We start from the raw sequence: 286,802 nt of genomic DNA on the forward strand, positions 1-286,802 counted from the left end.
TGTACCCAATATTGCCTCCCTAATGGACACACTAAGCAGGGAAATCAAAACATATCACTGTGTCTTGGATTTGGCGAATGCATTCTTCAGTATTCCAATCAGTGAAGAATCGCAAGATCAGTTTGCATTTACATGGGAAGGGAGGCAATGGACTTTCCAGGTCCTACCCCAAGGGTACGCCCACTTTTTGTCATAATTTAGTGGCACGTGATCTGGCTAAGTGGGAAAAGCCAAATAATGTCAATTTATATCATTATATTGATGACCTCCTGTTAACATCCGATTCGTTAGAGGCGGTGAGACAAGCAGCAGATTTGTTGATAGCTTACCTGCAGAAAAGAGGGTGGGCTATAAACCCACAGAAGGTGCAAGGTCCGGGGCTATCTGTAAAATTCCTGGGAGTAATTTGGTCCGGGAAAACCAAAGTACTACCCAGTGCGGTAGTAGATAAAGTCCAAGCGTTTCCAGTCCCTACAACATCAAAACAATTGCAAGAATGTTTGGGTATATTGGGGTATTGGCGCTCCTTTATACCTCATTTAGCTCAGCTATTAAGGCCATTATACAAGCTTACAAAGAAGGGTCAATCATGGAATTGGGGAAAGATAGAACAGGATGCTTTCCAACAGGCAAAACTGGCAGTTAAACAAGCTCAGGCGTTGGGTATATTTGATCCGACCCTCCCAGCTGAACTAGATGTTCATGTTACTCAAGATGGTTTTGGCTGGGGCCTGTGGCAACGCCAGAGTTCTGTTCGAACCCCCATTGGATTCTGGTCTCAGGTTTGGCACGGAGCAGAAGAACGATATAGCATGATTGAGAAACAGTTATTGGCTGCCTATTCGGCATTACAAGCAGTAGAGCCGATAACGCAAACAGCAGAGGTCATAGTTAAGACTTCATTACCAATCCAGGGGTGGGTGAGAGATTTGACTCACCTTCCTAAGACGGGGGTGGCCCAAGCACAAACGGTGGCACGATGGGTCGCCTATCTAAGCCAGAGAAGCAGTCTGTCTTCATCTCCACTTAAAGAAGAACTACAGAAGATCCTAGGCCCAGTGACGTATCACAGTGATACATCAAAAGAACCGATGGTTGCTCCACCAGAGAAGAGTCCCGTTCAGGAAGGAAGATATCCTATTCCTGAAGATGCCTGGTATACGGATGGGTCCAGCAGAGGCAACCCGAGCAAGTGGCGAGCAATAGCATACCATCCCTCTACTGAGACCATCTGGTTTGATGAGGGGGATGGTCAAAGCAGCCAATGGGCAGAATTGCGAGCCGTGTGGATGGTTATAACTAAAGAACCTGGTGACGGCGTCCTGAACATCTGTACAGATAGTTGGGCTGTGTACCGGGGGCTCACTCTGTGGATTACGCAATGGGCTACCCAGGAATGGACTATCCACGCCCGACCGATTTGGGGTAAAGACATGTGGGTAGACATTTGGAATACGGTCAAACACAGGACAGTATGTGTCTACCATGTCTCTGGTCATCAACCCTTGCAGTCACCAGGAAATGATGAAGCTGACACACTGGCCCGAATCCGATGGATTGAGAATTCACAATCTGAAAATATTGCCCGTTGGTTACATCAGAAGCTACGGCATGCTGGACAGAAGATAATGTGGGCAGCTGCTAAAGCATGGGGGCTGCCTGTACAACTATCTGATATCGTTCAAGCATGTCAGGATTGCGATGCTTGCTCAAAGATGAGACCGAGACCGTTGCCTGAAACAACATCCCACATTGCTAGAGGATATAGTCCTCTTCAGAGATGGCAGGTCGACTACATTGGGCCCCTCCCTCGGTCTGAGGGGGCGAGATATGCCCTGACCTGCGTTGACACTGTAAGTGGACTGCTGCAAGCCTATCCTGTACCAAAGGCAAATCAAGCATACACAATTAAGGCACTTACTAAACTGATGTCTGCATACGGGACACCTCAAGTTATCGAGAGTGACCAAGGGACTCACTTCACTGGAGCGATGATACAGCGCTGGGCAGAAGAAAACAACATTGAATGGCGATTCCACCTGCCATATAACCCAACAGGGGCAGGCCTTATTGAACGTTATAATGGTATCCTTAAGGCTGCCCTGAAAACAGACTCTCAGTCCCTGCAGGGGTGGACAAAAAGATTATATGAAACCGTGCGGGACCTGAATGAAAGACCTCGGGATGGCAGACCCAGTGCCCTGAAAATGTTACAAACTATATGGGCCTCCCCTCTTAGGATCCAAATTACAGGCACCGATAATAAGGTAAAACCGCAGGTTGGTACTGAAAATAATCTTCTGCTCCCTGCCCCTGAGAATTTAGAACCGGGAATCCATAAGATAAATTGGCCTTGGAAGGTGCAGGTAGGACCCAAATGGTGTGGCCTACTTGCACCTTGGGGGAGATTATTGGAGGTGGGAGGTTCAGTCACCCCCTCGGTGATAGGTACATGGCCTACTGACATCGTGGTCAATACTCCGGCCTTTATTGCTAAAGGAACACCTATTATGTCCCTATGGCAGATCAAGACTCCTCCTCTGGTGCCAGATATAGTTATACAGCCACAGATATCTGGCCAGAGGGTATGGTATCGGAGGCCGGGACATAATCCAGTACAAGCAGAAGTATTGACCCAAGATAAGAATACGGCCTGTATCTTGCCCTGGAGGGCGGATCTTCCCCTCCTAGTACCCTTGAAACATCTATATTACTCCCCTTAAGATTGATTCTAAGCCTCTAGGACCATTACTCTGGACTGATGAAACGCAGACGGACCTGCACTTCAAGATGATTTGTCTCCGGTAACATCTATCAAGCACTGGCCCATGGAAGATCATAAACACCCATCCAATCATCATCATTTGAATAATATCAACATCTAATGCGACGGGAGATTGTATCAGCGTCGTGATTGGGTCTCTGTAATAAGGGGAACTCACCTAATCATCTGGTCTAGAAGTAGCCGGGAGGCATAAATATTGAATATCATATTGCCAGCTCTTGTTCAAAGTGTGTCAGGATCCTAGTAGAAATAAACATGGGGCTTGGAAATATGCAGAAGGGAAAAGTGCTAGAGAAGAAATATATTTATCTAAATAAGAGGGAAGAAATGAATAATAATTCAAAGATACTGAGCTCCTACTGGAAACCAGTGCCTAGCAAGGAACAAAAATAACATGGAACAACTGAGAAGTAAGGCACATCTCATAAAATAAAGTATTCACGAAGACCAGAGAAAACAATATTTGGAAAGTTAGATCACATGCAGACAAACTGATCTGGATGGCATACATCCAGGGGCCTGCCTTTGCAAAGCACTGAACACCTCCTACAAGGTGTGCTGCATGTTTTGTACTGCAGTCTACTAGAAAATCAGCAGGGTTGAATCTGCCTCTTCTTTGTGCAGTTCTGGTGATGAGATCAAGCAAAGTGAAGCTCCTTTAACATCATGACTCTGTAACAAAATTCTGAATTTTCTGTTGGCAATTGGAAGCACATTGGCCAAAATAACTCTGCTTCAAACCATTGCAACTATACCTTTTGCTTCCATTGTGAGTGCAGAGGACATTTCCTGTGATGCCTCTCAGATGTCTCCCTGGAAGAGGACTCAAATCATAGAATCACAGAATTGTTAAGGTTGGAAAAGACCTCTAAGATCATCTAGTCCAACCATCAACCCATCCCCATGACCACTCTAAGCAATGTCCTTCATTTCAGTGTGACATCTGTCCTTTTGTTGAATGCCTCCAGGGTCAGTGACTCTACCAACTCCCTGGGTGGTCTTTTCTGACGCCTCACCAAACACACAGCAATGCTAACTTTCCATTAAATGTAACTGTGTACACTTGACCAGTGCTTCCCATGTCTTTAAGCTAATGGTAGCTGGGGTGAGGAAGACAGATGAAGATGGAAGAGCCAGGAGAAGTAACTCCAGCAGTGCACCTTGTTCATGTGGAAACTCTGGGAAAGTGTCTCTGAAAAAAGACCAAATACTGGTACATTTTCCATGGGCACGTTGGAGCAGGTGAAGAGTTTGGGTGAAAGAAGAGGTGGGAACTACTCTGGATGGATACTGCTTTACAGCTGCAATGAACTACACTGGCCTGAACTGAAGGATATGACAAGAAGGTCACAAGTGTTGTTCCCCAGGGGTACGTATGGGGCTCATCCTTTATCCTCACCTGAGCAAGTGTGCTGAGTGCACCCTCAGTAAGTTTGCACATGATGCTGTGTCATGGGGAAGTGTTCATCTGCCTGAATGTAGGAAGACTCTACAGAGGGACCTAGACAGGCTGTATCAATAGGCTGATGCCATAAGATGAGCATCAAAAAAGTGCTAGGTCCTGCACTTCCATTGCAACTCCACACAGCCTGTAGCAGAGGAAAAGGAGCTGGGGGTGTTAGTTGATAGCTGGCTGAACATGAACATGAGTGTTCCCAGGTGGATAGAAATTGGGCATGGTGGGCATGGTAATAGGCTGATGGTTGGACTAGATGATCTTAGAAGTCTTTTCCAACCTAATGATTCTATGATTCTAAGGCAAAATACACACAGAGGGCTTAGTAAAAATGATGAAAGGAGGTGGATGAACCTGATGGCAAGGTAAGATAAAAACAGTGAAATGCATCCAGCTTGGCAATGCAGGAGCTGAAGAAGGATTCAGCAGCAGTATGTGAGCATAAGGAAGAACCTGGCATCAGAGTGAGGAGATGCTTTTGGTGGCAAATGGAGGGGAGAGAAGGGTATAAAGATGATGTGGCAGTAGGACAGAAAGGAGTGATCTTGGGCTGGTGCCAGCAAGGAGCATCCAAACAGAAGCTGCTGCAAAATGGTCCCTGCTGGGAAGTGGGAGTATGGGAGGCTGGGCACATCCTAGGCTGCTATCAGGTGTTGTCTGGAAGGTGGGCGGGTGATGATGGAGATTTTTGCTGGTGCCAACAGCTGGGCAGACCTGGGAAATGCAAGAGAGAAAGCCTGCAGCCCACCCCACCACAGGAAGCCCCAGCAGATACATGATGCTCTTGCTGGGTGTTATCATCCTGTGTCCTCCTTGGGAAGGATGGATGTTTCCTTCTTCAAGCAGTTGGTAAATAATTAAAAGAGTGAGACAAAATATTCTCTAAAGATAACCTAGTCTTCTGTTTCCATGGCAACCTCTTTCCAAAGCCTTCTGCTCAAGTCATACGGCCCAGGCTGAAAGTCCTTGCAGGGAGGCAGAGGCTGTGGCATGACCCCAGCAAGAAGTGAAGAGGAGGCCTCACAAGGCACAGGACTGCCTCAATCCCCAAACCATAGTGAAGCAAAGATTTCCCCTTGCAAGTTACTTCCAGAGGGCACTGAGAACAAATGGAGGCAACATCCTGAGGGCTGCAAGTCTCCCCATGAGGCCACCACCACAACCCTTCCCATTACAACACGGAGGCTCAGAGCTGTCACTCAGGGACCTCTGCCAAACAAACAGAGGGGACTCTGCAGAGAAAGCAGATTATTTGAGCTCCTCACAGGAGGAACTGAAGCCTTCAGCCTGGCCATCCATCTATCCCTCCTGCTGCTTACTCACGTTGAGGTGATGAAAGCAACCACATGGACAAAGGGCTGCAGAGACATGCTGAGATATGTCTCAGAATCACCTGCATCTTCAGTGGGGCTTTATTCCATTTAACAAGGGAGGAGTGTTGATGGGGTGACCTCTTCCTGGAGTGTCACACCTCTTCCAACTATCTTAAGAGCAGGCCATATATCTATCGTGACAGTACAGCAGGGTAGCTTCAACACTATGTCGGCCTACCTCCAAGTCCCCTTATCGTGCAATCATACTGTAATTAAAGTTGGAGAGACCACTAAGATAGATCACCTTGTCTGACTGGACTTATGGCCACCTAACAGGACACAGTCTACACACTGACCTGTGTAGGGTTTGGATTTTTTTTTTTTTTTTTGTTAATTTGTTTTGGAAATTTCACGCAGTCTGAGTTTGATGTTCAGTTTTTGGGACTGACTGGTCTCCTTTCCCAAGGACAGGGAATTAATTATGGGGGGTTGGAGCTGAATAATGTTTTAGATTCCTTCCAATCCAAGCCATTCTATGATTCTGTGCGTCTCATCTCTCCTCTCTGCCTCTGGGGGAGTGGGCAGGGCAACCCAAAGAACGACGAGTGCAAAAAAGGCATTTAAAGACCCTTATTATTGCTTTAATAAATCTAGACCAGCAATCTTTCCGCAAGGAGAAGGACCTGGGCTCTCCTGTCCTTTGCCCACAGGTCTGACCTCCCTGCAGTCAGTCTGCACACTTGTAAGACAACAAACGTTCCTTTCAGATAATAAGTCAAGTCCATGTAGCAATTATCTTTTTCCTTTCTGTTCTTTGTCCCATTTGATGTGATTACTGTTTACGATTCCAGTTCGTAAGATGCAGCAGCAGCTTAGTAATCGGACAGATAATGACAAAACCAGAAAGTCTGTGGTGTGCCGCCCACTCTCTGCAATGCCTCAAGTGCCAGCAAGGAGAGCTTTGCGACAGCAGCCCTCTTTATCTGATGGAAAAAAAGGGACGGGAAGTCTTTATGCCCCCCTACCAGTTGGCTTATGATGCCCCTTCCTACCTACCCAACAAACCTGGGCAGGGTATAAAACCAGGGGAGATGCAGGCTGGCCCCAGAAAAGGGGGAGATGTGTGTGGTCGCATTGCTGTTAAGGGAACAGGGGTTGTGGCCCCGGAGATGCTTCTGCAGCCACGTGGGAGAGAATCACATCTGCTGGACTGAATCCTGGGTCCTGAGGCAGGGCTTGGTTCATGGAGTTAGTCTGCCTTCACAGCCACCCTGCAGCACACAGATGGTGCCCTCTGATGTAGGGCAAGGAGAGCCACAGCTCCCTCCTTCTTCCTCTCCCTTTCTCACCATGCAGTGAGCCAGCCAGTACACAACACACACGAACATCTGCCACACACCACACACATACACACACACAGCTGGTGTTCTCTGCTCCTCACATCCGTGGTTTTTGCTGAGCAGGGGTTTAGTCCCAGCAACACCAATGCAAAACGCCAGAGGATGGCAGTGATACTTGAGAAGAAGAAGAGCTGACACTGAGCCAAGGATGCTCTCGTAGGGTCTTCCTGCTGGGAGTTGGGGCAGGGTTGGTATCCAGCCAGAGGGCCCACTACAATTTATGTTGAAGCCCTCTTTGCGTTTATTTGTCCTTTTCAGAATTCCGTTTTTTGTCTTGTTTATATATATATATGCATATATATATATAGCTATAGATACAAAAATAACAGGTTTCTCTAGAGATGGTTTTTGCAACTTTGGGCTTCTAAAAGAAAATATCATAATTACTGCAAATGAATGGGAAAAGTGCAGTTTCCCCTCCTTTTTTACCTCCTCCTCCCTCTTCTGCTCCAGATTTCCCTGTAACCCTTGCCATTTTTTTTCCCTCTGGAACAAAACAAAAGGCATAAAACCAACAAAACAGCAACACAAATACACCGTGGAGCCCACATCCCCTCTACCCATGAACATGCCTGCTGTGCTCTCTCACTCCCTTCAAAGCCAGGTTTTTCACCTCTGTTTGTTTCCCATACTCCACAGCTGTTTGCTTTTCACCTGCTGTAAATCAGCAGCGAATCCCCCTCCAGCCAGAGCACCGCTGCTCTGCACCAACAGAAGAGTACAATCAACATTTGCTCAATTTACGCTAGACTTGAAGACTTGGCCCACGGTTTTTAATGTTTGAAATGGAAGCATGAACAAGAAGAAAGTTCCCAGAAACAGACGAGGCAACTTCCGGGTGCTCTTCCCTTGCTACTTACCCCACTTCCTTCTATCCCACCCCACTGGCCCACCCTCCTTAGTTCTGCATAGCACCTCCTTCAGCCCCCATTCGCTTGGTCCTCCTTCATACTTTCTGAAATTCATAATCTCTCAGTAAAAAAAATAAATAAATCAATCTCTCTCTATATATGTATATGTATATAACTAAATGGCTGCCAGGCAGTGGCTGCCTGGCCGGAGGGTCCCGTCCCTCCCAGCCCCATGGCCTTTTCTTGTCTCTGTAGTCTCTGCATTGATGGTCCAGGTCTTGCCCTAGGGCAGGACTGTTCCCGTATTGCTTGCATTCTCCCACGCCTCTGAGGTACGGTACCAGAGTATTTATTCTATATATATATATATATATATATAAATTTATGTATATATATATATTTATAATTTTTTGTTTGCCTGGTTCTTTTCCCCCCAAATCCTTTGGAATTGCTGCTGGGGAGCAGCTGCCAAAATGGGCTCCCCATGCTGTTGGCCAAACACTCTGCACACCCCATCCCCCAGGGACCCTCATCTGTTCTTCTTGCTGACCCCATCGCCAAGCTCCAGCTCGGATGGCAGCGGGGAGCTGCATTCCCTTGTTCCCAGTCTACTGGGGCCATCAGGCTCTGCTCCTTGCACTGGTGGAGGGGTGTCCTTGCAGAAGTCCGTCACCCAGGAGGGCATGGATAGGAAGCCCTTGGGGTCAACGGTGTAGAAGGGCTTGGTGTGGTGGGCAGTGGGACGGCAGGGTGAAGGGCTGGCGTGGAGGCTGCTGGTGCTGCTGCACTTCTTCCCCAGCGTCAGCCCTGGTGGTGGGGGTGAGAAAAGGGAGGTCAGCGAGAGGCTGCTGAGGGTCTCCGAGGGCTCACTGTTGTTGCCTCCCCCCCGCAAACTGCTTCCTGCTCCCTCCTCATCTGAAGGGTCCATGGAGTCATGGTGGGTGCAACCAGGGCTGGTGCTCCCACCACTGCTGTGGCTGCGCTGGTGCTGACGGATGCTGCGCAGGGTGAACAGCCCCCGGCCCCGCAGGCTGCGGCGACAGGAGGTGGGGGACAGGGGGGCTGCCAGGGGTCTTGGGTCACTGGTGGCTGGCATGGGGCACAGGGCCACTGGGAGGTCCAGAGCACACTGGGGAGAATCACTGAGGTTGAGGCTGTCCTCCAGTGTGGTCTGCAGGCTGCCCACCGAGCTGCTGCTCCGACTGTCCAGCGACGTGTCGCTCTCATGAGCCTGGGGGGTGAAAATACATCATGTTCAGATGGGTAGAGTAGCAAGACAATTATTTGTATTTTTTATTTTTAAATGATTCAGGGTATGAAAATAAACTCCATTTCTTCTCTCACTCTCCCCCTGTTGGGAGTGGTAACTGTCATCCACCTGAAACCCACTCCAAAGCAGCGTGCCAAGGATGTTCCCTTCTGGGGGAGGAAAGTTTCTGAGCTTTGATTCCACAGAATCACAGAGTCATGGAATAACCTGAGTTGGAAAGGACTCTAAAGGATCACCAATTCTAACTCCTGGCTCCATTATAGGACCACCAAAAAAAATCAGACCCTATGGCAGAGAGCATTTTTCAGATGCCTGTTGAACTCCTACAAACTCAATGCCATGATCACCCTCTCATGCTGCTCCAGGATGAACTTTTCCATCACCCCTGTTCTCCACCAGAAGGAAGGAATCCTGGGTCTATGAGCTCTGCTGTCAGTCCAGGAGGCAATGGGGTCAAGGTCCTCTGTAAATTCCTACTCTGGTGTTCATGTGAACCTGCCACACAGGCTGCAGGCACATCAAAATCATCAGCTGGCCAGAAAGCAGGTGGGCTTCTGTGGAGACCTCAAGAAGCCTCCTCTCATTAAAAAAATAGCAACATTTTGGGAGAGAAAAGAGTTTCTTCTGACCAGCACAAGCAGCAGTGGCTATATTTAGGGGAGAAAACTTTAATCTCCTTTTAGGAAGAAGGGAAAATTACCTTAATGTCCTTGTGACAGTACTTAGTTACTTAACCCACACTTCATTTATTCTCAGGAAAACGGTCTGAATCATGAGGTTTGCATGGGCCCACCCCTCAAGCCTGTGCAGGTCCCTGTGGATGGCATTCCTTCCACCCAGCATATTGACTCCACCACTCAGCTTGGCATCATCTGACTTCCTGAACCATAGCTATTCTATACAGTCTGTCTCACATAATGAGAAGTTCACCAGTTTCTCCTTTACAGCACTTTTTCTTCAATGCCACGCAATCTCCAGAGGTCTTTCTCTTCATGTCTAAACTTATATCAGAAGTTTCAACACTGCAACAACTCAATGGTCTCAGCTCAAGGCTAAATTGATCCCTGGTGAATTCACAGACGTTTGTATTGTGCCAACAGTGTCTAACACATAGAATGGGATAACATATGATTTTGTTTTATAGTTTGTCTGGAATAGAGTGTCCCTAGGAACAGGAATTGTTCATGGGGTGACTTCCAAGAACAATAAGCGGGATCACTGATGGACTCCAATCTCTGTCTCATCTGCAATTCAGAGACACTTGATCTTTCCTCAGTGCCTTTATTCTTCTCAGAGAGAAATAGATGCCTTTTCAGAGATAAAGTCAGTGTCTTTCTGAGGTGCAAGAGCTAAGCGGTCAGGGGAAAATAGAACTCAGAAACAGAGCATGACTATGACACAAGTGGCTGTGTAGAAGGAAGGTGGGGAGAGGCTCCTGCAGCAAAGCAGGTGTGTGATCCAGAGCCACAGCACCAGGAGAAGCCGAGGTGGTTGTGCGGCTGCCATCTCCCTGGCTCACACAGTGACTGCTGTGCATGCAGGTGGCTGCAGTACACTCGGTGCATGGGGTGCAGGGGCGAGCTAAAACGTGATGCAATTCCATATTTACATGGTGCTAGCTGCAGCTGTCAAACTGCTTTTTGATTCAGAGCAGAAGAGAATGTAATTTTAGTGGGTAGAGCTATACAATCCTCCCTTGCTGTACAAATTATCTCCTTCCCAGCCCTCCTGCACACTGTGGTTCCCTGTGCTCCTCCAAGTCAGATCAATCACCCAGCCCATGACCACAGCTGGCCTCTCTCCTTCGTCTGCCTTCCACCCTATTCAGGTCTCTTTTTTTGGGTGTGATGTGGAAATCAAGGTTTTCAAGCAAAAGCAAGCAGGGTACCTCACCTGGCGAAGAAGTGAACAGTTCACACTCGGAGATCTCAGTGATGCCCATGAGCCTTGCAGAGAGATCTTAGGAAGGTTATGTGTGCACGAGACCTTCTCAGGCCCTGTCTGGGCAGCAGAGATGGCTGGGTGGAAAAATTCTGCTGGTACAGGTAACAGAGGGCAAGATGTACCTGGAGAAAAGGGGCTGGAAGGGGCTGAGAAAACACCAAAATAAATGGGGAAGAGAACACAAATGGAGAAAAAAAAAGTTCAGGAGTCCTCCGATTGGATTTGGTGCTTTTGCTGCTGTTATACTGAGGGTCCTGAAAGTCCAGTGTATAGATGATATCTGACAACACACACTCTTGGCCAAGAAGCCTCACTCTAGAGTTCACACAATGAATCCCACTTTCTGCACAATACCAAAAGCCTGCACCAGACCCTAAAGATCTAACACAGCTCAGAGCTGTAAATCAACAGCCCAGCTTGCCTCTCTTGTTGCTGCTCTTAGAGAGAAAAGCTGAGCCATAAGGCTTTGATTGAACCAGGTATCATTGCCAGAGGGCTTTCATCCCAGATCCTGCAAGGCAGGGGATGAAGGGAGATAAATAAACTGGTGGCTTAGGAATCCTGTGCTCAGGAGTAGAACAGCGGGACTTCCACAAAGGGCAGATGTTTTATATGTACCCTTTGGCTTTATCCAAGGAGCCTGGTCTCATGGGATAGCAATAATTAACCCTGCAGAGCAAACACAGGTTACCCAGCTTGATCATCACTGAAGCCTGTGTCCCTTCATCTCTTTGACACTCTGCTCTGACTACATGCAGGTACACTACTGCAAACAGGAAGCAGCTCTTTCATGATGCTTCACACTGGCAAGTCTGAAGGGGTGTATAAGATCTAGCAGTTGAAGAAGGAAATGATCTTCACTCCCAAGGACTGGTGAATTGAAAGTGAATTCTTTGTTAGTATAACCTTGCCTCACATTAACTCCATTCCTCACAGGAGAAAGGCAAATAAGCTGAACCAATCCATGCAAACCTGGGGAATTATGAGAGCTGCCATCACCTTTGGTACCTTCATGCTTTAGCCAAGACTGGACTGAGTTGAAAGGAGTTTTCTCTATTTCACACAGGTAACTGTCTGGGTTTGTGGAGCCATCTGTGCTGGATATTGGAAGCAAGCATTCCCCCAGATCTCCTGCCTCAGTGGAGTCAGGGCTGTCCTGGCCGTCCTGGGAAAAAAAAAATAAATAAATAAATACACACACACACACACACACATATATATACATACATATATATACACACACACACACACACACACACACACACACACACACATATATATATACACATATATATACACACACACACACACACATATATATATAAAAATTAACAACAACAACAATAATAATAATAATAATAATAATAATAATAATAATAAAGACAAAGCCTGGTGAAATTTAATGGCAAACCACAGAGCAGACTTGTCAGGAAAGGGCTGTCTCTGAAGGTGCCTATGAATTAGTTAAAACGTGCTCATATTTCACACTCAAATCCCTTAAATTTAGGCTCATTCAGAGGCAGTTATTAATAGTGATGGAGAGAACATTCAAAAGCATACATCCCTTTTTTCTCTTCCATGGAGAAGCTCTTGAAAAGTGACCAACATTTATATTCCTCAGCAGGGACATATGGATGAAGACAGAGCACTTCTGAGGAGCAGGGACAGACATACAGTGCAACATGCCCACGATCACCTGAGGCTAACCTTGGTCTCCTTAGGACTCAGCTGAGAAGTGCTGCGATTATCTGACTCATCTCCTAGAAGGATGGAAGAGGACTTGTCTGAATTGAGAGATAATGCTTCCATTTCAGCCAGCTGGACCTGCAGGAAGGGAAAGGAGCTGTCATGGGATGTCTACAGCATTTCAAGCAGTCACACTGTTTATGAAGGATAAGTAAAAGCCTGTAGGCTTGAGATGAATTTTAAGTTATATTCATTGGATACATCAGGTTTTGCCTAGCCCAGATTTGGGCTGGACAGGAGAATCCACTTTCTAAGGAAGCCTGAACACAGAATCTGCAAGCAGCCCATCTCCAGTCCATGCTCCCCTGATTGCCAGTATTGTAGAAAGCAGTCCCGAATCTGTCCCAGGGTTCCCTCTGCTTAGTGGCAAGGCAGTATGCTTTATAGAGGGATGAGGAATAGACCCGTCTCTAAAGGTGTCAAGGACAGCCCTGATTCAACACAAAGATGCTTTCATTCCAGGGATACTCATGCCTCTTGCAGTCCATGCCAATATCATGCTTTTCGTATTCTCTTACCTTCATCACTGAAATCCTACCTCCCTCCAGCTTCCCTGCATCTTCTCTTTCATCTCTAACCTATCCAAGATTTCAGCTAACATCAAGCCCTTCCCCACCCCCCCTTCTCCATTGCAAAACTCACCCCTCTAGCTCACCCTGAACTATTTATCTCCTGATTTCTGAAAACCAGTCTGACTACTGTATCTTTCTCATCCTTGAAACTCAGCTTTGCTCTAGTCCTGCTCCTGAGCTCACTCCATCATTTGGCCTGTCTCATACCCATACCATGCATACCCCTCTCCCATCTTTCCTCCAAACTTTCAATTCCCCTCTGCCAGACCTCATCTTGTCCTACAATTATCCTTTTTCTAGGAGCCTAAGCACTGCTCAACTTATTGGATTAGATTATTTTAGTGGTCTTTTCCAACCTTAATGAGTCTCTGACTTTCTGTGGCTGGTCTCTTGAGTCCCATCAGTTCCCACCACCAGCACCTGACTCAACAGCCATATTCTAGGTTGCCTCAGTCAGGAGAGCTTTCTTCCTGGGCAGTAATTTTGTTCTTTCCTGTATTTTTGTTTGCAAGAACTGGGTGCAGCTTCTATACTGTAAGAGCAGGTGGAATACTTGTAGACATGACTCCTTTGAGCTGGGAGTTTGATGGCTTGTGCCAAGTCCAGAGACTGGAAGAGTCTCCATCCTTGGATAAGGCACATAGAATAAACAGAAGGGAAAAACTGAGCTGGATTTAAATAAAGGGCACAAACAGCATCTGTGTTTGGGATATTATTCTGGCACTTGAGCACGGTGTCACTCAACCATGTACAGAGCTCAAATTAACCAACTGATGCTTGAGGTGCATACACACACCAGAGAACCCACAAAGATGTTACACCAAGCACACTACACAGCCACCAGTCAGTAGTTGTGTACAGAAACACCATCTTCATCCACTCCCATTTAAGGTGCATACTCATCCATTACTTGCATAAGTGCTTGTTACACCAGAACAACCTTACAGCTTGTAGAAGCGAGAGTTTGAAATGTGACAACATCTGCAACCCCCTTCACCATCCATAAGAAAGAGTTTCGACAAAAGCCAGATTTGGCTGTTCTTCACTGAACTGCTTGCTCAGAATTTCTGGCCAGCTTGGGATCTACACAAAAAGCACAATCAACAAAGTCATGAGCAGATCAACAGTGTGAACACTGTTCACTGCTGCTCCCTGGCTAAGTATGCCGTCAGCCACCAATACACACATCTAATTGTCAACCAGCCCAAAAGTGAAAGGGCAGAAATGACCTGAGAAGAGGTTAGTCATATTCTGTTATGTTCTTGTAGCTTAAAGTGAAACAAATGGCAGTGCAGGACTAATGGGATGTTCAGTAGAAGCACAAATTGTCTGGGACACCAACTGCACCAACTGCAGGCACTGAACCATTCACACATATCCCTTGGAAAATAACTAATTGCAGGTATAAGCTATGTTTTAAACAGAGCCATGATTGGGAAAATCCTTAATTGTCCAAATAATTGGTTCGAAAATAAGGACACCAGCAGTTTAACTCAGACACTGAGCACTTCCACTCCACGCAATACAAAGCTTAGTACACATTAAAAACTTGAGCATATGTTTAAGCATTGTATTCATCCACTCTGCTCGGTATCTTCTCGGATTAAACTACAAATTAAATGGGGAAAATAAACAACCTTTTCATTTTCTGATAATGTGATCGCTTTCACAAGGGCGAAGCTAAGGGTGATTTGGTGTGCATCCAACATCCTGTTTAGTTATAAAAACACACGTACTGAAAAAGACAGCATAAAAGCGATACAACTCCATGTGCACAATCTACATTCTGGCAGTGTACAACTGGTACTAATGCACAGCTCTGGTTATGTTGATGCACCTGAGTATGGTTAATTAATGACTGTGTATTGCTGGTGTTACTGCTGGGCTCAAGTCTAGCTGTGATCTTCTGTTGGAATTTCTGCATCGGTTTCTACACTATGAAATACAAAGAGAAGGTCACAATCAACCCATGACTTAAAATCCTGACCTTTCACTTTGATTCATATAATGAGAAATAAAATAACTACTCTTCACTACTGAAGTTATTCGTATGGATGTAGATAATTTCATTCCAATTCCACACTTTAGATACACTGAAATATCAACTTAGAAAATCAATTTATAACTCTGTAACAGTCACTAGAAAATTTGAGCTAAGAATAATTGTTTGGTGATGATTATTCTGTTAAACTCTTTGCTGTGGGCTGCATTTGGAGATTTTGCCATCCAGTTTCCTTGCTGGGATGGTAAGAAAATTGATGTTGCCTTAATTCCCAGGCAGGACACTGAAGACTATCTGGAAGGTTTTCAAATGCAGCAAACTAGCTGCAAATGACTTGATTTGAGGGCAGTCATTCCAGAATTCCTTTAGAAGACCTAATTTTTCTGAGAAGGCTGAGTATCAGCTGCTGAATGTAAAGACTTACCTAAAGCACTGGAAAGCGCAATGACTTGAAAACATTTATTTGACAGCATTAATGCAGTATCCATGGGTAAAATTTTGCACTACTGAGAAACATGGCAATTTTCATTTTGATATTTCCAAATGGAAGCTATTGGGATAAGTAGATTGCTGAAAGACTGAAAAAATGTCAAGCATCAGAACTAGGGGTCCAAAGCCAAATGAAATATTGTCATCTTCAAATGTGGATATCTACCAATAAGAGCTCTCTTCTCAACTTTGCTGGTTTCCTTACAAGCAAGAGCAACATAACAAGTTAACTATGGGGAAGGAGATGGTGTAGACTGCTGATGATGTAGTGATGTACTGACAGATGAGAACAGCTACTGATATGAGACTAATCACAACCACAGTACTTAAATACAACAAATTGATTTCAGAGAAAAAAATAATTATGCTTCTCACCTAACATCTTCCAGGCTACTTTTCTCTGGTTTTATAACATGAAAAGACAAATTGCTTATGAAGTGGTTTTCCAAGGTATCTATGGTCCTGCTCTTAGCAGCAACCCATTTGTCAGCTAACAGATTTCACAGCAGAAAAGAGGACCTAAAACTTCCTCAGTGGGCTCACTTTTGTTTAGTTTTTTATCAAACTAAATAACCAGTTTTAATCACAAACTAATCCTGCCTTACAGACAGCAACTCTATTCCACAAAGCATGTAAGCATGTGCTTAGCTAACTCTCCTCAACAGGAAGTAAGCAAACACATGCTTCAAATGAAGATGCAACATGCTTAAATCTTCCACTGAATTGTCTTCAAGTGCTATTACCGGGGTGTGAACCTTCCAGTTCTTTATACGCCATGATCTCCAACCTCTGCTCTTCTTGCAGAACTGAACACAATGTTGTCTTCATCTACATCTCAGTCAGTTCCGCCTGACCTACACCATGGCACATCTCAGATTTCTACCACCTCAAACATCCCCCCATGGCTAAGGAGGGCAGGCTCATACCAAAGGCAGTCTCAGCAACACATGATAGATGACAAACACAGGCCAAGCCCTCTGCCTACACAAACTACAGCCAGGAGCACGCACTGGATGTCCTGTGGGCTTATGAGTATGGATGTGTAGGTCTTGGGGGAAGAATCCCCTCACGCATCCTCGTACGCAGGTTACCTCTTGCTTGTCATGGTTACACTTCTCGCACATGGCCGGCGAGGAGTAATGATGGAAGACGGAGCCCGATAGGTTATCGATGATCATTAACTCCCCGTCGAAGGAGTCCTTAATAATTAAAGAGACACTGTCCAGCCATAAGTTCTCCTAGGGGACAAGAAAGGGGGGAGGATGGGAGAAATCATTTTAAGAATGCCGAGCTTTTGCTTCAAAGTTCAGTGTGAATTTGGGGCTGGATTCTCCACCCTGACTCATCTGAAGCAGTACCTTGTTCTGCAGGTACTTGCACAGGGTCACAGGGGGAGCATTTGCTCCTTAGGGTGTGTAAAGGTGCCAAAATCCAATGCAAAAAAGAAGGATGGGCTGTCTTCACTCACTGTAAGCGCAGCCTCGTGCTGCTCATTCCTCCCTTCCAGCTCTGCTGGTGTGCTTCACTCCATCTGCCATCTCTTTTCTTCTGAGCTCCCCTCTCAAATTTGCTCCTAACACAGCTTCAGCTAATCTGCTCCATCCCTCCTCTGCTGACCCTCAGGATCCTACACTATAATGCCAATGAGCCTCCAGGCAGTGCTACAAGACCTGCTGATATTACATCCTTGCCTCCTCACAATGCTACCAACTCAAAAGTCTACTGCTGAAAGCAAACCTCTCACCCTGAAGTGGAAGAGTCTGCCTGCTGCTGCTAAGCCCTCAATCATCTAGGCCCCTTGGCTTCTCCCACTTGCTGCAGTCTGGTTGGTAAGCTCAAAGGTGTACCCACCTGTGCTGGAGAGTAGCATCTCGTGCACAGACGTCCTTCAGGCTCTGTTCTCCCACCACCGCCTCCTGTTCCTGCTCCTTTTCCCTGCCTTGATTTTGAGGAGGCTGACTTGCGGGAGCACAGCCCATGTGCAAATTCCAGCTCAATCTCAGCATCCATCTCTGCATCCTCCTTGGCCTCCTTGTTGCTCTCCTCCAGGTGCTTCATGAGCACAGCGACCACCACGTTGACCAGGACAAACTGGGCTGTGAGTACAAAGGTGACAAAGTACAGTGGGGAGATGAACTGCAGGTTGCTGAGGCAGCTCCGGTCATCATGGCTGCAGTCGCGTAAGGTATCCTTGAGAGGAAGTTGGGTTTGAGAAGGAATGATAAAAGGAAGGAAGGACTAAAGTAAGAATGCAGGCTTGGGTGATCTTTCTGTCAAAAAACACCAATGCCACTGGAAAGAACAGAGCAATGGTTCTATCACTTTACAGCCTCTAGAATCATGAAGTCCTCCAAGAATCAAGGACATTATCTGATCACGGGATACAACTTGTGCTCTCCGCTTCAGAGTAAATATGCCCAAAGGTCTACAGAATTAAGTCCTTCAGACCCTTGCATTTTGCTGCCACTGTAGCCCCAGCTGTGGGAACTGATGCTGTGCAGTTCTGCCTTCTCACATCACACTCTAAAGTAGCATATATTTGCAAAGAACTTTCCTTCTCCTTTCTTCCTATCCTTTGAAGGAAAGAAATTTTAGATTGCCCTGATAGCTCTGTATATGGGTTCCATGCCAAAGTCATTACCTTCAATAACTGGCCTTATAACAGTAGGTATTCTCTCTTAGCCAGAACAGCCTTTTTATTCCTTCCAAGGACAATCTGCACTTCTCAGAGCTAGATGGCTGTAGGACCAAATGAGCCTGGGGTCTGAGTTATCATGGCAAGGAGGGAGACTCTGGCCCAAGCTAGCACCTAATCTGGTAACTCAGTTCCTGTGCTCCTCTCTCATTTCCAACCAAAGCAATGAACACTGCTGACGTGAGCTCAGGTCAGAATTTTTCACATACCCCTAAGGCCCAGTTACCTTCATGATTCCATTCCAGTTGTCCCCTGTGGACACCCGGAAGAGGGTGAGGAAGGCCATCCCAAAGTTCTCAAAGGTAGCATGACGGCTCATGCCCTCGCAGGGGTTCTCATCGTTGCATACTGTAAGAATGGGGATCACAGCTATCAATGGGGGACACACCACATGCTCTGAGATCAACAGCAGGAGCTGGACAAGGGGTCTTCAGGCTCCTCACTACCTGGAGGCCTAAGTTAATGGCCTCAGCACCATGCTGAAACAGTGGGCTGTTGTCCAACAACACTTGACTGTTGTCCAACAACACCTGGCTGTAGTCCAGCAGTGCAAAAAATCACTCGATTGCTCTAGGTGACCCTCCCAACATGTCACCGTATTGCCTTCCTCCATGATCAATATTCCACCGCAAGAGATATGAGTAATCTTTCCCCGACTTCTTTTTGTAACCCTAAAGCATTACCAAAGAATGCAGTGAAGAAAAAACTGAAGGTTGAAGAATGAAAGAAATACTAGAAACTACTTTTACTCTTTTAAGCTGTTAGAACAATCACATTATTTTAGAGAGAAATTCTGCATATATCAAGTTCACAAAAAGGAGAATAAAGGACAATGAATAATTCAGTCCCTTTATTGAATAAGTACTGAGCTTGAGAAAACTCCCAGCAGATCTATAGCTTACACCAGAGCACAGGCTGCTTGAGACTTACCCAGTTTTCCAAAGAGCTCCACTCCTAGAGCAGCGTAGATGAAAAAGAGGAGCATGAAAAGCAGTCCAAGGTTCCCCACCTGAAAGCAAACAGCACAGTCAGCCCACCTCATCTGAACAGGCAAGTGTGAATTGTGCACATATTAGTTTCTGTCTTCCAAAGCCATGAGAGAAGAGCAACAAATTCCCAGGGTATTAGTTCAACCAAACAATTGCTCAGTAACCTGGGCAGTCACCAGCGACGATGCCATCCATGGAACAAGAGCTGCCAGCAGATTCAAAGGATGCTGTTTCTAGCTAGTACTGACTAAAGTGTTCAATTGCTGGGTCAGGTGAATGCAGGCATACTGGAGCAGGAGCATAAGGAATTGAACCTGTTTTGGCTAAGTGAGAGCCATACTGTGGAGTACAGCACACAGATATGCTGCTTAAATTCCCCCAAGTTATGCTTGGAGCAGAGCTCCAGAGAGATGGTGACACAGATACAGTCCTCCACTTGTGGAGGGAAATGAGAAAGAAGATAGATAAAGAGCCTCTTTTAAACTGTTTGGAGAGGAGAGAAGGAGAAGAGACTTCAAAAGAGTGAAGAGGAGAAGCAAAGCTTCTTCTGCATCCTGTGGAAAATGGGGCAAAGCCAAATTTTTGAGCTTCCAGCATTTGATGTTTCAGAAACTCCACAATGGGAGGGTTGCTGCTCCATGGCACACAAAAGTAGCACCAGCAGTGTGTGCACTGCCTCCATATCCTCACTCTCCCAAATCATTACTCTGCCTCTGAATCTCCTGCATCCCAGCATGTGAGGCATATGGATTATATGTGGAGAACAGAAGGGGTTTTAAAAGTGGAAGGCTGAAAATGCCAGTAACAATTAGCACACCACTGGTGGGGCAAAGGGAGGTGGGGAATTAAGGACCTGGTATTCAGTATTTTTCAAAACCCAAGTAGTATCTGACCTGAATGCTTGCGAGTGCATGTGGTTGCCGGGCCTTTATTAGGATCATCTACTTCAGGAATCTAATTTAGTCAATGCAACTGCTGTGACATCCAAATTCAGGAGAGAAATGAATGATTCAACACACCCACTCCTCCAGGTTGCCAGATTCTGGCTCCCTACACATGCAGTGGAAGGAATTATTTCTGATGGCTAAATTGGACACCATAGTAAATGCTCCAAACACACACCTTTGTGCCTGTGCCTATAGGGTATTAAAAGAAAGGAAGCTAATAAAATTTAGCTAAGGACTAAATTTCCAAAGGGCTCCAAAATTAAAGCTCTATTCAGTATTAACCATTGCTGCAGTATAACAGAGAAAGGAAGATAATTGGAACAGGACAACAGGAGTTGCCTTATATGCCATTAGCAAGCCAAAATCCCTGGTGTGAGTCTGTGCTTTAGGAATACAAAGAGAAAGGCTGAGATGAGGGAAAAGCACAAAGGAAAGGACAGCTTATTTTAAACTGCTTCTCTTGGCAAAGCCAATAAATCTTGGAGAATAATATTATAGATAATTCAATTGTCCCCTGAAGACTCAGTGTGTAAAATATGGAGACAAAACGCAGTTTTTAACAGTGAAAGTGGGGGACTTCAGGCCTGCTTTGAGTGCAGGTTTTGACACAGGTTTAACTATGGAGTGATTTTTGATCTATCGGTTATATAACTTTATTAAGTGAAAGCAAGCCTTTATAGAAGGAAGCAAAAGCCAGACAATAAGAACTGGACTGGTCATAGGTTTTGATACTGGGTAGCACTATTCATTTTTACCTTCCAGGAAATACCTAGAGGCCAGAACTTCAGATACATGTTTGTGAAGGATGTTGTGGCAAATATTAATGACCTCCAAAAGACAGATCATCTTGATTAGCAAAGGGTCTGGAGGTGACTGTGAGGAAAAAAAGCAAGAATCTGTAAAGCGTGGAAAAAATATTCTTGTGGTTTTTGGCTCTGTCCAAAGAGCAGGGTTTGAACTGAGGTCCCAGCCACACTCTTCGTCATCCTGAGCAAAACCCTTCAGTGTCTGATGACTTCACTTCTCTGCATGACATGGATACAAACATTTCCATGGGATATGAGCAGCCCCATGGGAGTTAGACTAGATGACCGTTAAGGGTCCCTTCCAACTCCAATGATTCTATCATTTCCCCCTCTCCTGTTTATTCGCTATATTCTAAGGGTCAAAATTGAGTCCTACCATTTAACTACAAATATACCACAGAGTTTTCTTACTGAGGGCTGAACACACTTCAGGCAGCTCATGCTATCTGTGTGTATTTATCTGTGCTGCAGAGCAAACACACCACAGCTACAGATGTTGGATATTGGGGAAAAAAATTCTTCCCTGAAAGAGCAGTGCTGCAGTTGAACAGGCTGCCCTGGGAGGTGGTGGAGTCACCATCCCTGCAGGTGTTCCAGAAAGGGGGAGAAGTCACATGAGTGACATGGTCTAAAGTGGTCATAGGGATGAGCTGATGGTTGGACTAGATGATCTTAGTGGTCCCTTCCAATCCCAAACATTCTATGATTCTTTCCAGCCTTAATGGTTCTATGATTCTTTCTTGGATTGGGAAACCCGTTCCATTTCAGATCCTTGCCTGAGCCAGTCAGTAGTTGTGGCTCCTGGAATGGAAAAGAGCAATGTGCAGAAGGGCTGCTCTAGGCCAATCAAGGGCAGCAGAGCCAGAGCTAATAAATTTCAGGGGCACAAAGCTGCCTCCAACAAGAAAACTTCCATTTTTACATTGTTCAATGTATCTCAGTCCCAAACTACCCTGGATGACAAAGGATATTGATATATAGCCTAGATGTGAGTTACATCATTAATATTATACAAAAATAGAAATTAATATTGTAAAATAAAAAGACTGGGAAATCAGACAGTGCTCAGGATTCAGAAAAGATCATAGAATGTCCCCTGGCTTTTGTACTATGGGTTTTCTGTAATTCAGATTGACATCACTGTCTGCCACTAATATTAGAAGTAAACTCCTTTTGTAACTACTCATGCTGTTTTTGATTGATTCACAGCTCCGCAACACTCACAGAGACTGGCACATTAGCTGATAAAGCAACTGACAAATGCCTGTACATTTTGATATCATGCAAGATAGCTGCTTGCTCAGGGCCTGCCAGGGAAATACCTAATGTGTGATCAGTAGGGAAACTTGGTGCCATTACTGCTTGCTTAACACTTCTCTCTAAAGGATCCCCAAGGAAGGGGAATGGTCTCTCAGGTCACTTCTCCATCACAAAGGATCCTCTCACTAGGCTGGATGACTGTGTAAAGCACCATGTCAGCATCTCATTCAGGAACAGCTGCTGCTCACAGCTCATGGAATCCTTCTGTCTAGCTGTCTTGTGGTAGACACTTCACTGCCGGCTGCGTGAGCCACAACAGAGTGCGTCACCACTTCTCATACATGGGAGGCTCAGAATCATAAAGGGATCCAGGAGGAGAAAGGAAGAAAAGAAAGCACAAAGGGGGAGGCACTGGCTAAGAAAAGGAGTGAGAGGAATGCACGTGAGAAAGAGGAGGGAATAGGGGAAACGTGCAGGGAAGGGTGAGAAGGACAGAGACCGGTTTTCCTCCTGAAATGGCTGCCAGTTGCTCTCCCTTTCTTATGGAGAAGGGAGAGAAGAGCTGGGGACTTGCAAGAAATGACAGACACTAGCTAGACATGGTGGGAAGAATCCTGCCCTCACCCAGGATCAAGATTCATTTAATTCACCCACTGGCAAACTGGGATGTGAGGCAAGCTGTATCCCCAGAACTTAACATTAAAACTCAGGTATCACTTTCAGGCAGGTACATGTACAACACAGTAAATCTAGAATCACAGAATCACCTAGGTTGAAAAACACCTATGAGATCATCTATTCCAACTGTCCACCTACCACCAATATTGCCACTAAAGGCAATCATCTTTGAGACACCAAGAGAATTGACCCTTTGGGGGGGGAAAAAAAAAGTGCAGAAAGAGAATCTTGGGGGAAGCTCGTAGGTTTTACCTGTGGTAAGGCTTGAACGACTGTATCCAGCAGTGCTCGCATTCCTGTGGCCATCTTCAACAGCTTCAGGACTGTCACAAGAAACACATGAGAAGTGTCACTCAAACTCAGCTCAGAAGGTTCATCCTTTTGTACGCCCTACTAATGGCGGTAGAACAAGACAGAGGCCTTGATTCCCTTTGCCCTTGAAGAAATGAAATGTACTTCTGGTTCCCACATTCCCACATATTTGCAATTTACATTCCTAGTTCCTTCTCCTCCAGTCTATCTACTCCTTCCTAAATACACTGTTTCTGCCACCCATGCCTATCAGGCTTCTGCTTCACCCAGACACATTCTGGCCAAGATTCTTCCTCTAAGCAGTTACTCCTTTCCATTCTCTGCTTCCAGGGCTGAGGACAGCAGTAGTGTGTGTCCCTACAGCCACTGCTCAATGAGTCACTGTTCTGGGCCCCACCCCATGGCCACATCCATCCCTGCCTCCTGCCCGCGCCTCTCTCACCGCGGGCGATGCGCAGCACTCTCATGATCCTGATGATAGTGGGGTTAATTGGGAGAGCCGCATTGATTTCAATCTCTTCCAGTGTAATGCCCATGACAGACAGCAGCACAATGGCCAGATCTAGCTGGTTCCACCTTAAGAAGAAAAATCAAAGAGAATACGGGAAGACAATTTCCACTTCCCTGACAAATAAAGTGAATTGTTTTCACTTTAACCTAAACATTTCTTCACGTATAAATCCAAGGCCCCACTCTGAGTCAGCCTGTTTGGGTTTTTGCAGACAAACAGAGATTCACTTTGCACACAGCCTGAGCAGCCAGAGGCAAACCAGCCTGATCTGAAAGCATAGAGCTGTGTTACTATGGTGCTATGCTTTGACTAATGGGCTCAGCTTTTTATGGCCTCACTACCTCGTATCAGCTTCATTATATACGTTCTGCTTCAGCATGTTCCCAGTTTGCCTCAAGGGCAGGAAAAAACTGGATGTTTCTGAGCCCACCTACTTTGCTTTCTAGCCTAACTAGCAGATGCCAACAAAGACGTAGTTCTTGGGCAAACATTATTAATGCCCAGGCATTGCAGACTAGGAGACAGTTTGGACTGCTACTATATCCCAGATAGGGATTCATCCTCGAGGTCTCCCCCCAGTGCCCAGCTGTCCCAAAGAAATGTGTTACACAACCCTTTGCTCACCTGTCCTTGAAGAATCGACGCAGACCAAAGGCCACCAGCTTGAGAACTGCCTCCAACACAAACACAGTGGTGAACAGGTAGTTACAGTATTTGAGAGCGGTCTCCAGGGACTGCCAGCAGAAAGAAAGGGTGGAAGAATTGAGGCAAGAGCAACAAGTTCATAACCTGTGGGGTCTCTCTTGAGTGCCAGGGATTTGTTACAAGATGGAGAAGATGCCCCATGCTCCCTATACTTGAACATGGAGGCCTCCTACTGATGGCAACCATCAGCAAGCCCCTCTACCCCATGCTGTTCTGGGAATCAGTTATTGATCCTTTCTCCTATACTTCTCAGCATAACAGGAAGATGGCTATTGCAAGGAGATTTCACTGAGGTTCCATCAGTCTTCCCTTCAGCCAATAGCCCATGCCATCTGGACGCCAGCACATTAATGGTATTGGCCTAGCTATGGACAAGGAGTGAGGCAGGAAGCTTATTGCTTCAGTCATTTATAAATGCCATTTCTGATGGGGGGAAACTCCTGTGTGCCTCAGTCTGGGACAGGCATGTGTCATCTCCCAGCTGTGGGCTTCTGGTTTTCCACTGTGCTGCCCCTTCTCCACCACCAAGGACTGGTGTGACCAATGGGCAGCACTGGTGGCACCTCATACTGGAATAGCTCAAAGCAGTTTGACAGGATTTATTAGCAGAGCCTGACTGTGTTGCAGGGGAAGGAGCTGAGGATTAAGCAAGTCCAGTGACCTGATCTGACACGAGTAAAGGACTGACACAAGGGTGACAACAAATAAGGGCTGAAAGTTCCTGCAAAGTAAAACTGGGCCCCTTCAGGAGCAAGATAAAAGGTGGGCAAGAAACAGGGGAAATAGGCAACATATCTGAAAGACAACAGACCATTTCCTGACCTACCTTAGACAGCAACTGTTCAGGTACTAGAAGTGTCAGCTAAACTACGAGTCTCCCCAAAAGAAAACTGAAATGCCATTGGACAAATATCATACGGAATGCTTTGTCCACATATAAAGGCAAAAAACATCTTTGATATATGCAGCATACTTTTAAAAAATGTTATCAGTAGCATCCAGAGCTTTGCCAACAACACCGAGAGGTACCTGGTCTTCTCCAGCCTAAGTAAAAAAACTCCTTTAGTTCACGATGTACTTTGCTGGGAATCACCCCCCGCGATGTACTTTGCTGGGAATCACCCCCCGCGGCTGAGAGGCTCTTTTCAGTGCTTTACCCCTTCAGCGCCTCTTACAGGAAAGAGGTGACACACAACCAACTAACCCAGTCCTTGCATCTCAAATCATGTGGCAGGAGAACTGGAATGACATTTAGAAATCTGATGCAATGCCTGAAGCTCCCAGGGCACTGCTGCTTCCACCACACCTCTTGCCAGGGTCCAGGGAAACATATCAAGCAGACTAGGCAGCTAAATTTGGGTGACCCACTTATTAATAATGTAAAGCACAGAGACCTAATTATACAAAGCTTTCTAGGGGCCCTACTCTTGCTTATATACCTAATATCTCTTCATTTCAGGTGATTTCAGATATCTAAGTAGGGGCTGCCTTTCTAAGCACATACCAAACTCCTCACATAACTCTGCCTACTACATTAACTCTTGCAACACTTTGACAGTATTTTTAGAGACACAAGCATCCTACCTCTTCTGGTAGACAGTGAGCATTAGAGAGCTGTAGCAAAAGAGCATAATTACTCTCCATAATCTCACTCACCACAGGTTGGTTGTAGTGTTCCAAGGACATGGTGACCACGTTGAGGCAGATGATGAAAGTGATGAAGATGTCCAGATAGTGGCTCGTGCAGACCGAATGGATAAGGAGGCGTATGGGGCAGTAGGTAGCATAGTACGGCAAACGTTGCGCCTCTTCAGTGGAAAGAGGGAGATGGGGAGAGTTAGGAGGAAATTGGAAGAAAGAGAGAGATGGGTAAGAAACACTGAGGAGGAAGCAGGCATAAAAGTGGTGATAAGTGTTAAAGACAAGGGAATGAAGGCAGGAGAGAGAAAGGACAAAAAAGCACAGGTAAAAGACAGAGGGCACAGGAGAAAAATGAAACACAAAAAAGAGGAAAGTAGAAGTGGGGAGAAAAATAAATAGAATAAAGAAAATGAATGCTTAAAATCTGTCAGTCTATGTTTGTGGGAATGGTGCTAAATCAGCATTTCATGCCTCAACAAATTAAGATCATAAATGATAAAAGGGAGCAGATGGTTCCAGGAGAGGCCCCAGAGTGTCACAAGAGAGAGGTAAAACTGGAGCAGAGAAAGGGAAAGTATGCCCATGGGCTGTGAATGGAAGAAAACCATCAGTCTGGGGTAGTAGGGAAGATATCTAGGGGCGAGTATGCTTTTGCAATTTTTGTTTAAAAGTAATACAGAAGAGGACAGATACACCAAAAAGAGGGCTTACTTCACTCTAGAGGACATGGGACCCCAAGAAGTGACACCGCAACACTAATGGAAAGAGCCAGGAACAAAACACAAGGGTTTTCCTCTTTTTTTTCCTCTTTCTTTTCTTGAAATTTCGGTTTAAACACAAAGGATAGCTTGTCTGGGTCTTCTCCCTAACACTAGCAGAGGTTCCAGGAAGCCCAGAAGGTCTACTGAACTGTTTATGTCCTGTGCTGACAGTGCATACCAGCATGTACACAGGTAAATTTTTGGTACACCTTATTTCCACACGGGCTGGATGCTAAAACCTCATGGCTTCCCCAGCACCATAGTTCCCCAACAGACTTTATCAGCCAACCCCTCTTCCCCAGACCACTGGTGTGGTGCATAGCGGGGTGGCAGTGACACAGGGAGGAAGGCTCAGAGCACGGCCACAAGCGATGCATTTTATTGACCATCCCATCAATAAAAAAAGAGAACAGGAGAAGGTTTTTCTCAGAAAACCTTGGCCTACGAACCAACCAAACACTTAGGCTGTGCCTTACTCCTTCGCTTCTTCTCCAGGCGCCGCAAGCGCTTCTCCTCTCGTCGACGGGCCTCCTCTGCCTCCTGGTGCTGCCGGCACTTGTGGAAGTTCTCCACCACGACCCCCACGAACATGTTGAGCACGAAGAAGCTGACGATGAGCAGGAAGGAGATGAAGTAGAGGAGCATCCAGGGGTTGTTGTTGGTCACCGGCTGGAGGAGAACAGAAAGGCTATGATCAGATGAGTGCTGGTACAGAGATGATGGGGATGGGTATGCCATGATGACTGGCTGCTGAGGAGGTGGGGTGGGATTATGAAATAAGAGGAGTGGGATGGGAAGAGCTAAAATTATGGACAGTAGTGCATCCTGTGCACAGTTTCAGAAGTAAATGGACCATCAAACCCAAAGTTCAGGACTGTGGCTGTGTAGCCCATGGCAGGCACCTATACCAGCACTATCAAGTCATAGCCTTAGCAATGGAAAAGCAGTGTTATAGAAGGCAGCAGCTCAACACTCTCTTCTTACAGGGTATTAAAGCAACCATCTGTGGGCCAGAAGGGAGCCAGCATGTCCAGAAACTCATATGGCATTGTCTCGCTGTTGTTATAAAGACCTGCCATGTGATTCAGACTGGTTAGAGAGTGAGAATTACTACAGACACACACTACATGGTCATAGAATCACTAAGGTTGGAAAGATCATCTAGTCCAACCATCAGTTCATGCCTGTGGCCACCATAATCCATGTTATTCAGTGCCACATCCACATGGCTCTGGAATACCTCCAGGGATGGTGACTCCACCACCTCCCTGGGCTGCCTGTGCCACTGCAGTACCGTTCTTTCTGAAAATAAATTTTTCCTTACATCCAACTTGAGGCCATTATGGTCACAGCTGTGCTTCACTGCATGGACTTGGCACAGTCCAGGCCCCGTGCAATGGGAAGAACAAAGGACTAGGAAGAACCCTGGATGGATAACCTGGCTAGTGGAAGGTGTCCAAAGCAGGATGTCAGAGTACACTCTCACCTTACTAGCTTCAAGAAGTGAAAAAGGCCTTTTTGCAAGGATGTATTCATACCTGCTGGTCAACAGCCACAGCATCTAGTCCATTATACATAATATTGACCCAGCCATCCTTGGAAGCCAGAACAAAGAGAGACATCAGGGCCTGTAATAAAAAAGCAAAGCAGAGGTGGAGCAGGTGCATCTGGCAGACTGGGAAAAATAAGTGAGTTTTTACGCTCTAACACATATAGTGTTGAAACATTCTTTCTGCCCATGTCTCTGCACACATCAAAACCTGCTCCTTTCAGTGTGGAAGAAGGGGCCGGGGGGGACAGGAAGTCAGATCCACTAGAGTGGAGAGGTCATGAAGAACAACTGCTTCACAGCATGAGATAAACAAGAAAATCAAGCTCTCCGCTGCCACCCCTTTCTTTCCCCACTACCTGTACTCATAATCATGTTACTAAACCACTAGCAACAGCCTCTACACTGATACACATACCAAATAACTGCTCCTCCTAGACCTAGGATCAGGCTTTTCAGGCACTCGGGAAGGTACACATAGGAGGAGAGCTGAATTCCCATCAGAGATATGGGCTGCAAGCACACTCACCTGTCCCAGGTTGTCAAAGTTGTATTTGTGGTGCACCCACTTGTAGTTGGCAGCCACGCAGTCAGACCGGTTGGTGATGTTCCTGATGTCAACCCCTAGGCAGTGGTAGAACTTGCCCTTGAAGAGCTGTGGAAGGGGAGCAACTCCATCAGCCCCTTTCCCCCTGGGCCCACCATGCTCCCTGGGATGTGCAGAAGCTCCCAAGGAAGTAGGTGGGCTGCCGGGTTCCCTCCAGGATAGATATGGGAGAACACCAGTACATTATACAGCACTGGTTGATGCACTGGTAAGGAGACAGGGCCAATCCTGTAAACTCACATCTGGCTTTTCATCCTCCTGTATTGCTCCAGGCCAGAAGTGACTGTAAGTCCTTGCTATCTGATTGCAGTATTTGGGGGGCCCAGTTAGTCATTAGCCCAATAATCTTCTATTCAGCCACTAAGACCAATCACCTCTCCCTGCCTCCCAGTTACCAAGAAAGCCGATGGGAAAGAAAATAATCCGTGGGTAAAGAACCAGAAAATATATCCCCTGCTTCTCAGATACTATTTTTTTCTGCATTGCTCTATCTCTCTGCCCAGGGCTCCCTTCCCTATATGGAAGGCACTGGACTGTGCATTTGTACAGATGCATAAGAGCAGACTAAGTATAGCGCATTCCCTGAGATGGAAGTAACACCCACGCCTTCTCTCCTCTCACAAAAAATAAAGAGAATTAAATAAAAAAATAAAAGGAGGATGTGGGTGGACTAAGGGTTGATAGCAAGGGGGAGGAACGGAGCTGGCTGGAAGGAGGGTTCGTGCAAGTAGGAATGGAGCTGCTTGCCCTTGCTGTGTGCCATGGATGTGCCCAGTGAGCCAGCCCTGGGCTCTCCCTGTAACACTGACCCAAACCCTGACCTGATCCTGTCATGTGTAGACAAGCATTAACTCCTTTCTTGCACATTCAGCAATGTCTGCACTCCTTGAAGAGCTGGATGCACTTGCCAAAGGCCATGAGGACACTTCAGAGGGAGACAGCTCATGGGGCTGGAGCAGCTGCAAAAGTTTACCAGCTTGCTGGCCCCTGCTGCTTTGCTCAGTTCCCTGTGCCTGTTGTTGCTGGGGGTACAAGTGCTCGTGCTAAGTGTGGGAGTGCCAGGGCTATTTGAGGGCAATAGGAACCCTACCTGTACACCTAAGATGCCAAAAATGATGAAGAAAGCGCAGCAGATGAGGACAATGTTTCCTATTGGCTTGAGGGAAGAAATGAGTGTCTCCACCACCAGCTTAAGGCCAGGAGCTCGACTGATGACTCTGAAAGGGAAGGAAAGGGGGGGGGTGACAGAGAGACAGAGCAGAGGTGTTTGGCCACAGATAAGAGTTTTCAGCAGCAGAGGGCTCCTGTTCTCCCTGTGCAGTGGCTTGTTATGGGGAAACACTGCTACCAGGGCCCAAAATCCTCTTTTATCCCATGGGTTGGGTGCCTGATGAAATATCTCCATGGTCAGAGCCATATGACTAAGGTTTGTGGATTCTCAAAGAGCACCCTTTGACCATTACAGTGGGGTCTGACTCCAGGATCCTTCCTGGGGGGACCAGTAAGAAGGAGCAGCAGAACAGAACATGGAGGGATTCTGACCGGAGTGGCCGTAACGTGCGCAGCAGCCGGAGGACCCGCAGCACCCCTAGGATTTTGGCACCGCCAGCAGAAGCCACTGAGACCACAATGTCAATGAGAGACACGAAGACCAAGAAGCCATCCAGGACATTCCAGCTGCTGCGGAGATAAGCCTGATCCCCAAAATAGAGGCCTAGAGAGACCACCTGCAAGAGAAGGAAGAGGATGGGGTCTAAATTGCTCCTCCATGTTGCTTGATAGAGGACATTCACAGAAGAGGGGAAGACTGGCACATGGTTATCACCTCCATGCTCCTAATGGAGCAGCAAGGACTCACTCTGAATCCTATAATCAGTCTCATCACCTTTTCCTTTTGAATGGAAGATTACAAAAGACAAATGTCTTTTTCCAAAGTGGTGGCACCTAACACTACAAAAAACAAAGCCAAGCTCTGGAGCAGCATTTCACTGTGATTGCCATGGTGTCGTCTCACCTCTTCTCTGCATCCCTGAGCAACAAAACTCTGCAGGGGATGTTCCGATATCACATGCCTCCTAGTCCAGAGATCAGTTTTGTTTTGAGAGATAGAACCAGGAATTAAGACCCACACTCTTGGTCACTCTAAAAATCATGGCAGTAGTTTAGGAATGAATATTAGGAAGCTTTGCCTCAGGCTAAGTTTTGAGACTTACTTTCACCAGTATTTAGTCTTTTTCCTCAACACAAGCGAATTAACCAGATTACTCTATTGTTGCAGAGACACCTATTAAATAATTATCTCAGCTAATGGCAATTCATTAATATCATTGTAATTTCTCCCCCTCTTGGATGGACTTTTGATATTATTACAAAATCCATAGCCAGAGGACTAGCTATTCCTCCCAGACACATAGATCCTTTTCGTTTTAAAGCTCAGGATAAGCATTTCCTCCATGCACAGCTAGAGGGGACTTAACTCCCCTTTACTTAAGCAGGGAGAAAGAGTGGGACACTGAAAAAATTGAGAGATTTTGCAAGAGTGCCAAGCAAACATGAGCCATGGTATTCCTGACACTGGGGAAAAGCTCTGAGCCATTCATTTCCATTAACTTACCTTCAATGTCATCTCAGCCACGAAAATTGCTGTGAAAATGTAGTTGGACACAGTGAGAAAGATTCTCTCCTAGAAACAAACAAACAAAAAAAAACAAACAAAAAAAAAAAAAAAAAAGGAAAGGAAAGGAGAAAAAAAAAAGAGAGAGAGAGATTGAGAATAGCCTTAAATGTATCTTGACTCCTTGTTACTCCATGAGGCCCCTGTGGTGAACTTGATGTATTTTTCTTTCTTGTGAAGGGTCTGAAGGTTGGAAGAATAAGAGAAGCACTCCTGGCAAAGGTCAGCACTGACAGCTTTGGGCTCACAAGCCTCAGCTCTACCTTATGCCACAGCTGGCACAGGATCCCATTTAGCTCTTGTGGATGGGATTTGCAATGCAATCTACAAATCTGGTTCCTAGGTGCTCACTGCCTCACTCTGCCAGTACTGCTCAGTCCTGATTTACTGTGCTGCCCTGGGACTCCTTCCCAAAGGGATGCTGAGCACAAACTGACTGCTGAAGGGTGTATAAGCGCCACAGAGCTGAGGGGTCAGCTAAGGAATAAATGCAAAAAAAGAGTCACTTGCCATTTAAGTCTCTTTTCTGATGCTCCAGTCTGAGCCATCTCCAAGTAGCATACATGATGACATACTGCACATGGAAGGCACTTGTTTTATTGCCCAGTCCCCGACCCTTGGCAAAACATCTCTTGACCATGGGGTCCCAAAGGACTCCCTCACCTCCAAAAAGTGGGGCAAACTAGGATTACTCTATTATAAAGAAGATTGACACATTATAAGACCCTGCAGGGGAAGCACATATGATGTGAATCACTAATGCATAGACATGAATAGATGAATTAGAGTTATGTTTAATGCTAAGTTATGCCCAAAGGTCATTATGGTACCAGGAGTGCCTACACACCTCTGTCAGACATTGTGTTAAAAGGTAGATGGGAGGCAACAGTGCTCACCATGCTTCTGTGTTCTATCTGTGGTCTCTCCAGTGCAATGGTGATGCAGTTCAGGAAGATGAAGGCCAACACAACATAGTCAAAGAGTTTGTGAGCAATGATGGTTTGGCAGAGGAGGCGAAACCTGCAAAAGAGTTCCAGTAGGTAGCTGTTCCTTGGGCAGAGGGAGGTTAGAAGCACAGAAAATTGAGTGGACTGTTTCAAAATGAGTTGTGATGTAGCTAACCCTTCCAGATTCACACTGGGGCAAATGAGGCCATGTCTTGAAAGCTGAGGAGAAGCGAGTAACTTGGTTGCCATGGAGGCCACAACTCTGCCTGCTCTGAAAGACATAGTGCCTGGGTGTCACATGGAGCAAGGAGCTCTCCTCCATGGGCTGTAACAAAACTCCCTACTCCTCAAGAGGTGATGGCACATCAGTGAGAATGCTGTTGGCTGAGGTATGTGGGCATTTTCTCCTGGTGGGATGACCCTCTAGTGGGAAGAAAATATCTCTAAATATATGTGGGTACTTTTGTTTTTAGTATGTGTGTTTGTTTGTTATTGCTGTTGTGTTTTTCTTTTCCAGCAAAAAGATTTCTTACATTACCCTAAAGGGTATGATATGCTGGTAAGTTGGCAGTGGGACTGAAAATGGAATGGAGAGGCTGTTATGGTACCAGGGGAGAAAATATCAGTGTTATGGAGTCATTAATAATATATTCCTTCTCCAAATTGGTTTAATGTCAGTATCCCCTGCCTCACTTTGCCATAAATATTTATGATTACACAACAGAAAAACAGGATGCTCCACAGGATAGGAAAAGCACAATAGGCATTTAGGATTCTCATCCTCCCTCTCATCTGCAGAATCAAGGAAGAGAAATGTTGTTTGACTGTAGAAGGAGAGAAGAAATACATTCCCAGATGCTATGTTCAAAGTTACAATCTAATGTCCAGCTCAGGGAAAGCAAATGGCACAGTGACAAAATCTGTCCCATCTTCTAAACCCTTTTATGGAAAAAAACTGCACAAACCTGTTTTGTGGAGAGAAAAGATATATAGACCAGTCTTCTCGTAACTCACACCAGTCTGGCTTATAGACTTCCATCATCTTCCGGATGCGAAAACACAGGCTCTGGAGGAATGCAGGAGAAGCAAGTGTCACTGGCTGACTTCTCACTGCCTAACAAAGGCACTCTTACTTTCTCATGCAATCCCGAAGTACCACTATCAAGGTTTTCCTCCCCACATACACTATCTGCCTTTCTTTAGCACCTGGATGAGGGAGTGGACCCAAAGAACAAGAAGACACTAAAGAGGAGGTAGGTACTTCTTTGCCAGGTTCTGTTCACCTCTCACCTTCAGATTTCCTCCTTGCATCATTAAAAATAAAACTGCCGGTCTCCTGTCCACAGGTGGATGTTGCCCACAATAGGGACACTAGCTCTATTACAAGAGTATGATGTTTCCTCAATATCTCAGTTGAATGAGAAGGACAGAATGGTCTTTTGCTGGCACTTGGACTCAGAGGTGATTTAATTTCATATATACTGTATGTCTGTTCCCGTTTCTATTGACTCTCCCCTCTGTTTCTTCCACCTTTCAATCTGCTCACAGATTGGGTATGGTGGTCTCCCAGGCTGGCACAGAAAAACACATTTGCCATCTCTCTTATGCATCTGTTACCAAAGCAAAGCTCTTCCTTTTCACAAAGCCCAACCTTTCCTAACCTGTTACAATCACTGGCTGCACTGCTCTGAAATATCAGCTCTCAAATGCCTATGCATGTGCCTCATTTCTACCCTCTTCCCACCATCTACCTGCATGACTGCCTTGTGGGCAGCCTGACAACATGGTGTGGGCTTGCCTAGACCCACCTACATTCAGTGACATCCTCCACTTGTACTTACAGCACTTCTGCAAACTCTCCCATCCACATGACAGGGAGACTGAAACTTGAGGACAGAGCTGGGGTTTCCCACAGCACTGCATTGTAAGCCTAGGTTCCCCTCACCATGTACTCACATAGTCTATCTCTTCATCATCCTCTCCCCGTTCCTTGTGGTTGTTCATCCTTGGGAAGATCTCTTTTGCAATACTGGGCATTTTGCCATTGCAGTCTTGATGATCACTGCCTCCTGATGTTGTCCCTGGCCTACAGGTCCCTCTGTGGCCAGATGGGATGGAGGCCAACTCTAGCAAGTCGCAGGAACCTTTGTTGTCCAGAGAGAGCGTCCGGCGGTGGTGAAACACTCTCTCTGCTCCATCCAGCTCCCTATCTCCTGCCCTGTGCCTCTCCCGAGACAGGAGGGACTCGTGCTCAGCAGAGGGAGGTTTGTGCTTCAGGCTGTGTCCTCGGGCCAGGCTGTTCCAGCTGGAGCGACGGCTCCCCCAGGCCCCGCTGCGGCCCCAGGCACCATAGTGGGAACTGCGAGAGCTGGACTGTAAGAGAGTAGGTTGGGACTCAGACACACAGGATTGTGGAGGTAAAGCACTGCCTCGTTGCAGACATCAGACATTCCTCCAGGGGTCCTCAGCCATGTGCACCCTTTTTTACCCCCTCAATAAAGACACATAGTGGGAATGTAGCTATCATTGCTATAAATCTAACACCAAATTGATAATGAGCTAGCAGGGGTGTTGGCTGTGATCACTTTATAGCACCATCTGTGTGCAAGGCACTTAAAGGGAAGGTAAATAATAAAGCCAAAGGCCAGATGCCTGATGTTGTTACTTATATCAGCACAGAGCGAGAATAAAGATTTCAAAAAATCTGATTGGCAGCATTTTACGCAGCCCCAGGGTAAAGAATAACGCAAGGTACAGGGAGATGGATAATCTGACACAACATCTTTGAGCACAGTCTTCATAAAAAGAAGAAATTAGAGAAACAGGCCTGTTGGTTACAGTCTAGTTCAACAATATCGGCGAGTTATCATGTAGTACATGGCTGTCAGTTGTACCTGTTTAGAAATAACAGGGGCACGAATGCTTCTAGTATCAATGCAACCCCTTCAAAAGCCATGTGTGGTAGTGTGTAGAGGTCACAGAAGCTTATGTTGCTTATCCACAAGGTGGACAGGTTTGAGATGTGCTGACTGGACAGCTAGCAGTGTTTGGAGAAGCACTGGGGGACAGCGGGATCTGATATGGGTAAGCTCCAAGCCAGACTTGTCTATTCACTGTAACAAAAGCTTCCAGAAAATGCATCTACTATGGGACTTTGAAGTTCTGGCAGCACCTAGACCTTTCTATGCTCTCAGCACAGAAAGAGCATGACTTTTTGTACTGGGCGAGAGGACAAAACATAGAATCATAGAATCGTAGAATTATGGAGTCCTTATAGTTGGAAGGGACATTTAAAGGTCATCTCGACCAACTGTCTTGCAATGAACAGGCACATCCACAGCTAGATCAGGTTGCCTATAGCCTGGCCAGCCTAGTCTTGAAAGTCTCCAGGGGCAGGGCATCCACCATGTCTCTGGGCAACATGTTCCAGTGCCTCACCACCCTCACTGTAAAATACTTTTTCTTTATTTCTAACCTAAATCTCCTGTACTTTAGTTTGAAACTATTTTTCCTTGTTCTATCACAACTAACCCTGTAATAGAGCCTGTTCCCATCTTTCCTGTAGCTCTCCTTTAGATACATCCACAGCTAGATCAGGCTCCTCAGAGTCTGGTCTCCCAAAAAGAAAAGCTCTGTGCCCATGGTGTACCCCCTCTCTCACCAGAAGAATATAAAAGCTATAACCAACATTCAGTGGAATACTGTTCAACAATCTGCAAATATAGATCAATAAGGCTGATAAATCACTCAGAGGTTGGTGAAGCAGTGGCACAGGCTGCACAGGATGCCTCATCCCTGGAGGTGTTCAAAGCCAGATTGGATGGGTTCCCAGGCAATCTAACCTAGTGACTGGCAACCCTGCCCATGGCAGGAGGTTTGGAGCGAGATGATCTTTAAGGTCCTTTCCAATCCAAGCCTTTCTCAGATTGACTGATTGATCTAATCTGGAAATACAGATGAATAATGTGAACTGGCTTCCTAAGGACAGGCAATGTGGTTGTGTTACAAGCAATGCAATTCTCCATAGTAATCCAACAGATGATGAAAGGCACTTGCACTTCAAAAGAAGGGTATGACAGATGTTCCTACTCACTCACTCACCAAGGATCGCTGATCATAGGTCATTCTCCCCAGGGACATCACACTACTTTTCCGGGAGCCAACAGCAACACAGATCTGGTCAGGCTGCAGGGAGTTGCGTGAGGAGTTGGAGACTCTGCCAGCAGCAACTGGGGCATTGGAAGAGGGCAATGATGGGTCCAAGTGGCCATTTGGTGTCACAGAAATTGCAAAAAGCTTGGGATCTGGGTGCAAAGATAGAAAAAGAGGGAAAAAGGAGAAAAGAAGGAGATTGGTTCCTCACCACTCAGGGACAGTTTCAACACCCAAACTGTTAAGCATGTCAGCAGCTAACAGCGTGTTAGCTGTTTAGCATCAGCCAGCGTTAATTCCTTTTGCTTTAGGATGCTATGGCAAAAGTACAATCTAGCATGACTTTGAAATGTTCTTTTCAATCTACAAAACTTGCAGTGGCTCTCCTTGAGGCTAGATGGTTGAGCAGAGTGCTGGTCAGGAGGAAAGGCAGAACAGAACAGCCTGTCCTATGCTGGGCCTCTTCAAATGACTGATCATTGACCTTGAAGATTCAGGGCACCTTTGAGGGCTGTGTTAGCTGGTCTGAAAACCACTGACATTTGTCAAGATGGATGGAGAGAATGGGATGCTGGCTTTTAACACCCAAAGGGAGTGGAGCAATCATTTTTGTTTGACCTGTTGCATAATGAAGGTCACATACCATTGCCTTCTCTCTGTCACTGTTGCCTGTGACCAACAGACTCTAACCTTTCTTCTTTCTGCCCTTCAAGGGTTTTGGCTGCCTACACTCAAGATAAGCCCTGGCTCAGTGTAGCTATGCAACCCAGGATAGTACTGCTATGAAAAAAATCTAAGTTGTGAGAACAGGCCGTGACAAGCCAAGCCTGGAGCCTCTGCTCCTCACCACAGAAGATGCATTCAAGCTCAGACCTATGCCTGTAATATTTGCCTGGATTATGCTGTGAATATGCTTCTGCCCGTACTTACACCTTATGGATCCTGACCTTGTCTTGCTGACTGAGCTTGCTGGCTCCCTGTGGACTTGCACGACAGACTCTGAACCACAATTAGACCCTGGCTACCATCATCAGACCTGCTCTGCTCATGTGTGCAAGTCCTATGCCTTTGCTGGTGTGGTCTCTGTCCTGCAAGCTTGGATGCTTCCCCCAGCTTCCGACTCACTATTCATACTCTTGCTGCTCCCTGCCACCAAGTCCTGCCTGAAGTATAATACCTTTTGCAGTCTTCAAGGGGTGGAAACCTTACCCAGCAGTTCTAGGCAGACTGTTCCAACAGTTAATTATCCTTCTTTAAAAATATGTGGCTTTTTGCAGTCTGAGTTTATCTAGCTTCAGCTTCCAACCTTTACAATCTCATTATGCCTTTTTCTGCTCAATTAAAGAGTCATCTACCATCTAAAATCTCTCCTTATGGCCAGCATTTACAGAGTGTGTGATCAACTTACTTCTTCAGTTTCTCTAAGCTTCATTAACCTCACACTACGAGGCAGGGCTTCCAGATTTGCCTGAGTCCTTTTTAATGTGTTGGTATCCCCTCTCCAAATGGGGCCTCCAGATCTGGACACGGTGTTCCTGAAATGGTGTCCCCAAAGCTGAGCAGGAGCGCCATCTTCTCACTTCTCTTTGCTGTTTTTCAGGCATTCAAAACCTGCTCCCTTTAGTTATCACTTTCCTCAAGATGCCAGTGCAGCTCCAAAATTTCCACATGTAACACCACAAACTAACATTAAGTTCAAAACAAAAGTAAGTTCTGCCTTGGAGGTGGGAGCCAATTTTCTGCCGAATCTTCTTTCAGGCTTCCCACTAAGCACCAATGGGTTGCAAACAAATGAGACAGTTTGAGCTATCATACCTGAGCCTTCCTGGATCTCTTGGAACTGATCTAACTCCTCCATGTTTGATGAACTCTGATCTTCCTCTGAGTATGATCGGTTGGCGTCACCCTGTAACACACAAATCAAGAAGGTGGGAACTCATAAAAGGCCACTTTTTCTTGTATATCACTGTTACCAATCTTCCTTGACAGCCATGTACTACCATGACCACTGGGGAGTCCAGCATGACCTGTGATGGCTGATAATGCATTCTTGCTTTAGGAAATGGAAAGGACTCACCTTAGCTGGTGTAGCATGGGATGGAAATTGTTAATTCCCTTCTGGAGGGTTTGTCTCTTTCACTGCAAGGATTAATACTGTCATCTTTTTTTTTTTTTAAAGAAGCCCACCCTGAACTTAAGAGGAAGAATGTCAGAGGTGTGATACTTCGTGAGTCCTTCAGTATCTGCCAAGTGTCTCAGAGATCCCTTTTAAGCACCTCTCTTCCTCCTCTCCATTGGATCATTGATGGCTTACCTCAGCCTGGAACCCCTCCACGAGGATGGCCACCAGCAGATTGAAGAGTACGTAATTGCCAAATGTCATAAGAGCCACAAAGTAAAGGGATGCCCATGGTGAGGTGGAGGCCATGCCATTATAGAGCACAACATTCCAGTCTTCCTGGGTTAAGATCTGCAACCAGGATCAGAAATGATGTAAACATGCAGGAAGAACACAGAGAGGATTCCCAAAAAAGACACTGAAAGTATACACTTTAGGATACATTAGGCCTTTTAACCTCCCCATAATCACACAGCTACCGCCCATTGCTACTGTCCAGTATGGTGATACTGCCCCAGTAATGCTGGCTGAGCAAAAAGAAACAAGAACAAATATGAGGGTAGCCATATGCCAGGGTGACAGTGTTAAACACAGGTGTTGCCACAGCATAAGTGACCTTTGCAAACTTCCATTTAGGAAGGAAGGAGCCCCTCTGCCTGAGAGATACCAGTCACCAAGCTCTTCTTCTTTTGATGTCACATACTGAAGCCTTCTGTGTCATTAGAAATGAATGAATAATCCACAACAAGAAAAAAAAAAAACCCTCACGATCCTCACTTTGCTTTTTCCACCCATGAAGAGCAAAGTGAGCTCACCTGGAAGACAGTGACAATGGCCCACAGCAGGGAGTCAAAATTCTTTCTATCTGGAACTGTGTCTCCTGTATCAGTCTTCAGACTGAACTTGCATCCAAAGATGTGCATTCCCAAGATACTGTTAGGAAAGGAATAGGAATTGGTGCCCAATTTAAATGTCTCTGTCATCACAATAAATTTGTCAGAGTGACACTCCATATCAATTAATGATCATATAATTATTTGAGATGAAAGATACAGGTGCTAGAACAACACAGCCAGACCACTGGGACTTAACCATAAAGAAAGAGCTTTGTGTTTCAACCCTATAGCGTAATCGTAACCTCACTTCTCATCTGCACTGCCTCAGAGCCCACTTAATGCCTTCAGACCTGCTTTCTCCGTTATTCTCATTTGCTCTCATTTGTCTTCATCTCCCTGTCAGTGCAACCATAAAGTACACTGACAAATTTTCCTGGGTGCTTCCTGTGACCTTTCTGCCAATCAGCATCCAGGCTGAGATCTTCCTGCAGATACTACTAATTGCCAAGAGACATCACCTGTTCCACAATGGGACATTATGTTCAGCACACACATTTGGAGGCAGCATTTCTCCACCCCATCCAGGACAAATCTTCAGCTACTAAAACCAATTTACGGGAGCAACAGCCTCAATCTCTTTAAGCAAATATCTACCAGTGCTGCCCAAGCCTAGAGCCATAGACAAGATGAGCCACGTGCTCACTCACTGATGTTTACAGCAATATGAACCATGCAGTGCCTCCTCAGAACACTGCAAAGCAACCGCCTCCTCACCTGAAAATGAAGATGAAGAGCATGAGCAACATGCAGAAGGTGGCAACGTTGTCCATAGTCTTCATCAGGACCACCAGCTGGCGGCGCAGTGCAGGCATGAAACGTACCAACTTCAGCACCCGGAGCAGCCGGAATGTCCTCAGCACTGAGAGGCCCCCATCCGACTGACCGATGATCTCCCAGATGCTATGGCCAAGAGAGGCCCAAGGAGCAAAAGAAACAAAATGAAGAAGGGAACAAACAGCAGAGAGAGAATGTCAGAACTCTGATCCAAGTTGTCACCTCTGCATTGGCAGCATACACGTATACAGGTCAGACAGAAAATTTGTTTGAACAAGACATAATTAGAAATATATATTACAGGTTTGTAATAACATGTAGAAAATGGCATTTCTACTTTCATGAAGCACTACTTGTTGCAGAAATGAGGGAAGGATTTCAGCAGTAAGACCCAGCAAGACAGGTCCTTCCACCACACATTAAACTTCTGTAGTACCCTTCATTTGTGCATTCTGAAAAATATTTTGCAACTAATATTTCTTGTGGACTTGCAAGACAATCATGATGGCTTCCATCCAACAGAAGACAAAATGAGGGACAGAAGTGCTCAGGGTTATCAAAAGTATCGGGAAATGACAACTTGTTCTCCCAATCCTTTGTCTTGTGTATCAGCTTGTCCCCTTTTTTCTGTTAAAGCTGCTAAATTTTGTTGGAAAAGGCAGGTGAAAACATGCAAACTTTGTGGTGCTCTCTACTATATGTATTTCAGTTGATACCCAAGACCCTTATCACCTGATGATGACGATGATACTGTCAAAGATGTTGTAGGGGTTGCGGAGGTAATCAAAGAGGCCAAAAGCAGCAAGTTTCAGAATCATCTCCAGGGCAAACATGCTTGTAAAGACAACATTGCTGATCTCCAAGATGTTGGTCAGTTCCTCTGGCTGGAGAGAAGGCAAATTCAGAGTCAGAACTGAAAGAGCCCTGAAACTGTGGGAAATAAAATGCCACCGTTCCTAGGGGACAGGTTCTGTAGTGAATTGTGAAGAACCATGGGTGAGATAGAAGTGAGGCTGGACAGATGCCTTTCTGCTCCAATTCCTTCCCACATTTACTACTTCCTTCCCCTAGTTCCCCACTAAGTCTTTGATATGCATCAGTTTCCTGGTCTTGCTTCAATAATTACCAAAGTGAATATCAAACTGTATGAGTAACATAACAGCAACGGCCACAGTGCTAACACCTACCTATAAGAGATAGGAACAGCAAGATAAAATGAGAGAGTAAGAGGAGAAAAACAGATGCACACAGTGGAAATCTTCAGAGATGACACAAAACTACTGTGTTGAATAAAGAGAAAGGAAAAGAAAAAACAAACCAAAACAAAAACCCATAACCTGACCCTACCCCAGGCATTTTTTTTCTGATGAATCTCTGACACATCTTTCAGTCCTTGTGAAACAGTCTCCTCCAGCAGAGAATGATGTGCTTGTGCATAAGGGAGAAAGTGTTTTAATGACTCCATCAGTGGAACAAGTCTGAGCAAATTAAATTACTCCTTCTTTTGTTTTCTGAATTAATGACTTTTCTTCACCGTGTGCAGCCCTGGAAACTTCCCTGACAAGGTTAACAAAGAATCTACACTGTTTCCAAAGGAATGGTGAAATGTTGTTTTAGGGGGAGACAGAGGCTGCACTGATGTCATTTGTGAGGGATGCCAGGTTCTTGCTGTCCTGCTGTGTGAAATTAAGGCATTCCCCGTGCTGAATTTGGGATGGAAAAAGCACCTTTCACACTAGAGACTGGGACTGCATCAGGCCAAACAGTCTGAACTGAAGTCTGAACTGATGCCAGATTCATGAGGGGTAACTTGCACAAGCACAACATGCCTACACAGACGCCATACACATACAGACCATGACATTGGGCAGGTAACAAATTTTCCCCAGGTGTGTGAAAAATCTCCTTCCAGTATAATGGATCACATGTTGTGATCAGACTGGACTGCTTAAGGCCTTCAGATCATATGAAACCACTAAGATAATTTGTCTGGCTGCAGTACACTGCTGGCCATAACCTTTCCAAGCAGCATCTGGTAGGAACCTGTTCCAGATGAAGGGGTGCCACCTTCCCAAACAGAGGAACATGATATGGCAGCCCCAAAGTTCCTACTCAGAGCTCCTCTGGTCCAGTTTTCCATGTTTACCTTGGGGCAGGTCTTTCACACCCCACTGAAGGCTAAATATTTGATGTTAGCCTACAGTGCCATTGAGCCCAAGATCTGTGCCTCTGTGGTAGCAAACAGAAGTCTCTCTCTGTTTTGTTATCATAAAATCATAGAATCATTAAGACTGAAAAGACCATTAAGATCATCTAGCCCAACTATCAACCCATGTCTGGGACCTCTTTCTGGTTCTGGGTCTGAACCTCCCCCTAAATCTGAAGATTGCTCAGGGAGGACCCCCGAAACCATAAATCTGTCTGTTCTTCTCCCATATGAATAAATAGATTGGAAAGTGCTTCCCACAGTCATGTGTCTACCCCATGTCCATTGGTAATTTCATGCATTCCTCAGTGCAGGTTTAACTGAAATAAAATAAAATACTTTTTTTTTTTTTTAAAAAAAAGGAGATAGCTCAATTTATATCCATAATTACATTTGAATAACAAAACCATCATGAAAATGAAGAAGAGAGGAGGGGAGATAAGAATGATGAGAGAGGAAGAATGAACAAGTGCACAAGGGAAGGGAGAGATGAAGAACACTTTACCAAGAGCCAGGCAGTAATGACACAAGCTGGGAACATGAGGCCCATATGCTAAACAGAGATGCCAATTTCAGCCTGATTATGCCAGTGAGAATGAGGAATGCAAAAAAGCAACAGGCTATAATGGTGGATTATCCTTCTCTGCTGTCCATGCTTTCTCTCCTGTGCTGTCGTAGGGAGCAATTGATGTTTGAAAAGCCATGCTTGCCTCTCACGGAAAAGGTCACCTGTTCTCCTGTCTCTCCTTCCCTCCCTGACATCTGTTTCTCTAGTCAAGCCTCCACCTGTTAATCTTTCTTCTAATGGGCTATCAATCAGACCCAGAAAGCATCATTCCCAGGGAGAGGGGCAGGAAGAACAGGGCAGGGAAAGAAAGGAGCAAGAGACAGAAATGAGAGAGGCAGCAAAAAGAAACTACAAAAAGAGCAGGAAAAAATAATAACATAATGGGCTCCAAAAAGAAGCAAAAAAGACACTGTTAAAAATGAAGTAGGAAAGAAATACTGGCTAGGGAGGGAAAAGCAACACAAAAGAAATGCACTCAGGAAAAAGAAAGGGAAAAGAGAGAAGAGCCAGCTGGAAAGGCGACAGGCAGATCCTGCACTGCAGCCATTCCTAGAGATACTGCCGCTGGCAGGGCAGGGGCTGCATGCTGCACAGGTATGCGTTCATATCTAGATCAGCATGGTCAAGAATGTCAGTGGATGCTGCTGGAGTGGGAGACTGGCCAGAGAAATGTGAATTTGATGAAGAGGGCAAATGGCTAGGGAAAAAACAAGGGGAAAATGTCATTATCAGACTGCAGCCAGAAAGGTGAGCACTATAGGAAAGGCTGAGAATATGCAGACTACACTGCAAGAGTCTATTCTAAACAGGAATAACCAGGTTATTCTAACTAGGCAACTGCCCTAGAAACAAGAGAGTTATTGATGTGATCTATGTAAACCTACCAACCTACCTGCACGTCACCACCTCTGAGAGCATGAGAGAGAAAAATACATACACAGGTCTCCTCATTCTATCAATTTTACTTGATAATCAGAAGAATCACAGAAATCAGCTGTGGAACAGACCAGCTAGCTTTTACTTTCTCTATCACCACCCCACAAGCAGATAGGGTTTCATAATATTTTGTTATTCCCTAGTTTTACAAGACTGAAGCGATGTGGCTTCATCCAGCACCCTGGAGAGCCTGTTCCATCATTTACTAAATGTCAGCATGATGAGCTGGCTTGGACACTTGCTGAATGTTTCTGACAAGCAGCAAATAGCAAAAAGAGAAGCAATAACTGTAAAATATGAACCAGCGGATCCAATAAATGCTGGTATAAAGAGAAATCATGCAGGCTAAAGGATACAAAGGTGGCAGTACGTGAGGCTGGTTTAACCGGGAAACAAGTGATGGCCTCCTGACCCACACCTCATAAAGTATTGCAATGATGCACCAAGGGATACTGGAAGTTGACACAACAGGAAGGAAATCAAGTTTCTCTGTAATTGTCTTAATGGCTACTAATAGCAAGGATGTGCAAGTCCAACAGGCTCAAAGAAATATATGAGAAAGGAGTCTGAGACATTTATCTGGGAGTAACCTTGCTCTGAATAAGGAGAAAAGTGAGCAGCACCAGATCCTCTGCGAGTACCAACAAAAAATTACGGCTATTTAAAGGATCCTTCTGGACAGTCACAAGCATTTAATATCTTTATCAATTTAATACATTGGATTTTAAAAAGCAATTCTTCCAAGCAGAAGCAAATCTGAAGAACTGCAAAAAATATTTCAAGCAGGACAAAGCTTGAAATGATGGATTTTGGCCTGTGCCATGTCCCAGGAATATAGGAAGACCCAATACTAAGGGTACTGCATGTCATAAAGCACAGTGACGGATTTGTATAAACTAATCTGTTTACAAGTGATAACTTGTGATAAGCTTAAGGATTAAGAATGAGTCATAGCAATACAGTTTGTCCCAAAATGAATCGATTTCCCTCACAAGAAATGTATACGGAGATAGGAAGGTGCCTCAGACACACAAGCAGAATGACAGAAAAGACTTGATGGATGAGACAAATTTTAAAGGTGATTTGGATGCAGAGGTTCAGTTTCCTGGCATAAAACAAACAAACAAAAGCAACCACCAAATCAAGCCAAAACAAAACACAGTAAAATAAAAAAATAAGCATGAACTGTAATAGAACTGCAGAACGGTGGAGGTTGCAAGACACTTCTAGAGGTTGTCTGGTTCAAACTCCCCTCATTCAAAACAAACAGATAATTCCAATTTACATCTTTCTTTCTGCTGGTCAAGCTCAGGAATCAAAAGTTAGACTTGCACATTGGCGCAGTCCTCAAGACACCTGTGTTTCTGAGGCTGACCCCTCTGCCCAGCTCCTGCAGTCTCACCCATGATTCTGGGTCACAGAATCATAGAATCATTGGGCTGGAAGAGACTTCAAAGCCCAGCCAGTCCTACCCCATGCTGTGGGCAGGGCTGCTACCCACCAGCTCAGGCTGCTCAGGCCCCCATTCAACCTGGCCTTGAACCTCCAGAGATGGGGCATTCTACAGCAATCTGAGCAGCCTGTGTCAGGGCCTTCTGAGCAGGGAATTTTTTCCTAACATCTGACCTCAATCTCCCCTCTTTTAGTTTGAAGCAATTCCTCTTTGTCCTATCACTACCTGCCCATTCAAGAAGTCCAAAAAGTCGGTCCCCCTCTTGCTTATAAGCTCCTCTGAAATAGTGGAAGGATGTTTTTCTACCCTGGGCCATCTCATTTGTATAGTCCATGAACAACCAGAGCAACACAAAGATGATGGACCATACCATACAAACCTGCAACACCTTCACACATCCTCTTTCCCAGACAGGTGCATCCCTAGCAAGTGCCTGGGATTGTGATCTCTCACACACCAGAAAATCTAAGCTTGAAGGGTCTTTATTTCCATTAGCTCTCATTTGGGGGAGATTCACATGATGAAGCAGCTGAAGCAACAAAAACTTGCTTCAGTCATAAGATGGTGTCAAGCTGCAAATCACAGCAGAGGGGTTTTGCTGAATATTTTTCTGTGAAAATATATTTTTCTGGAAAGAAAGAAAGCAATGGGAAAAAGGGAATGGAAGGAGGGAAAAGGAGGCAGTGAAGCATCAGTTTGAGATATACCAACAACAGGGCTTGAGAAACATGAAAGAGCAAAGGGAAGCATGTACATGCTTATGTGGTTTTGAGGTAACTTTCACCAGAAAAAGGCCTGGAATTCATGTCAGAAACTAAATATTCTTTTTAAAAGAGTCATGTGCTAGGCTAACAGGACACAATGCACACATTTTAAATAAACAGCTGCACCACAATTTTCAGTTATGATCAATACAGTCAACTTTTTATATATACTATAAGCATCCCAGAGGGCCGTGAGCTTTTCCTAGATACTTGTAGATAAAAAATGATAGCATAACTTCCAGGATGTGTCATTAATAACCTGCTACCAGAAACCCTGAGGCTGCAGGCAGATCCTGCTCTGCCAAGGCTTGTACAAACACAGCAGAGGTGGCCCAGAAGGGCTTAGATCTGCACACACAACAGTCAGAGTGAATCCTCTACATCCAGTTCAAATATTCTTCAGCTAAACTTCGAAATCATGCTGTCTCCAATAACACAAAATGAACAATGCATCTTTCTGCTTTGTGCTTGCATCTTCAAAACATCAGTGGGCAGTTTTCACGTTGTCCTGGGCTTCAACCCTTACTCATCTCTCTGCTGCATGATAAAAACATTGCTCTTTTTTATCTGTTTTCATGAGTCAACTGCTCCAGACTCTTCTTCATTCCCCCCTCTCTGAGCTTCCAACAGTATTTTTCCATACTAAAGCATCCCGAGCAGTTTTGTATTCTGTGATCAAATTAAGGTTTCCCATCCTTGTATCAGAAATCATCTGGGCTTTGTAAAATGGTCTAATGTTTGCAGTGTGGGTGGGATCCAGGCATCTGAGGCTTCAAATATTGCCTCAGCCTCATTGCCTCATACAGGGAAATTCATATACTCTGGGGCTCAGGATATTGAACTAGATGATCTCAGAGGTCTTTTCCAACCTTTATGATTCTATGATATCTCCACCCTAATAGAGCACAGGGCAAGTCTGAGTGCTTGCTTAAACCACTCTCGCTGCAGGTTTCTATGCTTCCTGAGATTGCATTTGTGGCTAAAATTTGCCTTGGCTGTAAAATTCCCTGATGCAGTTAGCATTTCTGCTGTGGGCCAATCTCTTATTTCTTGTGATCTTGGCAGACAAGTGGTGTGAATCATGGCCACATTCAGACCAGCGGCACAGATCTGAGGCACAGATGTACATCACAGAGTCCTACAACTCAACATGCAATAGAACCATCAGCCAGCAATGCAGATGGAAGGTCATGGATACACTGAACACCCTCTCAAGCCTGCTCTGCACATCACAGGATAGACATAGCTTCTGATTTCCAGCTATAAAATGAGGGCACACAATCTTTCTCCATCTCACAAGTCTGTCGTTAGGATAAAGTGCACTGCTGACTCAGATGCCTGCAAACTATTGGCATGAAAAGCAGAACTGTCCTCACACATGCTATCTGTGCCTTGGCCTATCTATCACTTCTTGCTGTCAGAGTAAAGGAAAGGCTCAAGCCATATGAGCCCCCAGAACGACTGGAGGTGGGAGGTGGTGCCTTCTTTTGCAATTAGATGACTCTCAGGCATCCCTTAATTAAGCTGGAAAGGCTAGCAAGCTGATGGATTTGAACTGAGATGCTGGTGAAGTGCCTGTGACATCCCAAGAGAGCACATTAAATTAACCACATAGACTAAGGATTCAGTAAGCTAATGAAGAGAGAAATGAGAGATGAGAAAGATGGAAGAGTCGAGGGTGAAGGAGAGAGAAGCAGATGTGAGAAAGACAGAAAGAAAAGAAAAATAGAGGAATAAAAGTGAGAAGGGAGGAGGAAAAAAAAGAGAGACTGAAAGAAACTAAGAAATAGATCAGATAGAGACAGTGAAAGCAATTAGGTGCAGGGATGGGTAGGAAAAGATCCTGCAGTATCCTGTGGCTTTCTCAAAGCTATGCTATGTCCTCAGGTACAAACTGCTCAGTCTCTGCCTTTAGCAGATTTTGGTTCTGTGTGGCCAGTCCTTAACCCCAAGCATGACCCTCTGTCCCCCAGTGTCTGTTCTGCACAACCTACCTGCTCATGGTGCTCGATGCCCATGCTGATAGTGTTCACAAGGATCGCGATCATGATCCCACGGTTGAAGTACTTGCTGTCCACAATCCCTCGAAGCTTGACTCTAACTTCCCGCCACATGTCACTACACAGCTTCATCCTCCCACCTTCCTCCACCTCTTCTTCCTCCTTCTCCAGAGCTGATGCACTCTGGTCACCTCTGCAGCCTTCTCCCTCTGCTTCACTGTCTCCTCCATCTTCCTGGTCTGAGTCAGCACTGTCCAGGACAGAAAGCCTTCGGGATGTGTCATGTTCCCCCCTATGGCATTGGGGGCAGTTGGTGAGATCAGAGGTTGCTGTCACAGCAATGGGCTGGACCAGGCCTTGAGGAGGGCGGTCAAGAGGGTTGTGCTGTTGGCACATTCCTGGGGAGATAAATGATTGTGTTTAAAGGAGAAAGCTTTGTTCCCTCCAAAAAAATGCATCCAAACTGAGAATTTTTTTGGCTTTTAGTTATTTAGACTCTGCAACTGGGCTTTTTTAGCTGTAAGGATGACTACCGGCAAATCATCTCAAGGGCAACAATAAAAGCAAGTGCCGCTGGGTGCTTTACACTGACTGGCTGTGTCACCAGAAGGCATGATACTGCTCATCTGCCAGTGATTAGGCTCAGTGGGGTTTCATGTCCATCAGAGGAAGAACTGTTTTGTCTGATGCAGGAATCATAGCTTGAGATTTAGACATTTGGGTTAAGTGGGAACTGAGGGAGAAAATGATCAAGGGGGCTGCAAATGGCCTAAACAGTTGCAAGTGGGATCCAATAATTCAGATGCTGAACTCAACTCTTTAAATTAGGGAATAGCAAAGTATCTCAAGAAGCCAGAAAAGCTAATATGAGAATGGTTCCTCCTGACAGTCGGTGCACTCTGAGAACAATTTGCTGACTTCAGTGAGAAAACCAAGTTCCTCAAACCTCCAGTTGTGCCTGGAAGATCAAACAGACACTGGAGGGATTAATCAATTAATTCATTAACTGCAGTAACCTTCTTCCTAGCAAGTAAAGAAAATGAAAGACTGAGCATGCAAGACTAGTTGAAGGAAAATCCATCTTTTCGCTTGTTAACTGAGAGAATTTCTTACGAAAGGTATCAGCAGGCAGTTAATACTAACTCTATAATACCATTTTTACAGTCACTTTTCAGGCCAGGAATCCAATTAGAATGGTATCTCATGTCTAATTTTACACAACAGGATGTGTTCCCATCAAGAGAAATCGTCTCCATTGCCTTAACACATCAAACTGACTTCAGTATTTGCTCTTCTCCCTTGGCTCAGGGGAAGCTCTATTGCAATTCTACTCCCTTTACTTCTCTCCTGTAAAGTCATTTTGGAAGGAAAATGCTGGGATACATGCTGTGTCCCTCAGTACAATCCTTAGTCAAACTCCTTCGTACTCCCTTAATACATCTCTTTCCTAGGCTGCGGTCATTCTGCTGCCCTACCAGACCTGGAGCCCTTCCCAAGCCTCATTTGGTGCCTTTGATGTTGTCCGTTATGATTTCAGATCTGGGTTTCCAGCATTTCTGATTGATCATCCCTGTTTCCATTCCCACTCTTGCTGGTCACCCCCACCTTACTGGTCTGGTGCGCTATCCATGACCTCAAGCTCAATTATCAATATTAATTCTAACTCCGTGCTTTGCTGACCAAAGTCCTTTGGAAACATAGCACATAGAGCTGCTCCCAGTTACGCTCCCGTTCCCACTACTGACATTTCCAGATTCATCCTTACTGTAGTGCCTCTGTTTTTGCCTGCTGATGCCTTGCTTGGCTTCACTCGGCTCTATGTGGCCCTGGCGCCGGCTCTGTATGCTGTTGTACAGCCCAAGGGTGCGGCGTTTGGCTTTGCGCATGATGTGGCAAACATATTGGAAGATCTCCTCATAGCAGTCTCCAGGCTCCATGTAGCTGGCAACAGTGCTGGAGGAGAGGTACCGGGCCCGCTGCTCCTGCATCAGCTGGTTCTCCCGCTGCTTTGTTTCTGAGAACTGTGTGGCGATGACCACCAGGCACAGATTGATCATGAAGAAGGAGCCCACCTAGAAGCAATGGAAAAGAAGGGACAGGTAATGTTGCTGTGAAGAACATGTGGGAGAAAAAGGAAGTGAGAGGTGAGGAAGGAGAACAGGAACAAGAGCCAACACCAGTCTGTGTATGAATTTCAGAGGAGCCAGGACTTGCTGAGCTTGGTCTTGAGAGCTCCCTCAGTGTCACTTCCATGCAGAATTCACACCCCCGTTTCAGCAAACAGAAACCCACTTTTTGGCTCTTTTGATGGGCTTTAGGAACTTTCGCATGTCACTTAGAACTTACCTACAATGTGTTTGACAGAAATTGGGCTTTTTCTTTCCCTCTCCTTTGTGTTAAGCAGAAAGTGGGAGATGGAGGATTGCACTAGTTTGCTTTCTCCTCTGCTTACTCTTTTACTACTGGAAAAATCATGCGTTGTCATTTATTGTCTTGAGCTCTTGTAAGACATGTCAGTGTTCTCAGGGAATTTTATTTATTTCTATCATTTACACCTTAATTCACTACACGGGAAGATTAACTTTGCTGAAATGAATGAGTTCTTGAAACTGGAGAAGTTTGCAAAAACTAATGACTTTGAGAAGGATGCCATACAATCTGTCAGAACGATACTACCTTCCTCGATTTCTATTCTTCTGCTACCAGGCATGCATTTTCCATTGTTTTACTTGTCTTCCAGCCTTTGTCAGTTTTTCACTAAATGTACAAAAACCACCACAGCCCACTCCCCCAGCTTCTCAGAAATAAAAAGCCCAAGTTCTTATTCTCACAAAAGCCAGAAGTCTATGAGGCTTATTTTATACATTGGCAAGTTCCCCTTTAGCTTTCTTTACCTCAGTTTTCTTAGCTGTAAAACTGAGACAGTTCCTGGTGCTGAGAGATCTGGAAGCAAATCTTTCTCTCTCTCCATGTTGTGTATTATGAAATTACAGATGAATGTCCACTAGGAAATCTTTCTACCACACTCAAATGCTATGAGGCTGTGATTGGTGGCCTCTCCCCACAGAGCTGTAAGCAGCAGTACAGCACTGAGAAAATGTAGGGTGTTATTTCTGAACAAAGATTACACACCACACTCGGACTCAGAGCTGGATCCAGTCCTGCCTCTATGCTTTGACACGTGCCCTCCTTCATACAACCCTTCCAGTGAAGGGGAGAGGACAAGAAAGTTGGGCGATAAGATGATCCCAACTCTCAAGCATGTAAAAAGTGGTGTAGGGTTTTGGTTTTTTTTTTTCCTGAAAGTACCCCAGCAAATTTTACCAACCCAACAAGCCTTCCTCTCAGTGTACAGCCCTTTCTGCTCTACCCACAAACCTGTCCCCTTTGGATGTCTTTTTCTTTAGCACATAGGTGCTCAACAGCTCCAGCCAGGGGCTCAATACCTTGGCTCCTGGTATTTTGAGGAGGAGACATCTCTGCTACTATCTGAATAAACCTTTCAAGCATGAAGCCTTTTACAACCAGATTTAGCACAAGGACAATAAACCATTTCAAAATAATGTTTGGGGTTTTTTTCTTTCCTCCTCTCAGCACCCTTCAAAGCTGTTCTAATTCTGTTCCCCTTCATCTCTGAGCCCTTCTCCACTATGAAGTTTATTTTCCTTTCAGCTTCAGAACATGGCCTTGAAAAGGAAAACAGTGCCTCATTCAAAGCCATTCTCTTTCCCCCATGGATTTCTGTAGTCCATGATCTCTTGCGTGTTTTCACTGATGAGGGTATAACTGGGAACGTGAACCCTCCTCCAGTGTGCTCTACTGCCCTCTTCTCCCTCAGCACTACATGACCCTCTCACAGGCTTCTCTCTTCTGTTACCTCCTTGGGCTTGCTCTGAGTGAAGTAGAGTTGACTTGGGAGTTGGATGCTCGCTATGCATTTCTGAAATGCAAATTGTGACACTCCTGGTCACAATTTTGCATCTTCTTTGCATCTTCCAGCACCTCCAGAAAAAAAATAAAAAATCAGCCAATTAAAGCTTGCAACACCTTCTCTCTAGGTGACAAGCAGAGAAGCCAAGTGCAACAAGACGACCTCAGCAGGGTCATGATGTAAGCCTGGGGTTGAATCCTGAGAGGGGTCAGGTTTACATCACCAAGCCCTGTCCTCACAGGGAACTGTTCACTGTGATCTCCCACTGATAACAGGAAAAGGGAGAAGTGAGAAGACTGGTTATGGTAATGAGCCCCCCATTCCTTGAACCTCTTAGCAAGAAACATCAGACACAAAGCAGTAGAGCTTGCTTCATCCTTACAACGACAAGCAAGTTCACAAACTCTAAACTTCTGCTGAGCTTGACTCTACCTCCAATTTAGCAGGGCAGGAAAGTTCCCAGATGGCTTGTAATTGAGTGATCCATCTCAGCTAGCTGAGCAAAGAGATCACTAGTGTCTGACAGGGAGTCAGACAAAGAGTCTGACAGAGCCAGAAGGAGACCATTGATTCAAAGCCCCATACAGTCATCTGGTTCAGTTCTGACACCAAGCTGTACTTTGATTGAGCTGATCCTGACTTTGTTCAGCCCAAGGCTTGACCCAGGTCTCTGCAGCATTTAATAGGAATTGACTGGTGCTATAGATGCTAACTTAATTGCCCATTACTTTTATTGCTTATTCCTGAATAATCAGCAAGTCCACACACGTAAGCTCTTCAAGGAGGCCTCAGTACCACTGTGCAGATGCGAACCTAAGAAGAAGAGCCTGTAGTCCAGAAGCAACACTAGTGGGCAAGTAATTGGAGCAGTAATGCACACAAAAAGCTGATGTTCAAGGATTAAGACTGAAATGGATCACTGACCCAAGAAGGGAAAGTAGGCCTTCCTTGATGTCACCTCTCTGGTCTCCAGCAAGACCAGCAAGCTATTTCCTGAATACACAAAAGTTTTTACCAGATATTTCTGCAAGGTCCTTCTAAGTGCCAGAATCAGCTGGTGCTCTTCTCTTCAGGGACACCAATGCAGGAATCCTAGATAATGATGTGAATACACCCAGATGGTGAAGATTTCTTCCTGCCTGATGAACGTAACAGGTGGTGCCCTCATGCAGATATTTGAAGATATATCTGTGAAGGAGGCAGAAGTCACCAATGAAAGCATAGCTCTAAGGAGGAGACTGAGGAGATCTGACCCCAGAAGAATGAGTTTGAGCCAAGGCTAAGTTGTATGTGGAAAAGCAAAGAGTCAAGACTTGAATCATGGCTGCCAGAGCAATCCTGTTTAGCGAGCAAGGCCTTTTAATCATGGAGAAGGAGGGCAGGATGAAGGCCACAAACACTATGCTTCAGAAGACTTGAAGAGGGAATTTCATTGCTATAAGATGGCCTTGAGAACAAATGACATCAGAAGATAGCAAGTTCACATTGTGGTTTTGCTAAGTGCTGCAACAGCACATGGGAAATATGGCATTACATGTGAAATGAAAGTAACAGAAATGCTAAATCTTTTCCTGGTTTAACTCCACCAGCAATGAAGGAAATATCCCACCTAGCATAAAGCTCCAATGTTCTGAGCGGTCCCCAGAGAAGCTGAGGTTCTTGAGCTCTTGTGTTTGATGGAAATAAACCTAGATGGCTTCTGCAAATGAGGAGGGTGTGTCTAGAAATGTCAACGACACTCCACAGTAAAATCTCAGGTGGAGTGCTTAATTGAGGGTTTTCAGCTGCCTGCAAATTCACAGACTAAGTTTGAGTCACTGGAAGTACACAAGGTGAGCCAATACTAAAGGATGCTGCTGTTTCCAATCAAAAAATATTCCAGCAGAATTTATGTAATTTGGAGGTGGGGCCAGAGGGTGCAGTTTTTGAACCTAGCCATCAGGAGATGGACATGCCCATCTAAAAGGTCAAACAATGGCTCTGGGAGAGATGGCATATGAGGCTGGGAGTGAATTCTGTGCTAAACTACATGTTACAGAGATATAGGTATCCTGGCTGTGCTGCTCAAAGCAAAGAAGGAATAAAAGTAGGTGCTAAATATTAGTTGCGTAGCGGGAGATCTGAACAAGCCATAAGGAAAATAACTGTTTTATGGATTCACAAAAAGCAGTAAATGTTTGGTTTGGCTCTGGGAATAGAGCTGGGGAGAGCTCCCCAACCATCCTGTGCAATCAGACTTCTAGCCTTTCCTCATTGCAACTCTCCAGACTCAAAGTAAAAGCAACATTCTTCAAGGCACATTTCACCTTTGCTGTCCTGGCTCACACTTCAGCCCAAGGGAACAGGTGACATTTCTGTTTTTCTCTTGTCTTTTCCTTGTGATAGTAGAAGACCAGGAAGCAGGAAGAAATGGGGGATACCATGAAGATTCAGCTTTTTCATAAGGCCTCCAACCTCAATGGACCAGCAGATTTCTTCTTGTGCTGCTCCCCATACATACAGTTTACAAAATTTCTCCCAGGAACTGCTAAGGTTTGTTTGCTCTCAAATAATGACATACTAATCTGAATTTAAACTATGCCAGCTAAGTGTTAATGTTACCGGGCACCTGCTTCTAAAGATCTGTTTCTAGGAGATCATGACTGGGTGGGACAAGTAGTAGACGCAGAGAGAATCTAAGCCAGGTCCATTCAACAGTCCGTCCAAGAGTACGTAGGCTTTGGAGATGCACACTGAGGTCTTTACTGGTGAAGTGACCTAGATCTGAATTGCTTCTACCATGTATATTTTAAACTTCCCACAGTACATCCTGAGTTCTTCCTTTCTACTTTTGACTTTGGTCCCCATGTAGGAAAATTGAAAGTGCAAAGTTTTCATAAACATGGCAAATTCTTTCTTGTTACAAACATGACATTCCTTCCAAGGAAACATATTTACACATGGGAGGAGCCTGAGGAAAGGCATAGTGTTTGTCAGCTCACCTTCCATGCACAAACAACAAATCTCCTTACAATAAAACAGCCACCCTCACCTTTCACATGTATAAATCCACAGGGCTCACAAACTGCTTATGAAATTCTCATCACTGATACGCTGCTCTCCTTCCATCTCTACCAGCCACAGATGATCTCACACAGCCAGTTTGTGTTGGACTGATGTCACTTTGGGAGCAGCAGCTCCTTCTTGTTCATAGTGAGGAAGTAATTCAGCATGACAGACCCTAAATCTGACAAAATCTGAATCTGAGACCCTGAATCTGAGGACTCCAGGTGCTGCCAGAAGCCATAAAACAGGAATGACTCAAGAGCTATAAATGTACAAAAGAAAAAATAAGAGTAAAGATGAAGAAATGGTTTTCTCTACTTTTGGGTCTACTGTTTTTAGAGGAGATGTGTGGATGAACACATTATCCTGCATTGGTATTGATTCTCTATCCTGAGCACATTTATTTGAGTGAAAAGGAAGAACCTGACTCACAAGTACATGATCCTGCCATAGAATCTTGGTGAGAAACCTCAAGCTGGATTCCTGAGGTTCCAAGAAGAAATCTAGATAGCCAGTATCTGTGTTGACTTAATGTCTGACTTTTGTAGGCTCTTAGCTTGCAATGCTGAGACACAGCAAGTCTTATACTTACAATTATCAGCAAGATAAAGTAGATAAAATTGTAGAATGAATGAGCATCCATCACATAGTACATGATCTCCACCCACCCTTCCAGTGTGATCACCTGCAAAATCAAGAAACAAAAAGAGAATCAGGAGGGAAACGGGCATCTAGAGTTCATTTCTCACTGTACTCAGGCAGATACTGGCAAGGCTGTTGTATTCCAAGGAAGGTGAGAAACAAAAAGTCCTTTCAAGGAGGCCAAATTTCCATTCCAGGAAATCAGCGTGGTACTGCTTGGTGACACTGGCACACTGTCAAAGCCTGTGAGATCATGCTAGTCCACAGCAGGAATATTTCATTAAAATAGTTCATTTCCCTGGATCACAGCAGGGGAAAACCCACAGCAAGTTTTTGTGCCCCTTGGGCTGGAGACTGCGTACAGCAGGTGGAAAAGAAAAAAAGGCAAGGATTTTAGCTCCCATCTCAATGAGTGCAGGTAATTAAAAAAATAAAATTAAATTAAAAATAAATTTTAAAAAGACTCCTTTGCTACAGTGATCTGTATTGAAAACAGGTACAAGTCAGCCTGAAAGGCATAGCCCATTCCAGTGCCTGGAACAGCTCTACATCCCTACCTGTCTTCCGGAACACTTTGTGGAGAGCACTTGTTCTCACTTGCCAAAATAGCTGCAATGCCCCTTTCTGCAGCTGCATCACACCCTGTAGAAACCACCATGGGAACAAAGAAAGACTGGACTGTAAAAAAAAAAAGAAGCTTGAGCTTTGTTAGAAAGGTCTTACCTGAAATATCACAATCCAGGCATACCCAATATTGTCAAAGTTGATGGCACCCTTGTGTGGATTGGCATTGCCTGTACGGCACACGTTATAGTACTGGTTCCAGTTGACACACATGCCACTGACGTTGAACTCTTGACGGACAGAGTTGTAGTAATAATAATCATCTTTGTCCAAACAACACTCATGGCCCCGTTCCTTCAGGGGTGGGATCTCATGACAGCCCATGATTCCATTGTCTCCTGACAGTGAGCAGATAAAGGGCATCTCATCATCTTCCTCAGGCTGATAATATGGGGGCAGGACAATGTCACCTTGTCTGTAAGGATTAAAAAAAAACCAAAACACAAGTCATACATTTCCTGTAGCAGACGTTTTCTGACCAGTGATATTGGTGGAGCTGGGAGTTGCTATTCTGACATAGGAATGGTAGTGAGTAAAGGATTTCCAGGTTTATTTCCTCAAGAGAAGAGAAGAACAGAGCTCCTTAAAACCAGGGATTTTCCAGGGGTGAGTCCCCCATTTTCAGAGCTCTGTCCTCCACCTGACCACCCCACTCCAAAATACAAAATCTGCTTGCATGGAGATGAAGAGAAGTTGAAATGCAGGCATTTTCATTCTGATCACTCTCCCCATTAGCATCAAAGCTAAATCTGATGCAATGATATTAAGGACATTCATCGGGCTTTAACACAATGCACTCGTGTAAGTAACTACCGACAGACATGTTTTATAACATTTGGCTCTGAACCTTCTGTATTTCCAGCAAAATTAAATAAAAAATACCATTCATGCATAATTAAGATTGCACTGCTATGCCTTAACATCGGGAATTGCAGAGCTGGAGATGACTTAACCTTAACTTTGACTCCTCCTTGACAGTTGGCATTATTGGTATAATGTTTAATGACAAGTTCACGTGCTTTTTTCCAGATAATGCAGGCACCTTCCAAATGCATGAATAATTAAAATCATCTATGCTTGCCTAGCTGGAGATGAGATAACGATGAGGATATGAAAGACAGATATTTAAATTTTTCCATTAAACTCTATCTGGTGCACTTGCATTCCTTGCAGTGCTACAATACGCAGCCTTCACATTGCATTGAATGCAGACTTTTTCACTATGTGTCACTGGAAGGGGACAAGTATAGATGAAAAAGAAAAGAGAAGCCTCCCATTCTGAGCTAACTCGGACTAAACCACTAACTTCTGTCATTACGCGTCTACATCACTTGTGAAATGGCTGCCTGCAGACTTCGTTTCTCTAGTAATGGTCAGCCAAAGATTATTAACTATCTGTCACTTTGCAGCCCGTAGCTCCAATACACTTCTCAGTTACATTGACTCTGCTTGGATTTAATTACACTCATTAAAAAGTGGTATCACTCTGATTTACATAAAGGCCAATCATCCTAAGCATATCTTTCTCCCAGAGGAATATATAAACACTGTAAACCGATGCTTTAAGCAGCTCCTACACCCCAACCCCACTACTGTTCCAAAGATCATGTTTTTGCACTGATTTTTTTTTCCCTCCCAATTTGAGATGGTCTAAATCTTCAGAACTATTTAATCAGTTAAAACTGATCTACACCTTTTTTTTAATTTTTTTTTATTTTTTTTATTTTTAAAAAAGCAGTATAAAATCATCAAGAGTCTGGAAATGTATATGGTCTTAGGAAAACATTTTAAAGCTAGCGATCAGTAGTTAAAGCCTGCAAGTCAACAGGAGGAGCTATGCTCTGCTGAGGGACACCCCTCCCAGCACATCTCCATCCTCTCCCATGGCTCTTCCTAAAGAGAGGTCTGCTGCTGAAATTTCCTAGTAATTTCCTACACCTCCCTCCAAAGCATCTGGAGGTGAAGCGCTACATCCAGACAGTGACCTCAGCTCCAATCCAGAGGTGCCAAAGTTGTCCCTGGAGGCATCAGACAGCAGTATGACTTTCTGTAAGACTGTTGATCTTTTGAAGATGAGAAAGACAGCATAGCTGGTATTCCTGAATATCAGCTATTTCTGGGATAAGGAGCAGCATCTCTCTTCATGTCTGGAGGAGGAAATTTTGTTAGCTTGTGCCTAGCCTAATCCCAGTGTGCCAAGGCATCTATCTAAACACTGTGAAGATGAACTAAAGCCAGATGCTTCTGCCCTCTCTTCCTCTCCAATCACACTGCAGGACATGGCCAATGTTCTACACCGTACCACCTTCTGTCTGTTTGGAGTAAGCAGTTTGCAGAGAGCCAGACAGCAGAAGCAGAGAGAGAAGGAGAAAGAGAAACATCTTTGGGAGAAAAGAAGGGGACATCATCACTCAGGGACTCACATTGTGAAGTTCTCCTCCATGAAGCAGCGGTTGCGGAGCAGCCCTGCCCACAGCTGCACCCCGACGATGCCGAAGATGAAGAAGACAAAGAAGCAGAGCAGGAGGACGTTCCCCAGCATGGGCAGAGTGTCCAGGAGCAAATTCACAAGGATGCGCATGCCTGCGGGTGGAAGAGAACCAGAAGGAGCAAGAGTAGTGTGGAGGGAGAATGGGAAAAGGAAGGAAAGAGTAGGGAAGCGAGGAACAATTTAGGAGACAAGAAAAAAAAAAAAAAAAAAAAAAAAGCTACATAAATACAAAAGCAGAGTGTTGGAAATTAATTACTTCCCAAGTTGGGCTAGATTTATGATCATTGCCCTTTCTTGTCCAAGCCCCTGCTGACAGGCAGCCAGTAGAGCTGCTGAGATGCTGTGATCTCTTAACCCTAGGCCTCCATCTGTATCACTGAGAAGAAAAGGGAATGAGACTTTCAGCACCATCAGCCACATAATTGATATTCCCCCCTCCCACCTCCTTTCTCTGCAGAAAGGCAATGGAGTGAAAACACTGTCCCAAACGTGCACAGCATCTCAGTGACCCCACTCTCAGATGGCTTGGCCTGAGAATGTGATAACTGCATGGTGTAACCTGTGAGAATTGTTCTGGCCCAATGCCAGCCTGCCCAGTGGGATGGACCTCTACAGCACACACAGACTGGAATAAATTGGTCTTCTTGGCGGCAGTCTCATCAAGGGATGGTCATGGAGACCATGCTCTCCACTCTTGGCTAACCATCCTTCCCACTTAGGGCTGATGCATACAGGCAGTAGACACAGCTCACAATCAGTCAGTACACCACCTCTGGCCAATGCAAATGTTTCTAAAATCATCCCCTTTTTTCTTTTGTTAAATCACCTGATGAATTCTTTCTCTGGTTTTATTTCTTCCCCAACTCTTCAGCTCACACAGCCAGAAGTAGGGGTGAGGACAGACTTGTTTCTCCATGGTGCTAATGACTATTCCTCTAGTCTCCAGGGATGATGAAAGCCTAGAAATCCTTCCAAGCATCACTGTACCACCATCACTCCTGCAGTTGTCTCTGCTCTTCACCACAGAGGGGTTGCCCAGGGAGTTCCTTCACTGAAGATATTTTATGTAGGCCAGCCAATAATTAGCTAATTAGGTATTTATAACCAGTTCATTACTTCAGATGGCAGTGGAAGGGGAAAGAGGAGGGGAAGATAAGATTAGGCTTCACTGACAGCCCTTTGAGGCACAAGTTAATCCCCTCTGTATGCCCAGCATCAAGTAATTAGCCACATGATGCTATGCATTAGGATGTCTCCATTCTCCAGCTGCTCTTGTTGCAAATGGGAAGGGGAGGGGAGGAAAGGGAAGGGGAGGGGAGGGTAGGGAAGGGTCTGTGGGGCATGTGCAGGCACAAGGTGGGAGAAAGAGAAGGGTGCTTTGAGAGGGATGTCAGCCTGGGCTAGGTCAGGAGGGAATATTTGGGGATGGGATAGGCAGGTGATGTGTAGGGAGGAGAAAATGTTTAAGGATGGATTATGAAGGAGAAGAAGTGATGGTGTCAGTTCCTCCAGGTGATGGCTAAGGCCAGGCTGTGGGGCAGCTGCTATGTCCTGCTTGCCTGCCTGCCCAGCTGTACCACCAGTTGCCAGCTATGGCAGTTTCTAGAAAGTACATCAGTAACATCAGCAGTCCAGCCACTCACTGGGGATCTCAGACATGTCATGAGTCACGGATGGCTTTCTGATCTGTCACCATACAAAGCCCAACAGCACAGACATGGTGCTCTGCTGCTTGTCCCCATGACCTCCCATGCTCTGCAGCAACACGCTCTGCATCACTTCAGCTCTGCAGCCACACACCCTCACTGCAGTGCAGCATGTTACCAGCATTAACACTGCTTCACAGCACAAGATCACCAGTTCCCACAAACTGCCCTGGTCAGTACATGAGGGAGAGCCAAGTAACACAGGAAGCTGTGCCAATAACACTGCAAGGGAGGGTGATGTTTTTCAGCGCAGCCGATGCTAGCTCCGTTGCATCTCAGTGCAGAGGAGGTGGGAAGAATGAAACCACTCATCAGCTGAAATGCAGAGCAGACATCCCTTGGGGATCTTAGAAACATGAGTTGTATTGGGATTTGTTGGATTTGCAAAGATTGATTTTGTTTGTCATTGACTTGCAAAACTTGCATGCTTTTTCCTTGAAAGCATCCTGCCTGACCATATAATCTTCTTCCCAACTCTCAGAGATGCTACTGATGATACAGGATTGAGTTATCCACAGCTCCAGGATCGCAGCCATTGTTCTCATGCACCCTGTGTTCCTGGGTCTACAGCCCAAGTACCAGGCAGCTGACCCCAGCATTTGGTATCTTTTTCACATCACAAAGCATTAGTATCAATCAGCATTAGTAGGTTTCATTCCTAAATCTAAACAAAACCCCATTTTTGTTTTCCTTCCTTGCCCATCGACACTGACTGTGGATAGGAGAAAGAACACTGAACCTACACCCATCCAAATTGTAACTCTCCTGTGGACCAGCAGTTTCTTGACAACTTCCATTGCTTCCCTTTAGGCAAAACCTCTTTCACTTCCTGGTCTAAACTGCAAAACAATTGCTCTGGGAACCCATGTGTGGGGGAATGAGGGATAAAGGTTGAGGAGCCTAAGGATGGAACATGGTGATTTATTGGAGAACCTGGGTGAGACGACACTGTCTCCAAAGAAACCACAAAGCCACAGAAATTGACAGAAGGTGAGGCAGGGACGGCAGCAAGTTTGTCAGCACAGCTTTGGGAGCATCCTGCCCTGGAGAAGCACAGTGGGCTTGTTCTGGACAGCCCCCACCTATGGTAACACTGGTGTTTCCTGTGCAACAGCTTCTAGAAGGCGCTGGAAAGCCAATTCTTCACAATTCATCTCTGCCCCTCCACCACTCCACAATACCCATGCACAGCTCTCCCCGCCTGCCTCCCCCTCTCCCACTGCTGCCCTTCCCCACATCACCATTTGTCCTTTACCATTGGCAGAGCAGAAGCCACACTGGCTCACAGCAAGGAGGGAATATGAAAAGGACAATGACCTTTTCTGAAACAACCTTTACCAAAAAAAAAAAAAAGAAAAAAGAAAAAAGAAAAAAGAAAAAAGAGAAAAGAGAAAAGAGAAAAGAAAAAAGAAAAAAGAAAAAAGAAAGAAAGAAAGAAAGAAAGAAAGAAAGAAAGAAAGAAAGAAAGAAAGAAAGAAAGAAAGAAAGAAAGAAAGAAAGAAAGAAAGAAAGANAGAAAGAAAGAAAGAAAGAAAGAAAGAAAGAAAGAAAGAAAGAAAGAAAGAAAGAAAGAAAGAAAGAAAGAAAGAAAGAAAGAAAGAAAGAGAAAAGGAAGCTTCCTTGAGAAGAGAAAGGAAGAGGGGACCATGCAGTCCAGTGGAAAAGCAGGGAGGGAAAGCATTGACGAAGCAACATTCAGCAACCAAGAGGGCTCCCAGGGCATCAAATATGAAAAGGTTTTGCTCTTCGTGGGGAAGAAAAGCTAGAAACATGAAATATTCATGAGTGCCATGTGTGGGCTCTGAAAGGCCTTTTCTCCTCCATGCTCACCCTCAGAAGGAGGCCAGTGGAAAGTAGAAAACAACACTGACATTAGCCATAGGCATCTGAGGAAGGATCCTGCCAGCCAGGCGTACATAATAGGGCGTCTGAAAACCCATCCCTGATGTCCCATACCCACAAACAAGTGTGAGGAGTGGGGAAAGGTGTGTGATGTGACCCCACCTTTTGCAGCAAGGCTATGAACATAGCAGAGATGCATTCACAGCTCCAGCATGGCAAAAGGCATTGGTCTCAGGGGTGAGAAATGATAGGAGGGAGAGGAGTGTCAGATCCAGAGGCCCTTCCTACTAAATTCTGCAGATGCTACAGCAACAGTCACTCCCTCCAGACACTCACTGTCGGCTCTGATTAGCTCTGCTGCCACAGCTGAAGCTTCCCTAGGCAGATTCGCACAGCATATGGCAGGGCAGGGCTGGGGAGGAGGCAAGATCCTGGCAGGGCCACCAGCCCTGCATGTGCAGGTGAGCCCAGCTGCCTACTGCTACTGCCTCCTTGCTGTGCTTTGCCTTTTCTCCACCTGTCCCAACAGGGACACCCAGAACAGGATGTCCGGGAACATGTTCAGGTGGGTTTTGGAGATCTCCAAGGAGGACACCCCACAGCCTCTAGGACAAACTCTGCCAGCGCTCCATCACCTGCACAGAAATCAAGTGCTGCCTGATATTTTCTTCTCAATTTGTAAAGCCTCAAAAACACTGCAGATCATCATCTTCTGCTTTGCACTAGTGCTACAGAGGACATGCCCAGATATCTGCTCTGACTCAGATAAAACAAATGCTATGGAGAAACAGGTCAAGATGATGCACAGTGTAGTAGGAGTTCCTTAGCCAACTTTGCTACTAAGGAAAAGACAGCTGCCCCAGGCACAAATGTGAAGCATTATCTGCATTTAGGGGTGACTAAAGTCACCCAGTCCAACCATCAACTCATCCCCACCATGCCCACCGACCATGTCCCTCAGTGCCACATCCACACTGTTCTGGAACACCTCCAGGGACGGTGACTGCACCACCTCCCTGGGCAGCCTGTGCCACTGCAGCACCACTCATTTTGAGAAGAGATTATTCCTAATATCCAACCTCACCCATGGTTTAGGAGTGGCACTAGGTCCCTCACTGGTGCCCTGTTCCTGCTCTGACAACAAGCAGATCTTTCTTGCACCTCCGGCTGGCTCAGAGATCTCATCCCATTCAGCCTGCTGTTGGCCTAAGCTCCAGTTATCCAAATCTTTGTCCCTTCCTCAGCGTGACCACAGACACAGAAAATATAAAAGAAAGAAATTTCCAGCACTTACAAAGCTTCACCTGATAGGAAAAGCTGCTGTTCATTTTCTCAGCAGCATAGGCACATAAAGCCCTGTCTCCCCTTAGGATACTGCATCAAGTTCAAGCATTAAGTATTCTCACTCCTTACCTTTAAAGTACTCCTCAGCTTAAGCCTTAAGCAGCCAAAACAGAGACAACAGCTGCTTAGCCAATGCTGAATGTATCACTTAAGGAGCACAGGTACCAGTGCCAGGGCTGAATCTCAATATTCCAAATCCCTTCCTACCTGCCCATCAAATGACAGAGGTGTGTCTGGGAAATAGGTTCCTCTTAGTGAGACTGAGGGTGCAAAAGTGTCAGCAACCTTGGAAATGCTAATTCCCTTTAGTGTGGTGACTAACACAGGTCTGCTGCACCTTCACACCATGAGGGATGCTCTGAGCCCAGCTAAGATAGGTTAGCAGATAGCAGTAAACTCAGCACAAAGCCCTTCCACCATTGATACTCACACATAGTAAGTGCCATTATAACATTGTTGGTAGCCACATAACCAGTGACATGAGACCTTCCAGTACTTGAAGGAAGCTTATAAGCAGGAGGGGGACCAACTTTTTACAGTGTAATAGAGATAGGAAAAAGGGGAATAGCTTTAAACTAAAAGAGGGGGAGATTTAGACTAAATGTTACACAGGTTACTCTTTACACAGAGTACAGTGAGGCAGAGGCACAGTCTGCCCAGAGAGCTGTGGGTGCCCCATCCCTGGATGTTCAAGGCCAGGTTGGATGAGGCCCTGGGCAGCCTGAGCTGGTGGGTGGCAGCCCTGCCCACAGCACAGGATGTGCTTTGAGATACCTTCCAACCCAACCATCCTGTGATTCTATGTGCAGAAACTGAGACTATAGCATTCAGGAGACCATTTTTTGCCCTCTTGTGCCATGAACCTGTACAAGGCTCGGTCTCCTTGTCTTGGAGAGCGATGCCAAGTGTGGGATTATTTCTTAGAGAGGTGGCTCTGGGGGTTTGCTGCCATTCTGTTTCTTTTTCTAACGCTGCACATCTAATAATCAACACCTACTACCTACCACCTGCCACTGCTGATCACTCACTGATCAACTCGTTTTTTTTTTTTTTTTTTGCAGTTATCACTGCAATGATGACTACATTCATTGTCAGTGAAAATTCCATTAGAAATGTACAGCTCTGCCTTTTCTTTCTGAATTGCAGGGGTCATGCAGCACTGGGGACAAGAAGGAACTGTAATGCTGTATCTGCAAGCCTCTTCCTCATTCCTATAAATACCCTTAAGTTCTTACATGTATCCAGCATTGTATAAGTAGGACAGAATAATGCAAAATATTATGTAAAGCAGTGGTAATGCAACTCCTGGTTAAGATTTAACGGCACTAATTTCCTCTTGCTGTCACTGGCATGAATCATGTTCCTTTCTACTGCAGGCAGCGATGTGACATTAGGCAAAACATGTGCGAAGGGGAGAATCAGACCCTAAGTACACAAAGATCAAGGAACTTAGGGTTGTGGTTGTAAATTGCCCTGCCCACACACGCAGAGCGCAATCTGCATTAGTGCATGCAACATTATCTTTTACCTGATAATACACTGTCATTACTGCTCTCATTTCCATGGTATCCATCACTTGATAGGTCCCATAGGACAGATTTTGCAAAACAGCTCAGCTCCCATTTAGGCAGCGAAATACACGGCTGGGCTTTGGAGAGCACCGTGTCTACTGAAGGCTGAGCTTGTTTGAGAAGGCAGCAAAACCGGCACATAGGGAGCTGTGCATCTTCTATAATCTGCCTGTGCCAATTCCCTTGGAGAAGGGAGAAAACAAAGATTCCAGCAAAGCTCTCTTTATGACTGGCTTTTTGTTGCTGTTGTTGTTGTTGTTGTTATTGTTTTGGAGTGTGTGTGGGTCTGTTGTTTGTTTTTTTTCTCCAAGCTTCCTTTACTTCCAGTAAACTCCAAAGTGCTGTTGCTAACTCTTGAGGTTTTTTTTATCGGGAGTCTTGAGATGTGCGGCCTTACCCTTCAGGTGTGAGATCTTGCTATGACTTGATAACCTCAGATCACATTAAAAAAAAAGAGGTTTCTATTACTCACTTCTATTGGGAGAAAGAGGAATGCAGGATCTGAGTCAAAGGGTCTGAAGGTCTACAAACCATGGGAAAAGCAAAAATAATCTCTGATTTTCTTATTCGTTTTATTCAGATCTCGATTCTAAACACAGATGATGACATAAAGGGGACACAATTTGTGTCTTTTGAATACTTGTTTGTAATAACAGTGAAATTGAGCAGACTGGTTCAGAGAGGGAAAATTTACTTTCTCCCATGATTTGTGACCATAAAAAAACAAATAAGAGAAGCTGAACATGTGGCACAGAACAAAACATTGCCAGTTGTACATTCTGTGCACTTCAGTGTTCCCCAGGTTCCTGCCATGTTGCTACATTAGCACAGGTGTCATTTTCTTTTTGCTTTTACCCAAATTTACCTTGATTAGCCATCAAAACACATGACGATATTCTGAACACTGTGGAAGACACATGGAAAATGATGTTGAGATCAGACCAAAAGTAGATAAAATTGGAACCTGTTTTCAGGGCTTGAAGACGTCCTCTAGCACTACCACTAACCTCATCAGTTGGTTAAGAAAGCCCCAGGCAAGCACTGATTTGCCAACTTATCAAGTGTATTCATCAACAGATTTCATAATAGTGCTTGCCCTTGTTTCACTTTTGATTCCTTGTCTCCTCCCCATGCTTTAGCTCTCCATGCTGCCCTACACACAGAGGTGCACCACACCACTGCTACAGTGGGAAAGCCTTCACATGCCATACCCCCAAAAACTGCTGCTTTCATCTCATGCATCTCTCCTAGATCCCCAGTTCCTTTCCTGTTCTCACTCTGCTCTGCTCTATTCCCTCCCATGCTATTTTCCCATACCCTAAAGTTTCTGTCCAATTTAGAGCTCAGTTGACTTGATAAAGAGCTGTGCTGCTCAAGGAATAGCACATGTGGGGGAAATGTGGTTCTGAGTTACTTTTCCATCACCAATCTGCCCCCTCTCCAAGGAAAGGCATCCTCTAATGGCCTGCTCCAGGCATAAATTGCATTGCCCTTTTCATTGCTTCGCTCCACTTGGCTGTGAGATTGGTCTGGGAAGGGAGGAGATAGGCTGAGCTTGACCCCATCAGCACACCCCACACACTGTGGCCGCTTAATCTCTGGATGCATTCAAGTCACACACGTCCAACTAGAACATGGAAAGGGCTTTGTGGCTTCTTAACTTCTATGTAGGCATTGTCTGAGAGATGCATAGAATAATCTAGATTGGAAAAGACCACTAAGATCACCTGGTCCAACTGCCAGCCCACCCCCACCATGGCCACTAACCACGTCCATCAGTGCCACATCCACACAGCTTTTGAATACCTCCAGAGATGGTGACTGCACCATCTCCAACATCACTCCTGTCTCAGGGCTGACCCTAATCAGGATGATGCCTGTGTGTGGATAAATTTGTGTGTGTAAATTTTCACACTGTTGTAATTAGGGTTTCCATGTCACTGAGATGTGATTGTAAACAGTGTGTCTTACGTGAATTGAGAATGGGCTAGTTTTAAATATTTGGGATATACAGTAATATCTGAGTTTCATTTACCTCTTCACAAAGAAAGTCATGAGAGAAAAAAATAAAAATCTCAAAAACAGTTAAATGAAGCAATACATTTCTGAAAGGAAATCATTGCTGGAGGAGAACAAGTGACAGTCCTCTTCCAGAACGACTGAGACATCTGAAGCTGGGTGGGGCTGGGCCTTAGAAGGGGATTCTCATAATCCCTTTGCATTTCCAACTTCTAGGGCAGGACTGTGTCCATCAAATGCTCTTGGCTTTTTCTCTGATCTAGCCGTAAATGAGACTGCTTAACAGCCTAATATATCTCCGTCAGAAGCTAATTTCACACATACTCATCAGAGAAATTAGTTCTTCAAAAACACATTTAGAGAAGTAAATGTCATTACTTTTCCCCCCTGCCAGGTGTGGGGTTCAGAGCCAGATCACTCTGTCTTCAGCCCTGTTACAGCACTGAACACAGGTAGCTCGTTGTGCAATACGGATTCAAAGCACAAAATATAAAACAACTCCCTTTCCCACTCCAGAATTCAGCTGTTTCAGAATATTTTTATGTTGCAGCTTTGGTCTATTGCGATGAGAACAGGGCTAAGGAGGCATCAGCTGCATTTCTGATATCACTGGTGACACTCTCTGAGCCTCACTCACCCGCTCTGAAGCATGAAGAAGATTAAACTAACAAGTCTTGCTTTATATTTCTGAGATCCGTAGAAGAAAAATAGAGAAATCTCATCTATTTAGACCCATAGAGCTACTGTAGTAATAATAATAAAGAAAAATAGGGCTAGACCAAGAGTTTTGTACACAGCAGTTTTGCTGGTAAAAAATGCTGCTTCATTTAAATGGAAACACTTTGAGTTGAGCTTTGTGACAGCTACAGCTCCTTCATCTAGCAAAAAGGGAAGGAAGATGGTAGTAGGGGAAAGTGTTTTGATAAAGTTGATATATTCTATTTCCATACTTCTAGAGTGAAACGGTTGATGTTGTTTGTTTTGAAACTTCTTTGTCATAACTAAATATAGGAAGCAATCAGAAATACAAACAAACCCACCTAAAAATAGGCAGAATAAAGCCATATTAAAATGAATGGTAAATTCTTATTCTTGTTCTGAGGAGAAAAAAAAAAAAAAAAAAAAAAGAATAAATAAATAAAAAGCAGAACTTCCCACAAATCTGAAATTCTATTTCCTGCACAGCTAGAAACGACCATATAACATTATATTTCTACTGCTTATACCTCCCCACTTAAGCATCACTGTGCTAACACACCAAATATTAAGCAAATGTATACACTTTCTATTCAATAAAGTTGCTATGCAACACTCTGCAACAGACTCCTTCACTTCCGCACAGTGTGCTCAGCTGAAGTAATCTGCTTTCAAATGATGAATTGGTTACTAAATTGCAAGTGGGAACTGGAAGGCATCAAACACAATGCAAAGGCTATTCCTTGCATGAGATCAACGGGACAAGAACGAGCAAACCAAAGAGACATTTTCTGCTCCGACGTCGAAAAATGTAATAGCAGAAGTGAAAGAAATTCATATGATCAGAAATGACTACAGACTCCCTGCTCTAGAGAGGGCAGAAAGAAAACAAAAGCAGCCTCTCTCCAAACCTGGCGCAGGCAGAAAGGCCACGGCTCACCTAGCAACCTGCCGTGCTGCTGCAAAAGGACAACAACAATAAATGGAGGTGGAATTTCACCCCCAGTCCAGGACACAGGCATGCTCAGAGCAAAAAGCTTTGACACAGACCTGAAGGGTGTTTTGTTCCTTTACACTTGTTTAGTGGCTTGTCACATCAGCTAACCACTACAAAATTGAATCGCAAGGCAGCAAGACCAGAAGCAATCTATAATTTGTTGTTTCATGCATTTTCAGGCAAAACCCCTAAAGGCAGCACTCCTGGGGCTGTAGTCAGGAAAAGCAAGAGAGAAGATGGAATGCTAATGAAGGTATGAGACATATTACAAAAAACAGGGCACTCGTGTTTTCTCTGGTACTCTTTAAGTATACTTTGAGTGTAGGAATTATGATGCAGGTCAGAGCAATAAACTGTTTCCACAAACATGAAATGCTCAGTAGCACGTCCTACTGAGAATTACAAGAAATGCAATTAATTGCTGATAATTGGCAGCTAAACATCAGCTCTGACCCTAAAGCAAGGGAGTCTGAAATTCAGAAGAGTCACTGTGTGAGTACTCATCCCTTGGGCAATCCCCTTTAACTCACTGTGCCCACAACTGAGTCTTGATCTGGGACTGGAAAGATTTCCCCTGGCAGTGAGCTTCACAGTCTAATTATTAACTGCGTGGAGAATGTTTTCCTTAATGGATATCTGCCACAGTACCATACAGTAATGGGCATTACATTTGCCACCTTTTGTTTACACACTGGATGTCATTTTCTTCTTCAGTTAAAAAATAATAATACAGAAGCCTCTGAGATGGCCACTGGGGAATGCTAGACCATGTTGTCCCATTGTGGTCACATGAACATGGCTGCACATCTGCATTCAGGATTATCATCTGCTCCTCCCCAGATAGATCCAGTGCTTCCACCAAGACCTCAATCCCACTCTGCCTCCAGCTGTGTTATTTCCCTCTTTGTTTGCTCACACCTGCAACTCCTCCAGTTTGGTATCATCAGCATGTCTCACTAATAGACTTAGCTCTTTCCTCAGATCAATAATGAAGAACTTTAAAAAGACATTAAAAAAAGATTTGTGGCCAAAGGTCCTATTAATTATGTTTGCCGTACCCCGCTGGGCACTTTCTTCCAATGCAGCACGTTCCCATTTATCATAAGACTTTGTTTACAGCCTCTTCGCCAGTTTTCAACCCACAAGTAAATGCTTCCTTTCCCAGGGACTCTGATATATATATATTTTTCTTTCTTTTCTTTTTAATTAATAGCAGGATGTCTTTCCTCCAAAAACTTCTCTCCATATAACCACAGATTTATGTAGCGAGAAAGATACATAAAGGCTTAACCACAGAGTGGAAATTAAAACAGCATCAATTTCATACAGGTGGAGCTTTATACTGATAAAAGGAGGAGACAGACAGCTTCACGGTCAGGACTTTTAGGAGATTCAATGGCTTGCACTCCGTGGAGGTCAGCCGAGATGATGGAAAGCCTCTCTGAGGCCTTCACATCTACAGAACAGGTCTCTGGTGGGCCAGTTCTGGTCTTGCCTACACCACTCCTCCCAGGAATAACGCCTGCAAACAGAGGGCTGACTCCAGCTGTTCCAGGCTATGAAAAGGATAAAACATGCCCCTAGCTTTTTGTCAGTCAAGCTTTGCTCCTGACCACTGGTGCCCAGCGACTGACATGCCTTTGGCAGATGTCTAAAGGAGTCATTTGGTATCATTCGAGATGTTTCCACTCATTGTTAAGGTTAAGTCTACCCTGACAATAGGTATCAGCCTTAAAGTGATCTCTGAGTAAAGACTCAGAGGACTCCCTAGGAAGAAGGGAAGAGAGGGAACTGCACAATAGGAGGATAGAGCTGCCTTGACACAACCAACTCTGTGTCCCAGAGGGACAAAGAAGCCGTGCTTCCACAGCATTACCCACCACCTCACCATCAGTTTCTAGGGTAAATGGTCCCATGTTGTCCCCACCATGGTGGACATATTAAATGCTTGAGCATGTGGTTAGTGCCCAAAACAGATGCTTTTCCACCTGTCCCCTTTCTGTCACATTGGGGGAGCAGGACTGTGCCTCAACGCCTCAGTCACATTTTGTAGTAGTCTCTGTCCCCGGCTATTGCCATGAGATAAAAACACACCCAGCAAGAGGGACAAGACCACTTTCTAGATGGCTACTGCATGGAGCCACACATTCAGACATCTGTCTTCAAATAAATGTCATTTTAAAATTGACTTTGGCACAAAGAAAAAGGTGTGTAACACAAACTAGGAGGACAACTGTGCAAATTTCCTCAGATCAGGGAAAGAAAAGGAAGAGTCTGAGCTCAAGAAAAGGATTAGGAGAGCTCTGGTAAGGTCTCAGCCACTGCAGACTGCCTGATTAAGGAGATTATAGGGAAGAGCAAAGAAACTTCCTGTCGTTCTGTGAGACAGAAAAACATATGGAAGAAATGCTGAGTCTCATGGCTGCACATAACAGCTGCTGTCTTTGAGTAGAGAAGAGCCAGAAACATGGAGTGAAACAGAAGGTTGAGGTCAGAGCTCCTACAGTCACTGGACCTCAACAGCACGCAACCTGCCCACTGGTTCCCCTCCACCCACTTGGATACAACCAAAGACTTCATCAATACCTCCTGTGGTTAAATAACAGTGACAATGCCTGCTTACTCCCTCCAGGACTGCAGTGAAAGCAATGCTGACTTGAGAAAAAAGAGAGGCAGAGGAAGGAGGGATCAGGGCTCCCCCATAACGAGGAAAAGCCTGCACACACCATGCAACAACCTTCACTCATTTTGCAACTAAAGCCAGCCTTGAGAACAACACCACACAGAGTCTTACTGGTCATGTATTCACCACATACAATCCAAGCTGGCCATATATGAGAGGCAAGTGTGACTTACTAGGCACACGGTTGATAGCTTTCAGGGGTCTCAGGACGCGGACAGTACGAATTGCAGACAAGTTAATATTTTGGAGATCCAGAGAGTACTCCACCATCCTGCAGAAGAAGAGAGAAAGAGTTTAAACAACCCAAAATCTCGGCTTGAAGTACAAGGTAGGGTTGTTCACATAGTCAGTGTGGTGCTGAATTTCAGTGCCACTCTGTAAAGCTCTTCTGTAAGTGTTCTGGCAGTGCAGGATGAGGTCCCTGGAGGAGGCTCATATTAACCTGTTTTACCTCACGCAGAAACAAACTCTCTACTTAAAGAAGTAACATTTTCAGCTAGGTGGGAAGGCTTCTCCCATAGCTGTGAATCACCCCTTTTTGACAGCAACCAAAAGAGAAAAATCCTAATTTTAGGACATATGCTAGACCTCGGCTTTTCTAACCCAACAGTATGCTCCCTAAATAACCTCGCATTGCAAATAGCTATGACTAATGTGTTGGCTTTGCTGCGTGAGCAGCAGGTGCAGGTTACAGAAGTGACCTGGCTCAGCATCCGTTAGCCCAGTGCTCCTCTCCCTGCCCAGTATGGCAGATGCCTGGATAACTTGTCTATCTCTGGGAATGAAGTAGGAGATGCTGGATTCTAATAACCATTTACCTTGGCCAGCAAAATCCACCTGAGGATCTCAAACTATTTTGCATGAAGAGCTTAAGTGATGCTGAGAGTAAAGTGAGAGCAAAGCCACTCCATGAGAAATATCATGGAGACGACTTGAGTGAAACTTTTGGATTGTGTGAATGCAGCCCTCTGTTCAGGGCAGACAGCTCTCCTTTCTCACAAGCGCTGACTTCTCTTTCAATTACAGATTGCCTTTCTCACTGTCTTTCTGCACATCCTAACTCCTACATTTCTACAGACTGCAGCAACGGACTGATCCTTCCATTGATCACCCTCTCGACTCAAAAGGACCTTGAAGAGCAAGTGTCGAGTTATCTGTCTACACCTTTCACAAAAGGGACTTGTCGGAGTGATAGATTTTCAAACACAATAGGGTAAACCTGTCGAAGTGTTGTGATTATTCTCTCTCATGCTCTTTTTCTTTCTCTCTCTCGTTCCTTTCACTCTATTCTCTCATAGACTTTTAGGGTAATTGCATGAAATAATTCTTCCTCTGAAATGCAGTGGCATTCATTTACCTCCCTGGAGCTGTCAGTTCCACATACAACGAATGCAGAAGCAGAGAGAAGAGATTCCATGTAGGTAATAAAAATGTCCACACACACGAGATGCAACAAAAAGCAAACCCAGAAGCAACACACAGATAACCTACAGAAAACATTAGTAATAGACAGAGGATCAGGATGTGATCAGCTGAAATTGGGAAGTGGGTAATGAAAAGAAAAAGAAAATGCAGTGTTATGCGTGCACATACACAAATACAGGGCATCAAACAAAGGACATGAGGTGCAAATGAGCACAGTGCGAAAGCCCTTCAGTGAACACTGATCGGCCTCTCTACAAAAGCATAACTCAAGATTGCCTCATCAGTGTCATGCTGCTCCAGAATTAGACATATCTTCTGGAAAGATGGAACTACATTCAAAGGAAAGCAATGTACGGACATGGTTATACTGTTCCCAGGACTTGAACTGACATCTTGTAACAGAGGTCTGACATATAACGGCGGTTTCATGGCTGAAGGAGTCTATACTGTGGTGTCCTACAGTAGGCAGATACTTGCACAGAAACATAATGCTCCCCAAGCCTGATGAGGTCTCACAGAAGATTCTTCCCTCTCTTAAAAAATCTCATCCCCAATAGAACCAGATTGAGGTCAGAACTCAGTAGGAAAAAAAAAAATTGTTTTTGAGCCATAACAGAACAATCTGAAACATATTCTGTCAGATACCAAATTAGCAAATCACCCCAAAATATGTCTCATTTTGAGAAATGGTCTTCTTTGAACTGCAATTGACCAAATAAAATTCCTGAGGAACATCATGACCCATGCAAAACTAGAGCACAAGGGAACAGCACTGAGCTAACATTGAGAAAAGATTAGTAAACAGAAGTAGTATATTTTCTTAGACTCAGTAATGCACAGTTCAATTAAAGGTGCAAACTACACTTACAGACTGCGTGGGTTTTGCCTTCTTGTGGCTATATCTGTGTTACTGGTATTGTTATGGGAGAGCCCTTAACCACATATATGTACTACCTCTACCAAATTAAATGAGGTTGCCACCTACTTGACACAATCCATGTGTTACTAGAGAAGCGATAACCACCAAAATAATAGATGCAGGTCCTTTTGAAGCAAGATGAATGTTGCCCTTGCTACAACTGTTCAGTTCAGACAACTGGAGAGCCAACTTCCCAGAGTCCTCATGCCCTGCAGATTTGCTGCAATTGTGTTCCAGTTTAGCTACAAAAAGCATGGAACAGTCAATTGCGCTGCCAATGAAAACACCAGGCAGTTCCCTAGGATGGGTCAGAGAAGGGCAACTCTTAAATTTTTCAGTGAGCAACTTCTAACAAAAATAAGTTCAGCCCTAGCAGGCCCCAGGGCTTCTCTGCTCGTTCAGCAGACCTTTCCTGCCTACAGTTCTTCCAATGCCCCTTGTCTTGGCTGTAATAATGGAAAGATAACCAAGATGCTTAAATCCCTGCAAATTGGTTATGCCTGTTATAGCTATGTAAATTGCATCCAAAACAACTCCAGTTCAACTCCAGTGTAATTATTGCCATAGGGTCGCTCATTCTTGCCTTTCATAGCGATACCTATGAGTCAGTTTATGCTCACGCTTCCCTTTGCACAAGGGTAGTATGCTTGTACAACAGAGGACTGGGGATGGCTGTCCCTGTAGGTGTTTAAGGAAAGGGTGTGTTATAGTACTTAGGGATGTGGTTTAGTGGGCAGTATTAATGATATGCAAATGATTGGGCTAGATGATCTTAGAGCTCTTTACCGGCCTTAATGGTTCTATGGGTTCTCAGCATGGTGAGCAGGGGTAGACTGTATGACCCGACTGCCCCTCATCACTTGTCCCCTTTTCCCTGTCTGCTTTAGGTACATGTTGTTTGTTAAAAGCTTCATTTCTTTATGATTCAGAAGGAGTTGGACAAAGTCTTGGATGCAGAAAGGTTTGTGTGGGTTGCAAGCTGTCCTTTCCTCTTATGGGGCAGAAGGGGAAAGCATCTCTCCCAAGGGAAACGGCAGCTCATTTCTAGCACCACTAAAGTTTTTTGTGGCCTCTGGCGTGGGTTGGTGAGCACAGGGGCAGGTTAGGAAGCTGGAACTGTGCTAAACTGGAGAGCAGCTCTTGATCTTTGATGGAATTTGAGCAGTGAGCTGTCAAGATAATTGAATTTATACAGTAATTCTTCTTCCCTCAGTAGAGATTTGCTTCTTCAAAACTTTCTCTAAGAAACTCTTCTGGAAGGAAAGAGGATTGAGAGGCTCACTGTCCCTGCACTGCACAGCTCAAGACTGATGCATGGCAGAAATGCCTCCATAGTGGGGAATAGGACAGAGGCATCAGCTGCATACATGGGATTCACCCCATAGAGCAGGTGGATGTCTGCTGGGGAACACCTCTCCATTTGAACTCTGCCTCTTCTCACTCTCAAAGCATCCCACACCCTCACTACCCCATCTTTCTGACTCATTCATGCCTCCAGCCTTTCCATATCTTCTTTCAGTCCTTCTGACCCTCCTTAACTTCCAGCTTCTGTTTGACTTTCCCTTTTTTTTTTTCTTTCTTCTGCTTTACCTCATGTCCCTCAGTTTCCTTGCCAAGCCTTTATTTCCTTTCCAGTCTCCATCTTTGTTTCTTTTGTACCTTTTCCTACTGATCTTCTTAATGTGGACTCCTCCTGCTTAGTCACTGTCTTGCTGATAAATATCAGCCTATACCTAAGCAGCTCTGCTTAGCTGAACACACAAGAGACATTGAGTTTAACATAGATAAGGCCAAACTAGCACAAGGGAACAAGCAAGCAATTTATTATCACAGTGACCCTGTACAGAAAGCACCTGGCCTGGAGTACCTCCATTCCCTGCCAAGCTCTGGACAAGACAGAATGCACCTGGGGGGCAGAGGTGCATGCACACAGCACAGCATCACACACCCAGATTGCTCACAAGACCTCGACCATAGCAGAAAAGCTTCATTAGCCACAGCTTGGCACCTGCGAGCAGGTTTGGATCTGCCTTGGCGCTCTGCTTCTCAAGTAGTGATGAAGCCCAGGAGGGAAGAGCAATACTCGATGCTCAACAGCAGCAGAATTGCTCAGCCAACGTGGCTCTGTGCCTGGCTGGGAGAACAGACTGACCAGCAGGACCAAGGAATAAATGTATTTTAAAGCAGACATAGCAAGAATATAAAAGCCACACAAGTTCCAGAAAATTCAGACTTTATCTTACTGTACAGTAACTAAAGGTAACATACCCATGTAGTTCCTTGCTAGAGGCTTCCCCACAATTACCCTCAACAAAATCCATGATTAGAACAGTTCAAACATTACCATTTACCCCTTTGTATTTACATTTCCTTACACCTTTATTATCTATTTATTAACTTTCTTAATCTTTACTCTTGGACTTCTATTTGCTGATAGTTAGCACCCAAAAATTAATATTTAAAATGAATTCTGAAAGCATTAATGAAAAATACTGAGGCAGTATTTTTCTTATGACACAGAGCCAATATGTTTTTGTTAAATTCAAAATCTGCCTAATTCCCCTTCTCTGATAGGGGTTTTCAATTGAAATCTAATTAGCTGCAGTCTAATCAATTCATATTTCTTTGTCAAATAACTTTGGGTTTGGCACTGAAGCCAAAATCTCATGGCTGTGTCTTCTGAGCTGCAGCCTCTGGCTTGCTGCAAGCCTCTGTGCAGAGAGAAGCTTTTGCTGCCTGAGGACTTCAGCCATTTGTTCCTAGCATCTGTGAGCACTTGGGGCGACCAAGACAGAAGACAACTTGCTTGCTCCTCCCCGAATTCCTTCAGCCAAGTATGCTCATTTTTCCTGATTTTTTACTACAGATAAAACAAAGATGAAATCTGCTCCATTTACCATGGCACTGCACCATTTACCCAGGTGTCCCTCCAGCACACAAACCTATGGAGGTAGAGTATCCCATAGATCAATACCTCTGTACATTCTATAAGAACTACAGTTTGTGGGGAGATGATGGGAGGCAGATATATTCCTTAACCTTCCTCCTTGCTGTGTTTGGCACGAGAACAAGCTCTGGAAGGTCTGGGTTCCTCTGCACTAGCTATATAACTGTGGCTGCAGCGCAGATGTGAAGAAAGGTCGGTCTCATTCTCTTCTGTTGGAAGAGAATTAAAAAGCACATGCATTGCTAGAAGTCAAACCCTCCTTCTAAAGCATCTTCCCTACAGCAGGTAGCCCAGGAAAGCACCCAGTTGGGTTTTGCACAGTTTGGTGCCCATATGGCCCAGCTTGAACCAACCCCTCCTCCAAAACAAACAAAAAAAAAAGCTGAGTTTAAGTCCTTTCATTACCTACTGCAGAAATTATGGGATAACATCACATAGGATGCGGCCAGACATTACACAGTGGGACCTTAAATTGCTCTGCAAATCGCAGTGCATTCTGCTAAGTAGTCCTGCTTATCTCTGTTAAAGTTAGAGCCCATCACGCTGCATAAAGACAACTCTCTGCTGACATAAAAGTTGGAAGTTAGAAGCAGAAGGGGAAAAAATGCCTTGCGAGTAAAATGAGGGCTGCAAAATTATCTTTTTTTTTCCTCCCTTAAAAAAAATGTTAATGAGGCTGTAACTCTGTTAGCAGAAAGACATCTCTTCAGGGAGTAATAAATTACTAATTATACAGCTCTGGAGCTACAATGCTTAGTAATCTTTAAAAAGGAACAACAACCTGCAACCCTTCTCCTTGGTACAGGACTTTATTTTATGTTAAGCGTCTCTACCAACAGAAGCTTGCTGAAAGCTTGCAGAGCCTGTGAGACTGCTGCCTGGCTGCCTGGGATCTGATTATTTCACACCCCTGAACACTCAGAATTCTCTCCAAACTGAGCACTAAGAGAAAACGTCAGTTTCTTAACAGTTTCGGAGACATGATATGAAAAGACATAAGCAGGTTTTCACACTGTGATAAGAAAGCCAGAGGGACCTGGCGGCTCAGATGACTGAAGACAAGTGATGGGGTCTCGCTTCTGAAAACAAGGACTCTGAGCACAGCCTCCTAGGTCTGTGTTTCATTGCTCAGATGAAAAATAAATGAAAAAAGAAAGGAAAAAAAAGCGTTTCTTGCTTGGTCCTGCAAGCTACTGGTTGTGCCCACTTTATTTACTTTAGTAAAACCGAGGATTTGTGCAGTAGGGAATCAGATTTTAGGGAGGTGAAGTATTAGCAGTAGTAATTGAGAGCTACACATAATGCAATGGGGTACCGTTGCCTCCTTGTTTTGATTCCTCTCTGCTGTGATTCATTTCGTTTTGATGACTCTTTTCATTTCAATATGTTGCACTTCTACAGATAGTTTTACTAGGGGAAAGCAAATGAAATAATTAGTATCATTAAGGAGGAAAAAGTGAGTGCATGTTGGTGGGGGAGGGCTGCAATTCTGATATTTCTGCCTCTGGTTAAGATGTTATTTATCCTGCTGCTCGCTGGTTTCCATCTTTCTCTGATCGCTGCTTGAAACACCTAATTGCTGTATTTATTACAGTTTTCCTTAACTTGCCACAATTTCATACAATCTTCCATTTGGCAGCGAAGATCAGCTAACAGAGATTTTCTGACTATTCGTTCTGTTTACACTGCTGCTAATTAGCATTTAATGATCTGAGATTTTAAAAGTCATAACTATGCAAATTCTGGCCAGGTCCCTGAAGGACCATTGTTAATTAAAAGCAAAGAGAAAACAGAAGATAGGCAATCCACCTCCCCATAATGCAAAATTAACATCTATCAGCATCTCAGGCACAGCAACATCTCAGCTTGGACAACTTTGTTTCCTGGGCCTGGGTGGGCATTTGAAGAAGGGGACTGATACCTCTTGTCCTTCAACCCCTTGCCTGGGCTGAAATGCCGTGGGATGAACTTGGAGTCCCAGAAGTGTAAAATCTGGGGTTCTGTAGTAAGGAGAGAGTCACTGCTCTCTACACATGCATAGCATGGTCAAGAAGAAGGGTGAAAACTGATCAGGAGAGTGGATTTTGTTTTGAGAAGCAGCATCACTGCAGGTCTATGAAAGAAGGATTTAGAAGAGGTAGAAATCTAAGACTATAGATAACCACTAGCAAGATAAAGTCCAAATAATGATAATCACACAGATTAATCAGATAACACAGAGCAATGCATTCCAGGTCCCCAGAATGGATGCTGCATAACTCATTTCTGAAGAAGCAGCTGGATAAGAGGCCAGCAAAGAAAGTTATGCTCAATCTAAGGGGCTACCAGACAAGACCAAGATGGAATCTCAGCTGTACAGAGACACCAGAAAACCTCCTCCAAGGGCTGTAGAACTATGCAGAATTGAATGGATGCTCTGGAAAAGAAATTTTGATACCGCAATAGCTGTGCTGCCATACTGTGACTGAAACGAGGAAAAAAAAAAAAACAAAACCAAAAAAAACCCACAAAACAATCTTGGGAAGGTTTAGAAATTTCTGGGGCGATATTTCACCTATGATGTGTTTTGAAATTAACTGTCTTTTTTATCGTGCTATGCCACAGGTAATAGACAACTTCTAGAGGGTGGACAAAAAACTTGCAGCTCCTTGAGCATCCTGAGCAGAAGTGAAAGGAGAAGATGGAGGAATTTGGTAACAAACTACTGTCTGGGTCAGCAAGGTAGGATGAGTGACTTGCAAAGAACCTAGTGACCCCTAGAGAAGCAGAAACATTAACCAGCATTTCATTAGAAATTGATACATTTTTAGGAAATTGAGAGAGAGACCACAGTCTCTGTTAATTGAAAAACCATAGAAAAAAGTGGTGAAATTAGGAAAAAACCTCATCCTTGCAGAGCCTCCATCTCAAGAACAAAGCTAATGAAGGCACTAAAAGATGCAGAGAAAAGGAGTATCATCTGTACAGCAATGCCAGGGGCCGAGTAATAAAGAGAATAGGAATTGTTCATTTTATGAGCATAAGCAGACTAAATGGCATTAGAAAGGGCTGGTGGGAAGATCTGCATGAAAAGAATATTAAAGTCAATGCTTTTAACCTAGCTAGGAAGGCTCAAAAGGACAGAAAGGAAGGGGAAGTAGTGCTCTTTGTCAAAAAAAGACATTTTCAAGTACCGAATCAATGACAATTTTAAAATTAATAGTTAAAGTGCAGATTAATTTTATGTCATATCAAGAAGATAATTCCTCCTGGCTAGGGGAAATGGGCTGACAGAAACTTCATGGAATTCACCAAAGACACAGGTCCTGTACTTGGGATAGAAAGGTCCTCTGCCTCAGTGCTGCATAGTGGCTCTGCTGGTGAGGACCTGGGTAACAGCAGGTGACGCATCTCCCACAGTACAGTCCCTGAAGGAAGATGCTGCACCAAAAGGAGAAAAGCCAGTGGATGAGGAAAGGGATTATCCCTTTTGTTCTGCTTGCAGCTAATCACATAGAATGTCTTGGGTTGGAAGTAATCTTAAAAACCATCTAATTCTGAGCCCTTTGTTGCGGGAAAGGTTGCCAACTGCTAGATTAGGTTACCTAGAGCCCCATCCAACATGGCCTTGAATGCATTCAGGGATGGGGCATCTGCATCTTCTCTGGGCAACTTGAATCCAGAACAGCACATTCAACTTTGGACTCCCTGATAAAAGTGACAAATAGGATCAAGTTCAGGAGAGGATCACCAAGATGTCCATGGGCTGGACACAGTGGCCATCAGTCCAACAGAGAAACAGGGCTCAGGCTAGATATACAGATAGATAAGAAGTAGTGTAGAAGCACAGAGGGGTGGTTCAGCCTCCATCTCAAGGGTTTGAAGACCTGAGGATAACTCTGAACAACCTGACCTGTATTTGTTGTTTACCCTACAGCAAGATATTGGACTACAGAACTCTCTGAGGTAACTCTATAAGGTACTTTCCATCATGAATTATGCTCTGACCCTAAGAAAGTCACTAGGCATGTCCAGCGTACACTAGAAAACAGCTCTCCTGGTATTAGTCTGTAACTCATTAAAAAAAAAACCAAAAAAACAAAAAAAACCCCTCCCCTTATCCATTCTGCTAGAGTTAGGTTTGGCCAATGTGCTGATCCTAAATCTCCTCACAGCTCCACAGCATTTACAGCAATGTGCAGTATAACTCAAACATTGCATTTAAGGAACAAAGATAGAGCAGTGGGTTTTTGTGTTTGTTTCATTGGTTGGTTTGGGTTTCTTTAAATCTGGGACTACTTGATTACATGTCTTATGTACACACCAAGTAAGGCCATCAACACTACTAGATACACTTGGTGGATGAGAAAGGCCGTATGCATGAAGTTTACGACATGTGGAAAGGCTATGTATCAAACCAGACAGGATAAAAAACTGTAGTTATGAACTCTGAATGACAATCAAGTATTTAAAAAACAGAGTCAAGAAACTGAACTGGTTAAAAAAGGTAGAACAAAGTAAGCAAAAGCAGCGACACAGCAAAAGCAGGAGAGAGGAAGTTGGGATAAATGGATACTAAATTAGGGGATGACATTGTAGAAAATTTGTAAGAGAACGGAATGAACCCCAAATGGTACAACAAACATGAAAACATAGTTGTCATGGACTGTTTAAAAAGGCAGAAACCTCAATTAAAAAAAAAACCAAAACATTTTCTGGGGAAGGTCAGCTGGTACATTTGTACTACAAATGACAATGAGCTGTTTTCAACTGCAGCTGTGATCAAGTATTTGCAGTTTTATCTATCAAAGTAGGGATATTCTAAGATTCTAAGCAGGCCTGGACTACTTATAACCAAGAGTTTAAAAAGAGATGGCCAGAAATGTCCTACACCAGCTCTGCTGATTTTTGATCAGTCTCAGAAAACTGGGAAAGCATCCAAGAGCCAGAGAAATTCTGATGTGCCAGTGCTTTGAAAAACACAGTGATGCCAGTAGGCTGACTGGACTGATGCTGATCATGGTACAGCAATGAAATCACCCATACGTGGCTTTGATAGATTACGGATTAAAAGTGGGTAATAAAATTAGCCATAATCAACACAGGTTTAAAGAAAAATAGACATCATCAAATTAATGCGCTATAATTTCTTATGAGATTACAAGTCTGGTTCACACAAGTAATTATGCTGATATGGCTGGAATGATATGAAATCATCATGACATACATTAGAGGGAAACAGGCTAAGTAATAAACCTCACATACAACAGTAAATGGGGACTTATTTGTGAGCAGTTGTACTGTAATACACAATTCTTGCCACGCTGTTCCTTATTTATTTATCACAACCTGGCAGAAATTTTTTTAAAAAACATTACTGATGGATTTTGCAGTTGAAGCTTATTTTTGAGAAAACAGAAAAGAAATGGATACGTCAGCAATACAGAACAGCGTGAGCTGCTTTGGAAATGCAAATAACGTGTATTGCAGTATGAACAAATGTAACATCACACATCTGAGAACAAAGTTTTCTGTCCCTTCTAATAGGAAGGGATTTTCTTTCTTCAGAAGAGGAGATGGTGGTGGTGGGGAAACCTACAATCGACACGACTTGGAGCACTGGAGAAAGGAACTGAATGAATTAACAGGAAGATGCTGCAATAGGATGGGTTGCCGCAATCCAACCCATGGCTGTAGGAACAGGGAAGTTTAAGGCTGGAATACATAAGCTGGATTATCACTGCACTGAAGTGACTACACAGTGTTGTGTGCCTTACTCTGCTGTCCATTGTCTATTGAACAAGCCTTCAACTCTTAAAATTACAAAATACACAAGTCGTAGAATGGCCTGGGTTGAAAAGCACCTCAAATATCATCTAGTTTCAGCCCACTGCCATGGGCAGGGCTGCCAACCATGGGCAGTGTTGCCAACCACTAGACCAGGCTGCCCAGAGCCACATCCAGCCTGGCCTTGACTGCCTCCAGGGATGGGGTATGCCACTCCTCCCCAAAGGCAAGTATGGGATGGGATTGGATCACAGTTGACAAAATCTACAAGGAAAGCTGTTGTGTGATGGTGGAGAAGAGGCAAAGATGGGACAGTATGTTAAAGATATACCAGCCTTTTCTCAGTTATTGAGCTAGTTAAAGAAAGACTTTGGATATATTCTACATGCAAACATGTAATCACAATAATTCCCCTGGCCATGCGGTGAAGATCTCTCCCCCTTAAACAACCTATGGTTTGTACAAGTATATTCCATACTAGAACATTTCAAGTGGATGCTACAGAAGAAGTCAGAGCCATTTCCTGCCTCTAATCACTAATTAAAGCACTTGGCTGCAAAGTACAAGAGAGGCCAAACAAGCACTCGCTGGTGGAGTTGACATCCCGAGGCCAGGCGAGACCTCTTTCCCACAGGAAAAAAGGATGCCTCTTTCCCACAGGGCCATTGGCATCATCTCCAACCACATGTAAACACAACTCCAATTCACAGAGTAGAGCAGGAAGGAGAAATTGCTCACTCTTCGTTGCTAGAGAAATGCCTGATTTAAAAAGCTGATGAGCACCAGCTTTGAAATAATTGACATCTCCTAAATTTACATATGCAGCAACACTGGCCTAAGTTTCCAGTGTCAGTGGTGTCCAGATGATCTGAGCTCTCAAAAAATAGTAATCTCAGCTTTAGGAATCTGCCCTTTAAGTTGCTTCAGAGCAAGCCCCCCAAAAGCACCCATCACTGGGAAAAAAAATGACGACAGACACAACCTAATCACAAATGCAGGGGAAGAGGGTCTCCCACCAAGACAGCTGGTGACGAGCACCGCCTGCGTGAAGTATCAGAGAACCTGCAACCTCCCATCAGCAGTGAGCAATGGGAACTGAAGTGTCTGCAAGCCAAGTGTGAGCCCCTGTTGCTTGCGTGCACAAGAGCATTCAACCCAAATTACCTCTCTAGGCTTTAGGAGCACTGTTTGGGGGGTTTTGTGCAGTTTTTTTTTTCCTAATCCTTACTGATAAAACATGTTGAGGGTTGTTGGGGGAGGGAGTGTGTGAGAGGGGAGAAAGTTCTGGTGATGTCAGCTCCTATTGCCATGGAAACTGAGCATTTTTAGTGACAATTGAGTCTTCCTCAAGCTGCTGGGTTGCGTGGGGGGCAGGGGCAAGCAGGGCAGGGGCACACAAGGGAATTCAGCTAACTAAAAATATTGCTTCTGGCTTTCCAAGGAAGTGAGGAGAAACTACATATAAATGCCTGAACACATGGCTTACATAACCAAAGCAACGTCTGGGGCAACAGCAGCAAATAATCATTATGCTCTTTGATAAGACACGCTGTCACACTGATAGCCAGTACGTCAGCCACTCAGGGCCACCCAACAAAAATGTCCTTCACCTGCACTAAGCTTTTCCAGGCTACAGTTCATCCTGCCAACCTTTGATTCTTTGCTTGGGGTGCTGCTTGAGTATAAAGTTGGAAAGGGAGAAAGGAAGAAGGAGTTGGGAAGTACAGTCTGTATTTCAAATCTGAGAGACACTCAAATGCTAGGCAGTGCATTACTTTTCATCATCTGGATGTTTTGTAAGGGGTTGAATTTATGACCTCTCTTGTAGACCATGAGAAATCGGGACCAAGGAAAGGTGGAGGCCTTTAGAAAAACACTGATGAGCTTATTTTCAGGATGTACCTCATCAGCACAAAGAAAATACACAAGGCCCCATGCAGGAGGCTTTGAAGGCTAAGGCATAGTTTGGACCCAGAGCAAGCTAATCCAGGTGTGGGACCAATCAGGATGAAGCCTGGGGCTTAAATCTGAGGTTAAATAAAAGCCTATGTTCTTTACATAAGGGCAAATTTGAGCCTCTGCTTGGATTTGATTTAAGCAGTGCAGACAATTTTAATGAATTTCAAAGAATAATGCATTAATAACCGCAAGCTTTTATAACTCAAAATACATTATATAGTCATTAGTTCTATATAACTAAATGGAAAAATCTTTCTTTAGCAGATGAAGTCTTTTGAGATCAGATATTCTAATGAGATTACTATCATTTCAGCCTGACACCTTATAAGAACAGTTGTATAGAAATCAGGAAACAAATTTCTTTCAGTTCTGGACCTGAAATGAAAAAATCCTCCACAGTGATTATTTTATACCTAAGGAGTTGATTTTAAGTCTCCTTGGCAATGAAAGGAGTTCAGATATGAGCTCCATTTCTAATACTGCTATCAGATGTGCAAAAGACTCCCTCTCTTCTCAAATTTCTCCCAGCAGTGATAGCAGAGGGAAAGGCATAAATGGGTATAAAGACAGAAATTTCTGATCTAGGTAGAAAGGATTTCACAGAATCACAGGATGGTTTGGGTTGGCAGGGACCTCTGGGTCCACCTGGCCCAACCTCTGCTCCAGCAGGGAAGCCCAGAGCAGGGTGCTTAGGGCCATTGCCAGGTGGGTTTTAGAGATCTCCAAGGAGGAGACCCCACAGCCTCTGGGCAACCTGTGGCAGTGCTTCCATCATCTTCCCAGTAAGGAAATGTTTGAGCCTCCTATGGTGCAGTTTGTTTGTAAAAGACAGAACTGTTTTTCTTTTATTGTCTCAAAGTTTGCTTTCGTGAGGCCTTTCTGATGATAAGACTCTGACAGGCAACTGCTAACTATCCAGGAGGGTGAATGGTGGGTGTTATCGTGCCATCCCTGCTTAGGACTGCAAAGATAAGCAGGAACAAGACAAGCAGTCTTTTCCAGGGGTGCTGCTGGGAGGAGCAGACCCCTGCAGAAGGTGGTAAATCTTGTGTCAGGCAACAGAGACCTCCAACCCTTGCTGGCTTATCTGTGGGGCAGGAATGTCAGAAAAGTTAGTTTTAAATCATTTTACAAAGAAGTGTTTGTTAAGAAGAAGAAAACCCCCCACTGAAATGGGGGATAAAAGGCCCTCGCTAAACTGGGGATTTTGGAGAAAAACTCCCAAAGACACCTTTGACAGAGAATTCCCTGAGGGGAAAACTTTGTCGGAAGAACCCCGGGACCGGCTTGCTGCGGAGCTCCCTGGCTGTCTCCCATCCCCTGCGGTGATCAGACGAGTTCCTGAGATCCACGGACCTACTGTGTACCTCGCTGGACCCACGGTGGTGACAATCTCTTTCGCTCTCTGCAAAGACTCCTTGCTTACTTTTCCTATCACCTACCTTCCCTTCCCCATCTCCCTAAAAACGGCTAGGACTTTAATAAACTGGTTGGACCAACATTTGAACCGTTGCTTCTTAATCTCACGCTGGGTATACACATATCAAAGAACCTTGCCTCCCTCCTACAAATTGGAGCGAGACATTGTTCCATGAAGGAAACAAGTGAAAGAGGTAAGCACAATTCGTTGTTTTCATCTAGCATTGCCCCACCATTTCTTCATCACACTGTGCTCACAGGGATGCCAGGCACAGAAATACCCCCCAGTTCCCAAGCCTTTCCTTCAGTGTGATAGCTATCCTGCACCCACCTGGAATAAAGCCACCCCACAGTGCAGCACATCCCAGTGGAAGGGTACCATGGTCTTTAAAGTCTCCTTTCCAAACAGTTCCCATAACACAGGCCTGTTCTAAATCACATGCTAATCACAGCAGACTCAGCCACAAGAAAGGTTCCCATCTCGCGCATGTTGCATAAGTTCACAAAAAGCTGCAGCTTTCATCTGCCTATCCTCCTTTCACATACAAGCCAGATGAGGATCAGCCTTCACACTTTTACAACTGAACGGAGTTTGAAAATTCCAGCTCCCCCCAGAAGCAAACAATTATACACCCCTCCAGAGGAACGACTTCCAAATCTTTCTGTAGAACAACTGTGTCAGAAGCAAATGTAAAGGCAGCGCTGCTCTGCACCTCAGGGAAAAGCTTTGCAAAGCGAGCTTGAACTCACTGTTGTCTCCGTCAGCAGTGCACTTGCAGGTGACAGCAAATGCTGCTAATGCCTTGGGGAGAGGGAGAGGAAAGTCGGGGGGGTGGGGGAAGTTCTCTGAAAAGATTTTCACCACTTTTCTGTAAGAATATTAATATTACTGACTTCTTTTATGTGATTGAAAATGGACAAATTCCAGAAAAAAAAGCATGCCCACTGATAGCACAGAGGGACGCTTTGCTGTGATTTAATAACCAAATCCTGGTAGGTTTTCCACTTCACACATGCAGAGGGGAAATCAGAGCTTCTCCATAGCAACTTTGTTGTAAAAAACACTGAAATGTCAGCTTGTCCCAATAGTACCATGGTTGAGGGCAATGCAATACAAAGACAGAAGGACCAGAGTAAAAAAATAAATAAATACATAAATTTCTACCCTGAAACGCTGCTGTTGGAAACACAGAAGCTGGCTTAGCTCTGATAAAGGCTGTCCCTCCTCCACTAACAAAATCACTCCTGGGCTAGCTCTTCAGTTGGTACAACTTAACACCCTACTGAAGTTGTGAGATAGACAGCTACATGTGTGCCCCAGTGGCGCAGTGGTAGGAATGCCGCGTTGCAACACTGGAGGCCCTGGGTTCAAATCCTCCTGTGGCGCAAGTGGTAGAAGTGCCGCTCTGCTACACAGGAGGCTTGAATCCTGGGGGGTTGGACTCGATCTCTAAGGTCCCTTCCAACCCGCACGCGACTATGGTACTATGATGATGATATCAGCTAAGCTACCTTACCTACTGTTTCTTCCCCATTCAAGTTTTGCAAATTTACCATAGTAGGAGCAAAATGGAAATTTTTTTATCAGTTGCATCACAGCAAATCAAAAGTAGCATTCATTGGCTTTGCAAAGACTTACTTTCACCATTCCATCAGGATTTGAGGGGCTTAACCCAGCTTGGTGAGCTTAGGGAAAAACAAGGGTGGTTGCCAATACTCTTCATTTACTTTCAGACCGGGAGCACTTTTCAGTTTCAGAAAACATTTCAACAAACAGAACAAAGAAGCACAAACTATTAACCTACCCCGCCATGACGATGAAGAAGTCCAGGCGGTTCCACGTGTCTCCAAGGTAACACTTCTTCCCAAAGATCCCCAGGGCCACCATCTTTAACACCATTTCCATTGCAAAGAAGATGAAGATAAAATCATCAAATACCTGCCAAACAGAGAGCCAACAAAAATTGTGGCACACATTCTCAGCTTGAGACTTTTCAGTGCAGACAGTGACACAAACATGAATTTCAGTACTTCTGAAAATGATATGAAGACAAGGCTGGACAAGTTTCTTCTGTGCAGCGCTGGCATCATAGCTACCTGCTGTCAGAGCAAGCAAGCAGGGGCTCTACTTATTCCTCCTACGTGAAGTACTTGATGTAGGCTCAGAGCCTCTTTGAATGGACCTGAAAGCAGGTGCTGGCTCAGCAATAGCAAGTCCTTCCTGTGTCAGGAATACGTGTTTTATTCACAGGATCAAGAGGATTAGCAACTAGTCTGTATTGCCTGGTCGTAAGTAGACATCATTTATTCTCTCTCTCTAACCCCACAGTCAAATCCTCAAAGCCATTTTTCCCCTTTTTATAACAAGCTACTTTTCTGCCAGGGATGTTCTCACCAAGCTTTTGGTAAGGTATTGACCACACACTGAAAGAAAACACACATGAAATTCTGCGACTTGTACTAATGGACCATCATGACAGGAAGGAAGTGTGCTTACCTGCAAGATTTTACACCTGTCGGAAAGGCAGTCCATATCCTCACACGGCTGGTACATCCCCAGGGTAACGCAGTTTAGTAAAATCACCATCATGCTGACACACTCAAACCAGGTGGAAAAGAGTCAAGGAAAACTGCTGCAAAAGCGTCATGGCTGAGATAAGCTTCCTTGAGATTTGGGATGACAAAACAGGAAGATTAAGGGAAATAGCTGCTGATAGGCTGATCTGTCATAATAAAATATAGCAAACATACAAAACGTTTGTTATGTTTTTCTCCTTCAGTTCCTCACTTCTTTACTCTTTGGTAAAGCCAGAAGCACTTTGTAAATGGGAAAGTACGGGTACACGAGTCAGACTGTTGCCATAGTTAAACACAAGCAGATTCAGATTCCTCTCCTGTTGGCTTACAAATATTACAAATGCAGCAGGAAAAAAAAAAAACAAAACAAAACACACAAACCAACAACAAAAAACCTTCCATGGTGCCCTAAACTCATATGCAGCAGAAATCTCTGGGATCTGGTGAAAGGCTATACTGAACACTACGACACTGACAGCTGGATCACTGCATGAGTCCAGTGAGTAGGACCCTTCTGGGAAGGCAGTAGAGCGTAAGGCTAGAAGTCTCCTTCTTCACTTCAGAGAAGAGTTTGGAGACAAAGGCATGCCATGATGGAATAGGCCAATGGTCATCCAATCCGTTATTCCGCTTCCAGCAGTGACCCACGCAGGATAGAACATCACCATGTGCCTAATTAAGTAATTCAGTAACCATGGGGGGAAATTGTGTTTCTGACCCCAGCTGTTGTTCTGTTTGTGCCCTAGAGCATGAGGATTGATAGCCCTTCTAATTGTTTTCTCAGCTATAGTGGCATCCCTGCAGATGCTTTGCTTATTCATTTGAATCCTTTGTCGAGAATCTTTCTAAAATAACTGCCTCAATAATAGCTGGCAGCCGTAAGCTACATTAGCTAATTATACTTTACATTAAGAAGTATTTCCTCCTATTTATTTTTAATTTGTTGCCTTTTAATTTCATCAAGTACCACTTCATTTATATGTTACAGAAGTGGGTAAAAATGGTACATTTGAGGAACTTCTCTGTGCCCTTCACAGCCTCTATCTGCCTCTTCCTTACCATCCCACTCTTTCAAATGAAGGAAGCTCAGGACTGATTTGCACTTACCCAAGATTCAATTAGTGTTTTAGCTCTAAAAGTAGGCACATGTTTCTGTGACTTCTTTCCAGTGTTTGCATTGCAAAGCAGTGATGTAGATCTAATGAGAACAGACCCCCAACCTCTGGCAGAAACATCACTCATGTGATTTAAGATGCCTCCCAAACATCCCTGCCTGCTTCCCATTTTCATACAAAGTGGGTTGCTTTTTTTTTTTCCTTTTGTTGTTGTTGTTGTTTTTAATTTAAACTAAGAGAGCTGAGAAAATACCTATTGAAAATACAACCCGCTACGTGCACCCATTTTTTCACTCCTCACAGAACTGAACCCAAAATAGTGGTCACTTCTGAAAGACGCTCAAAAGCCATGGTTTGTTCTGAGCAATTCTTCCTTGCTAGTTATGACAGTGATTCATGACTAACCCTGCACAATCTGATCTGGAACATTATTAATTCTTTCTCTTCTCCCCCACCTGGTTTTCAGTGAGCTACCTTCAGTTGCAAAATCAGACAAGAATAAGACACCAGTTCTACTGTGCCAATCATGCTATAAGGTGATTTCAAGAACACGTTATCACTATCCCTTACAAAGTGAATCCAAGCACTGTACAAAGTAAGCACACGGAGGCCACCCTCACTGTGGGCTGCAAAAACAGAGGCATTGTCTGAAAAGGATAGACCAGAACGGCTCGGATAAGAAGACTGCCCTCCATATGGCACAGTTTTAGTCTCCCACCTTTCTCTTTTGTCTTTCTTTTATGAATCAATTCAAAGCCCAGGAAAGCACTTAAGGAGGTTTCCATTAGCTCTCATAGGTCTTCCAGGTAAGACTACAACTCTTTCTTGACTTTCCAAATGGTATTGTTGTTGTTTTAATCTTTCACAGAACCACAGAAAAGCTGATTCGGGATCTCCCTGATAATCATGAGAGTGATCTGATTATGACATCTGTCACCCCATTGATCGCCAGGGTTGATTCGGCTGATCTGGCTGGCTAGGCGGGTGTCCCCTTCCTCCCTCACTGCTCCATGTGCATCCCTTTTGAAGCTGCATGCTTGACTGAAGATGACCTTCCCTGATAGAGACACACTACTCATTGCTTAAAGGTATACGGTAGCTGCGCTCCCCTGCTAGAACCTCCAAACAAGCTCAAGGTCCATTTGTAGGAGAATGTACAGTCAAGCTTCCAAGACTGTGGACACACCCATATGAGACACTGTATGGGGCAGTGTCTGAAGGAACATTGTTGCAAGGTGAGGATCAACCCCTTCTTTTGGGTAACTAGCAATAGGAGTAGAAGGAACAGCTTCAAATTACACCAGGGGAGATTCAGGTTGGATGTTCGGAAAAACTTCTCTGAAAGAGTGGTCAGGCTTTGGAATAGGCTGTCCAGGGAGGTGGTGGAGTCACCAGTGCTGGTGGTGTTCAAGAAATGCTTATGTGTTGTACTTCAGGCCATGGTTTATTGAGAAATATTGGTGCTAGGTGAATGGTTGGACTGGATGATCTTGGAGGTCTCTTCCAAGCTTGGTGATTGTGTGACTCTCTGAGGTTAACTTAGCAAAATAGGGTCAGCTACAGCAGATTACTCAGTGTCATGTCCAATTGGATTTTCAGTATTTCCAGAGATACATCTCCTCTAGAACTTCTCTGGGTTGCCTGCTTCAGTGCTTGACTGTTTACTCACTGTTTTCGTATATTTAAGCAACATTTCCCATGTTTCAGTTTATGCCCATTCCTGTCATCAGGCACATCTGACTATAGTCCAGCTCTGTCATCTGTAGTCCCTCAAGCATCTATTATTCCCATCAACACTTGCAGCAGCCCTGGCTGAAATAAACACACACAAAACAAAAAGCAGAAACTGCTTTAAAATCTGGAGTGTTTTCTTCAGCATACAGCCAGAAAATATGACACCGGAAACCTGACAGCAAAGAATACCATGACCAGACTCAAGGAGTTGAGGAAAAAAGGCTTAAAGTCACATTGTTATATTCATACGATTACGAAGGTTGGAAAAGACCCCCAAGATGACCCAGTCCGAACACCAGTCCATCATGCCCACTGACCACATCCCTCAGTGCCACATCCACATGGTTCTGGAACACCTCCAGGGACGGTGACTGCACCACCTCCCTGGGCAGCTTGTGCCACTGCAGCACTGCTTTTTCTAGGAAGAAAATTTTCCTAATAGCCAACTGGATATTCATGTATTTATACAAATCCATGTTTCTGTACATATGCTTTGGCTGCAGCAGTGCATACATGGCCAGGATGTTCATGTGCTCCCCTTGCAGTAACCCACCCTGGACCACAGAGACCCCAGCAGGGCACCTGCAGGCAGCTGGTGAGATCCTGAGATCCACAACCCCTCAGCCAGACAGATAAAAAACTCCCTAAAACCTTGCAATTTGAACCAGGGGTACGAAGCCATGAATCTTCTCTCTCAGAAATCAGAGGCTGGCTATACAGTTTCTCCTCCCCCGTTTTTCAAATCCCAGCTCTGACAGTTTGCCAGCATTGTCCAGGCTTTTTGAGGACACTGCCGATTAAAGTGACATTAGTAAAAGCTTTCCTTCTGCCACCACATAGTCTTTCTTTCAGGGCAGGTGGGGGCCCCAGAGAAGGCGGGTCCCACCTGTGACAGAGAGAATGAAAGAAAGAGAAAGCATGAGGAGTAAACAAGGTCCTCAACGTCGAGCTGGGAGGGATGGCTGCCTGCTTGGGTCAGTGGAGGGGGCAATTTGAAGTACCTGCTGCCTTTGATGTGTCACAGCTGTCAACCACCATGATTGCCTCTCATCACCACGGCAACAGTGTGCAGCCAGGTTTGTCATCATCCTTTTGGTAATGCCTCCCCGCATCCTTCCCCCAACCCCGCTTCTCCCTGTGCCTGAGCCTGTAATTAATTTCAGCTGCTGACAAAGCCAGACTTCACAATCTGCATGATTCAGTCAGAAGTTTCATTACTAATTAACTTCTTTCGAAGTTCAAGTGATCTAATTATGCAGCTTGAGCAGGGCCCACCCAGCTGCTGGCCAGAGGCAGCTGCTGTGTGTCCATTGACCTTCCTCTATGTTTTCCAGCAGGGATGGGGAGACACTCAAGGGGAACATACATAGAATCATCAAGGTTGGAAAAGACCTCTAAGATCACCCAATCCAACCTCCAGCCCATCCCCACCACGCCCTCTGACCATGTCCCTCCATGCTACATCCACACGGTTCTGGAACACCTCCAGGGATGGTGAATGCACCACTTCCCTGGGCAGCCTGTGCCACTATAGCACCCCTCTTACAAAGAAGAAATTTTTTGTACTGTCCAACCTGAACCTCCCTTGGGACAACTTGAGGCCATTCCCTCTCATCCTATCACTGTTACCTGGAAGAAGAGGCCAACCCCCACCTCACCACAATCTCCTTTCAGGTCAGGTCACTGTAGAGAGTGATAAGGTCTCCCCTGAAACTCCTCTTCTCCAGACTGAATGATGCCAGTTCCCTCTTCTGCTCCCCATAACAGTTGTGCTCTAGACCCTTCCCCAGCTTCATTGCATTTCACTGGACACACTAATATGTCACCAGCACACACATGGGATGAACTACCATCCATCTCAAACCATCTGAGATGGGCTCAAAGCTGGAAGCCATAAGTTGCTAGATAGTTAAGGAGACACGCAGGTGTCCTTGAGACCCGGACGTGTTGCCATAGTACTTGATAACATTACTACACATAATGCAAGATGATGCTCTCCTAAAGCAGAGCCTTGCCAACTTGGGTACTGAACACCTTGGGCCCATTTAATCTGCTGTAGAAATGCATTAGCTACCAGAGGACATACAACAGGACAGAAAAGTCAGCTCACTCTGTGGTATAGGTAGTCACAGTCCTATCCCAAAAAAGAGAGCATGGCCTGATGCAGAAAAGAAGTCCAATGGCTGGCACAACGGCAGCAGGTGTCACATTCCCAAAATACACAGTGTGAACGATGAAGTCACACATCCCAAACACTGGCCACTCATGCACAAGCCTTCTCAGGGCCTCCCACCTCTGAGCTAGCTCCAGATGGGTATATCAGCAGTCATCCTGCAGATGAGACACCATGTTTGCATGACCATTCCTCCTTTTTCTGCCCGCCCCTTGGGATCCTCTCTACGTCCTTCTTGTCTGTGTTTTCCACCAGGTAGCAAGCCCTGCCCTGTTATTTCGGCTTGCAGTGACTGCGTTCTTTTCCTGCTTTTGAAACAAGTTCTATGAGGGCTGCATTTCTTCCTTACTTTACTGCTTTGTGACCCTCCTAGCAAGCCAGTAGGATGTTGTAACTGCTACACGACAGTTAATATTTCACTTATAATGGAAGGAGTGATTTGTGTTCCGAAGGTCAGAGACACAAGCAGCTCCAGGGAAAGAAGTTCTCATTTTCTCTCCCTCAGTGCTGTCGACTTTTGCAGAAGCCCTCAGAGATGGGTCTCATTTTTAACTCCCTCCCACTTTTTTCTTAGCACTTACTACTTTTTCCCCTTTCTGTTATGTTAATGCATCAAAAAGCATCAGAATTTCATGGTCTTTTCTTTTTTTCTTTCTTTCTATAAAAGAGAAGCTGAGAGAAGCAACAGGCATCCTTCTCTTCAGCCCCAGTCTGCTAACCTAACCCACTAGAAAAAGCTGAGTGAACATCAGATGTTACATTCAAAGGAAAACGCATCTCAAAACATATTTGTGTTCAAATAGATCAAAACATTCCTCAGAACAAAAAGCCTTAAAATCCTTTTTTTGGAAGGCTGAAACATTTCTTCTTCAGCTTTTTTTAGTGCAGAGTAACATTTCAACATCAGAGAAAAAAGGCTGTGGGCTTTTGACCTGACTTAGAGCTCTCCCTTTTTGAGTTCTGAGTAAACTGGAAATTAAATACCAACACTAAATGTTGCAGTGCTGGGATTTCAAAGCAGCCAAGCCATCAAGGGCAAGTCATAGAGGCTTTTTTTGCAAGCCCTCAAGGTCAGTACACTCTAGGTCTTTCTGTGTCACATAATCTCTCATACACATTTGTTTTCATCACATTGCTATATAAACACGCTTCACATGAAAGCAAGGCATCCAAACTTCAGATGACTGGCATGTGCATGCTGAGGTGCTCAAATCTTTCACATCACTGAAGCCAAGGAAAGGACTGCAGTACTGCCAGAACAAGGTAGGGTTGTAACATTGATTTGAGAGGCACTAGGGAAGATTTACACAACCCTTGATGGTGATCCTGGGAGGAAGGGCAACGGAGCATGGAAGAAGGAGAAGAGAGATTTTAAGTGCTTGACAAATGCATCCACATTGCTGTACTTTGGAATGGGGTTTCCACCAAAGCTACATTTACTGGAAGAGGGAAAACTCAGTCATATCTAGAATAAATGAGATAAAAACCAACAAAAGAAAACACCACAAATGAGCATCTCTGATCAATCCAACTTCCCAGGATCACTCAAAAGGAGGAGTATCAGGCCACATGGGCTTCTGGCTGCATAGCTCAAATTCAGAGCTGGCTAAGAGACTAATGAGACCTAAGTCAGATGCATCTCATACATCATATCACATCCACTGCGGATGCAATGAGCACTGAAGAGAGCTCTTGGAAAGGATTTTTTTTATTCCATTACAGAAACAAAACAATAAATTTCTCATCTCATAAAACTATTTTCATGGTGATTAATTTAGACCTGATAATTGTGTCCATTAAACACTTGAGTCCTGCAAAATGAAAACTAATAGAAAGGAATTTAACCTGTCAGGAGAAACATACGATTGAGATTAAGAGGCTAAGAAGGAATCTAAAGAGCAAATATGCAGAGGTATTAGCACAGTGAGACAAATCTTCAGGTATTCCAGGAACAGGAAGACAAAGGGAGAGCTCTGACCTAATGTAGGGCCACCAGCGGGCTGCTGAGGGCCTCTAATCAAAGGTAAGACTGCAGAGATGAAGAAAGCCTTGTTTACAATACTCTTCAACACAGCAAGCACAGGAGAGCCCATAGTTTGTACAGCCAGAGCAAGTCACACCAGAGATTCTGTTTGGCTGACACCACCAACTGGATGAAAATCTCAGTCTTCTAAAGCAACTCGTTGTTTTCTTCAGAAAAATGTGTGCAGAAGAGATTTATTATTCATTATTACGCTTATTCAAATAATTCACAAATACCATGCATCTTCATCAATGGTGCGACAGCTCTACTATCAGTGGTTACATCTCCCACCTGTAGCTGCTGGACCCTAGAGCTTCTGCATTTACAAGTCATTACCCACCTCCAAATTGCATCTCGCTCTTAAGGGGCAACAGAGCATCTGTTCAACAGTGTACAACATTCCTACAAAGCTCTTTACTATAGGAAGTGTGAAAAAAAAATAGAGTATCTGGGGGAAAAAAAAAAAAAGAACCCACAACTCTCAATGATCTTTTATTTTTTAGGTCAGAAGAAAGTAATTATCCAAATTTAAACTTGAGCAGGGTATTAGAGGTAATGACTGTTCCCGAAGAAAGAGATTTTTAATATCCTCAGATGGCTAGGACTGCCACTGCATCTCTTTCCTGCCAGCAAAGCAATACTCCACCATGCTGTGGGATCAGTTCAGGACTGACTTGAGGAATTGCACCTCCTGCTGACCCCCAAATGGTGCCTCCCGCAGCATTCTGGCTCTGTCCTGGAGATCTCTGTCCAAAACCTGGCCTAGCTTCACATTCAGAGCTTCAATAAGGTCACAGCAGGAGGGGATATAACTGCAGCTAGAAACATAATTATAGTACAAGACAGTTGAAAGAACTGTGCTCTAAAACCTCCTAACAGAAGGTTCTGCAGCTGCTTCCCACTGCAGCTGGATCTGCAGAGGTAACATGGCAGGAAAGGGCCACCAGAGAAAGCCCCCTCAACTCAAGCTGTGATCCAAATCTTAAAGCTCTTACTGCTTGTTAGATTTGACTCTGCAGAGTCAGTTCTCTACTGGAACCAGTGGTAAAGCAGACACCTTAAAAGAGTTAGTCTTTGTTTTTGCACTCAGCTGGAGAGGAAATGAACTTGTGAGCAGGGCAGGCCAAGCCAAGGCGACATATTCACCAGATAAACATGGCACTGTAACAGCAGTGTCTACACAATTAACCATCAAGAAGGAGAGAAGAAAGGAACTAGTGATGGATGTAGGAGAAAACAGTATAAAAGAAGAAAAGGAAAAAGAAGCATCACTCTTCAGATTACACTCTGCAGATTTGATTCTCTACTGGCATCTGTGGTAAAGGTGGGTACCTTAGAAAAGTTGGTGCCACTCTGACTTTGCTTGCATTCCTGAATTAGAGAGGAGGTAAGATGGGGTAAATGTTTTCAGTTTCTGTTTGGATTTTTTCCCCTTCTGCCTTGCCTGGGTGTTTTCTTTTGATTTCCAGCGCTCTCCCTACACTTGCACTAATAGAAAGTGACAATGAAATGAAAAAGCATAATGGAGGGATTAACTGTTTCTTCAAGAACCATACTGCCAGGTTCTAGAAGACCCTAGCCCCTAAGGAAACACCAAAACATTTTGTGGGACTTTTCCAGCACACACATCCCTGCCCACTGTTGGTTTTTGTGACACCACATTATGTTCCCCAAGCCTATCAAAGGGTCTGATGGCTCATAAAAGCAAATAGCCCATATTGGTGAGCATTACTGGTGGAAGGTGAACAGCCGGACTAAATTATCTTGGTGGTATTTTCCTACCTTAATGTTTCTCTGATTCTATGAAAGGAATGTTCATGTCAAGGGCAGCTGGAGTTAGCCACAAAGTGCTGAGTAAAGTCTAAGGATAAGGATGGAGGCTGGTCAACTCCTTACATTTTTGGCACACCATTGCCTTCCCAGTAAAGGGATTTCTTCTCTGCTTCCTTCCTAGTGTTTTTGGTTTGTCCTCCCACCCCAGTTATGGGTGTTAGAGTCAGGGAGCATTAGGGAATGGTCTTTGGAACACAAGGTGGATATTTCGATGAACCTCCTGAAAGGGACACTCAGGTCTGAAAGGTCAAGGTATTTTGGTAAAAGGTCCTCTCCTTTGCAGGAGGAGCATGGAGAAAGCAATAAAAGCACAAAGAATGGGTTATTATGGACATTTTCACAGCTTTAAAGGACAGCCTCTGGTCTCTGCAGGTAAGTGTGCTGTACTCCAGCACATCACTTGAAAGATGCAGAAGTGAACCAGTTTCCTCCTCTGGCCAGCCAGCTTCTAAGGCTAATTGATCTTTGAGGATACTCTGACTTTGCTTGCATTCCTGAATTAGAGAGGAGGTAAGATGGGGTAAAGCCTCTTTGCCTTTCTCTCTTCTCCCAGCTAGGTGATGATTTCAGTGGATAGAGCATCATGCAATCATGTGCTTGGTGCTTAGCTTAGCAGGCTTTGCTGAGGAGTGCTTCAGCACAGAAAAGAAAGTGATGTGGTGACACAAAGCTTTGCAGCAAAGCAAATAAAGATTAATTCAGAAGCGTAAGGAGCGCTCAGTAAGGTCACTCCAAAGAAACTGCATATAGCCCGAATGAAATGCAGAGCAGTAACAAAAAGAGCTGTGGATGAGCTGTTGTTTGTTTACAATGCATTTATTATTGGTCATAATTAAATAAACTTCATTATTTTCAGGATGTGACCCTCTCCGCTATGAATTCATTTCTTTTTTTCATGTTTTCCTTTTTTTTTTTTTTTTTTTTTTTTGCAGGCTTGTAGCTGGATGCATCCCAGAGCCCTTCGCTGTGGTTCCTGAGGGTATGCTGGGAGAGCTGGCACCAGTAGTCTATAGGACACCTGTCTGGAAGAAGGGCTGATTGCAAACAACCAAGCCAATCTGTCTCAGCAGATAACTGGAGGCCAGGAGCAGCAGCCAGCTCGCAGCCATGCAGGTTCACTGCTGTTGGTGGCACCTTCTCTAGGAGGAAAAAGGGTTATAGATGGCCTCCTGGAAAGGGAGGTTCTCACAGATATGCATTGTATTTTTACAGTTTCTTCTCATGCAAGAGGAAGGAACACAACTCAGCCAACAAGAATCACAGAATTTGGAGGGAAAAAAAATCTCTAAGATCATCTAGTCCTACCATCCACCTACTGCCAATATAGCCCACTGAGCCTTGTCCTTAAGAACTACATCTCCAGTGCTCCAAGCACGAGGCACACACTAATTCAAACCCTGAAATCCCTATTCAAAAAACAATACCCAGAGATCACACAGTTAAGTTACTGCCACAGACTGCATTAAAATTCAGGTGTTCCTGATACCCAGGATGTATTCAGTGAATGCCTCAGCTCTTTGGCCAGCTGACAGATCACACCATGCCAGGGAAAGGAGCCAACATGACTCATGCTCAATCACCGCGATACCGATGGTACTGAGTGCTGTTTTAGGGGAGGTTAAATGCTGTGAATGCACTAAGCATTATCAATATTAAAATATTATTAGTATTATTTATGAGGTATCTCTACATGTCTTAGATGACAGTAGCTAAGATCAAATACAAATTATGCAAAATGTTACATAAACATGCAGAAAAACAAGCTGCCTGCTCCAAAGAGTTTTTAATCTAACCAAACAGGACAGGCAAACGATGATTACAATCTCTGTTTTGCACACAAGAAGCCACAGCACAGAGAAATAAGCAGATTTGCCCCAGGGCACGTAGGAGATGTGGGGCACAGCTGGGAACTGAGCAAAAGTCTCCCAATTTGTTCTCCACTGTCTTTGACCTAAGATCATTCTCCATCTCAACTATAACTGCATTTGATGAGGGTGGTACCCACCGTCAGAATTATTCTCCCATAAGTCTTTCTTGCAAACAAAGGGGGAGAAACAAATCTGAGTTCTACTTTGCAGAGATAAGTAATGCATTGCATTTAAACTACTGTAAATGTAGGTCTTCCTTGCCAATTCAGAGAGATCTCTTGCCGTCTGGGTGCATAGCATACAGTCTGCTTGGAGCCAGAAGACCTGTGCTCTCTACCTCCATCTTCTGCCAATACACGTGTTGGGATCAAGATTAAATTAACCTATAGTTACAAGAACATAGCACTAAATCCAGTCTAATACTTACTCATCTCACTTCCCTCCCTCACCCCTCCAAAGCATTTGCTATCTTCCAAGCATGCTTCAGGTTCCTGCAATAGAAGAGTGCTGTGTAAGCACAAATAATCAACACGTTTGACTGCAAAATGAACAGCTGAAAAAGGTGGCTTCTACACAGTACAATGCCAATATGATTGGCTAGCTGGAGCCTCCATCATCATCACAGTGTATTTCAGCTAATTTATGCCTTTCTGCCTGCTATATTCAGCACTTCTCTTCAGATTTAAGACTACTAGTACATTGCTATTACCACATTTATATTCCTGTGATCTATTTGCTTTCATATAGATTCAAATTCACAGTATTTACTCAGAAGTTTCTGACAGCCTCTGGAAATACATGCCTTCTCCTCTTATTTACAACCTGACTTATTTTTCCTGTCAGAAACTATGGGCATGCATTAATCTCATTTCAGTTTGGACATTCTGCTTGCAGCCTAGCTCTTTACCCCATTCTTCCCAGCCATGCCAAGTATCTCCCTTTCTCTCTTTTCAGAGTCCTTCCCATCAGCCTATTGTAGTTGGGTTTTTATTTTTAACCACCACTCCCATTTGTGTGACCCTGCAGGAGCTATTCCTTTATTGGAATACTTTCCACTGTTTCAAAGTCATCCATCTTCTAGTACGTTAATTACCTAGCACCAGAGGATCACTTGTGTTTCCTCCCTCCTCCACAGTACATACGCTGCTTAAACAGTGCCCACTTAACCATGTAATTTTCAGCAATTTACTTCCCTTTTGGTTATAATGACAAAGTGTCTTACTGTAAAGACAGCAGACAATAATAATAATGAAAGATTCTTTAGCTGGAAAAAAATGCCAGTAATCAGAACACAAAACCCATCCATCTCCTCCTGCCCCATAGTACGGGGCTGAGGTGAGTCATGACCAACTTGCAAAGGCCCACAGGCAAGGCTGTGGTTATTTCACCTCAGAAATAATAATTGTGATAGGGGGAATGGCTTTAAACTAAAATACAGGAGATATAGGTTAGATGTTAGGAAGAAACCCTTTACCCAGAGGACAGTGATTTGCTGGCACTGGCTGCCCAGAGAAGCTGTGGGTGCCCCATTCCTGAAGGTTCAAGGCCAGGTTGGACGGTGCCCTGGGCAGTCTGAACTGGTAGATGGCAGCCCTGCCCACAGAGCTGGACTGGGGCTCAGTGATCTTTGAGGTCCCTTCCATCCAACCAGCCTGTGATTCTATGAAATCTACTGGATCAAAAGATTACCACTGAAAATTGTACTGCTTTGACTTTAACAGGAGAACCCAGGTTACTGATATCCTGGCCCAGCCAGCAAGCAGGGACAGTGCTGCTGGGTGGGTGCCAGCAGCCAGCTACCTGCAATAAATAGATTCTTCACACATTTGAACAGATGCTTTAGGCTCACTGCAGTCCTGCCAAGGGTCCATCATATGCTGCTCCATGAGATAACACACCAGCTACCACCAGACTCAGGATACCTGCTGTTAGCAGACTCATCACCTGCCACAAATTTATTCTTCCACCTCTTACATGCAGCATATCCTTTCCCAGAAAGGTTTAGCACTGACTAACAAAGCTCATGTCTTTTCTGTGTGGTCTTTTCATTCATCAGAGAGTAATTCTTCTTGTGTAGATGTGATCAAATACAAAGCCAGCAGTGTATTGGAAAAAGAGGACCATAGAAATTTTAGCTTTAGGCTTTCTTGCTAGTAATCTGCTCTTAGTTTGTTCCTGCGGATTCTTAAATCACTGATACAAAAAATGCACCATGACCACAGGCTCCTCCACAGCTGTTTCGAATGCACTTAAATGCCTCATGGGATATGACACCCTTGTATCTAGTTGGCAAATTATCTCACAGACCACATGGTCATCACACATCCAGCTGTCTGCACGACGGACAACAGATTATCTCCCTTATCCATAGCCTATTTTACACAACACATGCTCTCAGCTTATGCAACCAATATAGCAGGTATCATACCCAAACCAGGAGCCATCTGCGCTACTGCACAAGTTGATGCTTCTGAAACCTAGAATGCCACCTGACTGGGGAAACACTGCAGATGCAAAGCAGTACCAAGTGCACCTTCATCATCACCATCAACATGGTGATGCTCAGCTCAATAGAAACACTGAAGGAAAAAATAAAAAAAATTAAAAAAAAAATCACAGAATCATTGAGTTGGAAGGAGTCATCCAGTCCAACTCCCCTGCAATGAGCAGGTACATGAAACAGCTTCCCAGAGTGGTGGTGAATGCTCCCATCTCTGGAGACACTGAAGGTCAGGCTGGACCAGGCCTAAGCAACCTGCTCCAGTGCTTCACCAAAGATTTTTTCCTTACATCCAATGTGTATAGGAGATGAAGGAGTCCCTTACTCCAACTGGACACCTAACACTTTGCAGACTACCTACATGTATTTCTCCAAGAAAGGTAGACCATAGTCCTTGGCTTGCTCCACTTCAGCTTACCTGTAGCAACTCAGTGATGACAGAACTTGAAAAGGGATATAAGAAGAATGCAGAAAATATTGGTTTTCTTGGAAAGCAACAGCTAAGAGGTTTGAGGGTTGAGAAATCATTGCAGTGACCAGAGCCTCCAGAACCACTCACTTTGCAATGAAGGTATGCTTTGCTCCCCATGTCTGTTCCCAAAGGATGCTGAGCTGCACAGAAAGGATGTCTGTTTTGGCCTGAGCTAGGTATAGGACCTAAACATTTTTCCTCTATTGGCTGCAGTCACTGCTTTTCAGGGAGAAAAAGAAGACAGGATCCTGCCATAGCAACTCTTCTGAAGAAGAGAAAAACCCTTTGTATCACTTATTTTTTAGAAAAGAGGTTGCTGTGCCCATGCCTACAACAGGAAGCTGATGAGAGGCATTTCTCCCTGCATGTGTGGACAGCCCAGCTTCCCTTAGCCACGTTCTGAGAACCCACTTGGGTTCACTGCACTTAAATAGCTTTCATATGATTAAAAATAGCAAGGAAGGAAAAGAGAAGCTGGAGATTAGGTCAGGATACCAAAGACAGTGCAAGCATGCCTGGAAAAGCCAGCTACTATGGACCAGCTGTAAATCTTGGAAAATGAGCACAAGTGAACTCCCATCACTTTTCCAGAAAGAACAGCCTGTCCCTGCCACCAGATCCATTCCTACCCCTCTGCTGCTGGGGAGAATGACAAATTGCCAGCCAAGGACCAGGTGGCCAAGGTCCCATATCCCCATGGGGAGAGGGATCCTGGCCAGGCAGGTAGCCAACATTGTGCCAGCATTGATGTCTGCTATGCACCCCAGCCCTGCATGCTGCATCAGGCTGATAAGGCATGCCTTCCTGCTCTCCTGCCCTTCCCACCAGCTGCCACCATGACTGCAAGCAGGGCAAGCATTACAAAGCACAAAGGAGAAAAAGCCACACATATTCATCAGTACTTTCTGCACGGTGCCCCTTATTATCTTCTTTTTTTTGGTCTCAGCTCAGCTTCATTTCTCCAGTGTAATTAGTTCTAGTGACCCTTCAAACATACTTTGCAGCCTTACAGAGCCATGGATTTCCAAGTGACAATCATCATACTGGGCTGTGCTGTCATGTACAAAGCTCTCTGCTTTCCCTATCTGTCCCTGTGCATGAAAGCCTCCCTACATGCATATGCCTGATCCAGCCTTCTCCCACCAGCAGTCATATCTCACATCCCTCCTTTCAGCTTCCTTTCAGGGTTTGGGTTGAAGATTTATGAAAAGAAAAAAAATAAATGATAGACTTACATTGGCCCCGTTATAGGCTGCTGCTTGACAGCCTTCCAAAGGACGCATGCCAATGTATTCATAACTTAAAGAACAATATAGGCCACATGCACAAGGCTCATACAGGGCTGTCACAGAGTAGGTGTGTACACTCAGGCATTTTGATAGTTTGTCTAGTTTTATTTCTTCATCTAGCATATCCAGGCTTTTTGATGCCATATTTGATGCAGGAGTGTTGTGTTTTTTTTGTTTTTTTGGTTTTTTTTTGTTTTTTTTAATACAGCCAAAGTCCTCTATTTTAAGATAGTCATATCTAATTGGACACCCCTTAAGAAGGCTTTCTCTTCCCATAGCTGAGAATTCACACAGTTTCTCTGATTAACCCTAATTTTTTAGAAAGGCAACAAAAGAGCTCATTATTCTCTATCCCTCCTTGCAGCAAAGTCTTCTCTCATGTCTGCCACCATCAAGGTCTGAAATAAATCCACTAAAGTCAATAAACATCTGAAGGCATCTCAGCCAAGCACCTGAGTAAAACAATGGCCTTTCAGACCACAGCAATGGGACAGTAAATGTCTCCAAGCACAGAGAAGCCCTTCAAAATTTGATGTGGGGCTACACAACAATTTCCAGCTCACCTTTCTAGGTCCCACCACATTTTGGTCAGCATACCACTAAGGAACAGCAAAACTATCTTTCAACATCTAGATCCACTTGCGCCAGTATTTTGGATTCTCATTTCTCAGTTCACATCAGTGACCCCACAGATGGTGGGGTCATACCACCAGCCAGGTTGGTGAAATGTGGAACAAGAACCCTTGAGACATGTTGTAACCCCAGGGAAACACAGTGAGTCTGGAATCTGATCCAAGGAGCAAGCACTGCCCTCCCATGGAAAGGAGCCTCCCACTTTCTAGCAGAGCTCCTGGTTTCCCCATAGCTCAAAAAACTGAAATAATAAAGCAATTTAGCACTGGAGAAGTCATCATGGATCATCTCGTAAAAAAGATGATGGCTCTTTCCAGCCCCGTTAAAATGATTCTGATGGCAAATTACACACCTGACCCTGCCTGGCAGAGATGGAAAAAACAGCTGCAGGAAAAATCTGAATTCCCCAAGCCCTTCCTCATGCAGCTGCTTTCTAATATGCATTGGAGCATGTGGTGGAGTGATTGAAAGGTTTTATTAATACTGAACCTGTATAACTCAATTGTAAGTTTTAATCCATTCCAAATCATGTCAGTAAAGCTCATCTGCTTAATTCCCTTTCTGCAGCCAGAATAGCAGAGGATGGTGGCTCTGCCTGAAGGAGTATCTACTGAGACATTTCTACTGCTTATCACAGAGACGTTTTTTCCCCCTCAAAAAGGGCCATCTCATTGCATCTGAAGTACACTATCCTGCAAACCCACCAGACAGTAGGGCTCTCCAGCACCTTGTGTGTCTCAGTTCACAGTCTGCAGATTGCTGTAGCAGAGGGACATGTCCTCCTCAGCCCTTCTTGATGGCAAAGAGCCTCCAGGACTGGGACAAGATGGAGAACATTCATGCCATTTTACCCTCTTAAATAGTGCTACACGCAGGCAAGGCCACAGGGCTACAGTTAAAAGAGCTCCAGTTTGTTAGTCAGTCTACTAGGTCACCTGGACAGCATACATGAATCACATTTTCTGTAATACAAAAATAGCTTCAGCATTCTTCAACCTGTTTCTGACACCAAATGCACACTGATGACTGCACAAAAACCTGCCTTGTAGTAGGTATGGGATAATTATCTCACACCCAAGGGAGCTCCCATTGTTAAATGGGAGCAGAGAAACATCCAGCACGCACTCTGTAGTAGGGAAGCCAGCTGGAAAGCTTGAAAGACCTTTCTCAGCTCTAAGACAGCAAGACACAAGGGTGATCTGTTGCTAGAGACTGAAAATTGGGTGGATTTGGTGCTTGTGACATGATGGAGAGCACGCTAAAATCCAGTGTAAGGCTTGCAAGCCCCAGTTCATTCACTCAGCTCTGCCACCTCTAACTTCTGATTAAAACTTAATCTTTTTCTAACAGGACCTCCAGCTGGCTCAAGCCTATGCACAGCCTGGCAAAATGTTTGGTTGTGGATAGAGTTGCAATCCTAGGAAAAGCTGTCAGTGCTGCCAGGCTCCTTGTGCTGGTATCCTGCATGCAGCATAACTGCAAAAGTCATTTCTGCTGTCTTCACCATGAGGTTGCTGTTTCTAGACTACACAATTATATTACGAAGGATCATTTCTGAAGGCACTCAGCTGTGGTACCATTTTATTTGCAGATGACCAAACCTAAGTAAAAAGAGAAAAATAAGCCAGCAGATCCCTATCACATTGCTGGATGTGTAGAGAAAGAGGAATTGTTTGGTTTTTTTCCCGACCCTTTAAAAAAAATGTTTTCCTGTCCGGATTAGGAAAACATGTCACCTCTGAGTAAAATTTAACAGAAATCTCCTTTCTGCTTTCTGTTGCTCTTTAAACAAGGAGTTTTAGAGGCTTCTTCGCTGGTGAGGAAAAAAAATGGATTTGGTTTATTTCAGGAGCGGAGGCTGTGCCTTGGTTCTTTCTGATATATGAAACATCTTCTGATTGTGCAAATGCATCCTGATGGTGTCTTTGTGTTCCTGTCACTCCTGATTTATGGGGGCCTTTTCTGCACTCAGAAGAATTTGCATTTCAATTTCCATTACTCGTACCTCTCCCCACAGTGCTCCAGCCCTGGGAGGGAGCTTGTGCCTCACATCACCCCAGCTACCCCATGCAGCACCAAGATGATCATAGGAGCAGGGGTGGAACAGTTGATGCTCTATGGAAACAAGTCCTGGCCACTGAGATCTCCAGCATCACCTTTTCTTGTGCCATTGGCACATTTTCTCCTGTTTCTTAATATATAATCGTTTGGGTTGGAAGGGACCTTTAATATCATCTAGTTCCATCACGCTGGGGCAATGGAGGGAGAGGGCAGCAGTGCCATGTCCTGCCTGGGACATAAAATCACAAAGGTTGGAAAAGACCTCCAAGATTACTCAGTCCAACTGCCAGCCCATCCCCACCATACCCACTAACCATGTCCCTCATTGCTACAGTTCTAGAACACCTCCAGGGACAGTGATTTCTGTATACATTCAGGCTTTCCTCGGTAGGTCACTCACGCCCCACCTTCCCTATTCACTCAAAAGCAAGAAGATGAGTGTGAAGACCACCCAGAGGCCTCACCCTTATCACATGTGAAGTTGTCCCTACTCTGACATCAAGAGCTTGCAGGCAGATACCTACACCAAATAAACTAAGAGCAGAGGAAACATCTCAGAGAAGCAGAGGGCTGAGGCTTCTTGCATCCCTGGCAGTCATGAGAAGCCATTGTGTCTGCCCAGGATCTGCACACCCAACCACAGTCTGTATGTACTCAGTAGCTGCTATGACAGGGAGCCTGAGCATGTATGAGGTCTGGATGTGGAACCAGCAAGAAGGGCTGCATTACAGACCCCACTATCCAACCTTAGAAAACTGTAGAATATCCTGAATCAAAAGGGACCCATAACAACCGCTGAGTCCAACCTTACAACTCAGGTCATGCGTGCTTGGACGGACACTGTCCATGCCCACCTAGAAAACTCCACAAGCCTTGAAAGAAAGAGAAAGATAGCTCCAGAAATGGAAGAGGAGTTGCCAGGACATATCAAGCTTTAAGGATGCAAGTCGCACAAACGCATTAAGGCTCCTTCTTTGGAGCTGTCAGCCTCACAGCCATCATGAGATCTGAACTGCATTAAAAAAAGAAACAAACTGAACTCTGTTGAGCATTTGCATTAAGGCTGTGGACTCCTAATAGGCTCTCAGAAGTCAGACATCATGCCATGTGCCATAAGCATGCGTCTTCCTAATTCGCAATGGCCTGAAATGATATATACACAAATATAATCCAAACAAGTCAAAGCCAAATATGCTGTTTTGACCTAAAGGTTTTGACTATTGCTTATTACCATGTTGACTTCTACATTAACACACAAAGCCAAAAGGAAACACTCTGAGCTGATTAAAACAAGCACATTGTTTCCAAGGGGTAACAACTAATGTGCGCTGATTTTACTGAATCTGCATTTTCTAACTGAAGTCTTGTCCAGGGCAGACATCTCCAGAATCACCAGTAGGAACTGACATGCTGTTCCTAGCATACATCTCATGCATACATGGACAGACCCACACAACCAAGTTTGGTCCTTTTCTCTACTGGCCTCCTTTTTGGCACCTAGAGGTTTTCAGAGTGCTGAAAACCCTTACGTTCAGCAGTATCTGCCCTATTTACCCAGCTCACAGCTGGCTGCAGAAGAGCTTTCATCAGTGGGTCTAAGCTCATGAATGCTGACACAGGATTATCTGCCCTGTGAAGGATGGTTTAACCAGATTAATCTGCAGGGGACCCTACCAACTTCTTCCCTGCAGAGCCCTGCAAGAAAAGGACTAGCCTAATCCTGCAGCCTACAGCCCATAACCAACCCCCGGACTCCAACATAGGAAGTTATCCCAGATCCTCTCCAGGGAAGAACCAGGTGTGAATGGACGTAGTGGGATGGGGCAACAGAAGATACTTTGATTTCCCACATCCTATGGCAGCCCTGTGTGAACACAGCTTGCTTTCAGCACCCCATGGATAAGCACTGGGGCTGACGTGCACTGGGATCCGCATGCAGCACCAGCTGAGACAACAGGGAAGCCCAGCATGGGGACTGGCCTGGTAGCTCAGTTTGTTACAATGTGGGAAGCCACAGCAGTAACAGACGGAACACCCCACACTTACAGAGATTCAAAGCCCATAGCTTTCAGCCCATTCAACCTACCAGGCTCAACCAGCGGAGGAAAGGAAGAACTGTTATGGGTCTAACCTCACACGCCTGCTTCAAGCTCTCTTGCTTTCATTACAGAAGATAAAAACGTAAACCAGTTAGCAGGCAAATGCAAGCCTAGAAATTGCATTCCCTCAGCAGCTCACAGAGCTTCAGAGGAGACAGGAGCAGGAAAGACACATCAAGCTGCATCTTACACAGACTCTTAAATCAGGGAGGAAGGTTAGGCATTAACATTTCTACTACCGGCTTCTTCTTTTCCTCCTCTCATCAAGCCTGGCTTCAAACACTTCTAAATGGGCTGGTTTTAAGGTGGACTAGAAATCCTGGTGATGGATGATGACTAATACACTATGAATGACAGAAACTTGGTGGAACACTAAAAAGCAAATGAGATATTATAATACCTGGCTGTAAGTCATAGAGAGAAGCAAGAGAAGCGGGATTAAGCCAAAGGGTTGGAGGAATAAAGCAGTCTTTTAACTACCTCTGTGGAGTTAGCTCAGAAACCTTAGAACTCTTATGGGGGAAAATTTTAAGTGCAGAGAATTTCACCTCCTCTGTGCAGATCCACAAACTCATGAACTGTAATATCTTTGTAATCCCACACTGCAGAGTTATCATTAGGGCTCCAGATAAAGACAACTGGGTGTGCAGTTTTGCAAGGAGCAGTGGTAAACTTTGATGAAATGAAAATGGGGAAATCCACCTGTAAGCTGGCACGAGGAGCACAACAGCTTCTCAGTGATTTAAGCAATTGCTTCTTGGAACAACTAATTCCAGTGCCCACAAGAAAAAGCAGCAATTCCTGACTTCATTTTCAGTAGCACACAGGAACTAATTCACAAAGTGACAATAGCTGAGCCTTTAAGTAATAGGGTTCACAGCGTAATTAAGTGCAGCACCTGAGGGGGAGGCAGTGAGCGAGAAGATACACAAGTGACACTGGATTTTAGGAAAGTGTTTACAGCAAAAAAGACTTATTCAGAAAGACACTGGTTCAGAGCAAAGGAAGCAAGTGCTGTGCAGATGGTTTGAATAATGTATGTGATGTGGGAAGGGAGTTCTTGGTGGGGTCACAGGATCCGCAGAAGGTACAAGTTATTTTGGGTAGGTCAAAACAGCCTCTCAAGATGAGAGAAGGCTCTTGGGTACCAGAGTGAGACTTAACGAAGCAAGGCAGATGGCAAAGACAACAATAAGTGTCTCCACGTCAATAAAAACAAATTGATTATCTCAGAAAGCCTGCATCAAAGCTACTTTAAGTCATATCAGTGTGCTCAAGTGGCCAAGAAGGCCAACGGCATCCCGGCTTGTATCAGCAACAGTGCAGCCAGCAGGAGCAGGGAGGTGACCGTCCCTCTGTACTCAGCTCTGGTGAGGCCACACTTCCAGTGCTGTGTTCAGTTCTGGGCTCCTCACTGCCAGAAAGACATGGAGGCCCTGGAGCTTGTCCAGAGAAGGGCAGTGGAGCTGTGAGGGGTCTGGAGTACAAGTGTGATGAGGAGTGGCTGAGGGAAATGGGGTTGGTCAAGCTAGAGAGGAGGAGGCTCAGGAAAGATCTCATCACTCTCTAAGACAACCTGAAAGGAGGCTATGATGAGGTGGGGGTCAGCCTCTGCTCCCAGATAACAGTGAGAGAGAGAATGGCCTCAAGGTGCACCAGGGAGGTTCAGGTTGGATATTAGGAAAGATTTCTACTCAGAAAGAGTGGTGCTGCAGTGGCACAGGCTGCCCAGGGAAGTTCCCTACAGTAGGTCACATGAGAAAGTGTCCACGTGGGTCTTGAGTATCTCCAGGTAAGGAAACTCCACCTCTCTGGTCCCTTTTACTAAGGAAGCCCTCTCCTCTGCTGCAAGCACCAATCACATCAACAGTACCTTTGATTCCTCTCAGGACTGTTGCCACAGTGCATTATTGCTCAGTGATTTTGATCTGCCATTATGTAGGTCCCACATCTGCTGTAGAGAGCACAGAAATATTTCACAACCTCTGATGTGAGAGTACATTTCTAGTGGCCTGTTCTGGACTTAAACACAGCAGTTGATGATTTCAGGGTGGTGGTAGAGGCAATTCCAGCTGCCCCTCCTATTCAGTCCTGAGCTTCCCAGGACAGAAAAAAAGGGCAGAAGTGTACTAAGAAGTACAGGTTACAGGGGAGCTTCTGCACTCTCAATACAGGGCCAAGGAGAAGCAGATTTTGAATATTACAAATCCAGAACTGGAAGATGGAAAATACTCCCTCCCCTCCTCTCCCCCATTTCAAGGTAGGTTTCCACAACAGAAGCTACCTTCCAGTGGCAAAGACAAGACCAGAATTCCACAACATGCAATGTGGGACCAAGAAATCCATAGAGAAATAAAACCATAAACCACAGTTATCATCACTACAGAAGCTCAAAGCACCAGCTCTTACATCAATCTCTAGTGCACACCCCTGGGATTAGCCCACATTGCCTGCAGCAAGGTCTGGATGCATTCCTGGAAGGTACTCACTGCCCGTCCACCAACAGCAGCTATGCACCAACCAGCACCAGCCCAGCCATTCCCCTTTCATCCAAGCTAAATTCATGCTAGTTAATAGCCCAAAATGGTAGGGAAAAATTCAGACAGCTGTCACCTTCCTCACAAGTCATTGTCAAGGAGGTCAGAACAGCAGTTCAGACTCACTGGAGATGCCTAACATTCTTATTCTCTTCAAATCCACTTCTTCAATATGGTCAGGTAGAGGAGAATTTGCCTTGCTTGGTGTACAGGGAAGACACAGCTACAAGACCATCTTGCTCTGGGAAGCTGCTGTAACACAAACCAGTTTCAGGATAAGTACATTGCTTTGCCAGCCAAATTTTTCACAGAGTTTTATCTAGCTCAGTTTGCCAAGGTGCCAAGTACCCAGGCACTCTTTGAGCTCCGAGCTCCTTTTCAGTCACGGCACTTGACCATCTTCTCTTTATAGATTGCCAGCCAATCTAAAACAGCGCTCCCAATTCCTAATTAATTTGCTACTCATTTCCTTATCATTGAAAAAGCATGTGCATGCAGGACTGCAGCCTCCACACACACATTATGAGCAGCACGTGTCATTGCCTTTCAAAGTGAGATCATTCTAAATCTCAGCAACACTGGTCCCTGCTTGCCATTGCCTTTCACTCCTCCCAGGGTATTGTTTATTCCTTCTCACATCTGAGGCCCTTCCTCATCTCTTGTTCCTTTTGCACTGATTTCCACTCCTTCCCAGCTCTCCTGCCCCTTGTTGCAACACTGAATTTCTTCTCCTCCATCACTCCCCCACAACCTCGCTAAAAGATACCACTACTCACATGTCCTGTACATCCTAACCTTTGCCCTGACACATTCTCACTTGGTCACCTTCCCTGCTCTCAAGAAAGCAAGGAAAAAAAAAACACTTCACACTTTAATCTACAGTGCAGACATGGCCTGTTTTAGACCAGGCTCTGGCAGAGCCACAGCACTGAAGCTACTTGGGATAGTTAATGATCTTATCTTCTGCAAACTATGAGCTTTTCTCTTGGCTCGTTCTCTTTGACCTTAGCACAGCCTTAAATATTGAGCTGCTGTTTCCTCCTGGAATTCAGCGTTGACATCGCTTGCTCCTGCCTCGCTTCTCCTTGTTTGTGATACAGCAGCTCCTTTCTCTAACATTACTTTCAAACACGCTCTTGCCTGCCATGGCCTCCTGGTCACCTTTGTTTAAAAAGGAACTGTAAGTGGTCCCTCCTGGACTGCAGCAACACCCGGAAACCACTGCCATCACTCATGGGGGCACTCCAGCCTCTGTCACTCCTGATGATTTGCATCCAGTAAAGTCCAGGACATTCATTTCATAGAATCACAGAATGGTTGGGTTGGAAGGGATCTCAAAGGTCACTGAGCCCCAGCCCCATGCTGTCAGCAGGGCTGCTACCCACCAGCTCAGGGCCCCATCCAGCCTGTTCTTGAATGCCTCCAGGGATGGGTTATCCACAGTTTCTCTGGGCAGCCTGCACCTCATTGCCCTCTAAGTAAAGAGTTTCTCCCTAACACCGAACCTAAATCTCTCCTTCTTTTAGTTTAAAGCCTCTCTCCCCTGTCCTATCACTATCAGACAGTATAAAAAGTCCATCTTCCTCCTGCTTGTAAGCTCCCTTCAAGTACTAGAAGGCCACAGCAATGTGAAGTATTTCTTTCCTGCCTATAGCCAAAACTCAAACTAGGACTTTCAACCTGACTATCGGATAACTGTCACATTCCTTCTTAATTTTGTCCTTGAGCTGATGCTTCTCTCCTTTGGAATATGGGAGTCAGCAGCAACAGAAGCACAGTCAGCAGTCATGCATTTTCTCTAGGATACTACCAGAAAGAACCTAGCAAAGCTGTTCCTGGTTCATTTAGAGATGGGTTGCAAGTGCCGCAATCCATGGGGCATTCATCAGCTTAACAACTTCACAGGCACAAAGCTCTTTGGAATATTCAAATTATTCTGTCCCTTTCCTCCATAAGCCTGCAGCGTTTCTTTCAGTCTTAAAGCAAATACTCTCCCTCCGTGGGACAGAAACTTCCTGTTCTTATCAATTCCTTCCAGGCTCCCCCCTGAGCTGTTGCTCAGTCAAACAACCCACAAGTTGGTACTTCTAATCTTTCCTGATGAAAATTCCTCAATCCCTCAAGTCCCTTCAGCATTTTTTCCTTTTTTCACCATTTCTCTTCCCAGAATCATCCCTGAGCTCAGAGTATTCAGTGTAGAGATCCCATATGAAAAAGTGACCTTTTGTGTCAAATCTACAGGGTGATGTCTTGTTCTACACTTGGACAAGAAGCTCTATGCACCATGTTGCACTACAACATTTTACTATCTATGTTTTTCAACTCTTCACCCACTCCATAGTCTACATCCATTACCTCCCTTGGGTACGCCTCACTCATCATGCCATGCCCTACCAGCTCAGCCAGCTGAAAGCACCATGACTGCCCCTGTATGCACCAAGAAGAATGGATGGGGACTTGGTTTCGTCCATCCTTCTCCCTCCACCTACATGAAGTTATGAAATTGAAGTTGGCCAACAAGTTCTTCCAGAGGGCATCAATCACCTCCACTTCTTCCCTTAGGAAAAGGAAGCTAAAAAAACAGATACTGTAACGCTAACAACGCAACTCAAAATTGTGCTGTACTTCCCCTTTGCATCCATTTGTAACTTTGTGCCCCATTTACTTACCTTTATTACTTGTAGGAATCTCAAAGTGCACACTACATATCTGAGCTGTTTTCAGACGTACAGATAGGAAACGCAATTTAGCAGAGGAACCTTATTAAGCACTGGCACAGTTTCCCTGAGTATCCCCTTCACTACAGCCTTTATCCACATTTTCATTTCCTCTCATCTTGACCCATTTCCCCATTTTGCCTCAAGTCCTACTTCACTTTAGCATGACCCCAATATCACTTACTGTTCACATTATAGACAGAAAAGCTATCGTGTTTCTTGCATTTCAATAACTCTATTAATATTCAATTCATTTAAAAGGAGTTAGTTACACATTTCCTCACATTACAGTTTCTGTCCCAGCTTCTTTTTGGTCTCTTCTGCACTCGAAGTGACACAGTACTGCTGAAGATTAAAGAACCAAGAGAATAAATAGGCCTAGGAACAAACCTATATTGTTTAAAAATAAGCATGAAAATGAAAATACATATATATGCTATTTCTACATAGAATCATAGAATGGCTTGGATTGGAAGGGATCTCAATGATAATTTACTTCCAACCCCAGTGCTGCATAGATGGATCTCCAGATGACTTGCAACACGAGGCATCTCCATTGCTTACAGATTCAGACTGAATTACATTCAGACTGAGAATTAACATGTAGCAAAGGCCACACCAGACATTTGGCTCTCAAGATAGTTTCCAATCTAGAGAGCACCAGACAACAGTCTTCAATTCAGGCCCAGCAAATGGGATAAAATGACCTTGAAAAGCAGAGTACTGTGACACTCAAAAGACCATACCGTCACAAACCATAGAATTCGAGGTGCTTATATATATATGTGTGTACGTATGTATGTATATACACACACACATATGTATATATATACACACATATACACACGCACTCATATATATGTAAACCCTAAAGAAAATCATGTCTTACCAGATCCACAGAATATTTTCAAACATGACAAGCTAGTGAATGAAACTGATCAATATATACACTCAGTAGAATCAAAATCCTTACTATGGCAGTAAATTATTTTTGTGATGGATACAGTTTAATTTCTATGTTGCCACGTTATTTAAACACACACTCCTTGGAATACATAACATCCAGTGTGTGACAAAATCACAAGCAACACCAAGTTGTCTGAGGTAGCCAAGCCCAGAAGGAGCAGGGAGGAGTTTGAGTGAGATTTAAGCAAATAGACCATGAGATAATAAATTATTCAATGTGGGTAAATGCAGATAATACCTCCAAAGAGGTGAAAACTGCACATTATTCACATATCTTTCAGATTTACAAAATGTGTTAGGCGAAGAAAGGAATTGAAATGGCAATAGGAACAGCTGAATGCTGAGCTCAGCTCACTGTGCAGCTGTGCCAGAAAACCCAACCACTATGTCAGAACACAGCAGGAATGGTATAAATGGACACAAAAACAGTGCTGAGCCCTCCATAATTCAGGGACAAGATCGCACCCTGAATATCATGTACAGCATTTGTTCACCAACTCAGAAAGGAAAGAAATCAGATATAGGGAAGTTGGGTAATACGCTGCGATGAGCAGGACCGTACTATACAGTTTAGGGAGGAGATACACTGGTTGCTCTTGTTGGTACCATACCAGTCTGGCTTAAGTTCATTCCCCACATTCCTACTTCCTCCACTGCATTTCAGGAAAACCAGTCATCTGGATTCCCCTTACATCACTCCTCACCAAGGTTTTTCAGGACCAGCCTGCAGGAATCAATTTTGCATTGAGTTTAGCTCATATGAATATTAAAACTCATAGCTGGAAACAACTCTTGTTTTTCCAGTGGTTGATTTCCCCCTTCCCTCCACTGTTGCTATTATTGAATTCTCTACTTCTGTTATGTAAAGTAATTTGTGCTATTGTGTTCAGAGAATGCAGCTAGTGCAGCAGATAGCACATAAAATAGGTTGATATTGTATCACTTATCTGAAAATCAGCGCTTACAGAGAGAAGGGAGAAGGCATCTACAGCAACAGCAAGCAGGGACTGGGCTATAGGCATCAGGACCAGATTGATATGGGGGGAGGGGGCACTGCCTTGTGGTACTACATACACTGGTTGAACAAGTGACCCAGAGAGATCCCCTGGGTGGATGGCAACCATTCATCACAGGTCTTTGGCCACTACCATCCCAGGCACTGCTTGCCAATAAGCAGAGTAGACACATATAGCAAAAAAGGTCTCCAATCCTCCTTTTCCATGCCTTGGAAACTACCTGCGGCAGCACAGGCTCTGTCAGCTCTCAGCATTGCCAGCTACTGGCTCCTACTCTGTGTATCCAAGAGAAGCTGTGGCAGAAATGATAAAGCTGTCCTCCATTTGGACAAAGGAAAGGATTTTGGAGCACACAGGTTTGCTTTGGCTAATTAACAGCACAAGGCTATGCAGGAAAAGCAGTGCTCTAATCACTGAAAATAGGTGGAATTAAAACTAATCACAAGCATTTAGCGAGCCACAGATAAAGGTGTTTTAAAATCTACCAGGGGCTGCATGCTTCCTTGACATAGCTACAGGATAAAAGGTACACAGACTGATACAACATCACATAAGCCTGCTTGCCACTCTCCTCAGGGGTTCCACAGCCCACAAAATGGCAGAGAACCAGGGCTGCACTTCTCAAGCAAAGCCCAGTTTCCACCCCAAGTAAATAAATAAGTAAATAAATAAATAAATATCAGGCCCTTCTTCCTGTAGCTCATCGTCAACCCCTGCACTCTGCTTCTAAGATTCTTCTCCTTGCACTCAACACTGGTGGCTTTCTGCTCTGGAAGGTGATTCCTTCCAGAATCTTAGCCAACCTTAATAGGCAATATAAACTAAAAGCCATTATGTTCCCTGAAGTATCTGATAAGTGTCTGCTTTGCAATATGGGAATGGACAAACTCCAAGCTCCTAATTCAACCAACTACACCAAACAGCTACCACACAGCCAAGAGATACCACAATACCTCACATCGCTGACAAAGTACAAACTGTTCATCTCCAACCACTTCCTACCACAACGTGAAGCCTGATTCACAGTAAATCCCATCAACAAAACCCTGCTCTCTGATTTCCAGAATAAGAAGCACAAGCACGTTTGTACTGTTCATCACTCCCCAGTTGGTCTACCTAACTCATCAATGGAGCCATCCCTCTTGATGTGGTAGCAGATGATGTCCCTGCCTCCCATTTAGAGGCTCTCTCAGGAAAGAATAAAGAAAGAACAGCTTTAGCAAATCCTGATTCTAAGCTCTGAAGCATTTTAGGCTGTAATGCATTGGAAAGTGCAGCAACAACAGCAGAGTAACAGGGTCCTAGGCTACAACAAATGAGGATTTGCTCAAATGCAACAACCATGGGCATAGAAAAATGGAAAAGAAACTACTTACCTTTAGAAGGCTTCAGATAAGCAGGAATCTCCAACAAGATTCCCTTACCTCTTCTGCCAACCCTTACATGAGGTCTGGGAAAAGGTGGATCCTGGCTCCACCCCTTCCAGTCACTCAGGGGCACTGCATGCGGCTGAGCTCCCCTGCCTTCCTACCAGGTGCTCAATCACTGATTCAAGCCATAACCTTTCTGCCGCATGGGTCATACCAAGTTTTTCCAGCTTCCCAGCTCCATTTTCTAGTATCCTCTCACAGACCCTAATCATGAGTGATTTATAACCAAATTCAGAAGAAAGGGTACTCAGCTTGCAATTCTAAATGGCTTCCCTTTACAGTATGTCTGTAATTCCTCTTGCTGAGTTTCCCCTATATTTTTCAATACCCAAACTGATTAGGAAATGCCCTGTAATTTATTAATAACATGCTTTAGCTACTTACACACAAAGATGCAGAAGTGAATAATTCTAGCCCATAATATTTTAAACTTCCATTGCTGAACAAAATCAGCACTGGAAGTAAAACAGCTTTTGAACAGCTACTGCAAGTTGTATTTTCACAAGCCCATAGCTTGTCGGTCATGCCATGCCATGCAGGTTAGGAGAGCTGAACAGCTACAAGTGCTCTTTGTGTGAATGGCAAAGGTCTGTCACGCTACACTGAAATTTAAAGCTTAAAGTTCACTGGAGTCTGAATAAAGAGATTGTTTCAGTAGCATTTTTGCAGGCATGTTTTCTACTCTCGACCATGTTTAGAAAGGTCTATAGCTGCTGGAGGATGGCAGTCATTTAATCTGATCTCATATGTCAAAGACAGACATAACAGTGGCCTCATGGAACCAAGTGAGATACCAGTGTTTGAGCAGTGCCTTGTGGAACACATTCAGACACAAGTAGAATCTCAGAGTGCTGTGTTTCCAGTGTGCCAAAGCTAACTGATGCCAAAGAAGCTGATGCTGAAGCTGCAGAACCCTTTGCTCCTAGTATGTACAGCCCCCTAGTATGTACAAGATGGAACGTATCTCCTTACTGCTGTACATAGTAGAATGTGGTCATTAAAGAAAACAAGAGAAAAAACCTTTTCGCTATGAAGGTGATTAAGATCAGACAGGTGTTGCTGAGGGAGGTAGTGCAGTCCTCATCCTTAGAGGTTTTCAAATCCCAACCAATGCCCTGAACAACCTGGTCTGAGTTCAGTGCTGACCTGTTTTTGAGCAGGAGGTTGGACTGGAGGTCCCTCCCAATTTGAAGGATTTGACAGTTTTTTCCCTCCAGAATTACAGCGCTCTCTTCATCTTCCACTCCCATCTAGGCATTCAACAACAGTGGGTGCAACGGCAGCCAAATAAAACAGGAGGACTTTGAAAAATTCATTAATCACAAAATGCAAAAGAATCAATAGAGGAATCAGTGGGAACCTTCCTTTCCCTCATCCCTCATGCAGGCAATGCCCCTCTGCCCTCCACAGTGTCCTTTCCTGAGGATGGATGCTCCATTTACTCTTTCAATCTTGTTTATGAGATTACAGCTCTGCCACTACCTTTGCTTTAGGATTGTGCAGCCTTGTTAGCTTTCTGGGCAGGGAAAAAGTTTCTCTTCTATGACATGAAAAGTGTCACTTTTGTATTCCTGTCATTCTCCCCAGATGCGCATCATTCTCGGTCTCCAAGGGAATATTCACATGAAGTTGGGAATGAATATGCCTAGATCAGCCCCCAGACCAGGCATGCATACACAGCTTGGTGCTAATGCACCCACCCACTCAAAGATTAACTAAATTTTGACCTGATTGCATCCAATTAACCTGAATTTCTCACTTTCTTGCAAAGCAGTTTCCTTCACAAGCCCGTTGGCCTTTACCTTGTGGCTATATTATTAGTACAATGCCCTAGAAAAACTCAAAGGGAGAAAAAATCAAGAAGTATAGAAGGAAAAACAATATAAGATACCAGTACAGGAAAAAGACAAGGGAATGGGAAATTATCAGGGGTATAATTTTCTTACCCTATATACAGCTGCTAAAACAACTATTTGTTTCATGCCTCCTCTCCATGTGCCTATAATTCCAGCCATGGGACAAGTACTTCACCTTCTAATGAAACAGGAAAGCGTCTGCTTTGCAAATGCCTACTAAAGTACAGCACTTGGGCCAGCAGCATGCCAGGGAGACCATGAGCTCCATACAGCATGGGAGTAGAATAAGCAGAACATTAACTGGAAGAGGAAGAGAGATGACATGAAAAATGAAACGGAAAAAATGGCAGAAAAAAAGAGAAATCGAAGCAAAGTAAGACAGGAGAATGAAAGAAGGTGTGTGCATGCAGCTGGTGAAAGGTGTGAGGGGAGCAGTGGATGGAGAATGAGCTGCATTAAAATAAATCTGGATCAGTAGAAAAAAGCTCCTGTCCTGAAGTGAAAACATCAAGCTGATTAGAAGAGAAAACAACAACAACAAACATAGAGCAAGCTCCCACGGCCCACTGGCCCCTTCACCACAGTGCAACTGGGGACAGACCCAGTCTCAGCTGGGGACGTGATGCCCCAGAATACAACCAGTAGTCACGGCAGCATCACAGAGAATGGGGGCAGGTGGAGAAGAAAAGGGAGAAAACCAAAAAAATTGGATGGAAATGAGACGAAGGCCATTTGTCAAACTAAGCAGGAGGAAGAAATAGGGACTTATTTTTGGACAGTGCTTCTGAAGCTAGCAACCCTGCCCCCTCCTGCCTGGTCCTGTACCCCAGCACCCTCCCTCAGTTCACTGCTCTATTTTGGGTTTAATTATATGCCATGCACAGGGACTGCAAGACACTGTGATTTTCCCTGGTGCAGAATTAAACTCTTCCGTTTTTATCTTTTTTTCCCCTTTTCATTTTGTGCATAAACTTATTAAAACAAGAATTTAAATTAAAAAAAAAAAAGTAATTCTTTTGTTTCTCAGAGGAACAGGAACATCATTTGTTTTCTCCCTCCTTCAATCACACTCACTTCTCTGTGCCATAGTGCCAAGAGAGCCCCATCAATTATGAGCAAAGTTTTTATGGGGCAATTTTTCTCTTTTCAAATGGGAAGATAGCTTGAAAGGGGAAAAAATGCAAACAACTGAGAAGCAGAACAAAGTGGACAGAGAGAGAAAGGAAATGTTCGTATTTTTTATAGAATAGTTGAATCTTTAAGATTGGAAAAAAGACTCTAAAATCACCCAATCAAACCACTATGTATATCACCCAGATACAGACAACTGCTTCTTCACTGTGGTCCCCTTTGGGACACCCTAAACTCCTGTCTGACCCCTGGATCTGAGGGTGTTAGTTGACAACCAGCTGAACATGAGCCAGCAGTGTGTCCAGATGGCCAATGGTTTGTATTAGAAATAGCACAGCCAGCAGGAGCAGGGAATTGATCACCTGTAGTGATCACTAGAGGCTGTACCTCAAGTGCTGTGTTAAGTTCTGGGCCCTCTCTAGAAGAAGGATATTGAGGCCCTGGAGCATGTCCAGAGAACGGCAGAGGAGCTGTAAGGGGCCTGGAGCACAAGTCTGATGGAGAGCAGCTGAGGGAACTGGGGTCGTTCTGTCTGAGAAGAGGAGCTCAGGGGAGACCTCATCACTCATTAATGACCTGAAAGGATGATGTGATGAGGTGAAGGTCAACCTCTTCTCCCACATAGCAGTGTTAGGATGAGAGGGAATGGCCTTACATGCACAAGAGAAGGATCAAGTTGAATATTAGGAAATATTTCTCAGAAAGAGCAGTGCTGCAGTGGCACAGGCTGCCCCAGGGAGGAGGTGCATTGACTGTCTTTGGAGGTGTTCCAGAACCGTGTGGATGTGGCACTCTGGTACATGGTTAGTGGGCATGGTGGGGATGGGCTGGTGGTTGGACTGGGTGATCCTAGTGATGTCTTTCAGCCTTAATGATTCAATGATTCTACAACAGAATATGCCAAGCCTGGTGCCATCCTTTGCCACCAAGGGTAAGAGGTGATGTGGGGAAGGACCTGCAACCAGCAATGAACCAGCAATGAGGCTGAGCAGAGGTTAAAGAGATGGGGATGGAAACTGCCTGGCAGTAGGGTAGCAAGAGTCTGCGTGAAGCCCTCCTGCTGCCACCCTGTTTGTTCTCAAGGGAAACCCTACAACAGTACATCTCTTTCATCCCAAAGCCAGGATTTTCTGTCCAGTCAGCCCACACTGAAGTGTCCTCTGCTGTGTGAGAGCATGCAATTAGTGCTACTGATCATTCACATTATGACAGTGTGCTCGTGTGCTCTGATTGGGATCCATATGTCTGTCATGAGACAATACGATTTCTTCCATCCACCACAGAGCATCAAAGGGACCGCAGCTGCAATGGCACTCAAAGCAGAAATATGAAGTGATTGTTGAGGGGTCTCCTCTCTCTGCAGTACCCACAGGCATGTAATAATTCATTCCTGCAGTGGGCTTCCAGCAGAGCAGGCATGTGAAGTTTTCAAGTGAAGGGGAGAATGACAGAAAGCAAGAGAGAGCACAGATGGTTGCAAAGGCAGCAAGCCTCTTCCATGCAGAGGTATCACTGAGAGACTTTCCTCCCTTGTTCTTGTTCAGTAGAAAGATGTATCAGGTGATGCATGACAGACATAAATCTCTGATATGTCAATATGAAGAAATATGGCTATTTTAATGACAAGATTGAGTTTATACATGGAATACAAAGGGAGCAAGCAAATCAGACACTCATATGGGAAGTCGATTTAACCTTAGCCCAAACCAGCCCGTGAAAAAAAAGAAATAAATCTCCATGAAATGTAGACTTGGGGAACAGCAGAAACAGCTATTCCAGGTGATACCATTTCCCCCCTCAGACAAATAAATAAGTAAATGAAATGAAATGGGGACAAAGAAATCCCCAGAGTTGAAAAACACAGAAAATTAGTGCAACATTCAGAATAATCAGGTCTCCAGGCCAGGAACACAAAGGGCTGATTCTCCACGCATAGCAGCCAACCAAGATCCTCCAGAGTCTCAATGCAGCTGTAGAACACCTTACAGAACCAGGGACCAGAGCAATGCTCAGCATTTTGACAGATATACCATCAGCACTTACGTGAAATGTCTTTTCTTTGTTTGTTTTTTGGAAGTTTTTTATAGCTATAGCCAAAGCCTCACACACACCTGAGGAGCACCAAGGCACTGATCCACATCTTTAGGTAACAGTGGTGACCATAACATGTACTGCTCCAGATTGACAGCTACAGCTGAACAATAGACACAGAGCTCTATCTTTTTATGCCAGGCAGCGTTAATCCTACAAAATAAACAGCACAGCTAAAAAGAAATGCACAGAAATCTAATGCAAAGCTCACTGCTCATCTAGGACTTGAAGGACAAGAGCAAATTGCTATTACCACCCTGCTCGAAAACTACAACAGGAAAAAAACAAGCCCCAAAGCAGGAGCACTTAGTGACAACTCCCCATACAGTGAATGCCAATTAACACATGGCAGCTAGAAGCCTCCCTCGCAATGCCAGGCACGAGGAGATCGGCTGTCTCCAAGGCCCTGCGGAGGAGTGCAGGGCTTCTCCGCCAAGCCACCCTCCCTTCGTGAGCTGCATGAAGATGGAGGTAATCACTGCTGAGTCACTGGCTTGGGATAAGGAAGTGTCTCTGAGCAGGAGGTAAAGGAGGTGGAAGAAACCTCCAGGCTGGAGGTCAGCTATTGGATGACTTCAGAAGCAGAGCACCGGGGGAAATAAAATTTTTTAAAAAAGCCATTGCTTCAGATTTGATTTTCATCCCCATTGTGGCAAAATGCTCATCTTCCAAGCTGTATGGACTGCCAAAGGGTGAAGATTCCCTTCTGTTAGGGGAACTTGACATTAATGCATACAGAGCTCGCAGACCTGTAGACCCATCCAGAGGGCACAGAAAGGGGATCTGCAGAGAGTGGGGTCTCTCCTGTCCCAGAGCCGAGCAGTTACATGAGTCCCTGATGTCAGATTTCTGCAGCAGGGGCCTTTTCATGGTCTTTTAAGTCTGTGCTGGGTGGTGAGGCAGTGGCACAGGCTGCCCACAGAAGCTGTAGGTGCCCCATCCCTGGAGGTTCAAGGCCAGGTTGGATGGAACCCTGAGCAGCTTAAGCTGATGGGTGGTAGCCCTGCCCACTGCAGAGGGTGGAACTGGGTGGGCTCTGAGGCCCCTTCCAACCCAACCATTCTATGATACATGGCCTCCTTGCAAGTGCTTTACATTGCTCCTCTTTCAGTATGGATAGAAGTAGGTCCAAGGGGTTCAAGAGGCAGGTAGTACACACATGCCCACTTCCCTTACAGAAACAGGGAAAATCTCAATTTTTCCTAATATGCAAAATTTTATATATATGTATATATACATATATATATATATACACACACACACACACATATACATATATATATGTATGTATATATATAAGACAGGAGAGTTGAAAAAAATTAAGCTTCCTACAAAGTCAGAGCCTCTGATAGTTACTGAAGGCAGTCTTAAATATGGCTATCCATTGATTGATGGGATTTACATAAAGCCATCAAGTATGAGCACTGACTGAGAAAAAACAGTGCTGAGAATATGTATGTATTAACCAATAAATGCATTAAAGTTGTAATTATTGCTCTGCTGTCAAAAGAGTGCCAAGTTGAAACAACTTCCAGCAAGCTACACAATACCACAGCTCAGAACTGACCAATGCACACTGCCATCATAGGCTTCCCAAAACAAGTGTCCTGCTAATTTCTGTGATCTCTCAAACCCACTATTTGAGATGTCACAGAATTTAAGGCATTCTGCCACAGTAAGAAATCTTACTGGCTTTGGCTTACAATGCTTCACTTATCTGTTTATGTTCAGACTACAGGATGGTAGAACTGTCTGGTCCCAAGAGGTATCAAAACATCAACAGGTTGGGAGGGCTTTATTTTTTGGAAAAACCAACTCAATATTCACATGCTTCTTCAAACACACACAAACTGCATCACATGCTTGTGTGCGTTATATTCCCATTTAAATCTTGCAGCTCAAATAACCCACATATAAAATCATAGAATATCCCAAATTGGAAAGGACCTGCAAGGATCATCAAATACAACTCCTGGAATCTTGAAGTCCTGGACAAGGCTGAGAGCACCCTGATATAGAAACAGGCATCCCTGTTCATTGCAGAGCAGTTGGAATGGATAACCTTAACACCTGGAAGGTATTCTTAAAGGCAGTCTCATCCATGTCTCCTGCAACAAACAGGGACACCTACAGCTAGGTCACAGTGCTCTGAGCCTGGATCAAGGGTTTAGGATTCCAGGAGCTGGACACAATGAGCTATATGGACATTTGTTAATGCTCTTGCTTGTGGAGCAAACCTATCTGTGCACATAAATCATACCTCAGCTCCATTTCAGGAGTCCAAGGATGATTTCACATGCACATTCCTAATGAAATCCAGGCAGATCCCTCCACCCATGTCCACTCTGGTCAACCACCTTTCTGAGATGTGGCTTGCATTGGCTGAAGGTGGCTTAAGAAGAAAAATAAAAGAGAAAAATAAAAGCCATGGAGGAAATAGCCACATCAGAGCATAAACTGAATCAGTGAGAATTTGTGGGTGTGATAAAGTGTGGACTAAAAACACAGCAAATCTACCATTAGACAGTAAAACCACTTCAGGAAAGCACTGGAACATGGCTTGCCTCCAGCAGCTGCTTTGATAGGAGTCAAAAGTACCTGGGCAGTTCAACACTGACCAACTGCCCAGCTTAGTACAGTGTCTTAAATAAGTCAGCTGCACTGCTAGCAATTTTCCTCTGAAAAAGTACTGAAATTGTTTTGCTCCTCCTTAAAGAGAATCAACCAGTCTCCACAAAGAGCTAAAAGGAACCGTGTCCAGGTGTTTTGTTATCTTGTTTTCAAACAAGTATTATATAAAGGAGGGAGAGAGAAAGATTTAAGTGGCTGAAAACCTTTTGATAGGTTGTGTGCCCTTTAGCTTGGTTTATTTTATGCCTGCCTTTTAATATAGAATAATAAATTCCCTGATATAAAATTACAAGCTCATAAATATCAAACAGATTGCTGCAGGCTCCTCTTAAGAGCGTGCTTTGGAGCAGCACCTCGACCAGAATATACGATGCCAAAGCTGAAAAGATAATGGAGCTCGTTTCACCTGCAGTTCAATAAATCCACTTCGCACATCCAAAAATGACTGCTGTGGTGCAAGGGGGGGGCAGCAAAAAATGCCTTTTATTTCCAGATGGAATAGAAACTGAGAAAAGAGCTAACACATGACACAGACATGCCACTGTTGTTTCAGAGGGATATTTCTGAGTAAGCTGCACATGGCCAAGATCTCCTTTAGGCAGAGGGCCAGAACAGAGGTCATAGAATCATCAAGGTTGGAAAAGACCACTAATATCACCTAGTCCAGCCATCAGCTGATCTCCACCATGCCCACTAACCATGTCACTCAGTGCCACATCCAGAGTTGTGGAACACCTCCAAGGACAATGATTCCACCTCCTCCCTGGGCAGCCTATTCCAGTGCATCATCACTCTAAGAAGAGATTTTTTCTCATTTCCCAACTAAACCTCCCCTGGTACAACTTAAGGCCATTACTATTTGTCTTATCACTGTTACCTGGAAGCAGAGGCCAATTCTCAGCTCACCACAACCTCCTTTCAGGTTGTTGTAGAGAGCAATAAGGTCTCCTCTGTGCTCCTCTTCTCCAGACTGAACAAACCCATTTCCCTCAGCCACTGCCCATAAAACCTGCACTTCAAACCCCTCATAGCTACCTTGCCCTTCACTTGGCAAGCTCTATTACCTCACTGGCTCCCTTTGCTTTGGAGTGGGCAGCACTGGACATCTTCCCACTATTTTGTGAGGACCAAGCCTTCCATGGCCTCACTGGTGCTCAGCTCAGAGAAGTTTTGCCCAAAAGCAATATCTGTGCAGTATCTGGCAAGCAGTATTCACACTGTGGTTGTGCTCAGATCCAGCTGGAAGTTGTAGTATCACACCAGCACAGCACTCAGCCCTGTGCCCTCAACAAGACTTAATGCTCCATTTCATGCCAGATGTAACTGCATGGCTTCGACTTTGCTCACAGGGGGACAGTTGAGAGTTCAGGCACTCAGAGCTGTGCCCACCTCCCAGCTATGTGCAGATACAACCCTCATAGCACAGCTGTCTCTCCCCACATCCAAATGTGCAGCACTTCAAGTTGAATGACAAAGACACGCCTGACTTTACATAAGCTGCAATTAGCAGTTTCTCAACGGTAGCTTGCAGCAGAAGCAAATGGGGATGGCATCAGCCATTGACGGAAGAAATCTGAGGGGAATGTTCTGCTAAATGGAGCAAGACAGACTGCTCCAGCAACACCTAGAAAAAAAAAGCACTCACTCAAACACATAGCAGTCAGTCTTGACTTGGAAAAGGCACATAACAATTGATTCAATTCTGCAATGGGGAGAAAATCTCCACCGGCAGACTTGATCATTTGCTGCAAATAGAAACATGGGAGTCCAATTCCTAGCTGGGAAATTTAAGATACTCTCTACAACACAAATTTCATCCTTTTACCTCCTCATCAAGATGCACACAGAGAACCAGACAACCCATCATACAGCAAATATGTATGCCTAAAACATAGTTAAAATTGACAATAAAGAGCTATGTCTATCTCTGCTGGATCTTAGAAATGCTCCAATGAAAGGATTAGCTTTTCTATCACAAATGCCAGCAAGTAGATAAACAAGGACTTTTTCCCCACAAGACATCTGTTATCGAAATCCAAGCAAACACCAGAGTTGCAAATACATCTGGAAGAGAGGCAAAATAAACTAAGATTTTACTATGACATATAAAGCCATCATTTAGACAATCAACCAATATGGCTGAGATCAAACAGCGGCAGCAAGAAGTCAAAAAGAAGAGCTGCTAGTCCTGAAACAGCAATGCAATTATGTACTGCAAAGTGCGGCAGTGTGTGTTTCTTCACCTTCCCAGAGAAAAATCCACTGTTTTTGGCAAGAAATCAAAATATTTATTGGAGCAAAACAGATGAACTGTTTGGATTCTGAAATGCTGCTCCATGGTTTGCTTAGACACTTGCTCTGCAATCAAACACTCTCTGCTTTAAGATCCCTACCGACAGCTCTTCTGTAATGCAAGGACAACTGTTTTGGCAACCAGAAACATCAAATCCCAACAGCCAGGTGAGCTGAGATGTCTCACAGCCAAGGGAAGGGCACCTCGGGAAGACCAACTTCAGCTGTAGGGCAGGATGTCTGGTGCAGAAGCCTAAAATTTAAGTATTCAGATTTCACTGTTCTACTACAAAATTTTGATAGTAAAATAAACCCCATTGAGAGGTTTCCCATGCAGTCACTCTCCTGTGCCAGCACACACACAACCCAGGTCAGCTGGAGAGAACGTGCTATTCTCTCCCAAGTCTGTGGTGCGCCATCTCACAACCCATTGCTATGATGGCCCACAGCGGCTTTCTTCCAGGTGTCAACACAGGGTCAGAAGAGTGCTGAGCATGGAAAAATGTCTGCCCCAAGGCTCCAGTCTTCATGACAGCAGTGTGGAGAAGGACTATTTCCATTCTGAGTGCTAAGAAAACAACATCTAAGCAAATGGAGGAGGAAAGAAGGATCCTGAGAGTCTGATGAGGCTGAGATGAAAGGCAAACACATATGGGAGCTGAGGAAAAGACTGAGACTTCTTCCACCTGAATAAGAAACGGTATCACAGAGAGCAGACAGAACAAGATAGGAGCAGAATGAGAATTAATGGTGAGCAAAGAACAGAACAGGACAGACTGAAGGAGAAATCAATCTATGAGACCTGTGCTCCCTCCATCACGCTGCCGGGTACAACTGACAATAACTTTCTCTGACTTCCCAATACTCTTCAAAAAACCCTAACAGGCAACAAGCGCATCTTTCTTCTTAGCCACGTAAAAGATGTAATTGCAATGTTAAGTGGCTGAAGTCCACTGAGGGTGCCTACAAGTGTAAGCTAAGGAACTACATTTGCATTCCAGGATGGTGCTGTGGGTTGGCCTGTGTTTTGCTTCACTAAATGTAGAAAACACAGAGGATTACCAGAATTTTACAGTTGCATACCTTTTAACGCTCAGAGTTAGAGAGCTGAATGCTTGACACACAAGTATGGGAATGCTAGAATTAAAAGTTGTCTGTGTAGCCCCAGCTGGATCCATGTACTTACAGTACTGCTAGTGGTGCCAATATCTGTTCTTTTACTATTTTTTCCATTGTTAAACATGAAAGACAGAAACAGCTAGAAATGAACTAGGACTACACAAATAGAAGACATTAAAAACAGGTGTCTTTCTGCTGTTGCAGGGCATTGAGGAGAGAGCAAACACTGAGCACTGAACTGCAGGAAGGATAGCTGTATTGCTGCTGAAAGTGAGTGTGGACTTCAGATCATCAAGCCTTGCCTTCCTGCACAAAATAAGTCACTTTAACCTGTGGTCACCAACTCCGTTATTTGCATTATGCTCTACAGAAGTCCTGAGTGCAGCACAAGGGAATACACACAGCTCACTTCTGCACCTGGAAGGCTTCCCACTTTGAGCATAAGAAGAGCGGTATAAAAAACCCCCAAAAACCTGTAATCAGGTATTTCTAATTAGGATTTCAAAATTACTGGATGGTTTTAATTTCCACCTGTGCATACTGCCATCCCCTCTGTATAAACAGTGAGCTGGGAGCAGCCCTTTCCTCCCAGGGGTGTTGTAAAGATAAATTAATGTTTGTGAAGCACTTGGGTTCTATAATGATGAGCACTAAGATACCACTGTGATTAAAAAAAAAAAAAAAAGGACCATGAGGAAATCAATAATCCTGTCTTCAGCATAATGCAGAGCTTAAACAGCGTGTTGTCAATAAAGCCTAGAGCCACACATCGAACAAACACAGGAAAACTAAGTAATATCTGGATGCTTATTAAGTGAGTACCATTGTTCCAGCACCTGACAGAGCAAGAGACTGATGGGAAAACACATGGGCTATGAGCACAAACTGAAAAGCACCAGCACTTCTAAATGCTGGAGCGCTTGGTTTTGCAACAGTTCCTTGTTTTTCCATCCTTCCCTTTTTGCCTGACTGTCAGGAGCAATTGAAGTCTTAATTAGACATCACAACAGGTGGCAGAGCATTACAAACTTTTTTCAGATGAGTGTGATGTAGAAGAGACCAGTGACATATTAACTTCAGGGGGATGTAAGAGAAGAATTTGGATAGTACAGCTCATCCAGCAATCAGTGTCCAGCTGAAAGTGGAGCATTCCCCTTGTGCATGGGACAGCTTTAAACCTCGAATCACTGAGGTTGGAAAAGACCTCTAAGATCATCTAGTCCAACCATCCAACTACCATCAACATTGCCCGCTAGTCCATGTTCTCTAGTTCCACATTTACACATTTCTTGAACACCGCCAGAGACCACCAACTTCGCCACCACCCTGATTTAGGCAATAAAAATTCTGAAACATTAGTACAGACATATTCATGTTATTTTCATAGAAGAATGAGCAACTGAGGTCTGAAAACTATTCGGTTACTGGAGAAAGCCATCCTTACAGCATTTTTGTGTGGCGAGTCCATAGAACTATAGAATCATTGAGGTTGGAAAGACCACCAAGATAACCTAATCCAACCTTCAGCCCATACCTATGACTGTAGGTCTACTGTTTGAATCCAGTGGATGCAGAACTGAGCTCTGTGATTCTTGCCCAAGCTAAGTAAGCCAACCTGGAAAGCCTTGTTCCCCAGGCAGACTCGTGCTTCCCAGTAAGAGGAGGCCAGGTCCCAGTGGGCTGCCATTGCTTCCGCTGGCAGACTTACCTTGTAGCAAGAATAGGATAAGAGAGGAAGAGATGCTTCCCTGACCTCAGGGTAAAGGAGAATATGCTATCAATAGGGCTAAAGTAGGAAGTGTAGAAAGTGGCTGTGTGCAATGAGATAGCTATTCACCAAGAAGAGCAGAAAATTAAAAGGAAAGTGCCAAGAACAGCCACCATGCCTTGGATCAATGACAAGAAACAACATCTTTATGTAATAAGATCCAGTGAGTCTAGTGCTGTAAACCGCAAGGAAAAATTGAAACATGTATAAAAAAGCTGAAACATTTCCAGTTTTGCTTATGTTTTTTCAAGCCTTGAGCACACTGGAACACCTCTTCTTGCCAAGGCAAAATAACAGATAAGATCTGGGGAATGAAGGCAGAGAAGAGGCAGCAGCAAGAAGAGCTCAAGAGAAGGAAAATGTTCCTTGCATCTCTATGCCTGAACAGACACATGTTCACACATGACGGTTGCCCCACCAACAGCTCTGTCACCGACTGTGACCACTACCAGGGAACAAAGCACTCAGCTGCTGGCATCCAAAGTGCCACTCTCATCCCTGATGAGAGCAAACAAGGACAGGGTGCCCACCACTGACACATACGTCGCTGGTGCAGTATTGCTGTTAGCAGTCAGTAAGAGCAGAGCTGCCTGCTGTGCAACAGGAGGATAACCAAGTGATACGCATTCAGTACTGATAATGGCACATACCTCCCACGCACACACCAATTCAGATTCCCCTTACATTGCTCCAGCCTGAAAGCAGGGAGCCCAAGAGAAGATAAGGATACAGGTTCAGCTAGTATATCAGGCTCCCCTCCTTATCATAAGTGGGAAACCAGCACTTCAATGAGCCCTCCAGCCTACCTGCCTTGGGCATTAGCTGGGTAGACACTTGTTCTAGACAGTTTGCCTCCATGTCTCTCTCAGAGTGACAGACCTGCCGGAATTTCATAAACCCACTCTCACCCAAATGCATTGCTCCCAGGGAAGTAGGCTTAGTTAAATTACTTATGTCCATCAGCACAGCACTCACCTGAGCTCAGGGAGGCCACAGTGACACCAAGGTGCTGAGGATACCCATACTCTCAAGCCTGCAGGTTCTCTGCACTGAGGTCATAGCTGAACAAAAAACCTTTTCTATGCACCCACGTCTTGATAGCACTGCTGGTGGGGCTTGTGCAAGAGGGGATCTTTGCACAGGCTGCAGGTAACATATTCCTGTAGCCAGCCCTGTCGTTTCATAGACTCATTAAGGCTGGAGAAGACTTCTAAGATCATCACATCCAACTGCCCACCCACCATCAACATTATGCACTACTTTTGGGGGAGAGGAATCTCTTCCCATGCTCTGGCCAGCCTTGACTCATGATTATTCCAGACTGCCTTAATTCTGACTGTGAAGCCCTCTCTTCCTTTAAAACACTGTAATCTGTTCCTTCACTACCACTCAAATTGCCCTTATGCATCAGGACCTGAGAGAGAGGAGACACCTGGAGAGGGCTAAGACAAAGGTAGGAAGACCACCACTACTATCTCTTGAACATCACCTGAGGGCAGCTGCTGTTTCCTATAAATCACCCTCGTGCATGACTGCATAGTGGAGGCTTTCATGGTTGGTTTGTCCACGCCACCAAAAGTCAGAGCTGGCCTAGGTTACAAAGGGAGCTTGAAGGGGTCATCTCCCAACCCAGGGAACACCAGATCACCATGGCATTGCTCTGAATCATGCTGTATCCCTTCTCCCTGCCCACCATGCAGCACCGCTTGACCACTGCCCCAAGGGATAGCAGAAATGCCAACAAAGGCTAAAAGATATCAGTGAAGGGGGAAACAAATAGAGGAGTCACAGAAAACTGTATGAGAGAAAGGAGAGAGCACCCAGGGGAGCTGAAGTGAAGAGATTAGAGAGAAAAACAGACATTCTTAACAAGGTAAGAGCTATCAAAGTGATAAAACACTAGATAAGAACCAAGGTCCTAGAAAATAAAACAGATGGAGAGACTGATTTTGGGAGAGGACAAATATGTTTATACTCTACTATAAGAAAGGCTTCAAGACAACAGTGCATACAGACTATAGCACTCTGCCTACAAACCTCCCTCTCTGAGGAACATGATATTCATCCCTCCTTCTAAACAGGGCTTCTCAACTTGCCTCCTTCCCAGATAGGAATAATACAGGAAAAGCTCAGGCAGATGCTAAAAATCAACTATGTTCCTACTCCATCACCCATCAGCAAGTAAACCATCTCTTAAGCAATCTGAGTTTGTATCATCCTCTACGTCATTCAACAATCATTTCCATCCTCTAAAATAGTACTTAGTACTAGAAAGTAATTTCTTAAAACTAAATATTTCCTCTAGGCAGCTTCTTAAGGAAATCAGACACGTTTTCTAACTTGAGTGTCTCATTCTGTCAGAATAGAATCACAGAATCATTAAGACTGGAAAAGACCTCTAAGACCACAAAGTCCAACGACCAGCCCATCCCCACCAACCACATCCCTCAGTGCCACATCCACACGGTTCTAGAACATCTCCAGGGACAGTGACTGCACCACCTCCCTGGGCAGCCTGTGCCACTGCAGCACCACACCTTCTGAGAAGGATTTTTTCCTTATATCCAACCTGAACTCTCCCCATCCTCTTCAGTTTCCTTCTGAAGAAAATTAACATCGGCTTAATCCATACATTTTTTTCTACCTCTATGAGCTATTTCTAATAAGAAGGTGGATTGATTCCACTTATGACCACTCTGAATTCCTGATCATCTTCATCACTACTAGCATTAGGCTCTGCTACTGTCATTACAACACCTGCAAGCAAGTACCAGCTCACACGGGTTGGGAGCAGACTTTACCCAGTTGATCTAAAGGCAAACAGCAGGCAGCATTTTCCTGTTCCTTTCATTATGTTGTTAAGTAACCACCCCTGAATATCTCTCAGCCCTTTATAGGTTTGTTTCCAGATGCTCATCAAAGCCTGTGGTTATTCACCCCTCCCTTTCAGGTTGTCTTCCTTCTCTCAGCTTCAGACTCCTGCAGTATGTTTAGGTACAATCCTGGAAATAAAGCACGGCTCTAGAAAATTGATTAGTGAAACTACAAACAGTGCTGAGTCTAAAGAAGTGGGCATGGGAACTTTACCAAATGCTAAGCCCATTAAAAAGAGAAGCCTTAGGCTGGGAGGATAGGAGGAGCAGTCTGCAGGAAGTAACACCTAACTAATTCTGAGTACAACTTGACAAGGAAAGATACAAGGCGGTGTGGGGAGAAGCAGTTGTCTGTGAAGCACATGCATCTTCTGCCGACAACTAAATGTTATGACTAAATCAGAACTTCACAGTCTGTGGGAGCTCGAGCTGTTGTGAGAGCATGGAAAATGCTGCAGGTCTGGTGCAAAGCCACAGGCAGGGCACGTAAAAGTAATACAGCAGGTCTGGGCTTTTGTGCAGTGACAGTAAGCCTTCAGTCTAGGCAGCATGTTCCTAAAGCAGCCTCAGGCAGCTGGATTGCCCTCGCACTTTTCTCCGTGCATCAGGTTTATCCTCAAGTGAACTTCAAGACATAACTGAGCCTCCAACTAGTTAGTAGGTTGATACAGATCTTACTTTGTTACCAGCCTGTATCACAGTCTAAAAAGAAAAGGAAACAAACCCAGAACAGGCCATAACATACAAAACAGTGTGCCCAGATGAGCCAGAGAAGACCAACATGCCCAACCAAGAGAGGTGATATCCCACTTGAAGGTCCCATCCTCCTCAAGCAAGCTGCTCATCTACATATACTGCATCTATTTAGAAAGCGATGGGGAGTCAGAGCCTCCCATTTACCTCTCTGGGAAGGTTACTGATCAGGAGCCAGAAATTATTCCCACCGAGCAGACTGGAGGAGCTTCTGCTCTGTCCAGAGCTGGAGATCTGTTATCCCCTCTACTAAGAACACTGAGAAGGGCAAGAAGCATGAAAGTGAAAAGAGTGAAAAAGTGATTGGGAAAATTAAGCAGAGAATATTTACTGAAGGAAATGAGTGTTTACAGACTCCCAGAAAACCTAGACAAGTCAGGGAGCATTCAGAGGAGTATAAGTAAAACAAATGGGCATCTCTTGTTGTTTGATGAGACACCAGGGCTGCCCAGCCCAAGTGTTAACATGGCTGCCCAGGGAAGTGTGAACAAATGAGACAAGAAGGCACAGTGCTACCCTTAGGCAATCCTCCAGCCACCAACCACTGTCTGCTCAGGAGGAACCCTGAGCCAAATTAGGTTCTATGTATTCACTCTCCCTTCCTGGGTTCCTCCTGACAAGAGGCAAATGGGAACAGCCAAAGAGAATAGGATGCTGGAGGAAAGATAAAATCTTGATACAGTATAATTGAGACAGCACCAACACAAAGGCTCCCCATATGTAATCTACTCAGATATGAGCTATGTGAGCTGCCATACTGCTCTTGTAAATGCAGACACATGTCTCATCTTCAGAAGAAATTGGGTGAGGTGCTGCTGTCTTGCAAAGTGGATGTTTCATCAGATACCCTAACCAGGCATTTCAGTACCTTGGATCCTGTTACAAAAATCCCCTGGGGAATAAAAAATAAAATAAAATAAAATAATAATAATTTAAAAAAAACCCTGAATGTTTTCTGGTTGTGATTATCAAAGAGTGGAAAACCAGCTCAAGCTTATTGGAAGCCATTACTTCTAGGGAAGGGTGTGAGTTCATTATTAAAGCCTGTTATTTTGTCATCTAAGATAACATTTACTTTTTGCTCACTCCCTCACCTTTATTAAACTTGTTCTAGTGTCATTCTGTTCTTCTGTTGAAAGGAGCACATTTTGCCTTTAATACAGTAATATTTGTCTACTCAGCTGTGTCTTGCAATGTTTGTGATGCCAGGCAGAGCAATCACAAAAGCTCAAGATTGGCAATCCAGACTCATTTGCTTTGTGAACCATGCCAAGTGTACTTCAGATCCTCCCTGCCACCAATAAAAGGGTGAACAAGCACTCGCTGACCTGACACCTGCAGAACTTGGATGAATCAGTAGGAAAAACTATTCCACCCTCTTAGAAAAAGTCGAGCATGGTTTGTATGAAAGCAGAATGCAGCAAATTGGTGGGTAGGATGCAACATGCAGGGGAAGACCACAGAAAGGCAGGTGCAGTAAGTCACCTCTACATTTCACCTTCAGAGCTGAAAGACTCAGAATTAAGCCTGAAAAGCTATCTACTTTTAAAGCAGTGGTGGTACTTGTAGCTAGCATGCTCATCCTCTTGTAGGGCTGAGCAGGAGAAAATGGCCTCTGCCATTGCTTGGATCCCCTGACTTCATGAACTCCACTTATTTCAGAGCTTTGCCTCTACCAAACAAGTCAACAAAAAGTTCCTTGTGAATACTTTCACAACCATATTTTTCTCCTGCATCTTCACTGTTCTGGTGCTGTGGTATTGGCACAGGGTGCCCAGAGAGAATGTGGAGTCTCCTCTCTTCAGATGCCTCTTGGGCATGTTTCTGAGTACTCTGCTCTGGGTGTCTTTGCTTAAGTAAGGGTTGGATCAGATGGACCCAAAGGGTTCCTTCCAACCCAAACCTCTCCATAGTTCTGTGATCACCACAAATGGGCACCAGGCTTCATTGCACTGAGCATTATTCAAGCCTCCCAACCCCCCAAGATCAGACACACAAAGGGATGCACCACATGGGAAGAAGGAAGGGGTTGGAGGAGGTAACTCCTAGTGTCATGTCCCTTGCTGCAGTACAAGGAAGTGAGGGAGAATGGGGGGTTATTGCCCAAAGGAGGCAGAAGTATGTCCTACTTTAGCTGTAGAAAAGAATGAACAAGACCTCACACTGATGGTATTAATGATGATCTGAGGAATGCATTCAGTCTAGGGAATGGGGAAAAGGAAAGGAAGGGGAAGAATGAAGGAGAATCAATATAAATCTTCAGTGTCTAAAAATTTTCCTTGTGTCTGACGTGAGGAAACAGTATGTCACCTCCACAGACAACTAAACAAGAGGTAAGAAGAAAGATGTAACGCACAGAGCTGTATGTTGGCAGAATCTTTTCAGTCTTCCCACTATCAGCCAAACCTTTTCTTGTCCTCTTCCTGCCCAGCATCTCACCACTACCAACAAGCTAGTTCTATGGAGCATCTTAAATATTTCATGCAGCCTTCAGACTTGCAATTTCTCTCTTCCCATCTGCTTCCCCTGCCAAAATCTCAGCAGGCCCAAGGCCCTTGGAATCCTGCCTGGGCAAGGGCTCCCTTGGCCCTCCTTTCCCTCAATCCACTTCCCTTCACTCTCCTCTCCTGTCCTATTAAGCCTCCTATTTTTTCTTCTTCTCTGCTCTGCCTCCAGAGTAATCAGCTCTCAAACTCAATTTCTTCTTCCCTCCTTTCACAGTTCCTCACAGTTACTTTCTAAACTTTAGCCTCTTCATCTCCTTTTCGATTCATTTTATGTTTTATTTTCATTCTTAATGAGCCATTGCCTGAGGTCAGTATTAATAATCCACACTTCAGACAACCATTAAATCCCTCAGTAATCAAGTATGGGCACAAGGAACTCAGCAGCCTGATGTGCAGGAAAGAAACCCATTGGCAAAGTTGCACAGGGAACCTAAGGATATAGGGGACAGGAGAGGGCAGCCTGGGACAGGAAGGCGACAGGGTCTCTAAGGAGAAGGAATTTGGCCTCTTCTCCCATGTAAGAGCAATAGGACAAGAGGTAATGCCTTTAAGCTGCATCAGGGGAGGTTCAGGTTGGATGGTAGGAGAAAATTCTCAGAGCAATGCTGCAGTGGCACAGGCTGCCCAGGGAGGTAGTGGAGTCACCATCCCTGGAGGTGTTCCAGAACCACCTTCAGTCCTTCCTTACAGATTATTCCCCTGTTAGATGCTCAGGTAATACTGATTCTCAACTGTTTCCCTACCAAGCGATGAGAGTGAACAAAGGAAGCAATTTTTCAAATGGAGAATGGGGATGGTTGCATGCACAGATGAGTAAAGAGCACTTTGGCTTTACTGAGACTCCTGTATGTGCAGCAGCAACAAAAAAGAGACATACAGTAGGGACACAGTGGGCCCCAGTCAGAGCAGCAGAATGAGCAGGACACTGAAGGACTAGAGGCGAGGATGCCAGTCAGATCTGATAGAGCTGGTCCCCAGCACTCTGCAGCAGGACGGAGCATGGCTCACCCAGCTCAGGAGCTGAGTCAGGGCCAGAGCTGGAGCTCAAGTATAAGAGAGGCTGTTTTACCCAGAAAAGTCATAAGAACACAGAGGCAGGGGAAGGTGCAGGGGCCAAGGGTACATGCTACAGCAGGAAATGACATAGTTTCATTCTGCTTTGAATTCCCTCACAACTCTTCTTTGCCTGAATGGGATTAAAGAAGCGACAAGGAAGTTGCACTGCCAGCCACATTCCATGGAAACACATCAGGTTTAGACACATATCTCCTCAGTACACTGCCCTGCCCTATTCCCCAGGTTCCCTCTCTTGTGCATTTTCCATGCTGCAGCTGCCATGGCTTCCTCACGAGTTCCTGCCCAGCATTTCTCCCCTGTACGGACAGATACACAGAGGACCAACAAAATACCTGAAGCAAAACCTCCACAATTCTTGGGCTTGCTATCAGCTTTTCTGTTGGACCTTTCCCTTGTCCTGTAGCAAGTTCTACCACCAGAGCATCCCCAGAGCAGTGTCTCACCCTGTCACAGGAAGCACAGCACAGGCTCAGCTGGGAACTCAGCTCCCCACTCACAATCAAAGGAGAAGGCAGGAGATGTTCTGCTTTGTCTCCTTCTCCCCCGGGCCTCTTAAAAGCAGAGAAATGGTGGTTCAACAGCTGCCTCCCTGGCTGGGGGACAGGGTGAGAGATAGGAGCATTTTGGGGAAAGGAGACTGATGTGAATAAAGCACAAACCAAGCAAAGCTGAAACTCAAATCCAGCTCTCCAGCTCAGATTCCATTGTATTTCAACAAATGCCTTTGCATGAAAACAGCACGAAGACTGTCCCTTATGATATATTCAGCCTGACCAACACAGGAAAGTTGGATGAAGTCATGCAAGAAGGAGCTCATTCCCTATTGTAAGATTTATACTCCAGTTTGAGAAACTCCAGAGGCTCTGAGCTGGGGTTAACAAGCAGAGCTCTCTGGAAGTTAATGGAGCTGTGTCAATTTATTATCCACACTTATGTCTGAATGCTTACCTGCCTTGAGTTCCATATCTCCTAAGGAGGCTCAGCCCACCTTGTGCAGCCTCACTCCTGCCTCTGCCAAAGCAGGGCCTCCTCACCACTAGCCAACAGAGCACTCCTCAGAAATAAACCCCAATCCCTGTAGCTCAGTTTTCAAACAAATCACATTTTGCATCCTTCACTGGCTGCCTGAATGCACCACACCACAGCACTGAGAAAGGGTTGGGAGAGCTTCGCTGCAGCCATCAAAACACAGCTCCTTGCACTGGTGATCTAAACTGGGATCCCACCTACAAAACAATTGGGGTCCATTTGGTTTGGATGCATTTTAGTCACTTTCACCCCTCAAAGTGGCCCAAAACTCATCACTCTACTGGATGTCCTCCACCACAACCTATTCCCATCATAGCTTCACACTTTCCCCTCCCCTGCACCTCAAGCAGATTTAAATTATCAACTTCCAGACCAAAAAAAAAAAAAAAAAAACAAACAAACAAAAAAAAAAAAAAAAAAAAAAAAAAAAAAAAAAAAAAAAAACGCTTACAGGCTAAGGATTGTGTGTTTAGCTATGGCATGAAATTTTATAAGGTGCAAAAAAAAAAACAACACCCAAAAACAAAAAAAAAAANAAAAAAAAAAACACAAAAAAAAAACAAAACAAAAAAAAACAAAAAAAACCTGAGATAACTCAGGAACTTAAGCACTAGTGGAGACCTCCCCCCTTCTTTTCCCTGTATCCCCTGACATCACCCAGCCTGATACACAGGGGAAAGCACAGTAAGTCTCTCTTAGTGATAATTAGAGAGGAACTTGCCAGTAGGTTAAATATTTACCTTAGCTTCATCAATGTAAATGTCTTCTAATCCTCCTGTATCTTTCAGGGACAGCAAGAGGAGAATGGCGAATACTCCTTCCATTTATATAGATGCTCATAAATTAGAGTGATAAAGAGCTCATTTAGATTTATCGTGTAGTAGTTAGCATTATTATTCAAATACATTTATTCTGCATGTATCACCAGTGCAAAGGGCTAATACATACAAGCAATATGTGCACATTACTGTAGTATATCACACATTCTTCTGTCCAATTATCAGGGCACTCTGACCATCTGACCACTGCATCACCTGTTAGTTAACTCTTGCTCACATCTCAGTGTGTGCATGTGGAGTATAGTGGGGGAGAAGACTGAGACATAACTGTAGTTGAGGGTGCATTTAAGGTTTCCGTATCAGTGCCAAATGCAAGCCTGCAGCTAAGTCCTTCAGAAAGGAGTAATCCTGCATCCAGTTGAGAGGTGTCACAGCAATGGATAAGGAAATCCTTCAAGCACACACATGAGTGTGTAATGCCACAGGTACAAGAGAAAGCCTCAAGTGCATGACACTAATCTGCCTAGTTACACTCAAGTACCCAAAGAAATCAAGGGGACTGAGAAGGATATAATCACTTAGTGCTCTCCTGCTAGAGCTGCCCAACTTAACACACCTCTGCTTTCCTCTGACAGGGCCACAGACATCCCCTGCCCTATGGGGAAGGCCCTATGTCATTTGGCCACCACCTCTTCACACTTATGTAGCAGCCCTATGGTATGCACCCCTTAATTCAAGTGATATACAGCCCTTGTTGACAGCATTGCACAGGGCTATGCCCTTCTGTCTCTTTAAATGATGCTCAAAAATGTCTCACATGTGCATACTTACTGCTACAGCAGCAGAATAAGCCTTGGGACTTCTGTTTCCCAGAAACTCAGTTCAAGCTGAGCACAAGGAGAGGGGCAGGACAAAGAACTCAGTTGTTCCACAGTGAGAAAGCACATGCATTTGCCTCCTCCAGAGACACCCGGTATTCATCTCCACTCCATTTATCTCCAAGGGAATATGTTGACACAAGTTCTAGGTTCAGAGGAGGTTGTCCCAAGTGTGGTGCTCAATCTGTGTCATAGAATCACAGAATGATTTGGGTTGGAAGGGACCTCAAGGATCATGAAGTTCCAACCCCCTTGCCACATGGGGGGCCACCAATCTCCATATCTAATTCTAGACCAGGGTACCCATAAGGAACAGAAGAAAGGAAACACAGGGACATGACTTACCACAGTGCAAGGACAGGGGGACAGAAAGCCATATTCAAACACGGTAGAGAGGAAGAGATGTCAACACAAACACCCACCAAACCTCAGCAAAGTATGGCTAGTGGAAAGCAATACCTGGATCTGTCCCTAAGCCACATACAATTGCATACAGTTATGGCCTGACATAGCCACAATAATCACAATTTATTACTCCATCCATCCAGGAGTCAAATTCAGCAATACCCAACCATGAAGTGTTGGCTTTGTTCTCACTTCAACAGCTTGTATCACTAAAATAAGGAGTCTTCTGAAGGAATGAGAAACCTCAAAGCTACCATCTTCCTACTCCTCATGAAGAAAGGTCCCAGTGCACAGTTAACACTACTTCTGGATAGTCTCATGGAGTGAGATATCCCCATGTATTTCTGCTCCCCTTACAGTGCTTGGAGAAAGATGAGGTGAATCCTGGAGCACGTTTCTCCATGGGAAGTTCTCCTTCACCCAGAGAAGGAAACACATTTCTCCTTCTGTGGTCTACCTACGATATCAATTCACGTCTCACACCCAGACAGAGAACCTGTGGTGTGATAGCTCAGGGAATTCAAATGAAGTGCCAATCCTATTTCATTTTTCAGTAAAAATAACCCCATATGGGAGAAAACACAGTTCCTCCAGACATCTGCCACACATTCCAGAAAAAAGCATCACAGGCATTCCACTAAGTGTGAAATAGATTAATTTATTTATTTTTTAAGTTAAAAAGCTAATTGAAAATTTAAAGGATGTGTGAGACCTCATAATGTACTATAAATGCATGTTAAATAAATAACAGCATCTAAAACGTACTGTGGAGTGATGCAATTAATTCTGCTTAGAAAAGGTCCCAGGTCATTGTTCTCAAAGATGATGATGTCTGTGTTGGGCTTTTTGTTGTTGGGGTTTTGTTGTTTTAAGTGCCTACTTTAATAGTTAACTATTGTATTGTAGGGAAAGACAAGGCTTCAGTTAGAGATAAGCTAAGTGGTAGAAGGTTGTATGTAGCTAATTAGCCCCACTCTAAGCTCTTCCTACATTCAAGCAGTCTTACAGAATCATAGACTCATTAAGATTGGAAAAGACCTCTAAGATCACCTGGTCCAACCGCCAGCCCATCCCCACATGCCCACTGACCACGTCCTCAGTGCCACATCCACACAGTTCTGGAACACCTCCAGGGATGGTGACTGCACCACCTCCCTGGGCAGCCTGCAGCACCGCTCTTTCCAAGAAGAAATCTTTCCTCATATCCAACATCCTAACATCCTCCCCAGGCACTTAAAGAATCACCTGACTGGCAGCTTGAGATGAAGCTTCCATAACAGGTATGGCTATTTTTTGTTTTTCTGATGGAAAAACAATTCCAGCAGTTTTTAAATAGCATTATTTTGCCTGTGCCGAAGAATTATAGAGGCTTGTTTTATTGCAGGGTATATGTGTGTGTGTGTGCACGTGTGCACAAGTAGTTTTGGTTGGTTGGTTTTTGAGCCCAGTCTTCCATTTCACATTGACATGATTTTTGTCACGGGATCCCTGCATCCACAGGGAGGGATGGCATTCAGTCAAGACCCAGGCAATCTTTACTCATGCCCATTGCCCCAGCTTTTATCTTCACAGCCAGTTTCTTCCCAGCCACATACACGTTCACCCCTTCATCAGCCTTGCCCATTCCCATCACCAGTCCCTGCCCTCTGATGCCATTTCTCCTATCACACTATCTCTCTACCTTGGCTCGCTGATTCTCCGAGCTTAATTTGCTCACCAGTTTCTTTGCCCTCATCTCCCGCATCTCAAACTAGAATTTCTTTAAGTAACAAAGTAACTTTTCCCTCTTTAAGAGGCATCTTTAGAAAAGTGTGTTACCAGCTCATGTGACACAACAGAAAAACAGGAGTCTTTCACATCTTTGGTCACGTTGATATGGGCACACATCACTCGCATGCACCATATGACTTCAGAGATCCCATTGGACAGAAGACAAGGGGGAAAAACACTCCTGTGCATCCAACAAGGATGAAACTATATTATCAAGAGGTCATCCATACTAGGAAAAACAACAGGGTCAACCTGTAAAGAAATGAGGAAGCAGTAGTATGAGAGGAATAAAATGCTACAAAGAAACAGTGAGGAGTCTTTTTCCTCTGGAGAATTCCATTGTGTAAGGAGGCGAACTACAGTCTAGGCCACCCCTAGTCACTAAAATCTTATATCCAAAGAGGGTTCCAGGCAAGAAAACAACAGCACTTGCCAGCAGAGAGGCTGCTAAGCAGTGAGCTACACTATGGGGAAAAGAGCAAATTACAAAGCAGGGAATGATCTTGCAATATCAAGATGAATCAAAGGAGCCACGGGGAAAAGAAAAAAAAAAAAAAAAAAGGAAAAAAAAAAAAGAAAGAAAGAAAAAAGAAAGCAAAAGAAAGAAGTGTTATGAGGAAAAAAGAAAAAAACATCTTTCATTAAGAAATATCAGAGTTGGCCAGCGGCAATGAGCATCAAGTGGTACCACAAAGGCAATGTATTATTACTGCTACACTTCTCTGAGCCTGTCTTTTTAAATATAATTCACTTGTGACACAAACACTTTCAAGGCCTGGCCTGAAACTCAAGTATGCACAGAGTAGAGCCTGCCAGGTCCATCTACAAAACCAGGGGACATAAGCAAAGCAAAAATTACATCATAAGGCAATAAATGTGTGAATAGAAACAAAGACTGTAATACATCACAAGGCATATTTTGTTTGAACATGGTTTAGCTTAATTATTGATAACAATGTTTTCCAGCAATGCTTGCTAGCAGGCTGATAGAACATTTTATAGAAAATAAGGACCTTGTATTCTTATGGGGACTTACTGCTGCACTTGAGTGCTGAGGTTTTGTCTGTAAAGCAGGATACAAGGTATAAGTAAACACAGGGAGCATCCCCTTGGGATGTATGAATTACGGGGCATGCAGATTTGCTGAGCACATTTTCATGGTGTTTTAGTGTGCTCCCAAACAATAAACAGAGCACGGAAAGCAAATAAACATTTTGGATCTCTGACTTCAGAGAATATCCACTTCTGCATGGAAGAAAATACTCCTCCACCCCCAAATATTGAACTACTGCCTCTTCCATGCCATGAAACAGAACAGCTGCTGTTTGTTATGAGCTGCCTGTCACAACAGGAAGGTTAATATTTTACCATTTTCTTCCCATTCCTTACTTCTCCTTGTCTGTTGAGGCAAATCTCATAGCCAACATTACAAGCACTGGATTCAGCAGCTTTCTTTTGGATGAATTTGTACTGATGTTAGCCCTTTTCATCCACGACTCTTTAAGAAATCCCACAAGAGGTGCATTTGGTTCAGTCTGCCTCTCAAGACATCCAGTTACTTCAAACTACAAGCAATCTGGAAGTCCTTGTGGTATTTCAGCATTTATGCTACTCTGGGGAGGCAGCAATAAGCAAAACTGAGTTATGAAAGTAAAGCCGAAACAGCTCCCACAGTGGTTTGGGGGTCAGGAACAAGGCTGAGGCAACAGGGTTGGCTCAACTTGAGCATACAAAGCCTCAAGCACCTTGCCCAGCTCCCAAGCCAGAGCACAGAGCCAGGACACCACAACTACATGGCTTGTGGCTAGCAGTCTAATCTCACATCTGTCTGCATCTGCCTGTGAGAGCTGGAGCCCAGGGAGTGTGGTTCAGCAGGGAGTTGGGTATTTCCCAGAGGGGACTGGGAATAGATGCTCCAAGTACCAAAGACAGCTTCTCTCTGGGGCTGTAAAGGCCTTTCCAGCACAGAGGCTGACCGTTTGTCAGTCTCTTTGCTTGTGTTCTCTCCAGACCTGAACCAGGCCACGTTTTTCTTAACCATCCTGGGTATAGATATAGGTCATTTTCTGCAGAAGGGCTGCAGCTCTTAGCCATTTCTCACCTAACGTAATCCCAGCCAAGCGTTCCATTCAGGATACTTAGCATATTCAACTAATTGCCGGCCCTTTCTCATCATCCAGGGTGGGAATAGTATCAAGTCTTCAAATTGGCAGCTGGACAATTTGTTAGTGGTTAATTGCATTATTTAATTTGAATTGTTATGGTGGAAAACGCAATCAGACATCTGGTCAGAATATTTTATAGGTCTTAAACTCAAAATGAGTGTTTTTATTGCCCTTTGTGTTACACAGAGAGCCACATCCAGCTCCCTTACACACCCTGCTCCAGTGGTCAGCAATTGAAAAGGGCAAATTGACCATTTCTCAGTGAGCAAATGCTCTCCATCTTCAAGGCAGAATGTACTCCAGTGAACTGACACAGTACTCTCCAGAAGGTTTTTCAGTGTTCTGTTTCAGCAGCACACTTTGCTGCTGGTGTGCAGCAGCAGGTGCTTCTACCATCCCCATACTCAGCACAAAGCCTCTCCTTCACTACAACTACATTCCCTCCCAGGCTGGCACCAGCCACACCATCTGCACTGGATAAGTGTGCAATGCAACAAAAATCAATCCTTCTAAACTACCCTGATGAACAACAGCAAGTGAAAATAGGTTTGTTTCTATTAGGAATATTAGAATAGCAGGAGGTAGACTCAACCTTTGTGGCTTTCTTCCAATTTAACAGCAATTTACACTAGACAAAAATGAGACTTCCATCCCCTTCTACCTGCTTCCCCACACTGTGCATGTACACTGACCACAAGCCCAACAACTACCTTGTTAAAAGCTACTGCAGTAAAGTCCTGGCACCAGTTTTCTGAAGCATCAGAGCATGCGGCATTGGTTGGTCTTTTATTGCTTTTGGCACTGGTTGGAGAAACACAGAAGTAGGATACACACACAGCAAAAATCACTCCTCTTCTAAAGCAATCTCTCAATATTTTGCTGTCAGCCCTTCCACCAAGAACTGGGAATCTATCCTCTAGTAAAGAGGAAAAGGCACAGGAATTTGCATCAAGACAGTAGAGATGCATTCAGACATTTTCCATCCTTACTGAGGACATTGAAGCTACAGTCAGAGCTCTGGTTTAGTCTGTGCTGTTGCTTTGTTTCACTTCCAATCCATGGTCTTTGATGTCTCGTTGTAAGAACCTCCAGAGAATAAGCTAAAGGGACAGGTGGCAATGAGATACCCTGTCTCAGCATTCTTGCTTAGATATACAGGGCCAGCTTGCAAGCCAGCCAAATTTAGATCTCATGCCTTTACATCTGCCCACTTGCCTGGAACTGTGTACATCTCACATATGTGCAACCCAGCCAATTTCTCACAGACCATAAGCATTCAAATCCCCTTCAAACATATCCATCCTTTGTGTGCCACTAATGACAATGCAGGAGCTCAAATTCAATTTACACCGTGTCTGACTGTGCAAATGATCACTCTAAACTTCCCATTGCAAACTTGCACATCAAATGACCCACGCTAATGATGCTCCCCTGACACTAGCTTTGCAAAGCTTCCTTTCCAGCCATCATGGGGGGTCCTAAGTACTATCATGCCACTTGCCTTTGCCCACAAATTGTACCTGGGTGTCAGGGTTTTTATCCCAGGAGATAACCTGAAATTTACCAGAGTATTGCTTTCCGATCCAGAGTTCAGGCAAACAACCACCGAGTAAGCCCAGAGAGCACCCAATATTTCATTATGGAAATAATGAACTACACTGTTTGCAAAAATAAGCCTGCACTCTCCTTTGCCTCACCTCCACAGGATCAGAGAGGAGCTGTGCATCAGCCCCAAAGACAACCCAGGATGCCAGCCAGCCAGCTCTAAACTTAATCCTCCCCAGCAGTGAACCTGATGGAGTGGCAGAAAACCCTGACACTGGGGCAGGTTTGTCCTCTTTTAAAGCTTGGAAAGCCTTCGATGAACACTCAGGAAAGCACTGATGCCACCTAAACCGCATCCTCTGCAGAGCTCTGATCAGCTCAGTTCCCTACACAACATCAGCAGCTGTAACATCGGTCTAGAGCACTGTGATGCGTAGAGGGGTTATACAACCTCTTAAACAGAAAAACAGCTTGCACTTGTTGGTTCCCAGGTATACATACAGATATGCCTGTTGGCTGAACAAAGGTCTACAGAGCAGTGTAACCCACAGAAATCAATCCATGCCTAAGGGCAGAGCAGCACCTTCCTGTTGACCTGAAACAAATACTTATCTATCCAAGACCTCAAATAATTGCCAGACTCTTCACCTGCTTGCTGAGCTAAATTCGCAAGGAGAAAGATCTGTCTGAGATGGAAAAGCAGGAATAACACAGACATTTTAGTGCTTCCAGCTATGCACAGAAATGCTGACACTGCTGACCCCAAGAATGAAAAGCCACAATCCCTCCCATCCTCAAGAATGATGAATACTGCTTAAAATTCATAAGCCACTCAGTTTTTGATGTATTGTAATACCTTCCGGTCACAATTTCAAGTTTTTCCTCTACCTACTAGAGTGGTAGGAGCCTTTCTTTTGTGCATGTGTAGATATGAAAATATAAGTAATTAAAGTATATTTTTAATTGCATATAAGTATATTTAAGTGCATATATATATATATATATGTATGTATACATCTAAAATAATAAATGTAGATGCATAAAAAGTAAACCTAATCAGAAGACTGAAGAAGCTCAGGCAGTATGACAGCAAATATTTTTAAAGTTGAAATAAACTTATTAATTAATAAGCTGTCTGCTTATTAATTAATTACATCCAGTTGTCATAAGGATTGCAGACAGGGGTTTAACAGCACACAAAGCAAAAATAAGCCTTTGCTTAAGGCAAAAACAAGTACAAGGCGTTTCAGAAACTGCAGATGGAAATTCATTCACACAAAACAAATCTCCCAAACTGTAATATATAACACAACCGGACACCAAAAGCTTATTAACAAGCAAAAGATTTGTCGACTCCTCAGCTGCGTGCATCACTGTGTCCCCATGCACCACAGCTCAGCATCACAGAGAGAAGTACCAATTGTTGATCCACACACATCATTCTCCCTCCTCCTCCAGCACTTGATTCTCCACTCTGTTCACACAGGGCAGTGCCTGCAGGAAGCACTGCTGTTGCAACCTACAATTGTTTCCATATGAAGAAACAGAGTGTGAAGCAATGCCTGCGGCATCAGGCAGGGAGGAGGTGGGGAGCAGACCCGTGGGCTTCCCTGGCTCTTTCATCAATGTGCCCAAAGTTGTTCCTCTCTGTGCACTTAACACACAGCCCAAACTGAAACATGCCTTGAAAAATATCTCCAGAACCACAGAATCATCGCAGTTGAAAAAGACCTCTAAGATCACTTGGTCCAACCACCAGCCCATCCCCACCATGCCCACTAACCAGTGTCCCTCAGTGCCATATCCACACGGTTCTGGAACACCTCCAGGTGTGACTCTACCACCTCTTGGGCAGCCTGAATCATACTAATAGGAAATTTAGAGACATAAGGCAGCAAAATCCCTATTTGGGAAATCTTCAACAAACTACAGGGTTGCCCTCAGTATACATAAGCATTCCTATCAGTTTTGAGTAGCTATCCTGACTTACACCCCATAAAGCAGCCCCCAGTGCTAAAAATTAAGTGTGTACATCAATTTTTTTAATGGCAGACTTCATTCTCACTCTTGCTGTCACATCAATATTATAGATAGTACAGCAAAGGGAGGTCTAGACCCCTGTGAAGTGCTTTTTAAGGAAAGTCTCAAAGGATAAACCAAATCTATTGCATTTGACCCTATGATGAGCGAAGCATGCAGTCTTCCTGGAACTCCAAGGAGACTAGCAGAGATGCACTTTGCAAATGATGAGAAGACTGAGAGATGCCTGAAAGTCTGCATCAGGCACTTTGTGCGAGACACCATGTGGCACAGCTTTTATTTAGTTCCCAGTGTTTTATGAATTCATAAGATGAATGCTACACAGTTGTTTTGGAAACACGTTTCATACTTTTCACCCTATTTCCGCTTCAAGCTCAGCCTGAAATCTTATTTGACATGGAGTTTAGGTTTTATATAAGGAAAAAAATCTTACAGCCTCTCTCAAATATTGACTGTGTTGGCATTTCAGCTCAAGCAGTCCCACTGTCTGCAATTCAGAGCAGCAAGCCTGGTATCTGGTCATCAAAACAGAAATAGCGATTAACCAAAGTAACCAGCTTTCACAGAATCACAAAGGTTGGAAAACACCTCGAAGATCACACAGCCCAGCAATTCAAACGCTCATTCACCCCATACTTAAAACCATCCCAGTCAATATTACATGTGGGGAAAAGAACTGGAAATGTTACACGGAACAAAGTCTGTACCTTAACGTTCAGTTGCATCTACAGATCTTGTTGGATTTTCCCAATTCATTTGCTCTGTTTTGCAAAAACAGCATCACATATCTGTGTGCTAATATGCATCTAGAAGGGACTTTCAAACATAGACATAAGTTTCTGATTTTTTTTCCCCTTCTTGCTGCACTGCAGCAAAGGACTATGGCAGTTGCTTAATAGCACATAAAATTGCAGGACTGCTCATGGAAGAAAAAATAATCTTCAGGGGAGGGGGGTTTAAATAAGTGGAATGCAATTACCTAAATGGAAATTTGGTGGTTAATGACCTTGTGCTTACAAAAATTACCACACAGTCCTTAATGTTCAGAGCTTCCATTTTAAGTCTCATTGACAGCACTTCCAAATATAATGATCACGAAGCTCTGCCCTAGTAGAAAGTCAATGAGAAGATTAAGAGGCTTTTAATTAATACCTCCCTTCTTTTGCTGAATCTTCAGGAGAGGCCAGATGTTGCCCTGTGGTGTTGACTCAGCTTTCTCCTGCCTTGGCACAAAAGCCCTGGAAGTTGATAGCCCAATATAAAAAGGTGAAAAAGCTTCAGAATGCAAAAATCAAGCAAGCAAATTCTTAGAAGACATGATTTGACTTTCATAGAAACACCCCTTACAAACGGGCTCATTTCCTCACGGAGTAAAGACCACAGTGAGCAATTTGCAGCCAGGGTATAGAATCACGTGATTTCTATGATGCTGTCAAAAACATATGTGATGCCAGGAACATGTGATGATGTGATGACCTGTAAGCAGCCTCGAGGGTGCAGCAAAATTCTCCCATTTAAAACAAAAAACAACACAGAAAAAAGGCAACTACTTGCTGCATGATTCATTCCAAAAAAGGACTAAAAGAGGAAAAAAGCAAATAAGCAAACTTCATCCGAATGAGCTGAAATCACAGCTCTGAAACAATCTTTTCAACAGGCTTCCAGCAGCCCCGTCTTTGCCCTTCACATGTGCCACATGAAGCCAGATAGGAAGGCATTCTGTAGCTTCTATGAAAAATCCCTCTATAATCAATGTCATGTATATATGCTTAAATGCAAGCATGTGCTTACAGCACCAGACTCCTCGAAGAACACAACTATGAGATCTTAAACTCTGTACTATGCAGGGATTGTTTTGACTGATTTAAGCCAGAAACATGGATACTAAAGCCTCCTTCCTCCATTCGGGAGTAAATCTTGATCCCAAATCTGTCCTATTGCTTTTCTCTCATCTTTTAAATGCAGTCTTTTTGTAGACGTAAATCTACCATGCTTTCCTCGGAGCCCACAACACACTGGGAAGAGATTCCTAGGACATACAACTAGAGCAGTCATGCAGCAATTGAAAAGCAATGCATAATTCAGTATGAAGTTCCAAAATTTTAAGAAGCAACCAGTAGAAAGAAAAGCAGAAACCCTGAATCTCTGATAAACTCTCATTCAAAACCAGTGCTTGAGAATGCAAAACCTTTCCAAGAGCTTCTGAACTTTAAGAGCTCAGATCAGAAACTCAAATGCTACATTTGAAGTTGAAACAAAACTCCAGATTCATCTGCACCTAAGGTCATCTGTTACTGCTAACAGCACCTCCAGGCTTCACTTGGGGTTTCCATCCTGAACCTGAAAAGTCTCTTGGTGATATTTCCCAAGCCTCCACTGTGCAGCCACAGAGATTTAATTAGAAGCCAACGCATCGAAAACACAAAAATCATCCATTTAGATAACAGCCACCTAACTAGGAGCTAAAAAATTCCCAGGGAAAAAGCACCTCCACATGAGATTTATGACCAGAAATACATTTATATAAAATTTCAAACCAACCTCTCTGATGTTTCATCATATCCCCCACTTCCTCCCACCTTGAAGGGTCTCACAATCCAAAAAGCAACAACTGTCCTCTGCCTGCTTTATATAGCATTACTATCAACCTTGGTACTAATTAGCTATGTAGGTGTTAGTTGTTTGCGTGATTGCATTGTAGAGTCCTCCGTGCATTAAGAGTGAATGGGGGCATATGTGTATGACTGGTGGCCTCCCTTGCATAGAAAGGATTTGCTTGTATCCCAGAGGACATACAGGGCTCACCAGCACACCTATAATACATTGTCCTGTTCATTTTTGGACAGAAATCACAGCAAGATTCCTCCAGGAGAGCTCAACATAGAACCATTAAGGCTGGAAAAGATCTCTAAGGTCATCTAGTCCAACTGTCCACCTACCACCAACATTGCTCACTAAACCACATCCCTCAGGGACACTTCCACAAATTTCTTGAACACCTCAAAGGATGGTGACTCCATCTCCTCCCTGTGCAAAATGAGTGAAGTTTGATTGTGGGAAAAAAACATTGATTGCCATGGTACCTTGCAACCAAGGCCCAGGACTGGTGGCTCCCTACCAGATCTCACTAAACCTATGTACTCAGAACCAGGGGACAGCTCATCCATTCATGGTAGCCAAGTTCCTGGGCCAGAAGCTTCCTATCTCTGTTCCAGGGAGTGGGGAAGGAGAACAACAAGCAGTTTTGCAATATTTCTTCCCATCCTTCCTTCTTTCCAACCCATTTTGCCGTGATCTGTGCTGTCAGTATCTCTCTCTGAAGTTCTTTCACAAGCAGCTTATTTTGATCACACATTGCAACAGCTGAGGTTCTGTTTAGAAGTGAGCAAGGAACAAAGCGGTTCGTTAACTACATAGGAAAATTCATTGCTTACCTGGAAGGTGCCATGAGGGGACAGGGAGAGAGAAGGGATGGGGCAGGAGGTGAGGACGGAGAAGAGGCAGCTCAGAAAGGATATGGGTTGCACACCATTTTGATGCACCAGCTCCGTGGGCTGGTAGTTTGCTTCAAGCAAAAGAAGACAACTGGGGCCAAGTCAGGATAGGGAACATCAGGGTCCGGTGGAGATGTGACTTCCTCATCTTCACCCAGCTCTGGGGAGGATAAGGGCTGCTCCAGTGGCATTTGCTGTTCTGAGACCTCCATGTTCACAGGCTCCAGTGGGCAGGCAGCGGAGGTGTTGTGGGGCTGTGGGCCAGCAGACCAGGTTGGAGGAGGCTGGGGGATGCACTCTGCCATGTCCACTGCAAACAAGAACCCCTAGAGAGGAGGGAGAAAGAGTAAAGAAACTCAGGTGAGAAACCAGCAGTCAGGGCACTGCATGCCATGCCCTTCTTCTACCTTCTGGCTAGGCCTTTCCATAACTAAAACTTCCCCACAGCCCCAGAGATGCCCCAGCATGGTGCTGCACCTTCTCAGCCAATGATGTCTGCTCACTTTTGAGAGGTGTGAACAACACTGACACGTCACAGCCAGCCTGCCCTTGCAGCCCTTCACATTCCCAGTTGAGGAAACTGGGCTGACATCACACCACAACTTGTGTTGAACAGTCCCCAAGATTGGCAAATGTGTGTCATAACCATACAGCCCAGGCATTCGTTGATGGTTGGACTAGAGGACCACGGCAGTCTTTTCCAACTTTAATGATTCTATGATTCCAAGAGGTGAGCATAAAGCAAGCTTAGAAGAGGGCATTCAATGAAGTGCACCTTTTGCTGGAGATTGGGGATCTCTTCTGTGCTAGAGCAGTGGAAGCAATGGATAGGTGGGTTGCAGAAATCATTTGACTAACTAGGAAGGTGGGCAGAGGAAGAAAAAAACAACAGGTCTCATTCAGTGGCACCCACATGCTGCATAGCACCATGCCTGTGCTAAAAAACGTCACCTTGCTGGTTGGATGCACTTAACAGCAGCCTTGTTCTGGGAAAACATAAAGCCAAGCATTTTCTATTAAATAATGTAGTGGAAGTGGCTTGTTAAAGTGAGGGGAACTAAATAAATTCCAGGGCCTCCATTGAAAGAGTGTTAGTGATGATCTCAGGGACTGCTTGCCCAAGGACTGCCCAGTGGTAGCCAGGAGGAATGACTTATTACAGTGCTCAGAGCATCCTTGCTGATGAGGGCACCACAATTCCAAAAAGTGACGTACAAAGGTTCACAATTAACAACACAACTGAGCAAAGGGATAGGGGAGACAACTCCATTATCACTTCCCTGCTTTGCCTCCTAACAAACATCACTCCTCCATCCCACCACTGCCAGATGCAGCTGGGATTATGGATGCAGATCTGCCCAAGGCACCTTAACAGTTGAACCCATATCTAAGAGGAGTGGCTGGTGGGGAAAGGCATGGGTTGACAAACCATCATAGATCAGGCACACACACACAGATCAAGTAGTAGCTGCATCACAGGCAGTTTATCCACTTCAATCCATGCTACTCAGCATGACTCATTTCAGGTCCTATGGATACAGAGCCAAGTGAATCCCTCTGGGAGTCCTGACGCTAAATGCAGCCTTGAAATGACAGCTGCCCCTTTCTTTCTTGAGACTACCAGCCCTGAGGCTGTGATCACAGCGTGTTTCCTACATTAAGCAGGATTCTCATACTATGACATAGGAGGCAGAAGGAAAACCCAAGTGGTGGGACACTCCCAGGCACTCCCTGATCACCACACATGTCCATTGTTTGAGGGTGTTTCTGAGTGCACAGCCTGTACATACATGAATATAAACCTGTGTATGTGCCAGTGAGGAACTGAGTGACTTATTAGCAATTAGCCCACATATGACTAATGATATTCTTCTGATGTCTCTCTAATTTGAAAGAAGAACTTCTGCATCACACTCTTCAAAGCACTTCCTCATGCAAAGGGAGAATGTAGCAGAATTGAGCAGAAAACCAACAAGAAATAGGTGCACTCCCTGAAATGTATCACCTACAGCCTGTACAATGGACAGCACCCCATAGCTGTAGGAAGAGTGAGCCTACATCTCATAGCTTCTCCCATCCTTATCCTCACAGCACAGCAAAGTGGGCATCTGCTGACACTGCTGAGAAGTCCTTGGCCAAGCCTGCAGATATCACTCAAGGTGTTGCTCATGAAATGGAATTAAAGCAAGTCACAGAATTAGCATAGTTCCCACAGACACCCCAAAACGTCCTTTTGGAGAAGACTCTCTTGTCTAGCAAACCCATGGGGAGGCTCTTCCCCTTCCAACTTGCTCACAGCAATGCCTCCCTGGGACACTGGCTCTTTCCAGGAGAGTAGATTCCCATCATATCCTTTCATTTAAGCCACCTCTCAGCCAAGTTGCACAGCTTTAGCCCTTAATCCTCACTCATAAATTAAACTCCCAAACCCTAGAGCCATTCTGCCCAGATCCTCAATGAAAACTGCCTCTCAGCCATCCATGATTGCTGAATCCAGCCCACTGCTAACCTACCTATAGTAGGTTGCAGCCACACTGCAAGCCCACATCCAATATGCCATCAACTGTCACACCTTGCTCTTATTGCACACATCATCCCTTCTCTGCCCCTGCCAGCCCTGCAAACCACCTCTTTCAAGCTGCGTTGCCACCAGATGCATTTGATTGCATTTTTTCCCTAGGCAAATCTCATTGCTTCATTTTCTGCCCATGTTTCTGACCTTGCTGCTTCCCTTTATGTTGTCTTTCCACGTCCTCACCAGCAGGTACAAACCTATTTTATTACCATCATCCAGGAAAGTCATTAGCATGTTATTTACTCCCTTCTGCACATCAGCAATGAAGATGTCAGCTTAGACAGGTCTGATGAGGATGGAAAAGAAAAAACCTGTGAGCTCCCAGCTATGATGTCCTTGGAGCCATCCTCACATCCTCAGCCTTTGAGCTGAAATATAAAGCACTTGCACGAGAATTAAAGTGTATGAATACACCAGCTGTGCCCCATGGAGAACCTCACACAAGGGGAACAGAGTCATGGCTTGTGCAAGCACAGATGGCAGCCAGTGCTAGAGAAGCACTGTCTTTTCTTCCAGTCTCTCCTGGACCAACTCCTTCTGACATAGTCACTAGTCAGTAGGTAGATTTGGACCTTGTGATGGCACCCTGCATCCCACATAATCTGTGTACCGGCTCTGCCACTCATTGTTATGAGCCAGAAAATCCTCTTCTCTCCCCACTGCCACCAGGAAAAATAAAAACTTGGATGGCTGCTTGAATAGAAATCACTGAAAACCAACAAAGACATCAATGCAAGCCATTCCCATACCTCATCCCTGAAGTCCAAGTCCAATCATTCTCCACAGTGGGCAAAGGTGCAAGAAAAATGAGTTTCATAGAAGGCCATAAACACACAATATTGCCCCATCCCCCATCTCCTCTCACCCTTACTAGCAAACTTAGAGTAACTCTGGAGGCAAAAAAGCAAAAAAATAAATACGCCAAGGAAAATGAGCAATTGAGTACATCACCATTGTCCCAAGTCCCTGCGCTTGGAGGAGAGGTGGGATCATAGAATCATTAAGGTTGGAAAAGGCCACTAAGATCATCTAGTCCAATCGTGATAAAGCTGGAGATTACACTGGGCAGCACACACTGCAGCAGAAGTTCCTGAAGGTCGGATCTGTCCCTGCCAGTCAGGCCTGAGGGTAAATCCACTCCTAAGCTGCATGCTGGCAAGAAGTATAATTGAGCCTGTCAGCAAGGTGTGTTTACCCAACACCTGAGAAATGCTTAACACCACTAAGGACACCTGTGCTCCCTGTACAATGCTGTTTTGTTTTTTTTTTTAACCACAGCCAAACTCTGACACTTCAAATAAACAGAATAAATACCTCCTTTCCCTCCCAATGATCTCACCATGCAAATACTCTCAGCATCCACATTGCAGCTGCAAAATCCCCACCATTCGCACCTTCTCCAGCTTCCCGCAGTGCAGCACAGCAGCTCCTCTCTGTCCCATCCCACAGCCAAGCTCCAGTGGTCTCACAAGGGAATGTCACTCACTAGCTGTCCCTGTCAAGCTTCATGCTGGGGAATGGTGGGGTGGGAACCTGTGAAACTCACTACTGCAGGAAAGCAGCAAACAGTATCTCCCACCATCAGCATGTCTGCTTGCCGTCAGGCTGGCTCTGACCCATCAAGCCTGGTTGGCCAAGGGACCCACTCCCTGTGCCCCCCCAGCAGCAGGATCCATCATCACAAGCAAGTACTCAGGCATTTGCTGAGATCTCCTCATCACTATTAGTCCCTGATGCACAGGGCTGATTGCTCTTCAGGGCACACCGCAGCGTTTCAAACGCAGTGGGCTGATGAGTAACGGGAAAGCAAGGAGTTTATTACCAAGTTAGTGGGTTGATTTATGGAACCTGAGTTATGATTAGACGGCTTAAATAAACACAGTATCAGCATAAGACATTTTGTCAAACCACCACACTGTTTCTAACAGCTTCAAGCTACGCATTTTGGACACAGATGAATAAACTGAATCTGGTTGGCTCCATTAGGTCATTATAAACAACCACACACCTGTGCATGGCTGGAGAGAAAACTCTGCTTTCCAATAACAGGTTGGGGTTGTGCAGACTTTAAATGCTCTTAAAATCACCCCTGTGTTGTTCCGTCTTGCAGATTAAAACCACACAGCTAAGAGAGGGAAATATTTGCTCTCAAATCCACCTGCACCACCTGGTTTCTGAGCCCATTGGTAGATGTGGAAGCTTCAGCGGGGCTCTGTGAAAGCAAAGCCATTCACCTGCTCCTTTGAATTTGCAGGATTAGGGCTTGGATTTAATGAAAAATCAAATTGACTTTAAATCAGCAGCCGGCCCTCTGCAAGAACCCTAAACATTGTGTGAGCGTTCCATGGGTTTCCAGCTGCAGATACTCATTCCCTCAGAGGAAAATAAATAGAAATCGGTTTCAACACTTTTTTTTCCCCCAGAAAAGAAGAAAAGGCTGACCAAGCATTTTTTTCAGCAAAGCCCAGGACTGCAAGATTTTACCCAGATGAAAGGTGTCAGGCTGAACTGCCCTTAGTTTGGGATATCCCCTTGGGTGGGACATGGCTGAATCACTTTGGGCATGGATACATGTGTTCCCCAAACCTGGATCACAGAGCAGGAATGCAGCCATGTATGAAAGGAGTTGGTGAATGGATGGAAGGATCTGGGATCAGAGGAGAGGCCATAGCCACAGCCACAGCACAGGTGAAGTGCTTGGAGGATGCTCAGGGCTGGACCAGACGGGAAGGCGCTGATTTGGAGGGGACAAGAATGGGGACAGAGAAAACCTTGCCCAGCATCCGTGGTGCACACAAGCAGCCCAGCCATTCTCATGTCACATCTGAGGCCACCCTGTCTACCCAGAAACAACCACGCAAGCAGCGAGCTCCTGGTGAATCAGCATCCCCCTCCCACGACGCTTCTCCTCGATGGCTGCGGCGGCGCTGGCCTCACTCCAGACATGTCCACTGCTGCCTGGTGACCTCCCATTGGGATCTGCAGGGATCTGCTCCTGCCAGCCTCCCACAGAGGTGCTCTCCTGCCAACCCCAAAGGGAAACCTGATGAGGGGCTGGATCCAGCCCTGCTCACTGGTAGAGAAGTTCACACATTGGATGGAAAGCATCAGTGGGTGGGGGTCAGCAGACCCCTTCCCACTCCCAGGATCACAAACCTTTAACCAACAGCCCAAATGTCAGACCTGTGCTCTGCCACAGCACACAGAAACAGCTGACAATTAACATAGCAGAGCAACTGAGATGCAGAACCACGAGCAACCCCCAGATCAATGAGAAAAACGCTCCCTATTAGCAGGGAGGAAACACAGAGCAAGTTCTGCATTTTGAGGTTTATCATTTTCTTTTGTGCCAGTTTGCAGGGAAATGATGCATGTTGCTTTTCCTTTTTCTCCTTCCGTTGTTTCCAAAGCCCCTGGTACTTTTCAGCCAGATGCTGTTACCAAGAAGCAAAAGGTCTCTACCAAGAGTGTGACAGACACCAGTATTGGCAGAGAATAAACCAGATAACATCCAGTCACCGATGTCTGACAATATTTCTGGTTCTCTTCCCTTTTAATCCTCCATTCCTCACCCCTCTGACTCCAGCCAACAGTGATGTACAGAAAATGATGCATTTGCTGTATTAAAGTACATGCTATTCCCTGTCCCTTTTCAGACACTTTGGATGTTGCACACGCAATTGGAATGTAATAATAATCACAGGCAAAAAAAAAAGGGAAAGACAATTTATGAAACCCAGACCTGCAACCCAACTCTCACTTGGCAGAGAAAAAAACAACCCCAAACCCAAGGAGCCCCTCACCAGCGAGATGCTTTTAGGAAAAGTTATATATATCTGAGTCTCAGACAGTTACCTCTCCGGGGAGGAGGTTTTGTAATCCTTCCCCTTCCCCACCATCCTTCCCCACCACAACGGCACAAACTAACCACAGCTTGATTCTAAATCACTGGGATTATTCACACACTGTGTACCTTTTATAGCCATGTATCAAGAGAAACGTGTGATGAACACATCCTCTCCTGCAATCACCCATGGATGTGGATTGCTGGACTGGTGTTCATCGCCCTTCCACCACCCTCCCCTGCCCAAAGCACACACCAAACCCATTCTTGAGCCTTGTTGGGTAAACCGAGTCAGCCTCACATACATGGGCACAGTACACATATGCACAGAGAAACAACTTTCCTCTCCGGAAAGCCAGGATCATTAACATGACAGACATGTCTACCTCAAGACTTACTTCTGCCGGGGAGGAAACAGGTAGGAAAGAGCAGAGGGGTGATGCAGGTACAGCGGTGGACGCAAGTTTTCCAGGAGAAGGGAAGCACAGACAAGCGGAACAAGACAGACACAGAGTCAGACAGGTGTGCATGCATCTCACCTACCTTTGCATGGAAAAGAAATCTCCAAGGGAGAAGTGTCCGAGGCGGAGAAGCAATAGAAATTACTAACGAAGGTGGTTTGAAAAATTCCCCCACAGGGGAAAAAAAAATAAAGATTAAAAATAAATTAAATTTAAAAAGGCATCCTCCTCACTTTCCCCCCACCCCCACCCCCCACCTTGCACACGGACACACACACTCACACACGCACCTCAGCACCCGGGGGGTGGGGGGAAATAAAAGGCAAAGATGAGGATCAGCTGAGTGACAGGGAGCACAGGACCTGCAGGCGAGGACCGGGGAGTTGTGTTAGATCCGTAGCTGTGAGGACTGAGCGTGTGCAGGAACGAGATGGTTTAAAAGGAGAATACATGGTAAGAAACTGTGGCTGCTCAGGCTGGAGTCTGAAGCTGTGCTGTCCAAAGGAAAAAAAAAAAAAAAAAAAAGAGCAAAAAAAGAACCCCCCCAAAAAAAGAACACAAAAAGGACCTCTTCTTTAGCGGGAGGGCTTGGGGGGGCTGTGTGTGGCTGTGTGTGGCTGTGTGAGTGTGTTTTCCAGGCGGGTGGTGTTAAGCGACAGAAGCTTCTTTCCAAAAAGCCCGGAGGGTCAGCACGATGGTGGGGTGCTGGGAGGCGATGGAGGTGCGGGTGGGGGCAAGTTCGGAGGCTCCGCAGTGGGGAGGCCAGGAGGAAGGGCCGCTCTGTGCTGTCTGTCTGTCTGTCTGCCTCTATCTGCGTCTTACGGTACGTTCACCGGCAGCTCACGGAGCGGCTTCACAGCGAGGGAGAGAATCACCATACAGGCATAGAGGGAAACGCCGTCCTTACAGTGACACCAAATGTCTTCAGGGGAAACCTACAATTAGAGGCGCATAAGGTAGGAATTTCAGAGGAAAGGGAGAAAGCTCCTCATGCACACAGCCGTGGGGGTCTCAGGGCCCCCTGCCCTCAGTCGTGTTCCCTGATAGACACTGCCTTTGGCACATGCCACCACAGAGGGCTGAAGCCCCATCATCCCCCACCAGCCCCATGGCTGAGCAGCCTGGCCCCACAGCACCACAGCCTCCTCATCCTTGGTGCTTTTCATTTGGGTGCTGAGGGGCCCCGAGCTGACCACAGGAAGGAGACACAAGGTGAAGTGCTGCACACAGACAGCGTTTGTGGGGGTTCATCTCAAGTCATCTCAATCCTCAAAGCTGGTCATGGGTTCTTGTTACTCAGACCAACAAAACCCCAGGTGTAAGAAGAGATGGAGATATTCTTGCCACATGGCTTATATTGTAAATAAGCACATTAATAACAGGCATTCTGCACCCCAGAAGCTCTTCTGTTCCCACTAGATTCTGCATGGATCCTTCTCCAGACCTTCCAGACAAGGACAAAGCATTTGCATTTACAGCTAGAATAGCTTCGTCAGGGTAATTAACACTTCAAACCTAAAAATGGCCAGGAAAGCAAGCATTTCCATCTCACTGTGGAAGAGACCTTCCTATGTTAATTCTCTTTGGTATGGACACAGAGATGTTTACAACTTGAAAGGAGTTCATACAAAAGTAGGGTTTAGCCTCCATGCCCAGATAACAGTGATCAGATGAAAGGGAACAGCCTCAAGATGCACCAGGGGAGGTTCTGGTTGGATATGAGGAAAGATTTTTTCTTGGAAAGAGCAGTGCTGCAGTGGCACAGGCTGCCCAGGGAGGTGGTGCAGTCACTGTCCTTGGAGGTGTTCCAGAACCATGTGTATGTGGCACTGAGGGACGTGGTCAGTGGGCATGGTGGGGATGCGCTGACTGGATGATCTGAGTGGTGTTTTCCAATGATTCTGTCTTCCAGTGATCCATTAATGATCCACCCCTCCCTGGGTAGCCTGTTCCAATGATTGACTTATGCTTTACTTCAGGCTGCAGGGTAACAGCTCAGGGTAGTGACTAGTGCTGAAGCAAGAGCAGACTTCCCAGCCAGAGAGCTCAAAATTGGCACAAGTTATTCCCACTCTCACTCCCACATACAAACACCTACATGTGCCCTCCCCATTCTTACATATATCAGAGGGGCTGGTTCACTCCCCAGTGCTCTCAAGACAGCAAGCTCCCACCCTGGCTGCCAAGGTTAATCCCCTTCGCTCTCTGTCTTCGCCCCTGACAGTCACAGGACATTTGCCATTCCTTCATCTCATAAAAAGGCATCTGCTTTTTCTTCCTGGGAAGAAGGGCTTCAATTCTGTCCCCAAAATGATGAATCTGAGCATGATATGATTTCAGATGCCTGCAATTCACCAACAAGCCCCTTCAGGGGGAACAGGGAAAAAATGCAATTGAATTTATTCATGCATGAATATCAAATGAGAAAAGGAGAATGAGGAGGAGGGCAGGAGAAAAAGGGAGAGGGTGAGACAGGAGGAAGAGACAGAGCAGCAAGGAGAGGCAAGAGAAATGAAATGAAGGAAGATGCAAAGAACACACAGAGGGGGACAGGGAGATAGATGCACACACAGCACAACCTGAGGGTCATCACTGATGCCCACAACCCAGGACCCCATATATTTGTTTTTCAGCATAGCTACACCATGAGGATTAGGCAACATTTGAACTCTTGCTTAAATGAACCTTCCAGATTCATAAAACCATGCGGCACTTGGAAGGAGGAGAGATGGAGAGGGACCAGGAAGGGCAACACAGCCATGCCATGCAGCCCATCACAATTTCAGTGATCACAAGAGCAAGCCTAGGGCAGTTTATTCCCCATACTCCTTACACCAGGGAGGACTTCTGCAAGCCTGGACTGTGGTAAACCCATCTTTGTCACAGAGCATAGGGGCTCAGACACCACTGCCCTCCCTGAACAGACACTCCTTTCCCCCAGCCACAAGAGAAGTGCCTGCAGACAAGCAGCACCTCATCTTGCAGCTCAGGAAGTCACAGGGCTCCATTTTCTACCACCAGAGCTCCTTCAAGGAGTTTTGTCATCTGCCTTGAGGCATGGAATGGAACAAGATGGGATGAAATAGGATGAAATGGGACAGAATGGAACAGGATGGAATGGTCGGAATGGGATAGGATAGGATAGGATAGGATAGGATAGGATAGGATAGGATAGGATAGGATAGGATAGGATAGGATAGGATAGGATAGGATAGGATAGGATANATAGGATAGGATAGGATAGGATAGGATAGGATAGGATAGGATAGGATAGGATAGGATAGGATAGGATAGGATAGGATAGGATAGGATAGGAGGGAGAGTCTTACAGTGATTATTAAGTCCAACAGCAAATAGGAATGAGATCTGCTGGGAGCATCCCAGGGGTGGGTCACCTCAGGAGTAAGGATGGCATGCACTGGCCCTACACATGCACATACAGCATTTTTAAAGGTCCCTCCCTGTCTCCTCTGCAATTTTTGAGAAGAACAGCAAAGCCCAGGTCTGGCAGTGTACTAAGGGGTAGCTGAGCCTGCAGCACTGGACTTGGAGGCATCCTCTGGCCATGTCCCAGGGGCAACAACCAGCCACAGCCATGCACAAGCTGAGTTCATCCCAGACCTACAGGAGGAAGAGGCCAGGCACACAGCAGACTCCTCTGTGGCACTCCCAGGTAGGGCAGCAGGTTCAGCATCTGTTGCCACCATGGATTTGTGTTTGCTGCTTCCAGGAGACCGTGCTCAGCTTTTCCCACAGCCTTCAAAATAGAAAGAAAAAAATAAAATGAGGGAGAGAGAGAGAGTAAGCTCTGACGTGAACCTAACTTTAGATCCAAGAGCTGATGACTCACTCTGCTGGGGGAGAAGTGGCTGAGCTGGCTGTAGGTTTCTGTTTATATACCTCACTGAGCTAAATATATAGACTAAGAAGTTCTGTTCTAGCCCAACAGCTTCGATCTGCATATTATCCCTCTCAATCTTAATGTTCCCTTTCCTTCTAAATCTCTCCCTTTTTTCCCCCAGCACTGCCTTCCTAATCCCCTTACACTTGCTCTGTTGTAGGAGATGGAAGCAACACATCTCCCCACCTTCCCCTCACCTTGCTGCTGGGGGATCTCTGGGAGTGATTCAGTGTTGTGGCTCTGAGGCAGAGCTCCTCACGTGGAGCAGCCAGAGCCTTCCCCAGCTGTCCTGGCACTCTCTCACTGCTCTTTGATGGGTTGATGGTTGAACTAGGTGATCTTAGTGGTCTTTTCCAATCTAAATGATTCTATAATTCTATGCCAGCTGCAGGGACAGCATCCAGATTTGAGCATCCGTTCCTGGTCCTGGGGCCAGCATTCAGATCCAACATCTGCTCCTGGTCCTGGTGATCAATCTGGGATGGATGATAAAGGAAGAGTGTCTTATGTGTTGGAGAAGAAATCTCTGTGGTACCCCATGCTTCTCCTCTCCTCACCCCAGAATGGGCTGAGACAAGTGGAAAAGGGAGTAGTAATGGCTTGGAAAGAGGCCAAAGGAAAAATATCAATTCCTGTAGCAGAGGAGGAAAGCAAAGAGAATGCAAGGGAAAAGGAGTCTCTAGCCCTCAAAGGGCAGCCAGAGGTACAATGGCAGACTGCTTTCTAGATGAGAGACAAAGACCATGTGTGAAAAGGTGATGCATAATGGAAAACAGCAGCAGAGAGGAAAAACATAATGAGGGGGTGTGTGTTTGAGGGAGAGGTCTCTGAGGGATGGAATTCAATTTAGCACAGCTCAGCCTAGGAAAGGAAGTTGAGCACTGAAATGTGCCAAGCAGCTGCTGGGAAGAGCAGCAGTGCCTTCAAAAGCTCTGGGTGAATTTTCTCCAGATGCTGGTTTGTGGGATACGTCTGGGCCATGAGCGCTTCCCCAAGGCACCCTGTAGGGTCAACCCCAGCCTCTAAGGGGCTGTCTCACCCAGCAGAGCATCCTCCCTTCAGCAGCTCCTCCAGGGAACAGAGGATGAGGTTAGAGCTGAAAAGAAACCCATGCTGGGCTGCACTCCCAGGCATCCTCACTGATCCAGAGGAAAACCAGATGAGCAGCTGTAGTCATCCCAGTGGCAGAAAGAAGCAATGGGATGAAAAGGGAGAGGATGGCTTAGGGCTAGGATGTAAAATAAAGAGAGGGTTTATTAAAACAAAAAAGAGCAACAAAGGCAATCTTGTGGTGCCACCTCGTGATAGGTTTGCACAGCATAGTCCTGGGTCCAAGGGCAGTCATCTTCCAAGGCGCAAGAACAGGAGCAGGACCAAGGTGGGAGCCCATAAGCAATAAGAGCTAGAGGTAGCTGATGTACTTTTATATTGTTGAGATACAAAACAAGACACCTTCTCCAGCAACTTTCACCTGGAGAGGCATTATATAAGCACTTGATGAAGGGAACAGATCTAATTAGCTCTCCTCTCAGAGATGAAGAACCTGAGGCCCAGCAGTGGAAGCAATTGATCCAAAATTGCACCAGCTCAGCACCAACTCGTTGTGCCTCAGTAGATGCTACATCTCACCAAACACCAAGCCAGTCTCAGGCTGCAATGAGCACATTGCCAAGGGAAGGGCATTCCAATGCATCTTGCACTGGCATTCACACTGGGAATCATAGAATCATAGAATGGCCTGGGTTGAAAGGGACCACAATGATCATCTAGTTTCAACCCCTCTGCTAAGTGCAGGATTGCCAACTACCAGACCAGTCTGCCTGGAGCATGTGAGACCGACAGAAGGCATCAGCTCCACACCCTTCTGGGGACACCACCTTCTCCTGCTCTGCAAGGAGACACAGAGATGCAGCCCATCAGTGGGCAGTGTGCTGTGGGCTGGACAGCACAGTCAGAGCCAGGACTAAGCAAGAGGTATCAGGCAGAGATTCAGGTTGCCTGTATCTTCTTCCCAGCTCTGGGCAGCCCCGTGTGAGTCATGTTGCTCCTCTTCACAGAGAGAATATTTCCATCCTTCTGCTTGAGCATGTTAGAGAACAAGGGTGAAGAGCAGCATGTAAGAGCTGAGTGCTTGTTGTATATCTTAAGTACAAGCTTGGTATTTCTGCATGCGTCATTGCCCACCAGCTGAACTTGCAGCAGAGGGAGGGCATGGGAGCAAGGGGAAAGAAGATGTGTACGATTTCAGCTGTGCTCAGCAGGAGAAGGAGAGGCAAAGCAAAGCAATGATGATGTTCTCCCAGCTGCTGCAGTGAGATGGCAAGAAAGCAGAGCAGTAGAAGGCAAATCAAGCAGAGAAGGGAATGTCTTTAATGTGCAGGGAGTGATTCGAGAGTGACCCTGCACTGCAAGCCAGGCAGATGGGAAGCAGGATGAGGGATGGAACTGCATTCTTGGATACCCAAAAAGATTGCAATACTGCTGTGTGTGCAGGGCCCTCATTCATTTGTGCTTTGTGTCTGTTCCAGGTGCCTGAAGAGCATGGGAATAGCAAGCTATGAGGGCCAGAAGGCTGACAAGGCAGCTTCTTCTGGACTGAGCTGAGGAAGGGATACATCAAGACAAGCCCTCAGCTGTTGCAGAAGGCAGATAGACAGAAAGATGATCCAGAGATAAAGGCAAAGAACAGCTCACAAGGCTATGTTTGCTCAAGTCTCATTTTCTGGGAATCCATGAGAAGTTTGGGGAGAATGACCTTCCACCAGTCCCAATAACACACGCTTCCTGATCTTCCACCCTCACGAAGTAAAACCTGGAAGCAGCATGACAGAATCCCAGTAAAACATTTTTGTGCTCTTCTCTGTACCTTGGCACAGAGGAAACAGAATCACAGTGCTTAGGTGTGCTGGCTGAGGAGACCTGAAGATGGCTTTCACAGACAGCCTCCCAGGGACTTCTCATCTGTTTGCTGACTGCAAACCTCCACAGAGAGGCTGGAGATGGCAGGGATAGCTTTCCAAGAGCTCGTTTCCACTGCAGAGCTACTTTTCCAGGCAGCATGGGTACCACAATACACAAACTGAAAGGTTCTCCACCCTTTAGAGCTACACTACAGCAACTTTGTAAAGGAGACACACACACACACACACACACACACACACACACACACACAATCAGTTTTCATTCAGACACCTTTTTGGCTCACATCCAAGCCAAAATTCAGCTAGAATTAATTGCTTGAGAGAACAACAATGCACTCCAGTCCAAGTCTTGTGGGAAAAATCTGATGAATGATTTCAGCTGTCTGGAAAAATGACATGTCGTCAAAGTTATATTTGAGGAGTGAAGGATAACGTGCGTCTCCATCAGGGCTTATGGCTGGAGGGGTGAGGGAGAGGTTTTCTGCTGTCAGTCTGAGAGTGATGGGGGAGGAAAGTAAAGCACTCCCACAAATAGTTAGGAGAATTGTGCCAGCTTGATCAGAGATGCAGAAAATACAACCTACCAAGAAAGGATGGAGCAAAATGAAGCTGTTTAGACTGCAGACAATTGAGGAGGGACATAGTAACAATCTTCAAATGCATAAAAGGTTGCTACAAAAGGTCCTCAGTTCTCAATGTCCACAGTGGGCAGAGGAGGAAGAAACGGGCTTACACTGCAATACAGGCCTGCACTTGAGGCCCTCAAAACTTGGCCAGCCCAAACATCTTGGGAATGATGCAATTGAGCCTCACAGGATGGACATGAACTCCTGAGGACTCTGTCTTCTCTGGGTCTCTAATTCCAAGTGCATGTGGCCACTGCCACAACCAAGTATCGCTACTGAGGTTCTTTCTGGGGAGAAACAGCAGCTGCCTACCCCCTGGCCACTCCTTTCCCAGCAATGCCCATTTGTCTTCTTGAGTATCTCTTGGAGCCCAGCATGTGTTTGCAATGCTTTGTGAATAATAACGCTCATATATCTCCAGCAAAACAAAAAACTGGGTCAGCAGAGGTGCATGCTGGTATACAGTGGGAGCAGCCAATGCATTTGTCGATGGACCCTACAGTGCTGCAGAGTCCAGCTCGCCATGAACACAGGCAGTGTTCAGATATAACTGGGGGAAAAAAAACCACCAACAATTTTAGTGGCATTTCATATGTGAGGCCATGAATAAAACAGGACCTGAGAGAGGTTCCTAACAAATTGCTCACGCTAATTGCCCAGCCACCAGGAGAGAGGCAGTGAATGAGCAATTACACCAGGTCCACAGGCTGCCCCCAGCGCCCCCCACCTGCGTGCATACCTATCAGAAAGGGCTGGATGCAAACAAAGCAACAGATGCATACAGACCTGCTGCAGTCTGCAGGAGGGGGGATGTTCAGAAGGAAAAAGTGAGTTGCAAGCTCTGAGGAAGTGTAGGGGCAAAACCCAGTAGACTGCAAAACAGAGACTTCTATTGGGGTAATTTAGAAGGAAGGGAGAAGGCTGGCTCTGAAAGTGAAGAGTGGGTCCCACAGCTGCTAAGGTCTCAGTCACCCTAACCCTCGCCCGCATGTATGGATGCCAAAGCATTCATACTCTATTTGAGAATAGCAGAACTTGGGATGTTGGCCAAGAGACCAGCATCTGTACGTGCTGAGCAGGACCTTGGGCCACCACACACATACAGGCATACATAGTACATCTGTCCTTTCCAGGCCAAAACCCAGATAAATCAGTCCATCATCTCTCAGTCATCCCCAGCCGCCTCTCAGCATAATGGGCCTGGGTCAGTACCCCTGTGAAGCAGCTGGGGGACAGGAGGGAGCCATCCGATTGTAATGCGTCCGGTGATAATCAGGCTGGCAAGGATGCATGGAGCACAGAATCAAGCAGCAGGAGCATGCAGGCAGGGAGCTGGAAATAATTACCATGATACTGTAACCAGAAAATGCAAGGCCAAGCTATTTACCATACTAATTACTGTTTATCCCTGTTTATGGCTCCACATGGTAGTGGGACTGGCGGCCTGATTGAAGGTGTAAATGCTTAAAGGAACAAGCTCTGGATATCACAATTACAAGCCAGATCAGTGGAAGACCTTTGTTGACCTGAGGAAATAGACGGGAGCTGAACGTCCCTCTCTCCCCATTTGCTGAAGGGAAGACCCAGCTGGCCTGAACCGGGCACAGTGATGAGGAAGTGCCCAGAGTCCACTGCCAGCTATTTATCTGCTAATGCATCACTGCGCCTTCGTATCCCTCAGGTCTTTTTCTCTTACACTATTTCTCTTGGATGCTGCTACCAGATTAAAGATTTCCCCAAAGTGTTCCTTAATGTTCCTTCTTTTAAAGTGCATCTGCTCCAACAAAATAAGATAGACTTTTCCCCTTATTACAGTGGAGTTATTTTTCCAAGGTAGTTTTCCTACCTGCTCTCTTCTTTTCCTTTCCTTTTTTCTTCTTCTTTTCTTTTACTTTTCCTTTAATCTTCCCTCCTCATCTCTTCTCTCCTTCTCCTCTCTTCATCTCTTCTTTTTTTTCCACATACAGGTTTAGAGAAGAGGCACACAGCAATTGGAGAGATGTGTTGCAGAGTGCCCGGTGTCACCAGAATGGTGAGCATGGGGATGAAGGCTCAGAAGGGCACAGCAACAACCTCTGCTTCCAACCCTGGTGCTTCAGTATGAACTCCTGCTGAGATGTCCTGACTGGGAACAGCCTGGACATCTTCTACTGGTCTCACCTCTACTTGCTGCAAAGCATCCTTGACAATAGCCAGAGGCATCCAAAATACTTCCCTACTCTTATTTCCTCCTTCTATTCAACTCTAGGCTATGCCCTGGATGCCATTCCATCCTTGCCACTGCTGGGAGGACAGCAGCAATGACCACAGGCAGGATACAAATGTCACATGGGGAAACATAAAAAGAAAGAGGAAAGCTTTGTTGGTCACAGTCTGTCCTATACTTCCCTCCACAATACCTCAACAGATGCTACTGGGAATCAGGGCTTGTCCTGTTTGCTTCCACTGGGGCTGTGATATCTGAAAACCCCTGGGAGAGAACAGCTTTCCAGTATGGAGGATCTGACTCCCTCACTGCATCAGATGTGTCAGAGCAGCATTTCATTTACCTTTTCCAGTGATTTTTATCCATCTGGTTATTAATGAGGACGCTTAACCCACTCCTGGGCAGATCTCCAAAAGATAAATAAGCCAAGATGAGGGGGAAATGGACTGCAAGTGGAATAAATGTAAAGAGAGATGGACTGCAAGCAGGCTTCCTGCCTTGGGGGCATTGCCATGGCACCTATCTGAGTAAGGTGTTTAATTGCCTTCTGATAAAATGAACTCATACAGTCCGCTGTGGTCCAGTTCTTCAATAGCTTTTGCACATCTTCTGAATTTCCTCCTCTAGTAGCTTGAATGAAGCCCAAGTTTGCTCAGGCTTTCACAAACCACGTCCATAAGGAAAGGACATAAAACTGTTAGAGAGTCCAAAGGAGGGCTGCAAAGATGGAGAAGGGTCTGGAGAGCAAGACATGTGAGGAGTGGCTGAAGTCACTGGGTTTGCTCACCCAGAGCAGAGGAGCTGATGGAGGCCTGATGGCGGCTGCAGCTCCTCACAAGGAGCGGAGGGGCAGCGCTGAGCTCTGCTCTGTGTGACAGAGACAGGGCCCGAGGGAACGGCATGGAGCTGTGCCAGGGGAGGGGCAGCTGGGGGTCAGGGACAGGGTCTGTACCAGAGGGCGGTGGGCATGGAACATAAGATGCCCCGAGATTCCAGAGTTCAAAGAGCATTTAGACACCGCTCTCAGACATATGGTCCGAACACCCATGTGCATCTCACAGGCTCAGCACAGCTGGCTTAATAGGCAGTCTGCTGGGAGGAAGCCTGCGGAGGAGAGAGAAGGAAACAGAAGAGCTCAAGGGAACACAAGCCAAAGGGAGAAAAAAAAAAAAAAAAAAAAGCAGGGGGAATGAGAGCCTGTAGAATAGAAAACAACATTGCCAGGGAGCACAGTGCCCAAATTGGCTGTGACAGTCTGGCCCTCTCTGCACCTGGGATTCAAGCACTGGCAGCCAGTACGGCTGACACAGGTGTGAAGGCTGAGGTCATGGGTGGCCTTTCCCGGGGATGGGCCGTGAGGAGTAAAGTAGGGGAAAAGAGATAAAAGTGAGCAACAACTCATCCCTACTGCGACAAGTGATTGCTGCCAGCTGAACACAGCTGCTTTTGCTGGTTTAAAAAAACAACAACAACAACAAAAAAACTATTATTGAAATTTAATTTACTCAATGACCAAGAAACATGGGAGGCTGTGTGCAAATGAGCCAGAGCTGGCTCAGGTGCCAGCAGGAAAGAACCTGAAGCAGAAGCACAGTGAGGTGACCGGGTTGAGGTTTTGGATCCTACAGGAGGTTTTGGATCAGGGGCCTCAGCCAGAGGAGGGAGCAAGCTAAGGTACCCACTTCAAGTGGTACTTGCAGCCCCCACTGACCACTGCCATAGCTCATACCCCAACTCACGTCCAGGAAATCCAAACCTGTGCTTCACTACCCAAAGCTTTTCCTGATGTCTCCTCTAGCAATCCTCTGTCAACAGCAGGATGAGGACTCGGAGGATTCTGCAAACCTCTAAACAGGGCCAGGAAGACAGAAAACAGACTGTAGTCCCATCTTCCCTGCCCAGCTGTCAGTATGGTTTGGGAATTAACTCATCATGCTTTATGTATCATCAAAACTGTTACATTTTCAGTCAACAGCCAAAACAGAGACACACATTTTTCTGCAGCAAAACGGTCTCAATCATATCCCGATCTCCCTCAACATCTGCTTCCACCCAGCATCCTAAAACCTCTTCACTTGACTCTGGAACAGAAGGGATACCAACTTTGGGAGTCCCAGTTGTACCTGTTAAAGGGAGGAGGAAGGAACAGAGGAGGAAGGCAGTAAGTCACAACATCTTGATATATAAAACGAGCAAGGGAAGGAGCAGGGTGCAAAGGGTGCAAAGGGGAAGGCTACTCTTTGCCAATGATGGTTGACCAGGGGAACTCACTGCTGCAGGTCTTCACCAACACAAACAGCTAGACCAGGTGTTTGCCTGGAGGTCAGTGTCTCTAAAACTAAAGACAGTTGTTAGATCCTCCACTGAGTGAGAGGGTATCTAAGGGCTTCCATGGGGAGGTGTGTGGGAGTCATTAAGGACCTCCTCTTCCTCCTTCCCACCTCACGAGAAGCATGATATAGGTAAAAGGAAAAGGTTTCACCTCCTACAAAAAGATCTGCACACTAGGTCTTCCACTTCCCTGGTACCTGGCCAGCAGCCTATCCATGTAATAGCTTGCCCCATTACAACAACTTAAAGGAGAACCTCAGTGATGCCCCACACTCACTAGTGGGAAGGTGCCATGGTTCCTGGGATGCCCCACACTCACTAGTGGGAAGGTGCCGTGGTTACTGGGATGACCCACACTCATTGGTGGGAAGGTGCCATGGTTCCTGGGGAACAGTGCTGTGATTTCCATCACCTGGAGGCATTGGAGAGAGATATGAAGTGAGATGCATGGTCCTACTTATCCCAATTCCCCACCCTCAAGCTTCAGTTGCTGTGGCAATGGCACTGACAATTTCAATGCATAAACTCAAATTTGCATTTTAATGGGACATAATTAGAATGCTGAGATAAAAGATTCTTCCTCACTAAAAGGTAATACAAACACCACATCTCACAAATATTCTATACCAGAAAGTATTATAGGTACATAGACACATGTAAGGCTCATACATTGCTGCACTGTTAAGACCTGTGAAGTTGCTTTCAGGTCTTCTGTGCCTAACTGGAACTTTTCTACGTGCAGCACAAAACCACAGATCCCAGAGTGAAACAACAGATTTTCCAGATGCCCACCACAAATGGACCACACCACCTCCTGGCTTCTGTTTTGCTATGCCATGTTTTCCTTCCCATCTCCCAGTGGGCCAGGCTGCCTCTGAATCCAGAAATGCTCTGAGTCACAGCTCCCAGCTACCCAGCAGCAGGGATGTTTTTCCAGAGCAGGTGCAAAACCACTTCAAATGTCCCAATACATACGTATTTTGTGTGTGCACGGGTGTTTTTGTAGTTAAATGTGTTCCCACTTGGTTGTCAGCAATATGCCTAAGAGTTTCCTCTCCGTCTCTTGGATCAGGAAAGGAGTACTGTGTCAGCACCTGTCCCAGCAGAGAGGCCAAGGATTTATGAGAGGGCATAACAAGGAAATGTTTCCAAGCATCTCCCTTTACTCCAGAAACAGGCAGGGAAGGAGAATGGAGGGAGGAAAATCCATTCCACACCAAACAGGAAAGCAGAAAATGAATTTCTCCTGCCCTTGATACAAACTAAATTCAAAGCAGGCAGCTGGCAGGAGTCAATATGAGAAGGAGCGAGAGAAAAAAATAAATTAAAAAAAAGGGGGGGGGGGGGGGGGAAGAAGGGAGAAAAGCAAACAAGTGCATCATAAAAACTGCAAACTGCCTGGAAATTTCATTTGTTTTTTCAATTGGGAAGTGACATGATGTCTGCTTGGGAGGGGGCAGTCACATCTGGGAGGGGCTGACAGAAGCAGCCCAGCCCTCAGAGACAGCAGGCAGCTCTGCCAAGATGGGAAGGGAATGGATCCATCCCAGCTTCATCCACTTGCCTGGGATGCGGAAGCAAAACCAGAAAACCAACAGGATACTGCTAACTAGTGTTGATTGGAGTACTACAAAGCATCTGGTGAACTGGCCCTGTATGGTGAAAAAGCATTAGAAGGAGACTGGGAGGGATGAAGGATCCAGGACATGTAAGCTGTGGGGACTTGGGTTCATTAGAAAAGCAAAGTCCCAACAAGCTTGTGGCACCCATGGAGCTGGGAGAAGTAGGAAGGCAGTGCTCGGGCATTCAGAGGATGTCCCCATAGCTCACACCAAACGGATTGTATAATCTGAAGGTTTGTAACCAATCTCTTCCACATCCTCTACACCACTGATGCACGTGTCTATGTAAACACATACACCCCAGTTACACACAAATGCACATATTTGCCTATAGCTATCTAAATCCTACGCACAGAATTACAGAATCTTCCGAGTTGGAAAGGACCCGTAAGAGTCATCAGGTCCAACATCTTGCAGCGAATTGCCTGAAGAAAGAAAGAAAGAAAAGTGTCAGTGAGGATGCAAGGTTAGGAACACATGCATTGTACACTCAGAGCAAGATTTCCATACATATGTATACACACAGAAATTCATAGGGACATGCAGATACATGGGGTTAGATCTTACAGCTGTGTAAGTCACAGAGTACCTAGGAGGATGTAGGTGTATCTACAGGAGGCTGTATTCCTGTGCGCAACCAAACCAAAATGCTCTGCTGGCATTGATTGTTTTCCATGTAACACTCATTCTCATGCTCCTGGCTTTTAAATGATTCACTTAAAAATAAAAAAAAAAAAAATCATCATTTTCTTAAAGACCATTTGTCACAGACAGTACAGTTCATAGGGTATTTATCAGCCAGTTCCCTTCCCCTACAACAGAGAGAGGACAGAGATATCATTGCGAAGTCCAGTTCTCAACACAAAGATAAAGGAAAGCAACAAACAGCAGAGAAACAGAACAGGGAGGTTAAACTATCCTAGGCAGGAAAGTGCACGGTTGGTATTTCCACTCTAACATTTTGCTGAGTCCAAAGAGAGAAGGAAAGGAGTAAGGGAAAAGTAGAAGGACAAACAAACAAACAAAGAGCTGAAAAGAGCTGGCCTTATAATGTAGAGGAACTCAAGTGCTGGCAATCAAGAACAAGAGATATAAGCTCAGGCTGAGCTGTTTTCCACACAGAAATCATTGACCCTGGTTGGAGAAGCAAGAGCTCAAAGAGAGAACAGTCAAGAAGAGGAGAAAATAGGCAACAAAAGGACATGAGAGAGAAGGAAAGAAATAAATAAAAAGTGAAAGGAGGAAAAAAGAAAGGAAGCAAAAGAAGATATAAAAGCATCTGCCACTGTGCTCTCCTTGAAGCCCTGCCAGGGCACAGCCATTTCTGCAGGGAGTTGTGCTGCAGCCAGGGCAGGAAGGGGTGTTCACAAAGTGCATAGGGAGGGCTGGCAGCAGGTGGGGACAGTGAACAGTGATCCAGGGCTGAGTGTGAGCTAGGGACTTGCTGCCAAGCCTGTATCACAACCAGCAGGAGATGAGAAAGTCACAACGGCCGATTCACACTGATTCACACACAGGTACAAGCTGGGGTGTTCAAAGGAGTTATTATGGAGCTGTGCTCCAAAAAGCCCTCTTGCATCTTGCCAAGCAAGATTGGGGAAAACCACTAGCAATGCAGTGTTTGCCCTGGAAACTTCTTCTCTGACCTCATCCTGTTCCTGGCAGGATGCACCCACATCAGCACCTAACACATGCAGCAGGCAAAACCCAGCCTCACAGTGACACCTAGTGAGGAGAGACCTCGTGGCACTACGGACCAGCCTCAACAAAATGCAGCCCGGCCTGTCTGCCCACCTCTCCTGCTGCTTTGTCCCGCCTCCTCCCCCAGACATAAGGCAGGGCAGAGTAGATGTGGCCCTGGAGGAGAAGGTGGCCTGACCCAAAGGGGCCATACAGTGTGGTGAGATTAAGGATGCCCTGTAACCAGCACCTTCAGGGCTGCCCATGCACCCCAATTGAGTAAGGGTTGTGTGGGTGTCAGGAGCTTCCTGGGCATGCGGTTCCACACCATACAGGTCAGTAACATTCAATGAAAGAGAGATGGATGGAGGGGGAAATAAAGGAGTGAAAGAAAGAAAGAAAGGAGAGAGACAGCAGGTTATTTAGAAGGACTTTGCAGCAGGGAGTCACAAACAAATGATAAAAAGTCAGGTTGAACTGTCACTTTCACACAGCCACAGAAACTGCTGATCCTGGTTGGAAAGGGTGAGAGAGAGAAAGAGAAGTCAAGGAGACGGGGATAAACACAAGGAAGGTCTAAATACATTATTAGAGAGAGAGCAAAGGAAGGAAAGAAAGGAAAAATGGAGGAGCAAAAACGACAAAAGCAGGGAGAAGGGAGCACAGGGCCTGGCACCGTGCTGATAAACACAGCCACGAGACTGAGTATCTTGCTCTGTACAAGCCTCTCATACAGTTCTTTTTGAACAATTCTGATGGGGAAAACAAACAAACAAACAGAAATCCTAGGCTAAGAAACCACAAAGTACGCATTGTGGCAAGAAGCAGCCAGCTGCCCTGCTGCTTACAGCTGAATGCACAATGCAGCCTTGCTGTCCATCCCCACATCAGTGACAACCAGCAAGATTTTATTTCCCGCTGTTCCCAAGTGGTCCCACCCAGTCATGAAGGGACACTGGGGAACAGGAGAGGGCATGACAAACCTTCAGCCAGCGAATGGTATAGGAAGATTAGATGGGTTCCAGCAGAGGATGAAGCAGATAGGAACTGCAGCAGCCAGCAACGCTCTAACAGCCCCCATTCTGCATCAAGCATCAAGCTAACAAGGCCTGCCTAAGGCAGCAAAAGCCTGTGACAGCCCAAGCCCATCTCCTGTCTGCCTCCAACCCTTAATGGTAGGTGACAAGCATAACTAGCTAAACTTCACTGCATCCAGAGCCAGCTCTGGGGCTTGTAAACATTTTATGGCCCTGGAGCAGAGAGTCTGGGAACAAAACACTGAGCCTTCCACCTCTTTGTCACTGCTCTGAAAGCTGCCACATTCAACAATGACTGACAGACCCCAGTTTTGTATCTGCACAGCATGAGGGAGCTTAAGAATGCTCAGATCTAACGCTCTTTACAGGAGGGATCATTATTTTCATTGTAATTGTAGATAAAATGCACCCTTCCCAGAAGAAACTAGACTGTGCTACCACATGCTACAATATTTACTAAATTAAGAGCTACAGCCTTTTTACAAATCTCTTTAGTTAAGGAATCTGTGTTATACTCCATACCTTATTTCAACATCCCTGTTTCAGTTTCTATCCATTTGCTCTACTCCACAGTGAAGCATTTTGAGGGGCAAATTTCACAGATTCTGGCATGACAAATCTGTGGTTCTGAATGAAACAGAAGGGAAAGACGGGAAGGGCAAATTGAACAATGTAAGGGAGAAATCAAGAGGTTAAGGCCCCACATTCTCATTCAGAGCTAGCATGACCACATCCTGTCTCAAATATTTTGTGAGTTGCTTAATCTTTAAGCCTTCTTATCTCATCTGTATAGGAAGGATAATAACTCTGCTTTGTTTGGAGGCAGAGTTCATTTCTTACTACGGCATCTAGTCCAGAGAGAAGCTGATTTAGTCCCATCTTGAGCCAATATTACTTGCAGAAGCTGTGCAATGCAGAAACGGTTTCTCAGCGACCTGGAAAAGTGCACTGAAGAGGCAGGTATATGCACTGCCTTAAAACAAAATAATAAAAGATCAGAATAAAAGGCTTTCTCTCCATCTGCAGTAACTACAAGCTTACCCATGCAGGGATATGAATCAAGCCATTGTCCAGCACTTGTTCAAACTCAGCAGGCCAGAAAGTCAAATCACTTTTCAAAGGCATGTCACACAGTTAAAGGACAAAGGTTTCTGTGTATTTGAAGTACAGGGTAAGCAGTGATCCATGGTTCTTTGTAGAAACAATGACTGCAACAGAAACCACTGAGGTTAGCAAGCACAGATAAGTAGTAATGACAGCAGCTTTGATTAAGGCATCATCATGTATTGCTCTTCAGAGAAAATACAGAACACCAGATGTGGTGAAGCTGGACAGTTGTCTAAAGCAAAGCACATTGCATGACCCACATGTGAAGGAACATGCAAAGGTGAAAATCTGTTATAAATCAGCTTGAAAATCAGCCTGTTTCATTTTGAAAGGGAAAAAAATACGCATGTCTGTGTGTCCTCAGTACAAACAATACCAAGTGTTTAAACATCAAGATCCCATCTCTCAAAATGATAAGAATGTTCAAAACAGTCCTAAACTAAACCCTTGTGATTGCTGAATCTTACTTCTATTGCATCTCTCAGCTTCTGCTTTCTAACATTCTTCACAACATCCCTTCAAGCTGAGACTCCTGTGTAACCCCTCAAATCCAGAGCTAGAACATAAAAAAAAAACAAAACAAACAACAACAAAAAAAAAAAAAACACCACAGAAACTGCTATTAAGAACTGCTACAGACAGCAATATGACATTATAATATTAACCAGAAATAACAAGGTGGCACAGACCAAATGAATGATAATCTCAAACATCTTCCAAAGCCCAGAATAACAGGGAAAGTGACAATCACTCCAAGACAAACCGGAAACTTTATTGACTTATTCAAACAGGGAAATTTTCCATTTTCAATGTCATAAGATATAAAGCAGAAAGTAAAATTCTAATGGTCACATAAGGAAGTTACTTAAAACTTCAGCTGATCTGTATGCTGAGTTATTTGTAATTGAAAAGCCAGCCAGCTCACACAGGTAATCACTGAGGCATGAAATTTAGAGAAAGCTATAAAACATGAACATTAGCAGCAGAAAGCTTTCGAAGATAGCTTAACTCTCAGAAGCAAGGACATTCTCCATCTGAAAGGCAGCGCCTGTGGTTTTTGCCATCACAAGTTAGATTATTCAGGCTCTAAGACAGCGATGTATCTGGATGTTATACATTTAAATGAATACCATTTGACATTCATTCTGTCCCCAAAGCTTTCCAAAAAGCTAACTGCACTGATTTTTGAGGGATTACAAAGTGATGAAGTTTTCTTGGATGAAATTTTAATTTGAGCAGATCCTTTGAAGAGTACAATAAAATACTGACTTATTTATTCATTTTTTTTTTTTTTTACTAACATAGGCACAAAGTCTCCTGACATTAAATTTTTAGAAGTATGTACCAGTCAGGAAAAAAAGCTGCTCATCTGCTCTCAACAGTGATTCAGGTAAGTGAGAATTAAGTATATATACTGTGATGAAAAAAAGGAATGCATCCTCACTGCGAGAGCAATAAACCCACCGAAGCTCCTGCAAAGAAAAATACAGTGTATTATATGCTGTGCTCAGCACAAAGCAGATTTCTCAAACACAGGTTACTGGACTTAATCTAAAGTCAAGAGAGGAAATGTTATGGTTTATGACATGCAGGAGATGAGATCGTGCGATCCAAATGCCTAAATTCTACATCAGTACAGGTTGAAAGGGACAATACACAAGTAAAATACAAGGCAATAAACTTAGATTGTTTAGCACTTCAGGAAAAAAAGAAGTGTAAATATAATTTTCTGTTAAAAGTCAAAGAGTAGGGGAAGAATGTGCAACTATATCTGCAGGAGTATGGCAGGTATTGGCTCTGGGTGACTTTGGTACAGCTATGACAAATGCTGTTCTCACAGTGTCTGCCAAGACCAAGCACAGCTGAAGCCAGACTGCAGTTAGGAGAAACACTAATGATCGTCCCCTGAGAAAAGCTGCCAGATCCTGTTAAAAGAAGTGGAAGAAATATAATGTATTAATAATAGCTACATGGTTTCACAAAGCACTGAAAAATCCATGGCTCATGTCAGACAGTGATCTTTGTGCAGTTCTAGGGCAACAACAGATCTAAACCTGGGGAACGCGTTTCACCAACAAGCGTGTGCCTATTTAACTTCTCAGTGAGCTTGACCAGACTCCAAGAGCTTGACCAGACTCCAACGCAGGAGACTGTGAATGCACTTGAAGAAAATATCTTGCCTTCCCTTTTCAGCAAAATGACCCCATGCGCTCGTTAAATTTTATCCTGCAGGTAATTGTGGATTAAAATCATAGCAGGTTTGCACTCAACCTTGCTGGTCAAAAGAGGCATTGCCTGTATTAAAGTTTCTTGCTACTGAAGATATTTAACAAGAAGGGACTCAGAATTTCTCAGAGGCCAAATAATTGACAGCATTATTAATTGGTACAACAGAAACAGAAACACAATACTATTTGCAGAGGCTTATTTTTGAGTTAGAAAAGGGCATATATTTTCCAATGAGACAATAAATCAGTGCAGATTGTAACACATTAATTTGTTAAATCTAAACATGTTTAGCAGTGCAGGTAATTATATTTTTGCATTAGGAGGCCTCATAAGACATTTATAAGGTTACATTGCTTTGACACTAAACACGTGTGATGATGTGTCAGGTGAGCCTGATAAAGTTAATCGATGTAAATGCCACTTTTAACTAGTAGAAAAAGCTATTCTGTGTGATATATGTCTGTGAACAGCTTACAGAGAACCTGTAATTCTATTTTAGGGGCTAACGGAGAATGTTTGACAGCTAAGGTATAATCAGGAATGCTTTCCTCACAGTCATAACACTGACAGCTCTCCTCCCAAATATGCTAACTTACATGAATGCAGGGACAAACCCAGCACAGAACAAGGAGCTGAGCAGTCTCAGTCTTTGCTAGCTTAGTAGTAGACAAGAAAATGGAGAAATATTCATGAAATCATAGAATTATCATAGAATGGCCTGAGTTGAAAAGGACCACAATGATCATCCAGTTTCAACTCCCCTGTTATGTGCAGGGTCACCAACCAGCAGACCAGGCTGCCCAGAGCCACATCAGGCTATGCACCCGGCCATTGCCCACCCAAATTAATCCAAAAATGTGGTTTGGATTTAAGAGGAAAAATCACAAGTGAGAAGAGACCTGCTGAACAGGAAATAAATGGTTAATATTTCCCAAGAATGAGCACCAAGACAGTCTGGTCCAGAAAGACGCATCTGCACAATCACAATGACAAATACTGACACAGGATGCCAGGAACGATTCAACAAGAGATTCCAAAGAGAACTAAGAATAAAAAGATTGGCACTGAGGTGACATCTGCAGGGGCTGGAGAACAACCTGCAGAGAATAGATGCCTGTTAATGAACTGCTGTTTAACTGCCATCAGCCACCACTAGAGATCATTGCCATGAGAAACAACCAGTGCTGTTTGTACCGCTCTCTCCCCATGGGACACTGTCTGAGGGAGAATAAACCTCTCTCCTTCTCCTCCAGCACCAGCCTGTTACTGCCAGTGTTGGCTATAACTGAATAAGCTTTATTCAGATGATAGATAAATTTAGCAGACATTAGCAGCAAGACTCTAGAGAGGCAAAAAACGGGGGAGGAAAGCTTTAAATAAATACGCTAAAGTAATACTGAATAATAGATGCAATTAATGGTGGAGCAAAACTGTGCCTCAGGAGCCGGGCACAAAGTTAAACCTGTTTTGGGGGGCCTTCCACCACAACAGCAGGGCCCTACAGAGCCCATTCCCAATGCAGAAGGTCTGTGAGGCTGCACCACACGCAGGAGAGAGGAAAACGAGGCAGCAGCGCTGGGTTTGTACATCAAATCAGCTCAGGGCTGACCTGAGGCAGCCTCCACAAACCACAGAACCCCAATATGGCTCCGCGCTCCGCCCTTCCCGCCTAAACCGCCTAAAGACGGAAGTAGAGTCGTTCAAAGGGCGGAAGTGGTGTCAGGAGAGGGCGGAAATGGTCTCAGGAGAGGGCGGAAGTGCGGTGGGGAGCCGGAAGTGGATGAAAGGCGGGGGGTGTGTGTGGCCATGTCTGCGTCGTTGATACGGCGGGGCCTGGAGCTGCTGGAGGCACCGGGTGGGCTGGAGGGGACGGAGGCGGGACAGGAGGGGGTTATCGCAGTGTGTGGCCCTGGTAACCTCCCTCCTCTCATCTTTCAGGCCGGGGAAAGGCCCCGCGGGGACTCCAGCAGGGGCGTGATGGCACCAGGCCGGCAGGAGCTGCCCGGCGGAGGAAGGTAACGGTGGGGCCTGGGAAGAACAAGGCCACGATCAAGGGCAGAGTGGTGAAGTCGGCGATAGGTGAGTTCTGACTTTAGTTCTGGTAGAGATCAGCTCCATTGCGCTCTGCACTCTCAGGCCGGGTCCCTGCATGGTGTCCTGCAGCCCCTGTCATGATCACTTGTGCTTATCCCTCTCCATCCTCCTTGTAGCAGCCCTCGGGTGCTGCCTGGGCAAGCAGGTGATGTGTTTTGTCTCCCTGTGCTCTGACCTAGAGGAGTATCACAAGAAGAAAGCTATAAATCACCTCAAAGCAAATCTGCAGTACATGACAAGCGGACGATGTGTTGCTGACAAAGCTGTCACTAAACAGGTAAAGGTGACACTTCTTTCTTCTTCTGAGGAGCATAAATGAATGGGAATTATCTTCACATCTTCCAGCTTAGGCCCTGTGCAGTAGAGTTGACTTTCTTTCTGGTAGTTGCCTTGAAGTATTTATTTGTGCTCAAACAAAACACCTTACTAAGCTTTAAATTTTTGTTGATAGCTTATTTCTTAGTGTTCTCAGATACTAGTTAAAATCTGGTCATTGTCGACTTCTCTTGGTTACCAAAGGTATTTCATAGCAAAGAAGCCCTTGTTCAGGCTTCCCTTCTGTTCTCTTCTAACTGTCCTCTTCTGTAGCTAGAGGCTGTTTTAGCAGGGATCCAAACATGCTGCTGGCTCACATGGTAGGAATTTCACAGCTTCTTAAATTATGTTTCTCATAACCTGAAAATTTAACCAATAGTCTTTCCCAAATAGTAATTCTGAGCCAGGATTTGAAGGTAGATAACACCACTAGATTCTTAGGCTGTTTTTATGACAACACTTTTAACTTAAAGAAACTAAGTGATTTAGGCCAGTGTTTTTCAGGTTTGAGGTTGTAAATGGCAGGAATGACATATTAAAGAACACCAGGGGAATACTACCAATTTCTTGGATTTTCTAGTCATCTTATGGACTAAAGAATGTTACAGTTTCAAAGAAAGTTTAAGTTAAAATCAATATTGCATTTTCAATAAGAGTTATCTGAAAGTAGCTTCCATGTTTGACTCTGAATGCTACATGGGTGCTTGCTGCTGTCCCAGTGACCTGCTTTGGCTAAGATAATGTTTGCATCTCACACTTCTCTGGTGGCATTCCAGAATGTAGCATGAATGTAGCAGAATAATAAAGGTGTGGTAGGTGAGCTTGAAAATTACTGTTTTGTGATTTGGTCTGGGTGACAATGAATGTTATTTTTGTTTTTTCACGAAGGTTCTTGCACAGAACAGAGGCAGGAAGTCAAAAGATCAGCCTGCAGAGAAGAAGGAAAAGAAGAAGCCTGAGGGCACTGTCTTTACTGAGGAAGACTTCCGTAAATTTGAAAGAGAATACTTTGGAATCCCATAAACAGCATGAAAGGGACTCTTGCAGCTCCAGTCCGTTTGCAGCTGAGTGCTCAGAATACAGGACCGGACACTTAATCAGCATGTTTGAGAGTGGATGTAGGAGATACATCACTTTGTCAGCAAATATACTAGCATCAGACCTGCAGAGTAACTGCTCCTGTCCGGAACTCACTGCTGGAGCCATGGAGGTTCTTTGTTTTTTGCAGTATGTTTTAAGATCACCTCCCTCCAGCCAGCATGTCTTGTGTTCTTGACTTAGAAAGGTGGACTAATCCAAAACCAAATCTTATTCTTCAGTAAGGCATCTGCTATTGGTCTCCAACTCAATGATGATACATTTTGGACAGCAAAAGCAAATCATTAAAAGGGAAGGATGCTTCAAAAGACTGTGAAATCCAAGTACTCCAGCAGTTTCTGTCATTATTACAGTATCTGTCAGGTTTTTCTGGTATTGTAAATATTTTGTATGTGTTGTATGATTAAATAATTGTTGTTACAGGTGCTGCCTATCTTTGCCTTTGCGGTAGCGATTGTTATGAGTGGCTGTGATTGAAGAACATAAACCAGATCATTGTTCTGATCCAAGCATTCCTGTCACTAGGATGACTCAGTTGTGTGAATGTCTTCCCTCTGATTCCTGTTGTCACATGTGTCTTCTCTCCTGCATGCTCAGGCTTTTAGAGTGCAGGTAGGAACTGAGGTGACTCCTCTTCTGCCTGCTCAGTCACCCCTCTAAGAAAGAGGTCTTATATGGAGAAAACTTTCTCATGCTTCAGCCCAAGCTTTTATCTGAGGTTCCAACTAGGAGGGTGCTGCTGCTGGATGCTGCCAGCTCCTGTAGGCAGGAATGCTTGTGACCCAGAAGTCAGCTTTCAGCATGAAGATCAAATCATCTGAACTAGAGGCTGTGGTGCTGGACGGAAGGGATGGGTGTTTGCTTTTGGTTGTTTTTGGTTTTTTTTTTTCATAGTGCTAAATTCCCTGCTGCAATAAATAGACGGCCCAGCAGGTGGGAGTGTTGTTTCAGATTATCTTCCTTGCTAAACTACTGTGAATGTGCTTTTTGGGAGCTCTTGTTACTGCCCTTTCCCACCCTTTTCTTAAGATGATGGGAAGTGTTCTCCCTTTGGAGAGGAGAAAAAGAAGAGACAAGTTCTAATAAAAGAGATTCAAGAGCCAACCCTTGGTTAGAACTAACTCCTTGGTTCAGATGTTAGCAGTGGAAGGAATTTGGTATCCCACCCCCTGCATCCTTAAGTCTGTTCCACCTGTGTTTTGTTCTTTCCGTTGTGTCTGCATAAAAGGGAAGGTCACATAGATATACTTTGTCCAAACAGGGGAAATAGTGAACATACTAAAGTATGTGTTCTGGAAACTGTGCTTAACAGCATGTGGGAGGGAATTTCTTGTAATAAGATCAGTTCAACAGTTTGCAGCCAAAAGTGGTAAATAAAACATTCCAAGGACCAGTTTCCCTTTTTTTCAGTTTGTCCCTTCTCCTAAAATGGAGAAATGTGTAGGGGACCTTGAGGAAAACAAAAACATCCTTTGTTGCTGCAGAAAGGTACAGTAGGGAAGTGTGGCTCATTCTGTTTGCTCAAAACCCAGCTTGTTTGTTTGCAAGCATAAGTAAATAGGGAAGTTGCTCTTTCAAAGTCAGTAAGGTACTTTAAAGCGAGCTCCAAAGCAGTCTTCCCCAAGGATAACACCCAAATACATGGAATTATAAAGTTGGATAGGAGCCCTCATTACTGGGAAGACTATTAGTGCCAACACAAGTAATCCCCATACTTGCATCTGTATGCCGAGAGACGTAGTACTTGCTTGAGAAGGTAAAGCCAACTGTCAGACTGGGTTTGCCAGCTGAAATCAAACTTGCTTGTCGAGCCAATGGTATCCTCAACTAAACTAAATTTTACCTTGCAGGAGGGAGGAAAAGCAAGCAGAAGAAAAGTGTGGTTCTAGATAAATTGCCCTTTTAAACAGCAAAGATCTGGCATGTCCTAGCCTTGATTTTGTCACCTTTCTCACAGAGCTGGAGCTCCGGGAGGGAATGGCAGTACTACCTGCTTGCCATATAAGAACATGAGTTGGCCTTTGAGAGGAATGTCTTCATTGCCTGGTGGTAAGATAAAACTGTGTTCTCACACTCCCAACCATCTATATATTACAGACTAGTCATGCTTAGAGCATGCCAGCTCCTCACCCCAGCTGGGACCCCAGGTGGTGGCTATCTGAGCTTCATGTACCACCTCTCTGTTGCTTGTTCACAGCCAGGCTTTTCTGCCTGACAAAAAAGAGTGATTAGGGAGGGAGCAGCTCCCATAGTTTCATTTCCTACTAAGCCTCCAACCTGGCTGGTTCCCATGCTGGGAGCAAAGATGCTGCATCCCGCAATCCTCGGACCTGCTGGACAGCATTTCTCTCCTGTGCAGCTGCAATCCAGGGACGCTGAGCTCATCAGGCTGCTGGCTCCCTTCCCAGCTCTGCGACATCAACCAAGCATCCTGCAGAAAAAAAAAACAGAAGTGGTCAAGCTGAGGAAGAGAGCGGGTGCCATCTTCCAGCACATCTCCACCCTCCCACAAGCAGCTTTAATATAAACACAAATATAAGCTCTGGAGTATTAATAATGTGGTCAAACCTTTCCAGGGAAGTGGTTTAGAGGAGAAAGAATAGTTCCCAGGTGCTCAGTGCTGGGTTGGCTTCCTGTGAGTAAGATTCACAAAGCCATTTAATGGCCTTCCTCTGTTCTGTAAATGGAAAGCAAACAGGAAAACTTGTCTGAGCAGGTATGAGTGGCTCAAAGCTTCTGCTGTGTCAGCAAATGTGTTCTTCCTCAGCGTGGAAAGCAGCGACAGCCAGTATCAGCATAGAGGTGTATCAGGAAGGCTGCAGGTATAAACTAATAAAACAGGATTGCTCAGGATACTCAACAGTTTCTTCCCTCTGAAATAACAGAGGGACAAGCCAGGCTGCAAATGAACCAAGGTAGCTTGGCAAACAACTTAAAGTGCTGAAATGACCATAACAGGGAGAGGGGAAAACCGTGGTTGAGAGGGGTCCTAGAAACCTTTTGGAATCTCAGCCCTTGGCAAGTATTTTGGGACTGACTTCCCTTCCAATCTTGCTGCTGATTCATACAGTGTTGGATCCACGCCTACAACACCGATAGGCTCCGAACACCTCAGGTAAGGGGCTGGTTACCACAGAAAGGGGCACACAGCAGCAGTGCCCCAAATAGCTCACAAATGTAATGGTGAAGCACATGGAAGTTTCTCACCTCGAAACAAGAACAGTCAATTGAGGAATGTAAAAGGAGGCAAGCTGCCTAATGCTTATTTATGGCTCAAAACCAGGAACTCCAGCTGAAGCAGGCTGAACGGTTAGTAGGTTTGAGATGGATTAAAGGTTTGTATGACTATCCGTAGTTACATTAAAGAGGATTAACAGCACCAGCCACTGACTGTTGGGGGCAGGGGAAATGGAAATCATGACGGTTGCTCTGCCTGCAGGGTTACATACACCTTGTTCTTAAGGAATTAGCTGTTGGCAGGGCTGAGCAGCAACCTAGCCAAGTTGAGCAGCACCATTTGCATGCAAGAAAGCTTATTTATCTCCTCCACTAACTTGTAATTAATGGAGGGGAAAGAGGATGTTCTTTTCCAGTTGTCCAGGCACTGCAGTGGTGATGCAGAGGAGTCAAGTTCACAACAGGCATCCTGTGCTTTGGAGATCCTCTGCCCTATATAAATTAACATGGTGGTTCTGTCACCACAATACATGGCCAACATTTCCCTGCCACCAGCACAGTGCTGAGGAAGACACCTCTCCTGAAGGACATCCTGTCCTTGCTGCTGTTCTGGACTTTCCGCCAGGGCTCTTTGGAAGCATTTGCCATCATTTCATACTCCAGCACTGCAAATGGAGGTTATTTTTGCCCCTTTGGTTATTCACAGGGGTAAGCGGTGGAGTCCTCAGCAGCAGCGTTTTCCTCTTCTCGTTTGCAAAGAGAAGTAAGAGCACCTGGGTCTCTCTAAATGCATGAGAAAGAGGAAGGTAGCTATTAATACTGAGTTTTTATAGGGCGCAGACTGGGAAAATTCCACTGTTTCCAAATATACAGGAAAACTGGCTTCCTCTGGGGGCTCTATTTTGTGCACCAAAATCTATTTCTGGGAATGGTGTCACCATGCACGTAAACCATAGGGATTGTTGGACCACATTTGTTCTGAGCCTGTGAGAAAAGGAAGAGGCTCCTGCAGCCTGCCAATGTGAGATCAGCCAGGAGGCTCTCTAATGCTCAGATGCTTTCTCCCATCTCTTAATCCAATGCTCTTATAAATGCTAAGTGAACATGCAGAGGAAGAGCCAGCCCTAATCTCCAGCCAGTGCAAAGTCTTAACTAAGTTACTAAGTATGGAAACAGCATCATTGCAAGGGGCACCAGCATAAGATCAGCTTGTTGGCTGCCCCTGAAAGGCTGCAGACACACCAGCTCCATGTGGATGCTTGTGCAGTATGATTGGACAAGTCAGTGCAAGAGAGAAGGAATTAACACCCTGGGGAACTGCTTGAAGCCATCAGCTTGTCAAAACCCAGTAACTCCCACAAGAGACTTCTCCAAACCATATTTATAAACATACTTACATGGCTCCTTGTAAGGCTGAACCTTTATGATTTTGCTTTTGCTATTCAAGATCTGGGACTATCTCCACTTGATCCCCTCCATTTTACTAGATATCTGCAAGTATTCTCAGCTACACATGAGCTGTAACATGTACTGTATCACTTGAACCACATTAACAGTAAATGCTATTTGCACACTTGGGTGGAGCAGCACATTCCAGCTGGTTGAAGCCCCAAACGACATGGTATAAACCCTTATTTTACAGATACTCAGTTACCACACAAAATTGCAAGTTTACTATAAAATAATTTATTAGACACCACACAGCTTAAGCAGCAAGCATATATACATGCACACAAACACTACTGACTACCCTACTCAGGGACTCTAGCTCTTTTGACTTTGGCCTTCCTCACCTCTTCAATCAGATCTTTCAAGTACTGGATTTCCTTACTCAGGGAATCTGCTTTCTCTTTCAGGGCCTGATTTTTCTGTTCCAAATCTCTGCACTCCCCTGACAGAGCCTCCTGTTCTGCCCTCTTCTTTTGCCGGTAACGTGTGGCAGCAGTCTTATTTTGCTCCATCTTTTTCAATTTCTTATCTATTTTCTTTTCTCCTTTCACCTTTGCTGACACTACCTTCTCAGCAGGGTGGTCATATGGTTTAGAACGCAGAGAGCCACGGGTGGCATCTGCAGGGAACTGGTTGTCATTAGGGGATCCAAGTGAATTGGTAGGACTGTGCTGGGGCGTTCCCAAATAAGAGTCTGGGCTCATGCATATTCCACTATCATCAGAATGGTTCTCCTCCTCTTTCTCTGACTTCGTGATCACTACCAGAAAGGTGGGGGCCTCCTGTTTCCTTTCACCTTCCAGAACATCCACTTCACTACCTAGTTCTAAACTAAATGAATGGTCTGGAACAGAAGTCAGAGACCCTGGGGAGAGGGGAAAAGGCCACAGGGAGCCTAATGGGGCCATGGGATCTACTCCAATTGGAGATTCGGGGAGATTGGTGATTAGATCAGGTATGAGTGGAGGTTCTTTGTTGTGAAATTCCTGGGTGGTAGGGTTAAACAGGAGATCACACGTGTCTTCCAACGTGGCCATCAGGTCGTCTGGTGAGACGGTGGCTTCCAGATGTTCCATACCTAACAGGGCATCAAAATCAAATTCCTTCAGATCCATCTTCTCCACCATCCACTCCATGCCAGAGAAGGCATCCTCTAAACAAGGAGAAAAACAGTATATTTTTCGATGAGCCAACACAGAGATTCTATACCAGTTATACCAGAAATAGTTATATCTTCCCCCATTCTTTTTAATGGTAAAAAGATCGACTACCAGACCCCTTCCCCCTACTATGAACTGGGGAAGTCTGCATGATACTATGTATCTGTCAGCTGCTGACATTCCATCCCTCTTAGTCTTAGCTCTCTAAGAATTCAGGCCTATTTGAAACACACCACCACACTTGTTTCTTGTGACCTCTTCCAGGGAAGGCTACTCTTAATAGTTGGCATGTTATTAAAAGGGCAATGCAAGTGTCATTTTTCCACAGGCTGGTCGACTACAGAGCCATTTGCTATTGTGTATAATCAGTGTTGTATGGATGCTTCCCAGGCCAGAAGACACATACGTGATGTTACCTTTCCATTTAGAGAACTCGTGCAATTTATCTTTGAACAGGAGGATTACATTATTTATTATGTGCCATCACCTTTGGTGTTACTTCCTGCACATGAATTAGTGCCTTACCCTGGCTGCTATCTATGGTGTTGCCTAAACTGTCCACAGTGAGCCAATTGGAGGAGACTGCCTTAGCCTTGTCGCTGGAGAACCCATGCGAACCGAGGGGCTCGGCCACCTCCAGGTAGTCATCGAGGAGTCCCAGACCTTCCTCAGCCACCAAACACGGCTGGCTGAGGGGGGAGGACTCCCCCAACAGCATCTCGTTGTTCAAGAGGCTCATCTTGGTCAGGTTTTAGCGCTTTGACGTCAAAGGATGTAGACAAGGAGAGGGCCTTTTTGTTGACTACAGCAGTGCTGCTGTGCGGTGCCTTGAAAAACCTGTAAGACAAACATTTTTCGCATGCATCAGTGCTTGTTCTACTGGAAAAACAGCCTTCACAACAAAACGCAGCCTCAGGGAGAGTGCTGTTGCACCAGACTTGTACGACTGCAGCATTTTCAGGGCTGTTTGCCTCAAACTCTTGCTTTTTATTTGTTTGCTTTCATAAAAGCTTTTCTATTCGCATCTCCATTGCCCAGCACGGCATTGCCAGCCCCACGCCCCGCCGAGGCCCCGCCCACCGCGCCCTGACTCACGTCACGCCCACGCCGCAGCCATTTCGCGATCTGCCGCCTACCGCTCCCCACCCGGCCCCGCCGCCATTTTGTGCCGTGACACGTTTTCACCCCGTGTCGATGGGAACGCCATCAACGTGGAGGGGTGGGGGGGAGGGGAAGGTGACAGGACGATAGAACGACAGAGCACCTTTTGGTGCTAGGCTGACTTATGGACCAGGTGGATTCGGATGATAAATACCACGACAGCCTTACACCCTTCTATCAGGCTGGGTTCGACACCATTCCCCCCCCCTCCCCCCACAACCCTCCTCCTCCCCCGGCCAGCAGCGCCGTAGCATTAAGGGATTATCTTAATGCCCGCTCGTTGGAAGCCCCGTTTAACTCCTCCATCCGCTGTGGGAACGCCTCTATAAAGACAATCCCCTATACTACTAAGACAACCGTCTAGGGAGCTAATATTCTCACAAAAGCCTTACAAAATAGAACAGCCCTGAGCTTTCAGGATGTGGGCTTCTCTAAAATACAGGGTATTATGGCTCATTTTTCCTCTTAAAAGTGTCATTTCCTGCCATTTCCGTCACCCTCAAGTAGGTTTCCAGCCCCCACCCTATTAACCAGACAGCTTTTCCTATGGGGCGTCCGTTTCGCACCCCAGAACCCCGCTTTATGAAGCAGGGGGTGGCTGTCACACAAGGCGCACTCCCCACACGCGCTACTCACGCCATGGTTGCAGATGCCGGGGATGTGCCGAGGCCGCCGCCGCTGCTGCTGCGCCCGCTGCACTGGCCGATGCCGCCGCTGGCCCTGCCGCCCTTAGAGAGCCATGGCGGCTGGGGGGGGGGTTGGTTGGTGCTCCGGTCAGCGCCGCGCGGAGAGGTGCTACGCACGGTCACAGTTACAACCTGTCAGCTCAGCCAAGGGCACACAATGAGGTGGCAGCGCGCGCGCTCCGCTTTTATATACCTTCACGCTAATCAAAACGAGATCCGGCCTGATGTGTCCTTCCGCTCTTCGTCACCCGCCTCTCGTCAGCACCCTTCAGCCTGTAGACCTTCAACTTTCTGGGCCGCTCTCGTTCCATCCTGCTAAAGATTAACCAAAAAAGCTGTCAGCAATAACTTTTCCCTCCATCGTGGGCTCCTAGACAGAGGGACTATATGGTGTTCCTCCGCGCAAACACCGCCCAGCCGAGATGGGAGGCCACGTGATACAGCAGCTGAGGACACTCCTCCCGCCCGCCGCGGAGCGCAGGGGGATGTGGGGGGGCTGCTGCTCCTGCCCGCCAACACAGCCAGTGAGCTCTGCGCGCCGATTGGCTGGTGGCGTGGTAACCGTGTGAGCGCTGAGCCGCCATTGGCTGACGCCCGAAAAGGGAGAGATGGTGAGAGGCACGGAGAACGAGGAGCCGTAAAATGGCGGTGGCGCTGGTTCTATTCTCTGCTTCACATTTCCGTGGCGTGTTCTCTTTGAAGCACCACGCCTCCTTTGTTACTGACAGCTCTTTATGCCCTCCACACGAAGTCCTGTCCGCTCTCCCTGTGCGTTCTTAACAGCCCCTCCAGACGACGTCCAGCAGAGTTGAGGGCAGAACTTTGCTGAGGAGAGTCACTGCTCCCTCAGATAAGTGGAAAACTCCCTGCCTGCTACTTGCCCCACAGAGATAGGGCTGTGTGTTTGTGTCCCTGACACCCTGCTAGCTTTGTAGCTGAGCTGTAACATTGGCCTGGGGTGGTTTGTGAGGAGATGCAAGAGCAGCCATTACTCAATGGAGGAGAGCATTAGTGGGTCATCTACACAGCCTCACGGCCCTAGTAAACAGCCTCACCTTGGGAAGGTTTTCAAGCAGGTTTGCATTATGTTTTATCTGAACTAAATCAGCCAAATGAGAAGGCAGCCCTGCTCCATCACGTCTGGCCCTGTATGTTTATAGCAGCTCCTCTGGTCCTCACCTAGCCCTGTATGAAACCCATGGGGAACAGATGTTTTCAGTCCCCTCGTGATTCTCTGAGGACACTAAAGCACCATATGCAGCTCTGAGTGAGGAAGGTGAGCTGGGAAGGTTGCTACCCATGTTTTCTTTCACTACCTGGCCTTTGGTTGCTTTCCCACATTACCAGCCCTACAACACACCATCAGCTCTGAAGATTAATTATAGAATGACTTAGGTTGGAAGGATCATCAAGCTCCAACCCCCCTCCATGGATCCTTGCTTGCTCAAAACATTATCACCCTGTCAATAAACTCCTCTTGGCTCCACTGCAAAAGGCTCCCTTGTTTTCCATTTAGGGCTTGTTAGTATTTGTGTACAGCCATGGCCTTGGCTCAGTTTGCACAAGTATACCTGCCTGGAACTCATTAAACAGCTCCACTGATAATCCCAGAGGATGGGCATGGCCAGGGAGGACAGTCATGGCCAGGTTTCTACTTTTAGCAGCAGGATGTCACCATCACTGCAACAAATTGGGGTATGTATGTCATTCCAGCTCTGTAAACTGAACATTGGCTGCTGAAAGTAAAAATACAGCTTTTCCAATGTGCTGTGGTGTTTTGTGGCTTTTTTGTTTCTCTGTGGGTGTGTGAATGTGTTTGTTTTATTTTTGCTTTTCTAGAATCAAGCATCGATTTTTAATGGCTCACTAAGATGGAAGAGGCAGCAGAGAAAAATGCCCTCCAATATCAGAAAACACGATAGCAACTGAGTGATCTCAGATGACTCCTCTGATACGTGCACCAATGAGCAGGCAGATCTTGCTTCAAAGCAAAATTCAGAGGATGGATGCAGCAGCTACTGAAGAAGCCTGGTGGGTGATTGGCTTGGGTGGATGAGAGGCAGCATCTCTGTGTCTTGGCTGGTCGAGGGAGGGCTCTCACATCCCCCACATCCAACTGCAAAGAAAAAAGGTGTTTGTACCACTGTAACTGTAGCAAAATAAACAGAAATGCTTCTCTTGAAATGGTAATTACATATTTTTGAAGAAAGGACTCTGGGTATGTGTGAGTAAGAATTATGCAAGCAAAAATGATGCATGTCATGAGGAACTTAACCCAGATCTGCCTGTTTCCTAGCTGCCTGCTTCCCTTTTTATTTTGCAAATGTGCACATTTGTCTACATTTTGAGCACCAAACAGTTTTGGGTTTTGTTTTGGTTTTTTTTCATCATCTTCAATTCAGGAAGTGAAATGAGGTAACAAAAAGCCAGACATTTAGTAACAGTGTTATTTCTCCCTGTTTCCTGAAAGAGACTGCAGAATTATTGTTACACAATTTAATGAGACATGTCTCAATCCATTACAAAATACGTCTCTGCTTTTGCAGGTATTACATCACAGTTTTCTCCTTTGAGGAGTGAGTTTTGTGACTGAGCTGGATAATAATTCTTCAAGCTTAAGTAACCATTCCTTAGGAATTTTTTGTGCAAATAAAATAGCAAATGTTTTCTAAGCGAAGGGCTAATAGGTACTAGCTAACTCAAATGTTCCCTTTTCAGTGCTGCAGAATATGTTTGTGGCTTAGATGTGTGGAGAGAAGCCTGATAGCTCTGAAGGAAACTGAATTTGCAGCACAAAAAGATGGCTTCTGAATGAAGATTAATGTGCGTTCATGGTCAATAAACTCCTGATGACACGTTAACAGTTTTAGCTCTGCTGATGTTATTTTCCTGCCATAGGCTCCTGTGATAAGTTGGATCCATCCCTATGCAGAAGTGAGGGACCAGCTGCAGGCAAGAGGAAATGCTCATGCAGAGCTCACAGCATGATAGAGGCCAAAATGACCTTGTTGGGGAGTGACAAAATGCTCAGTTATATGCAGCACTGCAGAAAGCACCAGGAGGTAAACTGATTCTCCTCCATTCACCCTTCTTCTTCATTAAAATGGAAGGTCAGTGTATGAGCTTGCTGTTTTTACTGTCTGCTTGCCTGTCCTTCTTTCTGTCTGTCTTTCATTTTAGAAGCTAATGCTGCTAAGGAAAAGACTTTTTCTTCTATCAGCAAATATACAGGAGATAAACATGCCATATGCTGTTATTAAATACACAAAGGGAAGACGTAAATGTTTCCATAGTAACATCTCTGCACAGTCTAGCTGGCTTGTATATGACGCTCGGGGACTATCAAGGGGGGGAGGCACTTGTGGTGCTGCATAGCCGGGAGTGAGGAGGGGATATGGAGGATATGCATTACCAGGGCCAGGAAGATAACCAGCAGTGATTGAAATGGTGGCCCCTTCCTGCAATACTGGAATGGGGCAGCCAGGAGGGTTTGCAGGCCCCATGGTGGCTCTGTCAGAGTGCTTTGGACTCCCGCAGGGTCTCACGCCCCAGGGGGGGGTCCTTGTGATAATTTCTGTCCTTGAAGCTTCCATTCATGGGTGGGGCAACAGGAAACAAACCCCAGGCATGCAGCCTAAAATCTGCACTTCAGTGAGCAAAGAATTTCCAGACACCAGGAGGAAATTTTCCGGCAGAGATTGTTGAGGGAAACACAAAGATGGATTGAGGCAAAGTGCTTATAAAGTCTGAGCAATTCTGAGGGAGAATTACTTACAGTCTCTGCAGCTCAGGGTAATTTGCAGTGCTTGGTTGCTTCTCCCCTCATGCGGCACAAACAGATAACTGGAGAATTGGTTCTGCCAGGTCCTAGTTGTAAGCTCTTTAGGGATTGCTTTTCAGACCTTCCATTTTAAAACCGGGTGGAGAGATGAATATATGTGATTAAAGTTCAAGCCGGGAGGTATTAGCATCCATTTTTTATGATGTATAAACAAACATTATGTTAGCCATATGCTGGGCCTCGCTTGTTTTGGACCGGCCCACCAAATGGAATCTCTAATAAATCATTCATTGCTTACTTACCCTCTCACTTTCTTATGTTTCCATCCTGATATGTAAATATCACTGACCTTTGAAAGGAGGCTAATAAAATAAAATAAAATAAATAGAAAGAAGGAGTAAATCTGCAATTTCCTTTTGCAACTTGCAGTTCAATAATTTCAGACAGATATGGAAACACTCCTGGTTGTCCACCTACATTTTTCTTGCTGAGCAAAAGCAGACATACCAAGCACATGCTGATAGCTCACAAAATACATTTCTCCACAGTCTCAGCTACTCAGAGCTGAACAGGCTGTGGCCAGCTGCCATAAGGAAAAACATTGTGCAAATCCAGTAAGAGGGAGGTGAGATTTAAACTTGTAACTTGCCCAAGCATGAATTTCCTGAGCAAAGCTACAACAGGTTGAAAATAATGTTTAGCAAAAAGTATTTGTGAAGGGGGAGGGGGCTGACTTTTGTTCAGAGCATCTGGGGATTTGGGGGTTTTCTCATCTTCCAGCTGTATTTTATTCTGATGAAAGGACTTGAAGGCAAAAATGTCTCTTTGCCATAGCCCTTCCAGGAATGATTGCTTCTTGCCTTTCAGAAGTGGTGAGGAACCTGCCTACAGCACATTGTGAGTTTAGACAAAATACCTGCCATGGGACCAGATCAAGAGCCAATGCACTCCATCATTTGCCATCTATGCCCTGTGTCTGTTGCCTACTACGTTCATGTCCTTTGCAGTGCTGAACAGAATGAGACAAGAAAGCCTTACAGGACTGGGATCACTGCAGTGGGATGTCTAACAGAGCACTATGGCGCTGCTGCCTTTGCTTCTGCGGAACAGCAATGATTCTACCACGAGAGGCAGGGGTAAGGGTGGGCTTAAAACACTTAAACACAAACCCAGAAGACTCATGGAAGCAACTTTTGCTCATTATTTATATGGAGAAGGCTTTTCATGAGGAATGTGGATAGGATTTATATACGTACTATATATATATATATATATATCCACATGCATACATATTTCCTCTGAGAAGTTTAGCTCTGAGTTTGAAAAGATGGATCAAATTGCTGCTTAGCTACTGGAGCCAGGGAAACTGAACCAGCAAAATAAAAACCTGTCTGACTTTTAGTGTGCATAAAGTGATCGTGTTCAGACTGTGACTGCTGCATAAGTACTTTGGAAAGCTTAAAATGGAGGAAAGTTTGAGTTCCATATACTAAACTCCTGCTCTCCCGCTATCTGTAAAATGACAAGAATACTTTGGTGCTGGTCTTTGCAGCAACCTTTTGCATACATTAAATAATTACCATGACTCCACTCAATTATTTCTTCTCTCCATTAAACAAACCCTATCTTTTGATCTCACTGTGCATGCCAGGACAGCTTTTATGCAAAAGTGCAAACTGCTGCATACATTAAACATGGATTGCAAGCCCTAAGCTTTCCAATGGCATTAATGTGAGGGGTGTTGTAGCTGGAACAGAGCAGCTTGTATTAGCTGTTCCCATAAATGACCATATGATGTGAAATACGCTTGATCTCAGCTGACCTGTTTCTATCGTGGAACAGATTAAAGGAAAAAACAAGAACAACAGAAAACTAGACAAGGGCTAACAGGAAGAATAATGCTAGGGATGAAGGCTCCCTTTCTAACACAACACATCCTCCAAGCTAGTTAGAAGGTAATTGCTTAGCCCTCATTAAAACAATTCTCACAGGATGCCTTCACCCTAGCGTGCCTTTTGAGAATTAAGCAGCAGGGATTCATCAGAAGTGGCATCCCTTTGTGTTTCTCTTTATGTCAGACACTTCCCCCACCTCCCCAAGCAGACACATAAAACCACGGCTTGCGGTGTGCCGGAGCTATAACAGCTTCCTCACCGCCCCAAGGGTGATGCTTGGATAAGACATGAGCATACTCGGGCATGTAGAAACAAAGGTGTCACTGAGCCAAGGGCAGGGAAAGGCTGTGCAGGAAAGCCAGTATTAAAAGATGCACAGAAGCCTGTGAAGTCTGGAGAACCACATGAATTGCGGGTGCCAGCCCAGACGTGTGAGCTGTCAGAGAAAGGAGAAAAGGCAGAGAGTCATCATTATCTTGTGACTGGTGCATGCACTGACAGGAGTGAGCTGCTGCAGCACCAACCTACTTGTTCTCAAGGCAGCTGCAGAGCGCCCCAAGCTGCAAAGGGAAAGCGGTGAATCAGCAAGGGGCATGACAGTCCCCAGAGAACAGTGTGGTGCAGAAAGCTGCCAGCAGACGCCCCTCCCTGGCACAACAGCAGAGAGACGCTCCTTTGTTTATAAACACATCAGAGACAACCAAGTTACTACGGAAAGTCATTTTATTTCAGAATTTCACGCACTCTGTCACAGAACATGCACTTGAGACTTTCCCTTTTACAAGTCCGCAGCCTCCACACCTAGGAGCAACGGGGCATCATCTCTTCACTGCACACTGCGAGTACCCACTTGCAGAGTGTGGGTCGAGAGGCAGCAAGTAGCCTCTTGGTTCCATAACTGCTTCTGAACACTTTAAAAGAAATACATCTGAGCTGAAAGATTAGTGGTAAAGCTCAGCAGCAGTTGAAAAGCTACTGCTGAGTGAGTTGGTCCTCGCCCCGCAGTTACAGGGAACCAGATAACAATACTGTGAGAAGCTTGTGGAAGTTAAACTATAGCAGAATACACCAAGGCATTCCAGGAGCCCAGGCAGCAAGCAGGCAATGCACGCTCTGGGCCCCTTACAATCAATCTGTCTCTGAGCTGCTCTGCCAGGAAGGTGGCCAAGAGCTGCCCTTTCCACATTCGTCTTTAGGTTCTCCTGCTCTGTGCTATGGCTCTGATGAAAAAGGAGCCTACCTGTGATTCAGCCCTCCTGGCTGTATGTCAACATGTGCACTGCATTTAACACTGAAAGGTGCTGATTCAAAAGACTACAACAATCCCTTTGTCCACAAGCTTCATACAGCTTCAGTGTAAATTTCCTGCATAGTCGCTCTGCTTCTTCATCCCTGCCTTTATCACCCCTTGCACTTGAAACACTCCTCATTGCAAGTGTCCCTGTGACCCATTACATCTTTGGCCTTTGCTGAGACCACCACTGCCAGGGCTGCTGCTGCCCGTGGTAGTGGCCGCCCATAGGAGGGGAGCTCGTGCCTCCCAGCAATGGGCTTGTAGCTATCTCAGAACAGGGAAAAACTGAAGGGAAGAAAAGATGGACGTGATTCAAGTGAAGCAGAGCAAAGTCTACAGAAAAGGCAAAAAGGCAGCTTCACTCTCCATTTGATACACAAATTGAGCTCAATAGCAGCAAGAAATGGCCATAAAATATTAATTCATTAGGTTGCCAGGAAGAAGTAAAAGCATTCATGTGAAAAAATCTATACACAGATATGTACGTGGAAACTGCTCTTGAGCAGCTCAGACAGTGGCTTCCTCCTGCTTACATCTCACCTTTGCATTTATAATCTGTCGTTCCAAACCATGCCGCTGCTCAGTTCCACATGAAGACCACGGCATTGGATTCAGCACCAAATGAGATCACACTGAAGAAATGAACAGAAGGGGAACACCTGACAACCCCGATACGTTAATATTTTTGTTGACCTTCAAGTAATGAGAAGAAAGGGGAATTTCCCCAGACAGCTTGTGGGCTCCAAGTCTTATCCATCTGTTTTTAGGGTAGGAAGGCTGACAGAAGGGCAGAGAAAAGCGGGTGTAATCTGGGAACCAGAGTGAAGAGCAATTAACACCTGAGCAACAGTGACTGCTGCACAACATACAGAACACAAAATCATACAAACGGAATTTGTTTACCTTTTACAGACTACAGACTTTATACACACGCACGCACTTGAGAAAAGAATGCATCTGGCAGTCTAGAAAAGACCTGTAACCTAAGGATTAAATAATTTAAAATGCAAGGTTGTGTTATCACTGGATAAGGAATACTATCTAACACACTGTCTAAAATGGACGGATCGTCCGAGAAAGATGCTCCTACCTTCATCTCACCAGCACTGCCTTGAAAAAGAAAACAAGTGGTAAAGACTCTCCCTCCATGGTTCCACTCACCTTGAAACTTCCCTGTCAAAGGGGAGTCCTGAGAGGAAGGGAGAAAAAGATACCTGTTCCCCCTGAACTCTACCTCTTAGGCTAGGGAGGCTGGACAGTAAGAGGGAAAAATAGGTGCTAAAGATGAGTTATGTTTCTGTAACACTGGCTGTGCTTATCATTTGATACACATAGCCCCAGACCCAGGAGGGCTCCCACTCTTTGAAGACAGGAGGTCAAAAGGCTGACAGCAGCACAGAGTACATGCAGCTAGTGTAAGAGATACCCACAGTGCATCAGCTGCCCCCAAAAGCCACACCACAGTCCAGAAGCAGATGAGAGGACAGCCAAAGGAGAATGGCCTGATAGCAGAGGTGAACAGGAGTGGGCAGAAGTGCATGATCAATAGGTCCAACCATATAGAGGGGGAAGGTGTGCCCTCACCAGCTTTCTAATGGTACCTATAAACTGGGAACGCTGGAAAGTCAACACATGGGAATGAGGAAGGGGAAAATGCTTCACCTCTGAGGTGCCAGAGGAGAGACCTACAGCACACAATGAGAGTGGATGGCAAAGACAGTTCCTTTCTAAATGCTAACTCTGCATAACAATAATAACATCAGCATATGGAACAGATCCTCTCTGATGACACCAGTTTAGCCCCATCACCCTTACCAACTTACAGCTGGTGAGAGTCTGGCTTACACATGCTCATTACAAAACCATTTGAGGCATAAAGTCCTGCTTCCACCTCCTATAAACCAGAACAGCAAAGAACTCAGAAAAGATGAAAAAATAATCTCTGTTCCCATGTGCACCTCCCACCCCTCTTCCATAATCAGCTTCTCTTCCTCTAGGCCAGAGAGACATCTGAGGAGCTGCCTAACTCCCAATTCACATGGCCATTCCCACCAGCAACACGCAGTTGATCTGGCTAGGCTGGAACAGCAAGCCCTACTCCTTTGGCCTCATCACACAGACACCACAAAAGCTTTTTCCTCCCTGCAGTAACACCCGTGAGAAGTGCCTATACTGGAGGCTGTTGCAACAGACTGGATGAGCTTTACTCCTGAACCCAGATGACAAAGGATGAGATGGCTCTGTGGGAGCCAGAGCCATATCCATCCTCCTCTTTCAAGAACTACTGCACTAAATACTGTCAATCATGATGCACTCAGACATACAACATACAGCCCTACTAAGAACATCTCATTCAGTCTGCTCTGTATGACTTGGTAAAAGAAAAAAAAGGGGGGGGGGGAGAAGTGAGACAGTGTGGTACAGCAGGAAAAAAAGAAACAGAGACAAAATCTGACCCCAGGAAAGGAAAGGACCTCAGTGCAAGACTGCTAAAGCTGTCACTGGATTCACCAGCCCACTTCCACCTTCTTCAGACCAAAACGGGATTCACTGCAGCAAGAAAGACTCACTACAGGAGAAAGAAGTGCATAGTTGTGGTGTTTGTTGAGTTTGTTGTTTTGTTTTTAAGCATCAGCAAGATTTCTGCAGGGATCTTACAGCTGCAGTTTTAGCCTCTTTTCCATAGCCAATGGGTACCTGTTGGGGCACAGACGGTGGAAATGGACCAGTAGCACCAAGAAATCCAGCGGGAGCAACAACTCCACAGCAGGAAATAATTATGAACCAAATGAACCAAAAACAGACAGTGTGAGAGAGGGAGGGTGGGGGGTAGGAGACACATTTCAAAGTCCACCTTGGATAAATCATATCTATGTTTCCCCAGTTAAGGCCCCCATTACGTCTGGAGTAAAGACTCTGGCTCTGAGAGAGAGCTATAGAGGGTGTAGCCCAATTCATCCACCTCTTCTGGGGTGAGCTCTGAAAACAAGTTCACCTTGGGGTTTAGAGAACTAGGGAGGACACCTGCCTCCAAGTAGCGGATCAAGCCCTTCAGCGCTTGCAAGAAGCGATCAGCCAGCACATCCTGGGACCAGTTGGACTCCTCTTGGGACAGGTGCAGGATGACATTGGTCAGCTGGCTGGCAGTGAGGTGACCCAGGGCTGGGTTCAACTTGCATACCGCTTTGAAGATCTTCAGGCACAAGCAACGGCAGCCAGAATCACACTGGTCCAGGGCCCTGAGGCGAGCTGTTTCTGCTGGCCGCAGACTCAGTCGCCATAGGTTGTCATTCTGGGCCAGTCGATGAGGTTTGGCCACGAGGACGATGTCACCCAGCGTGAGGGATGGTAGGAAGTCAATAAAAAGACGCCGTTCTGGATCATACTGGACTTCCAACGTCAAATCTGCTGGAGGAGCTGCTGGACGGATCACATAATCCAAGAGAGACCCAATTGCTGGCCAGTTGATGGATCCAGCTACAACCTTCTCAAAGGTCTCTGCTACAGCTTTGGGGGAAAGGTAACCTCCCACAACACAGCGGTCCCAGTAGCTGCTCCCACGGGGAAAGTACTCTGGGTTTTCCCGACGCACCAAGTAGAAGCCAGGAATATTCATGATAGTTTCCTCTCCAGGGATGCATGACCACAAGTTCTGCTCCAGCATCAGAGGCACAATAAGCTGGATATGGTCAGCTGTCACTACCTTTCACAAGAGAGAAAAGTCGGTAAGAACAAGCTTTCTCTCCACACCGTTTCATTCACCACTTTTTGGAATGCCTTCTGTTCAGAGGAACTTGCAATAAAGGTTCAGCTGTCTCAGTTCCCTCTCTGACAGTTCCCTCAAAAGACATTTTGATAGGCTATTTCCCATCATCAGTAGGTAACTGCAAGGTATAATTACAAGATAAAGCTTAGGTGGTACTCAACATTTAGAGATCTTCAGATACTTCAGCACCTGACATGGACTACATACAGAAGAATCATTTTACCTCCTATTGCTCCAAGGTGGCAATGCCACATAGTAATTTGAAACTGGAGGCATTTCTAAACAAGCTTAAGTTGCCATATTTTAATTATTCCATGCTAGAAGTAGCTGCTGCCTTCACCTTGTCTGCCACTCTGATGAGAAAAAGGTCACTAAAGATCTCTTTTCACCATGTGATTAAGAACCCAGATCTAAGTTTCACTTGACACTCAGCACTCCATTTCAGAGCTCTGACTCAAACAAAAGAAGCGTGCCTATGAATCACTCACTTTAGCCATGTACATTTTTCCACTGGGCAGACATGCAGCAGGGACTGCTGTTCAGTCAAGGTCTGTCATGCGTTTAAAAAAGAGAAAAAAAGAAAAAGTAAAAAATAAAAAGACTAAGGAAGACCTACATGAATGCAAAGGAGTTCTGAGGGAACTATATTTGGAAGAAGATAGCAGGGATGGAGCGAAAACAGAGCTGTATGAAAAAGCAACAAGAAAAACACAGCTAAAGGGAGAAGGAAAGAACAGCCAAGACAGCCTAGAGAAATGAAAGAGCAAAAATCAAATGCTTTGCAGACAAATCCAGAGCACTGCAGTAATCAATGCCTGGCTTCACGGTGGGAAACATGACACCAAGAGCCTTATTACAGAAGAATGTTGTGCTGAGACAGCACTGCCGAGAGGGACGCCTGAAATGCTCCTGTCTCATCAGCCTGCTGAATAATGACCCATCACATGGCCATGGGAATTACCTGCAGATCATCATACAGGCTGCCACTGAGATACATGTCACGCAGGGGCATGTCCGGCAGCTTGGCACGGAGGAAGCTGCGCAGCTCAGCACAGATGTCCACGGCTGCTTGCTTGGCCAGGGCTTGCTCATCTGTGGGGATAGCGACCTTCCTCTGGTAATAAGCAAACAGCTTTTCTTGCAGAGACAGACGAAGGCGGGATTGTTTCAGCTCCACCTGGCTCCTCTTGGCAGGTGGCTTGGATTTAGTGGGTCGAAAAAAGTCTGCAAGACAGAAGGAAAACTGTTGATTGTCTGCAGTGTTTCACTGCAGAAACACGCCTCCTCGGTCCCGAAAAGCTTATGGCAGACGTTTTGCAAGCTTTACATAGATATCAGTCAAAAGAGCACTGAGAATCTCAAAGAACATTAATGGCTGCACGGACAGTTTCTTAGCTACACCTCACGCTGCTTTTAACATGATGCCAGACCAATAGAAGACCAAAACACCCCTGAACAACCATCATTAAGTTTTTAACATTATAATGGATTTTTACAACACATCAGCAAAACCCAGTTGTAACCAGGGTAAGAGATCTGAGATCATATTGTCTGCAAAGAAGTTGTCATCGGGTCTCTGATCATCATATATGAGAATGGTAAGGTAGGCAGTAAAATGATGGATTTTAGAGCCATTAGAGCACAGACAATTGTAGCCTTAATGAAAACCTCCTCAAATTTTAACTGAACAAAGAGCCAAGAGAGTGTTCTTATGTGAATAACAGCATCATAACACTTTACATCACTGCTTAAATTATAAAGCAATCTCTAATCTACACTGTTTCTCTAACGCCTTCTTATCAAACCAGTAAGAACAAACTAATGCAAAAAATCACACAAAAAAAACATTTACTGGTTGAATTGCTTATCACTGCACTTGGAAAGAAAACTGCCAAGTGCCTTTTTACAGCTTGATGAAGATTAGCTTAGTGATAAGCAGCACTAAAAAGGCCAAAAGTGTTACAGAAATTATTAGAAAGATCACAGAAATAACATGGAAAATAATGTTATAAATGACTAGTACAGTCAAGCTTAAAGCAGGGAGATTTAGGTTAGATAAGAGGAAACAATCTTTTACAGTGAGGGTGGTAAGGCAGTGGAACAGGTTATGTAGTGACGTGGTTGATGCCCCATCTGTGGAGACCTTCAAGGTCAGACTGGATAAGGCCCTGGGCAACCTGATCTATCTGTGTTGTCCCTGTTAATTGCAGGGGAGTTGGACTAGATGGCCTCCAGAGATCCCTTCCAACTCTAAGGCTTCTGTGACTCTCTGCTTAAGTATTTTCTTAAAAGAGGCAAAAGAATTGGAAAGGCCCAAAGAAAAGCAACAAAGTGTCAAAGAAAAGTCTGAAGGAGAATAAAATTCAAGTCTGTGAAATAAAGGAAATGACAAATGCCAATAGAGATGACTATTACTCAAGGTCTCAAATCTGACTTCTAATCCTGGAAGCTAACAATAGATCAACTTCAAACAACAGCATCAAAATACTAGGCTAGAGAGAGCATTCTCCTCTTCCAGTGTTTCTTTAAAGGATTAACAGGGTTGACAGGCCAAAATGATTCTGCAACATGGAAATGCCGTACTGCTCTGTACCTGTGTCGGTGGCCGAACTGTCGGTGGGAAGGGTCTGCAGGGAGCGGCTGAGGTTAGTCTTCATGTCCTGGCTCAGTAAGCGAGAGGAGGATCCCAACCAATTTGGCTCTTCCCAGCTTCTCTTTCCTGACTGGTTCAAGCGAGTGGGGCTGCTGGGAGCACTGATTGCACGATCATACATCTAAAGGAACATCAACAAGCACAGTTTGAGTTGACAAGAGCCCGGTGTTTTTGTGTTTCTTCCCCCATCTAGTGCCAACATCCCATGTCTTTTCTCTTCCCTCCCCACATCATCAGCTCACCCGTTTGACAGCCAGCGTGGCAATGCCCAGCATGGCAGCTCCACCCACGCCCAACACAAGCCGTGCGTTGGACAGCACAAAGTCGATGGCGGTGCCAATGCCATTGTCGTCCTTTTTGCCTTTGCGCGGCCCAGCGCCCGCCATCTCACCTGGAAGGGAGCATCAAACAAATGGGTCACAACAGGGCAACTCTAACTGATGCTTCTTAGCCAAAGCAAACCCATTCTACACCAATTTATCCTCTCATCCTCCATCTAAGGCCTGCAACTTCGCTCATGGATATGGCTGCATGGACTGCCAAACTCTTGTCTTTGATAAAATATCAAGAGCTTCAGAGTGTCCACTCTCAGACAGTGGCTGGCACCAGGTGTTTCAAAAACATCCAGGGGTCAGCACTGCAAACCACAGTGCACCACAAAGGGAACAACTCCTCGCTTCCACCTGATAGTTACTCCTGCACTCAAGGCTGCTGGGTTTGGTTTTCATGTAAGTCCCATATAACAGAAATGTTAATGTTCTCCCAAACTGATTCAAGATCACAATTCTGAGGCAAAAACAGCTGAAGGGGCAGAACCTGCCTGAATTTGTCTTTTCTAAAGCCAAGTTACTATTTAAAAACTAACATTCCTACTGCATCTGATCAGAGTTACATCAGCATAAGGGACCTACCTGCGACCTAAAGCATTTGTAGAGAGGAGAGCCCTCCTGGTGCGGCTGTGGAGGCACCTTCTGGCCAGTTTCAAGGTAGCAGCGGGCAGGAAGCAGCCATCGTGCCGTGACAGGTAAGAGGGTGTTTTAGAAAGAAGAGTGTGTGTTTGGGGGGGGGGGGGGGGGGGCTATTACACCAGCCCCCCCAGCTTGCTCTGCAGGAAGGCCTGCCCCTTCTCCAGCTGCCTCTCCTTGTCCTCCAGCCGCTGCAGCCCCCGGTTCTTGCGAAACTCCCGGCGGATGGAAGCCAAGTAGAAATCCCGGTCAGTGTAACGCAGCCCGCGGCCCTCGCGCAGCAGAGCCCGGTAAAGGGTCAGGACGGCCTGCCGGGACCACGCTGCCATGGGGAACGGCCGGCCGACCGAAAGAGGGGGAGGCTGGGGCCGCTGCTCCCTTCCCGGAGGGATGTTCCGGAGCTGCCGGGGCCGCGAGCTCGGCTACGACGGACCCAGCGGGACCCCGCGGCCTGGTCCTCCCGCAGGCAGCGGGAAGCGCCGTGAGAAACACCCGGGGCCTCACGGCACCCCCATCCTACAGCCGCCGCTCGCGGGGTCACCCAGCAACATGGCCGATCCGCCTCCGGGTCGTGACCCCACGACCAGCCAATCCCAGAGCGGCCGGGACGAGGCCGCTAACGCTCTCCGCGCGGAGGACTTCCGGCCTGAACGGGAGGAGATGGCGGCGAAACGCTGCTACCCCCTGGCGGCGGGGCTCCGACGTACGGGGAGCGGGAAGGGACACAACGCGCCGGCAGTGCGCCCCCTGCCGGCCGGGAGGAGCACACACACCCAGTTCTCCTCCCAGTTGAGACTGGGAATGAATGGCACGGGCTGTGTCCTTCAATCGTCTGCCACAACAGCACCCCCAGGGCAGCCTGCTCCACTGATCAACACTGCCAGAGAAAAGCTGTGTGTGACAGAGGAGAGCCGCATCACTTTGCACTGTCCTTAACGACAACAGATATGACAGTGATAGCACTGAATGGGAAGAAAACCAGAAGCTCCGGTCTGGCTCGGTCTGTGCCGACCTCCTCTTGTTCATTTCCTTTCCGAGATAAACAGCCCCAATCATTTTGATCTCTCTTTGTGAGCGACTTGGCCATGCCCCTAATCAGCCCTTTCCGAGAAAGGCTTGAGTGAACTGCAGACAGTATTCCCAGAGAGGCCATGCTGCTGATTTACATAATAGCATTATCATATTTTCCATATTATTCTCCTCTTCTCCCTTCTGCATGCTGATGTTTTGTGTGTGCTCTTTTTTAACCTGCATCCACTCACAGAGCCCAGATCTGTGTGATATTCATACCCTTCCCCGAGTTGCTACAGTCAATCTGGGGCTTCATAATATCTCTTTAATTTCTTACTTGGCATTTGACAAAGTTAAACCTCATCAATCGCACCTTATTGCACATTTGCCACATTTGCATTTTACTTACAGTCCTTTCCGATCTCCTATAGAGTCTATAGCTTTGAGTCATCATTTAAAAATGCTTAGTATATTGCTCATCCTCTTTTTTTTCTCCTCATCATCTGCTTAGACTCTGAGCTATATGGCACATCAGAGGCAGCCTTTAGATTCCCTATTCCTATATCCATATTCCCTACCCTTAACCTTGTACCAGAACCAACACTGATTTTTGAACTCTCCATTCAGATTCCTCCCCGGGTTGCCACATAAACACTTTGCTCCTTGCAGCAGTTCTCTGAACAGGTGCACTGATAAGCCCAGTCCCTGAAACACCAAAGTCTGGATCAAAGCATTCACAGCTACACGTGGCGAACCCCTGTTGCAGTACAAATGGTATCAAACTGCTCCGAGATGTACAGCAGGGTGGGCTTTGAACCAGTGGTGCTGTGTCAGGTGATTCCAGCCCTGCTCCCCATGCTCTCCTTCACCCCACCGAGTCCCATGCAGAAGATGTCAGACTGTGCTTCCTCTCAGGATCCTCCTGCATGTACCGAGTGTGAGAGCAAAGGTGTGACCATGGCACAGGAGAGCAAGACCTCCCTCCTCTGAAGCACAGCTTGTTTTGAGCTGCGTAGAACATGCCAAATGTGCTGACCTTCCCAGGCAAGGTTGCTCTTACGGACTTTCAGGGACTTTCTGTCCCTTCTTGCTTTGGGAGCCAAGGACCACGGTCTCCCACAAGCACGCCTCCCCATCCTGGCTCCCTTTGGTTGTGCCTGTTTTATTGTTTTGTTCTGTTTTTTTCTCCCTGGACCTCTTGCCAGCTCCTGGGCCCTCCACCAACAGCTGCGTGCGTGTGTTGTGAACTCCTCCAGCCATACTGCTCCTCCTGCCCCCAACTGCCCCAGCACCCCAGGGCTCGCTGTGCCTGCCACTGCTTCACTGCTGTGTGCTCCACGTGTCCGAGCCACATTCACTGTGCCCCTTTGGTCTTGTAAAGTGAGCAGGTGCAAAGGCAGAGTGACCTGCATCCATTGCCTTCTCACTGCTGGAATGCTGACAGCATGCTGGGGTTGTGAACTTGAAGCCAGTGAAGCAACAGCCCCTTCAGTGCTTCCCAGCCCAGCCTACTCCTCTGTTGACCCCCCTGCAGCCCTGGTACAGGATGGACTTGTGCTGCTCTGACAGGATGCTGAGCCCTTGTCCCATTGCTTGCAGTGCTGCTCAGTGTCTGTCCAGGATGCCCTTTTGCCTCCCATTGGGCTCACTGGGAAGGTGGGGTAGCCCACAGTGAGCTGAAGGCTCCATGTCTCCAGCCTGCATCCCTGCAAAGAAGTGGATTTATTCCCTTTAATTCAGGCAGAGGAGATAGTGCACCTTCACTGTATGCCTGGAGAACAATAACAACTTTTGTTTCCCCAAATGATGAAGCGAGCTTGCGAAATATCAAAGGCAGCATGGGTTACAGGGCACAGTCACCCAGGCTGTTACCTGCGTGTAAGGCACAGATATCCCCCTCCTCTCTTTCTTCTGGGAGGCTCTGGAGCTACAGCTGTGTTGCTACTGTTTAGGAGCAGAGAAGAAGGGTAGTGACCCACCAGCACCATCTGAGCATGGGAGTAACACCCATCATATCTTATCATAAAGAGACCTTTTGGGCCCGTTCAACAGCTTTCTCTTTTGTGCTCCTACTTCTTGACTTTTCTCCAGAAAAGAATAGTGGCATTTGTGCCCTAAGTGGATGCTTTGCATCCTTGTGCATTTTGAATGGCTTTCCACAGTCTGGCAGACTGGAATTTGGTGGAGGAAAAGGAAAAAAAATAAGGGAAAAAAAAAAAAAAGAGAAAAAAATGGGCTGCTGTTGATAACACAGCAGAAATGATGATATCTTGCTCTCCAGCTCTGATGTGCCAGCAGTGGAGAATAACCAAGGCTGGCGCTGATGGCTCCTTTCCACAGAATCCATCAGCTTTGGTGCTGAACAAACACAGCTGAGAAGGAACACAGGTGCTGAGGGAGGAGAGACCGCTGCCTTTCAACGTGCATTCCTGACACACAGCCCAGACTCAACCTTCACTCACGGCTTCAGAGAACACTTAGGGAGGAATTCTGGGGGGTCTCTTTTTTTGCCAGGGGGAAGATAGGGAGAGCTCACAGCCCAGCTGCTTCCAAAGTAAGGCTTGCAGCCTCAAGCCCTGGAGCCCAGGATCTGCACGCACCGAGCTGCCGCTGCACCACATTCACATTTCATCCCATTAAATCGTGTGTCCTCAGTTAGAATAATTCCTGTCCCATTTAGGGACATCTGTCTGCTTTGGGTTTTGCAGCAGTTTGACATCCAGTCCTGGGCAACAACATGTGCCAAATCCTTTAAAAACACCGACAATCAAACAGAAGTGGGTGGACGTTTTCGACATTCCTTTATTTGTGCATGTGTGCCTGATTCTTAGTAAGTGACTGTGGGGGGAAAAGAAGATATGACTGATAATTTGTTGCTCTCTCTTTGGAAAAGGTCCAGACTGTAGAATAGGGCTAAAATGTCAGGAAAGGACTTGCTGCATAGAGGCAGGCATGTAAGGTCTGATTTTATGCATTATCTGAGCAACATGGTTTCTTTAATTCGAGCTCCTGTAGAAGTCATTTTGTATCTTTATTCAGCACAGCTTTGCCACTTTTTTTCTCGGTTTTCCTTATTTTTAGAAAGGTGAAGCGTGGCTCCCAAATTAAATCATTACTGGGATGGATTTCAGCCAAGGGAGTCGTGGTCTGAGCCGTAAGGCACAGGAAAGATAAGCAGAAGTGAAACAATGTGGGGTTTTTTTTGTTCTTTATTTCATTTGGCAGAGCGAGGAGAGAGATGGCCATGAAAGATTTGTGGCTTTACATAGAAGTTATGTATTGCAAACAATGGGAAGGACTACATTATCTCTCTTTGCTAAAAAGGAAAGAAAGAATGAAAAGCACACCCAGGAACGTTCAAAATGTCAAGATTGCCAAATTTCCCTTAATTCCAAGAAAGCATCTATGTTTGGAGTTCTCAGAGATGCTTACAGTAATGGCCCAAACACTGGCTGGAAGGGGCTGATCCTTACCCTTTGCTGACGTGCCTCTGCCTGCCACAAAGGCACCGCTCATGGCAGCCTGGCCCACAGCACTGCCATCCCTTGGGTCAGTGCTTTGCTTCAGTGACCTGGAGCCCTTTCCCCAGATGGGATAGTTCTGCTCTGCTCCTTGGATGCTGTTTTGCAGTGACAGAGCAAAGCTGGCTCCCACGAGATTTGCTGTAGTTGGGGTATGAGGTACCAGTGCTGGGAGCAAGCACACATTTGCCTTCTGCCATCACCATGGCCAAATGCTCCCTGTCAGGGCACTGGCACCTGCAGCTGAGCACAGAGCTGCTCACCATGACTGGGGTGGCTGCTCCCAGCTGCTGCCCCAGCTGAACCACTCGGAAACCCCAGCTTAGGAAAAAGAAGCAAGCTAATAATTAAAAATTTACTGCCCATGTGAAACAGCTTATTAAGTGTTACCCTTGTGCTGGGAACAAATGTAGCCGAGCAACAAAAACAAACAGCCAGCAATCCAGGCTCTTGGTATCCCCTTTCCAGCTCTTTAAGTGATGCTGTAAGTTTATATTAAAGTCATTTTGTTTCTAAGCACTCTGGTGTTTGGAAGCAGCGTGTCTATTCACCACATCAGCAAAGTCTGGGCAGCCTGACCTGGTGGGTGGCAGCCTTGCCCAGGGCAGGAGTAGGAACTGAGTGGGCTTTAAGGTCTCCTCTAACCTGAGCCATTTGGTGATTCTGTGACTGGCTCTATGAAAACATACAACATGTGGAAGAAAGGAAGAGGAAATGGATCTCAATCCCTACAACAGCCTGAAAGGAAACTGTAGTGAAGTGGGCTTGGCCTCTTCTCCCATGTAACAGCGATAGGATGAGATGGAAAGGCCTCAAGGTGCAGCAGGGGAGGCTCAGGTTGGATGTTAGGAATAACAGCTTCTCCAATGGAATAGTGCTGCAGTGTCACAGGCTGCCCAGGGAGGTGGTGCAGTCACTGTCCCAGGAGGTGTTCCAGAGCCGTGTGTGGAACTGAGGAAGGTGGTCAGTGGGCATTAAGGGGGTGGGCTGGTGTTCCCCAATACTGTCTACTTTTGTTATCATTGAGACCAGGAACAATCTCAAAGCACAAGGCAAGTAAAAAGACTAAAAAATGAAATGGTTGCAGATTGCACGTGAGCTCCTGAAGGTCCCTTGCCAAAGCCACTGCTGAGACCAGATGCTCAGGATTCAGGGCAGGACCAGGTTTTGATAGGGAGTAATGGGAACTGCCAGAATTACCTTAGACGGCTTTAAAAATAAGCCAAGGAGGTCATGGTCTTTCACACACTGCACAGAAAATCAGCCACTAGAGAGATGTTTCTGTAGTGGAATGGTTTCATCTGGGGCTCCACATTTTCCATGGCTTCATTTGAAAGTGAAGGGACAGGGCATGGTGGTGTGTGACCATTTTGCGAGTGGTGATGCTCTGCTCCCCACTCACATCCCCCCACATGCTTGGATTCATCCAACACACTGCATAGGGCTGCTTTGGGCACAGGAGTCACCCCTCAAAGCAATGGGGCTGCCCCTCAACCTCCCTCCTATGAACCTCAGTCCCACTGAGGTGGGAAGCAGCAACCTCCCATACTCAGAAATAAAAGCTGCCACAAACGTGCCTAGGTTTCCTTTCAGACTTTGTGATTTTCTTTATTTTCTTTTAATTATTATTTTTATTATTTCCTCCTTTTAAGCATCCCTTTAAGGGTGAAATGAAATCCAACCATTTACAGAGAAAATGATTTCAGAATGTACAGTTGATTTCTCCTTACAAAAAGTTCATTATTACTTTGCTGTTTATAAATTACAGAGTGGAAAGGAGTTTTGCAGATTCTTTTTCCTTTTTTCTTCTTCTTTTTCTTTTTCTTTTTTAATTGTTTTTGGCAAGTCCACACGTTCCTTCACCAATACAGTGTCCTGGGGCCACCCCAGTGGCAACACCACTAGGAGATCCAGGTGGAACCTAGTGCTGCTGGGCCTCCCCCAGGACAATTCTGCATCACCATCCTCAAAGGAAGGAAAAAAAACAACAGTGGCTTTGATCCTTAGTTTCAGAGCATTTCAAATCCCTTTTTAAGCCATTTTCTGTAGTCTCCAATGCTTTAGATGTTGGTGTATCTCATCAGAAACAGCTCTCCTTGGTGCTGGATTAGAGCCACTCCTGACATCTCCAGCTCCCCGTCTTTTTTCAGTAAGAGCAGATTCGTCCAATGTCTCAGAAATCAGAAGGTGATTTTTTGGTGGATAGGGGAAACGCAGCAATGGAGGGATTTGGGATCCATTCTACCATGCTTCCCTCCCTTCCCACCAAGGATTGAGGTCAGTGAGGCCAGGAAGAGCCACCCCTTCCCTCTTCACCGCCAGTGTTTGCTAACAGGACCAGGAGTGACTCCCGACACATCTTCACAGTGCAGAGGCATAGCAGCCACAGAGCGCTGGCAGAAGCAGTAGGACAGGAAGAGACACTGCCACCCCACAAGGACACACCAAGAGGCACCAGGGGAACAAACAGCTGTTCTGTACTAACGCTGCCCCCATCCTGACTTGTAAGTTACCTGGAGGCCACAAGGTCCCCTTCCTTTAACCAGCACAGAGGCACACAGAACAGGCTGCACAACAGCAAACACCTCAGCAGGACACATGGATCAGAGAAAGCAACAGCGAGAGCGGACTGTTGAGTGTGCTGTCCTTCATGCAGGCACAACCCCATCCTGTCCCTTGCTGGGTACTGCACCACCTCACTGCCTTTATTCCTCCAGAGGGGCAGAGGCATCAGCCTACATCCTCTTCTTCACCAGAGAGAAAGGAGGAAGAGAAGCTCCCCATCCCAAAGCCATGCATGGGCACAAAAGAAGTCGAGCAGAGTTGGGCATAAAGAAAGGCAAAGTATAGGGATGCCATGTGCTGCCTCATCTATCCAGCCTTCCCTGACACCAATTAATCTGAAGGTGGAAAGGTTCTGGGGAAGAAAAAGCACACGGCTGCAGGGAAAGGTTGTTGAACCATGGATAACATTAGTCCCAGAAAGGCTCATGGCTTCACTGCAACAACCAGTCCTGGGGCAGAATGGGATTTGCTTTTCAGTTCTTCTCTTTCCAAACTTCATTGTCTGGCTGAGACAGGGATGGCTGAGGGCAAGCCATCACCTTGGGAAATCACTGTGCAGAAATCATCATGCTTGTCCCCATCCCTCAAGGGAGGCGATGGAAGATTTTTAATGACAAGCACTCCAACTCCCTAAGGATAATAAACACAGGACTTACAGAAACAACAGGAACATTAACTGGTTTGGCCTTAAATCAAAAGACTGGATGATTCTTGAGAAAGAAAAAATGCATTTCAGCTGTGAAGTCCCTTCCTGCATCCACAACAGAAGCCTGTTTTAAATCTGATTTCCTAATAATAAGGAAATGGAGACATCCAGGAGGTGGACAGGACCAGAATCACGCAGAAGAGCCCCAATGCTGCTCTCATCTCATCTGTTCCAGTGGGACCTTCTCAGAAGAGAGAAGAGGGAAACAATGGAGCAAATAGTGGAGGAGAGGGGAGGGAAGGGAACAGGGTGAACTTTGGGAATAGGAGATGCTGATAACTGCAGTTACGGCTTATCTAAATCTCCTGAGACAAAAACCATTCCCCAGTGATGAAAACACAACTTGCAATATGCTAAAAATCCCAGCAGGAGCCAATGTAAGGGAAGGGCTGGTAGGAAGGGAGAGGCTGCTCCCACTGCAGAGTGGGTGGTGCAGCCTTAGCAAGCGTGTGCTTCAGCTCATTTCTTGTGGGGCTCTGCTTCTCCCAAAGCACCCATGCAAAGACTGACTTCTCTCTCGTCTTCAGGAATGCCTGATCTGAGGCTTGTGTAGCTGTCACCAAGGTAAGGCAATGCCTGAATGTAGGTCCTAGATTAAAAATGAGGAATAGCTTATTCCCTTTTTAATTTCCACGTTACTGCTACCAAATCCCTTGTGTTAATACACCAGGCTCTCCTCTGGCTATCCCTGGGGAAAGCCCTCATGCAGCAGGCTCAGTGCTATCGCTCTAATCTTGCTAAATGTCACTCCTTCTTTGTCAGCTGAGTCCTGATTTCTCTACAGTCTCCCCCTGCCTAAGACCTCTCTATGACCGTGGCAAGATTCCCTCCTGCATCAACAAGACTGAGCTCGGCACAGCCACAGCTTCTCTATGAGGGGAGAGCATTCCACCCACCAAGCCTTCTCCTGCTCAGTTCTCAAAGGGACGTTCCTCTCCTTGGGAGACACACATCACAAGGGAAAACAGCAACATACACATGTTTTTTGTTTTTAATACAACAAAAACAAAACAAAAACAAAACCCAACCAATAAGAGAAGAGGGGATCCCTCAGTTCTTCCAAGCAGGCATTATGGCATGTGAGATGGGGTAAGGAACTAAGATGAACTCCAACTCGGTTTGATCAGAAAAATGACACTCATTTTTCTGTTCAAATTTCATTCTTCTTAGGGAACCAAATTATCTTTCGTGATGCTTTCCATTTCTTTAGAGAAGCAAACAGAAGAGAGAGTCACAGAGATAGGAATGGAGCACAATGGAGAGAATGGGCTGGATGATACAGGCATATGAAGCCCTGATGGAGTGAGTTGAGGTCGACCGAAACCCTCTTGCTCCAGCATAGCTGGCCTGATATCAGGGTCACTCTTCGTTATGACAACATTCTCCTCCTCCACATGATCCTCACTTATTTGTTTGGAGGACGAGTCAGTATTTCCACTGTAAGGCCAACAGAGCACGTTCATGTTTTTTTCCCTCTTCCCACCACAGTGCAGGCTCTGGGCACTCTGTCAAGCCATCTGCTAAGGAAGGGTGGTGAGGGTGGAGATGCCAATCTGCCTCCTCCATGAGCTGAATGAATCCACTACAGCAACAGGCTAGATCTTGGCTACCCATCAGCATCCAACTCTGCGTGGGCACTGGCCCACCAGCTGCAAGGGATGTCATCCTACATCTCGTCTACTCTGCATGGCCTCATCTGCACAGCTCAGGCTGTGGATCGCGTGATTGTCCCAGAAAAGTCTTCTGGTCTCAGATGGAGTCAATCCACAGCCCCATTCCCCACAAGCTCCCAATGGGTCCTGTGCCTTGACATGCCTTGTGTTTCCCCACGACACCCGTCAGTGACTCAGAGCTTTGCCCTTCTCCTCTCATTTCCCCAATGGCAAGAAGAAATAGCCAGCACATGTAAACAGAATCTTTGCAGCAAGCACAGCCCACAGGGGTGGAAAGGCAGCCAGAGAGGCGTGTAACAGCTCCACATAGCACACCCTGCTATGCAGAGCTGATGCTCTCCCCAAAATGTCATCCACGACAATACAGATCACAGCTTATGGACCCCACCATTTCCTGAAACCACGCACACCACCCAAGACCAACTCTGACCCCTCCCCTCCCAACACCAGTAACAAACATCCACATGCATACCAAAACCATGCATGTTAGCACTCATGCACATAGGAAACCATGCACTTGTAAACATTTACTCCCACCATCTGATTTAGTCCCCTGCAGCTTATCCCAGACCCAAACAAAGCACATGCTGCAGGGAAGATGCTTCAGCTCCTATGGAGCAAGCCAGTGCAGCATTGTGGGGGCAGGGTGAAAAGGGAGTAAACAGAAAGAAAAGACAAAACAAAACAAAAAACACTAAACAAATCAGCATTCCTCTCTGCTTCCCACCTGCCTGTTTCAGGTCTGGTAGAGCATCAGGCCAAGAGACAGCCCTGGGCACACATACTAAATTAGTGGGAGGAGGCAGCGTGTAGGAGAGAACACCTCGGAAGCAAAGGATTTGCCTTCCCCAAAATACTTTGAACATAGAGGTATTAAAAAAATAAATGCATACTGAGATGCTTTTGCACATTCACTCATCCAAAAAATGCCTGTGACACACATCTGCACACGTGATCCCTCGCATCGCTTTGTGCCTGTTGACTCACATGCTCAATGAACAGCTCAGGCTCACATCTGTGCTTGCTCCTATCCACAACAGATGAAGGTGGATGGGAACAGCTGCCCTCTCTCCTCAGGGAGCCTTCCCAGCCCCCCATGGAAGAAAACCCACCAGCTGGCTGCAGCAATTCACTCCAGCCAGCAGAAAGGTCCAGGAGACGCAGGGAGGTCTTTGTGCTACTGCCCACACTTCTCCCCTCCTCCTGCCCAGGTCTCCCTTCATTTGTCTGAGGAATTTGTCCCCAGGCATCACCCTGGGAAGAAGAGAAGGGAAGGAGGACAGAGACCATGGAGAAATGGCACAACCCACCTGGAATCAAAGAAAACAATAAAGAAAGGAACAGACAAACACCCGACTCTTTCCCTTTGTCATGTTCTGATTTCCCACACGAGTCCCAGTGGCCTCAACCAGCACCCTCCGCTTTTCGATACGGGTTCTCCAGCAAGTAGTGGAACTGCTGGTAGTTCTTGAGCAGATACTTGGGAGCATACATGTGCTCCTTAGGGTCAGCAGGAGGATATTCCTGCGTCGTACCATCGAACCAGCCACCAGTCCGGATCAGCTCCCGGATATAATTGAGGTCTCGTTTATCCTCATAGTCACCCCAACGGGGGAAGTCCCCATTCTGGGCAGATACCAGTTTGAAGTAGATCCCCTCTGGGGTGAAACACCAGGAGCAGTGCCAGCCAGCAAAGTGGAGGGGGCTGCCCAGCGACCACTGCACCAGGATGTGTCCCGTGCTGTTCTCATACTGCCGGAAGCCAGGCATGGTGTAGTATTCACGGCGTCGCAGACGGATCCCATCGGTAGCATAGACAGCCTGGAGCATGCCCATAGTGCAGCCTGAGACCACCTCCAAGGTGCCCGGTTGCTTCCAGAAGAAGCCGTAGAGAGACTTGCGCATGTGAAAGGCGAAGGGTTCTGTCCAGCCATCGTAGAGCTTGAGGAAGAGCACTCCATCACGAGCTGGTATCTCATCAGCATCATCGATGATGAAGACGTCATCTGGGCGCAGGTTGCGGAGACGAGAGATACCATCTCGGGTGAGGAAGGTGCGCAAGTAATCGTCAGCGATCCAGCCATCCTGGCGCCCACCAGCAGGGAAGTGGTCCAGGAAGACATAGAGCACTTTGTGGCGGATGTACTCGTAGGAGCCATTGAGGAGCATCTCGCGGAACTTGAGGGGCCGTGGCTCTCCATAGGCCGTGAAGTTCGACTCACACACCACAAAGACATCCACCACATCTCCTAGCTCGTGGAAGCGGACGTCCAGCAGGTCAAACTCATGGTTGATGTTGATAGCGTTGATGACCCGCCGGGGGATCTCCCTTGGCACCAGGCGGTCCTTGGTGGGCAGGTTGGAGTACTGGACTACAGTGGGAACACCGCAGCTGGGGCCGTGCCAGCCTGGCAAGCACACACACTCCACCCACTTGCGCCGCTTGGTCCCACTGGCGCTCAGTGGCTTGCGAGCAGGCCGCCCTGAGGCCACACCATCTGCGCGCTCCTCCAGCTGCCCTCCCACTGGTGGCTTCTCCAACACCTTGGTACCTGGTTTAAAGCAGACACCACCGGCTTTGGTTCGGACAAAATATTCTGTTGTGTCTTCCGGCAACACAAACTCGACTTTATGCAGCTCTTCACTGGCTCTGCTGGGTGGCAGGGGCTGGAGTAAAGGAGAGTGGGAGTACAGGGGTGTGCGGAGGAATTCTGCACCCCCTGGCTCAGGGCTAACCTGTGGTGTGACGGGGGCATTGTTCCAGAAGAAGCTGGAGACGAGGTTGGGGCTAAGTGAAGCCAGGTCCCGGGGGAAGGTGACATAGGAAAGGGCCTTCAGGAAGTGCAAGAAGGAGATGAGGCAGAGACCAGCCATGCAGAGAGTCAGAAAAAGCTTATGGCGTCTCATCTTCATCCTGTGGAAAAGCCATGAAAAGGAAAGTCACACTCGGGAATTGCCAGGGTGCAAAAAAGCTTGCCAGTGGTAGGAAAATAGGCTGGGGATGCTACAGAGCAGGTCCAAACTAAGCATGCATCTGTTAAGACTTAAACCAAATCCCCCACCCTCTGACATTTTTAGTGGGCTCTGGATGGGTTACACCAAATTGAACCTCCACCAGAGCAGTTAGAGGCTTACAGTCTCACAAAGACAGGAAAGGTGCCGGATTTGGGGCAGAAAGATGAGAAATCCATAACAAGAGGAGTTCACTATCTAGTGAGGCAATGCACTTAGCACATCTGTCCCCACTCACTAATGGGAACAAATAAACACAGGTCTTGAGTCAGGGAAGATGAAGAGAGAGCAAGAGGGATAAGAAGGAGAAGAAGGTACACAGCTAAAACCCAGACAGCATAAGAAAGGCAGTCTTAGGGGCTTGAACTCATAGCCAGTCTGCCAGGACCAGGAAAACACCGACGCTTCTCAGATCTTCCCAGTGTTTACTCTCAATACACACCATAAAATCCCCTTGTTCCTAAGAAATGCTAGCCAAGTTTGTATGGGAAACAGGGAAAAAGTGTTAAGATTTTCACTTTTATTCCCCTCCCACCCCTCTGTGCCCACCATGTTTCCAGCTGTCTCCCTTTGCTTTTCATCTTCTGTGGACAGATGCTGGGGGGTGTTGTTTTTTTTTCCATCTGGATGAAGGTGGCTATAAAAACTGTCCAGCTGTCTCTGCTGGCAATACAGTGCTGTCACGATGGGTCCACATCAAGCCAGCAAGGAGCCAGCAGTGCTCAGCCCTTTCCTCAGAACAATAAAAAAAAATACAGCCTTCATCCTCTTCCTATACCACCTCCCATTCGCCAGTCTGTGCTGGGAGCGCAAAGCTGCTGTCAGGCAGAAAAGTGATTGAAGACTACAATCCAGAAAAAGGAAGAAGGGAAAAAGATAAAAAAGGAAGGGAAAAAAACAACCTTGCCCAACACTTCATCGGGCAGAACAAGAAAAGGTAGCTGCATGCTGCTGCTTAGGGAAGGTTGAGGCAAACAGATAAGAGAACAAGGTGACCTAAACACCCTTGGCAAGGTGGAGGCTCCCCCCAAAAGCGTAAAACCCTCCATGCCCACAAGACCCACCAGCATGCTCCTGACACGTATGTTCCTCAATGGCAGCTCCCCACCATGGTATGACGCCCGCACATGTGCCTCAGTGTCTCCTCCCCTGGCCAAAGGTCCCCACGATAGGTATAACACATCTCATGCCATTGCTTATAACCCCCCCATGCAGCACTCAGAGGCAGCCCAAGCCCTTGGTCCTGTGCCAGGGTGCTCCCCTTTCCCTGCCTGGCACTCCCCACAGCCCACGGCATCCTGGATGGGAGCAGAGCGGAGAAGCACCCAGCCCACCCAAGGGGAACGAGTGAAATACAACAGGGCACGTTTACTGATTAACTTGGGGAGAACTTAACACTGAAGGGAAAAGCCATAAATTTAGGCAGATGGCAGCCACTCAAAGGAAAACATATCTGGCCGCCTACCGAGGGCTCCAACATGGACTTTGATAGAAGGGTTGTCCATATTCATACATTACAGTTCAGCAGCAAGCATTTCTAGAAGCTTCACGGTTGCCTTTTCAGTGACATTTTTAGGACACCCGCCAACGTCATCCCCTGCATTCTGGCTGTGCCACAAGGGCTTCCTTGTTGATTGGGTTATTTCACTGTAAAAACAGACTGTAAGCCTGAAGCCAGTGGAAGAGTTACAGGATTTGCTTTTGATATATTCTGACACAGCACAGAGGAGGGCCCCTCCACAGCCATGGCCTAGCTCATGAGAGGCTACCCTCTGTGGTGATCCCAGCGATGGAGGGCCTGGTGCTGTTCCCTTCTCTGAAGCTATAAAGAACCATCTTGCTCTTCCTCAGGAGTTCTTCATGGGGGTAAAGCAAGGGGCTATGGAAACCCAACGGCATCTCACTGTGCACAGGGTATTTTATTTATCTTTAAGTCTTTATTATTGTCTTTCAGGAGCAGTAGGACCACTCATGGTGTCAAGAAAGAGTATCTGGCACCTCTTACTTCTACATCCCCAGTTTTGCTCCATCCTGAGGTATGGGGAAGAGTACAAGGAATCTGGAAAGACAGCAAACAGATACTGCTAGAAGACATCCCTTGTTGGTACATTAGTGCAGCTCTCTCCAGTTGGGTGTCCTGTACTTCTTGCAAGGTATTACCTCTGGATATCAGGTCACCAAGGCTCAGGTGAGATGCAGGACTGCTCTGCTCCAGTAAGGCTCCAGTTCCTACAGGACACAAGTGCATGGCATCCAGCACCCTCAGAGCTGGCTCAGCACACAGGACAAATGCTGAAGGAGTCGCATCCAGGTCTTCACCTTCTTCCCAGATGGCCGCAATGCTCCACATGCCATGGGAAACTCCCTAACAGGAGTTGTAGCTCCTGACATTTAACAAACTGCTTCACTTTCCAGGCTCTGCTGTGCCATGTCAACCTAGCAGGACACACGGTTTGAAGAAGCAGAGCTTATTTTCCTCACTTGACATTTGCATACATCACTATCCGTCAGGCTCAGCACAAGGCTCTGCAGCTCCTCAGCCAGTGCATGGCTGCATTGCCTCCTTGTTATTGCAGCCTGCCCTGCAGCTCTGCCAAAGCAAGCTGGCCCTACAGTACCCTCTGCTGTTCCGCTGCTGACATTTCCCAGGAGGCAGTTTTCACTGCTCAGTTGCTTTTGTGAAGGAGTGGGAACACGAACCTACTCCTTATCCCTTCTTCAAAAGAGGGAAGCAAAGAATAAAGCTGTGTCCTCTTCAAAAACCTCTTCCCTGGGAACCACCTCCATTCTCACATGCCAGGGATTCCTCTGCCAGGGAGTGGAGAGCTCATCCACCCCTGGGTGGGCTGAGACGCCGAGAGCCATCTGTCACATATCCCTTCCCATATCATCTGATCAGCACTGCAGGAAAAGATGTGCTTTGAGCAGTGGCTAATTGGAGACAAAGGCCAGCAGGGGAGGAAAGCATTATTACCCACCTTCCCCACCCAGAACATTTATGTGTAGCTGAAATGAGGAAGGGCAGGGAGACATCTCAGCTTGTCATAAGGAACCCCAGCTGCTCTGGCACAAAGCAGTCATCAGTTACTGGGAACACAGAAAAGAGGAAGAGGAGAGATCTCCCTTATGACAATTTTGAGTGAGGAGGGGGAAAAAACGAAAAAGAGTTTAAAAAAAAAAAAATAGGGAAGAGAGAACAAGTTACTGTCAGGTTAAAAACAACAGCATGAAAAATAAAAGCTTTAACGTGCAAGCAGAAGAAAAAGCTAGGAGGGGCACAGGCAGCCAGCTCCTTCCAAAGCTTGTTAGGGAACATGCAGTTATAAACAGCTTCGGGAGCATTCAGTCTCAGCAAGCGGAGCTGAAAGCTCCTCTTTGAAAGGGACAACCTTGGTATTTCCTTGCTTGAAGATGCATGTCTCTGCCATGCAAGGAAATGGCTTTCAGAAGAGGAAAGCGTATGAGTTATCCCCAGGCACCTGTTACAGTTTTACTTTGCCATTATATCAAGTGACCAGTTGATTTATACCATCCTGAAATCATATCCTGATTTCAAGGAGCCGGAGAAAGATATGCACAGCTAAGAGCTGCCAATTCACCAGTCCTAATGTTCTCCTCTAGAGGACGCTGGCACAGGGCCATACAACAGGGCACTGGCTGCACAATACATAGCCTCTGGGGCACTAGCACTTCTTCAGTGCTAAGTCAACCTACTCTCGGAGTACCACACATCATCAGGGCCACAGTATCTTAAAAGATTAAAATCTTGAACTGCTTTTGATCTGCAAACAGCAACAGAAGGAAGAACTACTATTCGTTTGCAGCAGAAACGTAACGAGCTCAAGAACAGCAGGACTGTGCCTTGCTTAAGGATAAGAAGAGAAGATTATCCTACAAAGCTGGGCAGCAGAGAAAGTGAAGAGAAGCATGAATGTAACAGAAGGTAGGTAGGGCTCAGCATTTCCCTCACGTGAAGGACGCCATGATATTATTGGGAACTGCAAAGTACAAGGATGTTAGCAGGAAGTTTCTCTCAGGGTCACAGTACAAGGTGGTTTGAACATAGGCAGGCCCATATCAACTTCCATCCACATTTCAAGGATGAAATACAATATTCTTCCGCCATCTTCATTATGAGCTACTGCCCACAGTCCTAATGCAAAGCAGCAATACCTCATGCTACGCATTTCCTTTGCAGCTTTGAGGCAATTGACCACAAGGTGCCACTGACTCAATGCCAGCACAGCCAGCTGGAGCGAGCCATAAGCACAGTTACCCTTCTGATAAGGTCAGCCAAAGGGAAAACTAGGCTCTGTCTTAATTATCTTCTTTTCCTTTCAACAAAGGGGCAAGCAGAAATATTTGTTCAAGGCTAGTCTGGATGGAGGCTGGGCAAACCGACCCGGTGCCTGGTTAGCAGCCCTGGCCATGGAAGTGGGTTGGAAATGGATGATCCTTGAGGTCTCTTCCATCCTCAGCCTTCCTATGATTCCATGATTATATGATAAGGTGTCTGCTCTCAGTCAGGTGTTACCACACCAGTTGGCTTCCAGAGTTGCCATCCACTCATCAATGGAAGTCATCAAGACAGGAAGAAAGATGGATGGAAAAAAGAAAACTGAAGGGTGAATCTATACAAGGCCAAGGTAAGGCTGTTCAGAACACAACTGAAAAACCAAGGCACTGCTTCGCCTCTCCAACACATGCCATACTTGACAACCACCAACAATGGGTTTGTGCACAAGGCTTTGCAATGCCTCAACTAACAAGTAGCATCAGTGGTGAAAAAGAAAGGTTTCTCCTCCTCTGTGCACTCTTACAAGAGACCAGAGTGCTCCAAGCCTGCAGCTATGATCTGGTATGTAAAGAAACTAAAATGGAGAAACTAAGATGGACACAACATAGGGATCTAAGCTTTTTACATTCTGTGTCAGCCCAGCTTTCTACCCTTCAGAGGAGCAGTACCTTTGGACTCCACACATTCTGTAGTCTTCCACTGTTTTGACCATTTTCACCTGTCTTGCCCTGCTCTTTAGTGGGCAGCCTTAGCTATTTTAGATGCCATATCTTCAGCCACAGTAAGACAGAATCATATAATATCCCAAGTTGGAAGGGATGCACAAGGAGCGATGAGTCCAACTTGACAGCTATGTACTCCACAACAACACAGCTCTCAACTCTCAGAACACAGCATGTGGGACCTAGAGATAAAGTGGTCTTTGTTGACAGCATTCTGTCTCAAGACTGATCTTCCATAAAGTCACAAGAATAAACCAACGTCTAAACACCTTCAGAGTCCATTATAAAACTCTTCATTCGAACAGCTTGTTCTTACTGTAACTACCATAATACTAATAGCAGCATAATTATATAATTCTCCAGCCCCCAGTTTAAAAGAAGATCACCTCAAAGAAGACTAAAAAACTCTACTGAAATCCAATAACAGCCTACGAGACACCAATTTAATTTTATCCAAGAACTACTTGGCTATCACAAGGGTATAGTACTGCATGCTAAAGAAAACTTCAAGCTGGATTTCTAAGTCCACGGGAATCTAACAAATATTCTTCTCAGTATCCTTCAGCTGTGCTAGGCTCCCTAGTAACTAATGTTCTCTCTCTAACCAAAGCCAGCCCCACCATAGGGATTTCCAGCATGCTAGAGATGCCTCAGCACGTTCTCATCCTTCAGATGCTCTCAGAAAGCACAATTTTGATTTTTTAGCATCACTAGGCTAAGCATTCTTTCCACTAAAGGGAAAACAGCACTTTTGTCCTCTTCTCTCCTTCACTTATGCCTGTTATCCTGGAAGGACTCTTCCTCAGCCTCCTCACAACATTTACTTTCCTGAAGAGTGCTGTGATGACTCTGCAGGCTGCATCACCACTTGGCCCCAAAATCGGGTCCCAGGACACGTGCTCACATACATACACACACACCCAAGGATGCAAAGCCTATCTCCCAGCCAAACACAGCGCTGTTGCTCTCTGCTTCACGTGTGCAGTGATTATAGGAACACAAAATGGAGTCTGCTAGTTCCACTGCTTTCTGACTGATTTCTTACAGGGAAGGAATGGTCCATCATGAATCCAAAAGGAAACAGGGACAAGACTACACAAAAGCAACTTCTGTCCTCAGGGAGGCCATGGGAAAATCAAAGAAGTATGTGAGAATTGTCAGCTAGACTCAATGTACTGCAGACAGAGACAGGGCATGGCCACTTTGAGGATAAAAAAGTCTGCTTTCAAAGACCAAGCGGTGCATTACGGAAGCATGGAGGTGGTTTCATAGGTTCTCACTCCTCACTCACCACCTTCACGGCTCATCACCCCTAGGCTGTCAGTATGAAAGTTCACATTGGAAATCCAAATCAGCAGCCAATCTGAGTTAAAAAAAACTTCAAGAGAAGTGCCTAAGGATGAGAATAAGTGTCTGACAGCAGAAACTTCCTGGATGACAGCTATTCACTTCTCACCGTCACTGCTGCATCATGTAGTTGCATCCTCAGACACTCAAAGGGACAGGCCACTTTTCGAGCAGGGCTCATCTAACCAAGGCTCCAGTGAGGCTCACAGTCAACTGCTGTGAGCTAGCCAGTTTCTGGAAGCATCAGGGAAGAAGAACATCTCAAGGACACATCTAGAAGACAAAGTGCTTTCAAAGCAGACCCTGGCAGGCAGTCCACATCTGCTGAGCAAGTCAAGAATCCTGAGAATAGCACCAAAATGAGCAACTAAGATCAAACTCAGAGCTGAGGGCATATGGCAGTGGTGCACCAGATCACACAAGCAAGAAGCACCTGATGCCACGGTGATGGGCTTAGTGCACAGGACCACAAAGGCAGGAATAAACCATGTCGTCTTTGGTTAGTTGTGAAGGGGTGGCAGTTGTTTGTGCCCCCCAGGATAAAAGCTCTCCAAATTAGGCAGCGAAGGTTACTCACTTAGCCCCAGAAAGATGATAAGTAATGAGGCCACAGAGCAGCAGGAAGATCCTAGTGGCCACAGGGAAGAGCTGGCCCTCCATCCCCGCATTCCTACCTCCCCCATCCATCACCAACCACTTGGGGTTTGGCAGGACGCTCTCTTTCCCACAGTAGCTGATCTATTCCTCTTTGGAAGAGCATTCCCAGCCCCTTCCTTCCCCTCCCTTCAGGCCACAGGGGTCTCCCACTTGGCAGCCCCCAGATCCCCCTCTTTTCTGAATGTCTGGTGACCAGCCAACCCCATGCAGAAAGCATTAACCCCTCTTCACTGGGAGCAGCCAGAGAAACTTGACTCCATGCTGAGAGCTTCCTCTGGGTGTCTCCCCCTCCTCCTCTACGCCCACCCCAATTCCCTCCCACACCCTATTCTCCCTCCCTTCTTTCCCCTTTTACATCTCAAAAACCAACTCCAGCCCCGGGAGTGTTGCATCTTCCCAAGAATGCTACACAAACCCATGGGAATTTTCCTTGGACCAAGAACAGACCCTTATTTATTTGTCTCTTCTGCCTTTGTTCCTCATTTCCTCTTTCAAGACTTAGGCAAGACCTTGACACAGTGCCGCCGGGATCCCCCGCTGCCACTTCACTTTGTTATTATTTTCAGGAGCAGAGCACTGATAGGCAGAGAGCTCTTCAATGCCTTGCCCCAAGGCAGGAGTGAATCAGCCCAGACACCCTCCTCCAGGCTGGGCAAAGGGCACAGGGCAATGCAGAGCACTTCAGGCTTGGGCACACAGAGACAACCCCCTGCCCATGTAATCCTTCTGACTGCAGCACGGCAGCCCTTCGGATTAAATCCGCACAAATCAAATCGTGGGGAAGGGCTCTATGCCGGTAACAGGCATATAGCACCATGAAGAGGGGCAGTTTCCCAGAATGAAATCAAAAGCCTCCTAATGCACTTAGCTCAGGGTCACATAAATCTCTCTTCTGCCTCCCGCAGAAGGCTGGATCTTGTTTACAGGCGTTGCAGCAGGCCTGAGTCTCAACAATATGTTTATTTCTCTGTACAAACATTCCTTTTCACAAAGCAAAGCAGTATCCTCAGATTAAGCTGAGCGGAGAGGACTATGGAGCAGATCTTTGGAGAATGAGTGCTTGTTGTCATCAGTGAAGACAAACGCCATAGCAGACATCACATGGGTGGCTGTAACACTTCTCTTCCCACTCTTTGGCACTGTGAGGCCACACCTTGAATGCTATCTACAGTTCTGGGCCCTTCACTACCAGAAAGACATGGAGGCCCTGGAGCATGCCCAGAGAAGGGCAGCAGAGCTGTGAGGGGTCTGGAGCACAAGTGTGATGGGGAGAGGATGAGGGAACTGGGGTTGGTCAGTCTGGAGGAGAGATGAAGAGGAAAGCAAGGGCCTGTCTCAGGCTGAGACCCAAGTGGAACCACACAGCTCATTGCAAGGTTCTCTGGTTGTTATCTGGCCAGCCCCTCCCCAACACAAAAGCCACAAACTTACACCACAGATAAAAAACTGAGCCCTTCCGTTCAGCAGTACAACACAGGGCTTTTAATGCCACAACCTCTTGATCACAGACCAAGTTCCTCTCCCCTTTCATGTATCCAGTGACATAAACATTTCTTCTGAATTCTGTTTCTGAGAAGTCAGCTGCCTGCACAGCCATGCCAGAAAGGAGAAGAGGAAGGCACTAAAATCTCATATCTCAACAGTCCACAGGGAACAGGAAGGAGATGCAGGGCAGAGGGGACCACAACCACAGTTTTAACACCTTGCAGAATCTGATCATAGAATCACAAGGTTGGAAGGGACCTACAAGATTATCTACTCCAACCGTCCTCCCATTACCATTGCTACCACAAGCCACTAAACCATATCTCATAGTTCCTCATCCAGATGCCAGATGTATTGCTAAGAAATGCTTGGTCAGGACTGCGTGGTCTTCCAACAAAGGAAAGGTCTCAAGCATCTGAATAGTGTAGAATCATAGAATAGCTAGGGTTAGAAAAATCCTCTAAGACCATCTAGTCCAACCATCCACCCAGTACCAATATTACCCTGCAATGTCCATCCCAGCTCCACTACACTGCCCTGTAACTGAGTCAGAGACCAGATCCAAGCATCAGATTCACTATCTCCAGCCTGACATCATCTCCTCACTGCAAGGACAGCGCTCTGAGCTCGGGGTGGCCATGCCTCAGAGATGCTCCACGTTTGAACGATGCAGAAAGCGAAACTTCTCTTTTTCTTTTTTTCTTCAACAAGAGCATTTGCAAGGCAATTCAGCTGCACCAAGACACATGCAAACAAACAGGGCCAGAAAGGAAACCCACAGCACTTCCTCACTGTTCAGTGATAGAACCTGGATGCCTGACAAACACCCTTCCCTCCTCCACGCCCCCCACCCCCCCTGCACTCACAGGAAGCAAGAAGACTCTGTTCCAGAGCACAATGGCACCATAAATAATTCAAGAGACTGCTAAATTATGCAGAAGCAATCCCATCATCCCCCCCTGGCCAGGCTGGGTGCAGGTGTGGTCAACCCTTGCTCCAAAAGTTGCTGCGAGATGGGGAATTTGAGGCCACGGAGGCTCAGTGCCAGTGGCACATGTAGAGGAACACAGTGACCACTTGCATCACGCAGCAGCACGACAGAAGGTATTTGGGGACACCCAATAGGGAACAGCCATTTCTTTGGGACACCAGTTCTCCAGAGACCTCAGACAGCCCTAGGAGGGAAGCAGGTCCTCCCAGGCTGTGTAGAACAGCGAGGCACAGGGAGAGAGGCTGCAGGGCAGGCATAGAGGAACAAATTGTGTTCAAAGAGGAAGCAGGTCATACTGATTAACCCAGGGCACCACTCACCCAACCTGCCTGTGTTTGCCTGCCCCACACCATATGGGCACAGGGCTCACCCACAGCCCCTACCTCTTCCAGCTCCTACAGGCTCTGTGCTGTGGCTGTGCCCAACGTGCTCTGTCTGCAGGGAGCTCTATCCTCCTCCCCAGTGTTCAGCCAGAAGCATGGAACTGAAAGCCCTCACTTCAGCCTCAACTGAAAATCACGGAGCTACAGCTTACCTTCCTCTTCCTCCTTAAAGGGCTCTGCATCAGAGATCAAGGCTCCCTTTGGTGCCACGCTGCTGTCTGCTGGCCTCCACTATCTGAGAGCCGAAACAGGGGATGCTAACGAAGACAAAGTCAGCAGAGCAGCTCCCTGCCTTAGATAGCAGCTGCTGAAGGCATTCTGCAGCAGCGCTGATTTGCATTGGTCTCTCGGTGTCTTTAAGTCCGCTCGCTGCGGTGCTGCTATCATGCAAAGCACACGCAGAGCAACACCCCCAGACTGAAGGGCCCAAGAGGATGGATGGCAGAGTGACTCTGCTCACTAACCCCAGCCTGCAAGGGTTGGCACACCAGGGGACAATGGCAGAGTGCTACTAGGATGGGGCAGCAATAGCCATGGTGAGTAGGGCAGCGTGGAAGTTATGGGCAACCCCCAGCTCAGCCATGGGGTACTCCCCAAGGACAGCATCATGCTGCCCCAAACTGCCTGAGCACCCCCATCCTGACCCCACAGCCCCACCACGGATGGTCACGGTGGGTTGGTGGTTGGACTAGATGATTATCAAAGTCTTTTTCAATCTCCATGATGGTATGATTCCCTACAGGCAGGGCTGATAGCCTGAACTAGCCCTTCCAGGCACCTCACACTGTACCAGCCGGTGCACCCCCACTCGGTGCACCCCCACTGCCTTCCCTGCTGGCAGCTGTGCCAGTCTTTGTTAGCACCACCTCCTCCAGCCACGTCCCACTGATTGGGTCACAGACTCCAACAATATACAAAGGGCCCATTTTAGAGCCAGTAACCCCACCTCAAACCTCGCCAGCTTGTAGAAATGAGCAGTGGCCCAGTGTGCCCCATCCATCCATCATCACGTTTCCTGGCTGCTTTCCTCCATTTTTACAATCCAGCACATGAGGAGGATTAAATAAATAAATGAGAAGAAAAATATCAATTTTGGATGGCAGATGCGCTTCAAGGATGCTGTTTGGTGGACAGGAGGAAGCTCAGGCACAGCACGTTGAGAACTTGGCTATAAGCCCTGCCATGAGACTGAGTTTATCTCTGCCTGCTGACAGAACCTCATCCCATTTACCTCAGCCCAGCGATTCACCTTATCCAGATCCCTTTGGAGGGCCTCCCTACCCTTGGGCAGATCAACACCACCTCCCAACTTGGTGTCATCTGCAAACTTACTTAGCTTGCACTCAATTCCCTCATCCAGGTCATCAATGAAGATGTTAAACAAGATGGGCCCTTGAACCGACCCCTGGGGGACACCACTTGAAACAGGTCGCCAGCAGGACTTAACTCCATTAACCACTACCCTCTGGGCACGACCCTCCAGCCAGTTCCTTACCCAAAGAAGGGTATACCTGTCTAGGCCACGGGCAGCCAGTTTCCTCAGGAGGATACTGTGAGAAACCGTGTCAAAGGCCTTGCTGAAGTCCAGGTAGACTACATCAACTGCCTTACCCTCATCTACCAGCCTGGTCACCCAATCGTAAAAGGAGATGAGGCCGGTTAAGCACGGCCTGCCTTTCATGAATCCATGTTGACTAGGCCTGATCCACTGGACACCAAGCAGGCCACAGAGTCACACCGTGCATCACCCACAGCATGTGGGAATGAGGAGAGGAGGATAAACAATGCAGAGGACAAGCACAAACACCAACTCCATATCTACAGACACTGAGGGCAGCTGTGATTGAAGCCTGTACATTAAGCAGCCCCCACAGCCCAGCCGTCCCCATCCCACGGTGGATACAAGGCCTAGTTACAGCTGTGGGCAGCTCCCACAGTGCAGATGCACCCATTGGCTTCTACCTCCTCTTCCTAACCACCTAGCCAGTGTGATTCCCATGTGCCACACAGGTAGATCCCTCTTCTTCGAATTTAGTGGATGGAGGGATGCTGATGCTCTACATACCTCTGGTGGAGATGAGCTCCAGCACTGCCTCATCCCATAGGTGGGCAGAGCAGGCAGCAGTGGCGCCACAACATTGGGAACCAGGCAAGAGCTCACCTGCAGCTACCAGAACCCCTCCCATAAGGAGATAATTGCTGTATCCAGGACATTGATAAACAAGCCATGCAGGTACTGGCTTCCCTCACATGGAGGGAATGCTGTACCTTGCAGTGTATTTCTTACCACTGCTGCAAAATCACCTGAGGGCACAGAGGGGCTGTAAACCTTCAGGGGGACTTTTAGGTCCTGTCCCATCCCCCTTCCCCTCAGCCCTTGTCCAAAGGCTGAGTTATATCGCTTTGGGCTCCTGGGGAGCAGCACACTGGGCTCTCCTCTCCATTCCCAGCCCAGAAGATGCATTCCCAACACCACCACGGGGCTGAAAGCCCAACACAGATGCTACAGCTGCGCACAGGGAGCTCTGGTAATTGGGGGAGTGCTGGAAGGCGGGAAGTCTGTGGGTTTTTCCTCCCCTCCGAGACAGCTCTTTGCTGTCTAAGGGTCAAGCAACGGCAGACCCTACAAGATTTCAGCTCTCCCAGAGGAGCTGGCTCCAGCAGTAGGGTCTCACCAGTGACTCACAATTCACAGGCTGCAACTGGACTCAAACACCACTTCTAGGCAGGGACCAATGGGTCAGCCTCAGAGAAGGGGGCTGAGAAGTCCCCGCTGACTCATGTCCTGTTGTGGTCAGGTGAAAAGGGACAGGAGAAGGTGGGCAAAGAGCGATGGATAGGAGTAGGTGGGGGAATGCAGTTTGCACAGGGCTGGGGGCTCCTGGTGACTTGAACATTATCACGGGCTCAAACTTCCCACTGGAAGGGAGGGATCCAGAGGTAAATGGGGCATTGTTATGGGGAAGAGAGGTGTTTGGCATGCACACAGGGGCCCTTAGGATGGAGGGGACACAACAGACCCCAGCTGCAATGTTGGGCTCCCAGAACTGCAGCCCATGGACAGAGGCACTGAGTGCCTCACCCTCCCATTCCACACTCCCCCCCTGAGCAAGCCCAGAGCTGCAGCAGACACACACTAACCCATCACCCTTGTCATGCTTACCCAGAAAGCAAAACTCACAAGAACAAGGCTGTGCCAGCCCGTGCCACCCCAGCAGGAACACACAGCAATTCCCATCTCACAAACAACGTGGGTGCCCACATCCCCCCGCAGCCAGCACTCAGCCGGTGGGGGCTCAGTCTGACGCGGAGCTGGAGCAGGGGGGAGGCTTGACGCCGATGGCACACATGTATTTGTGTGTGTGTGTGTGTGTGTGTTTGCCCTCCCACGCACGCACTCCTGTTACTCCTTCTCGCTCGCTGCAGCCTTGGCACGCATCCCCAGCCCGTGCCCTGCTCGCAGGCAGCAGCTGGGCCTCCGCTGCAGAGCCCCGGCCGGAGGCTGCTCCCATCCACCCATCCATTCATCTATCTATCCATCCATCCATCCCCGCATCTGCGGGCAGGGGGTTGGCGGCATCGCATCGCCTCCCTCCTCCCCAGCGCCGCTGCTCCCTAGCAGGGGATGCTGGGATTATTGGGAGGGAGGTGAGGGGGAGAATAAAAAATAATAATAATTAAAAAATTCGCGCTCATATCAATAAATAAGAAGGGGGGGGAAGGGATGGAGAGCAGAACTTGCAGGTGGCGGCCGAAGGGGGTACTAAGGGGGGGTCCCACCGCCCTGGGGTAACTCCAACGAGAGCTGCGCGCACCGCTCCCCCCGCCCCGCTCCGCGTTCACTCACTCACCCCCGCCCGGCGCAGCGGCGGTGCCCCCCGGGCCCCCGGCGGGGCGAGACTGCCGCTCGCCCCCGGCCCGCCCGCCGCCCCCCGGCATGGCTCGGCGCCGGAACGAGGCGAGGCGAGCCCGCAGCCCCCCGCCGCCTTCCTCTTTCTCCTCCTTCTCTTCAGCCCTTCGCCTCCTTCTCCTCCCACTGGAACGGCCGCAGGCAGAGGGATGCGGAGCGGAGCCCCGCCGGCAGCGGCGGAGAGAGCTGCGGCAGCCCCTTTTGTGCCGCCCTCCCAGCCTGTCTCCTCCCCCGGCGCGCCCCCCCCCCCCCCCCCCCCCCCCCCGGGTTGCCCCCGCCCGCCGCCCCCCGCCTCCCGCCTCCCGCACAAAGCAGCGCGGAGCTCCGCCGATGGGGTGTGGGAGGGCAGCGGGGCGGCCCTGCGGTGCCCTTGTCCCCCCCGCAGCATCCCTGCACCACCGTTGTGGGGAGATGCGCCCGGCGACGCGCAGGAAGTTTGGCTGCGGTGCCAGAAATAGAGCTGTGCGTCTGCTGACTCTCCATCCTGCGCCCCGACCGCAAAAGCTGCCTTTGCTCAGTTCAACTTTTCCCTTCTTTCTTCCTCATTTAAGGCCGGTTTGGGGAGAGGCGAGCAAAGCCAGGCAGAGCCCAAACAAACCTGGCTGCGAATGCAGTGAAACATGGGTGTGGGATCACACCCCTTGTAACTGAGAGCTACAGAGGTCAAAAGGAAGCAGCGCTAGAGAACACCCTTCCTTGTGAGTTGCTGGGAATTTAGAATAACAGCGTGTTCAAAACAAAGTACTGGTGCCAATGCCCCCCCAACCCTCCATTATGTGATGGTTGAGCTGCGCTGTGTGCCAGTACAGGCAGCCCTTACATCGTTCTTATGGGGACCCAATGAGGATCCACAAGAGGTCGGAGAATCATGGAATTGACAGGGCTGGAAAAGACCTCCAAGATAGAATGGCTTGTATTGGAAGGGACGTTAAAGATCATCTAGCCCCAAAACACCTGCTATGGGCAGGGTTGATCATCAAGTCCAACCATCAGCCCATCCCCACCATGCTCACTGACCACATCCCTCAGTGCCACATCCACACGGCTCTGGAACACCTCCAGGGATGGTGACTGCACCACCTCCCTGGGCAGCCTGTGCCACTGCAGCACTGCCCTTCCAATAAAACCGTTCTACTTTCTCTTAACAGAAAGAGGCTGTCACGGGTTACTTAGATTTACCTATGCCCATGACAGGGTAAGCCACCCCGTGGCCCCCCCCCCCGGGGCCCGGAAAGGAGGGGGAAAAGGGGAATGGGATAAAAACAGCGGCAATCTAAGGAGGAAAAACTTATTTTACTAAATATGATATCGAAATACAAGATAACACAATATAATATAATTGAGGCTAACAAATCGAACAGACAGAGAGAGAGAGAGTCCCCGAAAACCGGGAGGCCTACTGTGAACTTTAGGCAACACGGCTGGAACGCTTCCCACTCTCCGAGAAGTTCGAGAGAAGAAGGAGGGCACTCCAGCCTGGGAACGAGATTATATAGCGTCCTGGTCCTGTGACTTATCATTGCCCCTGTTGTTCTCTGGGATATGTAGTCTTCTTCTGTGGACTGCACATTCAATAGAAGTATCCATACTTTACATGATGTTATGATGTGGAATACTGATAGCAAAATTACAAAGTTACAAAACCATGACAGAGGCATTCAGTGGCAACCATTACTAAGGCAACCCAAGAGGTTCCTCACCTAACAGCAGTGGAAAGGCATGAGTAAGAAGAGGCCCAAACTGCTCAGCCAGCGCCAAGGTCTTCCTTGCCAAAGGGCTGTCCCAGTGTTAAGGCCAAGGTTGAGATGGTCCTGGAGGTAAAGAGCACAAATGAAGGAGTACTTTCCCCTCTACAAACTCCATTGGAGGATGACTGAAGGCACCTGTGGGTGAGCCGGGTTCTGTATGTAGCTCTGCAGAAGTACCGAGAGAGAGGAATGAGGCTGGAGGAGGAAGGAAATGGTACAATAAGTGAAGTTCTTGCCATAGAAGACAGGTGGTTTTGTGGCAGAATGCAATACTACACCAAACAAGTCCTTGAGGAACAGCACATCAGTGAGAGCACACCTCTGAGCTGACAACATCTCCATCTCCAGGTTTGGGATGACATCTCCCATCCACGGGAGGATGCTCCCAAGGACAGCCCAACAAAGAGCTGGGCTTGGATGGAGACCTCAGCTAAATTTCCATCCGATCCCTGACAGCTTTGAGTGATGGCAAGGGATGGTGTTAGTTTTGCTTTTGATTTCAGCTCTGGGAGTACAAATCCCATTAGGGATGGGCAGCAATCTCCCATTCCTTACCCACAGCCAGCAAGCACCCATCACAGAAGAGAAGGCTGGCTCTGATGGGAAGAGAACAATGCTGGTACCCTGCTCCCAAATGAGACCTTGCTTCCAAAACCCTGTTGCTCTGGGGTTGTGGACCCTGGGCAGCAGAAAATTCTTTGTTTTTTTTTCCTTTATTATTTTTTTTTCATGGGTTCGTGTGCTTTGATGGCAGCAGACTGAGGCTCAGATGTAGCATCCAAACGCCTCCTGATTTTTAATTTATGTAGCTTCCGTACCCTCTCCCAGAGGTAAAACCCCCAAACCTTTAGCTCTATTTTACATAAAAGCATCTGAGGATTAGAAAAATGATGTGATTTGCTGGAGGCCAAACAGAGTCTGTGGTAGGGGTGAAATTTGACTGTGGCTCCCAAATTAGCATCACAACCATTGCTGTTCTATAGTGTTTTCTCTCTGCTTTGCATACTTCAGTCTGAGACATGCTGGACAAGCTGCCTTGAGATGAGGAATCATTTTTAGCCGTGTTTCTTGCAGAAATGAAGCTCTCACCATCATATTGTCTATCTGCCTGTCTATCAGCAGCCCACGGCATGGTGTGAATCCATCGGCCAACTCCAACCATGCTGCAGTGAATGCAGATCTTCCCACACCACCATTGGGATGCACTTGCCTGTAAGTGGGAAGAGTAAGGGATTGCAGAGGATGCTCCACTGGGGAACGAAGGGCTGAGCTCTGGGGCTAATGCTCAGGGCTGGGAAGGGAGCTGGGACATGCTGGGGTGCAGTGAGCATGGTCTTGAATAGGACAGGGAATGCTTGTCCCACGCGCACAAAGCAACTTTTTTCCCCCTAACCCCAAAGGGCTGCTCTGGGGGAAGAAGGCAATTACCATACTGCAGTGAGTTCACCTTAAATGGTCTAAAACCCAAACATCTCAATGCAAATGAATTCTGATGGGATGAGCGAGATGAAGCATTGCCAACCCTGGCTCAGCTCGTTGTCTACCCAACACTGACAGCAGTCCATGCTCCTTGGCAATGTGTTCAGCCCCACAAACATTTCTACCTCCCCCAACCCCGTGCTACAACCTCACCAGGTGCAAAGCTTTCAAGCGGAACCTTTACCACACATGTTTTCTGGTTTAGGTGGCCCTGGTTTCTTCCCCTTGGGCAAGGGGATGGGGCCTGCTTCTTCACTTCTTGGGCTGGCCTTTCACAACAATGCATAGCACCCATCACCTTGCAAAAAGGAATTACCATCATTTTCCTCCCCACCTCTGTTACACAAGCATTTTTCCACCATGTGGCCATTTCTGATAAGGGTGGCTGTTGGGCTCCACACATGCAAAGAGCCTAATATTCGGTTAACTCCTTCCCACTGACCCACAGAGTCACTAATGATCCAACTTTCACTGCATCATGTCTCAGAGAGGTCGCCTCATTTCGCCCTTTGGGATTCCAGCCCTTATAACGCCCTTTCCAGTCCAACTCTGCAAACAAAGTGCTCCTTTCAGCAGGGCACTCCTGAAATCCGATGCCCTTATTCGTATTGAACTGCTGGTGGCAGGGTGGAAAACAACAAAGTGACACTTCTATTGCTGGTCACCAAGAAAGTAGGGTAGGACAAGGGTATTTCTCTCTTTCTCCAGTGTTCCGAGGCCTCAGACCTAAAAAAACAACAGTCGCTGGCAACCACCATTGCTAGCAGTCAGGGTACAGCAAGAAAATGAGATGAACAAACCCCTGATAGAATGCTCAGGGACCAGCACTAGCAGGACCCACCCAGAAACAATGCCTCGTGCACAGGGGAAACAAACAAATGCTGTTTAACTCTGCTGTGAAGTATCATAAAACTCTGCCAGATAAGGATTTTTGCTCTCACTGAGGGCAGCCCTACTCCCTGGGCTGTTTGCTGAAATGCATTCATTTTGTTTTGGCTTTGCTTGGTTTAGTATTCTTTTCCTATTGACGATGTTAAAGACAGCAGTGGGGCTTCATAAAGCAGTCACAGATCATTGAATCATACAATCATTAAGTTTGGAATCATTAAGATCATCTAGTCCAGCCACGATCCCATCAATCCAACCATCACCCCATCAATCCAACTGTGAGACCATCAGTCCAACCATCACCCCATCAGTCCAACTGTCATCACCCCATGAATCTGAACATCATCCCAGCAGTTCCACCATCAACCCATTAATCCAACCACCAACCATCAACTCACCATGAGCAACGAAGCACTGCGAGTCCTGGTGTCACTGGGTGCCCTTATTCCCAATAGCCTTTCCTGAGTATAACAGCCAGTCCCACAGAGGGAAAACCCACGTGTGCGCTCAAGCTGGCTGCTCTGCCACTACATCATCTTCTCACTGGCCTTTGTCCCATCCATCCCCTCCTGCCTGAGCTCCCAATGACACCTGCAGGGTGAGAGCAGCTCCTTCCCCTGAGGGCCTGTGGAGATTTTTGAGTTAAAGCACTCTGGAGCAAACATATCCACTAGGGTCGTATCAATTTCCCTGGCCCCTGTGAGTGATACAGCATGTCCAGATGGGGAAATGGAAAGAAAACAGCCTCAAAACCAATTTCATTGTAATCAGCGCCAGCTGCGTGTGTTGATAAGGCCCTGATAATGCTGTAGAGAGGAGATATCGATGTCAGACAACCTCACAGCTCTAGCTCTGTCTGGAGGCAAGTACCAGCAAGTGCCCCCAAAATCATCCCCTACAGCAGTGGCCAGGCAGCCTGGGGCTGAGAACTGGTGGGAGCAGAGCCTTGCAAAGAGGCTTCAGCTGTCATGCATGCCCCAGAGTGCAAGGCAGCAAAAATGGGATGGAGCCTCCTGTGTCCCAAAGGCTGCTGGAGCAGAAGAGGGTCTGGTGTTGTCTCTAGATAGAACTTTAGCTCCCAGCCATTCCTAATTGTCTTTGCTCCTTGCATGTTGTGAATTGATATTAGCTCGAGCTCAATGGGCTACACACAGGTCTTGGAGCCAGATGATTCAAGCTGGGATTTGTTCCACATCTCGGGTTTCACGTGTTTTCTTTAGCTGCATTTTAATTGTGGGGTTTTCCTTTTCGTTCTGTGAGCCGTGCAACACAGGCGCCACTGTAAATATCCCAAATAAACACCATGCTCTGCTCATGTCGAGGCAGGAAGGAAGTGCCCTACAACAGGACAAGTTGAGTTTTTATCACAGCTTTTTGCCTGGAAGGCCATTGGGAATGTGCCTGCACAAAATGCCCGGTGTTGGTCTGGAAAATAGTGCACAATGTAAGCAGAGAGAGTGTAATTGGTTAAACAAAGCCAGGCTGGAGTTTAGTTCACCTTCACTTCCATCTTGAAGCGACAAACCTAAGAAGGGCAGCCCAGCTCAATGGACAGGGAGAGAAAATTATTGCTTTTCATTATTGCTCAGTGGTCAGTCCTAATGGGCTGTGTTGCCCATGGGCTGCTCCATGCATCCTGAGTTGGCTGCCAGAAGTGAGGTGCTCTGGTCCAACACGGACCCACCAAACTTCATGCAACTGATCCCCATTTCCTGCTGCTGAGATCCTACATGGGTCCACCAAACTAATCCCCATTTCCTGCTGATTCCAAGCATCAGACAGCTTTGTGCTGTGGTTCCTGATGGGTAGGAGAGGGGCTGGTGGGACCTTGGATGGAGTATGTGGGACAGCTCCCCCCAGACCAGTACTGTAGGACCTGTAGGAGGTCTGGTGCACGGCTGCAGGAGCACATTTGAGCACTGTCCCCATGCCAGTTTAAATAAATAAGTGGCTCCGAATGCTTCGCCTGGCATCTTATTCAGCCACTCAAGCATCAAATACCTCCAGGATTCTTCGGGTCTTAATTTGCAGAACTATTTCCTTTCTGAATGCTCTTTTATTTTCCTTTTTCTTTCTTTTTTTTTTTTTTTTTTTTTTTTTTTTTTTTTTTTTTTTCCCTTTTTTTCCTCATTTAAACCAGTTTTTCCTGTGGTGAGTGATCCTTGTGGGTGAAGGGAGGAGCCTGGGCTCCAGTTAGAAAAGGGTTTTGGTGGCTGCTGCTTCAGTGGGGACGAGCGTGGGTCTGAAATACCATGGATGCCTCAAGGACGGAACAAGCCAGGGCCTGATGGAGAGGCCTCACACATCAGCATGAGCAGGGAGGCAATGTGCAGCCCCCCCTGTGATATCCTACACTGCTGTTCGGGTTGCTTCAGGCATCGGGGGCTGCGGGGAAACTCCTGGAGAGGCCCCTGAGGCACCTGCAGGTCTGCAAATGGAAGGGATGGAACAGAAATGGAAAGGGGCTGGTGTTGTTTTCTCTTTATTTTAAGCCAGAGATGAGAATATTAAGGGATCTGATTCATGGTGTTTGAACACCTGGGAGTGATATACAGCACAGCCTGCTCACAGGCATGAGATCTTTGCTGGGTGTAATCTAAAACAAATGTCATCCCAGCCAATCTGTAATCAAGGCCTCCCGGATCAGTGAGTAAGTATCAGGGCTTAACGGAATTGGTGAGACCTGCAGTGGCGGTGCTGCAGATTTATGGCTGCCTCCTTCCTTCACCCACATACCCTTTAGATAGACCTTTCCCTCTGGTCCCCGGGTGCCTACTGAAGGTGCCTCTCATGGATCTGCACTGGGTGCTCTTTAATATCTTCATCAATGACAGCAGGATCAATGACACCAAGCAGACTGAGCTCCTCAGTCAGGATGTCAACATATTTAATTCCCTGGCACTTTCTTAGGCCCTGCACCCTAAATGACACTCAGCCATTTATCATGGAGAGTTGGCTCTCCAGCAACTTTTATTCAGAGATGCTGAAAGTAATTCTCTCTGCTGAAATATCCCATTAAAGCTGCCACATGTGCACCAGACACCTCAAAACACAGACTGTCACAACATACCCTCTTCTCACCCCTTGATGTGCTCCAGTGGGGCCACACCATTTTCCTTCCTCAATAGTCATGGAGTTGGGTAACGCTTCCTTCTGCGGGAACTGCAGCCTCACGTGCTGCCTGGGTAGAGAAGTGGCTCTAATTAGAGGAAAGCACGCCGCTCCTCCTGCTTGGAGAGCTGCAGGTCCCTAGCCTCCTTACAGCTCGGTGTAGGGCCATTAGCACAACAGTGCATCTCCCAGCACTGCGCACTTGCTCGTGCTCTTGGCCGCCTGCCCACCAGATGCCAAGGGGAGGTGCCAAGCACAGCAATTAGCAGGCCATGGCAGCAACGAGCTGCAGGTTGGGCTCCGTAGGGGTGATAATGAGGGTCCCTCGATGCCTGATGGTGCAGGACCAGCTGATGTCCCCCAGTGAAGGGCACCAGTGGGTAACGTCTGGGCAAAACTGCTGAATATTGCACTGTGCTTTGCTCTGCTCATCACTGACTGGGGCTGCAGGCAGACAGTAGCCTCACCCAGGTCCCAGCAGGAAACCTGCTGCCGTCCTCGTTTGCAGCACGGGTGCAGCCAAAAGCTGCTCTATTAGTCCTTAATTACACTCTTGCTATCCCAAATCCTTAAGTTCACCACTAAAGGCAGATTGAAATAAAAATATCACACTTTTGCAGCTCAGATATTTGCAGCCATGAATAATACACTCGCACACTCATTTACTAATGGATACAATTCTCTTCTAGTTTCTTTTCCCCTCCAGACATTTGCAGAAGCTCTTTTCATTCCCATCACACCTTTAGCTAGCAGTAAGATGCCCTCTGTTTTGTTGCTCTTATCTCTTCGCTGAAAACTTTTATCGACTTCCCCGTTGTTTTTTTTTTTGTTTTTTTTTTTCTCCTCACCTTTTCCATTTCACATGCAGCTTTTTTCTTTCATTCTTTCTTTTTTTTTCCCCCACTGTTGTTGTTTCAAGGCTTCAGATCTCTGAGCAGTCCCTCATGTAGCTATTTTGGAGATCTCACTCTGCAGCAGCTGGGAGCTAACACTGGGAGCCATGGGTGAGTGCAGATCTGGCACCAGAATTGCAGGGGATTGAGCGGTCCTCAATAGATCACAGAATCACAGAATTATTATGGCCCTAAAAGACTTTCAAGATGACATTATCTTAGAATGCCTTGGAAGGGACCATGCCTTCGGTTGGAAGGGACCCTAGAGATCACCCAGTTCCAACTCCCTGCCATGGGTAGGGCTGATCACCTGGTCCAACCGCCAGCCTATCCCCACCATGCCCACTGACCACGTCCCTCAGTGCCACATCCACACAGTTCTGGAACAACTCCAGGGATGGTGGCTCCATCATTTCCATGGGCAGCCCATTCCAGTGCCTGAGCACTGTTAGATTTGCCTGTTTTCTGTCACTTCTCCAAGCACAGAAGAGGATTCAGGCACTGAATCTCTTATCCTGAGAAGAGCATGATGGAGAGCTGTTACCTGCTTTGTTTCTGCAGCCAACTGCTGTTGGCTGGAGTGAGGGACTTTCCAAGCCACTGATGCACGAAACCACTAACAGCTCGGCTTTGATCCCACTGCTTTGAAAGCAGCACTGCATTGGCCAACACCACCAGCTCCTGCTGTAGTTTCATGCTGTGGGTTGGAAAACGCCTGTCCACCTCTAGGATCCTCGTGTTGGGTGGCTGGGAACCAGCCACAGTGACAAACCCAGGTACCTTCAGAGAATCATTATGGCAGGAAAAGACCTCTAAGATCACCTGGCCCAACCACCAGCCCATCCCCACCATGCCCACTGACCACGTCCCTCAGTGCCACATCCACACGGCTCTGGAACACCTCCAGGGACGGTGACTGCACCACCTCCCTGGCCTGTGCCACTGCAACGCTGTTCTTCCTGAATTTTCCCTCCAACCTGAACCTCCCCTGGTGCAACTTGAGGCCGCTACCTCTTGTCCCAGCTTTGGTGGCTGTTTGCTGCTCAACAGCTGGAAGGTGCTTGCTGACTTCAGCCTGTCCTACCCAGCAGGGTGCACTTCCCCTGCAGCATGCTTGAGGCACCCTGGCTCTCAAGTCTGAAGGCAAAACAGCTGATTTGCTCTGCAGAAAGGGGCTGGTGCTGCTCCCCACCACCATGCAGTTTTTTGCGAGGCTTAGAAAAGCTCTCTGCTCAGAAGAAACACTGAGTTTCTAGGTCACGCTGTTCTTGGGAGACAAGGCAGAAAGCAGGTTAGGAGAGTCAAAACAGGAGAGGAGGATGGGACCAGAAGCCCAAGTCATCTCCTCCACCCCCTGCAAACACCATGTCCAAGCTGCCTCTTGCCGAGGCCAAATCCTTGTGTGGGTTCCTGCAGCCAGTGGGGGAAGCAAGGAGTAGAGATTCTGCACCCGCCCTGCCTGCCCCATTGTTACCCGAGGGCTGCACAGCCCTTTGCTTTCCATGCTCCAGTGGCGGCTAATCCTGCGTGCTGATCCCTTGTGCTGATTCTTCTCGGGCATCTGCTTTCTCTTCCATTCTGCTCAGCAGCCCGAACTCAGTTGCTCTAATCCCTCCATCTTCAGTCGCATTCACAGCTTCGCATAATAAATATTAACAGCTTACATGTACCTTGGGGTTCTTATGCAAGGACTCCAAACAGCTTTACAGTTCGTATGCGCATGGGGATGGCTTTATACAGCCACCGATGAGAAGGCAGTTGTTTAGCAACCTCCAGAAACAACACACAACGGTTAAGACGAAAGCAGAGATAAATATCGCATCCACTTGAAACTCCAGGAGGGGATTGGAGTTGGCAGAATATAAGCACTCATCTTGAATATTAGCCAGGATACTCCAAACAGCATTCCTACACTTACAGAGAGAGCTGTAGGATTTTAAATACCTAACCCATCCCCAGCGGTTTATTTACAACTTGCATTAACAGCGCTGACATTTCAGGATGCCAGAGATGCTCTTCGTTGGAAAGAGTTCCTCCAGCAATGAGCATCGCTGTGTTCCACTAACACCCTTCTTCAGAACGTCTGTGGAAGGAACAAACAGACCCCATTGGCTTGAATAGGTTTTTTTTTCCACTGTTGTTGCACAGCTCCCTAAGGACATTAAATCCTGACATTTACTTCCGAGCTGCTTTCCCCCATGCACACTATTTCTTTGACCTGGACTCCTAAGCCAGGGTATACGGCACGCACAGGAAACCTGTTTTCCCCTTCTCCTTCCAGTGGCCATGCAGCTCTGTATGCTCCTACTCCTTTTTTGTACTTAGCAAACCAGGAGCTGAGTCAAAGGAAAAGTTTGTTTTGTGTGATCTGCTTTATACAAGGGCATTTGGCAGTTCTTAAACTCAGTCCGGAGCATCCATGCACTGGAATATTTCCCATTGGAAGCACTCTTGGTATAAGTTAGGAAATACCATAGATGGATGGGATAGGGGAACTTTTTTGGTGGCCCTGCTAGGCAGGGGGGTTGGAACTACATGATCCTTGAGGTCCCTTCCAACCCGGGTGATTCTGTGATTCTGTGATTCTGTGGGAATAAGCAAGAAAGGCTTGTTTGTATGGCTCTCGAAAACTGTACCAGGTTAGAGAATAAAATACCTTCAACTCCATTTCAGTCTGCACCAGGATGGCACCATCCTTTTCAGGTTGGAAAATAGGGAAACCTTCATTTCAGGAAGAATGATGATGGACTGGCACAGGCTGCCCAGGGAGGTGGTGCAGTCACCATCCCTGGAGGTGTTCCAGAACCGTGTGGATGTGGCACTGAGGACATGGTTATGGGCATGAGGGGGATGGGCTGGTGGCTTGGACTGAGTGATCTCAGTGGCAGAGGAAGGAGAGCATCTGCGGGCAGCCCAGCAGCCCTGCTCAGTTCCCAGGAAAGCCAGCAGGGTGTGGGCAGGGCCTGGGAAGGCAATGGCAGAGAGCCAGTGACAGGTGTGCAAGGGATTCCTCCCGTACCTTCCCAGGAAGCAAGCACTTCTCACCGCTTCGATCCTGCCCACATAGTTCTCAGTAAACTCTGATCTCGCCTTGGGGCACTCTATGCTATTTGATTAATGGGAAGGGAAAAATCTCCCTCCACCTCTCCAAAGCCAGCATGCTACAAACCTGCACACATGGGAGTTCGCTGCATGCTGGCTTCCACCAATGCTCTGTTCCTTCCCTTCTTCCCTTACAGTCACCCCAAAGGCCTCACCGTGTTGCCTGCACCTCTAGGCAGTAAGGCAGGCAGGCAGCAGCAGGAATGCAGCAGCAGGCAGGGAAGAGACACGCTTGCCACCTGCTGTCAGAAGCCTGAACTGAAGGGGAATCCACATGCAGGGGCTCAGGATGCTTTTACTGCTCGCTGCAGTGGGCTGAAGGTTTTCAGTGGGAATAGCTGTCACACCCACATCCTTTTCATTTAAGGAAGAGAGCAAGCCACACAGGTGCCAATGAGTGTAGCTATAAGTTATTTATTCTGCAAAATAGAGGTATCTTCTATGGAGTTGAACACTGGAATCACAGCATTATGAATTGTGGAAACATTTTGACAGCACACGCACACGCAGGCACACATGTACACCTACACACGCACACACAGCCTTTGTACAGGCCTCTACTCTTGCATTATCCAGGAGGGAGCCCTCTCTGCAACTTTATTTGTAGAAACCTGCAGTGAGGGTTGCATTCGAGACCCCTTTCCACGTTCACTGGGCTTCCACGGGAAAGAGGTCGGTCAGGATTAGGCGCATTGCGCAGGCAATGCGTATGACAAGAGCGCAGCTCCCCAGCCCAGTGTTCAGCACATCCCGCATAGGAGTTAACTCTTGGCGGAACACAGAATAGAGCTGGAGCGCTGTTGCTCCCTCCTCAGTCCTTTCTCGCGCAGCCGAGCACCGGGTGGGTGGAAGAGGCACATTTCCAGGTTAGGATACAGTCAGTGCTCCCTGCTCACCATGGTCCATGTTCCAAAGCCGGTAAAACTCTGCAAAGTCCACGTAGGGCTCCACACGCCCATCTTCATCTGGCTGGAGCGAGTGGGTAGGGCGGGAGCGGAAGAGACCCCCGTCCGAACTTGAGCTGCTACTCTGCGTGTGAGTGTTAGTGGACTGGAGAGTCACAGTGGGGCTTTGGCTGGGGAGAGAGAACAAAAGCAACTTTATTTTTCCACATCCACAATCTTGCCCAAGGCACCAGAACAAGAGGCAGCTTCTTTAAGGATTAAGCTATCAGGTAAAAGAAGTTACATATCCTTGCTCTGTCACAGCATTAGGTGTGCTGAGAACAGCATGCTACTGATGACTGCCAAAGATACCTGCCTCACCTTTAACTGGACAGCTTTAAGTACACCCAGACATCTGAGAAACAAAGAAGGGTAGCAAAGAAAACTAAAGAAGAAGGGACACACTCTGCTGGCCTCCTCATACCCATACAGTACAAGCTTTACGGGAAGAGCCTGGCAGCAGAAAAGCTATTCTTGCGTGACCTGCACTACAACCAAAGCAGCTCTGGTTTGTCAGCTTCATTGTATCTAGAGCTACCAGAACACAATAAGCATAGAGCTTCTTCCCTATGCAGCATGTACACACCCCTGTGCCAAAAACTGAATTCAAATCAGAGCCACTAGTAGGATCCTGCACAAGATTCACACAGGACCCAGGTCTAACCTTTATCCCTTCTTCTACCCTAATCTCCCTCCTCTGAGCAAGCCAACCTGGTGCAGCACCTCCTCTTCAGCAGCCTCTGTTCATCATTAAAACAGAGGACACCCACTCTCCCTCCATGCACAGCATCCAACATCCAAAGAGTTGCTTTGGACTGCCAGAGTGTCCTCTGGTGACAGCAGCAGATGCTTCCAACAAGGCATGTTCCCAGAACTGGCTTCAGAGCTGCTTGCTTTGCTTGTTCCCACTCCTCACGTATCACTTTCCAGCTAACAACTTACACTGGCTGTCAATACTGCAGTCAGGAGGGCCACGCTGCAGATAAGGGAATGAGTGACAGGTGTGTCTCTGCTTTTCAACCACTTCACACAGCGTGAGCTGCAGGGGACTGCGGGTATCAAGAGAGCAGCATATTTACTTAGTGAGGGTGGGGGTGGCTTCATCCAGAGTTGAGCTGCTGTGGGCACCATTGACCATCTGGCCTTGGGAAGGCATGACGAGAGACAGTGTGACACTCATTTTGCTCGTGCTTTGGGAGCTGGAATACGGCACAGAGACGGGGTAGACACGGCCCCCTGAGAAGGAAGAAAACAGAATTATACGTGCAGGTGAGACATGAGTGACAAGGGGTGCAGAGCATCAAAGAAAGGTCAAAGATCCCAAGGAAAGAATTTATATTAAGTTTAATTTCTTAAATGCAGTAGTGCATCATCAAGTCGTTAAGGACTCTAGGTCTCAGAAGCCAATAATCCCTTTAATAACAAAATTCCCTCTATACTGAAGTATCTACTCTCTCAACATGAGGTCAAAGCCAGATCAAGGGCTCTTATCTTCCACCCTCTATTCCGTTTCCTTCTCTCTGCAGCATACCTTGTGTTGGTGTTAGCGTGGGCTGACTCATCTCACCCAAGGGATAGCCAAAATTCCTCACAAGTAGGGTCATGTCTTCATGTCGGGGACAGAACTTGGACCGTTCCCCACCACTGGCAAAAGTGTCACAGTGGATCCGTTTCACCCGGTCAACTACAGCCTGGGCCACAGCATCCAGCGATGTCTGCTTGGCAAACTCTGTGGCTATCATGGCTGCAATTTCCTAAGCAGAGGAGGAAATAAATGGAACAATGTTTAAGGTATTCTGAAGGAAACCTTTTCCAGCCATGTGACCTAAGTTTTACTGTAATTTATCTAGCTGCAGTCCTTGCCAGTCTCACTCGCTGATATGTGCTTTGTACCTATAATCATCCCATCCTTTTTAACAGGCTTCTCCTAAAAGGAGGGGAAGGTGCCTGGATGAACTGGCTTGGCAAACCAGCTCTCACATTATTACTAACTGGAACGAGGTGGCACAGGCATCCGGTTCGGGTAGCACTCACACGACAGATGTGGAGGATGGTCCATATGAGAGCAGCCAACACCCTTGAAATAAGTCAGTAGCTGAGAGAACAACTCCCATGTAAGCACTCACCTGGTTGGCCTGCCCAGGCCCATGAGCTGCCTCCAGAGCTTTGTAGAGGCCTTCAGACATAAGCACCAAGAAGCCAGTCACTCCATCCAGCGAGTGCCCTCCATGGATTTCAGGCTCTGCTATAATAGGCTTAGATTTAGCAGCACTGGAAAGAGACAGTGTTTTTAATAACCATTGGTGTCATAGTGAGTGAGAAGGAAGGGTCACAAAGAGAAGAGATTGAAACCACAAAGTTGAGTTTTTCTGACCTGAGCAGTTCAATATCAGTGTAGCCATATTTGACTTTGTAGTCTCCAATGCGCCGAGTGCTTTCCTGCCCACGGATGGTTCCCACTTGTTTTATCTTCCCTGCATCCAAGCCTGCCAGATTAAAAGATAAAAAGTGAGAGTGTTTGGGAAACTCGAAGGGCTTACTGCAGTCACATTGTCAGGAAGGAGAAACAAAATAACCACAGCTAAAAAGAACACTTACAGTAGGACACAACAAGAAACCAAAGAATTATCATAGTATCATAGTCTCGTGCAGGTTGGAAGGGACCTTAAAGATCATCGAGTCCAACCCCTGGGATTCGAGCCTTCTGTGTAGCAGAGCGGCACTTCTACCACTTGCGCCAAAGGGGGATTCGAACCCAGGGCCTCCGGTGTTGCAATGCGGCATTCCTACCACTTGCGCCACCGGGGCACACATCATTCCTATCCTTCCTCACAGGAAGCAAAGAGCAGTTTGCTCTGTTTCCAAAGGACATGCTCTCATTAGCCATAATCTGGGAGTGAGAGTGAAGGAGCACAAGAGGCACACAGCCCAACACTCACACTCCAAATGCAATGGCTGGCCCTGAAACAAAGTCCAAGTCTTGGTCCAAAGCCACCGGTGGCAGCTGGCCTGGGAGCACACGCATACACTGAAAAGGCAGTGGAACATCTGTGCCTGTCAGCTCAGGACCATGCGATGGGAAGAGGAAAGCAAGAAGGAAAAAAGAAGTGAAGGATTCTGCTTTTTCTTCCATCATTGATCCCTGTTCCTAAGTTCCATATGACAATTTTGCTAATAAGCTAACTTAGGAAATCAACAAGAGCCATGAATGTATTCAGGTGCTCAGACTGATGCTGGCTACTCCTAAAACAAGGACGGTAAGCAAGCAGGTATTTAGTTCAATTAAGGTTAAGCGAATAACTCGGACCTGTCAGGGGCTAGTGAGGAATCTTATCCTGAAGAAGGTTCTAACAGGGACTATCTGAGAGGGGCTGTTATTTGAGGCAAGACTCAGAGCAGATGAGCCACTTACCTGGTCTGTTCTGGCAACCTCCCCCCCCTTCCAGGTTAAATGTAGAGCTAACAGACAGAAAGAGTTATTTTGAGATTTCTATCTAGAGATGACTGTCCTGCGTACAAGGTGAAGGCAAAAGTCCAACTGAAACTATCCCTCTGAGTCAAACCAAGCCTCACCACACAGATGGCTCCACACCTACCCCAGCAGTAAGATACAACTCTGCCATCTGCTGCAGACCAAAGCTGACTCATCAGCATGGCCTGGCTCATTTGCCTGCTCCTGGCAGGGGGATACAAACTAATGACAGACACAAACACAAGGAGGCTTCAAGCACACCAGAAAGCTTGCGTCTAAATCACAGTGATGGTCCAGGAGCACTAAACAAGCTGAAATGAGCAGGGTGAAGAGCCAAGCAGGTAAAAGACCTCTCTCTCCCTTCCCCTAGGACAGGTGAAACAAATACCATGACAGACACCATCCCTGTGACTTCTTAGCACTGTGCTTCAACTTGGGCATACAACAACCTTGGGTAAGTCCCCAGAGCAGCCTGTACACACTAGCTTGCTCCACAGGCTCTCCCTTCCATTAGGATTGCCAATAGGAGAACCACTGCTGCACCAGATGAAGAAGGTCAGCATACCTAGCAGAGTCCTGACCCACTATAGACCACAGCTAAATTGAACCTAGTGTTTTAGTAGAAATGCCACCTAAGGCTCTTTTTCCCTGGATTCCTGTGGTCAGTCCTCTGTTTTATGGCACACAACATTACTGCAGGAATAAGAAACAAAAAATGGAAGAGAAACGGAATAAAACAAGACCTAGCAGCAGAAAAATTATCACACTGACAGCTTCATCAGATAAGAATGTTGGTCAGGTGAACCTAATGAAGAATGCCAAGCTATATATATCAGAACAAAGGCACGGAATAGAAGTATCTCTATATGAAGAGTTTGGTGTTAACAGCCACACAAGTGGTCTGGCCTGGCTCCAGACAAAGAGAAAAAAACCATGTCAAACATTGTAAAGGAAAAGGGAAATTGCCTGAAGCATGATGACAGTATAGGCAGAGTTCAATAATTTCTGATGTAAGAGCAGTAAACGCCACTTTGGTCGGCCTCTGTCTGATGTGTACTTGCTATTTTGCAGCAGCCTGTACATAGGCAAATGAAAACCCACCATCCTCAGGGTGTGGCATCACACAGAATTTAACCCAGACTAACTGTGGTTTGTCTCCAAAGGGGCAGTCACACGCTGCCCACCCCACTTCTGCCCTCTGGCTGCATGCTTCTGTTCCTGCCTTCCTATCGACTCCAGCAATCACACAGCTGCAGGGCAAATCAATGACAGCTTGGCAGTGGGACACAAATCTGACTCTCAAAGCGAACAAAAAAGGAAGAAGAAAAGGACTGTTTTCTGTTGGTTCAGCAAACTGAACTTGCTCTGTAGCTTCAGAGTATGCAGAAAAAGAACTCGCTATTTGAAACAACAGCCCACAGGAGAGCTTCTTTTTGTTCTCACTTACTGTTTCCAAGGGCTTATATCATTCCTGGTGCCCCAGATAAACGGAGACACGAGACGTTCTCAGGTAGGAACATGAAATTGAACACTCACCCAGCTGAGAGAAGCGAAAAAGTTCATCCTCATTCTCTGTCGTATGGTCCACATTTAGCTGAGTCACCTGCAGTCCATCCACTGTGGACTTACACAATAGTGCACGATTGGTACCTGCAGCGGGAGTAGTGAGATGAGGCACCAGATAGCTCTGCCGTTAAGGGGAAGAACATATCCAAATGGAAAAGGAACAGGAGAGGGGAATAAGGACAGAAAAGAAGAGAAAAGCTCATGTACTCTCTTCATAATCTCCTAGAAGTAGACTTGCTTACAGCGTGCTAGGCCTGTTAGCTCTTCACTCAGGCTCGAGCCAGTGCCTCACAAGACAGTTCCTCGCTTCCCACTGAATCTCCACTACCTCTCAACTCATTTTCCCCTTTTCTTTGGTCATAAACATTGTATCCGCCAATATCTGCAGAGATATGACCTTTAAGACTGATCTATCAGTCCCAAAAGTAACAAGGAAATCACTCCTTGACGAGAGAAACCCTCCCCAGCATTCAAATTGCTTCTGCTTCCTAGAACTTCAGCCATGCTCACAAGCACCTTAACCAGGATACTAGCAAAGAAAAACTCACCAACATTGGCGATATAGAGCTTATTGTTGAGAACAACAGCCACGATGGCCATGGCTCCTCCAGAGATCTCCTGCTCTACAACTTTCAATCTCTCCACGATCTTCTGGTATTGAGGAGGCAGCTGGTGATGAGGAACACCCTGGAATCCGAGATTATGGGGGAGGCTTAAACACTCAGTCCACAACAATGAAACCACAGCTACAGTCAACACTTGCATAAAGAAAGAGGACTCATCTTGACAGTCTTGCCTTGAGGCCAAGATGTGCAAGTCATACAATTATTTGTTCAATCCCAATAAACCACATGGGTTTGATAAGATTCTGGAGATGACACTCTAATCCACCTCAAGACCAGAATTCATATCTGCCCATGTGTCATGCAAATCTGAGGCCTTGCCTACCATCCACATCATATGACTTTGTCCTGGAAGAGCTGTAAGTACAGGGCTGAGGACCTTCCCACAGCACCTTTAGTTCTTTACTAAATAAAACAATCATAGGTCTAAGTAGCACCAGTGCAGAACAGACCACGGCACTTCATTCATTTCACACTAGCTCCCAGATGAAAGCTACAGAAACATAGATTTCAATTACAGCCTCCTTTGGACAATGCTGATCAGCATCCCATCCAGTAGTCTGGAAGGTGGGAGCTCCAGCAACTTCTGTCCTTAAGGCTACATTACCTCTGGCAGCTGGGACTGCAGGCTGGCCTTTTCTGCCAAAGCATCATCAATGGACTCCAGGAAACTTCTTTCTACCACATCAAAAGCCTAAAAAGGATCATAAGAGAAAGCGAGCTCTTATCCAGTACCTAGGGAACTTTGAAGCTACCCACCCCCATCTCCTAAGACTAGTTCATAAGAGCAGTTGATTACAGTTCATAGAGATATTGAAGGATCACAGCATCATACTGAAATGCAATTATTTTAGTGCAGCTAGTTAACAGCTTGTGAAAGCAATCTGCTAGTGCTCAAAACAGGAGACAAAACACACAAATTACAAACACAGCAACATCAGAGACCTATCTGATTTTGTATGTTGATTGTAAAAATACTCATCCATTACTCAAGAAAGTGATCTTGCACATGCATCCCCCCACGCCTTAATTTCTCCCTTTCACTCCCTGTCATCTCCTTCTCAGGCTGACTTGCTCCTACATGTCCAGTGAAGGCTGGCTGCAGATTCCTGGAGAGCTGTCAGCAGCACATTGACAGCCAGGGGAACAGACGGGTGCGAGGTGGGAGTGAAACAAAGCACTGCAGCTGCTCAGGATGAGTGCAAGCACAACCACTGGCAGATGTTTCAACCCCCTCAGAACCAGATGCTGCTCTCTGGTGGCAAAAGGAGGAGGTAGGTAGTGTGAGAAGTAGGAGCTGTTCCCAGTTAAAGGTGCTTTACCTGCAGCAGAACTCGGCGAACATCAGCATCACTGTGATCTGCATGCAGCTGGCCCAGCAGCAGTTCTGCAGACAGCCTCTGGCCCACAAAGTTGGTGACTCGGTTGCCATCGTAGCCATTGAAGACACCATAGAGGTAGCAGTTGTTCTCACTCCTATCAGAGAAGGCAAAAGAAGTCACAGATGCCTGTGATACAAGGACAGACATAACAGGTTTCCCCAGAATCCTGTATGCTCTGAGTCCTCAGTGAAAGGCTAAATATCACCTGCAGACAGAAGCAGGTAAAGGAGTCTGTGACCCAGGCACAATCAACTTACCTGAATTTCAACCAGTTATCTTCCAAGGGGTGACCCTCTGTACCTTTGCCATCTGCACTGTAAGAACGGTTTGGAGCCGAGCCCACCCCAGAGAGATGGCAGGATGGTAGGTCATCTGTCCAGCTGGGCTGCTGTTCCTGGGAGACAGAAAGAGGTCATGTAAAGGCTGATGTGAGAATGCTGCTTCAGGATGAGCTACAGGTTAATTCCCACCCTCTCACTAACAGGGCAGAGCACCTCCCAGAGAACTTCATGATCCCTGCAGCAGAGCTGCATCACTTACCCCTTGCTTTCCCTCTGAAGCTGAGCTCTGGTTGCATGCCCAGCTCTTTCCAACAAGAAACCAGAACTGAGACTTGCACCCAAGCTTGATACACAGCACTAATAGTGAGTTTAGTGGATGGGACCCTCACACCTGGGGTCCCCGCTAAGAAAACGGGTCCGCGGGGCGGCCAACACCGACGGAGGGTCCCTGTGCCCACACGGGCCTACCCACTACGGCTGACCCTCACCCCTCAGGCAAGGGCCCAAAGCCCCACACAGCGCTGCGGGCCGGCCCTGCTGCAGCACGGAACGGGGGACACCCACCTCCCCTCACGGCGGGCATCTCCCCTTGCCCGGGCAGGAGAGCGAGGAGGAGGCGCGGGTCCCTCCTCACACACACCTAAGGGGGTGCGCGAGCGAGGAGGGGGAGGGGGAAGGGGGGGGGAACGGCTCCACTCACACTCTGCAGCAGACTCCTCCTCTGCGCCGCCATCTTGCAGCAGCAGCAGCGGCCTCCTCCCTCCTACCCGCCCTTCTCCCTCCAGAGCAGACAAATCTGCCGGGCAGAGAGGCCGCCACTCACAGCCCCGCCCTCTTTCCCACACGCAGAGAGCAGCGCTCGCAGCCAACGCCCCCTTCCGTCACTCCGCCCAATGAGGAGGCGGCGAGGATCACTCTGAGATCCCTTGGTGCAGCCACCGGCCCATCCCCACCATGTCCCCTGCCCTAGTCCCTCAGTGCCACATCCACGCGGCTCTGGAACACCTCCATGGACAGTGACTGCACCACCTCCTTGGGCAGCCTGCAGCGACTCTCCTTATGAGAGGAGGAGTTACAAGTCATTGCTGTGCTCGTATATTGTTAAGTGTGTCCTTCTGAGACTAACGATTGGAGTCTGCATGTTTGTCCTGTTCCTAATTTGTCTGGCTGCAGCTCATGGTCACTGACCATTGCCATCCTGTTTTATTTTCCTTCTCTCTCTCTCTCTGCCTCTTTGTACTTACTGTTTCTCGTGCTTCCCTGGTCCCAGTGCCAGGGATTATATGCACAGTATTTCTAGTGCCAAGCTGCGCTACTGCCTTCCTGTTTGTTCATATGTTTCCTCTGCAGAAAGGGAAGAAGCATTCCACTGGTCACCCTGCTGGGCTAGCAGATAAAAGATGAACAAACATTATTGAACAATATGCTGTGGAGAGCAGGGAGCATAATGCAGCCCCCATCACGGTGCTGTTGTAGGCATTCAGAGACACCCTCACAGTAGAGAGAGAGCTGTCACTGCAGAATAGATTTTGGGCAGAGCTTTAGGCTTGGTTCTGGCAACATTTGGCCTCATCAGTTTTTAACTTGTCCTGTTGCCAAGACATCTGACTTTCTAGGGGCATGGCATCTCTATAGGACTGTAGGAAGGAAGGGGTCTTTGTCCAAAGAAAGAAGGGATGGGTAGGTATATCAGTACATTTAGGTATATGCTTAGGTGCAGCTACAGTGTGTACCCAAGATGGAAGACAGTCCAGAGGACTTGATGCTGCCAGTTGACCATCATGTACTTGTGCTTATCGTCCTCAGGCTACACAAGGGTTGGCACGTTAGATACCTGGGTACTCAGGCGACAGGTGCATTAAAAGGGGATGAGAAGGAAGCTCTATCGAAGCACTGCTGAAAAACATTATTTTGAATCTTGTCACGGAGGAAATTGCAATGATATCCTCCTCAGTGTTGAGCTATCTATTACTGAAACCCAGTCAGCAGTATCTTGAGGGCTCTTGTTTCCCAGTACTTGATTATGTTTTGAAAACGTGTGCTATGCTAGACACCCAAGCAATGGTCACACAGAGATAAATAGAAGACACATCAAACTAATAAACAGATCTTCTTCCCTGGGTGTGAAAATAGTGATGTTTATTCCATATTCTTTCATATTCCCCATCTTCACCTTCTGTGACTATAGCCATTTCACAATAACCCCTAATATAGTACTTCAAGATCCTTCTCATGTTTTCCTCTTGATAAGGTAAGAGACACTTGATGGTAGGTGTGATTTCAAACAAGCCAAGCAGAACAAGCCACTCTTAGAACCTCCTGAAACATCTCTCTCAATAAGGGCAGCCATTTAAGTCTGTCTGCACTGATACTGCCGACTTTCACTAAACCTGGAGGACTGTGGAATCCTGGGTTCAAATGGGACAAATGTTGGCATGGACACTCTTGCTCCTTAAGGTGCCCCAGCTTATGTCCCAGCTTCAGGAATCACAGAAACACAGAATTATCAAGGTTGGAAAAGACCTAGAAGACCATCTAGTCCAACCATTACCAATACTTCCCGGCTAAATCATATTCCTCAACACCACATTCAAACATTTCTTGAACACTCCCATGGTCGGTGACTCCACCACCTCCCTGGGCAGTGCATTCCAATGCCTGACTACCCTTTCCGAAAAGTAATACTTCCTAATGTCCAGCCTGAATCTCCCCTGGCGCAGCTTAAAACCATTCCCTCTAGTTCTATCACTGATTACACGAGAGAAGAGACCACCCCCCAGCTCACTACAACCTCCCTTCAGGAAGTTATAGAGAGCTATAAGGTCTCCCCTGAGCCTCCTCTTCTCCAGGCTGAACAATCCTAGCTCCCTCAGCCACTCCTCATAAGGCCTGTGCTCCAGACCCCTCACCAGCTTTGTAGCCCTCCTCTGAATACGTTCCAGGGCCTCAGTGTCTTTCTTGCAGTGAGGGGCCCAAAACTGAACACAGTACTCAAGGTGCGTCCACACCAATGCCGAGTACAGGGGGACAATTACCTCCCTGTTCCTGCTAGTAACACTGGTTTTGATGCAAGCCAGGATGCCGTTGGCCTTCTTGGCCACCCGGGCACACTGTCGGCTCATGTTCAGCCGAGCATCAATCAGTACCCCCAGATCCGTTTCCTCAACACAGTCCTCCAGCCACTCCGCCCCAAGCCTATAGCGCTGCCTGGGGTTGTTGTGGCCAAAGTGCAGGACCCGGCATTTGGTCTTGTTGAACTTCATCCCGTTGGCTTCGGCCCAGTTCTCCAGCCTATCCAGATCCCTCTGTAGGGCCTTGCTACCCTCAGGCAGATCGACACTCCCTGCCAATTTGGTGTCATCCACGAACTTACTGAGGGCACACTCAATGCCCTCATCCAAGTCATCAATAAAGATGTTGAAGAGGACAGGTCCCAGCACCAACCCCTGGGGAACACCACTCATGACTGATCTTCAACTGGATTTAACTCCATCTACCACCACACTCTGGGCCCGGCCCTCCAGCCAGCTCCTTACCCAGCCGAGAGTGTACCCACCCAATCCACGGGCTGCCAGCTTTTGTAGGAGAATAGCATGGGAGACAGTGTCAAAGGCTTTGCTGAAGTCTAAGTAGACCACATCAACAGCCTTTCCTTCATCTATTAGACGGGTCACAGGATTGTAGGAGATCAGATTGGTCAAGCAGGACCTGCCCTTCACGAACCCATGCTGGCTAGGTCTGATCTCCTGGTCATCCCACACCTGCTGCGTGATCTCCCTCAAGACAATCCGTTTCATTACCTTCCCTGGCACCGAGGTCAGGCTAACAGGCCTATAGTTCCCCGGATCCTCCTTACAACCTTTCTTGTAAATGGGAGTCATGTTGGCAAGCCTCCAGTCTTCCAGGACCTCACCCGTTAGCAGAGAGCGCTGAAAGATAACGGAAAGAGGCTCAGCGATCACCTCCGCCAGTTCCTTCAGCACTCTCAGGTGAATCTCGTCTGGACCCATGGACTTGTGACAGTCCAGTTGGAGCAGTAATTCCCTGACTGCTTCTTCAAGAATCACAGGGGGTTCAGTCTGCTCCCCAGCCGAGACTGGGAAGCCCTGGGAACAACCAAGATGACTTTTAAAGACAGACGTAAAGAAGGCATTGAGAACCTCAGCCTTTTCCTTATCCTCTGTGGTCACATTCCCAGCCACATCCAGTAAAGAATGGAGATTCTCCTTTGTCCTCCTCTTACAGTTGATGTACTTGTAAAAGGGTTTCTTGTTTGTTTTTACTCTAGCAGCCAAAAGGAAGGAAGGGAAGGGAGAAAGGAACCTTTGTCCAGTTCTCATACACACCATCACAGTTGCTGTTGGCCTTCCTGGCCACCTGGGGGCACACTGATGCCTCCCCTTCCCCTTCGGATGGCTCCAAAACCGAAAACTCCGGGACCTAAAGGCCTTTTGCCTTTGATATGCCACCGCGTCTGAACTCATGCTTGGCCCGTACGGGGATCGAACCCGCGACCTTGGCGTTATTAGCAGGAAAACCCTCCCCAGACCCTCTGTGGCTAGAAAACCCATCCAAATTGCAAAGAAAATCAGACCAATTTTTCATATTGTTTCATTATTTTGAATGTTTTAACTTTATTGAGACACCAGTAGTCACCACCTTCACTTTGTTAACCACAAATATATAGGATATTGTAAACACATGTGCCGAGGTGGCGGGGCTTGCTGTAGTTGGATTTGAGGACGGATGGGGACGAGGGAAGAAGGGGTGAAGGTACACTCAGGCTTAAACAAGACCACTCAGGGGATCCTGCATGTGGCAGGCCATCCATGAGTCATTGTATATATGTATAGCTTTATATTATACATCTTTTAAAATATATATATATATAATATATACTATACACAGGCAGTAATGTGGCAGGGGAAGGGGCAGGGCAGCCCAGATGGTGTGATGGATGCCACGAGGGCAGCAGGGAGGTGTCTGGATGGACGGTTTGGACTTGCTGCATGAGGTGGCCTCGCTGTGTTCCCTGCCTTGTACCTGCTCTGGAGACCAGAGCCAACACTCCCATGGAGACTGTCATACTACGCTGCCTTCCTGGGTCCTCCTGAGTGCTCCTCAATGTGTGGAAACACACTGTCTTCCTGCCCTGAGGGGACTGTCAGGACTAATGCAGAAGGGATGGGTGTGTAATGAGATGATGAACAAGTTGATGGGGACATAGGTGAGCCAGGGATGGGGGGTACGTCAGAAGGCTGAAGTCACGGGTAGAGCTGGGGCAAGTTTTCATTACTCCTTTGACCTTCACAGTCCCTGCTATCATAAAAGTACCTTACTTGGGGACTTGGCAAGATAAGAAGACATCAAGGGGCCACTGCTCCCAACAGGGGATGAGTAATCCTCTGTAATCCGGACAAATGGCACGGCGGGGAAGAAAGCCTTCTTATCGTTTTGCTTATGCAGCCTTCCCTCTGATCTCCTAATCCCTAGAGTGGGACTGATCTCACACTCATTTAGGATCTAAAAGGGACATGTTCCAGCCAGGTGCCCAGGCCTTCATATGATCGCCAGCAGCCCCTTATCAGAAGTTCCCAAGATATGATAACCACCTACCCTGGGTAGGTCCATCTCCTCAGAGCCAGCTCTATGTCACTGAAACTGCATTTTCAAGGGCTGTGTGCTAACCAGATGGGTCCCCCAATCAGGTTTGCCACCACCAACCCTCCCTTGCAAAGGCTCAAAGAAAGTCAATTCAAGGAGAGCACCCCTTCTCCCATGAGCAAAGGCAAGAAGTTGCCCAAGCGTCTACTGTTACAGCGTCCCCTACCATACCAGTGCTTTTGCCATAACACAAAGCAAGGAAGAAAGAGACAAAGACGGGCAGTAGCCCAAGATGAAGCTACCTGGCTTACGTCCTGCTGAAGGGTTGGCTGAGGAGGAGGTTCGTCCCACCTCAAAGCCACTGAAGTCCACCAGCTGGTTACATGAGGGAAGCAAGCAAAAGAAGGATAAAGAAAAGCTTTGTCATGAGTCACACCCACAAGATGTTCAGCCATTGATGTAGCTCTGCTGGGGGAAGGGGCATAGATAATTGTCCTGTGTCCATCAAAAAGACCCCAGGTAGACCCTCCAACACCCTTCCAGTTTATGGCCTGTACTACTCATGTGACTGGTCCCTCATCCCAATGAGATGGGAGTGATGATGGGCAATTCCCAGCAGTTCAACAGATCTTCATGCTGAGAGCTTGTTATTTATAGCCTCCTCCTCTTGGTACCCAACCCACACATCAAAATGAAAGCATGAAGGATGACAGACGACTCTGGGCAAGCACAACTAGTTTGTCTTCTCCACCTCACTGTTCTTTCCTTCCTCTCCCCTGGTGGAAGAGGTGGATGGAAGGAGCTCCCCCCACAGTGAATCTCTCAATAAAGTAACCCCCTCCCAAGCCTAAATATTAGGCTGATCCCATCGAGAAAAAAAAGCCTGAGGTTCTTCCCTCTGAAAACTACCCCTCCTATGTACAGTATTGCTTTCGCTCAGAGCCATGGATAAAGGTGTGGAGCAGGTAGAAACTGTGCCTGCATGCAATGGAGAAGTGTCCTTCCTTCCCCCTTGGAACCCGCAACTCTGTGTTGTCTACTCCCTCTCCACTGATGTGGGGCAGCTAGAAAGGAGTAGTGCTAGGAGGAGGAGGACAAGTGACCTGGATGAAAGAGGACTGTGTCCTTCAGATGAGGTGTTTGCATGACCAGACCCGCATCCTGTCCACCAATGGATGCTGGATCTGTTCCTGATCTCTGCTCCTTGGGCCAGTGCCACATGGACCATGGTGGCTGTCCAGGGGACAGAGCTCCACTGCTTGTGCTCTGCAAGATGTCTGTGCTGAAGCAGTCCAGCTGGCTACTGTTCAGTCCCTTACTTCTAGGCACTAACATTAATTCTATCCTGGAATAAATACTGTGGTTCCGGAGCTGTTTCTTGAAGCAAGATTCTAAAAAGTGTGGAGTAATGTCAATACAAGCTCTATTTAAGATTCACTACTGCCACCTAGGTGAGGCTTTACAGACATGTCAAATGCTGCAGGAGCACTAAGTTAACTAAAAGTGCACAGGACCAGTGGTCAGGGAGCCCACTGCGGCCTCAAACAAATTGGAGAGTGGAAATGGAGGGAATTCTCCCATCTTTGCTGACCTTCCCATCGGAGTGGGAGGTGAAGACCACCTTTGGACTCTCCACCACTTGCTGCACCCCAATGTGATGTCTGGACACAACAGCTGCATCTCTTTTTGGGGTTCCTGCTCCATTCCCATGTGCATTATCTGGCTAGTGGAAGGGAGGGAGATGCATCAGTACCCAAGCAGTGAAAACACCTCTGCACAGAGAAGGAGTGTCCCTCACAGTACTGCCTTCCTGCTCTGCTCTCAAGCCCTCTACAGCAAAACCTGTGAAAAACACTGGATTTTGATTGTACCTGCAAATATTCCTCTTTCCTATCCCATTCAATCTCACCAAAACCTCTCAAAACAAAGCATCCCCTGACTCACAGTGAAAAGCACCTTCTCTCCCCATCCCTTCCTCCACTGTTGCATGCCTGCATGCCAGCTCAGCCTGCCCATTCCACCCTCCCCTCCCTGAGCCAATTCAGATGCTCCTCAAGCACGGAGCAGCACTGCAGCACACAGCAGTACCACCTCGCCTATGAACATCCTGCTCCCTCTCACCTCTTCCACCTCTGCTGTAGCCCCTCTTCTCTCTTCCAAGGAAGGGGGAAGGGGGGAACCTCCCTCGGTGCCAGATTTTGGAACAATTTGGTGCTGGGTAGTTCTGGGGGGAGGAAGGAGAAGAGGCAATGGGGAGCGCTTTTTTTCTTTTTGTTAAAAATAATAAATAAAAACTGATGACCCAGAAGGCTGGAGCATAGCTGAGAGCCACCTCCTGTGCCACTACGCACGTGTCTGGCTTGTGCCTCGGCTCACTGCCGGCAGTGGGAAAGGGGGCAAAAATGGAAGGGGACAGGGAAGGGGCATCGGCGGCTCAGTAGTTCTGCGTCTGGTACCCCTGTGTCTCGGTGTCAAAAGCATCTGCTGCAGGGGGCTGCTGGTACGTCCCCACCGTGTCCGTCGCATCCTCCTCATTCATGTAGGGAGCGTAAGGCATGCTGGAATCCTGGCTGGGGTCCATGTAGTCCTGGGAGAAGAGGGCCGAGTCGGCACCCAGCCGGAAGCGCTGATATGCCAGGAACGCCTGGCCCACCTTCAGGAGGATGGAGAGAGATGGGAGGCAGAGAGGGGATGGGAAAGAGAGAAAGGGGAACGTCCCAAGAGAGAGAAATAAACAAAAAGGAGGTTAGTCGTGGTTACTGGTTAGTATGCGAAGCCCATCTGGGAGACAGTCCCACAGTATGCACTTGGACTCCAGCAGTCTTCCCAGAGCATCCCCTGCACAGGTGAGTGGTAGGGCAGGCTGTGAGCTGCCCCTAGAGGCAGGGTTTGGGGAATGAGGGCTGAGGGGAATAGAGAAGACACAGCAATGGGGGGCAGAAGGTATCTTCTGGCTGAGACATGAACAGTCATCAAAAGAAAGGCACAAGTGTTACGCAGCATTAGTTAGACTGAGGGAGAGAAGGGGCCGAGGAGGAACACAGATGGAGCCAAGTGCTCAACAGCTTCTCCGTCTGCACCCCTCTTCCCCAGGCTTCTCATCACTGAGGGGCATTATGGCAGCAAGGATGGGGAGTTGGGGAATAGCGTGTTGTATTCTTCCTGAAAAGTAATGTCTCTGAGCCGTCGGACAGCCAGAAAGGCAAGGAAGCCCTGTGAGGAGAGAGAGGGGTGAGGAGGAGGATCAGTGAGGAAGATCAGAATGGAGCGTTTGAATGAGATGAAAAATAAACACAAAGATCTGGGGGAGAGGATGCCTTCAGCCACCCGCAGCCCATGTGTCCAGGAGGATCCTGCAAGTGCTGCAAACACCGCTCTCCAAAAGGCTCCTTGCACAAGCTTTGGTTCCCATCATGCCTTCTGCTGAAGCTTGAGGGATGCTGCTGTTTGCCTTTGGCTCTTAAGCTGGGGGTCACACTGCTGTCCCTTGTCCCCACTGCCACCCATCTCGGTGCAGTGCCCAACTACTGCAGTCATGTGTGCAGGCTGCATACCTAGAGATGGGAGAGATGCAACTGCAGCCTCTTGTGGCCACTCAGGACATTTCATGTGAGCCCCCAGCCTGCAGCTCCCTTCTCTGCTTAGCATCTGTGAGCTACAAGTGCCGTTCAAAATCCTTTCATGGACAGGAAAATGAAGTGGAGCTTCTATCCATGGAGACCCATGGTGGAGCAACACCTGAAGCATGAGTCCCATACTACAGAGCCATGTTGGAGCAATGCTTGGAGAGCTGCAGCCTATGGGAAGCCCATGTGGGTGAATCTGAGAAGGACAGTATCCCATGGGAAGAAGCCACATGGAGCAGGGAGTGACCATGGAGATGACAGTGGTATAGACTGACCACAGTTTCCATTCCCCGCCCCTCTGTGCTGCTTCAGAAGAAAGTAGGTGGAGTAGATGGAGAAAAAGGTATTTTTAATTCACTTTTAGTTCCCACTGCTATAATCTGTTATTAGTAGACAATAAGTTCTATTAATTTCCATATGCTCAGCTTGTTTGGCCCGTGACTGTAACTGGTGAGTGTTCTCCTTGTCCTTATCTCATCCAAACAGCTTTTTCCAACATATTTTCTTCCCTGTTCTTTAGAGAAGAAGGTAGTGTGAAGAAGCCGAGCTGTCTGAATCCACTACACCAGGCCTCCCTCCTAATTACCTCTGCTCCTCCATTTCCTTCCACAAGGCCATGTCATTTCCATAAGGAATCACTTATCTTGTCACCTCTCATTCCCCGCAACCAATACAATATTAGAGGAGCCTCAATCTGACATCATGGTTGCTTTACTTACCCAGGTGAAGATGGAGAAGAATGAGAATGTGATGGCTGCTCGGGCTGCGTCTCCTCCCTCATTCAATGGGTTGTCCTCTTCTTTTGAAGCTTGCCACTGGTTAGTCAGAAAGCAGAAGCCAACAAACCAGAGGAATGCCCAAAAAGCTGTAGAGAACAGTGATCAAGAAGGTGTGCGTGAGCCCAAAACAAACACATCACATTACTCTGCAAACTAGAACCCCACACAACCCATTGTCATACTGCAAAGTGGGTGATGTGCTGGCCATGAGGGCTTTCTAAGCTTCCAGGTTCACTGAGGTACCATATCAAGCAGCGCTGGGCCCCTCTCCTTTTCTGCCCTATTGGCTGTGTGTGGGACTGCTAGGCTAAACATGAACCAACCTGGAAGACAGAAGTCCTTGACAAATTCAGATGCTGTGCTCTTGCTCTACCTGTGGTCCCGTCACACCACAGGGGATGTAGGGATCTAGGTAAATTGAGCTAAGAACTGGAGAAGATCCTGCACAGCTATCAGGAAGGGGGGATGCCAGGGATCTGGCAGCAGCCCACCGTCAGCAGCAGGACAGCAGGGCAAGGGCAGAGAAATCCAGTTGGGAAGCTCACCTGAGACGCCAATGTCTGAGAGCACTGCCTTTTTGCGGTCCTTGACGCTGCTGATCTGCGGGAAGTAGGCATCCAGAGCCAGGTAGAGAAGGCAGCTGAGGAAGGCGAGGACACCCACAGTAATGCCATAGTTGCAGGCGTTGCGGTTGCGGTTGAAAATGCAGTGCTCCTCTGATTCATCCAGGCGGTTCACATACCCCTCATTGACAATGGAGCCAAACACCACGATGGAGAACACCTGGAGGACAGGCAGAGGGACATCAGGGCAGGTTGCTCTGCATGAGCTCCACGGATCTTGGGCAAGCCCCCATCCTGCTGCCTCACCTCAACTGTGGCAGTGTAGCAGGGGTGGTTTTATTTGATTTCAGAGGATTAGCTTAAAATAGGGCACATCTAGATGGAGTCTGTTCATCCATCTGATCCAAACCTATGTGAAGCAGCCTCAGCCTGGAGGAAGGGCGGCTTCCAGCAGACGCACAGGGAGGCGATGTGGAGTGTAATGCAGATACAAATTTGGTGCGGGTGCCTGCGTGCAAGGGCTCCCAGCAGCAGAAATCCGCTTAGTCTGCACTTATTTTCCCACCCACTCCTTTCCCTTCTAGGAATTCCTTGTCTCACTACACATTTACACTCCAATTTTCTCCATCTGGCTACTTGTGCTCCTTTCCTTCTTTGCCTTCCCACAGCCCCAGCTCCTCCTGCTGACCCACTAGGCTCCTGCTCTCCCTATCTCCTTGCATATAAGCTCCCCCTCCCCATTGCCCTCCTTCAGCCCAGCCCATGACAAATACTAACCTTCCCCACAAATTTAGCAGAAGCACTAGGAGTCTTCCCTACCCACCACCAACACTGCAGCAGTGCATTATGTTAAATAAGGTGGAATTAAGGATGAGGCCAGGTAGAGATGCCATAATCCACACCTGCCAGTTTAACCTTTGCGCACCGAATTAGCCTTTGCCTTCTGCTACATGGCCAGTCCTCTCACACAGCAGGAGGAAGAAGGAAGGAAAAGAAGGGAAGGAAGGAAAAGGAAAGAGAGAGAAGGCAGCATGCACAGATTTCTCTTTGCAGGGTGTCTTGAGATCTTCAGGTCTCAACCCAAAAAGCAAAGAAGCTTGGTGACTGCAGAGAAAATTAAGTGTTGATAAACACCAAGCCCATACACAGCCTCAGGCTACTTAGAGAAGTTGTGAATATCCCATCTCCTGGAGGTGAGGTCCAGGTGCTCCCAGGGCTTATGTGACTATGGTAGGATTAGACAATCTTGGTGGTTTTGCCAAACCTTAATGATTCTATGATTCTATGACCACCTAAGGTATAACCCCCTGGGTACTGGGGCTACAAAGTGGGTGCCTGCTTTACTGCAGCACCAGGCAGAAAGCACACCTTCTCTTTGGAAGATGAGAACAACCTCCAAAGAGACAGTTTGGTGTTCACTTCAAGTTTAGGGCTCATAAATGGTCAAGCCAACCCTTGCAACAAGTTGCAGTGAGTCTCTGCTTGTTCATTTCAGGTTGAGTGAGCTTCTTACTCCCCAGAGATGCTTCTGTTTACTCTGATCCTTCCTTGACACTCATCTCACCTCTATCATCTATAGGCTTGCTGCTGACCTGGAAGGGCTCTCCCCAAGCAAAAGCAGCAGAACTAGTCTTTTTTGTACTTGCTCCTTCACAGCTATCCATGTCAACACTTGAATGAATCAGTTGAGTGCATGAGACCAGAGGGACTGGTTGGAAAAGACCACAAAAATCACCTGGTTCAACAGCCAGACCATCCCCACCATGCCCACTGACCACATTCCTCAGTGCCACATCCACATGGCTCTTGAACACCTCCAGGGACAGTGACTCCACCACCTCCCTGGGCAGCCTGTGCCACTGCAGCACTGCTCCTTCTGAGAAGTTTTTCTTAACATCCAACCTGAACCTCCCCTGGCTCAATTTGAGGCCATTACCTTAAGGTCATTCCATAGGTTGGGAAGATAAGCATGGCAAAATGTCTCCTTACCCTGATGCCACATCCCTCACTCCCCTGGGGGCTGAGCCCAGTTTTACTGCTGCACACTTAACCCCAGCTGTGTCTTGGCACAGGTGGTGGGTGGAAGCTCGCTGTCTTTGCAAGGCATTTCAGACCAATTAAATACTCGACATCTCCTAGTTTGCACAAGCTGCACATATGCCAAGATAATCCAGGCAGCATGTGCAATGTGAATGTCTGCCTGGATTAAAAACCAAACACCACAAGCCTGCAATAATAAAACATTTGTGTTTCCGTCATCAGCACATCTGCATCACTTACAAAGAAATGCCAGCCACCCTCCTTCCCCTGCACGCTGCCATTCCTCATTATCTGTAGGACTGCAGCACCCTCATTTTCCACTGCAAGTGCCTGGCGGCATCCAGGAAGCCCAGAGCCAGGCATCTTGTAGAGCTGACACAAACAGAGGAACCAAAAAATGAACTGCTTCCTGCCATACAAAGCCTTGTTTTAATCCTGCTCTGGCCAGGCAGAACCTGCTGAGCATCATGTGAGGTCTGTGCAGTGCGCCCATCCCCATCCCCAGGCATCATGTGATGTGCCCCGGCACCATGCAAGGATTTTCTGGCACCTCCTCCTGGGAATTTGCCACAGTTTCTTCCCCAAAAACCCTCTGACAGCCTCAGCAGGCACAAAGCTGTTGGGCTGATGTGGTGCCAGCCATGATTCCTGCTGCTTCCTCCCCTGCTTTATTCCATTAGGGAGAGGAAACAGTTCGGTGACATAACATAACCCGTGGGACTTCAAATCCAATCCACCTCAGACAGAACGAAGCGATGACCTCTCCCATGCTGATCTGGCAACGAGCAAGAATAAATCTATTTAAAAACACGGGGACGAGGAAGAGAGCAAACATCAGAGATGATGGGGTTTTCATCTGCACTCGTTCACCTGCAAACACAGCTTCTGGAAAGAATCAGAGCACCCTGCACAGACATGGATTATCATCATCATCCCCATCATTAAATCTGCTTGTATTTAGCTCATTTTGAAGAAAAACACACGTGGCTTTCGGTGCGTGTGGGAGCAGCAGCCTGAAAGCAGAAGGCCTCTGTTTAACCCCCAGCATTCTGGTAAACCCTGATCCCAAAGTATTGCCCATCCCTGTGAGCCCCCCCTACTTTTCTCAGCTCCTGGAGGCAGTCCTGGCTGGCAGCCACGTGGCGTCTGCCACTCAGCTGAGCTGAAGCAGGTGATGCTGGGGGGAGCAGCTCCACATCCCTAATTCCTGCCCTAGGATCAGAGCAGGGCTCTCCCTGCCAGGTAGCTTTTGTTCACCATTAGCCCTTCTGCTGACCGCTGTCACCCATCCATCGTCATTCTGGGACCACACAGTGCACCTTTCTCCATTGGGGTCTGGCCCTCAGCACATCCACCACCCTTCTGTTAGCACAACCTGGTGTCCTTATCCCCAAAGTCCTCATCTCACCATGTGTCCCACCATCACACAGTGGCCATGGCAGCCAAAGCCATTCCAGGTGCACACAGTAAGGGCAGGAAGAAGGTGAGTCTGGGGTCTCTTGCTCCAATACTAGGACAGTGTTTCAGTTCACACTTTACTTATTCATGGAGTTGGTACTGTGTTCAAAGCCTGAGGGGTTGCATCCTTCCCTTGGTGTCGAGCTGCTCTGTTGGCCAGGTCTGTGCAAAGCACAAGCAGAAAATTTTGCTTAGCAAGTACTATTTTGGACAAAGCCAGCCACAAGCAAAGAGGCAGTATGGGGAGTAATGCCTTAAAAAAGCCTCTGGAGCATCCAAGTAACCTGAGCTTGTTGGATGGGCTCTCCAGAATTGCTAACCTTGTGCCACAGCTCAGCATCCTCCTTTTCCAAATCCACCCCATCCCTCCCTCCTCTGCCAGCCCATCTGAGCCCAGAGCCTTCCACTGCTGGCAAAAGCCAGTGTGGTCACCTGTTGGTACAACGCCCTACACTCATCCACACCTCGATGTCGCAACCAAGTCTGCTCCAAGGCATGACCCAAGTGCATGGTCACTTCCTTGGGAAGCAACTATAGAATGTTCTGCTCCTTATTAAAGTCCATCACATGAAAGTGGCTACAAGGAGCCTCCAGCCTCGAGCATCTGAACTCCCTCCCACAGGGAGTGAGAAGGGCAAAACAAAAGTGAACTTGTATTTTTTGAGTGTTCATGGAGAGGCCCTGGAGGTGTTCAAGAACCACGTGGATGTGACACTGAGGGACATGGTTAGTGGGAATGGTGAGGATGGACTGATGGCTGAACTAGGTAATCTTGGAGGTCTTTCCTAACCTCAATGATATTATAGCAGTTCTGGTGCCAGTCACAGCCTGAGACAGGCCTTGAACACCCATCAGAACCCTTCTTGGTCTCAAGACTGGAAGTCAAATTCAGGACTAAATACATGGGAGGCAGCTTGTGGCTCCCTGGACAGAATAAGTAGGAGGAAGAACCCATGGCTGAGGAGAGTAAAGGGTGATGTGCCACTCAGGACAGCCCGACCAGGTCCTGGCTGACCCACAGTGGGATATGGCCTCCTCAACCCCATGCAGGGCTAGTGAGCCCCATCCTGTCCTCTGCCAAGGTCAGAGTAGCAGCCATAGGGGAATGTTATGGGGAGATGCTGGTCCCCAGGACACGCTCCTTGCTGTGGGCTCGGGGAGCACTGAGGTGCTGTGGAGCAGAGCAGGTGCCTAATAAAAAGACAGATATCCTGCTCTCTCTCTGCCTCACCTTTGGGAAGCCAGAACCCCGCAGTGCTCGAATGAAGTCATGAAGGAAAAAAAACAAAAAGGCAGAAAGGGTGAGAGAGAGAAGGAAAGAGGAAATTCTGCCACAGAGATCAGAAGCAGGAGAGCCTTTGTAGGTCACACTCTGTCCATTATACTTGTGCAGGCAAAGGGACAGGGCTGCATGCCCCCATCACAACCCCAAGCCTGGTGTCAGTGAGTCCAGACATACAGACAGATGGACAGACACCTGCATTAATGACATCCTCAGCCATCCTGGGGCTCTGCAGCCATCCTCACATCACAGCACCGTGAGGGACAGACAGCACCCCCATGCCCAGCTTCAATTCCCCGTTCCCCCTTCGGTGCTTATTCCCTTTTATTTCATTTATTTTGCCCCACCAGTGCCAGCACGCATGTACCCTCTCTCCTCTGCCTGCCCTCCCTCCTCAGCTCCCAGCCCAGACCTCAATCTCTCCCGCGCCGGCTCCTGCCGCAGCTCGCTGCCTTAATCCCAATGACCTTCGTGCGGAGATGGAGACGTGCGGGGCCGGCGGCCATGGGATGGGGGAATGCGTTATGGAGAGCAGCAGAATGAGAGGGGGCAGGTAGAGGAGGGAGCACAGACCCCACCCCAGCTCACCTTTACCACTCTGTGTACCCCAAAGCATCACCCCCAGCCTGCTGGTACCCCACATCCCACCAACACCCCAGCCAGGGGGGAGGTCACACGGATCCCCAAACAGATGGAGATGGAGGCAGAGCCCACCCTGGATCCTCCCCAGGGCTGCAGCCCCGCAGCAGAGCGCTCTCACCCTACATGGCTCTACGGATGGCCCTATGTCCCTGCATATCTGCGTGCCTACGGCTGTGCACCTATGGGGGCGTATATATATATGGATGGAGCTATGCACGGAGATCGGCACATCTGGAGGCAGATGCGGGCACGCAGATATACGCGTATGGATGGAGATGGATCCCTATGGAGGCACGGATATGTCTGTCTTATATACGCGGAGAGCTACGCGTGCACGCACGGATGACAAGCGATATATATTAAAGCATATATAACATATACCGTTGGAAGCAACACGATAATCTACGATATATAACCGCACACGGCGAGATAACGCGCACGCACACGCGCCCATGCATGCGCGGGGAGGGGAGCCCAGGGCCCCGCCGCTGCGCCCCGCAGCCCCGTCCCGCTCCCCCCCGCTCCGTGCCGCGGCCTCACCCAGGAGAGCAGCCGGAGCAGCGTGTGCGGCTGCCGGAGGAAGGCCTGCAAGTCGAAGGCGCCGCCGGCTTTCCCCGCTCCGAAGGCGCCCCCGTCCATGGCGGGGCCCGCGGTGTGCTGCTGCGCGGGGGGCTCGGCGGGGCCGTGCCGTGCGGTGCCGTGCGGGGCCGAGCCGGGCAGCGCCGCGCCTGGCAGCACGGCGGCGGCGGAGGCGAGCCGCGCGCTCACGTGGCAGGGCCGCACCGCACGAGAGCGCGCACTCCCTCCCCCCACCTCCCTCCTGTCTTGCTCTGAAGCAGAGAGCTTACATAGCAGTGAACAGGGACACCCTCAGGATACTCAGTGCCCCTCCAGCCTGACCTTGCATGTCTGCATGGTTGGGGCATCCACACGTGTATAGGCAACCCATGCCAGTGCCTCACCATCCTTACCATAAAAGCCTATTTCCTTTTATCCAATCTAAATCTCCATTTGAAACCATTTCCCCTTGTCCTGTCCCAGCAGACCCTGCTAGAGTCTGACCTCTTCTTTCTCATAGCCCCATTAGATACTGAAGCACCTCTACAAAATGGTGGCAGGTATGGGGTGTCCCTTTGTTGTGAGAAGACACTGCATCACTGGGCCAACCACCCCTCCAGCTCTTCTGACCTCAAAGGCAGATAAAGCAGCATGGCAGGTTGGACCGCTTCTGGGCCTGTCACCTTTAGGTCATGCCTGAACACATCCAGCTCCATGGGGAACGTGCTCAGTTTGCTCCAAGCGTTGGGTGGTGTTTTCGGCACAACCTGTGAACCAGCCCTTCAATCTGACCCAGCTGCGCCTTGTCTTTAGCTCTCAGAGCAGGATCTGGCTCTATAGGTTGGTGTTTGCTTCAGCTCTTTAATTAATGTTTGCAGTAACTAGGTATAACCATAATGTGCATCCCAGCAGTATTCAGGTGGCTTTGGCACAAGGGTAGGTGTCTTGTGTCTCAGCCATGTAAAAAACATGATAGCCACACACTGACCTTTGTTACTGCGAGTGGTGACTGGTTCATTGTGCTTTTGCTGTCCAGGTAGCACTTGATTAAAGATGAAAACCCTACAACCCCACACCAAGGATCAGAGCCACTTTAGGGCACATTTCAGCCAGAGTCATGTGTCAAATCAGTTATCCTGCAATGGCACTCACGCCATTTCAGGTCTAGGGAAGTCTGAGTTTCTTCAGCCTGATCCTATCCAGTTTCCTGGTGCTCACGGAGGGAGAGTGAATAATTTATCTCCCATCCTCTGTCTCCCTTCCTGTTCAGGTTTCATCTCTGCTTCACCTCTGTGCTGATGTTTCTGTGCAGCAGCAGAGCCAGCATCAGCAGCACACAGAGCAAGAGAAATAATGTGCGAACAGCATGAGTGATAAGATCTCCAGACAGGTCCCACAGTAAGCCTTATTTTTAGTTCCTCTTCTGAGGCATAACTTTAGCACTTAAGTTGTTGATATTGGCTATTATTAATTCAGCAGTAGCACAGAGAGGCCCTAATTGAATTGGGAGCTGTGTTGTACCAAGCACCATAGAAATACACAGTGGGACGCAGTTCCTGGAGAACACACAATCTGCTTGAGAACGTGTCCCTGCGAGAAGGAATTTATGTGATCTCCTTTGATGCTTTGAGATATGCAAATAAGCAAAACGGGTGCCAATGTTCACAGGAAAACCTATTTGATCTTATGAATGTTTAAATACCGTGTTTCCATTTCTTTGTTGTTCCTGTGTTTCTTCACATTGACGAAGATTCGTCAAGCATCATTTGAGTTACAGATCATTAGGAGATTCATTTAAGAAGTTGCAGGTGTTTTACTATATACTTCCCAATGGTGACTGCACCACCTCCCTGGGCAGCCTGTGCCACTGCTTCAGAAGAAGAAATCCTCCCTGATATCCAATGTGAACTTCCCCTGGCCCAACTTGCAGCTTCACAGACCGAAGACCTCCAAACAGTCTGTCTGCTTCCTGCTTCTCATGATACCACCCAAAGCACAAGCAGAGGAGCAGAAGGCCATACCAGTGTGATCTATTTTCCATGATGATAGAGGTGTACTGTGTGTACATGGTGCAGTCACCGTCCCTGTAGGTGTTCCAGAGCCATGTGGATGTGGCACTGAGGGATGTGGTCAGTGGGCATGGTGGGGATGGGCTGGCCATTGGACCAGGTGATCTTAGAGGTCTTTTCCAACCTCCATGATGCTGTGGATGCACATAATGGCCTCATCTGCATGTGAGAGACTGCTACACTCCTGTTAGGAAAATGCTGCAATCATCTTGCTTAATCACCTTTATATATATAAAAGAGACAGAATAGAATCTTCATCTCTCTTCATTTGAATAAAGAGGACCCACAGGGGGCATGTGCTGTGTGTAAGTTTGTTTAATCAGATCGTTGTGACTGAAATTCTTCTCAGCTTTGTCTTTAATTTTTAAAATAAAATTTAAATTTTAAAATAAATATTCCCGATATTTATTTAGCAATGACACCTTCTGCTTGTTTTTCCTTCACCCTGCCCAGCCTTACTTCGGCCTGGAAAAAAAGCAGGTTGAGGTGGAAATAGGGACACAGCCGGTAGGCGCGCAGGAGCAGCGGGTGGAGATGAGGTGAGCGCTCAAGAGCTGTCAATGCCCTCCCCAGGACAAGATGGCGCTCGCTACCCCAATGCGCCTTCGCCACCATTTTGATCCCGCTCCCCTCCCGTAGCGCCGTACGTCCCCTGCTCTCGCGAGATCTCTTACGCTGCGTGTTGCGTCACCGGGGGCGGGTCGACTATAAAGGTCACGTGCGCGGAAGGCCTCGGTCTTTCCGGTCCGGCGCGGGGACAAGATGGTGGGTGCACGTCGTGGCGCTGGCCGGGCCTGGCCTTGCCATCCGTCCTCTACCGCTGCCATCCTTGCCACAGCGGCTGCCAGCTCCTCACCCGGCTGCCCCCTGTCTCTGCGGGACATGGCGCCGGGCTCATTTTGGGGCTCTAGTCCCTGTGGGCGAGGCCTTAGCGTGGGGACAGCGGCGGGCCTGGAGCCCGTGTGTGTGGGATCTGTGGTGGGATGGCGGGCAGCTGTGGGTTCGTGGGCACTGGAGACTGCTACGCTTCTTAGTTCAGCTTCTGTACTAGTTAAAGCCTTTTTATTATTAATTATATGGCGGATATCAGTGAAACTCTGAAGCAAGTATTATGTATTTATTTTCTTTTTTCAGTCTCACCGCAAGTTCTCGGCCCCCAGGCACGGCTCCCTGGGCTTCCTGCCCCGTAAGCGCAGCAGCAGACACAGGGGCAAGGTGAAGAGCTTTCCCAAAGATGATCCCAGCAAACCCGTCCATCTCACTGCCTTCTTGGGGTACAAGGCTGGGATGACTCACATTGTCCGTGAAGTCGACAGACCTGGGTCCAGTACGTATCAATCTTTCCTTATGAGTGGCAAAAGATAGAAGATAAGAGATACCTTCTCATAGGTAGCTGTGAATGTTAATCCTGCCTTAGCTTTACACCTTTTTCAGCAGGTGTTTCTGCTCAGTGGGTGAGGTATGAAGCATCCTAAACCATTCTTCATCATGAATGATAGCAGCAGGAACTCCTATTTAGCAATAGTTGTCATATTAACAGTGCTCTTTGTGACATGCATGGAGGCTTGCACAGGAGCCTCATTTTGGTTTAACTCTGATGTGCTACTTAAGGTTGTTTCTTGATGTCTAAGTAAATCACCTGTATCATCATTGTTACCGTTGTGAAAGGAATTTGTGCCCTTTAAGCTTGAAACTGCCAGTGAGGAAGAGCACAAGGTGCTTAAGAGCTGCTGTTGGTTTAACCTGTATTTCTGTCTCACTGCAGAGGTGAACAAGAAGGAGGTAGTTGAGGCTGTCACTATAGTAGAGACTCCTCCCATGGTCATTGTGGGCATTGTGGGCTATGTGGAGACTCCTCGTGGTCTCCGCAGCTTCAAGACCATCTTTGCTGAGCACATCAGTGACGAGTGCAAGCGTCGCTTCTACAAGAACTGGTAAGAGAGCAGGACTTTCACGTACTGACTTAATTTTTTACTTCTAGGTTGCAGATTATTGTAGCATAGCTTCTTGATGCAGCTTTTCCACTATAAGCATTTGGCCTTGGTGACCTGGTATAGAAATATGACCTGCCAGAGCAGGGTTTCTGGGAAGGTGACTGTAGCACTAATGATATTCTTGGCATGGGGTGACAATAGTAGTTTTGGCCTGAGATCTCCTTAACAGGCTACATATGATGATACTTCGACGGGCGGACATAAGGAAATCGCCTCTGGTGCTTGTTGTTGAGTGTCGAGTCCTGACTGTAGCCCTGTTTTCTCAGGAAAGGGGAGGCTGAATGTTACTTTTGATTACTGTTCCGGGCACTGTTGTGATTTCAAGTATGCACAATTGCCTGAGTATGGCTCCAGCGTGTCTAGGGCTCACAGCTTGTTTATGAACTTTGCAGGCAGGGAAAATGTCAACGCAGTGCAATAATTGTCTCACGGGTGTTACAGTAATGACCTTGCTGTCAGGCATAGCTCAGGCTTACAGGGGGGAAATTACGGTGTTGTGTAGCAGATAGCAGTCGTCTGACGCAATTGCTTTAAAGGTCTGTTTTTCTGTTATTGTTCGACATCTCTCTACAGTCTTTTGTCTTCTGTACTGTGAATATTAATGTGCTTTGGGATTCATGGCAGCTCTGCTCAGCTTTGGCAAACTTGCATTTGTCTGATGAGCTCCGGGCTCCGCTTGCCAGTGGAAAAGATTGCTTAGAAGCTGGCAATGAGCCACAACTGGCTAAGGTGGCAGCTCCTTCCGCTCATCCCCCCTTCCCTGGGGGGATCGATGAAGGGCTCAGCCAAACCTTGTCTCTGCTCTGCTCCTGAAGGCACAAATCCAAGAAGAAGGCCTTCACCAAGTACTGCAAGAAATGGCAAGACGAGGAGGGCAAAAAGCAGTTGGAGAAGGATTTCAATAGCATGAAGAAATACTGCCAGGTTATTAGAGTCATGGCTCACACCCAGGTAAGTTATATGCAGGTACACAGTGGAAACAATTAAGATTGCAAGAATAAAGCCTGGTCCATCTCAGCAGTGAGATTTCTACCCGCCCCACAGTCTAGTGATAACTGTTAAGCACATGATGAATCCCAGTAGTCTTTAATTCTGTATTAAGTGTACACTCAAAGTGTGCATGGTTAGCCCTGAAGGGGACCACAGACTGTCATCTACAGCTGTGCTCAGGAGAGGCTGAACCATAATGGGCACTGCTTGGACTCAGTCCTGTGCTACAAATGGAAGTGGACCAGATCATCATCATAGTATCACAGTCTCATGCGGGTTGGAAGGGACCTTAGAGATCATCGAGTCCAACCCCCGGGATTCGAGCCTCTGTGTAGCAGAGCGGCACTTCTACCACTTGCGCCACAGGGGGGGATTCGAACCCTGGGCCCCAGTGTTGCAAGGCGGCATTCCTACCACTACACCACCGGGGCACACAGATACTTAACTATACACAGATACTTAACTATAGCGTTTGTGTGGTTGTAGAGTTTGAAGCCGTTCTGCAGGGATGGCAAACACTCAGGATTTCAGTGGCTTTTGCTCCGAGGAGCTGCTGGAGGAGCTGTACTTCTGAATGGTGATATCTGCCTAGCTGTCAAGAGTTATGTCAGGCTTGTTTGAGGTGTAATTAAATTGATGAATTGTCTATAAGCATGGTAAGATGTCTAATTACACCTTTGCTGATTATAATAGAGCTAGTTTCCAATATTAGACAGCAAAAGCAGCATCGCAGCTGCTGTTAATACTCATATCAATCCCTCCCTTCTAAATATAAATTATAAACATGGCTGCTGTTCAGTTACAAGAAAGATTGGGCCAGGACTGGAATAATACTGGAGTAGGTGATACAAGGTCAGTCTGGAAGAACGGAAACTACATTTCATCCTTTGTTTTACAGATGCGGCTGCTTCCCCTGAGACAGAAGAAGTCTCACCTGATGGAGATCCAGGTGAATGGTGGCACTGTTGCTGAGAAAGTGGATTGGGCTCGGGAGAAACTGGAACAGCAGGTCCCTGTGTCAAGTGTCTTTGGTCAGGATGAGATGATAGATGTCATTGGAGTCACCAAGGGCAAGGGGTATAAAGGTAAATACATTGAAGTTCTCTGTAGTCAGGGTACGTGTTTTAATATAATCCTGGCCTTTGATTCTCACAGTTGAGTGGGCCAAGAGCTGAGGAGGTATTGCTGTCACAGTTCGGTGATGAAGCCATGGAATAAGCGCTGGGCACAGCGCCTGACATCTGTGAGGAGTCATTCCATGCTGCCTTCCTTCTGAGAACAACACTTCCTAGGGACAGCCAGGGAGAGAGTGTGGGCACTTTTAGGACAGCGTGCTTCAAGAAAAGCAATTCCTGGAGTACTGTGCCTAGGCTTCTGTTTTATTGTTTAAGGACAGTAGCTCAGGTCTTCTGAGCTCTATTTGAACAACTGAAGTCATCACAGCATGCCAAGAAACATCAACACTGCTTGCATTTCTTGTTCTAGGTGTTACCAGCCGTTGGCACACCAAGAAGCTGCCCCGCAAGACTCACAGGGGGCTGCGCAAGGTGGCCTGTATTGGTGCATGGCATCCTGCTCGTGTGGCCTTCTCTGTGGCCCGTGCTGGTCAGAAAGGGTATCACCATCGTACCGAAATCAATAAAAAGATCTACAAGATTGGCCAGGGTTACCAAATCAAGGATGGAAAGCTGATCAAAAACAATGCATCAACTGATTATGACTTGTCTGACAAGAGCATTAACCCTCTGGTGAGTTGTAACAGCTGTGTGGGAAGAGTTGGAGTCCTCTGAGGTGGTTGGGTGTGGTACATGATGTGAAAGGATTGAATGAAGAGCACTTGAGGAAAAAACTCAGCTGCTGTGGGTGGTGGTGCTGCTGAGTCATTCTCAGTATTGACTTGTGTAACTTTTGCTTACTGCATTTAATAATTGGCAGCGGTATCAAGGGATGCTGGGAATGATACTCATGTATATAAGGAATAATTCAGCCACAAAAGCAGGTGGGTTTTTTTTGTCAACCTCAACATTGCTGCTGTTCTTAGCAGAATTCACATTGCAGCAAGTGAATTGAGAGACTTCAGTGAAAGACAATAGAAAAAGTGGGGATTTCAGTGAATGAAGGAATGGCCAAGTTGCAGAATGGGTGCAGGAGCCTCATGCTATTGGCATATGATGGTGATATGTTGATATGTTGCCACTGCTGATCTCACCTTACAGTGTGCACTGACTGTTTTCTTCCTATCCAGGGTGGCTTCGTCCACTACGGCGAGGTGACCAATGACTTCATCATGCTGAAGGGCTGTGTTGTTGGGACCAAGAAGAGGGTCCTAACCCTGCGCAAGGTAAGTAGGGCAGACATCTGTCAGATGGGATGAAATAGCTTTTCTCAGCTGCATTGCATCTGGTTTGAGTGTCTTTGCTGCTGTGGGGGTTCTTAGATTCTTTGGTGGTGGGGGCTGACCACTGTTGTACAGACTGTAAGTTGGCTTATGCTCCTCATGTAATAGCAGCTGAAATAAGAGGTCAGAGTGATTTAATGGTGTTATTGAGATGATGAAGAGAAAGCCACCAGCCTTCTGGCTGGTTGAGAGGGTGCTGCTCCTGGACTCAGCTGGAATCTCTCTTGTAGTCCCTGCTTGTGCAGACCAAGCGTCGGGCTTTGGAGAAGATCGATCTGAAGTTCATTGACACAACCTCCAAATTTGGTCATGGCCGCTTCCAGACAGCTGAAGAGAAGAAGTCTTTCATGGTAAGGATATTATCTAAAACTGATGAGTTTCTTAGCGTTACACATATCTTGGCAGCTGGCACTGCCTGTGGCTCCTGGGGATGATGGTGTTTGCAGTGGACTGTGGGTGGCATTTTCTATTTGGCACATGAAGCAGTGGAGCTGTAGTCCCTGTGCTCTTTCAAATGTCAGACCTTTATGAAGGCAATGTGCTGGTGAGCAGCTTGGTAGGTGTGCAGGAGCTTCCCCACTAGGTGGCACCAACATTTCTTACCTGCTAAATTCCAAGTCTGATTTGATGCAGTGCGGCTGCACCAAGTTCAACTTTCTCCTGAAGCTTCTGGCTTCCAACAGGTGGCATCACTGAGGGCCTTTATCTCTACTAATAGAGTTTATTAAAGAAAGTAATAAAACTGCAAGAAGCTAATTGGGATGCGATGTGGTTATTGATGGAATAGACCACTAATGTTTCTTTTTTCCCCTTCAGGGACCACTCAAGAAAGATCGTATTGCAAAAGAGGAGGTGGCTTAATGTGTGAAACTATCTTCTGCTCTGTGGCCTGTGTGCTGTCAGACCAAAAAATAAAAGATTTTAAAGAATTTAACTCTGTTTCCTGCTTTATGCATCAGGTCAGGCATTCTGGCTGCTGCAGGTCCTATGCATGGGATCGAGCAAACAAAAATCTCCCATGAGTAATTGCTTAATCTTCTGCCTGGCAGCTGGGGATCCTTTGCACAGAACTGTTAATGAAACTGCTTTAGGTAGTTGATATATCCCTGAATTTTGTGTAAGTACCTTTAGTGTGGGTGGCTGATGATTCCTTGTGTGGTGTAACTGCCTGGTTCAAGGAGTGGGCCTGCCCCAGAGGAGGGGAGGGTGATGTTTTCACCCTGATCCCTCTGTAATGCTGAGGAGGGAGCACTGTGTGCTGCTGGTGTTGTGTCACTGGCTGGCTGAAAATATTGCTCTGGTCTTTGGGGGGGTCAGTTTGGCTGCAGTTCCCAGCAGGGTTTCCTTGGTGTGGGGATGCAGCTCTTCTGCACAGACTCAGCTTGCTATAGCAGGAGTCCTGACAAACACTGCATTTATGGGAGCTGTGGTGTTATACCAAGAAAGGCAGCACAGCCCTGAGCGCTTGGGTGCCTCCAGCCGCAATAGTGAGATCACTCGTGCTTTGGGCCATAGCCTGAGACTGAAGGCTTGTGTAAATTTAGATAACTGAGCTGGTGGAGCCTTTGCTGCCCATAATTGGAGAGGAGGCTGTGATTAAGGCAATAACCCTCCAGATTTACACACCAAATGAATTGGCATGTGGCTCTGCACTGAGATACATCCAGGCCGGTGCTGTTTGCTTTGATAGGAATGGAAAAGGATAGATGTAGAAAATAGCTTTCATCATCACGCATAAGAACCTTCTAAGAGTTAAAAGGTGGCTGTGAGGAGGAAAAACATTTACCTTGTTTCCCTAGAAACCAGACTCCATGACTGCACAATCCGGCTGGCTCCCTGTCAGCCTTGTTTAACACATGAACCTGTTGGCTGCTTTCAGCCAAGTGTAACAAGAGAGCTCTCAACAACCAACGTTAACTTGATTATTTTCCCCGAGTTCCCCCTCAAATTGGCAGGCAGGTAAAGCAGAGTCCTCAATTACTAATTCTCCAGTGCAGGAAAGTGGGGTTTCCAATCAGCAGCCATCTCGAGGTGACAGCTTTATGAGCGGCTCTGAAGATGGAGGTTTCCCTGCCCCCTAGAGAGCTTTGTTGCTTGTGGTTGGCTGTGAGTTGATCGTTTTATAGCACACACGTGGAGCTCTTAGCCAGCCCTACCTGTTGCTGCTGCTTGATCGGACCAGCCTGAGGCACTGGAGGGGATGGGGATTAGCAGTGAGGTGATGGGGATGGAAGCCCACCGTGAATTACATGCTGCTAATTCTGCCTCTTTCAAAACCACTGAGACCTTCTCGCTTTACCAAACCGCAGCTCGTGGCGGGGTCTCCAGTGGCAGCTACGAAGCTGGTGAGTTTATTTCAAAGCAGTAAGGAGAACAGCCGGGATTTTCAGTCAAATTAGCACCTAATTAAAAGGAAGCAATCCTTAAGAAACGCCATCCATGTTAGGGATGCTCAGTGCCCATCTCACACAAGGAGCTCTTTCCTTCAGCCGGGAACCTGGTGCCAAACTTTCATTGGTTTATGCCTGGAGTGGTGGTTGCTGTTAAAACACTGGGTGGGTAAGAAAACAATACTGCAAAAGTAGTTTTTAATCCTTTTTCCTCCTGAAAACTTGGGGTCAGGAGGACATCCAACGTCAGGAGATGGCGCTCCTCCCTCTACCAATGGTTGGACACCACTATTGCAGGTGGCAGGGGGTGTCCATGACATTTGTCCCCAAGTCCAGTGGGGCTGCTCTGGGATAAAGCCCCACTTGACTGGTCACCCAGGTCTCTTTGCAATTATTGGAAGCTGCCTGGGTACCGAGCACTAGGCTTAGCTGCAAAGCCACTGAGATCCTGGCAGGGCCACATGGATGGGAGAAGCTGTGGAGCACCAAGCTACACTTCTGTCATGAAGGTCTGATTCTCATCTCCTGAGCCTTCCTGCTTCTACAGACCTCCATCCATCCCTCCTCCATCCACACATCTATTCCTCCATCTACCCCTCCATCCACCGCTCTACTCCTATCCATCCAGCTATCCAGGATGACAGGGACAGTCCCCATAGGAGTGCTCAGAAGTCAGTGCAAGTCATACATTGGTCCCCCAGCAAGGGGACAAAAAATGGGCTTCTCTGCCCTAGAGCCAAGGTCTTTATTATTATTATTGCTATTATGATTATTTTAATCACTTATCTTCACTCTGAGCTTCTCCTATCACTGCCAACTCCAACCACATTTGTGGGGCAGCAGGTCAGGGAGGGTCCCGCACCCTGATGATGCACAGGGGAGACCTGCTGGTCCCTGAGCCGTGGGGAGCAAGCAGCACCGTGGGAACATGCCTGGCCCCAGCTGGATGGCTGGGAAGTGGGGCCAACTTTCACTTCCAGCACCTGGAAGCCCCAGTGCTCCCCAGCTGCTGGCAGTACTGGGACTGGGGGGGTTGTGTTTTCACAACTTCCCGCAGCACATCTGGGTCGCAGCTCTTCTTAGTGCTTTCCCTTGTTGGAGATGAAACGAGGTGCAGCTGTGATACTCCAGCGGAGACGTCAGAAGTGTGTGAGGCTGCCCGGGGGGTGCAGAGTGAGTTCAAGTTGGGGGTCTTGGCTCTTGCAATTAGCTCCGCAAGCAGCCCAGCTGACACCGTGCCTTTGATCTAGTGACAGGCGCTGAGCTTCAATCATGCTCGACATGGAAGAGGAGATCATGAACGTGCCCTGGGGTGGTGAGGTTGGGTTCATGCAGTGCATGCTAAGCCCAGCAGCACATGTCTATGGATTGGAGCGGGCAGGTTGGAGGCTGTTGCTCCCCATCTCACTGCCTCTTCCAAGTTGCTGTTTGCTTTGTAGGTCCCCTGAGCACAATGGACTCTAGCCCCCGACTGCACACTCAGTGGGACCCCAAGGTGCTTTGCGTCCCTCCAGCCCCTGATGCAGCATTGCTCACTGGATGGCATAGGACTTACAGGAGGCCAAATGGCTTTTGGGAAGCCCACCTCAGCCATCAGCAAGCTGGAGAACCACGTGGTGTTGCTGTGGCAGCCATGGGATGAAGTGAAGAAGACTAAATATATACCCCACCACACCACCATTTCCATAAAGCATGGGTGCAGGGCTAGGATGGCCACCATGAGGTCCCCAGGGTTCCATCCACCACATCAAAGAGCTTTAATTACTGCCATTATTTTTTAGCTCCCTCTTTGACAGCAGCAGCAGTGAGGACTGAGCTCAAACAGCTACATGTGGCTGCAGGTTGAGTATCCTACTGTCATGTCTAGAAGAAGACCCCCTCAGTTTTACTGATGCACATCGCTCCTATGTGCCACCATTGTCTGGGTCTGGATGGAGCCCAAAACTCATTTGTCCCGTTGGGAAAGGACAAGCCAGCGGGTCTGGGAGATGCTGCTGGTGGGAGGTGTTTATAATCTTTGTTTAGTTACAGAGAGCCTGGACACCCACTGCCGCTTCCCTGCACACAATAGGATCAAACAGCTCCGGGACATTTCCTCGCTCCTTGAGGATGAAATTGCCACATCTGCCGCCCTGCTGCAGCCCCTGCTCCTGCCTTTGTGGGTCCCACACCCCATCATTGCCTTGGTTTTCAGAGATGCCGTGTTTTTGTTGCTGCCATCTCTGCCCCAAAATGGGGCATTTCCTCATTTCCTAACCCTTTTTCTGTTTTCAGAACCTGTGGGCGAGGGGAAGTGGTGTTGCTCATGTGGAAGAAATCATGTCACCACCTGCCTCCAGGGCAGAAGATAAGACACCCGCCGGTGGTGCCCTGCCCTTGTTTTGGGAAAAATGGAAACCTTCATACCTCTCTCCTCTGCTGGTGCCAGGCCCTGGTATAGACTTTCCCTGCCCAGTGTTGGACCTCTGCGGATCTGTTCTTGGAATGGAGTGGGAGCATCCACATAGCACAGCTGGCTGTCTCACCATCTCATCCCAACCCCCTCCTCCTCCTCAGGATTCCCTCTTTGCCCTCTATTGTTGCCACAGATCCCAAATCCCAGTCCCATCTGTTGGTGGTGTGCCTTGGGGAGGGGGACGTTTCCCCTATGCCAGCTTTGGGAATACCAAAAATACGAACAGTCCCTCTTCTTGCAGGCAAATTTCTCTCTCCCTCCCATCTCCACCAAGGGTTAAATCTCCTCCCGGGTAAGTAATGTTTAACCTAACCCATTACTAATTAAATGGATGACTTCAGGCAGGTTTTGTTATCGTCTTGGAACACCTGATGCATGTGTCACCCGCAAGAGCTCTGCTTGTCTCAAGTTCACCGGCAATCCTTGAACTCCCGATGCCTTCTCTCTTCCCGTCCCGCTGCAGCAAAGCCCTGTCAGGTGGGGGACCCCCATCCCCACGTTCCCTTTGGGGGGACACCACTGGGATGGACAGGATGGAGATGAAGCATGAGCAGCCCCATGCTGGAGGACATCTCAGCCCCACAGAAAGCCCTGGGGCTGGTTTACCTCATTCTTATGCTTCAAGGTATAAATAACCAACCTGGTAAACAAAGGAAACTCCCCACGAAGACCATGTAAGGCAGAGCCGCCGTTGTACCATTTATTTATTAGCTCACCATTGCTATTTCCTGCCTCTGTTGGTCAGGGACCTCCTATGTTGGCCAAAAGTCAACTTTTCTTCCCTCACCATAAATGTGCAGTAACCCTTGAATTACAGCTCTGGCTCTCAGGGGATGCACCAGCACTTGGTCCTGGTCCCAAGAAGGACCATGATCCCTGGTGGATTTTCCAAGCCGTAAGTCTTGGGGAGCATCAACCAGGAGGGCTTTATCTTGTAAGTCCTTGATGCAGGAGGCAAAGGGAGCACTCGGTTAAGGGTGAACACACACCTGCAAGGGGGCTGGAAGGTGCTTGCTCGACAAGCCAGAGGCCATGCACGCATCCTCTCCAGGACCCAGCTGTGCCCTCGCTCCTCAGCCTGTCACTACTTCCAGAGCTGCCAGTAGTTTGGTCCGTGCTTGTGCTTCCCATCTTGCTGCAGGCAACAGCAGCCAGCCAGGCTTGTGTGGGCCCCTTCTATCCTTGTATCAGATGTGTGCCGGCCAGTTTGCATGCAAAGAAGCTGTAGGACACTGGGGAGTGGTGTAAAACACCTGGGGATGAATGGGAGCTGCTCCAGATCCACAGCTAAATGTAGTTGAAAATCTGGGGCCGTGGGAAAAGGTTCTCCACATTTTGTGCATGCTAAACCACAGAGTTGAGCTGGGAGCCACAGAGTGCATTTGCTTTGCCACTGTGGGGATGAATGGAGCTGCCAGAAGGCTTGGGGGTCAGCCTGGATTTCTCCTTTCTGGCTGTCCATTCCCTACTCAAGTTCCATAGCCTACGGTTGTTCAGGAGCAGGGAGCTGGCGTTCACCCCATCCAGAGCTGTCTCCTTGGTCATTGTTATTGAGGCAGTTCTCAAGCAGCTTGGATCCTGTTTTTGTGCTGATGCTGCCTGGCCCTACAGGAGAGAGAAACACAGGAAATGGCTGCAACGGAAGCAGAATCATCTCCTGGAGAGAGCAAGGAGCAGCCCTCACAGCCGCTGAGGGAACAAAGAGAGGGATTCAGAGGGGCTGTGTTACTGCCAGCCCCACTGCCAACCCATGGCTTCCCTCCACCCCAGTCCCCTGGGATGAGCCTATGGATACGCTGCCATGTTGTGCCCTTTCCCTGTGGTTAAACAAACTGGGATTTCTGCACAGCTCTGCATTGGGATCCTTGCAGCACCACAGCAGCGTGGGCAGGAGTCTTGCTGCTGTACCAGAGCTCTGTCTCTTTCCCCAATGTGCCTCTATGCACACAACAGGCCCTCTGTCCCGCAAGAACAAAAGGAAACGTTGAGCCAAAAGGCCACTGGGAACGTGCGAGCCTATTCCTGGTGGCGTCATGGGCTGTCCCAGCCCTGTCCCCAGTGTGTCCCAGCACCCTTGCACACATCCTATCCTCTAGGTGCTACTCATCCTAAAGAACAAGGACATCTCCTTGTTTTCTGAACTAAGACCACATACAATGGGACTTCTGTCCACATGGCACCAGTGCAGGAAACTGCTGTTGCACGCTTCTGAGAGCACCATGGATCATGGGGATCTGAAGGTATCCATGGGATGGCACTGCTTGGGGGAAGCTCACAGCACTGCTACCCCGAGGGCCAGCAGCTGGAGGGCTTCCATGGGGAGTGCAGCAACTCCAGGGCTCTGTCTTTGTGCACAGTGTTTGTGGCTGCAGCATGAGCACCAAAATGTCATCGGCCCCTTATCTGCAATGTATCCAGGTCCTTTCGGTACCCACACAGCCTCCAAAAATAGCCCCAGCAGAGGAAAAAAATACATCCCTAAAATAGCACTGCCATTCAGGCTGGTCGGCACCAGGCTTTACACCTGGTCAAGTGCCATTATGGTTCTGCAAGGGGATGGCAGCTCTGCTCCTCTGTGCCTTCCCACTCCTCCCAGACCAGTGCTGGGAGCTCTGGGACACACCAAGACAGTGCTACCAATTGTCCCATGTGCAGGTCCCGCACAGCCTGGGCCAGGTGTCCCCCACCATGGGATGCGGACACTGGAGGCGCAATCCAGCTGAAAGCCTCTCCTGAAAAGGAGTGCTGGTGAGCAGGAGGAAGTCGAGAGGAAGGAAGGCCTTGTTTGCCTGTTCCCAAAGCACCGCAGGAACTGCTATATGAGGCATTACCTGACCTCACTTACAACTCCGGATACCCTTCTCCTGCTCCCTGCTGGAGCCTCCCCCAGCTCCCAGCACCTTGCTCTGTGCCACTTCTCTGAGCTGCCCATACACCCACAGCTGCATTCCGCCAAGCTAAGCATCCTCTTCCGGCTCCTCGCACTCCAGATTTATCTGCACCTGCTCTTCCTGCTGGATAGACCACGTTCAGTCCCTGCATGTGGATGCAGGAGCATCTGATGACCCAGGGCAAAGCTGTGGTGCCTGGCGGTCCATGCAATGTGAGCTTCCAGTTCTGGGGAAGATGCTGTGGGGTGGAGTGGTTGTGGTGCCTTACACAAACCCAGCTCGGAATCACAGCTCTGCATCTGTCACTGATACACACTGAATTCAGCACCATATTCAGCCAGGATGGATATTAGGAAATTGAGGTCAGGTTGGATATTAGGAACAATTTCTTCTCAGAAGGAGTGTTGCTGCAGTGCAGTCACCGTCCCTGGAGGTGTTCCAGAACCATGTGGATGTGGCACTGAGGGACGTGATCAGTGGGCATGGTGGGGATGGGCTGGAGATTGGACTAGGTGATCTTAGAGGTCTTTTTCAACTGTAATGACTCTATAATTCTATATCTCAGTTTGCTCCCTGCCTCCTACAGTGCCATGCAGCTGGACTTGTCAGTGTCCACAAAGGGCTAACAGACAAGACAATGACACAAAGACTTCATGCTCTTTGTAGACTATTGCTTCCTCTGACGCCCTTCAGAAGAGCTGGGAAAAGATGTTTATGCAGAACATAAAAGGTCTGAGGATGTGAATTGGATGCGGAGGGATGAAGCCCAGCATGACATAAATGCTCTGCAAGTTGAATGTTCCCATTGATCAGCATCTCCTGCTTTGTGCATGGGGATGCTTTCCACTGTGGACGACGTATTCAACCAGGGACTGCTACAGTTGCAGCCTCATAGCACCTCACCAATCCCTGGTTAAATCTGGGGCCCGAGGAGGAGGAGGAAGAGGGTACATAAGTCAAAGCAGCAAAACACAGAAGCCTTGAGGAGGAGGATTTCAAGACTGGAAAGGATCCTCTGAAATAACAGGTTATTTCCAGGCTTAGGAAATGAACCAAGCAGCCCACTGGCCCAAAGGGGACCATGGAGGTCTCACATCCCTGTAATCAACAACCCGGTGAGCGAGCTGAGGTCACCACTAATTCCAGAGGACAGGAACTCAGGGAGAGGAAGAGGGGACCGGATGCTTAGCCAAAATACCTTAAGAAGTGATGTTAAGGATATCCCCTCTCCTCCCGAGCCAAGCGGTGACGGTACATTCCTGGGGCTCTTTTGGGAGCAGTGGTGGGGGGTGGCTTCCAGCAGGTGCCCCCTGGAAGGGTTGCCCCACTCCTCTTCCCTCCTCATCCATTTCTCCTAGCCTTCCTCCACCCATACGGTGTGTTTCTACCTACCCACCCTCTTCATTTTGAAAGGAGAACCAGAGACGGAAAGCTTCCAAATGCACACAAAGAGGATGCAAAGGGATTGTGACCCAGTGGGGAGTAAAGTAGGGCAGAGGCATGAAACTGCTGACCCAGGAGAGGCCATGGGGAGAGTGGTTTTGGGGGGTTGAAAGAGCAGGACACCAATGTGAACATCACCTTTGCCCTCCCTTGTCTACCAAGGACCATAAGAGCACTAGCCCATTCACTGCATTATCCAAGTCAATTGTGAACTGCAGTGGTGCCATCCCGAGGTGGCATGGTGAATCTCTGCCAGTGTGGAGATGCCCACACATCTTCATCCTCTGCCTTGCAATTGAGGCTCCAAGCTGAAGGACATGGGCCACCTTGTGCAGGTGTCACTCTCCAGGATCCCTTGGCTCTCCCAGCTGACAAGGGTATTCCATAAAGCCTAGTTGGCTGCTTACTGGCAGTTACCTAAAATGGATGTGTGTTTGTGTGTGAGGTCATGAGTGGGGATGCTGTACACCAAGAGGAGAGATGCACAGCTTCTGTACCTGGGGTGCTGTCTCCTGCAGGACTACGGGGACCACAATGTTCAGATCACGTCCCCAGAACAAAGCACACCTTGTTGATGTCCAAGGAGTCCCCAGAGTAATCAGACAGGCTATGCTCAGCCCCGCTTTGCTCTGTGGGTTGAGATCTGTTGGAGACCCACTGGTTAGCACAGGCAGTGGCAGCTGCGTCATCCTTCCCTTCTCCCCACCCCCTTTTTCCCCTGAAGAAATCTTTAAGAGATCTTTTTTCTTTAAATTGACATTGTCCATTGGATCTCTAGTTCCTAGCCAGGCAAAACAAGGCATGCATCTTACTGGAGACAGGATAGAGGACTCTTGGAGTTAATCATTTTCTCCATTGTCTTTCCAATGTGTGCTGAGATGTCCGTAGCTGGGGAACCCATTGTGCTGCCTTCCTGCTTGTTTCTCTAGCAGTCTCCAGTGAATAAAAGCAATGCAGGGCTCGTAATACACTTTTGTGACCTCTAATCTTGCTGTATGATCTAGCTCAATGTTAAGTCGTATACAGTATTCATTAACAGCAGTTCCACCTCCAACTCATTCCAAATCCCAGCTTAGAATCATAGAACTGTAGAATGGCTTAGGTTGGAAGGGATTTTAAAGCCCACCCAGCACCAATCACCTGCAGTGGGCAGTGCTGCAACCTACCAGACCAGGTTGACCGATGCCCCATCCAACCTGGCTTTGAACACTTTGAACACTTCCAAAAGGCTTCCCCCAGCTTTCTCAAGCTTCCCATATCTGGGGCACTACCTCCTCCATTTCCATCTGCAATCTCCTTGGCGGGCAGAGCACGCTTGCCAAGGACCATCCCACCTCCCTGTCTCCCCATGAGCAGATCAGTGTGATGCAGTGGCCATAACGCTGCTCCCTTCCAGTGTCAGTGTCAGCACGAGGAGCCAGAGTCTGGAGGCAGTTTAGGGATAGACAAAGCCTGCAGGTTTGCCTTCCCACCCTGGCTATGAGCTCATTCTGCCGCGTGGGCTTGATGAGATTCCCAGATGCAGAGGCACAATGAGGCAGGGAAACCCTTGTTGTTCAGTGGTTATTTCACATGGCTCCTCTGGGAATATTTCCTTTTCCTAGCTTTTTCCTGCCACGCCGGAAGCCCTCAGGTGTCCCTGGGCTAGGACGGCCACCTGGGCTTCAGGCCTGAGTCATCCCATCTTCCCTCAGCCTTCCTTTTGGCAAGAAGTGGAGAGAAAAAACAGGAATAAATCACACAGAGGAGGAGATGGCTAAGGCACCGGTATCCCTATTCAGGTGCCCTGGTACACAGTGTCCCAGTTCTGGCACAACAGGACCGTGGTCTGGGCACCACACATCACTGAGTGACAATGGGCTGGGGACTCCGAGGGACAAGGAAATCTCTGAGTCATCCCACTGGAAGCTGTGATCACAAGTCCCTTCCTAAACTGGTCAAGTTCAGCCTTTCCCAGCTCAAAAGGGCCATTCTTAGAGACAGAGACAAATCCCACTCCAGGGTTTTGTGCTCAGACCTGGCTGCATCCAAGGAAAAAATACCGGCTCCATGTTTATCACAGAATCACAGTATGGTTGAGTTGGAAGGGACCTCAAAGCCCACCCAGTCCAACCCCATACCAGAGGCAGGGCTGCCTCCCACCAACTCAGGCTGGCAGGGCCCCATCCAACCTGGCCTTTTCTCTTGTTTGCTTCTTCACGCCAAGCAGTGAATGGGTGGACACCAGACCCCACGAGCCCACCTTGAGGAACTTGTGTGCCCTTCCTCTCAAACTGACAGGGCAATCTGCCTGCTGCAAGTGGGCACAGGCAGCAACGGGAGGGTGTGGAGCTGGGGCACCACCACAACCCATCTCCAGCCAAGCTTATACTCCATGCTCGTCAGCCACATCTGCCAAGGAGGCAAACCAGCAAGTTTGATCATGCTCTGGGATTCCCAAGAGCTGTGCAGCTGAGCTTGCCTTGAGAAAACTGGCAATAGGCTGAGCCCTGCTGGGTCTGCCTGCTTGTGGATTCTCTGTCTTCTTCTCAGGTCCCAGAGAGGTGACAGCTTCTTCTCAGAACGAGTGGTGCTGCAGTGGCACAGGCTGCACAGGGAGGTGGTGTAGTCACTGTCCCTGGAGGTGTTCCAGAGCCGTGTGGATGTGGCACTGAGGGACGTGGGCAGTGGGCATGGTGGGGATGGGCTGATGGTTGGACCAGGTGATCTAAGAGGTCTTTTCCAATCAAAACGATTCTATGATTCCACGACTTTATGAAGAGACCATCATCATGCTGCGTGGCTTGAGGACTGTGAGGATCAGCAGAGACTGACTTTCCTGACTACATGCCCAACGCAAGCCGGAGACAGCTCCCCCTCTGACAGACCCATAGTGAAACACTGCCCAAACATTCTGCCATCATTATCAGTCTTGGCTGTACTGTTTATAATCTCATTTCTCTTTTCCGAGCTGCTCCTTGGATTACAGTTCCTGGCAGTGACCAGTTTGGGGGAACATAGGGACATGGGTCAGCTGTGGAGGTAAGGAGTGGGGGTTTTGGCTGGGCTGCTCCCCTCACAGAGCACACAGAATGTACAGGTGCTGACAGGGGTGCTGGGGCTGCCCCTTCTTGCACTGGCCTCCAGGTAAGCTGCCTGAGCCTCGTGTTATCTACGATGAAATGCAAACAGGGGAAAGTGAGAAGGAATTCCTCATTCGAGAGGGCTCTTATCGCCTTTCCGCTTCCCGTGCCCCAAAGAGATATGGTGGGCTCAATGCTCCCTTGTTCCCCAGGGAGCCTCTCCACCCCTGTCCCCAGCCTAGCATGGATACAATGAGATCAAGTCCCACTGCCCTCTGGTCATCTCCCATTGTACCTTCATATGGGTGTTGTATGCACATCGGCCCTCCCTGAGCACCCACCAGCATCCTCCTCACTTTCAGGGGGTCCCTCCAGGAAATGGAGGACATCTGCTTGTCTCTGGAGGTGCCGTGGTCTCACTCCAGTCCCCCCAGGTGGTACAGTGTCCCCAGCCATGTGATGGTGACAGAGCTCTCCACAATCTCGAGCAAGAGCTGTAATTGAGGCCATGAAATCAGAACTAAGGTTGTTATCAGTAGAGCAGTGACCAAAGTCACCGGAGCCTGCTGGCTGCAGGTGGAGGAGGTGTGGAGGTGTTCAGATGTCCCGCCAGCAATGGGGAAGCAGAAGGAATTAAATAGTCCATGTGGCCACCTGTGGGAGAGGCAGAGATACTGGAAACCCATTCTCCATGCTGGTGGCAGC

General features: G+C 46.7%; 8 protein-coding genes, 2 long non-coding RNA genes and 1 other non-coding gene across 17 annotated transcripts; 4 read left to right on the forward strand and 7 right to left on the reverse strand.

The window, feature by feature from the left end:
• Window positions 1–7,705: 7,705 nt before the first annotated feature.
• On the reverse strand, window positions 7,706–159,796 carry CACNA1I (calcium voltage-gated channel subunit alpha1 I). Its single transcript, XM_015860446.2, has 38 exons — window positions 159,221–159,796; window positions 159,013–159,074; window positions 152,075–152,376; window positions 89,302–89,413; window positions 88,610–88,743; window positions 72,543–72,640; window positions 59,444–59,603; window positions 57,120–57,435; window positions 56,347–56,439; window positions 50,544–50,850; window positions 48,773–49,176; window positions 41,584–41,735; window positions 40,792–40,977; window positions 39,997–40,114; window positions 39,377–39,532; window positions 38,878–38,968; window positions 37,012–37,214; window positions 34,867–35,283; window positions 33,876–33,976; window positions 32,860–32,983; window positions 31,904–31,972; window positions 30,832–31,016; window positions 30,380–30,506; window positions 29,212–29,337; window positions 28,672–28,761; window positions 27,610–27,802; window positions 26,388–26,539; window positions 24,651–24,760; window positions 23,958–24,091; window positions 23,456–23,526; window positions 19,454–19,532; window positions 18,750–18,871; window positions 17,680–18,018; window positions 16,920–17,066; window positions 12,727–12,843; window positions 12,019–12,184; window positions 10,969–11,165; window positions 7,706–9,036 (listed from the first exon to the last, which is right to left on the reverse strand). The coding sequence occupies exons 3-38, from the start codon at window positions 152,353–152,355 to the stop codon at window positions 8,335–8,337; spliced, it is 6,579 nt and encodes a 2,192-aa protein (XP_015715932.1). The 5' UTR covers window positions 152,356–152,376; window positions 159,013–159,074; window positions 159,221–159,796; the 3' UTR covers window positions 7,706–8,334.
• A 10,292-nt stretch (window positions 159,797–170,088) lies between these two features.
• Window positions 170,089–180,338, reverse strand: LOC107312745. 3 transcript variants are annotated; one of them, XR_004307300.1, is made up of 5 exons: window positions 180,053–180,338; window positions 176,296–177,833; window positions 172,891–172,962; window positions 171,193–171,327; window positions 170,089–170,707 (listed from the first exon to the last, which is right to left on the reverse strand). It is a non-coding gene; the product is annotated as an uncharacterized LOC107312745 (long non-coding RNA). The 3 variants fall into 3 exon arrangements; XR_004307299.1 differs by having other exon boundaries at window positions 176,296–176,462; window positions 176,829–180,338; XR_001554611.2 differs by having other exon boundaries at window positions 176,296–180,338.
• Window positions 180,334–182,618, forward strand: RPS19BP1 (ribosomal protein S19 binding protein 1). 2 transcript variants are annotated; one of them, XM_015860410.2, is made up of 4 exons: window positions 180,334–180,445; window positions 180,529–180,669; window positions 180,801–180,961; window positions 181,888–182,618. In XM_015860410.2, exons 1-4 carry the CDS (start codon window positions 180,397–180,399, stop codon window positions 182,020–182,022), a joined length of 486 nt encoding a protein of 161 aa, XP_015715896.1. In that variant the 5' UTR covers window positions 180,334–180,396; the 3' UTR covers window positions 182,023–182,618. The 2 variants fall into 2 exon arrangements, with proteins under 2 accessions (XP_015715896.1, XP_015715906.1); XM_015860420.2 differs by having other exon boundaries at window positions 180,864–180,961; window positions 181,888–182,609.
• A 4,319-nt stretch (window positions 182,619–186,937) lies between these two features.
• Window positions 186,938–189,884, reverse strand: ATF4 (activating transcription factor 4). The gene is made up of 3 exons (XM_015860392.2): window positions 189,681–189,884; window positions 188,409–188,720; window positions 186,938–187,876 (listed from the first exon to the last, which is right to left on the reverse strand). The coding sequence occupies exons 2-3, from the start codon at window positions 188,620–188,622 to the stop codon at window positions 187,026–187,028; spliced, it is 1,065 nt and encodes a 354-aa protein (XP_015715878.1). The 5' UTR covers window positions 188,623–188,720; window positions 189,681–189,884; the 3' UTR covers window positions 186,938–187,025.
• Window positions 189,885–189,916: 32 nt separating this feature from the next.
• On the forward strand, window positions 189,917–194,907 carry LOC107312728. Its single transcript, XR_001554592.2, has 4 exons — window positions 189,917–191,425; window positions 191,570–191,761; window positions 192,629–192,840; window positions 194,379–194,907. It is a non-coding gene; the product is annotated as an uncharacterized LOC107312728 (long non-coding RNA).
• A 1,204-nt stretch (window positions 194,908–196,111) lies between these two features.
• On the reverse strand, window positions 196,112–204,713 carry MIEF1 (mitochondrial elongation factor 1). Its single transcript, XM_015860379.1, has 5 exons — window positions 204,031–204,713; window positions 203,362–203,510; window positions 203,060–203,240; window positions 201,428–201,690; window positions 196,112–200,403 (listed from the first exon to the last, which is right to left on the reverse strand). The coding sequence occupies exons 2-5, from the start codon at window positions 203,503–203,505 to the stop codon at window positions 199,597–199,599; spliced, it is 1,395 nt and encodes a 464-aa protein (XP_015715865.1). The 5' UTR covers window positions 203,506–203,510; window positions 204,031–204,713; the 3' UTR covers window positions 196,112–199,596.
• Window positions 204,714–210,196: 5,483 nt separating this feature from the next.
• MGAT3 (beta-1,4-mannosyl-glycoprotein 4-beta-N-acetylglucosaminyltransferase) lies at window positions 210,197–230,588 on the reverse strand. Of its 2 annotated transcripts, none has more exons than XM_015860368.2 (2): window positions 230,306–230,588; window positions 210,197–216,474 (listed from the first exon to the last, which is right to left on the reverse strand). In XM_015860368.2, exon 2 carries the CDS (start codon window positions 216,471–216,473, stop codon window positions 214,965–214,967), a length of 1,509 nt encoding a protein of 502 aa, XP_015715854.1. In that variant the 5' UTR covers window position 216,474; window positions 230,306–230,588; the 3' UTR covers window positions 210,197–214,964. The 2 variants fall into 2 exon arrangements, with proteins under 2 accessions (XP_015715854.1, XP_015715845.1); XM_015860359.2 differs by lacking the exon at window positions 230,306–230,588 and adding an exon at window positions 217,637–223,691.
• Window positions 230,589–241,979: 11,391 nt separating this feature from the next.
• TAB1 (TGF-beta activated kinase 1 (MAP3K7) binding protein 1) lies at window positions 241,980–250,685 on the reverse strand. 2 transcript variants are annotated; one of them, XR_001554562.2, is made up of 11 exons: window positions 250,554–250,685; window positions 249,830–249,966; window positions 249,513–249,666; window positions 248,798–248,884; window positions 248,116–248,254; window positions 247,538–247,651; window positions 244,904–245,015; window positions 244,656–244,800; window positions 244,061–244,283; window positions 243,472–243,765; window positions 241,980–242,660 (listed from the first exon to the last, which is right to left on the reverse strand). XR_001554562.2 is itself a non-coding variant. In XM_015860334.2 (11 exons), exons 1-11 carry the CDS (start codon window positions 250,584–250,586, stop codon window positions 242,453–242,455), a joined length of 1,509 nt encoding a protein of 502 aa, XP_015715820.1. In that variant the 5' UTR covers window positions 250,587–250,685; the 3' UTR covers window positions 241,980–242,452. The 2 variants fall into 2 exon arrangements, 1 of the variants encoding a protein (XP_015715820.1); XM_015860334.2 differs by having other exon boundaries at window positions 243,609–243,765.
• Window positions 250,686–254,450: 3,765 nt separating this feature from the next.
• Window positions 254,451–266,582, reverse strand: SYNGR1 (synaptogyrin 1). Of its 2 annotated transcripts, none has more exons than XM_015860344.2 (4): window positions 266,388–266,582; window positions 260,408–260,645; window positions 259,803–259,948; window positions 254,451–258,110 (listed from the first exon to the last, which is right to left on the reverse strand). In XM_015860344.2, the coding sequence occupies exons 1-4, from the start codon at window positions 266,484–266,486 to the stop codon at window positions 257,892–257,894; spliced, it is 702 nt and encodes a 233-aa protein (XP_015715830.1). In that variant the 5' UTR covers window positions 266,487–266,582; the 3' UTR covers window positions 254,451–257,891. The 2 variants fall into 2 exon arrangements, with proteins under 2 accessions (XP_015715830.1, XP_015715839.1); XM_015860353.2 differs by having other exon boundaries at window positions 257,992–258,670; window positions 266,388–266,573.
• Window positions 266,583–269,141: 2,559 nt separating this feature from the next.
• On the forward strand, window positions 269,142–274,790 carry RPL3 (ribosomal protein L3). The gene is made up of 9 exons (XM_015860321.1): window positions 269,142–269,239; window positions 269,609–269,801; window positions 270,240–270,408; window positions 271,284–271,419; window positions 272,357–272,543; window positions 272,944–273,206; window positions 273,704–273,799; window positions 274,087–274,206; window positions 274,673–274,790. The coding sequence occupies exons 1-9, from the start codon at window positions 269,237–269,239 to the stop codon at window positions 274,715–274,717; spliced, it is 1,212 nt and encodes a 403-aa protein (XP_015715807.1). The 5' UTR covers window positions 269,142–269,236; the 3' UTR covers window positions 274,718–274,790.
• Window positions 272,649–272,741, forward strand: LOC116652828. Its single transcript, XR_004306047.1, has one exon. It is a non-coding gene; the product is annotated as a small nucleolar RNA U83B (small nucleolar RNA).
• Window positions 274,791–286,802: the final 12,012 nt, after the last annotated feature.

This window comes from Coturnix japonica, chromosome 1, assembly GCF_001577835.2.
Source record: "Coturnix japonica isolate 7356 chromosome 1, Coturnix japonica 2.1, whole genome shotgun sequence".
Taxonomy (NCBI): domain Eukaryota; kingdom Metazoa; phylum Chordata; class Aves; order Galliformes; family Phasianidae; genus Coturnix; species Coturnix japonica.

Coding starts and splice junctions, on each gene's coding strand:
- CACNA1I (XM_015860446.2), bottom strand. CDS start 152,355: ATGGCAGAGTGCATCCCCCAGCCTCCTCCAACCTGGTCTGCTGGCCCA. Junction 49,177..50,543: donor GCAAAAACAGAGGCACTACA/GTAAGGATGAAT, acceptor TTATCTCCCCAG/GAATGTGCCAACAGCACAAC. Junction 35,284..37,011: donor CCTATGATCAGCGATCCTTG/GTGAGTGAGTGA, acceptor ACTCTCTTACAG/TCCAGCTCTCGCAGTTCCCA.
- RPS19BP1 (XM_015860410.2), top strand. CDS start 180,397: ATGTCTGCGTCGTTGATACGGCGGGGCCTGGAGCTGCTGGAGGCACCG. Junction 180,670..180,800: donor AGTGGTGAAGTCGGCGATAG/GTGAGTTCTGAC, acceptor TCCTCCTTGTAG/CAGCCCTCGGGTGCTGCCTG. Junction 180,962..181,887: donor ACAAAGCTGTCACTAAACAG/GTAAAGGTGACA, acceptor TTTTTCACGAAG/GTTCTTGCACAGAACAGAGG.
- ATF4 (XM_015860392.2), bottom strand. CDS start 188,622: ATGAGCCTCTTGAACAACGAGATGCTGTTGGGGGAGTCCTCCCCCCTC. Junction 187,877..188,408: donor CACCATAGATAGCAGCCAGG/GTAAGGCACTAA, acceptor CTCCTTGTTTAG/AGGATGCCTTCTCTGGCATG.
- MIEF1 (XM_015860379.1), bottom strand. CDS start 203,505: ATGGCGGGCGCTGGGCCGCGCAAAGGCAAAAAGGACGACAATGGCATT. Junction 203,241..203,361: donor CCACGCTGGCTGTCAAACGG/GTGAGCTGATGA, acceptor ATGTTCCTTTAG/ATGTATGATCGTGCAATCAG. Junction 200,404..201,427: donor GCCTGTATGATGATCTGCAG/GTAATTCCCATG, acceptor CTCTTGTGAAAG/GTAGTGACAGCTGACCATAT.
- MGAT3 (XM_015860368.2), bottom strand. CDS start 216,473: ATGAAGATGAGACGCCATAAGCTTTTTCTGACTCTCTGCATGGCTGGT.
- TAB1 (XM_015860334.2), bottom strand. CDS start 250,586: ATGGCGGCGCAGAGGAGGAGTCTGCTGCAGAGT. Junction 249,967..250,553: donor GGAGGAGTCTGCTGCAGAGT/GTGAGTGGAGCC, acceptor TCTGTCTCCCAG/GAACAGCAGCCCAGCTGGAC. Junction 249,667..249,829: donor GATAACTGGTTGAAATTCAG/GTAAGTTGATTG, acceptor CTTCTCTGATAG/GAGTGAGAACAACTGCTACC.
- SYNGR1 (XM_015860344.2), bottom strand. CDS start 266,486: ATGGACGGGGGCGCCTTCGGAGCGGGGAAAGCCGGCGGCGCCTTCGAC. Junction 260,646..266,387: donor TGCTCCGGCTGCTCTCCTGG/GTGAGGCCGCGG, acceptor CCTGTCCTCCAG/GTGTTCTCCATCGTGGTGTT. Junction 258,111..259,802: donor TCTTCTCCATCTTCACCTGG/GTAAGTAAAGCA, acceptor ATCCTCCTGAAG/GTGGGCCAGGCGTTCCTGGC.
- RPL3 (XM_015860321.1), top strand. Junction 272,544..272,943: donor CAAGGGCAAGGGGTATAAAG/GTAAATACATTG, acceptor TTCTTGTTCTAG/GTGTTACCAGCCGTTGGCAC. Junction 273,800..274,086: donor GGGTCCTAACCCTGCGCAAG/GTAAGTAGGGCA, acceptor TCTCTCTTGTAG/TCCCTGCTTGTGCAGACCAA.